Genomic DNA, 274,420 nt, shown 5'->3' on the forward strand with positions numbered 1-274,420 from the left:
CACCCACCCACCCTACACCCACCCTACACCCACCCCCCTACACCCACCCTGCACCCACCCTGCACCCACCCTGCACCCACCCACCCTGCACCCACCCTGCACCCACCCACCCTACACCCACCCTGCACCCACCCTACACCCACCCCCCTGCACCCACCCACCCTACACCCACCCTGCACCCACCCTACACCCACCCTACACCCACCCTGCACCCACCCTACACCCACCCTGCACCCACCCTACACCCACCCACCCAGCACCCACCCACCCTGCACCCACCCCACCAGCACCCACCCACCCTGCACCCACCCTGCACCCACCCACCCTGCACCCACCCACCCTGCACCCACCCTGCACCCACCCACCCTACACCCACCCACCCTGCACCCACCCACCCTGCACCCACCCTGCACCACCCACCCTGCACCCACCCTGCACCCACCCTACACCCACCCTACACCCACCCACCCTGCACCCACCCTGCACCCACCCTGCACCCACCCACCCTACACCCACCCACCCTGCACCCACCCTGCACCCACCCACCCTACACCCACCCACCCTACACCCACCCACCCTGCACCCACCCACCCTGCACCCCCACCCTGCACCCACCCACCCTGCACCCACCCTGCACCCACCCTGCACCCACCCACCCTACACCCACCCACCCTACACCCACCCTACACCCCACCACCCCCCCACCCACACCACCCACCCTGCACCCACCCTGCACCCACCCACCCTGCACCCACCCTGCACCCACCCTGCACCCACCCACCCTACACCCCACCCACCCTGCACCCACCCTGCACCCACCCTGCACCCACCCACCCTACACCCACCCACCCTGCACCCACCCTGCACCCACCCACCCTACACCCACCCACCCTACACCCACCCACCCTGCACCCACCCACCCTGCACCCACCCTGCACCCACCCACCCTGCACCCACCCTGCACCACCACCACCCACCCACCCACCCTGCACCCACCCACCCACCCACCCTGCACCCACCCACCCTGCACCCACCCTGCCCCACCCACCACCCACCCTACACACCCACCCACCCTGCACCCACCCTACACCCACCCTGCACCCACCCTGCACCCCCACCCACCCTGCACCCACCCACCCTGCACCCCACCCTGCACCACCCACCCACCCTACACCCACCCACCCACCCTACACCCACCCTACACCACCCCCTGCACCCACCCTGCACCCACCCTGCACCCACCACCCTGCACCCACCCTGCACCCACCCTGCACCCACCCACCCTGCACCCACCCACCCTGCACCCACCCTGCACCCCCACCCACCTGCACCCACCCTGCACCCACCCACCCTGCACCCACCCACCCTGCACCCACCCTGCACCCACCCTGCACCCACCCACCCTGCACCCACCCTGCACCCACCCTGCACCCACCCTGCACCCCACCCTGCACCCACCCTGCACCCACCCACCACCCACCCACCCTGCACCCACCCACCCTGCACCCACCCTGCACCCACCACCCACCCTGCCCACACCCACCCACACCTACACCCACCCTACACCCACCCTGCACCCACCCACCCTACACCCACCCTACACCCACCAACCCACCCACCCACCCACCCTACACCCACCCTGCACCCACCCTACACCACCCTGCACCCACCCTGCCCACCCACCCACCCTGCACCCACCCTACACCCACCCTGCACCCACCCCACCCCCCCACCCTGCACCCACCCTACACCCACCCTACACCCACCCTACACCCACCCTGCACCCACCCACCCTGCACCCACCCTACACCCCCCCTGCACCCACCACACCCTACACCCACCCTACCCACCCTACACCCACCCCTCACCACCCACCCACCCACCCTGCACCCACCCACCCTACACCCACCCTACACCCACCCTGCACCCACCCACCCTGCACCCACCCACCCTACACCCCACCTGCACCCACCCACCCTGCACCCCACCCACCCTGCACCCACCCTGCACCCACCCACCCTGCACCCACCCACCCTACACCCACCCTGCACCCCACCTGCACCCACCCACCCACCCTACACCCACCCTACACCCACCCTGCACCCACCCACCCTGCACCCACCCACCCTGCACCCACCCTGCACCCACCCTGCACCCACCCACCCTACACCCACCCTGCACCCACCCTGCACACCCACCAGCACCCACCCCACCCCCCCACCCACCCTGCACCCACCCTCCACCCACCCACCCTACACCCACTTGACCACTTCCTGTCTTCGCTGTATATTGATTTTGGAACAAAACGCCACCCAGTTCTCCTCCACTGATCCGGCCCCGAGGATTTTTCCCATTCGATGAAAGATCAAAATGTTATGAGTGTTTAAAAAACCTTGAGATCAACTGATTGGTCCTCTCGCCTGTCAATCACTGCAATGGTAACGCCCCTTTGGGGGGGGGGGGGGGGGGGGGGTAGGACTATAAAACCTTCGGATACCTGGACGTGACTCAGTCACTCTGCAAGATTGCGAGGGAGAGGCCACGACTCTCATTCTAAGTTGTGAATCAACTGAACTGTGAATCTGCAATGTACTTGCAATAAATGATTTGTTAGCCTTAATGACAATGCCATGAGTTGTTTGGCCTGCTGCCCTGCCTGTGCTTGAAACTGCAATGCTTTATTAGGTCCGACTGTGCCTGGTTCAAAAGTCCCGCTCATTTTGTGACTTCCGCTTAGTGGACAGGTCTCGCTGATTGTGTAATTTCCGGTGAGTGCAGAGGTCGCACTGATTGCGTAATTTCCGGCAAGTGCAGAGGTCACGCTGATTGCGGAGGTGCCACAGACTGCGGAAACCCCAAAGTGGAGAGCGCTCAGCCGTGTGAGTATTCAAGAAAGTTTACTGCCATATATATGGTGTGTGAGTCACTGAGTGTGTGTGTGTGTGTGTGTGTGTGTGTGTGTGTGTGCGCGCGTGTGTGTGTGTGCGAGAGTGTGTGTGTGTGTGTGCGAGAGCGCGAGTGTGTGTGTGCGAGTGTGAGTGTGCGCGAGTGTGTGCCAGTGTGTGTGCGAGAGTGTGTGTGTGTGTGTGAGTGTGAGTGTGTGTGTGCGTGTGTGTGTGTGTGCGCATGCGTGTGTGTGCGAGAGTGTGTGAGTGTGTGTGTGCGAGCGTGTGAGTGTGTGTGTGTGTGTGCGAGAGTGTGTGAGTGTGTGTGTGTGTGTGTGTGTGTGTGTGTGTGTGTGTGTGTGTGTGTGTGTGTGTGTGTGTGTGTGTGTGTGTGTGTGTGAGTGTGTGTGTGTGTGTTGGAATTGGTGGGGAGGTGTAATATTGCGTCAGGGAACCAGCCCTCCCGTGTGAAGCTGGGGCCCAAAGGGTCCCACTTAGTCTAGTTTCCATTAATGTTTATGGGCTCACTGTCGCAACAATTATTGCCTGGAATACTATTCCTCAGACATTAATTTCAAGCAATGAAGGACTATTGAAACATGCGTTAGACCAGGAAAGCCGTCAGCTGCCAATAACTACCACAATATTCACAGAGACAAAGGCGATGGAGTAACTCAGCGGGACAGGCAGCATCTCTGGAGAAAAAGAATGGGTAACGTTTCGGGTCAAGACCCTTCTTCAGACTGAAAGGTCACTCAATTCTTCTCTCCAGAGATGCTGCCTGTCCCGTTGAGTTACTCCAACATTTTGTGTCCATCTTCTGTGTAAACCAGCATCTGTCGTCGAAATCCGGTAGGCGGCGCGGCTCTGGCCAGCAGCGGCCTCTGCAGCCTGTCCGCGTTTTTGTTATTTTTTGTCTGTGTTTCTGTGTAGTTTTTGTTATTTTATGTTGGGGTGTGTGTGTGGGGGGGTGGGAGGGGGGGGGAAACTTTTGAATCTCTCCCTGCACTGGAGACCCGACCTTTTCTCGTCGGGTCTCAGGTGTCGTTGAGGCCGCAACGAGGAGCGGCCTCCAACAGGAAGAAGCCGGGGACTCAGGTGTCGACTCACCGTTGCCGTCGCGGAGCTGGCCGAGTCCGGAGCGGGTGGAGCGGTGGAGGAGCGCTGCTGCTGCCGCTGCTGCTGCTGAGTCGGAGGCTGCTACTGCGGGTCTGCGGACGGCTCGGACGACCCCGCGCGGCTCCCTGGAGGGAGACCGCTTTTCGGGGCTCCTGCAACGGCGAATTCTCCCGCCCGTGTTGCGGGGTCGAAGAGCTCCTGGAGCGGGGCCTACATCACCGCCCCGCGCGGCTGGAACGGCCGCGGGACTTTGCGAGCACACACCGGGGGCTCCAACATCAAGACCCGGTGTGCGACCTCGCACCACCCGGCGTGGCTTCAATGGCCGCGGGACAATCGCCATCGCCAGCCGGGGGCTTTGACTTTGACTCTGACATCGGGGGGGGGAGAGTGCAGTGGAGAGATAAGTTTTTTTTTTTTTTTTTTTTGGCCTTCCATCACAGTTATGTGATGGATGTTTATGTTAAATGTAATTATGTTGTGTCTGGGGTCTATTTGTGTGTAATGTATGGCTGCAGAAACGGCATTTCGTTTGGACCTCCAGGGGTCCAAATGACAATTAAATTGACTCTTGACTCTTGCTGTTCCTTCATGATCAGCCATGATCATATTGAATGGCGGTGCAGGCTCGAAGGGCCGAATGGCCTACTCCTGCACCTAATTTCTATGTCTATGTTTCTATGTTTCCTACACAATAATAAAAACATTGAATGGTTAATTGTCGTGTATCATCTTAGGCCATTATGGTACACATTAGTTTCCTCGAGCAGGACATTAGTGTCCAAGCTATTCATCATTTGTTTGGGGTAATTAACACGTCACAATATTTCAATTCATTACTGACAAGAGCATTCCTTTTATTCCTGATTTATTTTTGATGACATTTTGAGCGCACATTTACCAGAGAAAGCAACGTGAATGTGGTGGAAAGGTGTGTGTGTGTGTGTGTGTGTGTCAGTGTGTGTGTGTGTGTGTGAGCGTGTGTGAGTGTGTGTGCGTGCGTCAGTGTGTGTGTGTGAGTCAGTGTGTGTGAGTGTGTGTGTGTGTGTGTCAGTGTGTGTGTGTGTGTGTGTGTGTGTGCATGTGTGTGTCAGTGTGTGTGTGTGTGTGTGTCAGTGTGTGTGTGTGTGTGTGTGTGTGTGTCAGTGTGTGTGTGTGTGTGTGTGTGTGTGTGTGTGTGTGTGTGTGTGTGTGTGTGTGTGTGTGTGTGTGTGTGTGTGTCAGTATGTGTGTGTGTGTGTGTGTGTGTGTGTCAGTGTGTGTGTGTCAGTGTGTGTGTGTGCGTTAGTGTGTGTGTGCATGTGTGTGTGTGTCAGTGTGTGTGTGTGTGTGTGTGTGTGTGTGTGTCAGTGTGTGTGTGTGTCAGTGTGTGGGCTCATCAGTCACCCCACAGCTCACAAACCCAGAATGGAAACACGTTATTCCCAGTCGCTGCATGAAAACACGTGTCTTTGAGAGCACCTGCATCTACACGCATGATCCAGGCCATGGTTCAGCAGCCAATCTTGACCATATTCCCAGGGGGTGCTACACTGTCACAGATGCTAGAATATTAATTCTAAATAAAGTATCTGCTGAGATATTTACCTTCATTGATCTGATAAACACCAGATGAAGCACTGGATGTACTCGATGTGTGTACAGCTCTGTGATGGTGTTACTAGCAAGACTAACAGTTTGATCAGAACATAGACACAGAGTGCTGGAGTAACTCAGTGGGTCAGGCAGCATCTGTGGAGAACATGGATAGGTGACGTTTCACAGAGTGCTGGAGAACATTTTCTGCATGGTCTCACTGAGTCAGGCATGCAGTACATTAGCTGCCGGGTTAATGTTTTACTGAGGAACAGCTCAGACACCTGGAGTGGGAATATTCTCTTTATTCGTGTGAAGGCTCAGCCTCTACATCATTATGCCCCTCTGTCTACATGCTCTACACCACTTAGTTTACACGGCCTCTCCTCATTTACAAGGCTCACATTAAATGTCAACAAACATGCCCATGTGTTCCTGATCTTCAGTTTGTTGTTAAGTTCAATGTTATCTTAAAGTGTTCATGTTATGTCAAGTGTAGGACAGGATTATCAGCAGTTACCAGCAATTCAAACATGGTTGACCCACTGCTGCTAAGATTATCATGTCAGGAAGTGTCAGGAAGGATGTCCTTGGTCCGCTACTTCTCAAACTGCTGGCTGATAACTTCTGCATTTTGCCGGACGCAGTTCCTGTCTGTATCAATGTCGAGAAGTTCGAGAGAAACCAGCCACAGGAATTCTCTGTAAACACTCTGGAGAGTCACAGAGGTATCAACAATGTCCAGCTTTACCCTGGTGTGTGTGACAATGTCCAGCATTACTCCAGCTTCACCCCAGCACCCTATTCCACATCACTGAGTTACTTATGTTGAGTTTGAATGTTTCACTGGTTAAACCACATCTAATTATCTGGTTGCAATGATCTTCATATTTATCTTACTTTAGAGATACAGCGCGGAAACAGGCCCTTCGGCCCATCGTGTCTGTACCGACCAGCGACCCCCGCACACTTACACTATCCTACACACTAGGGACAATTTCCTGAAGCCAATTAGATTCTTGATATTCAAGATCCAAGAGAAATTTATTGTTACTTGCTCCAATTGGTACAGTGAAATTTGGGGTCACCATACAGTCATACAAATAATAAAGGAACACAGAACACGATAGTCTTTAACATAAACATCCCCGCACAGCGGAATCAAAGTTTCCCACTGTGAGGGATGGCACCAAGGTTCAATCCTCCTCTTTGGTGTTCTTTGATGTTCACCCGTGTTCGGGGCCTCCCGAGTCCCCTACAGATGTTCAGGCCCTCTCGCCGGGATGATGGAGCTCCGACGTCGAAACGGAAGAACACCCTCAGCGACTTGGACTTCCAAATCGGTCGCTTCTTACCGGAGACTGTGACTCCCTAAGTCCACAGGCCGAGCTGGGTGGAGATTCACGCTGGCGGCCCTCGGCAAAGGGATCCCAGGACTCCGCGATGTTGAAGTCAGCGCCACCCGCGGATGGGAGCTCCGCAACCCACAGCTCCGCGATGTTGAAGCAGCAGGCCCAACACTCCGGAGCTTGAAACGGCGACCCAGGTAAGGAATCGCCCACTCCGCGGTGAATCAGCTGAGGCTCTGGTCGGTCTCCGGCAGGAAATGTCGTCTGGAGTGTGGGAGGAAACTGGAGAAAACGCATGTGGTTACAGGGAGAACGTGCAAACTCCGTGCAGACAGCACCCGCAGTCAGGATCGAACCCGGGACTCTGGCGCTGAGACAGCACCTCTACATCCTTGCCACCCCAACTCCAGACTGTGAATAAAATCATGCCTTATCCTGATTACCAGATCTCCATATCCCAAGATTCTATATTCATCCCAGCTTTAATGTGTAATTAATGACTGAACATCCAAACTCAGAGAATTACATCAATGGCAACACTTTGATTGAAGTAATTTCCATTTTAATTAGACCTAAATGGAGGTGGCAGCTGATTTGTCCTGAGATTGTGGCCACATTCCCGTGGTCTCCTGAATCCTAAAACAAGGGGTGAAACGTTTTAGACAAGCTCATGGAGACGCAGGGAATGGAGCGAATTGGATCAGAATGGCCTGTTCCTGTGATGTCTCAGGCAAATCTAACTGGAAAGGGACACAGAGTTGGCATCAGAGGGCCTGATGAATGGTCTCCAACCCATATGGTCATCGTTTCACTTTCCATGGTTGAGGCATAGAGCCATACAGCATGGAGACAGGCCCTTCGGCCCTTCAGGGTGCTGCTGACCTGATGATTTTATCAGAACACCACCATTCCCGTGGGCCCCCGCTCATCATAAAATGTTGTTTAAAAATCAGACTATTTTGCACCCAAGCTTTCCTTGAAGGGATGTGAGGTTGGTAAGGTGAGGTTGGTAAGGCAGGTAAGGCAGGTAAGGTAGTAAGGCAGGTAAGGTAAGGTAGTAAGGTAGGTAGGCAGGGTGGGTCTTGGTGAGGGCGAGGTGGTCGGGTGATGGAGGTGTTGGTTGAGGCTCAGAGTCGCGTCTACTCTGGGACTGAAAGGTGAAGAATGAGGTCAGTGATATTTCCGTTGCTTCACCTTCTGACAATAAATAGAAACCAACTCATTTATCAGGTTCTTTATCAGAGAAAGTGCAGCAACAGCAGCCGTTTGATTCAACTCATGTTCTCAAGGAGGAAAACAAATTATCTTTAATCTCAATTAACACGTTACTGTGATCTTGTAGCTGTGATCTGTGGCCTTGTAATGAGCAACATGAATGTGTAACTCACTCACGGTAAACCAGGATTGACTGCAGTTTCCACCTCAAGATGCAGTGGGGGTGTTGGGAGGATCAAACGGGCTGCAAACTGAAAGAGAATCAGAGAGAAGGTTTAAAGACACGGAAGTTTGTCGCCTCTACTGACTTGCTGCTGAGACAACATCACCAAAGGTCACAATGGAGGCACATGGAACTGTAAAGGCTGGAATTTGAAACCACAAACAATACACATAGACATAGACATAGAAAATAGGTGCAGGAGGAGGCCATTCAGCCCTTCGAGCCAGCACCGCCATTCATTGTGATCATGGCTGATCATCCCCAATCAGTACCCCGTTCCTGCATTCTCCCCATATCCCCTGACTCCGCTATCTTTAAGAGCCTTATCTAGATCTCTCTTGAAAGCATCCAGAGAACCTGCCTCCACCACCCTCTGAGGCAAAGAATTCCACAGACTCACAAATCTCTGAGAAAAATACTTGACTCCTCTTGTTATGAAGGCCAAAATGCCATTCGCTTTCTTTACTGCCTGCTGTACCTGCACGCTTACTTTCATAGACTGATGTACAAGGATGAGAGGATATTTTAGAAACTTACAAAATTCTTAAGGGGTTGGACAGGCTAGATGCAGGAAGATTGCTCCCGATGTTGGGGAAGTCCAGGACAAGGGGTCACAGCTCAAGGGTAAGGGGGAAATCCTTTAAAACCGAGATGAGAAGAACTTTTTTTCACACAGAGTGGTGAATCTCTGGAACTCTCTGCCGCAGAGGGTAGTCGAGGCCAGTTCATTGGCTATATTTAAGAGGGAGTTAGATGTGGCCCTTGTGGCTAAGGGGATCAGGGGGTATGGAGAGAAGGCAGCTACGGGATACTGAGTTGGATCATCAGCCATGATCATATTAAATGGCGGTGCAGGCTCGAAGGGCCGAATGGCCTACTCCTGCACCTAATTTCTATGTTTCTATGTTTCTATGACCCCCCAGATCCCGTTGTACTTCCCCTTTTCCCAACTTGACGACATTTAGATAGTAATCTGCCTTCATGTTTTTGAAACCAAAGTAGATAACCTCACATTTATCTGCATTAAACTTCATCTGTCATGCATCTGCCCACTCCCCCAACCTGTCCGTCACCCTGCATTCTCATTGCATCCTCCTCACAGTTCACGCTGCCACCCAGCTTTGTGTCATCTGCAAATTTGCTAATGTTACTTTGAATCCCTTCATCCAAATCATTGATGTATATTGTAAATAGCTGCGGTCCCAGCATCGAGCCTTGCGGTACCACACTAGTCACTGCCTGCCATTATGAAAGGGACCCGTTAATCCCTACTCTTTGTTTCCTGTCTGTCAACCACTTCTCTATCCATGTCAGCACTCTACCCCTAATACCATGTTCCCTGATGTGCCCATTAATCTCCTTTGTGGGACCTTATCAAATGCTTTATGAAAGTCCAGGTACACTACATCCACTGGCTCTCCAAACCACTAATATATATGGTAAACAGTTGTGGCCCCAACACCGAGCCTTGCGGCACTCCACTCGCCACTGCCTGCCATCCTGACAAGGACAATCTACTGAAGGAACCCAACAGATCAGGCAGCAACTAGTTTAGTTTAGTTTAGAGATACAGCGTGGAAACAGGCCCTTCGGCCCATCGAGTCCTTGCCGACTAGTTTTATCCAACATCGAGGCAATTTACAATTAACCTACAAACCTGCATGTCTTGGACCTGAGGAAATTGGAGGTCCCGGAGAAAGCCCACACGGTCGCAGGGAGAACGTGCAAACTCCTTACAGACAGTACCAGTAGTCAGGATGGAACCCGGTTCTCTGGTGCCGTGAGGCAGCAACTCTACCCGCAACGTGCCGCCTCTGTGGCGAGAAATGGAGCAAGGAAATAGCGGGAGGATTGCGGACGTCACCTTTATTTATTTGTCGGGTGATGTGACTCTCATTGTGAGATTTATTGGGCGGTCCAGCTATCCTCCAGTGGTGAATCATCATCCCTGTCCTTCCAGTAACGTGTCAGGAAGTGTACCTGCGTTTCCAGGTAGCCGGTAGATTCAGGGACCAGTCCTGACCTGTGGTCATGTGGTGCCCAGATTTACTCATGTAATGAGCAACATCAAAACATGGGAACAGCAACGGGATGAACCTTAACCTGGTGATTGTTTGTGGAATAACTCAGCGGGACGGGCAGCATCTCTGGGGAGAAGGAATGGGTGACGTTTCGGGTTGACACCCTCTTCAAACTTGTATAAGGAGGAGTTGGGCCGAAGGGCCTGTTTTCCTGCTGTGACCTATTTACAAATTAGTCACTGAAACAAATGAATAATAGATTCCTCTGTCAATGAGCTGAGCGTGAGACGGCATATTTTGAAACATTAATATTTATAACATGCATCATAGAAAGCAACAATACAATACGGACGGGTACAACATGACTGTCCACCACACTGCTACACACAACATTGCTCCCAGTTTCAAGCAGCTATTTATTTCTGCATTGTTGATCGTTCTCCAGCACCTTCACCTGGGTAACGAGGAGTTGCAGCAATGTCCATCCACAAACACATGTCGACACACAATCTTGTTGGCATTTAGATAGTGTCGAGAACAGGCAAAGCTCCACAATTGCAGTGTGTGTGTATATGTGTGTGTGTGTGTATGTGTGTGTGTGTGTGTGTGTGTGTGTGTGTACGTGTGTGTGTGTGTGTGTGTGTGTGTGTGTGTGTGTGTGTGTGTGTGTGTGTGTATGTGTGTGTGTGTGTGTGTATGTATGTGTGTGTGTGTGTGTGTGTGTGTGTGTACGTGTGTGTGTGTATGTGTGTGTGTGTACGTGTGTGTATATATGTGTGTGTGTGTGTGTGTGTGTGTGTGTGTATGTGTATGTGTGTGTCTGTACATGCCTGTGTGTGCCATAACCATATAACAATTACAGCACGGAAACAGGCCATCTCGACCCTTCTAGTCCATACCGAACACATAATCTCCCCTAGTCCCATATACCTGCGCTCAGACCATAACCCTCCATTCCCTTCCCATCCATATAACTATCCAATTTATTTTTAAATGATAAAAACAAACCTGCCTCCACCACCTTCACTGGAAGCTCATTCCACACAGCTACCACTCTCTGAGTAAAGAAGTTCCCCCTCATGTTACCCCTAAACTTCAGTCCCTTAATTCTCATGTCATGTCCCCTTGTTTGAATCGATGCCCATGTGTGTGCGCCTGTGTGTGTGCCTGTACATGTGTGTGTGTGCGTGTACATGCCTGTGTGTGTGTGCCTGTACATGACTGTGTGTGTGTGCGCTGTACATGCCTGTGTGCATGTGCCTATACATGCCTGTGTGTGTGTGTGCCTGTACATGCCTGTGTGTGTGTGCCTGTACATGCCTGTGTGTGTGTGTGCCTGTGTACACAGCAGACTTGATGGGCCGAATGGTGCAATTCAGCTCCTATGACATGAGTTTATGAGCCACAACAATGTGAACATCAGCATCATGTCCATCTTGCTCCACAGGCAGAGTCCCTGGTCTGAAACACAGTGCAGGAATGAATAACCCTCGGACCTTAGAGCCAGACTTACATCTGACCAATGGCAATGGACAGACAAGGTATTGGGGACGGGGTGACCTCCTGCCTCACGGTGCCTCAGCTCACGATCGGCACAAGGAGCGACCTTGCGACCACACTCACCTCTGGGCCAGTCACAACTGGACCTCCATGTCCAGCCCGAGTGTCAATAGACAATAGGTGCAGGAGTAGGCCATTCGGCCCATCGAGCCAGCACCGCCATTCAATGTGATTATGGCTGATCGTCCCCAATCAGTACCCCGTTCCTGCCTTCTCCCCATAACCCCTGACTCCGCTATTTTTAAGAGCCCTATCTAGCTCTCTCTTGAAAGCATCCAGAGAACCTGCCTCCACCGCCTTCTGAGGCAGAGAATTCCACAGACTCACAACTCTCTGTGAGAAAAATGTTTCCTCGTCTCCGTTCTAAATGGCTTACTCCTTATTCTTAAACTGTGGCCCCTGGTTCTGGACTCCCCCAACATCGGGAACATGTTTCCTGCCTCTAGTGTGTCCATACCCTTAACAATCTTATATGTTTCAATAAGATCCCCTCTCATCCTTTTATACTCCAGAGTGTACAAGCCCTGCTGCTCCATTCTCTCAGCGGCCAGGCAGAAAATCTTGGACTCCATGTGTGGTCTGCAAGGTGATACACTCTGAGGAAGCCAAACTCCTGAAAGATATGGAGATACATAAGACGGTAGATGCCAGAGTCATGAAAGCACCAAGTGCTGGAGTAACTCAGTGGGTCAGGCAGCATCTGTGGAGAACATGGATAGGTGATGTTTCACAGAGTGCTGGAGTAACTCAGCGGGTCAGGCAGCATCTGTGGGGAACATGGATAGGTGATGTTTCACAGAGTGCTGGAGTAACTCAGCGGGTCAGGCAGCATCTGTGGAGAACATGGATAGGTGATGTTTCACAGAGTGCTGGAGTAACTCAGCGGGTCAGGCAGCATCTGTGGGGAACATGGATAGGTGATGTTTCTTAAGGGGTTGGACAGGCTAGATGCAGGAAGATTGTTCCCGATGTTGGGGAAGTCCAGGACAAGGGGTCACAGTTTAAGTATAAGGGGGAAATCTTTTAGGACCGAGATGAGGAAAACTTTTTTCACACAGAGTGGTGAATCTCTGGAATTCTCTGCCGCAGAAGGTAGTTGAGGCCAGTTCATTGGCTATATTTAAGAGGGAGTTAGATGTGGCCCTTGTGGCTAAAGGGATCAGGGGGTATGGAGAGAAGGCAGGTACAGGATACCGAGTTGGATGATCAGCCATGATCATATTGAATGGCGGTGCAGGCTCGAAGGGCCGAATGGCCTACTCCTGCACCTATTTTCTATGTTTCTATGTTTCAGGTCGGGACTTTTCTTCAGACAACAGGACCTCAGGCAGGGGTTCCTGGCTGGATAGTATCGGGGAACCCCCAGTCTGACCAGATCTGTAGCCGGCTTTGATCTTTACTCGTCACCAGTTCAACCCCCTCCCCATTCAGTCTGAAGAAGGGTCTCGACCCGAATCGTCATCTATCCATGTTCTCCAGACATGGTGCCTGACCCGCTGAGTTACTCCGGCACTTTGTGTCTTAACTAGCATCTGCAGTTCTTGGTAATCAAGGCCAGCTTGTCCAGCAGTGAAATAATGGTGAAAATCAGGAATGTTTATTTAAAAGCACATGACATAAATATGTGAAACATACAAGCAGATCATAGTTTAAATGTTCCTCCAGCACAGGAAGATAGAGAAACAAATCTGCAACTTTTACAGCTCTTTCCTAGATTTTGTTAACAGTACATAACATGGGAAATAATCCACTTAGCATTTTTACCTATGAAAAAATTAATTACATCACCAAATGCCAAAAGGGACAAAGAGCATTGTGTATTTAAGAATTGAGTACAAACAGTTGATGGACCATGAGTGGCCAGCCACAGATATTCACATTAACTAATGAATCACTATACATCTTGCACGGGGAGGGGGAGGGAGGGCACTGCCAGTACTGGTGTTAACGCACATTTACACACGCCACCCGACTGAAATAGCTTCAATAAAGTGATTACTTTGTAAATTACTACACATTTTCCTGATGTGTTTAGGTTTCTCAGTAGCACAGTTGTTGTCATGGTTGTCAAAGACCAAAAACACAAATAACATTTAAATCTGATACTGATGTAAGGGAGTGATCTAATCTTGAAGTATCTTTCTCAATGAAAGTGCCCTCATTGTTTAATTCAAGTATGGCATCAAGAGGTCACGACAGATAGATACCAAATGCAACCTTCGTTGCTTCTGCTGCTGTTCTCATTCCACTGAGTTACTTGGATCTTCCTCAACTTGACCCTTGGCAACTTTCGAGATGACGTCAATCCATTTTTTCTGAAGCTCCTCGTCATCTGCACTAAAATAAAATGTCTGTTGGGATTGTCTGAGCTTGAAAGTGTGCTTCCTCTCCATCACATCTCCAGGGATGAGCTGCTCAATCTCGTAGCCGGGCAGTGGGATTGTGCGGGACTGCTTTCCCTCCTGGAAGGGAAGTTCCTGGTGTTAGTAGACAAATCGGGAACGGAGAAGCTTACAGTAACAACGAGACATCGCAACGCAACGTATACATTTACAACGGCTTCCAGACTGAGAATCCTATTTGTAAGTTTGAATAACCAAAGCCCCCAGAGTATAGAGGAAGAAACCGTACAGAATACAGAGATGCAGTCACTATTATTTTCTGAAAGTTTAATTTTTTTTAAAAATCGGATTTCTTAAGTATAATCAGAAATAGTGAACCATTTTGCAGTGAAGATGCTTTGTTTAACCCATAAACACAGTGATTCCTTTGAAAAACAAATCAGTGAAAATGGCAGAATTCTGCTTCAATGCAACAGATATTTTGCAGGAAGCAATGAAATCCTCAGTAATCCTCCAGCCCAATTCATGGTCCCTTTATTCTTGTTCAGCTGCCTCCCTCCCTCCCTCTCTCTCTCTCTCCCAGCTTTGAGCGGGCAAATGTGTTTTATTCAAAGTCTTTATACAACTGAGTTCACACACGTAAACTCGACATTCACTAATGGATCTCCAAGTCCCCAAGTCCCCCACCCTGGTGTCTGCACCCCCACACCCACCCCACCCCACATCCCACCCCCACCCCCACACCCCACCCCCACCCCCACCCCACACCCCACACCCCCCACCACCCCCCACCACCCCCACACACACCCCACCCCCCCCCCACAGGTGGGGTCCCCACCACCCCCCCCCCCGCTCCACCCCCACCCCACATCCACACCCCCACCCCACACACCCCCCCCACCCACCCCCACCCCATCCCACACCCCCCAGGTGGGGTCTCACACCGGGCCGCTCCAGCTAGCTCTGCCTTCAGTCCACAGCCCAGGTTGTTCATTAGTTCACAGGAGCAGGAGACCATTCGGCCCATCGGGTTCACTCTGCTGCTCAGGTACTGTGGATGGGCAGGTGTAAGGAAGTGGATCTTACCTGGATGCCAATGTGTAGGTACAGAACCATGGGGTCGCTCTTGGGAATGGCCACCCACACCTTGTGCCAAGGTTTACCCTTCTCCATGAAGCTCAAGTTGCTACAGAACACGGTGTTGTCACTCGTCAGTGAGGTGGGTCTCTGCGGCAGGAACAAGATTCAACATGTCAGTGACTGTGGCAAATATCGAAAGATTCCTCATCAATTACTGGACCCAACACGGACCCAACACGGAAGCAACATGGACCCAACACGGGACCAAACACGGACCCAACATGGACCCAACACAGACCCCAACACGGACCCCAACATGGGAGCAACATGGACCCAACATGGACCCAAACACGGACCCCAACACGCACCCAACACGGACCTCAACATGGGAGCAACATGGACCCAACACGGACCAAACATGGACCCCAACACGCACCCAACACGGACCCAACACGCACCCAACAAGGCGACAGATAGCACAATGGGCTAAGAGTTCGGCTGGCGACCGGAAGGTAGCCGGTTCAAATCCCGCTTGGAGTGCATACTGTCGTTGTGTCCTTGGGCAAGACACTTCACCCACCTTTGCCTGTACGGCGGCAGGCGCGGGCACACCGCGACGCCCTGTGTCTCCCTTTCAAGGGAGATGCTAAAAATGCATTTCGTTGTCTCTGTACTGTACACTGACAATGACAATAAATTGAATCATTTCATTTTTTTTTCATTTCTCAACACGCACCCAACACGGACCTCAACACGCACCCAACACGGACCCCAACACGGACCAAACACGGACCTCGACATGGACCCCAACATGGACCAAACACGGACCCTAACACGGAACAAACATGGACCCAACACAGGACAAACATGTACCAAACACAAACCAAACACGGACTGAACACGGAAGTTAAAGCAGACATGCAAACATGTAATCGTCATGTTCTGTTCAGAACCCTGCGTGTGAACAAGGACAGAGACTGATCAGGTCCACAGGTGCAACAGAACCAGCCTCTCTCCACCTGTCAGCACCCTGCACCCAGTACAGGTGAGAGATGCCTCGGTGGACAGGTAAGGAACTCGACTCAATCCTGTGCTCACTGTGGTGAAGCTGAGATAACGCTGCAGCGAATGGACACCCAATCTCCCCGTCTGCTAGTACAGTCCCACACCGCTGCTTCAAGGAATGGCCGCAACATCCACTCTTCCACAGTTGTTGCTGCAGAAGGAATGTTGCCACTTGTCAGGGAGCAGTGTCGACATCAGCTGAGGGGGAGGGGGGGGGGTGAAGAGTCACACTTGGCCCAGAGCTGTTAGTATTAATCAGCAGAGCAGTCTTAGGAGGTGAAGGTAGACAACGTTATTTTTAGTCTCAGCCTGCAGCATCATCATGGTTTAATTTCAGATGAAATCCCTTTCAAATACATCGGTCATGAGCAAGAGAAGCTGGTAGATGCAACGTCACTGTTCTAAACATAGTCTGGCAGTGAAACTATTCCAACTCTTACATCACTAGTTCAATAAGTTTTGCTCTTCACTGGCATTTTATAATAATCCCTGGTTCCAACACAAACATGCCCATTAATCACATTTCTATTTATACCACACAGCAATTCACAGTGCCCTCCATAATGTTTGGGACAAAGACCCATTATTTATTTATTTGCCTCTGTACTCCACAAGTTAATATTTGTAATAGAAAAAATTACATGTGGTTAAAGTGCACACTGTCAGATTTTAAATAAAGGCCATTTTCATACATTTTGGTTTCACCATGTAGAAATTACAGCAGTGTTTATACACAGTCCCCCCCATTTCAGGGCACAATAATGTCATGTTTAGTATTTAGTATTCAGTTGCTGGGTGTCTTCTCTGGTGATGATCTGCCAGGCCTATATTGCAGCCATCTTTACCTTATGCTTGTTTTGGGGGCTAGACCCCTTCAGTTTTCTCTTCAGCATATAAAAGGCATGCTCAATTGGTTCAGATCGGGTGATTAACTTGGCCACTCAAGAATTCACAATTTTTTAGCTTTGAAAAACTCCTCTGGTGCTTCAGCTGTATGTTTGGGATCATTGTCTTGCTGTAGAATGAACCACCGGCCAATGAGTTTTGAGGCATTTGTTTGAACTTGAGCAGATAGGATGTGTCTATACACTTCAGAATTCATTATGCTACTACCATCGGCAGTTGTATCATCAATAAAGATAAGTGAGCCAGTACCTTCAGCAGTCACACATGCCCATGCCATAACACCCCCACAGTTTCACAGATGAGGTGGTATGCTTCGGATCTTGGGCAGTTCCTTCTCTACGCTATACTTTGCTCTTGCCATCACTCTGATATGTTAATCTTCATTTCATCTGTCCACAAGACCTTTTTTCCAGAACTGTGGTTGCTCCTTTAAGTACTCCTTTAAGTACTTAAGTTCCTTATAGAAACTTACAAAATTCTTAAGGGGTTGGACAGGCTAGATGCAGGAAGATTATTGGGGAAGTCCAGAACTAGGGGTCACTTTAAGGATAAGAGGGAAATCTTTTAGGACCGAGATGAGAAAATCATTTTTTACACAGAAAGTGGTGAATCTGTGGAATTCTCTGCCACAGAAGGTAGTTGAGGCCAGTTCATTGGCTATATTTAAGAGGGCGTTAGATGTGGCCCTTGTGGCTAAAGGGATCAGGGGGTATGGAGAGAAGGCAGGTACAGGATACTGAGTTGGAGGATCAGCCATGATCATATCGAATGGCGGTGCAGGCTCGAAGGGCCGAATGGCCTACTCCTGCACCTATTTTCTATGTTTCTATGTTTCTTGCCAAACTGTAACCTATTTTTGCACCTAACCACTGGTTTGCATCTTGCAGTGTAGCCTCTGTATTTCTGTTCATGAAGTCTTGTGCAGACAGTGGTCATTGACAAATCCACACCTGACTCCTGAAGTGTTTCTGATCTGTCGGACAGGTGTTTGGGGATTTTTCTTTATTATAGGGAGAATTCTTCTGTCATCAGCTGTGGAGGTCTTCCTTGGCCTGCCAGTCCCTTTGCGATTAGTAAGCTCACCAGTGCTCTCTTTCTTCTTAATGATGATCCAAACAGTTGATTTTGGTAAGCCTGCAGTTTGGCTGATGTCTCTAACAGTTTTATTCTTGTTTCTCAGTTTCACAATGGCTTCCTTGACTTTCATTGGCACAACTTTGGTCCTTATGTTGATAAACAGCAATAAAAGTGTCCAAAGGTGATGGAAAGACTGGAGGAAAGACTAGGTACTGAGAGCTCTCTTCTACCTGCATTAAGGAGGCAATTAAACACACCCATGCAATTACAGACACCTGTGAAGCCATGTTCCCAAACATTATGGTGCCCTGAAATGGGGAGACAATGTATAAACACAGCTGTAATTTCTACATGGTGAAACCAAAATGTTTAAAAATACCCTTTAATAAAGTCTGACTGTGCACTTTAACCACAGGCCTGTGATCTGGCGATGTGTTGCCATGGTTCCCAACACTGACCTCCAACACTGATTTCCGCTTCTGGTCGGTCACATTGTCGGGCGCGGGGCTCGGCGGTTGTGCTGTGACTGGCAGCGTGAAGCAATCCTTACACACGCGGTTGTGTCGACTGTCTGCCAGTGGCTTGAATTCTGAACATTTACCACAGATAATCTAATAAAGAGCACAATGTCAAATATGCGGCTTCATAGATCACCAAATGAGTCCATTTTAACAGTGACCTTGAACCAGAACAATGATTTAAAATACAAATTAACGGAGTGTTTTCAGGACTTACTGCATTGCATTGTTTACAGTGATGGCGACGTTTCGTTATTGAATTAAACGTTTCGCTACAGCTTTTGCACGTCTGCTTTTCCTTATCACGTTTTGTTTTTGAAGCTCTTTTACCCGAATCCATCTGGGGAACAATAAGTTTAGATGAATTATACCCAATGAACACAACTACCAGAGTGGTGCAATAAATACAGCAGTATTTACGGGTGCACCTTGTTCTTTAGTAATGTTCCTGTCGCCCACGTGGGTTAGAAATGTACCAGGTATCACCACAAAATGACACTGTTCATGGAGCTTCATCATAAACTCAATCTACAACAAAAGACAAACACAAAATGCTGGAGTAACTCAACGGGACAGGCAGCATCTCTAGATATGTCCGTCCTACTCAACCTACTCAACATAGGACATTGTAGAGAACATTTTCAATATTGTTCCTTCACAAAAACAACTGGGTCACTAAACAATGAGATGTTTTTCATTAAATAAACACGTCTGATTAGTCCCAGATATATCAATAATTCAAGTTGTTTAAAAGTGTTTAAATTGTTTAAAAATCCCATTAATTTGGAGATCAAAAGCTGAAATTTGAAAAATTAGATTCAAAATGTTTAAAATTATGAGGATCCAATTTTGGGTAATGTTTGCTGGATGCTCGAAAAAATAGCCTATTATTCACCAGTTGTAGATTTCTGTTCTGTTAGAAACATTGAGCATCGCTGTTGTGTTGGACGGCGGTAGTTCAGGTGAACTATGTTGGAAGCATCGAGACCATGACCTGCTTTCTGATGGGTGGTTTTTTTCTTACCTCATAAGGCCCAGGTGACGTTTCAGGTCAAAGAAGGGTCTCGACCCAAAATGTCACCCATTCCTTCTCTCCAGAGATGCTGCCTGTCCCGCTGAGTTACTCCTATCTTTGATTTTTGCAGTACAATTGGTTCTGCCAATTATAAATATACACGACTTGCCGCTCATTCGATGAGTAGCAGAATAAGAAAAGGCATGGAGGATCCCACATATTTCCAAACTGTGAAAGAACATGCTTCATTTTCTGCCATGACATTGCTATTGGTCCAGATTTAGAAAGCTCATTCATAAAGGATGATGGATTCAAATTTAATTTAATTTTCCAAAGGGGGTGGGAGATTGCAACCTTCACGTGGTCCGCCCTGTTTCGACGAATGCATTCAACCCGACGTGCACAACAAATAAGTAGAACAAGTTGTCCTACAACTTTAGGCTGTGCACGTCATTCGCAAGAAGAAGATTCTTCCAAAGGAAGTTGACAAATGCTCAAGGCAGAAAGATGTCCAAGGGTTTGGGAGAGAGCTGCTAAGTTGGACTGCCTGGACCAAATAGCTGCTTCATCTGCCGTTCCTCTCCAATAGAACATAGAACAGTAAAGGACAAGAAGAGGCCCTTTCTCAGCCCTTCACAGTTTGGAGTTGGTTTTGGAAAGGTTTCCTAGTCTCCACCACGTTTAAGGCCAATCATTCAATGTTTCACCTGGATCAAACCTGGTGTTACACACAAATACTGAATCAGTAACAACCACATTGAGTTGGAGATTGCATTGGCCTGGTATATGAAATCTAAAGCTGAAATACAGCTGCTGTTAGTGTCAGCGATACATAAGGAGTTTTTGTGGTGAGTGCAGTATGGTGCAGTTTGTTATTTCCTTCCAGCATTGAGCTCAGAGTCTGCAGCAATGTGGCATCATGGCTGTGTGCCATTGGTCAAAGAGACCATGAAATAGCACAGAAAACTCGGCTCCACCTTCACCAACTTTGGAACTTTTAACATCAAAACGTGGAAGTGATATGTCCGCCATTAGCCCGATTGTTCCCGCCTCACCCTCTCTAGACACACACCCTCCCTTCAGTGTTCAACAGAGACACACACACAGGGACACACACACACAGACACAGGGACAGGGACACACACAGGGACACACACACACAGGGACACACACACACAGGGACACACACACACAGGGACACACACACACACACACAGTGGACACACACACACACACACAGGGACACACACACACACACACACACAAACACACTTCAGAGTTCACACAGAGACACACAGCCACACACACAGGGACACACACACACACACACAGAGACACACACACACACACACACACACACACAGGGGGACACACACACACACACAGGGACACACACACACAGGGACACAGGGACACACACACAAGGACACACACACACAGAGACACACACACACACACACAAGGACACACACACACAGAGACACACACACACACAGGACACACACACACACACACACAGGGACACACAGACGCACACACAGGGACACACACAGGGACACACACAGACACACACACACACAAGGACACACACACAGAGACACACACACACACACACTGGAGGACACACACACACACAGACACACACACAGGGCCACACAGGAGGACACACACAGGGGGACACCCAGGAGGACACACACACGCACACTCAAGGACACACACAGGGACACATGCACAAACAGGGGGACACACAGACCCACACACACAGACACACACACAGACACACACACAGGGCCACACACACACACATGGACACACAAACATTCTTCTGTGATAAATAGGCCGCTGGTTGGAAACCAAACAGACAAAGAATCAAATGAACGGCAGCAGCATTGAAACATCAGACAAGAGAACAGACAGCAGCGGTCATAACAGGAAGCACGACTGCACACACTTGCATGTATTTATAGATCGTGTTTGTCAATTGCGTGTTTAATGCATGTTTGCAGTGTACTTAATGCATGTTTGCAGAGTGTTTAATGCATGTTTGCAGCGTGTTTAATGCATGTTTGCAGCGTGTTTAATGCATGTTTGCAGAGTGTTTAATGCATGTTTGCAGTGTGTTTAATGCATGTTTGCAGCGTGTTTAATACATGTTTGCAGCGTGTTTCATGCATGTTTGCAGCGTGTTTAATGCATGTTTGCAGCGTGTTTCATGCATGTTTGCAGCGTGTTTCATGCATGTTTGCAGAGTGTTTCATGCATGTTTGCAGCGTGTTTAATGCATGTTTGCAGCGTGTTTAATGCATGTTTGCAGCGTGTTTCATGCACGTTTGCAGCGTGTTTCATGCATGTTTGCAGCGTGTTTCATGCATGTTTGCAGCATGTTTAATGCAGGTTTGCAGCGTGTTTCATGCATGTTTGCAGCGTATTCAATGCATGTTTGCAGCGTGTTTCATGCATGTTTGCAGCGTGTTTCATGCATGTTTGCAGCGTGTTTCATGCATGTTTGCAGCGTGTTTCATGCATGTTTGCAGCGTGTTTCATGCATGTTTGCAGCGTGTTTAATGCATGTTTGCAGCATGTTTAATGCAGGTTTGCAGCGTGTTTCATGCATGTTTGCAGTGTGTTTAATACATGTTTGCAGCATGTTTAATGCATGTTTGCAGTGTGTTTAATGTTTTGAGTTGGTTAAATTTGAGCAATGCACAGCTGCATAAAAATGCTGAATTCATTGTGCTATTTTAACAATATAATTATAGTTGAAGATAAATTGTAAACTTTGACGTTGTTCAGCATTGTGAACTGTTTGTGAAGCAGGAGAGATTAGATCACATGAAGATCAGTGAAGGGCAGAATATCTACCTCTGCATCTTTCATTGTGGGTCAGAGTTGTAAACTCTCAAATTAACACAATTTTGTTTCATTTGTATTAAAACAGTGACGTTTATTCTTTAAAACAGTATCCTCTCGTTCTAGATCCTTTGACAAGAGAAATCATCGACTCACATCCGCCCTGCCAATATTCCTCCCCGTCTCTCCCATTTGTAGCCCAGCCTGTGGAACCTTCCCTACGACACCTCATGATTCTTGTATTCCTTCTCCAAACCACTGCCTGAACAGTAACATTCTCCCTTGCTCAAGGTACACGATACCTTGGGTACATGGATGGGAGGGGTTTGGAGGGATATGGACCAAATGCAACATGTGGATGGGTGTCATCGTGGGCATGGACTTGATGGGCTGAAGGGCCAGTTTCTGTGCTGTGTGACTTTCTCACAAGGAAGCCAGGTCTGCATACTACACTCCAGACTAAATGTCACCAATACCTTGTGGACTCGAGGCACAATCTCCCACCTTCATGTCCTTGGCCCTGACACAATAACAGTGTTAGCTTTCTCATCTTCCCTCCACAACTGGCCACGTGTCAATCATTTCCACACCAGATCTTTCACGCCTCCATTTTTGGCCTCACCAGCCGACCTTCGGGTCACCAGGAGATTTACCAATCACGCCTATAGTGGTGTCTAACAAATCAATTATTATATCAATGTTGCAAAAGGCTGAGCAGCACCAATCCCAGAGGTGTTGTAGTTACAGCTAGTCAACCCAATCCTTCCTGCCAGCCAGCGAATCTGTGCTGATACATGACCTAAAATGCCACCAGATGTCATTTTCCACAATGACTTATAATGCAACACCTTATCCACCAACGTCCGGAAATCTAATGGTACATTTGTCACCACACCTACACAGTTTGCCAAAGAAACTCCAAAATATAATTTCCCTTTCACTCTGACTGTTCCTGATGTCCTGGGGCTTTTCCAAGTGCCCTCCTTAACGCAACTTACACATTTCCCCAACTACAGACGTTGGGCCCAACTAACCCGAACCCTGTCATTTTCTGCTTTCTGTCATCCATCCTTTTTATAGAAAGGAGTCACTTTTGCCATTTCCAATCGAAAGGGATCTTCCGTGAATCTGGGAACTTTGGAACATGAGCGATCTTACTGAGACGAGGTTCAGGAGGATCTGGGGGCTGTCACCCCCAGTCCCTGCCTTCATGACGGCACAGAGTCAAGGTGGGGGGGGGGGGGGGGGGGGGGGGGGGGCAATGGGATCAGAGGGGCAAGTCTTTCCACAGTCACTGGTATTTACAGTGCCCTCCATAATGTTTGGGACAAAGACTCATCAATTTCTACATGGTGAAACCAAAATGTATAAGAATGGCCTTTATTAAAATCTGACAATGTGCACTTTAACCACATGTGATTTTTTTCTATTACAAATCTCAAATTGTGGAGTACAGAGACAAATAAATAAATAAATGATGGGTATTTATGGAGCTATGAACAGTATGAAGGACACTGTAGAATGAGCTGCCAGAGGAGGTGGGGGAGCCAGGAACACTAACAACATTGAAGAAGCATCTGGCCAGGTGCTTGAATGAACAAGGTGTGGAGAGGGAATTAATGCAGGCAGTGGGATTAGTTTAGATGGGCTTGATGGATAGCATGGGTGCGGTGGGCCGAACAGCCTGTTTCTGTGCTGTACAACTATGTGACTGTAACCAGAAACCCACCTATTGAATAAGGCCACAAGATCTACAGTGTCTGATAACGCATTGGTCCTTATACTTGCTTCTCAAAAGACTCTTTGAACAAATATGTAGGAAGGAACTGCAGATGCTGATTTATATTGAAGATGTTGGAGTAACTCAGCGAAACACTTTGTTCTCATACCTTACACTTCCTTATCTGTGTCTCCCTCTCCCCTGACTCTCAGTCTGAAGAAGGGTCTCGACCCGAAACGTCACACATTCCTTCCCTCCAGAGATGCTGCCTGTCCCGCTGAGTTACTCCAGTATTTTGTGTCTATGTTCTTTTAAAAATAAATAAGTAACTCCCGGAAATCATGGGTGTTAATTGAAGACAGCACCAGCAGGCTGTTTCTCAGCTCCACTCATCCTAGGAACAAGGTGAATTACTCACTGCCTGGGCACCACTGACACGAGACAACCCACAAACATGACGTGAGAGAACAAGGGAACTGCACAAAGGGCTCTTCTTCATTGGACAAAGGGCATCGTGGAAGTTGCCATGGATGCCTCATCTTGGGACCCCAACACTGCAGATAAGTGTGAGTGTGAACACAATCGTGCACCCCCTCCTTGCTGGTAAAGGTTGGTGCACTTTGCTGCGTCATAAAAGGCAGAACATCAGCTCAGGAACATCCCTACTGCTAGAGGTTTGTAGCAATATGCCTGCAGGATGTCCATAGTGGCAGCATCATCTCTGTAGAGACGTCAGTGAAAGAGGGTGAGGTGTAGACATGGAACTGCAGATGCTGGTTTCACAAAGTAGTGCTGGAGTAACTCAGCGGGTCAGGCAGCATCTCTGGAGAACATGGATAGGTGGCGTTTCGGTTCGAAACCCTTCTTCAGACTCACCTGTTCAGTCTGCAGACGTGTCTGACCTGTAAAGTCACCTATCCATGTTCTCCACAGATGCTTCCTGACCCGCTGAGTTACTCCAGCACTCTGTGAAACGTCACCTATCCATGTTTTCCACAGATGCTGCCTGACCCGCTGAGTTACTCCAGCACTCTGTGAAACGTCACCTATCCATGTTCTCCACAGATGCTGCCTGACTCGTTGAGTTACTGCAGCATTCTGTTTTTTGGAGACAAAGGGTGATTTTGTCTTTGGCAAACCCCAGTCTATTTATTTTGAAATCCTAAAGTCATATTTTGGCTTGGAATGGATTTAATCAGAGATCACTGTGATTATGTGCTTGTTTTTCAGAGAAAAGATGAAGCCTTGAAACTTAAGTTCCAAGTTAGTGTTTGTTTTCCCTACGGCAGAGACTGACCTAGTTCCCCTCAACCAACACGGAAACGCACAGCTCTACCTTCAAGGACAGTTTCTTCCCAGCTGTTATCAGGCAGCTGAACCATCCTACCACAACCCGAGAGCAGTGCTGAACTACTATCTACCTCAATGGTGACCCTCGGACTATCCATGATCAGACTTGCAGGCTTTACCTTGCACTAAACCTTATCGTGAATCTATACACTGTAAATTGTAATCATGTATTGGTTAGCATGTCACAAAAGATTGTCACTGTACCTCGGTACATGTGACAATAAACTCAACTGGAAGGTATCCTCAACCTTAACAACTTCCCTTTTGATTCCTCTCACCTTTTACAAATAAAACAGTCATCAAGTTAACCCCCAGCGTGGGTTTCAGCCACGACTGTCTTTCTGGTTTGTTCTTTTGAATTCTCTTTATTGCAAACCTCCCCTTGTATCACTCCCCGACTCATCAGGAAGCCACAAACTGGGCAGTGAAGTGTGGGATGGAGCAAACTCGGTGAGATCACCCTCCACAACCCCAGAAAATAAAATCCCTGGTGATACTATGAAACTCATGATTCATAACTAAAGACGCCACTTCAAATGGCAACTGCCCTCAACCCACGACACAGGTTTTCACAACTTTAATGTTGCAGCAACTGATATTAAAGCGGAGTTAGTGAAACTTGTAACTCCTTCACAGCCAGTAACCTACATCACAACAACATTTGCTGGCCCCCAGAGGGAGAGAGGCTGAATTGGTGAATGTGTCCCGGTAACAATATCTAAGTCAGGCTGCATGTGAACAACGACATCCCTGATCATCATTGTCCGTGTCTGGTCAATGGTCCACGTTACATGCTACACGTTACACGGTCCACATTACACGTTACATGCTACACGCTACATGGTCCACATTACACGTTATACACTACACGGTCCATGTTACACGGTACACGGTCCAGTTACATGCTACACATTACATGCTGCATGTTACACGGTACACGTTACACGGTCCACGGTACATGTTACATGGTCCACGTTACACGGTACATGTTACACGGTACATGTTACACGGTACATGTTACAAAGTACACACTTGTCCATCTTCAGATATCTCACAACCAGCAGAAAAATGTCACAAATATTGAACTTTGTTTTGTCCTCTGTGGGAACTTCCTTCACTAACATGATTTAAACTACAAATAATAATGACTGTGTAGCAAGGAACTGCAGATGCTGGTTTAAACCGAAGATAGACACAAAATGCTGAAGTAACTCAGTGGGACAGGCAGCATCTCTGGAGAGAAGGAATGGGTGACGTTTCGGGTGGAGACCCTTCTTCAGACTGGTTAGTGATAAGGGAACCGAGAGATAGATGGTGATGTGGACAGATAAAGATCAATGAATAAAAGACATGCAAATATGTACCGATGATAAAGGAAACAGGTCATTGTTAGCTGTTTGTTGGGTGAAAGCGAGAAGCTGGTGCACCTTGGGAAACAATGATTATTGTCTTCAATGTTTCTTGCTGTCCATACACTTAACAAACAGAAGTTTAACAAGGTAAGGAAGTTGAACTCGGGTGCAGTGTACAGCTCTCTCTGCAGTGATCACCAACCCTGCTCTAACCACCAGTTCACAGAGGGAGCCGGCCCATTGCTCCAGAACCACAAACAGGAATATTGTGTCGTCATCAAATCATCTGACAGTTCTCATTGTTAAAGCAATCATATATGTAGGAAGAAACTGAAGATGCTGGATTACACCAAAGATAAACACAGAGTGCTGGAGTAACTCAGCGGGTCAGGCAGCATTTGTGGAGGACATGGATAGGTGACGTTTAGGGGCTCGACCTGAAATGTCACCCATACTTTTTCTCCAGAGATGCTGCCTGACCCTCTGAGTTTCTCCAGCACTCTGTGTCTATCTTCTGCATGAATATAATTTCTGGTTCATTAAACAACTAACAATAGAACAAAATGTTTACATAGAAACATAGAAAATAGGTGCAGGAGTAGGCCATTCGGTCCTTGGAGCCTGCACCGCCATTCAATATGATCATGGCTGATCATCCAACTCAGTATCCCATCCCTGCCTTCTCTCCATACCCCCTGATCCCCTTAGCCACAAGGGCCACATCTAACTCCCTCTTAAATATAGCCAATGAACTGGCCTCAACTACCTTCTGTGGCAGAGAATTCCACAGATTCACCACTCTCTGTGAAAAATGATTTTCACATCTCGGTCCTAAAAGACTTCCCTCTTATCCTTAAACTATGACCCCTTGTTCTGGACTTCCCCAACATCGGGAACAATCTTCCTGCATTTAGCCTGTCCAACCCCTTAAGAATTTTGTAAATTTCTATAAGATCCTCCCTCAATCTTCTGAATTCTAGCGAGTACCAGCCGAGTCTATCCAGTCTTTCTTCATATGAAAGTCCTGCCATCCCAGGAATCAGTCTGGTGAACCTTCTCTGTACTTTGCCAAAAGAATATCTATCTTTAACTTCTTGGTGAATAATCGAGCGTGCCATTTAAACGTCTCAGGAGATATATTTGCAGCAGTCGTGATGACAAGAACTGGGCTGACAACTGCTTTTACAGGAAGATCTGATCTGGAAACAAACTTATCTTCAGGCTAAAAACAAGCTTGCTCACCTGAGCAATGCTAATGCTAATGCTAATTCTACAAACTATAGACAACTTTGTGTGGCGCATACACTCCAGTTTTATCTTGCTGCTTCTGTCGAACTTGAAACCCCATGTAAACATGAGCACAAAATGCTGGAGTATTTCAGCCAGTCAGGCAGCATCTCTGGAGAAAAGGAATCAGTGACATTTCGTGTTGGAACCCTTCAGATTCCGTCTGAATCAGTCTGAAGAATCAGTCTGAAGAAAGGTCTCGACCTGAAATATCACCCATTCCTTCTCTCCAGAGAAGCTGCCTGGCCCGCTGAGTTACTCCGGTATTTAGTGTCTATCTCCAGTGTAAACCAACATCACCCTACACGGCTGGGTGTAGCTCCGAGCACAACCACCCTCTAAACAAATAGCGTACAGATCCAGGAAACAAGGAGGAAGCAGAAGAGGATAGAATGAAGCCATTTAGATGTCTCTAGTGCGGCAGCATTCTCCAACATGCTCTACACAAACAACAGACTTCATGACAGTTTCTGTTCCTTCTTACATCTTATAATTACAATAAAGGATTCACAAAAACTGGATAAAATAGTCCCTCGTGTGTTTACGAGAGATCTCTATGCAATGTGGTCTAAATATCTCTAACATCTACTCACCAACGAAGGGCTGGAGAAGTCTCCTACATTGGACTCACCACAGGCTGCGCCTGGAACCTGGGAGAACAAACATTTGTGTCAACATCCACAATGCTACCAAACTATCAACCCTTCAGTCATTTGAGATTTGTTCAACTAATTGAATTTTAAAATCAATTTCAACAATGAAACTTTGCAAGAAGGGAATAATAAAATGTCGAATCTGAGCTTCAAAGGAAGATGGGGGCTGGGAGAGGGGGGGGGGGGGGGGTTAATGGGTCGATGATCGTCTGTGACTTGTACAGGATCGACGGCCCAGGCCCACAGCCAGCGCGGAGAAGCAGCGCTAAATGCAGCTCAACTCTGCCTGTCTCGCCGGGTTAACCTACAGCCCTGCCTGGACTGACAGCACACCAGCCTGGAGCCCTGGAGTTAATGGGGCAATGATCATCTGGAACTTGTTCTGCAGAACTTTGAACTCTTTCAGGCTTTTCTTTATCCAACTCTTGAGGTTGTGATGGTCTTGGCATCATGGTTGGCACAGACACGTGGGCCGAAGGGACTGTCCCTGTGCTGTACTGTATGTGTTCTACCTTCTACTGAGAAAGGCACGTTCTACATTTAGGTTGCAGCACCCTGCCTCCATTTCACAAGGGACAGACTGCGTCTGCCTTGAGCACGTACTCTGGGTGAGGGGAGAAAGCAGAAACCCAAAGGTGACAGAAACAACAAATTATTGAATGATGGAGTAGCCAAACACATCTTCTTGCATCCATAGTCGCCTCTTATCAATGAAAGAATGAATACATTGATTGGCCAAGTATTCACATACAAGGAATTTGCCTTGGTGCTCCGCCCACAAGTGACATACAATGCCAGGCAGGAATTGACACACAAAACATTAAACATTAATAATAAAACATTATTGATTAAACATGTGAATTAAATATAAAACAGAGCACAAGGAGGCTACATATTTTTGTTTCTTGAGTTGAGCTACTACTTGTGGAATCAATTCACATTTAGATTTTTGTACACAACTCGTAATTGAAAACTTCACACACAATGGCACAGCCTCACAGCGCCAGAGACTGGAGTTCAATCCTGACCTCCGGTGCTGTCTGTGTGGAGTTTGCACGTTCTCCCTGTGACCGTGTGGGTTTCTTCCCACATCCCAATGATGTGCCGATTTGTAGGTTAATTGGCCTCTTGTGTGTAGGGAGTGGAGGAGTGAGAATGGGTCGGCATTGACTTGGTGGGCCGAAGACCAAGTTTCCATGCTGTATCGTTGAACTAAACGGATTATCTGTCCACTATTTACAGCGTTAGATGCAGTGGACATTACATGCTCCATTACAGGTAACAATTATCTCACAATCACCATGGCCACTGTTTGTTTCCCTGCTTCATTGATTGGCTGCAGATTGGGCATTGCTGTACTGATCAACTGTTCAACTTACTGGGGAATCTGGAGCACTTTCTTCATCCCTTGAAAAGGAACTATTGAAAGCCTTGTTGAAAGTCTCACTGTTTTGCTTGTGCTTTTCGATGGTCCCGTGGATAACCTAATTAAATAAAACACTGTGTTTATGGAAGTTAACAACCACTTCAGAATTGATGGAATACGAAACAGTAACATCATCTTTCGGTGAACATTCCCTACCTGAAACCAATCTTTCCTCTCCTCCTCAGTCCTGAAAAATTCACATTTTAGGGAATTAATTATCTTGATAGTTGTGACTATTTTTTTTAAATTCTTACTTTCAAAAAAGCTTTAAAAAAACTTCCTTTCATAAATTTCCAATCCACGTTTATTGTACAAACGGAACAGAAAGTTTAATCAGAATAAGGGCGATGATTTAAAGGATTGTATTCACCTGGCCTGGAGTTCTAAGGATCGCTGCTTTCCTACGATCGTAAATGTGTGAGTCACAGTCGATTTCACTTTTTCTTGGACCTGAAGAAGAGATTAAATTATTCCAAGCATCAAGTTTGCTCTGCAAAACATGTCGGCCGGTGTGGGCAAGTTGGGCTGAAGGGCCTGTTTCCATGCAGTATCACTCTGTGACTATTGTAGATGGGGCATGTTGGCCAGTCTGGGCGAGTTGGGCTGAAGGGCCTGTTTCCACACTGTATCACTCTATGACTAGTATAGATGGGACATTTTGGCCGGTTCCACACTGTATCACTCTATGACTAGTGTAGATGGGGCAAGTTGGGCTGAAGGACCTGTTTCCACACTGTATCACTCTATGACTAGTATAGATGGGGCATGTTGGCCAATCTGGGCGAGTTGGGCTGAAGGGCCTGTTTCCACACTGTATCACTCTATGACTAGTGTAGATGGGGCAAGTTGGGCTGAAGGGCCTGTTTCCACAATGTATCACTCTATGACTAGTATAGATGGGACATGTTGGCCGGTTACACACTGTATCACTCTATGACTAGTGTAGATGGGACATGTTGGCCGGTTACACACTGTATCACTCTATGACTAGTGTAGATGGGACATGTTGGCCGGTGTAGGCAAGTTTCCACACTGTATCATCTATGACAAACCTGCATTCCAGCGATGTCAATCCTTTCCCTGACACTGAACTTCTGTCCCATGAGTCGGAGCTTTGGCACACAGTATAGGATCATGTTGTTGAACTGAAAATAAAAACACTTCATTTTAACGTGTGCCCGTCTGTTGTAATCCAGTAATAATACACAACTTCTGTAGATCTGCAGCTAACAGTACACAGGTTACTGCACAACTAGTATTGAACAATGATTCGAAACAAGGTCTCATTTCTATTCAAGATTGTAATTGATGGGGGATAATAACAGTTCAATAAATCACTGAAATAGTCTCAATATTCAACTATTTCCTTATAAACGTCAGTGCAAAAGCCATAATCAAACTGTTACAAAATTAAATAACATAAAATTATTTTGAACTGCACACTCTGTGGTTTTATACTTGTATGAAGTACAATTGCACATTTTTAAGAAACACACATTGGGTTAGTTGTCTCAAACAGAGTCAAACATGTTCTCGGAAGTTAATTGGTACTTGAATGAGTTTAGCTGGTGATGGAAACTATTTGTCGCAGTCACTGAGCTCGTGGTCTGTCAGTAAAGCCCTGGCCACTGTCCTGCTTCAATCACCACAATGTATGTGGTGAAGATTGAACAGCTGACGAGGGACTCGGATAAAGACATTTCTTTCTGCTTCCTTCAAATGCAATGGTGTATTTGCTGCTAACAAATTAACAGCAAGGGAGGAAGAATAACAAACTATGTTCTCAAAATGGAAGATAAAGCCAACATAACAAGCTCTGTTTAGCAACTGTCTGTGCCCAGTGTCAGGGAGAGACAGCTGTGGTTGTCACAAAACCACTGGGCCTCGGACAATACCCACACCTTTGTCACATCTCCTGTGTGTAGAGTAACATTGATCACATTGAATGGCGGTGCTGGCTCAAAGGGCCGAATGGTCTACTTCTGCACCTATTGTCTAACAGAGCTGTGGTTCACTGATGTTGACTCTCGACAAAGGGTTGGAATTTAGCTGCTGAAATGTGAGGGGAAAACAAATACTGATACTTGTTACAAACCTGGTAATGATTTTGGTAGCTTACCAGAAACAAGTATCGATCTTGAGCTGAACCATTCTTGGCTGAGAGCTTCTGGATGTGGCCCTCTTTAATAAGCTCGTTAGCTGGGTTGACAATATCTGCTTCACCACCAAGCCTTTCATAAACTTCCAGTAACTTATTCATCTTTTCCTGCAGAATAAAGACAGTTTAATATCTTGACAAACCGTCCCAATGATTGGTGAGCAGAACCTTAACTGGACCTTAGATTCTCCGGCCACAAGCCTCCGTCCCTGGCTCAGTATCGAGCACAAGGATGTTATTGACCTTTCCACCATTTATACAGCCTGTCAGCTGGTGATGGACTGCATTCCATGTGCTTGCATGACTCCAGCCCTAACTACTGAGGCTCAAACATCACACTGGCCAAAGATGCATCGTGACAGCACAGAGAATGCTGCAACATCACCACCTGCTGGCCACCATCATGGTTGCAGTCCACACTGACTAACATTTACTGCATGTGGACCAGGAACTGCAATAACAAGTGAGTTCGGTATTCCAACTGTGCATGCCCAGGTCAAAGGTCACTCTGCATAAACAGCCCTGGAGAGCAGTGGAGCAGTGGACCTTCATTTCTTCTGTTTGTTCCAGCTTTGATTCTTCGAGGATAGAAAATATTGCTTTCAAACTATGAATTAATTGTATTTATTGTTCCTTTGTTAAAAGCGAACATTATTTTGTCGTTTTTGTTGCTTTTTGCTTTGGTGAGTGAGCGCGATCGTGCTCACTATTTCACGACCTTTCACTATTCTGCTAATATCAAGGCAATGTAATTCTTCAGCCAACCCCAGCTCAGCTCCCGCTGGGCCAACCGACAGCCCGGACCGTCGACACCAGCGGCCCCAGGCCCACAGCCAGCGCGGAGAACAAGCGCCAGCTCCAGCCCAATCCCGTTACCCAACGGGCTGGGGACCGCAAGCGGCCAACCCCCTCCCCCAGCGAAAGCCGAGCACCAGCCATACACACAAAGTGCTGCAGCAACTCAGCCTCATCCCCGCGCCAGCTGCCCGCCCGGCCAGACTCCTCCGGCCGTCTCCGGCCATCAGGGGCTGGACACCCGGGAGGGGACGGGGACCGAGATGGGGACGGTCCAGCAACAACGCAACAGACCCGGGCCCGACACCGACCACGATCTCGCTCACTCACCAAAGCAGAAAGCAATAAAAACACCAAAATAATGTTAGCTTTTAACAAAGGAACAATAAATACAAGTATTTCATAATTTGAAAGTAATATTTTCTTTCCTCGAAGAATCAAAGCAGGAACAAACAGAAGAAATGAAGGTCCACTGCTCCACAGGGTTGTTTATGCAGTGACCTTTGACCTGGGCATGCCCAGTCGGAATACCGAACTCGCTTATTGAAATGCAATAATGTGACTCAACTTCTCCTCAATCTCTACCCATGCTCCTGTGGCCGAATCTGCAGCTCCCAAGCAGATCCCCACAATGCCAGCCACTCTCGGAAATAAATACACTTCATATATTTAGACACAGCGCGGGAACAGGCCCTTCAGCCCACCAAGTCCACACTGACCAGCGATCACCCCGTACACTAGCACTATGCTATACACACTAGACAATTTACATTCATACCAAGCCAATTAACTACAAACCTGTACGGCTTTGGAGCGTGGGTGGAAACCGGAGCTCCCGGAGAAAACCCACATGGTCACGGGGAGAACATACAAACTCCGTACAGACAGCACCCTTGGTCAGGTTGGAACCCGGGCCTCTGGCGCTGTGATGCAGCAGCTCTACCGCTGCACCACCGTGTCCTGAGCAGGCTATCCATGGACTTACCTTTTCTCCTCCTACATCCCAAAGGGGATTAATTTTGGGGAATTATAGAAATGATTTCATGATCATCACCGTTTCTAACCCTGAATTAATTACAGAAACGGTGAGTAAATTGCAAATATATATAAAGGTCAGTGATAAGCTGAGTCCTGCAGGAATCAAGGAAAACAAATGTTTATGAATCAAAGCTTCCATCTATTGTTCACTGTCACTATTTATAAAGGCACAAAATGAGCCTTCAAGTGCAGTGTAAAAAAGTTTACAGCCTCCTCATATAGAACTTTATTTTAGTTCAATGATAGACACAAAATGCTGGAGTAACTCAGCGGGTCAGGCAGCATCTCTGGAGAGAAGGAATGAGTGACATTTCTTCAGACTGAGAATCAGGCGAAGGGAAATGTGAGATATATATAGACAGAGATATGGAACAAATGTTAGCCATTGTTAGCTGTGGGCTCAATGAGAATGAGTTATTTTAGTTCATGTGAATCCAGGTCATTTGTTTGATTTCTTTGTGTTGATGTTTTACAGAAACGATCGTCCACAATCTCACACATTCCAGGTTACTGCTGATGGACCCGTGCCCATACTGACCCGTGTCCACACTGACCCGGCCCCACTGACCCATGGCCACACTGACCCGTGGCCACACTGACCCGTGCCCATACTGACCCGTGCCCACACTGACCCGTGCCCACACTGACCCGTGCCCACACTGACCCGGGCCCACACTGACCCATGGCCACACTGACCCGGGCCCACACTGACCCGGGCCCACACTGACCCGGGCCCACACTGACCCGTGGCCACACTGACCCGTGCCCACACTGACCCGTGCCCCCACTGACCCGGGCCCACACTGACCCGTGCCCACACTGACCCGTGCCCACACTGACCCATGCCCACAGTGACCCATGGCCATACTGACCCGGGCCCACACTGACCCGTGCCCCCACTGACTGACCGTGTCCACACTGACCCGGGCCCACACTCACCCCGGGCCCACACTGACCCATGGCCACACTGACCCGTGCCCACACTGACCCGTGCCCACACTGACCCGTGCCCACACTGACCCGGGCCCACACTGACCCGTGCCCCCACTGACCCATGGCCATACTGACCCGGGCCCACACTGACCCATGGCCACACTGACCCGTGCCCACACTGACCTGGGCCCACACTGACCCGTGCCCACACTGACCCGTGTCCACACTGACCCGTGCCCACACTGACCCGGGCCCACACTGACCCGGGCCCACACTGACCGGGCCCACACTGACCCGGGCCCACACTGACCCGTGTCCACACTGACCCGGGCCCACACTGACCCGGGCCCCCACTGACCCGGGCCCACACTGACCCGCCCCCCCACACTGACCCGTGCCCACACTGACCCGTGCCCACACTGACCCATGGCCATACTGACCCGGGCCCACACTGACCCGTGGCCACACTGACCCGGGCCCACACTGACCCGGGCCCACACTGACCCGGGCCCACACTGACCCGGGCCCACACTGACCCGGGCCCACACTGACCCGGGCCCACACTGACCCGGGCCCACACTGACCCGGGCCCACACTGACACACTGACCCGTGCCCACACTGACCCGGGCCCACACTGACCCGGGCCCACACTGACCCGTGCCCACACTGACCCGGGCCCACACTGACCCGGGCCCACACTGACCCGGGCCCACACTGACCCGGGCCCACACTGACCCGGGCCCACACTGACCCGGGCCCACACTGACCCGGGCCCACACTGACCCGGGCCCACACTGACCCGGGCCCACACTGACCCGGGCCCACACTGACCCGGGCCCACACTGACCCGGGCCCACACTGACCCGGGCCCACACTGACCCGGGCCCACACTGACCCGGGCCCACACTGCCCCCGGGCCCACACTGACCCGGGCCCACACTGACCCATGGCCACACTGACCCGGGCCCACACTGACCCGGCCCCCACACTGACCGGGCCCACACTGACACTGACCCGGGCCCACACTGACCCGGGCCCACACTGACCCGGGCCCCCACTGACCCGTGCCCCCACTGACCCCTGCCCACACTGACCCCGGCCCCACTGACCCGTGCCCACACTGACCCTGCCCACACTGACCCGGGCCCCCACTGACCCGGGCCCACACTGACCCGGGCCCACACTGACCCGGGCCCACACTGACCCGGGCCCACACTGACCCGGGCCCACACTGACCCGGGCCCACACTGACCCGGGCCCACACTGACCCGGGCCCACACTGACCCGGGCCCACACTGACCCGGGCCCACACTGACCCGGGCCCACACTGACCCGGGCCCACACTGACCCGGGCCCACACTGACCCGGGCCCACACTGACCCGGGCCCACACTGACCCGTGCCCACACTGACCCGTGCCCACACGGGCCCACACTGACCCGTGTCCACACTGACCCGTGTCCACACTGACCCGTGCCACACCCTGACCCGTGCCCACACTGACCCGTGCCCACACTGACCCGTGGCCACACTGACCCGTGGCCACACTGACCCGTGGCCCACACTGACCCGTGGCCCACACTGACCCGTGGCCACAATGGTGTGCAATCGGCAGGATGTAGCAATGGTTCCCTGGTCCAGGATCTGGCTACAAATGGCTATGAGACAGATAGGATGCTGGCTGTACAGGGCAGATGTGGGATGGTCACTGTCTGAAGAAGGGTCACGACCAGAAACATCACCTATCCATGTTCTCCACAGATGCTGCCTGACCCGCTGAGTTACTCCAGCACTCTGTGAAACGTCACCTATCCATGTTCTCTCCACAGATGCTGCCTGACCCCGCTGAGTTACTCCAGCACTCTGTGAAACGTCACCTATCCATGTTCTCCACAGATGCTGCCTGACCCGCTGAGTTACTCCAGCACTCTGTGAAACTGCACCTATCCATGTTCTCCACAGATGCTGCCTGACCGGCTGAGTTACTCCAGCACTCTGTGAAACTTCACCTATCCATGTTCTCCACAGATGCTGCCTGACCCGCTGAGTTACTCCAGCACTCTGTGAAACGTCACCTATCCATGTTCTCCACAGATGCTGCCTGACCCGCTGAGTTACTCCAGCACTCTGTGAAACTGCACCTATCCATGTTCTCCACAGATGCTGCCTGACCCGCTGAGTTACTCCAGCACTCTGTGAAACTTCACCTATCCATGTTCTCCACAGATGCTGCCTGACCCGCTGAGTTACTCCAGCACTGTGTCCTTTTGTACAGGGCAGGGTTGGTGGTGGTGATCACCATGAATGTGATGTGTAGCCACAAGAGGCTCGTGCAAAAATGGAAACTAAGTTCTTCATAAATGTTGCTTCAAACTGATTTTGTTCTTTATATCAAAATGACAATTGTGACAAATGTATAAATTAATTTGGGCCTAAGGAGCATGAACAAGGTCCAGCTACAATTACATTTCAACTACATTCATTGGGCAGTGAACATCACGGCAAGCGTGGGTAAACATGACATCTTCTCACCATTTTCCTAATGGCCACGTTGGAATGGTTCGCTGCCGTTGAAATGAGCTCCAACGATTCTAAAATTTAAAACAGGATCGATTTAGTCATTAAAATCCAGAGTAGACATAAAGATTTACGGTTCATAAAGCCCATTTTGAACCTTTTCTTCGCCCACATTATTTAGATCCCCAACCCACAGGTGCTTCATCTCCATCACACACACGTCTAAATCCTCAGCACAGGCGCAATGTTTTATTCACGACGCATCTTATACGAGATGTAGACGAGATATTAAGTTAAGTGCTGCAGATAGAAGATTATTAAAGGACATCAGAATAAACATCAGAGAGTTCTCAACCATGGATAATATTAGAATCATCCAGCTTTTACAGCTAACCCTTCTTTAGGAATTACTGTGACCAATGTTCCTTCTCTTCCTGACAATTATCACTCATGTTCATATTTACTCTGGTGGTTTAGAAACAAATATTATGTATTTTTTAGCATTAATAATAATGTATTGCACTGATTGCATCTCCCGCACCCAAACTGATAATCTCAGCTCAGAACTCTGACTCGTTTATCTGCAGCTTTGATACAGAAGTTGAGAAACCTACAACCACACGTCACAGAAGGAATAGAGTGGGAGGAACAGAATCAGTTCCAGAACTACAGAACAATTTGGACAAGATACAACTGAGAGTCTGCAGCTGATCAGACACTGGGTAATGCACAGAGGGTCTAGAATCCAACCGGTCAAGGATTTAGCCATTGGCATCCTTCTTCCTTTTCAACACAATGATCAATAATAGGGCGACAGGTGGTGCAATGGGCTAAGTGTTCAGCTGGCGACCGGAAGGTAGCCGGTTCGAATCCCGCTTGGAGTGCATACTGTTGTTGTGTCCTTGGGCAAGACACTTCACCCACCTTTGCCTGTGTGTGAATGTGTGTGAATGACTGGTGGTGGTCGGAGGGGCCATAGTCGCAGATTAGCAGCCACGCTTCCCATGGTCAGTCTGCCCCAGGGCAGCTGTGGCTACAGAAGTAGCTCACCACCACCGAGTGTGACTGAGGAATGAATGAATAATGCGATGTAAAGCGCCTTGAGTATCTAGAAAGGTGCTATATAAATCCCATCCATTACTATTATTATTAATAATAGGAGACGTCATTTCAATAGTGGAGCAAAATCTTTGGGATATTTAAGAAGGTATTTCTGGGGAATTGTGAGGATTTATGTCGGTGGAATTCTCTGCCTCAGAGGGCGGTGGAGGCCGGTTCTCTGGATACTTTCAAGAGAGAGCTAGATAGGGCTCTTAAAGATAGCGGAGTCAGGGGATATGTGGAGAAGGCAGGAACGGGGTATTGATTGGGGATGATCAGCCATGATCACATTGAATGGCGGTGCTGGCTCGAAGGGCCGAATGGCCTACTCCAGCACCTATTGTCTATTAAGTTTGATCACCCATGGCTGAGATTTTGTCCAATTATCCGTTCTCATGCACCAACTAGTTAATGCATGCTTTAGGCAATGTCCCCACAAAACACATGGCGAACATCTCACTTCAAGAGCAGATGATCAATTAAGGTCAAGAAAAATAAAAGCAAGGTTTGCGAGTAAGATCTTCAAAACCTCCAGTTATTTATTACACATGGGATATACATTTTGTTCACCCACATTTCCCATTGCCTAATTGCTACATTTTATTTTGACCTGCCGATTTGCATCCCGTGCACAACTCATTCATTATTTAAAACACATCGCTCGTTAGTTTTCCACTCTTCCTGCCTGTCACAAAGCTAATGACACAGAACCACCCTGACGTGCGTGGTCTACACACAATGCAATCATTGACTTTCTCTCATCAGCTCCTTTCCTTTCCTTTCCCTGAGGGAATGTTCACTGTTTGGTTCCATAATCTCCTCATATCTTTTCACTTATTTATCTCAATTATATACTTTTCATTCTATAGTAATGTTTATTGGTTTTAACAAAACTAATTAGGTTTTCAATTAATAATTGCCACCTGCCAGTGATTGTTCTGCCTGACATTTCTATCTAGCAGAATGTGCACTCATATAAAACCTAACGACATTCTAGTTTACAGGGGTCCCATTATGATTATTTATGATCAGCAGGAGTTTCACAATCCTCTGTAATCAATGTGACCCAGTTATTGGCTAAAGTTCATGAATCCATCTCTTCTGCCACCGAACGTATCTGCATCTTGCACATCGAACATAGAAGAGTACAGCACAGGAACAGGCCCTTCGGCCCACAATGTCCGTGCCAAATATGATGCCAGGTTAAACTCATCTCCTCTGCCCACACATGATCCACACCCCTCCATTCCCCGCACATCCATGTGTAAATCTAGAGGCTCCACTATCACAACATTACAAGAATGATCCTATGAATGGGCGGGTTAACCTATGATGAGCGTTTGTCGGCACTGGGCCTGTACTCACTGGAGTTTAGAAGAACGAGGGGGGAATATCATTAAAACTTCACTGAATAGTGAAAGGCCTGGATAGAGTGGATGTGGAGAGGATGTTTCCACTAGTGGGAGAGTCTAGGATTAGAGGTCACAGCCTCAGAATTAAAGGACATTCTTTTACGAAGGAGATGAGGAGAAATTTCTTTAGTCAGAGGGTGGTGAATCTGTGGAATTCTTTGCAACAAAAGGCCGTAGAGGTGAAGTCAGTGGGTATTTTTAAGGCAGAGATAGACGGATTCTTGATTAGTACGGGTGTCAGAGGTTATGGGGAGAAGGCAGGAGAATGGGGTTAGGAGGGAGAGATAGATCAGCCATGATTGAATGGTGGAGTAGACTTGATGGGGCCGAATGGTCTATTTCTGCTCCTATCCCTTATGACCTTGTGACTATGGTATCTGCCTCCACCACCACCCTCTGTGTAAAACACTTCCCCACACATCTCCTTTACATTTTGCCCCTCTGACCTGAAACCTATGTCTTTTATTCTTTGAAACGTTCTCCCTGGGTAAAGGTTCCACAGTCTACACCAGCTCTCCCTCTCACAATTTTATACAACTCTGTCAGCTCACACCTCAACCTCTGATGCTCTGGGACAAAAACAATCCCTTGTCCAAACTCTCCTTAAAGTTAATGCCCTCTCATCCAGGTAGTACTCTGGGGAACATCTTCTGCAGCCTCTCCATACTTCCTGCAACTGCACACAATATGTGGTCATCAATGCCCCTCCCAGTGAAGGCAAACACACCCTTTGACTTCTTTACCACTATCTACTAGTGTTGCCACTTTCAGGGAGCCATGATTCCCCAACATGAATGTTGTTAAGGGTTTTGTCATGAACCTTCCCCCTACATTCCATCCCCCAAAGTACAACAACTCACAGTCGCTATTTAAACTCCATCTGCCATTCGTCTGCCCACATCTCCCTACCCACACAACAATACCCAGGTAAGTTGTGCCCTTCCACTTCCTGTATTCCATCAAACACCAACTTCATTCAGTGATCAGAACAAATTTATAAAAACCCATCGAACCATTTTAAACAATAGTCACCAAGAGTTTCTGGTTTACGATATATATAGTTGGGTACTGATTGTAGATGATCAGCCATGATCACATTGAATGGTGGTGCTAGCTCAAAGGGCTGAATGGCCTACTCCTGCACCTATTGTCTAACCCAGGGCACAATATCAAGATTGATTGATTCATCTGAGTATCGTTCATATGAAGCTTCAATTTGAAGAGGTTACGTTTCTTACTCTCAGCATCTTTGCGATCCAGAGAATCCTCAGGCAGTTTCTTCAGGTAATCTTTCAGCAGCATCTCGTAGCGAGGGATTCGCTGCACAGGTTCTAGCATGTGGTGCTGTAGGGTCAGGTTCCCACACACATCCTGCTTCTGTTGAACAGTTAGACAAAGCAATCAGCAAACTCAACCAAGGAATAACTCATAATGTCACCAGGATAGATGACTTCTTCTAAAGACACAGAGTGCTGGAGTAACTCAGCGGGTCAGGCAGCATCTGTGGAGAACATGGATAGGTGACGTTTCAGGTTGGAAACCTTCTTCAGACCCAAAACATCACCTATCCATGTTCTCCACAGATGCTGCCTGACCCGCTGAGTTACTCCAGCACTCTGTGTTTTCTTTTGTGAAACAACATCTGCAGTTTCTTGTGCCTGGATATTTACGTCTAACCCTCTGGCTCCACAACTGGATTTGTAAAGCAGACAGTTGAGATGGTTCCGGAATTTCCTGTGCAGAATGACTCTGCATTGATGCTGTTCTTTCCTCATCTCTCAGCTGAGTCGGGGAAGGTAAGGAATTGGTTGCATCCGTTGCCCCGTTGCATCCGTTGCCCCGTTGCATCCGTTGCCCCGTTGCATCCGTTGCATCCGTTGCCCCGTTGCATCCGTTGCCCCGTTGCATCCGTTGCCCCGTTGCATCCGTTGCCCCGTTGCATCCGTTGCCCCGTTGCATCCGTTGCCCCGTTGCATCCGTTGCCCCGTTGCATCCTTTGCCCCGTTGCATCCTTTGCCCCGTTGCATCCGTTGCGTTGCATCCGTTGCCCCGTTGCATCCGTTGCCCCGTTGCATCCGTTGCCCCGTTGCATCCGTTGCCCCGTTGCATCCTTTGCCCCGTTGCATCCGTTGCCCGTTGCATCCGTTGCCCCGTTGCATCCGTTGCCCCGTTGCATCCGTTGCCCCGTTGCATCCGTTGCCCCGTTGCATCCGTTGCCCCGTTGCATCCGTTGCCCCGTTGCATCCATTGCCCCGTTGCATCCATTGCCCCGTTGCATCCATTGCCCCGTTGCATCCATTGCCCCGTTGCATCCATTGCCCCGTTGCATCCATTGCCCCGTTGCATCCATTGCCCCGTTGCATCCATTGCCCCATTCCATTGCCCCGTTGCATCCATTGCCCCGTTGCATCCATTGCCCCGTTGCATCCATTGCCCCGTTGCATCCATTGCCCCGTTGCATCCATTGCCCCGTTGCATCCATTGCCCCGTCGCTAGTGAGTGTCAGTGCATGGCCCTGCCTGAAGCCGCAGCCACAGATAGGATCCCTGTACTAGAGGGTGCACAGATACTCCTCTGTGAGTGTACACATCTCACTTTAGTTTAGTACACATCGGCGTCAAGATCTCTCAGAGAGGCCTTGAAACTATCAAGATTTAAGCATCTATATGATCATACATTATTGTCAGGATGTGGTCACAGAGAAATGTCAAAAATGCAGCATCTGAAAAACTGAAATAGAAACTGAAAAATGCTGGGAAGACTCAGCAGTCAGTCAGCACCTGTGGAGAATTAACATGTCATCAATACTCGAGCTTCTGATGAAGGTGTTTGACCTGCTGGGATTGTCCAGTATCTCCGGTTCTTACTCTAATAACTTTAATTAAAAAATGGTATGAATGTAGATTGAGCATAAATGAGTGTCTAAGATAATGGGTCATCATCCCTGTGTCTGGACTGTACCTCTAGGACTATAAATGGACATGTTCTCACCTAGCACACAGCTTTCCCTTATCATCATATCTTTCATTCATGTGTTCCATATCTCTACATCACTGTCTATCTCTCTCGTTTTCCTTTCTCCTGACTCGCAGTCTGAAGAAGGGTCTCAACCCAAAATGTCACCTGCTCCTTGTCTCCAGAGAAGCTGTCTGACCCGCTGAGTTATTCCAGCTTTTTGTGTCTATCTTCTATAAATGAAAAGCTAGATGAACGTTAAAGCATGTCCTACATTTGTGGAAAACTCACCTGAATGTCCTGAATGATGGATTTAAACTGAGATGATCGCTGCATCCAGGAGTTCACCAGATCCATTGCCCGATCAAAGTTCTTGACATATTCCCCGTACATCTTTAAGAAGGGAGCAAGTTTCTGGAGAATATCACCTAGTCGTGGGTTTTTATCCCTGTCATTTAAACAGAAAAGCATAATGATCACAGCTGAAATTGTCACAATGACATCCTGTTAGTTCCAGGCTGGAAGACAATGAATCATCGACCAACACGACTTTGTTGCTTCAGTTGGCAAATGTCTGGTGGGTAGTTAATGGTTCCATAAACTTGACACCGTGAAGATTTATCATTGAGAGACTGAGCAAGAATACATTTCTATCAGTGCCACAAGCAGGTGCACGGGAACATCTCCAAGACACCAACCTTTATTCCTTTATCTCCCTGTAACTCAGCACCTCACAACCTTCAGAATCTGTCGAGGTCAGAAACCTGCAGCAACATCTTCTCCTGGATGTTTAAGAAAGAACTGCAGATGCTGGAAAATCGAAGGTAGACAAAAATGCTGGAGAAACTCAGCGGGTGCAGCATGGAGCGAGGGAAATAGGCAACGTTTCGGGCCGAAATCCTTCTCCTGGATGGTCTGGCTGCCGTCTGTCAGATCTCACCATCGTTATATTACAGACCTGAAACCAATTCCGCTGTGCACACCTGTGTTAGCTGTGGAAATCCCAATACTGACGCAGTTTGCCCCACTGCAGAATATGTGTGGAATCGCCCAAAATATATAATAGTTACATCAAGTAAAATTCAGTCATGAAATGGCTGCATCATGGAAGGAAAGTAGCCTGGCGTTAGGGCCCCAATAGTCCTCAGCTGGGACATCAGCAACAGAGGGCAGGAGCAGCAACACAGGGCAGATGCAGCAACACAGGGCAGGAGCAGCAACACAGGGCAGGAGCAGCAACACAGGGCAGGAGCAGCAACACAGGGCAGGAGCAGCAACACAGGGCAGGAGCAGCAACACAGGGCAGGAGCAGCAACACAGGGCAGGAGCAGCAACACAGGGCAGGAGCAGCAACACAGGGCAGGAGCAGCAACACAGGGCAGGAGCAGCAACACAGGGCAGGAGCAGCAACACAGGGCAGGAGCAGCAACACAGGGCAGGAGCAGCAACACAGGGCAGGAGCAGCAACACAGGGCAGGAGCAGCAACACAGGGCAGGAGCAGCAACACAGGGCAGGAGCAGCAACACAGGGCAGGTGCAGCAACACAGGGCAGGAGCAGCAACAGAGGGCAGGAGCAGCAACAGAGGGCAGGAGCAGCAACAGAGGGCAGGTGCAGCAACAGAGGGCAGGAGCCGCAACACAGGGCAGGAGCAGCAACACAGGGCAGGAGCAGCAACACAGGGCAGGAGCAGCAACACAGGGCAGGTGCAGCAACACAGGGCAGGTGCAGCAACAGAGGGCAGGTGCAGCAACAGAGGGCAGGTGCAGCAACAGAGGGCAGGTGGCAGGAGCAGCAACAGAGGGCAGGTGCAGCAACAGAGGGCAGGTGCAGCAACAGAGGGCAGGTGCAGCAACAGAGGGCAGGTGCAGCAACAGAGGGCAGGTGCAGCAACAGAGGGCAGGTGCAGCAACAGAGGGCAGGTGCAGCAACAGAGGGCAGGTGCAGCAACAGAGGGCAGGTGCAGCAACAGAGGGCAGGTGCAGCAACAGAGGGCAGGTGCAGCAACAGAGGGCAGGTGCAGCAACAGAGGGCAGGTGCAGCAACAGAGGGCAGGTGCAGCAACAGAGGGCAGGTGCAGCAACAGAGGGCAGGTGCAGCAACAGAGGGCAGGTGCAGCAACAGAGGGCAGGTGCAGCAACAGAGGGCAGGGCAGCAACAGAGGGCAGGTCATGCAACCTCAGACGACAGCTGAATGGAGCGCTGTTGGGTGTGGGCGAAGTGAGAACGAGTTATACAGACAATGAAACTCCACATGGACCACTGTAGCCTCCACCTTTCCTTCATCATCGTGATTCTTGCGCATATTTTTCATTCATTTGTTTGATATATCTCTACATCACTGTCTCTATCTCTCGTTTCCCTTTCCCCTAACCCCCAGTCTGAAGAAGGGTCTCGACCCGAAACGTCACCAACTCCTTCTCTCCAGTGATGCTGCCTGTCCCGCTGAGTTACTCCAGCTTTTTAGTTTAAACCAGCATCTGCAGTTCCTTCCTCCACAATTTCCCAATCTGATCGGTTTGAATTCTTTTGTGTTCAACCAGTCCAAAACAAACAGATGGTGATCAATAATTTTGCATTCTGAATAATAAATCACATCGCATGGAAACTCGTTCCACAGGTTTAGAATTTGTCAACATTCCAGCATTGGATGGAATGGTAAAGATTGTGACTTTTGTAGAAACAGTCTTCAAATGCATTTAAGTTTCAATGTCTCGACTAGCAGATTATTCAAATTCTTGACTCACCATTCTTTTTTAATTCTGGATTTTAATTCCGGCAGAAGAAACTGGTCATGAAAGCAATAGATGGAGGAAATGTTGGAGAAGATTCCGGTGATCACATCTGGTGGAATACCGGCTTCAGTCAACTTAGTGCAAAACACCTGGGAACAGAACGGTACAAGAGATTATATCAGCAAATCACCAGGGAAATCACCCCACAATGGCTTACAAATTCTGCCACAAAAATATCGTGTGACAATCAAAGATATAATAGGTATGTTGAAAAGTTTAAATCTATCTTAGCAAGAGGTGCTGGAGAGAACTTTGGTAAACTGTAACTTTTATTTCCAAGCCCCATCTGGCATTTTAGATCCCTGTACAGAACTGAGAATGTTTCTCAGCCGAGACATTCTTCTGACTTTAACAATGACACATCAAAAAGATGCAACTACCCTGGATCATAAGGTCATGTGATAGTAGAATTAGGCCATTCGGCCCATCGTCCACCCCGACACTCAATCATGACTGATCTCTCTCCCTCCTAACCCCATTCTCCTGCCTTCTCCCCATAACCCCTAACACCCGTACTAATCAAGAATCTGTCTATCTCGGGATATTGCAGTAATGTGCGTATAATCGCATGTCCTTACAGTCTGAAATTCATAGCCAAATGTATAAAGGTGTTGGACAGACACTTGTGTTCAGAGACAGACCATCACGGCTCTCAGATGCACCCAATATAAGGCAAATATTCTTCATGTTTACAACTACTTTGAATCGCACACCCTCACATTTAATACAAATTAATTAATGGAGAATATTTCATTGTTTACAGTGTGGAGCAGGTTTAATAATGCGTTATTATTATGACTATATCCAACTTAAACCACAACTGAATGCTCAAGTACTTTCACAAACTGCTGTCTACACAAACAAGAGACATGAGTGACCCCACGTTGGTCTGCAGTGAGGGAATGAAGAGAGGATGGCTCAGTCGTCTCTACATCGTCTCTACATGTTTGGTGAATATTCTGTGAGTCGTGAGCTGAACGGGTTTGACAAGGTGAGGAATGTTTCTGTACATTCATGGCGGCTTTTGTATAATGAAGACATTTGTATAATTGGGAATAGCACAAAATTAAAGCATGTTAATTTTTGACTCATGCCAATTAGTTGCAAAACTACCAGTTTGGGCTGTGATTGGTTCGGGGCGGTTAGGTTTGTTCTGCTTTGGGTAAAACTGGGTAACTTTCACAGAGATGTTTGGAAAGCAGCCAAGGAAGGGTTGAAGTTACAGCCGTTCGTTCATTCACAATAAAACACAATTTCAAGGCACAAATTCCTCAGATTGGAACAATGTATGAATATTCCCGATACCTGATCCAGAAGGTGCAGTCTCTTCACATATGCTTCCTCAGTGTGAAGTAGCTCATTGGCAATGTTGAATAACTTCTGTGGCTCTGTGCACTGAGACAGGGAACAAACAACACTCACTAGTTTACATTTGGAAAAGGTATATTCTGATTAAAGACGCAGAAAATTAAAATATATATATACTTCAGATAAAGAAATTGCTGCACCAATTAAAACTGCTGAAATATTAACTCACTATATCACACAACAGTGTTGGAACAACCCAATGGAAACTGCGTTTCTTACTGATGTTGAATGATGACTATTTTACAATTCTGCACAAATCTCCCCACAGATTTATCCCTCTCTCTGTAACGTCCCCCTGCCATGATACCTGCCAACCTCACCTCCTTCCTTCATCCACCACTGGAGATCCAATGGCCCAGTGTGAAACAAGCTGAGGTTAAGGCTTGGACACCCATTCATGGACATCTTGGTGCTGACGTAGCCTTGCGGAGGGTGGGGAGAGGGTGGGGAGAGGGTGGGGAGAGGGTGGGGAGAGGGTGAGGGGAGGGTGAGGGGAGGGTGAGGGGAGGGTGAGGGGAGGGTGAGGGGAGGGTGAGGGAGAGTGGACCAGGCGCGGGGTGAGGTTCTGCTGTAAATGAGCTTTACCCACGACACGGCCAAACTCAACGCTGCAGTGTTACGTATAATGTAGCACAGGGAGAAACAGGGAGGACAAGAGCGTGTGAAGATACACACAAACTCGACCAGAAACCTACACATTACGGACTACAGCAAGAGCAAGCCTTACTTTAAAAAGACTAAAGTGAGACAAAGCCAAGCAACATTAATATAACCAGTGGGTCAGCCGTGATAGGAGTGCCGTGTTCTACATTTGTACAGCCCATGTCAGATACATGGAGAGGCCATTCAGCACCTCACGACCACCCATCACTACTATCCCATCTCCCAGTCCCTACACATGGCTGCCTATTCCTCAGCCCACACTACAACATGACTGAGACGAGCTCGGCACCACTGCGCAGTTGGCCAGTTTTAGTTTTTTTGTTTGCTTTTAGAGACACAGCACGGAAACAGGCCCTTCGGCCCACCAAATCCGTGCTGACCAGCGATCCCAGTACACTAACACTAACCTACACACTAGGGACAATTTACACTTGTACCAAACCAATTAACCTCTAACCCTGCACGTGGAGTGTGGGAGTAAACCGCACCACGCAGGTCAGGTCACGGGGAGAACGTACAAACTCCATACAGACAGCACCCGTAGTCAGGATCGAACCCGGGTCTCTGGCGCTGTGAGGCAGCAGCTCTACCCGCTGCACCACTGTGCCGCCCTGTCAGCGACACATTTGACCAGTAGCACGGAGATGGCATCTTGTCCCCCCCCCGTCCCCACCCCCACACCTCTGGTCCACAACTCTGTCCCCTGGGTCACCTTGATGCACCATCCCCCCCACCCCCACATCATCCCCACCCCCACCCCCCCCCCCCCCCCACCTCCACACCCCCCCCCCCCCCCCCCCCCCCCCCCACCCCCACCCCCCCCATCCCCCCCCCCCCACCATCCCCCCCCCACATCTAACTCGCTCTCCGTCCCAACAACTGCCCTCGCTAGAGGCAGGAAACATGTTCCCGATGTTGGGGAGTCCAGAACCAGGGGCCACAGTTTAAGAATAAGGAGTAAGCCATTTAGAATGGAGACGAGGAAACACTTTTTCTCACAGAGAGTGGTGAGTCTGTGGAATTCTCTGCCTCAGAGGGCGGTGGAGGCATGTTCTCTGGATGCTTTCAAGAGAGAGCTAGATAGGGCTCTTAAAAATAGCGGAGTCAGGGTATATGGGGAGAAGGCAGGAACGGGGCACTGATTGGGGATGATCAGCCATGATCACATTGAATGGCGGTGCTGGCTTGTAGGGCCAAATGGCCTCTACTCCTACACCTATTGTCTATTGTCTATTGTCACACGTGGACCAATCCAAACACCAGCAACAAACATAAACAAATGTCGCTTTGATATGGACGACAATAATAAACCAAAACCTAAAAAGGATTTTAATTTGTTGGAAAAATATTTTAAACTGTATCCAGCATAAAACATTCCATTTGCAATGATCACAGCTGTACAAATTGCAAAATGCTAAAATTAAAGACCACTTTAGTCAGCATTAGTGAGGAGAGTCAGATTAATGTCAAATGGAAACCCTGATTGAAGTAGAAAAGCTATAAAACAAAATCAGATGTTTTCCACAAAAAGATTCCAACTCAGTCGAGCTGAAGATTCACCCTGTAAAATATCAGTAAAGGATCTTCATCCGCAGGCTTTGTGATGTGTGAATACAGTCGATGATGTTGCTCCATGTAATGTTGTTGGGGTTGTGACACCATGAGGGTGAGGTGTAGGGGCCAGTCTACACTCCAACTCAATGAGGATCTCCTCGCACAATGGATAGGACAGGTTTAGAGGGATCTGGGCAAAAATGCAGGACTAATGTAGAAGGGACATGTTGGTCAGTGTGGGCAAGTTGGGCCGAATGGCCTGTTTCCACAATGTACGACTCATGGTAAAAGCAAGTAACACATATGATAATTCGCCTCCATAATCATTGGTGTCAGACTAGTTTCACGAAGATAGCACCAAACATAGCATCTCCCAGGACTCCCTGCACTCTTTCCCCTCTCCTCTTCAATGTTGACGTTCCTCTCTTCAACAAGGCTGCCATCAGCCAGAGAGACCGCGCTGATTCTCATCTACCACATACCTACAGTCCAACCTTCCACCTAGTTCAGCAGTCTTCAGAAAACATACTCAGTGGCTGGCAGAGTCACAGAGACAGTCACAGACTCAGAGTCACACAGAGGCACAGAGGCACAGAGGCACAGAGACACAGAGACACAGAGACACAGAGACACAGAGACACACACACACAGACAGAGACACAGTCACAGTCAGAATCATAGAGTCATAGAATGACCCAGCGTGGAAACAGGCCCTTCGGCCTAACTTGCCCACACCAACCACATACTCATCTACACTAGTTCCACCTACCTGTGTTTGGTCCATATTCCTCCAAACCTGTCCTATCCATGTATCTGTCTAACTGTTTCATAAACGTTGGGATAGTCCCAGCCTCAACTACCTCCTCCAGCAGCTCGTTCCATACACCCACCACCCTCTGTATTTCTGCTATTTACTGAAAATATTCCATCACACAAGGACTTTGAGTTTATTATATAACTTGCAAACGTTTGATAGATAAGAAAAATTACTACAAAAGTGAATTGTACACCAATTTATTAAATTGGAATGATATGGAAGGAGATTCTGGAGAGAGGTGGTGGTGGGTGCGACTCCAACAGTGAAAGACATGTTGACCGTACATGGATCGGGCCAGGCATAGGTGAGTGGGACTACCTTGGTTAGGCAGCATGGCCAACATGGACAAATAGGGCTGAAGGGCATGCTTCCACACGGTGTGACTGCGATGCTGTGATACATGTGTTCACGTCACCATCAGCTGTAGCGTTCTGAGTGGCGTTGATCACTCACCAAGTAGTGTGTGTGTGTGTGTGTGTGTGTGTGTGTGTGTGTGTGTGTGTGTGTGTGTGTGTGTGTGTGTGTGTGTGTGTGTGTGTGTGTGTGTGTGTGTGTGTGTGTGTGTGTGTGTGTGTGTGTGTGTGTGTGTGTGTGCGCAGCAGGCTCTTTAAAACTTAGGTCAAAGCAATCCAAATAATACTGTTAAAAACTGACGGCTTCTGGAACATGCCAGCCTGGGGGAGCAGTGGGTGGTGGGGTGGAGGGGGTGTGGGGGGGAGGGGGGGGGGGTGGGGGGGGGTGGGGGAGGGAGTGGGGTGGGGGGGGGGGGGGGGGGGGGGGGGGGGTGGGGTGGGGGGGTGGTGGTGAGGGGGGGGGGTGGGGGGGGGGGGTGTGGGGTTGGGGAGGGGGGTGTAGGGTGTGGGAGGGGGGTGTAGGGTTGGTGGGGGGGGGGGTGGGGTGGGGGGTGATAAGGTCCCACATAGAATAGTGGGCAAAATTAGGGTACATGGTATTGGTGGTAGAGTGCTGACATGGATAGAGAAGTGGTTGGCAGACAGGAAACAAGGAGTAGGGATTAACTGGTCCCTTTCAGAAAGGTAGGTAGTGACTAGTGGGGTACCGCAAGGCTCGGTGCTGGGACCGCAACTATTTACAATATACATATCAATGATTTGGATGAAGGGATTCAAAGTAACATTAGCAAATTTGCAGATGACACAAAGCTGGGTGGCAGTGTGAACTGTGAGGAGGATGCTATGAGGATGCAGGGTGACTTGGATAGGTTGGGTGAGTGGGCAGATGCATGGCAGATGCAGTTTAATGTGGATAAATGTTAGGTTATCCGCTTTGATGGCAAAAAACAGGAAGGCAGGTTATTGTCTAAATGGTGTCAAATTGGGAAAAGGGGAAGTACAACGGGATCTCAAGTTCAAGTTCAAGAGAGTTTATTGTCATGTGTCCCTGATAGGACAGTTAAATTCTTGCTTTGCTTCAGCACACCAGGACATAGTAGGTACGAATACAGAACAGATCAGTGTGTCCATATACCATTATATAAATATATACACAGTTTGGCAAAAGAATAAATCAGGGAAGATAGTGCATCGGTGGATAACAAGGGAAATCAGGGATAGTATCAAAACAAAAGATGAAGCATACAAATTAGCCAGAAAAAGCAGCCTACCAGAGGACTGGGAGAAATTCAGAGTCCAGCAGAGGAGGACAAAAGGCTTAATTAGGAAAGGGAAAATAGATTATGAAAGAAAACTGGCAGGGAACATAAAAAACTGATTGCAAAAGTTTTTATAGATATGTGAAGAGGAAAAGATTAGTTAAAACAAATGTAGGTCCCTCACAGTCAGAAACAGGCGAATTGATCATGGGGAACAAGGACATGGCAGACCAATTGAATAACTACTTTGGTTCTGTCTTCACTAAGGAAGACATAAATAATCTGCCGGAAATAGCAAGGGACCGGGGGTTAAATGAGATGGAGGAACTGAGTGAAATCCAGGTTAGCCGGGAAGTGGTGTTAGGTAAATTGAATGGATTAAAGGCCGATAAATCCCCAGGGCCAGATAAGTTGCATCCCAGAGTACTTAAGGAAGTAGCCGCAGAAATAGTGGATGCATTAGTGATAATTTTTCAAAACTCTTTAGATTCTGGAGTAGTTCCTGAGGACTGGAGGATAGCTAATGTAACCCCACTTTTTAAAAAGGGAGGAAGAGAGAAAACGGGGAATTTCAGACCAGTTAGTCTAACTGGAGTGTTTCTAGATGGATCTTATCTGATCTTATTGGATAACATGCAAAACACAGCTTTTCACTCACCCTCAGTACATGTGACAATAATAAACCTAAACGAGAAATGATTTTGATTTACAGGAAAAATGTTCAACTATATCTGGGATAACACATTCCATTTCAAATGATCACAGCTGTACAAATTGAAGAATGCTAAAAATAAAGAATACTTAGTCAGCGTTAGTGAGCAGAGAGGACAGATTAAAGTCAAATGGAAACCCTGGTTCCACGCAAGACAAGCAACACTAAGGCCATAAAAAAAATTAAAGGGGCACCGTCTCCCTCTCACAGGCAGGTACACGCACACAACACTAACACGCACACTAACACGCACACCAATGCAAACTAACATGCACATGCACACTAACACGCACATGCACACTAACACGCACACTAACATGCACATTAACACACATGCATACACCCACTCATACAGATACGGACACGCACGCACACACATGCACAGGCGCACACGCTCACATGGATATGGACAAACGCACACACACACTAACACACACTAAAACGCACACTAACACACGTGCACACACACGGACACGCGCACGCACACACATGCACAGGCGCACATGCTTACATGGATACGGACACACACACACACACACGCACACCTTCACGGACACTGAGTTCAGGAGCATCCCAGCACGCAGCTCTACACTGATGGTTGTGAGACAAGGAGTGAACAGGGTGAAATATCAACCCGAGCTGGGGGTGTAAGTGGAAGGACATGGACTGGGTGGGATAGTGGGAGGGGGAGGGACTTTGAGGGAGGGGGGTTTGTTGGCGAGTTACCTAAAACTGAAGATTGTTTATACCGCTGGGTTGTCAGAGACCCAAGTGGAATATCAGGAGTTGTGTGTGGTCTAACTCTGGCAATGGAGGAGGCTGGGTTTGAATCACACACTTGATGGATGATCTCATTTAGAGACAGAATCTGCTCCAATTGCAAATTAAAAGGAACAACATGTTCCCAGTGAAATTACAACCACTGCTGAGACCGGCCGGTCGGTCAGGATGATGGAGAACCGATGACTGAAAATATACCACTTAGGTTGGTCAGAGCTATAGTGGGAATCTGATGTGGAAAATGCAAGATTACCATAAACCTTTATTTTCTTCTAAAATAGTTTTTTTGAAGAGCCCTATAAAAGTAGTCATGAGGAAATTGACAAAGAATTTGGGAAAGAGTGTTTTCCAAAACTTGGCCTGGAATAAAACATAACATCAATGGAGAGATACAGAGTGCTGGAGTAACTCAGTGGGTCAGGCAGCATCTGTGGAGAACATGGATAGGTGACGTTTCACAGAGTGCTGGAGTAACTCAGCGGGTCAGGCAGCATCTGTGGAGAACATGGATAGGTGACGTTTCACAGAGTGCTGGAGTAACTCAGCGGGTCAGGCAGCTTTTCGAGGATGTAACTAGTAGCGTGGATAGGGGAGAACCAGTGGATGTGGTGTATCTGGACTTCCAGAAGGCTTTCGACAAGGTCCCACATAAGAGATTAGTATACAAACTTAAAGCACATGGCATTGGGGGTTCAGTATTGATGTGGATAGAGAACTGGCTGGCAAACAGGAAGCAAAGAGTAGGAGTAAACGGGTCCTTTTCACAATGGCAGGCAGTGACTAGTGGGGTACCGCAAGGCTCAGTACTGGGACCCCAGCTATTTACAATATATATTAATGATCTGGATGAGGGAATTGAAGGCAATATCTCCAAGTTTGCGGATGACACTAAGCTGGGGGGGGCAGTGTTAGGTGTGAGGAGGATGCTAGAAGACTGCAAGGTGACTTGGATAGGCTGGGTGAGTGGGCAAATGTTTGGCAGATGCAGTTTAATGTGGATAAATGTGAGGTTATCCATTTTGGTGGCAAAAACGGGAAAGCAGATTATTATCTAAACGGTGGCCGATTGGGAAAGGGGGAGATGCAGCGAGACCTGGGTGTCATGGTACACCAGTCATTGAAGGTAGGCATGCAGGTGCAGCAGGCAGTAAAGAAAGCGAATGGCATGTTGGCTTTCATAGCAAGAGGATTTGAGTATAGGAGCAGGGAGGTTCTACTGCAGTTGTATAGGGTCTTGGTGAGACCACACCTGGAGTATTGCGTGCAGTTTTGGTCTCCAAATCTGAGGAAGGACATTATTGCCATAGAGGGAGTGCAGAGAAGGTTCACCAGACTGATTCCTGGGATGTCAGGACTGTCTTATGAAGAAAGACTGGATAGACTTGGTTTATACTCTCTAGAGTTTAGGAGATTGAGAGGGGATCTTATAGAAACTTACAAAATTCTTAAGGGGTTGGACAGGCTAGATGCAGGAAGATTGTTTCCGATGTTGGGGAAGTCCAGGACAAGGGGTCACAGCTTAAGGATAAGGGGGAAATCCTTTAAAACCGAGATGAGGAGAACTTTTTTTCACACAGAGAGTGGTGAATCTCTGGAACTCTCTGCCACAGCGGGTAGTTGAGGCCAGTTCATTGGCTATATTTAAGAGGGAGTTAGATGTGGCCCTTGTGGCCAATGGGGATCAGAGGGTATGGAGAAAAGGCAGGTACGGGATACTGAGTTGGATGATCAGCCATGATCATATTAAATGGCGGTGCAGGCTCGAAGGGCCGAATGGCCTACTCCTGCACCTAATTTCTATGTTTCTATGTTTCTATCAGTGGAGAACATGGATAGGTGACGTTTCACCTATCTTAAGGATAAGGGGGAAATCCTTTAAGAACTTTTTTCACACAGAGAGTGGTGAATCTCCCTTCGAGCCTACACCGCCATTCAATATGATCATGGCTGATCATCCAACTCAGTATCCCGTACCTGCCTTCTCTCCATACCCCCTGATCCCCTTAGCCACAAGGGCCACATCTAACTCCCTATTAAATATAGCCAATGAACTGGCCTCAACTACCCTCTGTGGCAGAGAGTTCCAGAGATTCACCACTGTCTGTGTGAAAAAAGTTCTTCTCATCTCGGTTTTAAAGGATTTCCCCCTTATCCTTAAGCTGTGACCCCTTGTCATGGACTTCCCTAACATCGGGAACAATCTTCCTGCATCTAGCCTGTCCAACCCCTTAAGAATTTTGTAAGTTTCTATAAGATCCCCTCTCAATCTCCTAAATTCTAGAGAGTATAAACCAAGTCTACCCACCCCAGGCCCACCCCTAACCCCAACCGCCCTCTAACCCCAGCGCCAACCCACCCCAGGCCCACCCCCAACCCCAACACACCCTAGTCCCACCCCTAACATACAGTTAATTGAACAACTTCCAAAGTACAAATGCTCTATTTCTGACGTGTTCATATTGGGAAGAGAACAGATTGTTACTGACCAATCCAATATGTACAAATGTTAGGCAGTTATTGTCGGCTAAGTCAGAGGTTTCTGCACAGCTCGTCAAGTAAAGCATCAGTTAGATGGCGATGAATAAATTTAAACAAATTAGATCTGCTCTAAACTATTTCTGGCCAAGTGTCAAGTCTCCAGTGAATGCTAATTTGGAACTCTGGATAGACTTGGAACCAAAGGAAGGGAGGAGTCTCCTCGATCTATTCCTGCTGTTACTCTAGCACTTTGTGTCCATCTCTCTCCAGGGCAGGTCTAGTTTGGGATGTTGGTGAGAAAGAGATGAGGTTCCACATGTTTGAATTGTCTCTTGTAACACCCAACTCTTTTTCAATGCCCCATTTATTAACCATGACAAAACAATGAATAAAAGTAATTCTATAAATGTAGCTCACAAAATGCTCGGTTACTTTTCCACTGATCACCCAGATGATTTGAGAATTATTAAAACTCACAACAATTAGTGAAGGTAGGGACGTGAGAGTTGTAAACCAAGTTACAGTTGATGCAGTCACACATATTGTCATTGTCCATTCATTGTCCAAAGCCCAGGGAGCAGATTGTATCAACACGTTGTAACGAGGGAGCAGCAGTGGGGCCGGGAGCTCCTGTTTGCTCCCCCCCCCCCCCCCCCACAAAGACAAGGGGTGAGTGGGTTCAGCGGTGACTGTAATTTGTCCAAGTGTACAAAGGGGTGGGAAGATTCATGGCACGTGGGGAGAATAACCTAATTAACGGGAGAACAGATTCATACGGAGACTCTGGCTATCAACATCATTGGTGAAATGTGGAGGAGACCACACTGTGAACCACAACGTCCAAGATGAAAGAAAGACTGAGCCACACCCCCACTTCTGGGTTTTATAGTCCCTCCCACCAGAAGGGGCGAGGCCTTCATGGCACGATTGACAGGGGAGAGAATCTCAACATTTTTTAAACACTAATAACTGGTATATTTTTCATCGATGGGAAAAATCCTCGGCACCTGATGAGCGGAGGGGGACTCTGAGTAAGATGGCCAAAAATCACAGCCGTACATGGTAGTTTTTTTTTCCTAACATCAATATAAAGCGCAAACAGGAAGTGGTCAAGATTAGACTTTTAATTATATAGAAGGCAAGGCAACTTTAAATAGGCAAGGCAACTTTAAATAGGCAAGGCAACTTTAAATAGGCAACGCAGCTTTAGCATTTCCAAACCAAAGGCAATACAGTTTTAGCATTTCCAAACTATATTTTCAAACCACATTAAGGGCACTGACAGGTCAATAAAACCACTCCCAGTTTAGTAGACATGTGTTCAGTGTTATTCACAGCTCAGACTGAGAGACGTGACCCTCTCGCTCCACCATCTTGCAGAGACTGACTGAGGCACTCAACACTTCCGGGTTTTATAGTCCCTCCGGAAGGGACGTGGCCTTCAGGAGAGAGAATCTCAACATTTTTTAAGCACTAATAACTATTATTTTTCATCGATGTGAAAAATCCTCTTGCCCTGCGCAACGGAGGGGGACTCTGAATAAGAGGGTCAAAAATCACAGCCGTAAGTGGCTGCGTTTTTTCTAAAATCAATATACTGAACAACAGGAAGTGGCCAAGATCAGACTTTTAGTAATATAGATAAGATGCTTCAATACCATGGCAACGTTTAAAGATCCAGAAACATACCTAACCTGTTCAGTCCCAGCCGCGCATATACGTGGTTATGGTCAATAATGGAACAACAAACTTGGCAGTGAACAGGTTAATACATCACATTCGACAGGTTTTTCTGTCAGTAATAGACATCAGACAATAGACAGCAGGTGCAGGAGTAGGCCATTCGAGCCAGCACCGTCATTCAATGTGATCATCCCCAATCAGTACCCAGTTCCTGCCTTCTCCCCATATCCCCTGGCTCTGCTATTTTTAAGAGCCCTATCTAGCTCTTTGAAAGCATCCAGAGACCCGGCCTCCACCGCCCTCTGAGGCAGAGAATTCCACAGACTCACCACTCTCTGTGAGAAAAAGTGTTTCCTCGTCTAATAGTGAGAGTGATTCTCTTGTCCTGTCGAGCAGCCAGTACCAAGAGGACAGACATGTAGTGGCACCACATCTTGTTTATTTTTCAAATTGAAGTCACTACGATGCCCCATAGTCTGGACGACCGTGGTCTCGGCCTCCCCTGAACACCTTCACTACACAGATGGGCTCAGGGCATCTCCCGCTCCACTGTGGCCACAGATAAACCACGGATGTGGACCCTCTCATTCAGCCCCTGCCTCGTGCGTAGCTCCCAGTTCTGCATCAGCATCGACCCAGCAGGTGTAGGTTGCCAGGTGGAGGTGAAGACAAGGACCAGACACTCCCAACTCCACAGCCCCAGGACCAGCCATTTGGGACCAGACACTCCAACTCCACAGCCCCAGGACCAGACACTCCCAACCCCACAGCCCCAGGACCAGACACTCCCAACTCCACAGCCCCAGGACCAGACACTCCCACCCCCACAGCCCCAGGACCAGACACACCCAGCCCCACAGCCCCAGGACCAGACACTCCCAACCCCACAGCCCCAGGACCAGACACTCCCAACTCCACAGCCCCTTGGGACCAGACACTCCCAACCCCACAGCCCGAGGACCAGACACTCCCAACTCCACAGCCCCAGGACCAGACACTCCCAACTCCACAGCCCCAGGACCAGACACTCCCAACTCCACAGCCCCAGGACCAGACACTCCCAACCCCACAGCCATTTGGGACCAGACACTCCCAACCCCACAGCCCCAGGACCAGACACTCCCAACCCCACAACCCTTTGGGACATCCCCTGCAGAACTGATGTCTACTCTAGCTGCCATCTTTATAATCAACGCTGGGCCTGCCGGTTTAAACATGTTCCCCTGATTCTTGTCAGCTTCCTGGATAGTGCCAGCCCAACGTTCCAACTTCCAAAGGACTGTGTGGAAAATCTGAGTCACACAGCAGTGATAAAAGGCCCTTCGGCCCAACGCTACCATGACAACCAAAATACCCCATCTAAGCTTGTTTGTATTTGGCCCATATCCCTCTAAACCTTTCCTATCCAAGTACTTGTCCAAGTGTCTTTAAATATTATTATAGTCCCTGCCTCCACTACCTCCTCCGATAGCTCGCTCCATACACCCACCGCCCTGTGTGAAAAGGTTTCCCCTCTACTCCACCTTCAATCTCCCTCCTAACCCCATTTTCCTGCCTTCTCTACATAACCCCTGACACCCTCCTTTATCATCCCATCTACTAGTGGCACCAACTAATCATTCAAAATGATGATGCTGTCACAAACCACACGTTAAACTTCCTATTGCTGCTGCTTTCACCCACCAGAAGATAAATAGGTCACCTCCACTTTTATCAAAATGCTATCGTGACAAAAACAGAACAGGGATTCGTATAATTTATTAACAAAATATGACAATTTTCTTTATATTTTTGTCTTTAGCCATAACATGGAAACAGGTGTCCTTGTGATACCTGGGCAGGAATCCAATTAGATTCTTGCAGGTAACCCTTCAGCCTTGACGACAGAGACTTGGTGTCTGGCTCCTGGAGCGAGACTGGTGTTTAGTCTGAAGAAGGGTTTCGACCCGAATCGTCACCTATTCCCTTGCTCTATAGCCTCACCCGCTGAGTTTCTCTAGCATTTTTGCCACAATGTCAACTCTGCTTCTCCTTGCCATTTACCTTGGATTCATCTAACTCTGCTTTAAAATATTCAAAGACGGCTTCCGCATCTCTGAGGAAGAGTGTCAAAGATTCATGACACGGAGAGGGAAATAATCAACTGATCTCTACATTAGCTGGATGACCCTTGACGTAAACAGTCACCTCCTGGTAGATGGAACATGTTCATCAGCCGGTCCCTCTCCATCCACAAGTCCAACCTCCGCAGTTTTGGGGACAGAGCCTTCTCCAGGGCAGCTCCCAGGCTCTGGAACTCCCTCCCCCAACTGATCCGCAATTCCGTGTCCCTCACCATCTTCCAGTCCCGCCTCAAGACCCATCTCTTCACCTCTGCCTATCCTTAGCCCCACGTCCCCCTCCCTTTTCATCTGTGCATTAATTGCCTCATATTGTGTTTTGAATTGTATTCTGTATTTACTTTGTGTACTAGTCATGTCTCTACTATTTATTTCATTCCCCTTGCATGTTTTTCCTCTACCTGCTAAATATTTGTAAGGTGTCCTTGAGACTCTTGAAAGGCGCCCATAAATAAAATGTATTATTATTATTATCACATCTACCCGAGAATGCGCTGTGTTTCAGTCCAGCCCCCTCTCATCTTCCTACCTCCAGTCCAGCCCCCTCTCATCTTCCTACCTCCAGTCCAGCCCCCTCTCATCTTCCCCTCCAGTCCAGCCCCCTCTCATCTTCCTACCTCCAGTCCAGCCCCCTCTCATCTTCCTACCTCCAGTCCAGCCCCCTCTCATCATCCTACCTCCAGAGATACACATCCTTCAATCTTTACATTCCAGATATTAGAAGCAAAATACTGCAGATGCTGGAAACCAAAAACAAAACATAAATGCTGGACATCCTCAGCAGGGTCAGAGATACAGATCCCGGGTCAACATTAGGGTCAAGGTCATACTGTCTACTGTTAGGGCCAGACAGCACCACTAGGCTCAGAGACAAGTTACAAAGGCTGGACTATTGCTGGACAACGGACAAATCTGAAGAAGGGTCTTGACCCGAAACGTCACCCATTCCTTCTCTCCAGAGATGCTGCCTGTCCCGCTGAGTTACTCCAGCATTTTGTACCTACAGGTGCACAACCTTTTATCCGGTGTTCCAGAAACCGAAAAGCTCCAAAAACCGGCCATTTTTTCCAGATGTCGTCTGCGCACCAAAGCTCGCGTTTGGCGCCAAACTTGACCCAAAACGACCCACAGTCAACCCAGGTCTGTACTACTGTAACGGCTGCCTCCTCCCTGGAGACCGGGAGACGCTTAAACATCTGTAAATCATTGCTTAAATGTTAGTCAGTTAGTTTGGAGGGCTTTTATGTGAAGGGGGGTGAAGGGGTAAACTTTAATTCTTAGTCCCCTACCTGGTCGGAGAGGCGGGGAGCGGTCAGTGCCTTACCGGTTCGCCGTGCAGTAAGCTCTGCAGCGCTGTGGCCGGTGGGGCTGTGGGCGGCGCTGGTTGTAGCTCCGACCCCGGCAACTCTACCCCTGGCTGCGAGGCGCTCCAAATCCAGCGCGGCCCGCGGCCTGACGCCCCAGCTCCGCAAATGTCGGGAGTCGGCAGCGTCGCAGCGCAATGCCTTACCGGGTCGCCGTGCGGCAAGCTCCGGAGCGCTGTGGCCGCCGACACACAACATCGCGGAGCGTCGCTGGATTTGGAGCCGCGCAGCCAGGGGTAGAGTTGCCGGGGTTGGAGCTCCAACCGGCGCCGCCCGCGGCCGGACGGAGCCCCCAGCTCCGCGGCTCCAAATCCAGCGACGCTCCGCGAATGTTGGAAGAAGGCGGCCACAGCGCTCCGGAGCTTGCCGCACGGCGACCCGGTAAGGCATTGCCCGCTCCCCGCTGGTATCCCAGCGCTGCGACGCCGCCGACTCCCGACATTCCCGGAGCTGGGACGTCCGGCCGCGGGCCGCGCTGGATTTGGAGCGCCTGGCGCCTCGCAGCCAGGGGTAGAGTTGCCGGGGTCGGAGCTCCAACCGGCGCCGCCCGCGGCCGGACGGAGCCCCCAGCTCCGCGAGGTTGGGAGTCGCCGACCAGGTAGGTAGGGGACTAAGAATTAAAGTTTCCCCCTTCACCCCGACTCCACCACCACCACATAAAATCCCTCCAAACTAACTAACTAACATTTATGCAATGATTCTCCCGGTCACCCGGGAGGAGGCAGCAGCTCCAGACTTTTCAAGCCGCCCGCGCTACCTACCTAATCTACGCTAAAAATCTTCCATTCTGAAATCCGAAAATGTCCGAAATCCGACAAGTGTCTGGTCCCAAGGCTTTCGGATAAAAGGTTGTGCACCTGTACCTACAAATCTGTCTATGGATACAACGTTTAAAGTGGTGCATTTATGAATTGAGGAGTGTTGTGAGAAAAAGAGGATTGATTGATTGGCAATGAGTCCTGCACGGTGGCGCAGTGGTAGAGTTGATGCCCAACAGCTCTTTCAGCATCAGAGACCCGGGTTCAATCCCGACTACGGGTGCTGTCTGTACGGAGTTTGTACGTTCTCCCAGTGACCTGCGTGGGTTTTTTCCAAGATCTTCGGTTTCCTCCCACACTCCAAAGACGTACAGGTTTGTAGGTTAATTGGCTTGGTATAATGTATAAATTGTCCCTAGTGTGTGTAGAATAGTGTTAATATGCGGGGATTGCTGGCCGGCACGGACTCGGTGGGCCAAAGGATCTGTTTCCGCGCTGTATTTCTAAACTAAACTAAAGTTCATAAGTAATAGTAGCAGAATTAGGCCATTCGGCCCATCAAGTCTACTCCACAATTCAATCATGGCTGATCTATCTCTCCCTCCTAATCCCATTCTCCTGCCTTCACCCCATAACCCCTGACACCCACAATAATCAAGAATCTATCCATCTCTGCCTGAAATATATCCACTGACTTGTGGCCTCCACCACCGTTTGTGGCAAAGAATTCCAGATTCACAATTGTTTATAAATATGGAACACAGCACAGTAACAGGCCATTTGGCCCACAATATCCATGCCCAAAATGATGCCAAGATGAACTGCTCTCCTCTGTCTACACATGACCCAAACCTCTTCATTCCTGCATGTCCGTGCATGCGGCTGCATAAAAGCTTCTGAAACACCACTATTGTATCTGCCTCCACCACCACCCCTGGCAGCGCGTTCCAGGCACCCACCACCCTCTGTAAAAAAACAACTTGCCCCGCACATCTCCTTTAAACTTTGCCATCTTACTTTAGACCCACAGGTTCTGAATGTCTACCCTATATCGACATCTCATCATTTTATACACTTCTGTCAAGTCTCCACTCAACCTCTCTTGTTCCAGAGGTTTGTCCAACTCTCCTTGAAGCTCAAGCCCCATAATCCAGGCAAAATCCTGGTAAACCTTCTCTGCAGCATTTCCAAAGCCTCAGCATCTTTTCTGTAATGGGGCACAATACAGCAATGCCACATATTATGCTGCAATAACATTGTTTCCTTGTCAGTACTTTAGAAAGTTAACTATTCTGGACATGACTTGGTAGACTGCAGACAGGATATGACCAGCACTCAGTGCAAGATATTGGCCAGACCAGCTGGGCTCTGTGCCATCCTACCTTGGCTGTTTCCTCAGTCTTTGACACTTCTGCTGGTTCATTTTCTTCACTGCTACCATCATCCATGTCACTGTCATCATCTTCCTGGGCACAGTCTATTTTCTGTTGCATTTCAGAAGCTTCAGCAGGTTTTACCTCCATCTCGTTCTCGGTCTCGGTCTCCACCGAGCCGGCATTTCTTTTCTCTTCCATTGTTTCTTCGTTGGGGAAAACCTCATTGTCCCCGTTACAGGAGGGGCTGTCGATCCCACTGTCCCTATTCGGTATTTTCCCATTCCCGTTCTGTTCCAGCGTGGATTCTCCAATCTCTACTGGGGCTCTTGCCTCTTGAGTCCTCAGTCCTGTGCAATTGTCATCACTGACATCCCCTTGTGCCAACTCCTGCATTGCAGCCACTTCCTGGTTGGTCCGATCCACCAAGTCCATGCTATCCTCAGTTCCATTGTTGTCCAGTTTGTCCGTGGTGATGTCCACTTGTGTTACAGACTCCAGCCCACTCCCCGATGCCACACACTCACAAGGGTCCTGTAACTCCTCCATCTTCAGTGATAAAACCAGCTGTGTCCTTTTACTGGTCTCTGGGCTGAGTTGCCTACAATCACATATCAACATTTCAGATGATTTGAACCAATTCAAATAAACATTATGCAAAGACAAATTAGTGAACTCAGGGAAATATTTGCAAACAAACTCCTGATATTATACTGAGAATAAGTGGCACCACTCAACAAACCACCGCCCACCCCACTAGACATTTCACTGCAGTAATCAGTAAAACTACATCCAATGAATCAGGACATTATTGTAAGAGTTGCCGGCTTCAATCAGACATGCAATACACTTGTAAACATTGAGATTGTAAATCTTCAGACAATCTTTTAGACAGCAGAGTTGAATTGGATGACCGGATGTGAATGAACTGAAACAGTCAAGTGGTGGCGAGATGCCCCGTGTCCTGTAACATCACCACACACACAAAGCAAGGGGGAAGAATGTATTTCATCCCATTTATCTAAGCAAATTTATGTATCGTTCATGCCCAGTCGAGCATGACTTTCAAACAAACAGGAAACAAAAGGGCTCACCTGGCACTTTCAAACTGTTCAATGAGTGAGGAGACCCGGGGCAGGTTAGCTCCGTCCGTGCTCACAGACTTGGCCAGTGAACTCTTGCTTTTCTTTGGATCAGCTGGTAAAGGTCTCGACGGGGCTGGAGGAATCCGCTGAAGGACTTCTTCTTGGCGCAGGGTTTGAAGGTGGACAGGCTTAGGAGGTACTGGTATAAAAATACACACAACCAATTTATGTCAGCCCAGCTATAGTCTTCTCATTGAGACCAACGACTTACATTGCGACTTACCCCAGACGTGTCTGCTTTATGTTGTACGTTTAGATAACATTCTCCAAGAGCAACCTACAGGTTTTTAACTGCATGGCGGATCAGGCACTGTGTTGCTGTACACCATTTTAATCTCTCACTTTCAGACATGTTGTCGTCCATGGAGGTCTGAGGCTGCGTTTTGCTTCCTTGTTACTAGAACAGGAAGCACCGCTAACGATAATAAAAGCTGTGGTTTTGTAACTGTAAGTAATGGGTCTGTGTGTGTGCTTGAGGTCAGAGGCAACTCACTTAACTTTAGTGGGTACATTCATGGCAGGGGAAGATAGTTTGGTGTTTTATTTTGCATTTATTAATGACCACCTAGTTAGTGGGCGTTTTGTGTTTTTGCTGTAAAACTAGTTGTGTTCTCGACTGGAACTTTGTGGCTTCATTCTCCTCCTCTACTTCCTTCCTCATTCTGCAACTTACACATCTTCTCATACAAAATTCATGACAAATTGAAAAGATATAACCAACACCGGTAGTAAAAGGCTGGTCAATCTTAAATATTAAAATATGTAAACGTACCCTTTAACAAGTTTTTGAAGTTCGGCGTGTGCTCTTCATATCAGTCCACAGTTTTATATGAACAGTGAAACATTAGAAAGGCCTTGCAATAGACAATAGGTGCAGGAGTAGGCCATTCAGCCCTTCGGGCCAGCACCGCCATTCAATGTGATCATGGCTGATCATCCACAATCAGTACCTCGTTCCTGCTTTCTCCCCATAGCCCCCAACTCCGCTATCTTTAAGAGCCCTATCTAGCTCTCTCTTGAAAGCATCCAGAGAACCTGCCTCCACAGCCCTCTGAGGCAGAGAATTCTACAGACTCACCACTCTCTGTGAGAAAAAGTGTTTCCTCGTCTCCGTTCTAAATGGCTTACTCCTCATTCTTAAACAGCGGCCCCTGGTTCTGGACTCCCCCAACATTGGGAACATGTTTCCTGCCTCTAGCGTGTCCAAACCCTGAACAATCTTATATGTTTTAATGAGATCCCCTCTCATCCTTCTAAACTCCAGAGTATACAAGCCCAGCCGCTCCATTCTCTCAGCATATGACACTCCCGCCATCCCGGGAATTAACCTTGTAAACCTACGCTGCACTCCCTCAATAGCAAGAATGTCCTTCCTCAAATTAGGGGACCAAAACTGCACACAATATCCAGGTGTGGTCTCACTAGGGCTCTGTACAACTGCAGAAGGACCTCTTTGCTCCTATACTCGACTCCTCTTGTTATAAAGGCCAACATGCCATTCGCTTTCTTCACTGCCTGCTGTACCTGCATGCTTACTTTCATAGACTGATGAACAAGGACCCCCAGATCCCGTTGTACTTCCCATTTTCCCAACTTGACGCCATTTAGATAGTAATCTGCCTTCCTGTTTTTGCTACCAAAGTGGATAACCTCACATTTATCCGCATTAAACTTCATCTGCCTTGCATCTGCCCACTCCCCCAACCTGTCCAAGTCATCCTGCATTCTCATAGCATCCTCCTCACAGCCACCCAGCTTCGTGTCATCTGCAAATTTGCTAATGTTACTTTGAATCCCTTCATCCAAATCATTGATGTATATTGTAAATAGCTGCGGTCCCAGCACCGAGCCTTGCCGTACCCCACTAGTCACTGCGGTACCCCACTAGTCACTGCCTGCCATTCTGAAAGGGACCCGTTAATCCCTACTCTTTGTTTGCAGTCTGCCAACCACTGCTCTATCCATGTCAGCACTCTACCCCCAATACCATGTGCCCTAATTTTGCCCACTAATCTCCTATGTGGGACCTTATCAAAGGCTTTCTGAAAGTCCAGGTACACTACATCCACTGGCTCACCCTTGTCCATTTTCCCAGTTAAATCCATGCTGACTCGGACCGATCCTGTCACTGCTATCCAAATGTGCCGCTATTTCATCTTTTATAATTGACTCCAGCATCTTCCCCACCACCGATGTCAGGCTAACTGGTCTATAATTCCCAGTTTTCTCTCTCCCGCCTTTCTTAAAAAGTGGGATAACATTAGCTACCCTCCAATCCACAGGAACTGATCCTGAGTCTATAGAACATTGGAAAATGATCACCAATGCATCCACGATTTCTAGAGCCACTTCCTTAAGTACCCTGGGATGCAGACCATCAGGCCCTGGGGATTTATCAGCCTTCAGTCCCATCAGTCTATCCAACACCATTTGCTGCCTAATGTGGATTTCCTTCTGTTCCTCCGTCACCCCAGATCCTCTGGCCACTACTATATCAGGACGATGGAGTATTCTGGTACACACTTTACAGCCTGTTTGAATAAACAGGCTTTACAGCCTGTAATATAAACAATGTGGAGGAAAGAACTGCAGGTGCTGGTTTATACTGAAAATAAACACAAAGTGCTGGAGTATCTCAGCAGGTCAGGCAGCATCTCTGGAGAAAAGGAATAGGTGACGTTACAAGTCAGAATGAAGAAGGTTTTCCAACCTGAACCGTCACCCATTCCTTCTCTCCAGAGATGCTGTCCATCCTGCTGAGTTACTCCTGCACTTTGTGTCTATTTTCATTATCAACCTGCATCTGCAGTTCCTTCCTACACATTTAGATTTGACATCAGATGAAAGACTGCAGTGGTTGGAGGAGGCAGCTCAACACAATGGCAATGAGGATGTCACTCCCTGCCCTGCGCTGCCCATGGACCCACATCTCATCAATTAATGTACAATCAAACAGTCACTACTTTAGCCTGAAACAGAAACGTGATTATCAGGTAACTGAACCCTCCTCTCTCTCAGCAACCAGAGAGTGGTCCTGACTCCTTTCCCACTGTAATAGTGTGCCTCGTTGGTCCAGAGACACACGCTGGAGATATTCTATGGGATGTCCAGGTTCAGTGGTTGGACAGAGATGGAGCTCGGTAGGTCTTCAACTCTTGAAGGAGATGGAAATGGAGTTTGATTGGGATCTAAGATTTAGATCCTCTTAAATGCCACAATAAACCACACAACCAAGCAGTGTTTTCCAGTTCCTCTCTGCCACATGGTCAAATAGAAACCCAGAAAAGTGGAACTGCAAAAAGTAACAAAGTTAGAGGTGAGGCTGTAATTTCTCAGCTTGCAGCAAGTAGCAAGGTTATGTGACCAACACCTCAATCAATACGTCTACACCCAGGAAGTTGCTTCAACCCCAGTCACATGCAGGAAGGAACTGCAGATACAGGTTGAAACCGAAGATAGACACAAAATGCTGGAGTAACTCAGCGGGACAGGCAGCATCTCTGGAGAGAAGGAATGAGTGACGAGGCCCTTCTTCAGTCACAAGTCTACAGTATCTTCAGTCTGAAGAAGGGTCTTGACCTGAAACATCACCCATTCCTTCTCTCCAGAGATGCTGCTGCCTGTCCTGCTGAGTTACTCCAGCATTTTGTGTCTACCCTACTCATGATTTCCTCATGTGTTTGCAGGTGATCAAAGAGCAGCAGGTGGCAGTAACACTTCTACCTGTTGTCACAGGTATTAAAGACAAGGAGGAAACAGGGAAGGCATGTTGACAAAGTCAGTGGATATTTTTAAGGCAGAGATAGATTTGTGATTGGTATCTTGACTGATACCTACAAGAATGTAGGTAAAAAACACAGAAAATTATTATTTTATGCTTAATTATCTTTTTCTTTTTAGGCCCTTCCATAGGATCGTGGCTGATTTGAAATTATTTAAAGTGAGAGTTAGATTTAGCTCTTAGGGTTAAGGGAATCAAGGGATATGGGATAAACACAGGAACGGGGTACTGATTCTGGATGATCAGCCATGATCATATTGAATGGCGGTGCTGGCTCGAAGGGCCGAATGGCCTACTCATTCACCTATTTTTCTATGTTTCTAATGACACCATTAATGGTTGACAGTAGCTCAGCCGTCAACATAGAACAGCTTCTTCCCCACTGTTAATGGGACTGAAACAACCACCTCTCCCACCTCCGCGACCTACAGGAAGGTCCCTGAACTCTGCCTCATTCAGTTATTCTGTTGTACATTAAACATGTTTGCACTTGTTATAGTATTTATTGTAGTATTTACCATTACCGTATCAACATCGATAACTCGAGGCTGCTTTGTATGTGAGAATAAACCTGAACCTGAATAATGTAAAAGATCAAACATTGACAAAATGCTCAGAATTAACTGAAACACTTGTAAGAAAACTTTCAACCAACGAGAAATGCCAAATCCAACAGAAAATATAAACATCAAATTTCATATTCTATATTTTTTTATTTTACTTCTAAAATTATATAAATTTTAATTATTAATTTATCATTTTGGCACAGATATTGTGTGCAATTTCAATCAATAATAATGTTCTGATTTTTTGTATAATCTTGTGATAACTGATTAACAAAGTGTCTGTTTAGATCATCATTTTGTCTCATAATTTCATGTGATTGCAGGAGAATTTGGCCATTCGGCCCATCTATCTACTCCACCATTCAATCATGGCTGATCTATCTCTCCCTCCTAACCCCATTCCCCTGCCTTCTCCCCATAACCTCTGACAACTGTACTAATCAAGAATCTATCTCTAAAATATCCACTGACTTGGCCTCCACAGCCGTCAGTGGCAATGAGTTCCACAGATTCCCCACCCTCAGGTTTGTACCCCAACACTCTCAGGGAGTGACTTGCCTTGAGGTTTTGGGGCTGTGACCCTCGTGGCCGATGGCGATCTGTTGGCTAACGTTCTGGCCGTCTGCTGGAGGCATGGTTCAGAGCCGAGGGGGGGACGTTGGCCGGAACTGGGCAGAGAGTCGGCTCTGGTGAGTGGCGGAGGTCCACGGTAACCTACAGAGAGAGCGCAATGTTGTACGTTAACCGTCTACGCAGAATCAGTGCACATACAGTACAGTCTAGAGACCATTCGCCAATCATAGCTTCATGATGGAGTAGGCCATTCGGCCCTTCAATATGATCATGGTTGATTATCCAGAATCAGTACCCCATTCCTGCTTTCTCCCCATATCCCTTCATTCAGTTAGCCCTGAGAGCTATATCCAACTCTCTCTTGAAAACATCCAGTGATGTATTAAGTGATAGGAGCAGAATTAGGCCATTCGGCCCATCAAGGCTACTCTGCCATTCAATCATGGCTGATCTATCTCTCACCCATTCTCCTGCCTTCTCCACATAACCTCTGACACCTGTACTAATCAAGCCTCTCCCAGCCCTTTGGAAAAAAGCAACTTCCATTCATGTTCACCTCGTCCCCTGGTGTTTCCCAAATGCTTCCATATCCAGTGTTTATCCTTGTTTTTGATAAAGATATGACAGAATTCACTGCCACACCCAGTCAGGCAGAGGAGGAACAAAGCACTCTATAAAAAATGTAAAATAAAATGCAATGTGCTGGGGTAACTCAGCGGGTCAGGCAGCATCTCTGGAGAACATGGATAGGTGATGTTTCAGGTCGGACACTTCCTTATAGAAACTTACAACATTTCTTAAGGGGTTGGACAGGGGTTAGAGGCTAGATGCAGGAAGATTGTTCCCGATGTTGGGGAAGTCCAGGACAAGGGGTCACAGTTTAAGGATAAAGGGGAAATCCTTTAGGACCGAGATGAGAAAAACATTTTTCACACAGAGAGTGGTGAATCTCTGGAACTCTCTGCCACAGAAGGTAGTTGAGGCCAGGTTACACAAAAAAGCTGGAGAAACTCAGCGGGTGCAGCAGCATCTATGGAGCGAAGGAAATAGGCAACGTTTCGGGCCAAAACCCTTCTTCAGGTAGTTGAGGCCAGTTCATTGGCTATATTTAAGAGGGAGTTAGATGTGGCCCTTGTGGCTAAAGGGATCAGGGGGTATGGAGAGAAGGCAGGTACAGGATACTAAGTTGGATGATCAGCCATGATCATATTGAATGGCGGTGCAGGCTCGAAGGCCCGAATGGACTACTCCTGCACCTATTTTCTATGTTTCTATGACACTTCAGATTCTGCAGAAAGGTCTCGACCCAAAACATCACCTATCCATGTTCTCCAGAGAAGCTGCTTGACCTGCTGAGTTACTCCAGCACTTTGAGCCTTGTTTTGTACACCAGCATCTGCAGTTCCTTGTATCTTCATAAAAAGGTGGACTTGTTTATTTCTGTCAACCTGTCAACTATCCACATTTTAAATTAGATGAAATGTATTCTTTCCAAACCTTGAATGATGTAGAATACTTTACAGATTGCTCCTATATTTTCTTCATTTGGAAGTGGAATAATCTACTTCTCTCATCCGTCCAATTAATGAAGCCTTTTTTCCAACAAAACCAACACATTTTCCAAATTCTCCTCAACCCAGAGGAACAGCAGTCGCGACTCAACACATTGTCCAGCTGAGACACAGTTAAAACGTTGTAAACTCTGACTGCACTTGGCAATGACATCAGGGTCCCATTAAACGTCAAACCATCTGTGCCAGAGGTTCCTCTCACCTTCTCAAATTACTGCACAAGAAAATAAGTTGGTGTATCTGGAAAGAAATAACGGTAAACCCTCAGTGGGGCAGCCTGCATCTGCGGCAAGTGGACCAACATCTCACCATCAAATTCATTGTGTTTATTGCCACAAATCCCATGCAGGCCAAGTACTTACTGCACTCCTTGTAACCCAAGATTAATGCTGATCTGAAAAACCTTCAACATCTAGTTCAGAGAAAGTACCGTCACTGGACATAGAATTGATTGCAATTAACTGTCAATTGAAACATAGTGCAAATGTTTGCTGCATAACCTTACTATCAATTGTAGATTGGAAGCAGAATTGTCAGTCAGTAGACAGTAGTGAACTTGGGTTCACACAATCTAAATATATAAGCGGTCTATAGCTAATGAAGCTGCTGGCGAACAGACAGCACAATACAAGCTTGTCAGATGTTGAAAATAGCAAGCGCTGAGAACTAAAAATCATCTCAGAAACTGATCGAACCTTAGCTCAAAATATATATATACTTCATCAAACCACAGAAACATAGACTCACAGCAGTGAAAGCGGCCCTTTGGCCCAACTCATCCATGCTGGCCAAGATGCCCCATCTAAACCAGTCCCATTGCCTGCGTTTGCTCCATAACTCTCTAAACTTTTAACTTATTTATATGAACCTCAAACTGTCGGTTGCACGAGGGGCTTTGGTTATTTTTGCACAAATATTTATGCCTTTTAACATATTTTGTTTGTTTATTGATATCTATTGAGAATTGTATTTACAGACCTGCAAGTAAGAATGTCAGTGTTCGGTTTCAATGCATACGACAATTAAACACTCTTGACTGTCCATGTACCATCCGGGTGTCTCTTGAACTTTATAATAGTACTTATCTCAACTACATCCTCTGCAGCAACTTCCATTCACCCACCACCCTCGCAGTGAGAAAATTGCCCCTTTAAATCTTCCCCCTCTCACCTTAAATGTATGTCCTCCGGTTCTTAGTTCCCTTATCCTGGGTAAAAGACTGTGCATTCACCCTATCGATTCCACTCATGATTTTATACAACCTCTGTATGACCTCGTTATCCTCCTGCGCTCCAAGGAATAAACTTGTGGCCTGCCCAATCTCTCCCTGTAGCTTAGGCACGCGAGTCTTGGCAACAACTCCAAATCCTCCCTCCATCCTCACAGCTTAAATGCTTTTCAAAATGCAGTCAGTGTTTGATATGAAGTAGCACATTGGCACAAAGCCAACAATTGCTGTGCAGTGTGTAATTAATGATAATATCAACCAGAAGGCCTTTTAAAATGTGACTTTAACGCAGTGAACTAAAGAGGAATAACATAATTTATAGTTCCTGAAGGCAAGGCAATCTTAAAGCAGTTGAAACCATGCAGAATAATTCACAGGGAAAGTGTGAGTAGACTCTGGAAACAGCAGAGATGGAATGTACAGAACCACAGTCTACAAAACACCGCATGGACAGAACGTTTCACTCCAACATGTGGTTAAATAAATGTGAACACAAAGCTCTGAACAATGCAGCCTGCTCAGGTCAGAAATTAAATATATTATAATAAAATAACCCCACCCTATTTCTAACAAACTCCACAGCTGTCTGAACTGTATTTCTGGATATTTCTTCAGGAGTGCAAGACCAAGGAGTTTGGTCACCAGGCAGAGGACCAGGCGTTTGTTCACAAGAGCATCTTCTTCACTGAGTGAAGTGCTGCTGCTCCTTCATGGGATATGTTCAAGGCCAGGACATTACACAGCGAGGAAACCAAGAGATACAGCTAAGGACCATCTTTAAGTAGCAGAACCGGCATGGAAGATTAGAGTACTTCTCATCTCCTTACCAGAAATAGGTTTGCAATGCACAAGGCCCGACTGACTCCAAAACCGAGTGCTGACGTCATCGCATGCACACTTTCACTTTACTAGTCTGAAGACGGATCTCGTCACTTATCCATGTTCTCCACAGATGCTGCCTGACCCGCTGAGTTACTCCAGCATTACTCTGTGTCTGTCTTTCTCTTTAATTTCCAGATTCAGGGGTGGTGATTTTCAGCATCTAAGGGATCCCAACACAGTCAATCATGCCTTCTGTTGATCAAACCGAGCCAATGACACTGGCTCCCTTTCATGAATGATATTAAACACAGAATTCTTTCAGACGAGGGAGACTGGCAGATGTTCATGACTCAGACACAAACACGTCAGGTTCAGTTTGGGGTGTGTACTGCATTGTACACCTTGATAGCAAACCAGCTGGCTCCAAAACTCCAGGATTTACACCACCCACTACAGCTGGTGCAGAGGATACATGGGGCTGCAAGGCTGGTGGGACCCTGTGCTGGGACTCCATGCTGGGACCCCGTGACTCCGTGCTGGGACTCTGCCCTGGCCCGCACATCTACACAGCAATGGGAAACGCCTGCACTGTATCTTTGAATATTAAGCACTAGCTTTGCCACCCAATGCAGTGTTCATTCTGCTGCAGTCTTCAGCCCCACTGAGGTCTGTATCTCTTCAGTATTGACTCCACCTGTTCCAATGCCTCATCTTCCACCCAGACACCTGCCTGCCTCAGGTAATTACAATTCCATCGCGACTGTTCCTCTTACGCAGACAGCCCACTTCGTCATCCTCTCTGCACTATTTCCAGCTTGTCATATTTTTTTGCATCACATGACGTGCGTTTAGCATTCAGGGTGTGATCTAACCGGGCTGTGACTCAAGTCCACAACAGCAAGTGAAGATAGTGCCGCATTCTCCCCGTTAACTCCGGCTCCAGCATGATGTAACACCTCCCCACTTTCCCAACTACACCAACCTGACACTTGTACTCAGATCAGCTGACAGGTTGACTACTCCTGGACTCTGGTCTTTGTCCCAGGAGTTCCTGTCCCAGAGGCAGGTAGACCTTATCGTGCAGCACCAGGTTACCTGTTCCTCACCTCAGAATACTTGTCCCACCAAACCCGACCCCTTCCACGTTCCAGTGCTCCCTTAACTCTGCACCCAAATTCCAGGCCCCCTCTCTGATGGTGACCACCCAGCCTCCCTCCCCACCATCTCTGGCTGGTGTAAACCACCCCCTCCATCTCCCATCCACCCACCACCCGTAAGGATGGCCACAGGGCAGCTCCACTCCATCCCTTCATCACTAGAGTGTGTGGGATAACATGATTGGTCAGCATGGACTCGGTGGGCCGAAGGGCCTGTTTCCACGCTGTATCTCTAAACTAAACTAAAATGAAACTGCAAAGTACCATCTAGATTCAGCCTGTTGCAACCGTGATAAATATAGTGGGGGAGACAGGAAATGGCCTGTCACAGATGTGAGGAACATCAGCTCCAACAAGACATCAGCAAACCACGGGTAAATCTCAACGTGAACGTACTCCATCTGAATGTACACGATCGTACTCACCTGAATGTACACGATCGGCAAATTCATCTCAAGGCTTAAGGGAAAGTTGCTATTTCATTCGGATACATTTCACGAGTAATCACCAAAACATAATACAGAGAAAGCATCTTTCCGTTGACTGGTTAGCACGCAACAAAAGCTTTGCCCTGTACCTCGGTACACGTGACAATAAACTCAACTCATTCACTTACTCTGAGCTCAATAAAGAATCACTGAATCGAAGCTTGCCTCCCATTACAGCCAAACGTTCACTGTCTAATCAAGTCCATCTCCAGCCCCGAGTCTGTATTCCTGCTTCTCCCATCTCATAGTTTAAAATGTGAGAGGAAACTCAAAACACTGCCACGTCATTGGTGATGTTACCATGGTGTACAACCCAGGAATTATCATACCTGCTAAACACGAAATGCAGAGTGTGGAGCAGCTCACCTGACCTGACAGGTGACGGGCAGATGAGTAAAGTAACAGTAATGTAGCAATGTTACAAAATTTTGAGATTTAAAAAAATCAAGTCTGTAATTTATCCCATCAGATAAAGCATAAAAAGAAGTTTAATTTGACACCTAATTCACTTTCATATCTCAAGTATTTAAAAAGTTATGGCCATTTTCATACTCGGAAATTAGCATCTTGTTCCCTATTGATTTTCTATGGATATAACAAAAAAGCTGTGATCGCGTGCTGTCAAAAGCCCATAACCTTCTTAAAAATTAAGAGAACTGAATGAAATTTTCAGTTATCGTAGATTGAACCATTCTGAAACAAACATAAAATAATCTAACTTGGATGACCTGAAATTAAAGCGTATAATTAGTTAGTTACCCAAGTGTAGCAAATTTCAAACTTCAATTACTAGATCTAAACATCTATCCATTTCTTAATACATTATTAACATTTTTAAATAGCCTAAGTGTCCAAATAATATTCACCAATAATTCACGATAAAACATGATTTTTAAATCTCATTTACATCAATTTATAGGCCAAATGGAAGGAATTCAATTGCTGCAAATTAAAGTCCATTTTAAATAAGCTTTCTAGTGGGATCCTGTCAACTACAGGTATTTATTGCCTATGCTTTGAAATGTGATTCGCTGCCACCTTGAACAGAAGACCTACTTCATTTACTCCCACTATGCTGCTGGGTGGGGATTTCCCCATGAAGGACACAATGCATCTGTATTTCCATACAGTGAAACAGGAGGGTTTAAAATGACAAAATGGTACTTTGCAGTTATTATTCAGAAAATAGACACAAAAACTGTAGTAACTCAGGCAGCATCTCCAGTGAGAATAAATGGGTGATGTTTCAGGTCAAGACCCTTCTCCAGACTGGCCTCTTTTTAACTATTCAGGCTTTAAATGTCATAGCTAGCAGGCTGGAATTTCACCTCCTCTTGGTTGTTAACCCATTGTTCTAACCCACTAACTTCACCACTGTAGTTGGAAATATGCTTTTAAACCACTTGCCCTTGAAGTTTACATAGTGAACACAGTGTCAGTCAAGACAGGAAACAAATTTTGTACAAAATGTGAACTTTAATTGAAATGCTTGTATAAAAAAATATGTTCTCCATCCATCATTTATTTCGCACAGAAATTTAGGTTTAGAACGTTCACATTGCGCTGGATTTGTGCCCTCAAATGCCCAGAAAAATACTGTGGGATATAAAGAGCCCAACATAAGCTACTCGCTATAGAAAACTTTATATACAGGGTTCTTAAGAAGCCCCTTTTAATGTAAAAATAAGGTACATACCTTTAATTATTTGCTTTATAAAACCCTGGGGCTGCGAGAGGTCGCAGGTTTAGAGAGTGATTTTTAAACTACTATAACTATTATACAAGGCCATAAAAACTAATAATACCTTTTGCGACGGGGTCTTTCAGCGATTTTTCGTTAATGATCTACTAGGCTGAACATCTTCGATTGGAACAGCCTAGTAAAAATCGCGTTTTAAACCCGCCCCCTCTAAACAGCGCCAAAATCACACACACGGGCTGGGACAGATTCTCAACGACGATTCAGGTAGGTTTTGTAAATCAAGTCCATCTCCAGCCCCGAGTCTGTATTCCTGCTTCTCCCATCTCATAGTTTAAAATGTGAGAGGAAACTCAAAACACTGCCACGTCATTGGTGATGTTACCATGGTGTACAACCCAGGAATTATCATACCTGCTAAACACGAAATGCAGAGTGTGGAGCAGCTCACCTGACCTGACAGGTGACGGGCAGATGAGTAAAGCAACAGTAATGGGCACAGGACCAGGCAGATCATCGACACAACTAAATAACACCCAGGATAAAGATTCACTGAGAAACATGGCCGTCCGAAGGAGGGGGTGCGTTGGGTGCGGTTGCGGTTGCCCCCTCCCCTTCTTTTTCCAAAGTAAGAAAAAATCCCGCGGAAAAAAATAAATTTGGAGCGGAATCATCATCCCCCCCCCGTGTGGCTCGGGCCTACTGGATCATCCGCGCCTGCGCAGTTGGGGGAAGCTGGTGACGCAGTAGCGACGCTGTCTCTCCACGCGTGCGCAGTGGGCCTGGGCGGGATCTGATCGCCGTTTGCAGTCCACACATTGAGTGGTCGCCTCGATGCCTCGTGTCTGCTCTGGGTAAGTAGTTGTGTGGTGGTGGTGGTGTGGGGGGGGCAAACTACCCGCGGGGGGGCTGTGGTGTCTGCCCGCACGGTCCATCACCTCCATCTGTGGCGTTGGAGCCTTGCAGCTGGTGTCCAGGAGACCATTCTCCCATCGCCAGGCGGGAGCGGGAACGATCCCAGACGCCGCTCCGGCCGGGCCTTCACCCTCCCTCCCCCCACTGGGCCGGGCCCACGACACCAACCCCACCCCCCCTCCCCCCGCTGGGCCCACGCACCATTGATGCTGCTGCACCCGCTGACTTTCTCCAGCATTTTTGTGTACCTTCGATCTTCCAGCATCTGCAGTTCCTTCTTGAAACCCCTGAATTCCATAGTTTGTGACTTTCTTTTTGCATCATATATTTAATATAATTTGAATACTACACAAATCTGCATGTTTTCAGGGTGATCATGGATCTATCTGTCTGCAGTAATGCAGCAGTCCATTGATGATGTTGCTGCTGAGGAAGCTGGGGAGAAGATGGAGTTGGAAGATTTCCTTGGTGCAGTGAAAACCAAAGGTTAGGAGAGGGAAAACATTACTTGGAGCTAATTGTGATTCTTTATGGTTAAAATCAAAAACATTTTGACACAGTATTTTCTGACTAGATTTTCTGACCATTTTGTGTAATTGAATTGCGCACATTTTGCTACCAAAATCAGCTCTGTACGGTATCCCCCCTTAAAGATACGTTACAGAGGTGTGTATTTAGACAATAGGTGCAGAAGTAGGCCATTCGGCCCTTCGAGCCAGCACCGCCATTCTGTGGAGAACATGGTGACGTTGGAACTTGACTTCAATTCTATTAATTCAACTATTGTAACTGAAATGCTGTAAGCAGATCTATTTGTTCCCCGACTACTCACTTGTGTATTCACCAGCATCTACAGTTATGTTTCTACTTGTTGACTGCTCCACTTTGAAACCTCCTCAAGGTGTGGTGAATCTCTGGAACTCTCTGCCACAGAAGGTAGTTGAGGCCAGTTCATTGGCTATATTTAAGAAGGAGTTAGATGTGGCCCTTGTGACTAAAGGGATCAGGGGGTATGGAGAGAAGGCAGGTACGGGATACTGAGTTGGATGATCAGCCATGATCATATTGAATGGCGGTGCAGGCTCAAAGGGCCGAATGGCCTACTACTGCACCTATTTTCTATGTATCTATGTATGTACACTTACTTTGAAGAAGTTCTCTCCCCTCCATACAATCAGTCTGAAGGGTCTCGACCCAAAACGTTACCTATCCACGTTCTCCATAGATGCTGCTTGACCTGCTGAGTTACTCCAGCACTCTTGTGTCCATTTGGGGTTGGGGATTCCACATAGTAACCGTATAAGTTGTTGCAGTTGTATAAGAAGTTGGTGAGGCCGCATTCAGAGTATTGTATTCAGTTCTGGGCACCATTTTATAGGAAAAATGTCATCAAACTGGAAAGGCTACAATGAAGATTTACGGGGATGTTGCCAGGACTAGAGGGTCAGGGCTATAGGGAGAGGTTGAGTAGGCTGGGACTATTACATGGAGCACAGGAGGACGAGGAATGATCTCATAGAGACGTATTGATGGTGGTTACAGGACTCCCACTCTCACATTGAAAGACATTCCATGCAGTTTAAACCTTTCTCACCGTGAAATCTCACCGCTTGTTCAAAGAGCAAGTCTGAAGTGTGGGAGAAAACTATCAAAACATCCCAAACACTAACTATGCAAATAAACGTTATATTTCACTCGAGTTATAATGTTGCCAAGACAGAGTTCAACTACACAAAAGGCACAGAGTGCTGGAGTAACTCAGCGGGTCAGGCAGCATCTGTGGAGAACATGGTGACGTTGGAACTTGTCCTCAACTATATTAGTTCAACTCCTATTGTAACTGAAATGCTCTAAGCAGATCTATTTGTTCCCTGACTACTCACTTGTGTATTCACCAGCATCTACAGTTATGTTTCTACATGTTGACTGCTCCACTTTGAAACCTCCTCAAGGTACACTTACTTTGAAGAAGTTCTCGCCCCTCCATACAATCAGTCTGAAGGGTCTCGACCCAAAACGTCACCTATCCATGTTCTCCACAGATGCTGCCTGACCCGCTGAGTTACTCCAGCACTCTGTGTCCATTTGTGTATTAGCCAGCATCTGCAGTTGCTTGCTTTGGGGTTGGGGTTTCCACATAGTAACATTATAAGTTGTTTCACCGAGGATTTCCGAACTGAAGAAGTAGTTTAATGTGGACAGTTGTTTGTGTATGAAGTGAAACATATTTCAAACTATAGTCAGTGTTAACTCTCCTGTACTGTGGTGGAGAACGACCCAGACTTACAGGCACCACTTCAACAAGCTAACATGAATCATTTGATTGCTATGAATCAAGTAGGAGGCAGTCTTTGGTTAAAGGAAAAGATACTGAAGTTTTTCACTTTCCAGATAATTCCAACAGCCATCTCTACATACTGCAAACATCCTACGTTAGGTTTAGGTTTACCGAGGTACAGTGAAAAGCATTGTTTTGCATGCTATCCAAGCAGATCACATACTATATAAATACAATCGTCAAACTCAAGTACAATAGATGGAGCAAAAGAGAAGGCACACAGTGCAGAATTGTTAGACCGACATTTACATCCAAATCAGTTTAGTTTAGAGATGCAATGCAGAAACAGAACCTTCAGCCCAGAGTCCGCACCGACCAGTGATCCCCGCACACTAACACACTGGGGACAATTTACATACACCAAGCCAATTAACCTACAAACCTGTATCTTTGGAGTGTGGGAGGAAACCGAAGATCTCGGAGAAAACCCACGCGGTCACGGGGAGAACATACAAACTCCACACAGGCAGCACCCGTCGTCAAGATGGAACCCGGGTCTCTGGCGCTGTGAGGCAGCAACTCTACCGCTGCGCCACCGTGCCACACAATACATACAAAACACACATCAAATGAACAAGGGGTCCCATACAAACCCTGCAGAACCCCCTGACAACCACCACACTCTGCAGTCTTCCTCCAAGCAGACTTTTAAACCAAACGTCACTTCCCTCGGCATTTGTCCAGTGTTTACTTTCCTCAATGAATCTGACGTTGGATTCTGTCAAAGGTCTTTGATCTGAGCTACAGATTCCTTCACACTTCCCTTTCAGCTTCTCAAATCTGAAACTTAAACAGAGCGTTCAAGAATTCAAAGCCACTGATGGCAAGAGTGGTCAGCAAAGGGTCTTCCTTCAACACCTTCACTCCAGAAATGAATAAGATGTCACATCACGGCAGAGAGAATGAATCTCAACCTTGAGTGCATGGCGCTAGAGCCTCACTGATGAAAGAGAGACATGGACAACGACACGTCGTCCTCATTGGACTCTCAATCAGCTTCTCCATGGAGGAGTTGCCAATCCAGACCTATAGATGGAGATTGCAATGTTGCTGGTACCACGGTGACTGGGCTCAAATACTGACCATTGGCAATGGTCCAAGGCACTGAAGTAGAAAGGAGAGAACGAAAATGCAAGTTTGTACAAGCATAATGGTGGCAGTAAGACTGAGACGATGTATACCTGATGCTGCCGTCCAACAAGATCAGGGCTGGTTTTCCACATCAACAAACATTTCCAGCCACTTGTGTCCTCAAAGAATCACCATTTTCAGCAATCTCTGTTTGCAATGAAATCAATGCCAGGACCTTTAAAGATTCACCTCCTGGGTGAAGAGATTCCTCCCCATTGCAGTTCAAAGATGACTAGCCTTATTCTACTAGGCCTTGTTCATGTTCATGTGATCGGAGCAGAATTAGGCCCATCAAGTCTACTCCACAATTCAATCATGACTGATCTATCTTCCCCTCTTAACCCCATTCTCCTGCCTTCTCTCCATAACCCCTGACACCCGCACTAATCAAGAATCTATCTATCTTTGCCTTAAAAATATCCATTGACTTTGACTCCACTGCCGTCTGTGGCAAAGAATTCCACAGATTCACCACCCTCTGGCTAAAGAAATTCCTCCTCATCTCCTTCCTAAAGGAACGCCCTTTAATTCTGAGACTGTGCCCTCTGGTCCTAGACTCCCCCACTAGTGGAAACATCCTCTCCACATTCACTCTATCCAATCCCTTCACTATTCTGTATGATTCAAATGAATGTCCTTTAATTCTGAGGTTATTGTGAGTTTGTGAAGATATTGTAGCCTCTGGTTCTGAACCAGCAGAAACACCCTCTTCCCCACCTACACTGTCCTGCATTAAGAATCTTGCAACTATGGGACCACTTTTAATCCTTCGCATCTCTCCAGGTGATCGGACCGTCCCAATTTCCCACGCGATGGCTGTCCATCCCAGGACAGGCCAAATGCTCCTTCCTGCCTCTATGGCAAATGTCTGCTATTTTTAGATCATGAGACCAAGATAGTCCGCAATACTCAGGCTGTGGTCTCGCCGACGCTGTCTCAGATTGTGGCAAGATATTTTCATCAAAAGGTCAAAAGAGTAAAGCCAAAAAGAGTGCATGCAAAGAGAAGGAAATTAAAATATAAAAAACAGTCTATAAAAAGAGACAGGTTTCACTTGTAAACACATTAACAGTTGAGACATTATGGTAAGCCAGAGGAGGGTACAGTCATAGAGTCTTTCAGCATGGAAACAGGCCCTTCAGCCCAAGTCGTACATGCCGATCAACATGCCCAATCTACACTAGTCCCACCTGCCGCCGTTTGGTCCGTATCCCTCGAAACCTTTCCTATCCTGGACCTGTCCAAGAATCTTTTAAATGTTATTATAGTCCAAGCCTCAAGTACCTCCTCTGGCAGCTTGTTCTAGACACCCACTGCCCTCTGTGTGAAAATGTTGCCCCTCAGATTCCTATTAAATCTTTCTCCTCTCACCGTAAACCTATGTCCTCTGGTTTTTGACTCCCTTACTCTGGGACTGCTCTAAATATCAGGAGGGGTTGTGAGGAAGGATCACACATTAACTCAAACACACCATGTCCACTCCATGTCCACTCAGTGCCCATTCCATGACCACTCCATGTCCACTCAGTGCCCATTCCATGACCACACCATGTCCACTCCATGACCATTCCATGTCCACTCCGTGAGTGAATTCATTTAAATTTGCTCCATGTGAATTTGCTACATCGGCGTATCGAGCAAACATGCTGACTGCAAAATATCAAATGACTTTCAGTGATATTAATGAAATCTAATCGTTTTCTGCTTTGTAACCGTGAACTGACTCCCTCCACACAAAACACAAAGCCGAGCTCTCAGCCTGAATGTCGAATCTAAAACAAACCAGGAATATGGGTCACAAATAAGACAGCTTATGGTTATTATTAAAATGTATTATTTTTACGTCAGGTTGAAGACAAATACATATAAGGAAATGCTTCTCATCCTGTGGCCCGGTTCAAGTCAGCTCAGACCATCTGGAAGACTGCAAGATACATTAGGGTTTAATTAACAGCCCACACTGCAGCCTGGTCTGCATCAATTCTTGGATTACTCCATAAAAGAAATACATTCATTTCAAACTTACACAAAGACAAATAGCTCCTTGTGGCAAAACTGCACCAATTTGGCCAAATGTCATAATGTGAGTTGCACCGGTGTTACCACTCCATGAAAACGTCACCTTCATTCACACGGCAGGCTCTGCAAACCAAGCTGTCAGCATCGTGGATCTGACTGACACCAGAGTGACACTAGTCCCCTTCCTCACACAAAGTGTGCTGGCTTCCACACACAGGTCTATCTTTCCTTCTCATAGAGTGATGCAGCATGAATCCAACTTGCCCACACTGCCCAACATGTCCCAGCTACACTAGTCCCACCTGCCTGTGTTTGGTCCATATCCCTCCAAACCTGTTCTATCCATGTACCTGTCTAATTGATGTGCGCTTACTAAAACTGACAGGGAACCTACTAAGCTGCAGCACCTTTCATGGAGACCTTTGTTTGAAGTGAATCACAGCAAAAACATTTATAGTTCCGTTTCATCCACAACTCTGCAGATACGAGGAACTGCAGATGTCGGTTTACAAAGAAAAACACAAAGTGCTGGAGTAACACAGCAGGCCAGGCAGCATCTCTGGAGAACATAGATACCTTACGTTTCAGGTTGGGATCAGAACCCTTCAATCGACTAAAGAAGGGTCTTGACCCAAAACATCACCTATCCATGTTCTCCACAGATGCTGCCTGACCCGCTGAGTTACCCCAGCACTCTGTGAAACGTCACCTATCCATGTTCTCCACAGATGCTGCCTGACCCGCTGACTTACTCCAGCACTCTGTGAAACGTCACCTATCCATGTTCTCCACAGATGCTGCCTGACCCGCTGAGTTACTCCAGCACTCTGTGAAACGTCACCTATTCATGTTCTCCACAGATGCTGCCTGACCCGCTGAGTTACTCCAGCATTTTGTTGTTTTCTTAATCAGATAAGAAAAACAATCTAATCTCATGTACAATAATTAGCATAGGTGATAACAAGCACCTGTTAGTATTATAGACAATAGGCCATTCGGCACTTCGAGCCAGCACCGCCATTCAATGTGATCATGGCTGATCATCTACAGTCAGTACCCCGTTCCTGCCTTCTCCCCATATCCCTTAATGTCAAATCCCAAACCAAGACCACCATGGTCCTTAACACTGACCAGAATATTACTGCACCAGTGGACACAACATGGACACAGCAGGTTAGATGCTGCGTATTTTAATTCCAAAACAATCTCTCAAAATTCTTTAAAAGACAGGAGTGAGATTGAATGTGTCGGAAGGAACTGCAGGTGCTGGTTGACACAAAGTGCTGGAGTAACTCAGCAGAACAGGCAGCATCCCAGAAGAAAAGGAATAGGTGCCATTTCAGATTGAGACCCTGCTTCAGACTGAGAGTCAGGGAGAGAGAGAGGGAAGAGGGAGTGACGGAATATTGTCAGGTTAGGGCCACCCTGGGTATAGGTGGGGTGGACAAACTCTGCAATAAAACTCCAGTACTTGTTGGCCACCATTGGTTCTGCAGCCAACTGGATGTACAGCCCGTACATCAGGCAAGAGGTCCAGCTTCTGTCCTGTCTATTGTTGCAGACACTGTGCAGTCACCTCATAAACCAGGGGTTGGCAACCTATGGCCCCCGGGCCGAATGTGGCCCGTAACCATCTGAGCTCTGGCTGTACCGCATCCTGCACAAAGCCACCGGCACGACCGTGCACCTTCTGTCAACATGTTGAAGAAAGAACTACAGATGCTGGAAAAATCGAAGGTAGACAAAATGCTGGAGAAACCCAGAGGGTGAGATGCAAGGATTGGGTGAGGCTGCCTCACCCACCGAGTTTCTCCAGCATTTTTGTCTACCTTCTGTGAAGAAGTGATTTGATGCCTGCCATCCGGGGTGGGATGGGGGCAGATCCATGTGTACACGTGATAGATGTGGCACGCCATCCACTCACAGACATGAGTCTTGGCCCCTATGCAGAACAAGGTTGCCCACCCCTGACTTAAACAAAGGTTACAGAATACTCCTTCTCCACGAGCCACCTTATCCTGGGATGTAGAAAGTGGAACTCTGATAACACGGAACACTGAGGGCTTGAGCATGTGACAGAGCAGATACTGTGGGCAAACGGGATGTAATTCACACCTCAACACACTTTCCATTCACTTTTCTAAAAAGATGCTACACAGCAACGGGTAGAGCCAATAACTCAGTTGTTCGAAAATAAAATGTGATATATCTGTACAAACACTAGCTTTCATGCTGAAATATGGATGGGATATTTGCTGCCTTTGAGACAATGCACATACATACATCTTTGAAGGTGGGATATGAACAAAAAACGGGGGATATTAATACTATAATCATTAAATACATGCTCATGAATTTACGGTTAGATATTGCCAGATAGCTTGGGCACATATGTCCCACTCACTGGGCCAAATGCTGGCAAATGGGACTAGCTTAGATGGGTCAGCATGGACACGTTGGGCTGAAGGGCCTGAGTCCATGCCTGCATTTCAGAAAGTTCTGATTAAATCTCAGACAGTATTGCCTTTTTATAAATGTATTTTTAAATTACAAGCAAGATTGATGGTTTTTGCATCAGCATCATGGACATGCCTTAGAAACTATATCAAAGCAAGTTAGCACTTGAAATGTAACCATAATGAACAGTAATTTTATAAAATCAATATTGAGATAGATTTTCCAAATGTTACAGTAGTCCTGGTGAAAATGATTATGAATCAACCTAAAGACTGATGGAGACCCAAAGGGATTTGAAATAGTTTACAATGTAAAGGGGGAAGTGTTTAAAAGATCGATTATCTCACAAGAATACTACACTTCACAAACCTAGGAGGAGCAGTCTGTAGCTGGAAAGTGAGCGTCTCGAGACCAAGAACTCGACACCAAATGCAAAGCAAAGCCTGCTCATAAGGCCATGAGTGATAGGAGCAGAATTAGGCCATTCGGCCCATCAAGTCTACTCCGCCATTCAATCATGGCTGACCCATCTCTCCCTCCTAACCCCATCCTCCTGCTGATGGGCGCGTTATTTAGTCCATGTTTAAGTTGGTGACTTGGTGCTCATGAACAAACAGACGTAGTCCAATACCTTGCCCCAAGCCAGTCGTAACTATAAACATAGAAAATAGGTGCAGGAGGCCATTCGGCCCTTCGAGCCAGCACCGCCATTCATTGTGATCATGGCTGATCATCCACAATCAGTAACCCGTGCCTGCCTTCTCCCCATATCCCTTTATTCCACTAGCCCCTAGAGCTCTATCTAACTCTTTTAAATCCATCCAGTGAATTGGCCTTCACTGCCCTCTGTGGCAGGGAATTACACAAATTCACAACTCTCTGGGTGAAAAAGTTTTTTCTCATCTCAGTTTTAAATGGCCTCCCCTTTATTCTAAGACTGTAGCCCCTGGTTCTGGACTCACCCAACATTGGGAACATTTTTCCCGCATCTAGCTTGTCCAGTCCTTTTAACTAATGCAAATTTGATGCCATGTCTTGAACTACTCACAATGTTACATTATTAAAGTATATTAAATAAACCGCTGAATCAAATAAATGAATTGGCTGTCCAGATACTTTCCCGCACAAAGCAATAACCTCTCTAATATAATTGACTCATTGTGTCTTCAATAACAAGCTGCTCCACCTCACCTGTGCGGCAGTGTTTGTACGTTCTACTCTCCAAACAAATATCTTCCTCCTCACTGTCTTCCTCTGACCAACATGTTCATTTCCTGAGCAACCTTCAACCTGATACCCCTGTGCCTGAAGGTTGGTTTCTGACATAAGGGGTCTCTCCCCCCCCCCCCCCCCCCCCCCCTTGCACAAATACATGCAGCTTCACCTCATTTTAAGAATCTCAGTCTCAAGGGCATTTATTATATAGACCCGGCTGATGTAAGATTGCATTAAAAATCAAAAACAAAATAACTACAGAAACAGATTTGAAAAGGCAAGAGGATTGGAAGATGGTCCAAGGGGAAACAATAGAAATAGTAAAATACTTAACTGTATAAAGTTAAAGTCGGGGTTAGATTCAAGAATGAATATAAACTGAGATTAAGGAATAACAGATTGCTAAAGAACCCTCTGCCTCGCTGGATCAGTCACAGAAACGCTGAATAAGAATTGTCGGTCTCACAACTATAAACAAAATGTAAACATAAATCGATTAATTCAGAGTGGAGGATGATCGCAGTCTGAGGGCAATCATGTAGGATCCAGGGTGGAAGGATTTACATGCACCATTGTGTCTGTGTTGCACTGGTTGCCAAGTTGCTTATTTTACAGTAAAAGTGAGACAGAGAAGAAATATAGTTCTGTAGATAAAGTGCCAGAGACCACAACACAGAATGAATTTTCAGCGCAGCTAAAGACAGCCCACATAAACATGGATCGGCTCACTGGCTCGCTGGCTCACTCGCCTGCCCGCTCGTCATTAGTCTGATTGAGGAAATAACAGAGCAGGAGGGAAGTGGTGGAGTTCCCCAAATACAGTGCTGGAGCTTTGTTCCTGTTACTCTGAAGCCAGTGAGAGGTAGTGGAATACGGGCAGAATATCAGTGAGTGAGTCCATGTGGCTGTTGGCCTCACTCCACATTAGTAACAGCTGCAAACATCATTCTTGTGGAATATTTCATGCACCAAGACTTCTCCAGAGTTCTGTAAAAATTCCTAAAGCTAGCTGATGTGGATCAAAGTCAAAAATATTTAAACACATCGTAATGAAGTTACATTTTAAGCTGCTCACATTTGCCAAGGAATCTAAGAATGTTAGAAATGGGAGTTAGCAAGTTGTAGTGAAATGTGTTGGTGCTGGGACTGACCACTGACCACTGACCAGGGCAAGAATCCTTGCATTGGCCATAAACTCATCCACACCTTGCAGAGTTTTCTCATTCACTAAATGAATGGCATCATCACCTGACACAGTAATTGATACATTTGGCAGACAAGTCATGAACAACATCAACAAACCTATCAGAGTTCAACATAATTGCAATCAGGCCCAAACATCAAGAGATGGACCCTGACCCTAGCTAACCTAACCCTAGCTAACCTAACCCTAGTAAACCTAAGATACACAAAAATGCTGGAGAAACTCAGCGGGTGCAGCAGCATCTATGGAGCGAAGGAGATGGGTAACGTTTCAGGCCGAAACCCTTCTTCAGATAGTTAACCTAACCCTAGTTAACCTAACCCTAGTTAAACTAACCCTGGATTCTACCTTCGATTTTCCAGCATCTGCAGTTCCTTCTTAAACACCTGGGTCCTATTACTGGCCTCCCCTCCCGCTGGTAATATAACACTAACAGAAGGCTGTGGAGGCCAAGTCAATGGATATATTTAAGGCAGAGATAGATAGATTATTGATTAGTACGGGTGTACGAGGTTATGAAGAGAAGGCAGGAGAATGGGGTTAGGAGGGAGAGATAGATCAGCCACTGTTGATTGGCGGAGTAGACTTGATGGGCCGAATGGCCTCATTCTGTTTCTGCAACTAATCCAATACTGCTTCTTATTCCTCACTTTCATATTTAAAATAATGCTAATTGGAAGATCAAGAGTCAAGAGTGTTTTATTGTCATATGTTCCGGATGGGACAATGATATTCTTACTTGCTGCAGCACAACACAATATGTGAATATGGAAACATTGTATATAACGGGGGAAGAGAAAAAAAGAAAAAGTTCAATAAACAACAAATATAGTGCAATAATAATAGTCTTTTGCAATTCAGAGCTCAGAGCTTATTTGTTGTTGTGTTTAATAGCCTGATGGCTGTAGGGAAGAAGCTGTTCCTGAACCTGGACGTTACAGTTTTCAGGTTCCTGTACCTTCTTCCTGATGCAGTGGTGAAATGAGTGTGTGGCCAGGATAGTGTGGGTCTTTGATGATGTTGGCTGCCTTTTTGAGGCAGCGACTACGATAGATCCCTTCGATGGTGGGGAGGTCAGAGCCGGTGATGGACTGGGCAGTGGTCACAACTTTTTGCAGTCTTTTCCGCTCCTGGACATTTAAGTTGCCAAACCAAGCCTTGATGCAACGGTCAGCATGCTCTCTACTGAGCACCTGTAGAAGTTCAAGAGAATCCTCTTTGACAAACTTAATCTCCGTAATCTTCTCAGGAAGTAGAGGCGCTGATGTGCCTTCTTTATAATTGCATCAGTGTGCTGGACCAGGAAAGATCTTCGGAAATATGCACGCCCAGGAATTTGAAGTTATTGACCTTTTCCACCATCGACCCGTTGATATAAACGGGACTGTGGGTCCCCATCCTACCCCTTCCAAAGTCCACAATCAATTCCTTGGTTTTGCTGGTGTCGAGGGCCAGGTTATTGAGCTGGCACCATTTGGTCAATCGGTCGATCTCACTTTTATACTCTGACTCGTCTCCATCAGTGATACGTCCCACAACAGTGGTGTCGTCGGCAAACTTGATAATGGAGTTCGCACTGTGACTGGCTACGCAGTCATGAGTATAGAGTGAGTACAGCAGGGGGCTGAGCACGCAGCCTTGAGGTGCTCCCGTGCTGATCGTTATTGAGGCTGACACATTTCCACCAATACGAACAGACTGTGGTCTGTGAATGAGGAAGTCGAGGATCCAATTGCAGAGGGATGCGCAGAGACCCAGTTCTGCGAGTTTGGTAACCAGTTTGGAGGGGATGATTGTGTTAAATGCCGAGCTGTAGTCAATGAATAACAGCCTGACATATCAGTTTTTGTTGTCCAAGTGGTCCAGAGCGGAGTGGAGGGCCAGCGAGATCGCATCCACCGTTGATCTGTTGTGGCGGTAAGCGAACTGCAGTGGGTCCAGGTTTTTGTCGAGGTAGGAGTTGATTTGCTCCATGATCAACCTCTCAAAGCATTTCATCACCACCGGCGTTAGTGCCACTGGTCGATAGTCATTGAGGCACCTCACCTTACTCTTCTTGGGCACCGGTAATAATTGATGTCCTTTTATAGCAGGTGGGAACCTCAGACCTCAGAAGTGAGAGGTTGAAAATGTCCGTAAAAAACCCAGCCAGTTGGTCCGCACAGGTTTTTAGAACACGACCGGGTATACCATCAGGTCCAGGCGCTTTTCGGGGGTTCACCCCTCTGAAGGATTTCCTGACGTCGGTCTCTGTGACTGAGACTGAAATGCCATCACAGCGAATGGGGGTTCGGGAAGGCACATCAGTATTCTCCCTATTGAACCGTGCGTAAAACGCATTGAGCTCGTCAGGGAGTGATGTTTCGCCGACATTCGAGCTGCCTCCTGGTTTTGCCTTGTAGGAGGTGATTGCATTCAGGCCCTGCCACAGCTGCCGAACATCTGTCTCATCCTCCAGCTTGGAGCAGAAGTCCCTTTTGACCGTTTTGATGGCCTTACCAAGGTCGTATCTGGACTTCTTGTAGACCTCTGCATCTCCAGACCTGAATGCCCAGGATCTGGTCTTCAGAAGAGTGCGGATCTCAAAGTTCATCCAAGGTTTCTGATTGGGAAACATTTGGAAGGTTTTTGTAGGGATGCAGTCCTCCACACATTTATTTACGAAGTCTGTAATGACTGTGGCGTATTCGTTCAAGTCCGTTGCCGAGTCCATGAACATTTCCCAGTCTACAGACTCCAAACAGTCCTGGGGTTGTTCCTCTCCCCCCCCCACCCCCCCCCCCCCCCCCCCCCCCCCCCCCCCCCCCCCCCCCCCAGCTCTGTGCTGTCCTCACCTCTGGGGGTGCGCTCTTCAATTGCTGCCTGTAGGCAGGAAGAAGCAGCACCGCGGTATGGTCGGATTTACCGAAGTGAGGGCGAGGGATAGAACGATAGGCATTCTTGATGGTGGTGTAGCAGTGGTCGAGGGTGTTATGTCCTCTGGTGCAGCAGGAGACATGTTGGTGGAAGTTAGGGAGCGATTTCTTTAGGTTTGCTTTATTGAAGTCCCCAGCAATGGTGGTAAATGCCTCGGGGTAAGACGTCTGATGTTTGTTGACCACGGCGTGCAGCTCCTCCAGTGCCAGACGGACGTCTGCCTGGGGTGGGATGTAGACCGCTGTCAGGATAATGGAGGTGAATTCCCTTGGAAGGTAGAAGGGGCGACACTTCACAGCCAGATGTTCCAGGTGTGGAGAGCAGGAGTTGGACAGGACAGCCACGTCTGAGCACCACGCAGAGTTGACCATGAGGCAGACACCCCCTCCTCTCCCTTTCCCAGATGCCAGTGTACGGTCCATACGGTGGATGGAGAACCCTTCAGGCTGGACCGCTGAGTCTGGGGAGCTGGGGGTGAGCCATGTCTCTGTGAAACAGAACACAGAGCATTCCCTCAGCTCCCTTTGATAAAGCAGCCTTGCCCTTCCTTGCTCTTCAACATATGTCCATGGTGAAACTATGCCCAGGTCAGCTGATCACCACCTCATTACTCTGACCCTGGCATCACTTATACATGAGTTTACTTTAGTTTGGAGCCACGTGTACCGAGGTACAGTGAATACATGAAAAGCTGTATAATGGGAATGTTGCAGCAATCCCCATTATAGCAACATCTGAAAATAACAAAGTCTATAAAATATTCATTGGAGTAAAGGAGTTACGTTCCATGAAATCAGATATATCTCATTTTTTGTCCTTCCGTTGCTAAACCCAGACACACAGTTCCTAAAGAGACTACCTCTGCAGAGCTCCTGATATCAACTCCAGAGAGAGTCTTGGCATCGGGCCAAACTCTCGACTGACGTAAATGCAGGATTGAAGCCAACAACTGAATCAGAGGCTGTGCGAAGGTGCGTAGATCCTCTGGCACCTCCAACTAAAGTCTAGACAAAGACTACACACAGAGGTTCAGAAAGCAAATGAGACAAGTGGTATCTTCTCTGGAAGTAGAAGTGAAAGTGCCCAAGGATTGGTGAGACGCAAGGCAAGGGTCTGATCTCCTGGAGATGCCACATGCTCAAGTGTCAGCACAGAGTCATCAATGGTCCCATCACTGCAGTCTATCTTACTCAGGCAAGATGCCCAGAAAGCTTAGCACAGACATTGTGGGCCCAAAGGGCCTGTTCATAGATCATATGTTCTAGGTGAAGAATTAGATCATTTGGCCCATCAAGTCTCCTCCATCATTCAATCACAGCTGATCTATGTCTCCCTCTCAACCCCATTCTCCTGCCTTCTCCCTATAACCTCTGACAACTGTACTGATCAACAATCTGTCAATCTCTGCTTTTAAAATATCCACCAACTTGGCCTCCACAGCCTTGTGTGGCAAAGAATTCCACAGATTCACCACCCTCTGACTGAAGAGAATCCTCCTCATCTCCTTCCTAAAAGGAACGTTTGTTAATTCTGAGGCTTTGGTCTCTGGTCCTAGACTCTCCCACTAGTGGAAACATCCTCTCCACATCCACTCTATCCAGGCCTTTCACTATTCATTCACATATAGAAACATAGAAACATAGAAATTAGGTGCAGGAGTAGGCCATTCGGCCCTTCGAGCCTGCACCGCCATTCAATATGATCATGGCTGATCATCCAACTCAGTATCCCGTAACTGCCTTCTCTCCATACCCCCTGATCCCCTTAGCCACAAGGGCCACATCTAACTCCCTCTTAAATATAGCAATATATCTGTGGTTTGATTCTCTCTGGAGAATAACACAGCCTCAAGTACAGCAACTCCAGATCTACAGGCTTGTCTTGGATGGTTACATCATCACCAGTTCGGAAAAATAGCACCAGGGTTTAAAGGATTAACCTCCAGACTACAAAGATTAGGCATGTTCCACCTTTAGTATGGAACTGGGGTCAAAGAAGGAGTGTTCATGTTGATCGTGGCCCTGTCTCGACCAATCTTTCCACCACCACCCACAAGAAGCACAAGGCAGACACCATTGTGCAGATGCCGAGAAGTGGCTGAACAACTTCTAATCTTGTGTGTGGACTCAACTAGAAGAAGAAGTGTGGAACTTTAAAGGAGGTACACAAAAAAGCTGGAGAAACTCAGCGTGTGCAGCAGCATCTATGGAGCAAAGGAAAAAGGCAACGTTTCGGGCCAAAACCCTTCTTCAGACAAACTTTAAAGGAGGTTGTTTTGTCCAAAGCAGTTCACAGGAAAATATAAATAAATTCCATCCTCCAGAGAAGGTGTTGGGAAAATTGTTGATAAAATTGTAACGAGGGAATGCCACGAAGTACAACTACAAATCTTGGATTAGACAGTTATTAAAGGCTGTGGAATCAATACGTGTAGATGGAGACAAAGGAGACATGTAGATACAGACATTTAACAGGTTGAAAGGGCCAAATGACTTGTTGCTGTTATACCTTCTTGTAACGGTACCAGTGGCCAGGGTACATTCTCAGCCCCAGCTATTTTAGCACAGCTGGAACCAATCAATCCATCCTACATGGATATTTGATGAACTCAGATTTAAATGGAAAGATATTTCTGGTGAGAGGAAGAAGATTTATTAGGAACCTAAGGGGTAACTTTCCACACAGTGCATGGAACGAGATGCTAAAGAAGGTAGTTGATGCTGGGACTATCCCTACGTTTAAAAGGCACTTGGACAGGTTCATGGACAGGAAAGGTTTAGAGGGAAATGGGCCAAACTCAGACAAATAGGACTCACTTTGATGGCATCTTGGTCAGCAGGGATGAGTGGGCCGAAGGGCCTGTTTCCCTGCTGTCTGACTATTTGGCTGATATTTGGAAATATTGTTGCATGAAGCATTGTTTGTTTGTGTTCGTGTTGTTGGCATGTTTGGGTGCCAACTAGATTAGACTTTGTTAGATCAACGGGACAACATCTCAACCTGGCCTAGTCAACACCTTCACTGCTCTGCTTGTAGATCCCTGGTCTCAATCTCCAACACGCCCTGGTCACAGGCAGTTTAGTTACATTCTAGTCCGAACCTTGACCACCGTCTGTAGAAGAGGAACCAACCCATTCTAGGTATCTTATGACAAGAATTGTTACTCTGAATAATGTCACATTTCGTAACACCACTTCTGCATATGCAAGGGATGTGAATATGTTGGACATCTACAGGAGCTGGGTTAGAGTTGGCCCGAAATCTCTCTGGACTTACTCAAAGCTAGCATTTATTTCAAGAGGGCTTGTATACAAATACAGGGATGTATTGCTGAGGCTCTATAAGGCGCTGTTCAGGTCGCATTTGGAATATTGTGAGCAATTTTGGGGATCATATCTGAGGAAGGATGTGCCGGCTCTGGAGAGGGTCCGGAGGAGGTTTACCCGAATGATCCCAGAATGAGTAGGTTAACCTATGATGAGCGTTTGTCGGCACTGGGCCTGTACTCGCTGGAGTTTAGAAGAATGAGGGGGGGGACCTCATTGAAACACACAGAATAGTGAAATGCTTGGATAGAGTGGATGTGGAGAGGATGTTTCCACTAGTGGGAGAGTCTAGGACTAGAGGTCACAGCCTCAGAATTAGGAAGGAGATGAGGAGAAATTTCTTTAGTCAGAGGGTGGTGAATCTGTGGAATTCTTTGCCACAGAAGGCTGTGGAGGCCAAGTCAATGGATATATTTAAGGCAGAGATAGATTTTTGATCGGTATGGGTGTCAGAGGTCATGGGCAGGAGTATAGGGTTAGGAGGGAGAGATAGATCAGCCATGAATGAATGTCGGATTAGACTTGTGATGGACCGAATGGCTTAATTCTACTATCACTTATGACATCTACAATAGGTGGGTTTGAGTGGTCTCTGCACATCTGTGGGACAATGATTCTGATGTTAATGACTCTGTGGAGGAAACAAGACATTTGTGATCTGAATGAGTCGCGGCAACACAATTGTGAAACAGAGTTCAGGATTGGAAATTAAATACTGGTTTTGTGGGCTGGAAATCGAGGATATAAACTTTGGAAAGAGGGAGGGAGAGAGAGAGAGAAAGCACGAATGTTTAAATTAAAACTACATTTTCATAAGCGATAGGAGCCATTCGGCCCATCGCGTTCACTGCCATTCAATCACGGCTGATCTATGTTTTCCTCTAAACCCCATTCTCCTGCCTTCTCCCCATAACCTTTAACCTTCAAAGGTTTCTCAATCTCAGCTTTAGATAATATCCACTGACTTGGCCTCCACAGCCTTCTGTGGCAATGAATTCCACAGATTCACCACCTTCTGACTGAAGAAATTCCTCCTCGTCTCCTTCCTAAAGGAACATCCTTTAATTCTGAGGCTGTGACCTCTAGTCCTAGATTCTCCCTCTAGTGGAAACATCCTCTCCACACCCTCTCTATCCAGGCCTTTCACTGTTTGGTAAGTTTCAATGTGATCCCCCCTCGTTCTTCTAAACTCCAGTGAGTACAGGCCCAGTGCCGACAAACCATAAGGAATTAACCAATGGCTAACGTTCTGTGCCAGCGTGCCAGATCAGGATTAACTAACATATCACACCAATAAATGCTTTATGATGTTACTCATGATGTTACTCTAAAAACTAAGTTTAATGATGAGGACCACAAGCTCCTCAAAAAATAGACAGCAGGAGAGATAATGGTGACAACTCCATCAATAACCCGCGCGTCTCCCGTTTAACCGCATCAGTTCCTTGTCCGAGATTGCTGGAGGTCAAACCAGGCCACACCAAGCAGTATCGACCTGGCTGTGAATACAACAGCAATGTGCCCCATCATTAGATGCCTCTGACCCCTGCAGCACAAACACAGGAAACCACAAGGCACAAAGAGCAAGACTAGTTTGCATTATCATGAAAAAATAATCAATCATTAATTACAGTCTCAATTTATTTTGGGAAACATATCAAAGTTCTAATCAATTGCTGCCAGAGTCAGGGCACCAAGTGGAAATAAAATCATTGTGCTTCCAAAACTGCAACCTGCAGACACAAGATAGACACAGAGTGCTGGAGTAACTCAGCGGGTCAGGCAGCATCTGTAGAGAGAAGGAATGCGTGACGTTTCGGGTCAAGATCTTTCTTCAGACACAGCTTTGTCCACAGAATACCTGTGAACATCTTCGCCTGAGACTGGATTAATGATCTTAAAGTTTTTGTGCTTCAACTATCCGCTAAAATGCAGGACAGTTCATACCGACTGAAGATTGGCTTTAGTTATTATCACGCAAAGTAACTGACCAGTACCATGCCTTGTCAGGGTGAGGCAAACAATCCCTGCCAGTTGATGCTCAGATGGAGAATTATGAATGAATTGATCTCTTTATGTCTCTGTTTGATTCCCACAATAAATGTCAAATATTGGACATTTTAAATAATCTGACCAAGAGCAGCTGATCTCAAGTGGAAGCGTGTTTTACCTCCATGCTCCGTCACCCATTTCACGTGGAGGAGTTTCCGAAGGTCAGCACTGAAGCAGCCGCGCAGCACAGCAATGCATCACAGCCCCCGTGCAGCACAGTAATGCATCAGAGTCCCCTTGCATCACAGCCCCCGTGCAGCACAGCAATGCATCACAGCTCCCGTGCAGCACAGCAATGCATCAGAGCCCCCGTGCAGCACAGCAATGCATCACAGCCCCCGTGCAGCACAGTAATGCATCAGAGTCCCCGTGCATCACAGCCCCCGTGCAGCACAGCAATGCATCACAGCCCCCGTGCAGCACAGCAATGCATCACAGCCCCCGTGCAGCACAGCAATGCAGCACAGCAATGCATCACAGCCCCCGTGCAGCACAGCAATGCATCACAGCCCCCGTGCAGCACAGCCCCCGTGCATCAGGTATAGAGCAATGTGTCAGAGGCTTTTGTAACGGGCAACCCTGTCGTTATGGTAACGGCATTGCTGGATATACAGGCAGCAGCACAATTGGCTCTTCGCAAAATAATCAAAACCCAGCAGAATTCATACCTGGTTGATTATGATTATTGCCCAGTGTAGGGTCACAGAGCAGTGTAACAGTGTAACATCACAGTGTAACAGTAAAATGCAGCAATCTTTGTGGGACCAACTGCATTCATTTTTCCTTATTCATGTTTATCTTGCAGTGCAGAAGCAGGCTCATGCATAATAGATTTCTTCACAATATATTAAGATAATTAAATACTTGCTGAGCCAGCAGTCACCTTTAGCAGAGTATAAAATATCACAAACAATTGGTGATTGAGCACAGAGCAGAGGATGATGTAGATGGGAGGATGAGGGTGGACAGGGGCACAGACATGAACATGAAATGGCAATCACAGAGGCACCATTTTAGAACTGCCCCCACACGGAGTCTGGGACGGGGGGGCTGGGTCTGCCGCACCGGGGGCGACCAGGACTCACCGCATCAGTCTAGCCCGGCATCTGGCCTGTCCCTCTCACATCACCGCTCAGCTCAGCTCAGCTCAGCACGGACCGATGTACAGCCGACAGCAAGCAGGCCGTCACCAACAGACACACAGGGGTCCCGGGCAACACTGGGGGGGGGGGGGGGGGGGGGTCAGCACTGCCCACGGCCCCTCATGTACCACGGCCAGCGGTTCACACAATGGTGGCAGCAGCCATTCACAGATCAACAATGCCCCGATACACGGAGAGAGAGGAGAGGTTGCTGTCGACATAATACCATGATACGGTCTCCCTGGCAACTCATGATGGCCACAGTAGCAGAGGGGAGGGGGAGCAGAGAGAGGGGGAACGAGAGAGGGAGGGAGAGGGAGGGAGAGAGAGAGAGAGAGAGAGAGAGAAGAGGGGAGAAGGGAGAGAGAGAGGGGGGAGAGAGAGAGAGAGAGGGAGGGGAGAGAGATGGGGGGAGAGGGGGAGAGTGAGGGGGAGAAACAGGGAGAGATAGACAAGGAGACAGACGGCGAGACAGAGATGGGGAGAGACAATAGGTGCAGGAGTAGGCCATTCGGCCCTTTGAGGCAGCACCGCCATTCAATGTGATCATGGCTGATCATCCACAATCAGTACCCCGTTCCTGCCTTCTCTCTATATCCCATGACTCCGCTATCTTTAAGAGTTCTATCTAACTCTCTCTTGAAAGCATCCAGAGAATTGGCCTCCAAAGCCCTCTGAGGCAGAGAATTCCACACACTCACAACTCTCTGTGTGACAACGTTTTTCCTCATCTCCGTTCTAAATGGCTTACCCCTTATTCTTAAAGTGTGGCCCCTGGTTCTGGACTCCACCAACATCGGGAACATGTTTCCTGCCACTAGTGTGTCCAAACCCTTAATCTATATAACTAAATGTCTGATCTTGACCACTTCCTGTTGTTCAGTATATTGATTTAAGAAAAATGCTGCCGCTTACGGCTGTGATTTTTGGCCATCTTACTCAGAGTCCCCCTCCGCTGCGCAGGACAAGAGAATTTTTCCCATCAATGAAAAATAAAAGAGTTTTAGTGTTTAAAGAATGTTGAGATTCTCTGTCCTGAAGGCCACGCCCCTTCCGGAGGGACTATAAAACCTGGAAGTGTCGAATGCCTCAGTCAGTCTCTGCAAGATGGGGGAGCGAGAGGGTCACGTCTCTCAGTCTGAGCTGTGAATAACACTGAACACGTGTCTACTAAACTGTGAGTGGTTTTACTGACCTGTCAGTGCCCTTAATGCGGTTTGGAAATTCTAAAGCTGTGTTGCCTTTGGTTTGGAAATGCTAAAGTTGTGTTGCCTTTGGTTTGGAAATGCTAAAGCTGTGTTGCCTAATTAAAGTTGCCTTGCCTAATTAAAGTTGCCTTGCCTAATTAAAGTTGCCTTGCCTAATTAAAGTTGCCTTGCCTAATTAAAGTTGCCTTGCCTTCTATATAATTAAAATTCTAATCTTGACCACTTCCTGTTTGCGCTTTATATTGATTTTAGAAAAAAGGCTACCATGTACGGCTGTGATTTTTGGCCATCTTACTCAGTCCCCCTCTGCTCATCAGGTGCCGAGGATTTTTCTCATCGATGAAAAATATATGAGTTACTCGTGTTTTTATAATGTTGAGATTCTCTCTCCTGTCAATCACGCCATGAAGGCCACGCCCCTTCTGGTGGGAGGGGGAGGGACTATAAAACCCAGAAGTGTGGGCGTGGCTCAGTCTCTGCAAGATGGAGGAGGGAGAGGTCCAGACTCGCTGTCTTTAGTGGCCTTGCACCCTGCTTAAAATGGAATTTCAAGGAATAGCCGTGAATTAACTGCCAACCCACCAGCCGTGAGTGAGTGAGCTGCCAGCACAACAGGCGGTGGTGGAGAGGTGGAATACTGCGTTGGGGGACCAGCCCTCCCGTGTGATGCTGAGACCCAACTGGTCCCACTTAGTCTAGTAATATAATATGTTTCAATAAGATTCCCTCTCATCCTTCTAAATTCCAGAGTATACAAGTCCAGCCGCTCCATTCTATCAGCATATGACAGTCCTGCCATCCCGGGAATTAACCTGGTGAACCTATGATGCACTCCCTCAATAGCAAGAATGTCCTTCCTCAAATTTAGAGACCAGTTTTGGTCTCTAAATTTGAGGAAGGACATTCTTGCTATTGAGGGAGTGCAGTTTTGCACACAATGCTCCAGGTGTGGTCTCACTAGGGCTCTGTACAACTGCAGAAGGACCTCTTTGCTCCTATATTCAATTCCTCTTGTTATAAAGACCAACATGCCATTCGCTTTCTTCAGTGCCTGCATGCTTACTTTCATTGACTAACAAGGACCCCCAGATCCCATTGTACTTCCCCTTTTCCCCTTGACACCATTTAGATAATAATCTGCCTTCCTGTTTTTGATACCAAAGTGGATAACCTCACATTTATCCACATTAAACTGCATCTGCCATGCATATGCCCACTCCCCCAACCTGTCCAAGTCACCCTGCATCCTCATAGCATCCTCCTCACAGTTCACACTGCCACCCAGCTATGTGTCATCTGAAAATTTGCTAATGTTACTTTTAATCCCTTCATCCAAATCATTGATGTATATTGTAAATAGCTGCGGTCCCAGCACCGAGCCTTGTGGTACCCCACTAGTCACTGCCTGCCATTCTGAAAGGGACCCGATAATCCCTACTCTTTGTTTCCTGTCTGCCAACCACTTCTCTATCCATGTCAGCACTCTACCACCAATACCATGTGCTCTAATTTTGCCCACTAATCTCCTATGTGGAACCTTATCAAATGCTTTCTGAAACTACAGGTACACTACATCCACTGGCTCACCCTTGTCCATTTTCCTAGTTATATCCTCAAAAAATTCCCGAAGAGAGGGTGAGAGAGAAACAGAGGGACAGAGACAGCGAGAGAGAGTTGGAGAGAGCAACAGAGAGAGAAAGAGGGGAGGAGAGTCAGAGAGAGAGAGGGATAGAGGGAGTGACACAGAGAGAGAGCAGGGAGAAGGGACAGAGAGAGCAGCGGGGAAGTGTAGCAAAGACCAGCAGCCCCCAATACCCACCCATGAAGGTCACACGCGCACACACACACACACGCGCACGCACACACGCACGCACACACACACACACGTACACACACACACGCACACACACACACACACACACACACACACCCACCCACACACACACCACACACACACACACACACACACACACACACACACACACACACACACACACACACACACACACACACACACACACACACTCACACACACACACACACACACACACGCACACACACACGCACACACACACACACTTCCACTCTGCTCTCGGCACGGTGATGCATCTGCAATGTTATGAAAACGTGTTCGCTCTTTAACAAAATTTCCCACCAATTAATTCAAAGTTGCTTAAATTAATTCAAAACTCCACAGCAGTCAAGATAATGAACGAGATACAAAAAGTTGCTCCTTCAAGAATTAAAGTTTCTCCCAAATCAAACAAAATGATGACTAGAATTATTTTTATAAAGTTCCAGATATTTTTTCTCCCCATTCGATGGCCAAATGTGCTTGGATGTTTCAAATAACTGTGGTGGAACTGTGATGGTGAATGTTAACTGGGAAACATTCCATGCTGCCGAAATGACAGAGAGTTGGGGATGGGGGGGGAGACAGTGGAGGAAGTGGGGGGGGGGGGGGGGGGGGTGGAGGAAGTGGGGGGGGGGGGGGGGGGGGGGGGGGGGAGGGCTGGACTTTGCCCTGATTTCCCAGAGGATACAGGGTGGGATACAATCTGTAAATGACAGAGATAAATTTGTTCACATCACTGAGAACTTGGTTAACAAAGCAAACTCAATACTTGCATTTATTTCAAGAGGGCTTGTGTACAAAACCAGGGGTGTAATGCTGAGGCTCTATAAGGCGCTGGTCAGGTCACATTTGGAATATTGTGAGCAATTTTGGGGATCATATCTGAGGAAGGATGTGCCGGCTCTGGAGAGGGTCCAGAGGAGGTTTACAAGAATGATCCCAGGAATGAGCAGGTTAACCTATGATGAGCGTTTGTCGGCACTGGGCCTGTACTCGCTGGAGTTTAGAAGAATGAGGGGGGATCTCATGGGAACACACAGAATAGTGAAAAGCTTGGATAGAGTGGATGTGGAGAGGATGTTTCCATTAGTGGGAGAGTCTAGGACTAGAGGGAGAGTCTAGGACTAGAGGTCACAGCCTCAGAATTAAAGGATGTTCTTTTGAGAAGGAGATGAGGAGAAATGTCTTTAGTCAGAGTGTGGTGAATCTGTGGAATTCTTTGCCACAGACGGCTGTGGAGGCCAAGTCAATAGATATATTTAAGGCAAAGATAGATTGTTGATTAGTGCGGGTGTCAGAGGTTATGGGGAGAAGGCAGGAGAATGGGGTTAGGAGGGAGAGATAGATCAGCCATGATTGAATGGTGGAGTGGACTCGATTGGCCGAATGGCCTAATTCTACTCCTATCACTTATGACCTTATAAACAACTCCTGGTAAATTTAAAACAAGGACAAATGGTCCAATGTGGATGAAATGTTGTGCTCACTGAGAGATTGGCTCCATTTGGCACAGGTACTGAGCCCACACTCAGGTGTGTAGTGACTGCCTTTTGTACACAAGCTTCCGTTCAGGTCAATACATCATCACACTGGTAAAGATATATATTTTTTAATTCAACAATAAATATGTGGGTGCTAATTGCGATCATTTAGGATATTTTGTAATAAGGTGAGGATCAGATGTTGATGGAGAGAGTTGCATTTACAATATTGGGACTGTCACATACTGAGCATTTCCAGCATTTACTGCTTTTATTTCATATTTTCAGCACCTGCATTTTAAAATTTCAATAAAATGAAAATTATTTCGATCAAACACAACTTTCAAGGCAGAGATAGATATATTAGTGCGGGTGTCAGAGGTTATGGGGAGAAGGCAGGAGAATGGGGTTAGGAGGGAGAGATAGATCAGCCATGATTGAATGGCGGAGTAGACAGGATGGGCCGAATGGCCTAATTCTGCTGCTACCACTTATGACTGCATTTGTTGTGTAACATCAGACACAGCCCAAATTAAGATGAGCTTATATCGGGGTGATTCCACCTCACCCACACGGCAGAGAGTCTGAATCTCTCTCACATGAGGCCACTCACATCTATTCACGAGATCCAAGAACTCAGTTTACAGATTTGTGGATAAAAATTGAAATAATACATTTAATAAATGAGTCCAAACCAACTCGCAGTCTCCAGTTTCAGTTCAATCAATATTTCCATTTTAATCGTTTATCAATTCCTTTGCCCCACCCTCTCAAAGTTTCAGCAAAAACACGACAGACAAGCCTAGAATCCGGCTCCCTCTCGGCTAACTCGTGTAGTTCACCAGGAATCCAGAATAGGAGCAGCATTTCAACTCTCAGGTCAGCGGACTTTATCAATAAAGATGAAAGTCTAGACTGACTTCACCCTGCATGGGAGCGGCAACAGACTGGCAGCTCCAGAACACTCGCCACAAACACTCAATCTTCAATTATATACTGTAGACTTCCTCACACTGGGTACACATCTCCCTACAGACACAGTCTGAAGAAGGGTCCCCACCCAAAACGTCACCTATCCATGTTCTCCACATATCCATGCTGCCTGACCCGCTGAGTTACTCCAGCACTCTGTGTGTCTACCTTCAGCATTAACCAGCATGTGCAGTCCCTCACTACACATTTTGCCACCTACCTGCCTGCTGCATGGTGACTGGTGATCACTGACCGTCACTCAGGTCACTGACCTTCACGTTGAGCAGGCTGGAACCTTGCTGATGTGCTCAGCTCCACTGTCAGTGTAAGCACACACCGAGTAATCATCACACCCAGCACCAGTTATTCTTGCAAACATTCAGTGCAGCTACTAATGCCTGGTCCTGGCTCCTATAAATATGTACAGGCAGAATCGCCACAAGATCTCTTTCTTGCGGTTCCTATATATAACAAAACACTTGACATTTAAACTGATCTGCATGGACGGATATTTGCAAACAAGTGTAACGACAAGAGTCAAAGGCATCCTGCATCTCAGCCACAGGGTACGTCCACGATGAGTTACTACAGAGGGAATTAGGAGCAACACTAGCAGGTTTTCACCCAGAGAGTTGTGAATTTGTGGAATTCTCTGCCACAGAGGGCAGTGGAGGCCAAATCACTGGATGGATTTAAGAGAGAGTTAGATAGAGCTCTAGGGGCTAGTGGAATCAAGGGATATGGGGAGAAGGCAGGCACGGGTTATTGATTGGGGACGATCAGCCATGATCACAATGGCCAAGATTGACTGGCAATTAATTCTAAAAGGGTTGATGGTGGATATGCAATGGAAGACATTTAAAGGCTGCATGGATGAACTACAAAAATAGTTCATACCAGTTTGGCAAAAGAATAAATCAGGGAAGGTAGTACATCCATGGATAACAAGGGAAATCAGGGATAGTATCAAAGCGAAGGATGTGCGTACAAATTAGCCAGAAAAAGCAGCATACCAGAGGACTGGGAGAAATTCAAAGACCAGCAGAGGAGGACAAAGGGCTTAATTAGGAAAGGGAAAATAGATTATGAAAGAAAACTGGCAGGGAACATAAAAACTGACTGCAAAAGTTTTTATAGATATGTGAAAAGAAAGAGATTAGTTAAAACAAATGTAGGTCCCTTGCAGTCAGAAACAGGTGAGTTGATCATGGGGAACAAGGATATGGCGGACCAATTGAATAACTACTTTGGTTCCGTCTTCACTAAGGAAGACATAAATAATTTGCCGGAAATAGCAGGGGACAGCGGGTCAAAGGAGTTGGAGGAATTGAATGAAATCCAGGTTAGCCGGGAAGTGGTGTTGGGTAAATTGAATGGATTAAAGGCCAATAAATCCCCAGGGCCAGATAGGCTGCATCCCAGAGTACTTAAGGAAGTAGCTCCAGAAATAGTGGATGCATTAGTAATAATCTTTCAAAACTCTTTAGATTCTGGAGTAGTTCCTGAAGATTGGCGGGTAGCAAACGTAACCCCACTTTTTAAGAAGGGAGGGAGAGAGAAAATGGGGAATTACAGACCAGTTAGTCTAACATCGGTAGTGGGGAAACTGCTAGAGTCAGTTATTAAACATGGGATAGCAGCACATTTGGAAAGTGGTGAAATCATTGGACAAAGTCAGCATGGATTTACGAAAGGTAAATCATGTCTGACGAATCTTATAGAATTTTTCGAGGATATAATTAGTAGCGTGGATAGGGGAGAATCAGTGGATGTGGTGTATCTGGACTTCCAGAAGGCTTTCGACAAGGTCCCACATAAGAGATTAGTATACAAACTTAAAGCACAAGGCATTGGGGGTTCAGTATTGATGTGGATAGAGAACTGGCTGGCAAACAGGAAGCAAAGAGTAGGAGTAAACGGGTCCTTTTCACAATGGCAGGCAGTGACTAGTGGGGTACCGCAAGGCTCAGTGCTGGGACCCCAGCTATTTACAATATATATTAATGATCTAGATGAGGGAATTGAAGCAATATCTCCAAGTTTGCAGATGACACTAAGCTGGGGGGCAGTGTTAGCTGTGAGGAGGATGCTAGGAGACTGCAAGGTGACTTGGATAGGCTGGGTGAGGGGGCAAATGTTTGGCAGATGCAGTATAATGTGGATAAATGTGAGGTTATCCATTTTGGTGGCAAAAACGGGAAAGCAGACTATTATCTAAATGGTGGCCGATTGGGAAAGGGGGAGATGCAGCGAGACCTGGGTGTCATGGTACACCAGTCATTGAAGGTAGGCATGCAGGTGCAGCAGGCAGTAAAGAAAGCGAATGGTATGTTAGCTTTCATTGCAAAAGGATTTGAGTATAGGAGCAGGGAGGTTCTACTGCAGTTGTACAGGGTCTTGGTGAGACCACACCTGGAGTATTGTGTACAGTTTTGGTCTCCAAATCTGAGGAAGGACATTATTGCCATAGAGGGAGTGCAGAGACGGTTCACCAGACTGATTCCTGGAATGTCAGGACTGTCTTATGAAGAAAGACTGGATAGACTTGGTTTATACTCTCTAGAATTTAGGAGATTGAGAGGGGATCTTATAGAAACTTACAAAATTCTTAAGGGGTTGGACAGGCTAGATGCAGGAAGATTGTTCCCGATGTTAGGGAAGTCCAGGACAAGGGGTCACAGCTTAAGGATAAGGGGGAAATCCTTTAAAACCGAGATGAGAAGAACCTTTTTCACACAGAGAGTGGTGAATCTCTGGAACTCTCTGCCGCAGAGGGTAGTTGAGGCCAGTTCATTGGCTATATTTAAGAGGGAGTTAGATGTGGCCCTTGTGGCCAAGGGGATCAGGGGGTATGGAGAGAAGGCAGGTACGGGATACTGAGTTGGATGATCAGCAATGATCATATTGAATGGCGGTGCAGGCTCGAAGGGCCGAATGGCCTACTCCTGCACCTAATTTCTATGTTTCTATGAATGGCGGTGCTGGCTCGAAGGGTCTATGTTTCTTGAGATACCAACCACACTGGCTGCCCCCACCATGACAGGTAGACGTCTAGAATGTTGCCGGAGACTCACGTGCCTGCCACGTGGACTTTCATTGTAACAGTGTGGCCCCAGTCAGATCACACTTATAATCAACAGTTACACCCTCTATAGCTGGGGAAAATGGACACACTTTAAAACAGATCAATGTCAATTGTGAAAGCCTAGTTGTTAACTGATCAATGAAGATAAGCAAGTTCATGGCAGACAGCACTGTGCTAAATGTAAATAGAGGCTTTACTTAAAATCCAACAGCAGTTTGCATGTTGTCACTTTGAATTTCAATTACGTGAATATGAAATGACAAGTCAACCAAATGTCTATTTAGATTTACAGACTCAGTTCCCGGGCCTTTCAACCCCCCCCCAGCATAGCGTGGACAGACAGACAGACAGACAGACACACAGACACACACACACACAGACACACACACACACACACACACACACAAACACACACACACATGTTCTCCACAGATGCACACCTGACCCACTGAGTTACACACACACACACACTGACGAGTTGACTTAAATAACATTTGAAATTAAATACATCTGGAATAACAAAAAAAATATCAACTTTAAATTTGAGCATTTGGAATAATGTTTAATGAAATGTCCTCCATGGAGCTGAACTTCAGAAGCAGGATTCACATCCAATGACATTAAAACATGAAGGATCTTCTCTTCAATCCAGTCCAGTGCCTGTATCCCACTGTCGCCTGTACAGATGTGTGGCTGTCACTATGTGGGCAGTGGCAGGCTGCTCAACCCCGGCATTTAACAACCGTTTCACTGGACTTTGCTCAGCGATTCATTCAGACAAGGATACAATGACTGGATCGAGCGCCTGTCCACTAACTCTCTCAACACCACAGCCACAACTCAATGTACAAGGCCTGCACACAGTGGATGTGGAGAGGATGTTTCCACTAGAGGGAGAGTCTAGGACTAGAGGTCATAACCTCAGAATTAAAGGACGTTCTTTTAGAAAGGAGATGAGGGGGAGTTTCTTGTCAGAGGTTGGTGAATCACTTATGACCCTATGTATCAATACACCAAACAGCTCGATTGTAATCATGTATTGTCTTTCCGCTGACTGGTTAGCACGCAACAAAAGCTTATACTGTACCTCGGTACACGTGACAATAATACAGGAAGCTGCTGTGGATACAACCAACTGTGCAGCAGTTAGTCACCATCCCCGGAACTTTGTTTCAAGTTTACTTTGTCACCAACCTATACCTGTCCACCCTGCAATAACATGTGTGTCCAACTCACTGCTTCTGTCCCCCTCTCCCTCGCTATCATTGTTCTGCCCATCCCTCTGTATACTGGCTCATCTCCAGTACATCCACCCTGTGCTGGACAGGGACTGTGCTGCTGCAAGGATAGTTCACTTGGTTCACACGGAGGTACATCACACAGGTGAGGCCATTCGCTCCATTGTGTCTGTGCCAGCTGAGAAACAATAACCAAACCAAATCCCAGCTGTGGATCACGGGCTCCTCAACCCCAACCAGTGGCGTGACGAGGGGAATATTGGTGTCACAACAAGGACACAGAGTGCTGGAGTAACTCAGCGGGTCAGGCAGCATCTGTGGAGAACATGGATGGGTAGCGTTTCACAGAGTGCTGGAGTAACTCAGCGGGTCAGGCAGCATCTGTGGAGAACATGGATAGGTGACGTTTCGGGTCGTGGCCTTTCTTCAGACTGATTGTCGGGGGGGAGAAACACATTGCTTCATCCCCAGTTAATTTAAATCTCGGTCCCTCTGCTTATGGAAGAGGGGCCTTCCTAATTGTTTTCAGGAGTCTAAAGAAGGGTCCCGACCCAAAACATCAGCTAACCATGTTCTCCACAGATACTGCCTGACCTGCTGAGTTACTGCAGATCCTCAGGCCTCTCTCCTGCTCCCACCCATAAGTCCAGAGCCTCCAGCATGGCTGCAACAAAGCCCAATGTAGGTTTGAGGATTAGCACATCACCCTCCATCTCGGGCCATTGTAGACTTCACTCTCCACAATTGCAGGCACTTAATCTGTTTCTGTCAGAGGGCACAATGCTGATGCAGATCATCCATATGTAACATTAGTTCATCCATGGTAGACAAAAATGCTGGAGAAACTCAGCGGGTGAGGCAGCATCTATGGAGCGAAGGAATAGGTGATGTTTCGAGTCGAGACCCTTCTTCAGTCTGATGTGGAGATGGGGGGGGGGCGGGAAGAAGAAAGGAAGAGGCGGAGACAGTGGGCTGTGGGAGAGCTGGGAATGGGAGGGGAAGGAGGGAGAAAGCAGGGACTACCTGAAATTGGAGAAGTTCATCCGTAGTCACTGCCCTTGTTACTGGTCATCTCTGGCAATCCCCTCTGTGTCCAGCACCAGCTCAGACCAACTCAAGCCTCTAACAAGTCTCGTCTTTGTTTCCCACAAGTACCCTGGTTCATCAGTTGACCAATCTGTTAATGTTTATAAAACATACCATCCTTATCTCACTCACTGTATGTACTGGAATCATAAACCTCTCAGTTCTTCCACTTTTAAACTCCCACACTTGATGCATGCGTCCTCCTTTAAACCAGCCCCAGAATTAAAGGACATTCTTTTAGGAAGGAGATGAGGAGAAATTTATTTAACCAGAGGGTGGTGAATCTGTAGAATTCTTTGCCACAGAAGGCTGTGGAGGCCAAGTCAGTGGATATATTTAAGGCAGAGATAGATAGATTCTTGATTAGTACGGGTGTTGGGGTTATGGGGAGAAGGCAGGAGAATGGGGTTAGGAGGGAGATAGATCAGCCATGATTGAATGGAGGAGCAGACATGATGGGCCGAATGGCCAAATTCTATTATTACTTATGACCTTGTAATGAGCTGCAGTAATTTCCTTTCTAATCTCTGCAACTCTACAGTAGATTGCCGTGGTCTTTGGCCTTGTCAATTATTCTTCCAAAGCCCAAATCCAAATCATTTACAGGCCCTGACAGCACGATCCCCCACTCCAGTCACAAGCTTTTATATCCTGAATGTGGTTTTAATTCAAAGCATGAAGTTCTCCACTCAGTGGAAATCAACTATTCTCAACATGTGCAGTTAATTCATCTTTAGTATTTGTTGTTGTGACCAAAGAAGGGAAGAGAAATGACACAACTAACTCAAGACCCAACTGGTTGGATCAAAGCCAGAAATCTGCTTGCTTTCAACGTGCTTAGTTTTGTTTATTTAGTTTGGAGATACAGCGTGGAAACAGGCCCTTCGGCCCACTCTGACCATGCTGACCATAGTTCACACTGGTTCTGTATTATCCCCTTTCCCATCCACACCTACACACTAGGAGGCAATTTACAGAAGCCCATTAACCTACAAACCTGTGTGTCTTTTGAAGTGTGGGAGGAAACCGGAGCACCTGGAGAAAACCCACATGGTCACAGGGAGAACATACAAACTCCACACAGACAGCACCTGCAGTCAGGATCGAACCTGGGTTTCCGGTGCTGTGAGGCAGCGACGGGCTCAACCCGCTGTGCTATTCAGTCAGTTGTTGCAGAATAGAAACACGTGATAGAACAAACTTATTGACACAGGAATAGCAGCCCACACCGCTCTAATATAACAGGAGCCCACACCGCTCTAATATAACAGGAGCACACACCGCTCTAATATAACAGCAGCCCACACGCTCCACAATATAACAGGAGCCCACACCGCTCCACAATATAACAGGAGCCCACACCGCTCTGTAATATAACAGGAGCCCACACCGCTCCACAATATAACAGGAGCCCACACCGCTCTGTAATATAACAGGAGCCCACACCGCTCTGTAATATAACAGGAGCCCACACCGCTCTAATATAACAGGAGCCCACACCGCTCCACAATATAACAGCAGCCCCACAGCTCCACAATATAACAGGAGCGCTCCACGCTATAATATAACAGGAGCCCACACCGCTCCACAATATAACAGCCCACACGCTCCCACAGGAGCCCACACCTCTGTAATATAACAGGAGCCCACACCGCTCCACAATATAACAGGAGCCCACACCGCTCCACAATATAACAGGAGCCCACACCGCTCCTAATATAACAGGAGCCCACACCGCTCTGTAATATAACAGGAGCCCACACCGCTCTGTAATATAACAGGAGCCCACACGCTCCACGCAGGAGCCCACACGCTCCAATATAACAGGAGCCCACACCGCTCCACAATATAACAGCAGCCCACACCGCTCCACAATATAACAGGAGCCCACACCGCTCCACAATATAACAGGAGCCCACACCGCTCTAATATAACAGGAGCCCACACCGCTCTAATATAACAGGAGCACACACACCGCTCCACAATATAACAGGAGCCCACACGCTCCACAATATAACAGGAGCCCACACCGCTCCACAATATAACAGGAGCCCACACCGCTCCACAATATAACAGGAGCCCACACGCTCTATAATATAACAGGAGCCCACACCGCTCCACAATATAACAGGAGCCCACACCGCTCTGTAATATAACAGGAGCCCACACCGCTCTAATATAACAGGGAGCCCACACCGCTCCACAATATAACAGCAGCCCACACCGCTCTGTAATATAACAGGAGCCCACACCGCTCCACAATATAACAGGAGCCCACACCGCTCTGTAATATAACAGGAGCCCACACCGCTCTGTAATATAACAGGAGCCCACACCGCTCCACAATATAACAGGAGCCCACACCGCTCCACAATATAACAGGAGCCCACACCGCTCCACAATATAACAGGAGCCCACACCGCTCCACAATATAACAAATTAATGACACAGAAACAAAGTAGGAAGTAGATTCTGTGGGGAATGCCCGTCTCTTGCCCGTGTGTGTCTGGCCATTTCCCTACAAGAGGCAATGTACTAACGTGCCACAAATCTAATGGTAATTGCATTAAAATACATGAAGTTTATCGTAACTTATATGGTCCAAGAAACAAGACATAAATCAGTTTTTGTTTAACAAGAGTGCATTGGCGTCTCGTGTACGTGCCTGTGATACACACATTAAAACACGGCCAAACCATAAAAGGAATGAGACGGACAAAGATATCTCAGCAGTGATTGGTGCATCGTTCACTCTGGGCAAATAACCCCAACATGATGCAAGATTAACTCATCTCACGGTGGCCATCGCCAGCATCAACTACCACCAACATTAATCATCCTTCCTCACATGGCTCTTTGCTGCAGAGAAACAAGACGCAGATTCACGGCAAAGAAGAATTCTGATTTAAACATCAGAATTAAATAGGTGAAGTTAGCAAATTCTTTACACTCCAAGAAGACCATGACTGAACAATTAAAACTCCGCAGACACAAAGTGTTAGTTACTTAGCGGGTCAGGCAGCATCTGTGGAGAACATGGATAGGTGACGTTTCACAGAGTGCTGGAGTAACTCAGCGGGTCAGGAAGCATCTGTGGAGAACATAGATAGGTGACATTTCACAGAGTGCTGGAGTAACTCAGCGGGTCAGGCAGCATCTGTGGAGAACATGGTTAGGTGATGTTTCACAGAGTGCTGGAGTAACTCAGCAGGTCAGGCAGCATCTGTGGAGAACATGGTTAGGTGGCGTTTCACAGAGTGCTGGAGTAACTCAGCGGGTCAGGCAGCATCTGTGGAGAACATGGTTAGGTGATGTTTCACAGAGTGCTGGAGTAACTCCAACACTTTGTGTCTACCTTCAGTACAAAACAGTAACTGCACCTCCCTCCTACACATTACAACTCCATGATCATCTTCAAGAGTAAAATGAACCAATTGTTTTACTATATTGAAATATTAAAAGAAGAAAATAAACAAATAACAGACAGGAAATGAAGATTTAGCAGGTTATGCAGGAAGGAACTGCAGATGCTGGTTTACACCGAAGATAGACACAAAATGCTGGAGTAACTCAATGGGACAGGCAGCATCTCTGGAGAGAAGGAATGAAACATAGAAACATAAAAAATAGGTGCAGGAATAGGCCATTCGGCCCTTCTAGCCAGCACTGCCATTCAATATGATCATGGCTGATCATCCAAAATCAGTACCCCGTTCCTGCTTTTTCCCATACCCTTGATTTTGTTAGCCCCAAGAGCTAAATCTAACTCTTTCTGAAAACTAGACGAAGGGTCTTGACCCAAGTCACCGATTCCTTCTCTCCAGGGATGCTGCCTGTCCCGCTGAGTTACTCCAGCATTTTGTGTTTATTGAGCAGGTTACGTTCTCTGTGCATCTTCCACCCACAAAGCACGAGTCTGTACCATCTGGTTCTAAAATGTACGACAAACCTAAAGATGCATTGGAGGACGTTGCCAATCTGCAACTTCTGCTGCTTCTTGCTTCAGCCCGATAGGGAACATTGGGCAGGCAGTTAAAGCAACAAGATCTAGTGATATAGTCACTGCATTTATTGGCCAGGATCTTTGTTACCAAGACGGTAAACTTGAATCGGTTACAATAATACATAGCATAATTAATAAAGCAAAATAGTTTTTGTCACTTAGTCCTTCATGAATAAAGACAGGGAAATGTAACAGCTGCATGCATAACATTTCAGTTAAATCCCCCATATTGTCTTATTGTTCTCGAAGGGAAACTGGATAACACATATGGGAAATATTCAGCTTCCTCATAGACCAAATTTGTCTCAGTCCTTTCCTTATTCAGCAAGCAGAAAAACTATAGATATATATAATATACAAAAAATATAGATATATATAATATACATTCTTGCTTCATTTTATGCTTGATAAATAAGGAAAGTACTGAGACAAATTTGATCCATGGGGGAGCTGAATATTTCTATATTATAAGTGTGTGCGTGCATGTGTGAGTCAGTGTGTGTGTGTGTGTGCATGTGCGTATGTGTGAGTCAGTGTGTGTGTATGTGCGTGTGTCTGTGTGTATGAGTGTGTGTATGGGGTATCTGTGTGTGTATGGGGTATGTGTGTGTGTGTGTGTGTGTGTGTGCATGTGCTTGTGTGTGTGTGTGTATTTGTGCTTCATGTTGGGCGTGTATATACACATACACCTTTATTCGTTGTGGTGTATAACAATGTTTCTCTGCATCACCACAAGAGGCTGACACAATTATGTTCACCACTAGGTGTGTGTAGGGAGAGTGCTTGTTAAAACTCCTTCAGCATCACCTCTGAGATTCTAGTAAACTGCTAGAGTTTGCCCAAATCGTTCCAATACGGAACATACCAGTGATTATAAAATTATCTGCAGCATCTGTGAAGAACATGGATAGGTGACGTTTCACAGAGTGCTGGAGTAACTCAGCGGGTCAGGCAGCATCTGTGGAGAACATGGATAGGTGACTACACATTTATATTTAGTTGCCCACTTCCTGCTGTAGTTTCCATCCTAACTTCCTCACCCCTTCCCTCTGTGAATGAGTGATTCCACATTTCATTCAGCAGAATATGATTAGCAGCAAAGATGGGCCACCATATTTAATTGTCTCGTTTTGCTTCTCATTCAACATCACTTCCTCTGCCTTGGTCAAGGCCACACGTAACCTGGTGCATTTCAATAATTGTGCAGGATATTTACAATTTGTCATGGAGTGCTAGTACTCAACTTGTAAAAGTCATTAGGTCATATGTGATTGGAACAGAATTAGGCCATTCGTCCCATCAATCATGGCTGATCTATCTCTCCCTCCTAACCCCATTTCCTGCCTTCTCCCCATAACCTCTGACACCCGTACTAATCAAGAATCTATCTATCCCTGCCTTAAATATATCCACTGACTTGGCCTCCACAGCCGTCTGTGGCAAGGAATCCCACAGATTCACCACCTTCTGGTTAAATAAATTCCTTCTCATCTCCTTCCTAAAGGAACGTCCTTTAATTCTGAGGCTGTGCCCTCTAGTCCTAGACTCTCCGGCTAGTGGAAACATCCTCTCCACATCCACTCTATCCAAGACTTTCACTATTCAGTATGTTTCAATGTCTCATTCTTCTAAACTCCAGCGAGTACAGACAGGCCCAGTGCTGACAAACGCTCATCATAGGTTAACCTGCTCATTCCTGGGATCATTCTTGTAAACCTCCTCTGGACCCTCTCCACGGCCAACACATCCTTCCTCAGATATGGGATTTACGATGACCAGAAGCAAATCGACTAAACGATGGTGTAACGTAACGGGGCAGCGACCCAGTCGCACTGTAACTGAACAACATGCATAGTGGCTTCATGCTGCCGTTCCTAGCATGGCAATTGAAAATACTTGCGGAGACATGGGGAGTAATGAATGGCCTTTGGCGAACTGTTCAGTTCCCTTCGTCTTGGGTCCAGTGTGAAATGGCTGCTCATTTAAAACCTTTCAGTGCCATCCACAAATCAAACTTCTCAAAGAGCAGCAGTGCAGAAAGTTAACTGTCACAGAGGACTGTAAGATGCAAACAATGGTTTATTCAACTAACTTCTGACGACCAGACTGCTGAGCATTTATTTCAGTGAATGGGGCTTTGTTAAAAGTCGGATGTATCAATTGGAACAGAAACCTCAGATATTATTTGACTGATCACACCGATCACCGACACAACTTGCACGTCACATTAACAATATATTATATAAGATAAAGTCCAGACCAAACTTCAAACATGAGGTCTCATTTTCTAAGTTAATAACAAGGGGCAAAAAAGGCGATATTTTAAATGTACTAATTCACTGCTTTCCCTTCCTCTGAATCACAGACATCTCTGACATCCAATGTTACAAAGACGCTTTACAATCTCTCCTTCCTCAAATATCTGCAATTTGATGAACTGTTTTCCTCCACAATTCCTCTGATTCACAAAGATATAACTGGTTCCCAAATGCCCATTTAGTTGAAGGTTTATAATGTGAGTGCTTACACTACAGTGACCAGCCGTGGGTCAGGCTGATAAAAATAATGATCACGATGTCAGCCTGCAGCATCAGACTGTGTTGTTGGATTGGAACTGCCAAGCCCAGAGTCCAGTCCTGACCTAGATCACACACCAGCAACTTGGTACACCAAAGTATTAACCCTTAACTTCAAGTTTAAAGTCAATGTACAAGGACTTTTCATAGAAACATAAAAAATAGGTGTATGAGTAGGTCATTTGTCCCCTCGAACCAGCACCGCCATTCAGCATGATCATGGCTGATCATTAAAAATCAGTGCCCCGTTCCTGCTTTTTCCCCATATCCCTTGATTCCGTTAGCCCTAAGAGCTAAATCTAACTCTCTCTTGAAAACATCCAGTGAATTGGCTTCCACTGCTGTCTGTGGCAGAGAATTCCACAGATTCGCAACTCTCTGGGTGAAAATGTTTTTCCTCGTCTCAGTCCTAAAAGGAATGGCAGATGGAATTTAACTCCGATAAATGCGAGGTGTTGCAATTTGTAAAGACAAGTCAAGGCAGGACTTACAGTGGAAGGGTCGTGGGGAGTGTGTGGAACAGAGATTGAAGGGGTGCAGGTACATAGTTGCAGGAAAGTAGAGACACAGGTGGACAGAACAACCTTGACACACTTGCCTTCATCAGTCAGGGTCGTTCAGCAGTTGGGTTGTTACAAGACGTTGGTGAGGCCACATTTGTACTGTTAATCGACTTGCAATTAAACTGGAAAGGATGCAGCAAAGATTTACAGGAATATTACGGTGTCTTGAGGTTTGAGTTATAAGGAGACGTTGGATCTATTTTCTCTGGAGCTGAGGGGAGACTTTACAGAGATAAATACAACCATGAGGCGTATAAATAAGGTGAATCTTTGCCCTAAGGCAGGGGAGTCTGAAACTACGAAGTTTAAGGTGAGAGGGGAAGATTTCAAAGAGAGGTGGGACCAGAGGGGTGAATGCCCAGAGTGATGCATAAATGCAGGGAGCTGCCAAAGGAAGTGATTGAGGTGAGAACAATAATGGCATTAAAAAGATTCTTTGACAGGTACATCGATAGTAAAGGTTAAGAGATATATGGGGCAGGTTCAGGCAAGTGGGTCAGGCAACGGTGACATGGACAAGTTGGGCTGAAGGGCCTGTTTTCGTGCTGTACGACACCTTGCCTCTGGTAATCTGGTGATGATTAGTTGGGGTTTAGGCAAAATGACTTGGTTACAAACCTCATTCCAACTTCATATAAACAAGACGTGAACTTCTGAGATGAAGCTTGTGTGACTGCCCAAAACATCAAGGCAATGTTTAACTGGGAGTGGTAATACCACAGTAGGGACAGACAGAGTGCTGGAGTAACTAAGCGGATCAGGCAGATTCTCTGGAGAAGGCAAGGCAAGTTTATTTGTATAGCACCATTCGTGCAAACAGCAATTCAAGGTGCTTTACAGGAAAGAAAAAATAAAATAGTCAATAATTAAAAATTGCAAAATAAGCAATACGACAAATCGAGAAAAGGAATAGGTGACGTTACGGGTCAGAACGTCTTCAGACTGGAAATGCTTCTGACATACACGGAGAGGTGAGAGTGTGGACAGCACAACGTAATCTGCTCTGGACACCCACACACCATCCCCTCATCTCCAGCAATGTACCCCAGTCCTGATGAACGCTGACCTGTCCCTCCGTCCCTCCAGAGATGCTGTCTGACCTCTTGAGTATTTCTCGTTATTTATTTGATGGATCAGACTTGCAGCATTCAAGGTGTTGCTTCTGTTTATCAGCATAAAATGTCTGATGCGTGACATTGTACTTGTGTTCTGAAGCAATTCCCATCTTCTTTAACCTTATTGTTTCTCGTTTCCCTTCCTGTCTTTAATCAGACATTTGCCAAAATCCTTTTCACAACGACATCCTTTTCCTCAGCAAAACCTTCCAACGTTATTCAACAGGAATTCCAACATCCGTTGTACATAGATACATAGACAATAGATACATAGATACATAGACACACAGATACATAGACAAATAGACACACAGATACATAGACACACAGATACATAGACACACAGATACATAGACAAATAGACACACAGATACATAGACACACAGATACATAGACACACAGATACATAGACAAATAGATACATAGACACACAGATACATAGACACACAGATACATAGACACATAGACACAGATACATAGACACATAGACACAGATACATAGACACACAGATACATAGACACACAGATACACAGATACATAGACACACAGATACATAGACACACAGATACATAGACACACAGATACATAGACACACAGATACATAGACAAATAGACACACAGATACATAGACACACAGATACATAGACAAATAGACACATAGATACACAGACAAATAGACACATAGACACATAGATAGACACACAGATACATAGATATATAGATACATAGACAAATAAACACATAGACACATAGATAGACACACAGATACCTAGATATATAGACACATAGATACATAGACACACAGACACATAGATACATAGACACATAGATAGACACACAGATACATAGATACATATGTATCTATGTATACATATTGTGTACTAGTCATGTCTCTACTATTTATTTCATTCCCCTTACATGTTTTTCCTCTACCTGCTAAATTTTTGTAAGGTGTCCTTGAGACTTTTGAAAGGCACCGATAAATAAAATGTATTATTATTATTATTATACATAGACACATAGATACATAGAAACATAAGACACATAGACAAATAGACACATAGATACATAGATACATAGACAATAGATACATAGACACATAGACAATAGATGCAGGAACAGGACATTCGGCCCTTCGAGCCAGCACAGCCATTCAATGTGATCATGGCTGATCATCCCCAATCAATACCCCATTCCTGCCTTCTCCCCATATCCCTTGATTCTGTTAGCCCGAAGAGCTCTCTCTCTCTTTTGAAAACATCCAGTGAATTGGCCTCCACTGCCTTCTCCAATTCCACAGATTCACAACTCTCTGGGTGAAAACTTTTGTGTGGCTGATGGTTCCTACGGAAATGTCAGCGACTCGAGGAATGACAAACCTGGTGTAACCTGTTGTACGCTGCACTGTGCTGGCCACGGAGTGAACAAGCCCAACTCATCAGCTTTGAGCACAGTTATAGAATACAAAAACAGCACCCTCTCTCTCCAGAAGACCGTTAAATCAGAAATATTTGGAAGAATAGCCAATGGTGATGGGAATGACAATCCAACGGCCAGAGACAACCTCACCTGTGCAGCTGTGGGAGTGTCTACCTGAGATAGACACAGAGTGCTGGAGTAACTCAGCGGGTCAGGCAACATCTCTGGAGAGAAGGGATGGGTGACGTTTCTTTTCGAGACCCTTCTTCAGGCTAGGAGGGTCTACCTCTCATGGACAGGCCTGGTCAGCGACAGGAGATGCAGCTCTAGGTGAGACATTCATTCCCCAAAAAGAACGACGTCAAAGCCACTTCATCATCTGCGGCTGGTGAACAGTGGTGGACAGTGGTGGACAGTGGTGGACGCTGGTGGACAGTGGTGGACAGTGGTGGACGCTGGTGGACAGTGGTGGACAGTGGTGGACAGCGGTGGACAGCGGTGGACAGTGATGGACGCTGGTGGACAGTGGTGGACAGTGGTGGACGCTGGTGGACAGTGGTGGACAGTGGTGGACAGTGGTGGACGCTGGTGGACAGTGGTGGACAGTGGTGGACGCTGGTGGACAGTGGTGGACAGCGGTGGACAGTGGTGGACAGTGGTGGACAGTGGTGGACAGCGGTGGACAGTGGTGGACGCTGGTGGACAGTGGTGGACAGTGGTGGACAGCGGTGGACAGCGGTGGACAGTGGTGGACAGTGGTGGACAGCGGTGGACAGCGGTGGACAGCGGTGGACAGCGGTGGACAGCGGTGGACAGCGGTGGACGCTGGTGGACAGTGGTGGACAGTGGTGGACAGTGGTGGACAGTGGTGGACAGTGGTGGACAGTGGTGGACAGTGGTGGACAGCGGTGGACAGCGGTGGACAGCGGTGGACAGCGGTGGACAGTGGTGGACGCTGGTGGACAGCAGTGGTGGACAGTGGTGGACAGTGGTGGACAGTGGTGGACAGTGGTGGACAGTGGTGGACAGCGGTGGACAGCGGTGGACAGTGGTGGACAGTGGTGGACAGTGGTGGACAGTGGTGGACAGTGGTGGACAGCGGTGGACAGTGGTGGACAGTGGTGGACAGCCGTGGACAGGTGGACAGTGGTGGACAGCGGTGGACAGCGGTGGACAGTGGTGGACAGTGGTGGACAGTGGTGGACAGTGGTGGACAGCGGTGGACAGCGGTGGACAGCGGTGGACAGTGGTGGACAGTGGTGGACGCTGGTGGACAGTGGTGGACAGTGGTGGACGCTGGTGGACAGTGGTGGACAGTGGTGGACAGTGGTGGACAGTGGTGGACTGGTGGACAGTGGTGGACAGTGGTGGACAGTGGTGGACGCTGGTGGACAGTGGTGGACGCTGGTGGACAGTGGTGGACGCGGTGGACAGTGGTGGACGCTGGTGGCTCCCCATCACCCCTGACACCCGCACTAATCAAGCATCTGTCAATCTCCGCATAAAAAATATTTGTTGACGGCCTCTACAGCCGTCTGTGTCAAAGAATCCCACAGATTCACCACCCTCTGACTAAAGAAGAGGTATGCAGGACCAATGTAAACAAACCTTGTGTAAATATCATTTACTCATTTCATATTCCCATTGAAGATGTTGTAAGACTTGGATAAAAGTCTTCAGGTTTGAAAGTTTTAGTTTAAAATTAAACTAAAAACAACTCGGATAAAATTCTTAAAGTGGTTCCGAGATAAATTTGCAAAATAATGTGAAGTTTTGCAAACCATCTTAAGGCGGTAACACCAATGTCCAGGCAACACTGTCAGTGGCTATCAGTGGTGGGCATGTTGTCTGAGCCTCTGCCAACCAACCACAGCTTCTCACTCCACCTTCTGTACTTCAATCACCATCCCAGTGACAAAATACTTCCTTGTCTCCTCTAATCCTCCTGCTCCGAACCGTAAACAGGCACTGCCTGGTTTTAGACATCGCAGCCACAGGGAAGAGTCTCTTGCCAGACTTCTCGTAGTTGTATACGGCTCTATCAGATATTCCCCCCCCCCACCTTCTCTGTGGCAAGGAAAACAAACCCAGCATCTCCTCACACCTGAAGCTCTCTGTCCCTGGCCCTCCCACTGTTGTTGTTTGGTGACCAGCCCCTTCTCCAGCTGTGGCCTCAGCTCACTGCCTGGGACCTCTGTATAAGGCTCTGCATGTCGGGAAATTCCAGATGTGCTGTCAGTTGTGTGGAATGGTAATGACCTCCAGATGTTAAAGACAGCTGCTCCAGTCCCAGTCTTGTATTCCCAGCTCCACGCTTTCTATTCCACAATCAGCTCCAGAGTCATTTGTTTTTGTTTCTTTCAGAAAAGGTTTGATGCATCACATGTGTAGGAAGGAACTGCAGGTGCTGGTTTACACTGAAGATAAACACAAAGTGCTGGAGTAACTCAGCGGGACAGGCAGCATCTCTGGAGAGAAGGAATGGGTGACGTTTCCAGTCAAGAAGGTTTGATGAAGTGTCTTGACCCATCCCTTCTCTCCAGAGACGCTGCCTGTCCCGCTGAGTGACTCCAGCACTCTGTGTCTACCTGTGATGCATCACAGTACTTGTTGTTCGGGTCATTCATCCCCAGTTGTGACCTGCAGTTTCATTAATTAGACTGATGCCTTTGGCGTTATTAAATCAAATATTATTTATGGAGTCTCTTCAGTTAATTAACCTGTTGTCCCGACTTACATCACCCACTGTACAATTCATTTGTCCATTCCCGCCAACCTGCATCCTTGTGGTGAGTCTCCTTATGTACAATGGACCCACAATGTAACCTTGCCTTTCTACACTACACTGTGGAGAACTCACTGCTGCCCCCAGTGTCTACCTGGGTCACTGCGCTGTTACACAGAGATGAGAAACACCTTCACACCCCGTCCATTCTGAAACAATCCATCGCCCTTGCTCCATAAACGCACGCCTCAATCATAGAGGAGGATTTGCGTCGTACAAAGTTTGCAAGCACCAACATTTGGGCTCTTTCAGACATAACACTGTAGGAAAACGGACAGTAGTTTCCACATTCGGCCCAAAATTATGCTCAAATCCTCATGAAGCTCAGCACCAGTAGCATTTTTCAGCATTAGTATATTATTTAGTACTTTCTCAACATTAGTATTATTTAGTACTTTCTCAACACTAGTATTATTTAGTACTTTTTCAACATTAGTATTATTTAGTACTTTCTCAATTGAAAGTAGGCATGCAGGTGCAGCAGGCAGTGAAGAAAGCGAATGGTATGTTAGCTTTCATAGCAAAAGGATTTGAGTATAGGAGCAGGGAGGTTCTACTGCAGTTGTACAGGGTCTTGGTGAGACCACACCTGGAGTATTGCGTACAGTTTTGGTCTCCAAACTGAGGAAGGACATTATTGCCATAGAGGGAGTGCAGAGAAGGTTCACCAGACTGAATCCTGGATGTCAGGACTGTCTTATGAAGAAAGACTGGATAGAATTGGTTTATACTCTCTAGAATTTAGGAGATTGAGAGGGGATCTTATAGAAACTTACAAAATTCTTAAAGGGTTGGACAGGCTAGATGCAGGAAGATTGCTCCCGATGTTGGGAAAGTCCAGGACAAGGGGTCACAGCTTAAGGATAAGGGGGAAATCCTTTAAAATCGAGATGAGAAGAACTTTTTTCACACAGTCTCAGGAACCCTCCGCCACAGAGGGTAGTCGAGGCCAGTTCATTGGCTATATTTAAGAGGGAGTTAGATGTGGCCCTTGTGGCGAAGGGGATCAGGGGGTATGGAGAGAAGGCAGGTGCGGGATACTGAGTTGGATGATCAGCCATGATCATATTGAATGGCGGTGAAGGCTCGAAGGGCCGAATGGCCTACTACTGCACCTAATTTCTATGTTTCTATGTAACACTAGTATTATTTATTACTTTCTCAACACAAGTATTATTTTGTATTTTCTCAACACTAGTATTATTTAGTAGGGCCGGATAACATTCCTGGATGCGTTTTAAGAGACTGTGCCGAGCAACTGAAAGATGCCTTCACAGACATTTTTAACATCTCACTCAGCCAGGCAGTAGTGCCCAACTGTCTTAAGAGTGCCACCATCGTCCCTGTTCCGAAGAAACCAAACCCAGCCTGCCATAATGACTTTCGACCAGTGGCTCTAACACCCATAGTAATGAAGTGTTTTGAGCGACTGGTTATGCAGCATATCAAAAATAGTCTACCTGCCGACCTGGACCCACTGCAGTTCGCCTACAGAGCCAACCGATCCACAGAGGACGCAGTCTCAACAACACTGAACCTCGTACTGTCACACCTTGATCGGAAAAATACTTATGCCAGGATCCTCTTCATAGACTTCAGCTCTGCTTTTAACACAATCATTCCGCAGCAGCTGGTGGAGAAGTTGGAGCTATTGGGGGTTGATGCTGGCACATGTAACTGGGTCCTGAACTTTCTATCGCAACGGCAACAGACAGTCAGGGTGGGCAGTAGGACATCAAAAACCATAGCCGTGAGCACTGGCTCACCCCAAGGCTGTGTCCTAAGCCCCCTGCTGTTTAGTCTGCTTACACACGACTGTACTGCTAGACTCAACAACAACTTCATCAACCCTTCCCTCCCGTACCACCCCCTCCCCGGGCACTTTCCGTTGCAACCGCAAGAAATGCAACACCTGTCCCTTCACCTCCCCCCTCGACTCCATTCAAGGACCCAAGCAGTCGTTCCAGGTGCGACAAAGGTTCACCTGTATCTCCTCCAACCTCATCCACTGCATCCGCTGCTCTAGATGTCAGCTGATTTACATCGAGGAGACTAAGCGGCGGTTGGGCGATCGTTTCGCCGAACACCTCCGCTCAGTCTGCAATAACCTACCTGAACTCCCGGTGGCTCAGCACTTCAACTCCCCCTCCCATTCCCAATCCGACCTCTCTGTCCTGGGTCTCCTCCATTGCCAGTGAGCAACACCGGAAATTGGAGGAACAGCACCTCATATTCCGCCTGGGCAGCTTGCATCCTGATGGCATGAATGTTGAATTCTCCCAATTCTGCTAGCCCTTGCTGTCTCCTCCCCTTCCTTAACCCTTGAGCTGTCTCCTCCCATCCCCCCCGCCCTCGGGCTCCTCCTCCTCCCCTTTTTCCTTCCTTCTCCCCTCCCACCCCCCATCAGTCTGAAGAAGGGTTTCGGCCCGAAACGTCGCCTATTTTCTTCACTCCATAGATGCTGCTGCACCCGCTGAGTTTCTCCAGCAATTTTGTGTACTTTCGATCTTCCAGCATCTGCAGTTCCTTCTTGAACAACTTCATCAACACGTTCGCTGATGACACAACAGTGGTGGGTCTCATCAGTGACAATGATGAGTCGGCGTACAAGATGGAGGTGGAGCTGCTCACAGGTTGGTGCAAATCCCACAACCTCATTCTCAACGTGGGAAAAACTAAGGAGATGGTGGTTGACTTCAGGAGGGCGGGAAAACAACACCATACACCTCTGCACATCGATGGAGCTGATGTGGAAAGGGTCAGCAGCGTGAAGTTCCTAGGACTCCACCTGTCAGATGACCTGACGTCCACGACCAACACCACAGCACTGGTCAAGAGAGCCCAGCAGCGATTACACCCTCTCCGAAGACTACGTAAAGCAGGTCTCCCCACTACACACCTACAAACTTTTTATAGGGGGACAATTGAGAGCACATTAACCTACGGCATCACTTCCTGGTTCGGGAGCTGCAAGGCGTACGAACGGCACCAACTAGACAGGATTGTGAAGACCGCCAGCAGGATTATTGGTGCTCTACTCCCTTTCCTGCTGGACATATACAGGAAGAGATGTATCAGCAGAGCCATCTCCATCATCAAAGACCCCTACCACCCATCGCATCACATATTCTCCATCCTGCCATCTGGGAAGAAGTACAGGAGCATTAGCTGCAAAACCAGCAGGATGCTCCTCAGCTTCTTCCCACCGGCTATAAGACTGCTAAACGGACTTTGCCCCCTGCCAAAGTATCGCGCACCAACCACCAACCTGGACACACTGCAGCAGAGCCACTGTCGTGCCGCTGCCAATCGGAACGCCTGTTGATGTTTAGTAGAGTGTTTAATTTGTTCATGATATATGTATTTTTATTTCTATTTATTTTTTACTGCACACTGAATGGACACTGGTTGAGCAACGTTTTTTTGTTTCCTCTGGGTATGAGTACTCAGGAAAATGACAATAAAGATATACTATACTATACTGGTACTTTCTCAGCACATGTACTATTATCAGTTTTCAACAAGTACATTTTATTTTACCCCAGACTGTTTTCACCCAGTTTTACTAAAATATGAAAAAGATATTCTCAAAGAATATTATATTTTATTCCTGTGTAGAAAGGAACTGCAGATGCTGGTTGAAACCAAAGATAGACACAAAGTGCTGGAGTAACTCTGCAGGACAGGCAGCATCTCTGGAGAGAAGGAATGGGTGACGTTTCGGGTCAAGGCCTTGCATTAGGGTCTCGACCTTAAACGTCACCCATTCCTTCTCTCCAGAGATGCTGCCTGTCCCGCTGATTTACTCCAGCACTTTGTGTCTATCTTATATTTTATTCCACAATCTAGGGAGTAATTAGTTGGAATAATTTAATGTACAATGGCCATATAAATATTTTATAAAATGGATAAGAATTTGAATTTGATCATTTATGTTTCATTCCAGTTAAGAAGTATCCAGATTAAGTAATGTCAGAACAGCCAAACACCATATTTTGATGGATAAACCCATGTACAATTTCATCAAATATACCATAAAAAAGTCTCCCATATAAACTGATCTTTGTCACGTCTCTACAGTGCAAGGTTGAAGGCACCGTAACAATAAAATGTAACTGTGAGGGTCATGACATAGTCTTGCACTGAAAACTACAAACTTTAGAAAGAGAACATCTCTTTGATTCAAGTCCGTGAGGCTGAGCAGATCTGACTTTCCAGCAAGTGTCACACAGATAGCATGTGAATATCTGTGTTGTAAACTGCAAGCAAACTTTGACAGATGTTTATGGGCAAAGATAAACCCTATAGAATCTGGGAAGTTGATGTAATCCATGCTCCACTGGTGGTTTTATATGTCCAATACCCTGCATTCAGTACCACCGTTAAACAATCCTGTTACATTTTAGTTCTTCTACTGTCTGTCTACTGAAGAGCATTTACTTTCAGGCAATGATGAATTATGAGAAGCAACTTTAAGTAAATAAAAATTCAAGATGAAATGCAAGAATTGAATCCCTTTTTGTAAAGGATATGCAGAGTGCATTTGGAATAACTGCACGAGTTTACCACAGATGGAGATTGTTTCCTTCACTAAGTTTCTCACTGAATACGATTCCACACATCAGGCTGCCCGGCACATGCAGGTCAAACGCTGCATTACATACAGGATTCAAGTGGATAGACATTACCAGCATGATTCAATGGCGGAGTAGACTTGATGGGCCGAATGGCCTAATTCTGCTCCTTTCACATGACCTGATGAACCCATTTTCCACTTTGCCTTCCCAATATATTTTCCATCAATAAAACAAGTCTCTTGGAAATAGTACTTTCCTCTATAAAGAGCAACAAACTTACATCACCACTTTGTTTCAACATATAGTTTTTTTTAAAGATATATACGTTCAGAGTTGTACAGAACGGAAAGGTATTTCCTGCATTAGAGTTTTGGCAGACTTCTATTGTTAAACTCCCTGTAGGATTCCACATCATTATTCCAGCACAGCACAGAACACTCACACACAAACGACTATTCAGTGTTTACTTCCACAGCCACTTTCAGTAGTTGGAGTAACAGGCAGCCTACAAGCTGATCACTCTGTTTAGAAAATGCCAACTTACCAAAATACGATCTTAGCAATGTAAAAAGCACATAGTTGACAGCTACAGATTAGTACCCCACTTCCACCGGGTAACATCATTATAGTCAGATTATTAAACAGTAATCAAATCAAAAACAGATCAAGAACGATGACATAGTTATATCTCATAGAGTTACGTGGGGATGTGCTGTTCATTCCCCAACCTCTATATCCCATTGCTCACACTATTTTAATCATTTACAACTGAAGTATTTGTTTTGAGTATAACATGGTCACCGACAAGACTACATCACTTGGAAGGATTCTACAGATCTACCTGCATGATATGTGCTATCGTTATGAGACATTAAGAACTGGTATATTTGCTTGACTTCAGGAAATTATTGCTGCTATCATCCTCCAACAACTAGAGTTCCGACCCCAACATCCACCGACCTCTTTAGTGACCTCGGACTATCCTTGATCAGACTTTGCTGGCTTTACCTTGCACTAAATGTTATTCCCATATCATATATCTACACATTGTAAACGGCTCGATAGTAATCACGTATTGTCTTTCTGCTGACTGGATCGCACGCAACAAAAGCTTTTCACTGTACCTCGGTACACGTGACAATAAACTAAACTGAAAATTATTGGGGATAATCAAACTTTCAAGATAAATAATAAATTTAGTAAAGTTCAATTATTTCCATGGACTGAGGGGAGCGGGGACCAGTGGACGGTCTAAAAATTACAGCCAGAACTTCCTGGAAAGTTTCTGCAAAAGCCTAATCATTCAGAACTCTTGTCCTCGACTAGTGCTGGTTTATGGGGATCGCAGGTGGGTACGGACTCAATGGGCTGAAGGGCCTGTTTCCGTGCTGTATCTCCAAACTAAACTACTGATGGTAAATCAGCTGTTAGATGTAGTAATGTGAGCAAACTTGGGTACCATACCTGAGGAAGGATGTGCTGGCTCTGGAGAAGGTCCAGAGGAGGTTTACAGGAATGATTCCAGGAATGAGTGGGTTACTATATGATGAGCGTTTGACAGCACTGGGCCTGTACTCGCTGGAGTTTAGAAGGTTGAGGGGGGACCTCATTGAAACTTATAGAATAGTGAAAGGCTTGGATACAGTGGATGTGGAAAGGATGTTTCCACTGGTGGGAGAGTCTAGGATCAGAGGTCACAGCCTCAGAATTAAAGGGCACTCTTTTAGAAAGGTGAGGAGGCACTTCTTTAGTCAGAAGGTAGTTAATCTGTGGAACTCATTGCCACAGAGGACTGTGGAGGCCAAGTCAGTGGATATTTTAAAGGCAGAGATAGACAAATTCTTGATTAGAACGGGTGTCAAGGGTTATGGGGAGAAGGCAGGAAAATGGGATTCGGAGGCAGAGATCAGCCATGATTGAATAGCAGAGTAGACTCGTTGGGCCGAATGGCCTAATTCTACTCCTGCCACTTGTGAACTTGTGAACATGGGACTGATGGCTTTGGTTAATTGAAGGTTTTGAGGGATACGGCATGGATTTGGGCCACGGATGTACAGTCACAGATCAGCCAAGATCTCACTGAAGGATGGAACGGGTTGGAGACTGCAGGCCCCGTTCCTGAACTCCAACCCAATTACTCAACTGTGATTTGAATACGGACTAGCTCACGATCCATTAAAATAATTACAACCCATACAACACACAAAGAGGTCTAATCACACTGCTACAGATTGCTAGCAATTTGCATCACAACCAGCTGGTTTGGGACTGCATTTAAATAAATTCCACTCAGCATCATTTTGAAACATTTTCCACATTAGAATTTCAGCCAGAAGAGAGAGCATATTGAGCATAAAGAGACTTGGGGACATTTACAGGTAAATTACTGGGAGGAGACTCTGTTTTCAGGCTTCTCGTGTTAGGTCCACATACCTACAACAAGTCTCCAAGGCCAACAATAAACTCCAAAAAATCTTTTTTTAACTTCATAAAGTATGATTTAAAATACATTAATAAAAGCTAACTTTATTCTGAATATAGGTGAGGTTACGCTGCCAATTAAAATCCAGAACCTTTCAATGTTCAGAACTGGTAAACAGCAAACTGCTGCCCAGCTAAACACGAGTTAAATGCATGTCATAAGATGTAATAACTCAGTGGGCCAGGCAGCATCCATGGAGAATGTTGATAGGTAATGTTTCAGATCAGGACAAGAACAGGCCCTTCTGCCCACAATGTCCATGCTGAACATGGTGCCAAGACCAGCTCTTATCGACTGGCACATAATCCATGTCTATTCATATCCATCCACCTCTCCAAATGTCTCTTAAATGCCAAGATCAAACTGTACAAGGGATTTCACAGGAGCTGAATATCTCAACGTGTGCGGTGGAATATTGACGAATAGTGTAAATACAACTCCAAATCAAAGAGTAGTTTGCATTTAGAAATGTCTTTACCTGGGAAAGCACCCCGTGCCCTAAATCATAGGTGACTAAAATATACACAGGTGAAGAGACAGAGTTCAGAGAACAACGTGGACCAGGTCAAAGACACAGTTGCCAACAGGGAGGGAGGTGCAATAATCGTGGGAGTGGAAGCAACATGGCACAGGTGGAGGTGGGGACAACAGACAGGTGGAGGTGGGACAACAGACACAGGTGGAGGTGGGACAACAGACACAGGTGGAGGTGGGACAACAGACACAGGTGGAGGTGGGACAACAGACACAGGTGGAGGTGGGACAACAGACACAGGTGGAGGTGGGACAACAGACACAGGTGGAGGTGGGACAACAGACACAGGTGGAGGTGGGGACAACAGACACAGGTGGAGGTGGGACAACACACAGGTGGAGGTGGGACAACAGACACAGGTGGAGGTGGGACAACAGATGGAGGTGGGACAACAGACACAGGTGGAGGTGGGACAACAGACACAGGTGGAGGGGGGGACAACAGACAGGTGGAGGTGGGACAACAGACAGGTGGAGGTGGGGACAACAGACACAGGTGGAGGTGGGACAACAGACACAGGTGGAGGTGGGACAACAGACAGGTGGAGGTGGGACAACAGACACAGGTGGAGGTGGGGACAACAGACACAGGTGGAGGTGGGGACAACAGACACAGGTGGAGGTGGGACAACAGACAGGTGGAGGTGGGACAACAGACAGGTGGAGGTGGGACAACAGGTGGAGGTGGGACAACAGACACAGGTGGAGGTGGGACAACAGACACAGGTGGAGGTGGGACAACAGACACAGGTGGAGGTGGGACAACAGACACAGGTGGAGGTGGGACAACAGACAGGTGGAGGTGGGGACAACAGACAGGTGGAGGTGGGACAACACAAGGAGCTGTAAGACCCAAGGAAGGATGAGATCAAGAAGAAATTTAAATCTGAATTAGAGAATTTTGATCTGGAGGGCCAGTTCACTGAACACAACAGTGTGTAGGAAGGAACTGCAGATGCTGGTTTAAACCAAAGATAGACACAAAATGCTGGAGTAACTCAGTGGGTCAGGCAGCATCACTAGAGAGAAGGAATAGGTGACGTTTCAGGTTATGAAGAAGGGTCTCAACCCGAAATGTCACCTATTGCTTTTCTCCAGAGATGCGGTCTGACCCGCTGAGTTACTCCAGCTTTTTGTATCTATATTCACATAAAGCATGCTGTTGGGATGTTTCTCAGCTTGGTTTGGGAACAGCTCTGCCCAAGACTGCAAAGGATTGCAGAGTTGTAGATATAGCCCAGTCCATTACACAGACCACACTCCCCACCATTGTAGATGTAGCCCAGTCCATCACACAGACCACACTCCCCACCATTGTAGATGTAGCCCAGTCCATCACACAGACCACACTCCCCACCATTGTAGATGTAGCCCAGTCCATCACACAGACCACACTCCCCACCATTGTAGATGTAGCCCAGTCCATCACAGACCACACTCCCCACCATTGTAGATGTAGCCCAGTCCGTCACACAGACCACACTCCCCACCATTGTAGATGTAGCCCAGTCCATCACAGACCACACTCCCCACCATTGTAGATGTAGCCCAGTCCATCACAGACCACACTCCCCACCATTGTAGATGTGGCCCACTCCATCACACAGACCACACTCCCCACCATTGTAGATGTAGCCCAGTCCATCACAGACCACACTCCCCACCATTGTAGATGTAGCCCAGTCCCACACAGACCACACCACACTCCCCACCATTGTAGATGTAGCCCAGTCCATCACAGACCACACTCCCCACCATTGTAGATGTAGCCCAGTCCATCACAGACCACACTCCCCACCATTGTAGATGTAGCCCAGTCCATCACAGACCACACTCCCCACCACTGACTCCATCTACACTTCACACTGCCTCAGGAAAGCAGCCGACTCCATCAAGGACCATTTTCACCCTCGTCATTCTTTTTCTCTCAGCCTCCATCAAAAGTGTGAAAGCTGTACCACCAGGTTCAGGAAAACCTTCTCCTCCACACTTGTCCAACCACAGAACTGTTCCCTAGGGTGTACTCTGATCTTCCCACATATCTCATCGTGTACACTGGAATTTATCTCTGGAAATGTAACACTACAAGCACCATTCTGCACTCTGGCATTGTTCTCGTTACACTACCTGCTGTACTCATGTTTGGTTTGAGACTACTCATGTACAGTATGAACTGACGTAATTGGATAGCATGCAAACAAAACCTTTTCACTGTATCTCTGTACTTGCGACAATGATAAACTAAAGCAAACAAACAAAGACTCAACAGGTGATAGAAACAGCGTGAGATCTGACACCGTTGACTTTGTCATGTGAAGAGAGGGTCGAGAAGGGACGCTGGCCAAGAAAGCACAGCCAATCACAAATACCACAACGGGTTTTGTCTGGATGACAATGAACAGTAGATCCGTGAGATCCTTGTCCGAGAAAAGGCACAGAGTGCTGGAGTAACTCAGCGGGTGGGTCAGGCAGCATCGCTGGAGAACATGGATAGGTGACGTTTCACAGAGTGCTGGAGTAACTCAGCGGGTCAGGCAGCATCTGTGGAGAACATGGATAGGTGACGTTTCACAGAGTGCTGGAGTAACTCAGTGGGTCAGGCAGCATCTGTGGAGAACACAGATCGGTCTTATTCAAGGGAAGGATTGAGATTCCAGCAGAAAACAATTGAAAAAGAAAAGGCTCGGATTTAACTTTGCATGTGGAAGATTCTGGAATAATGGGATGATTTGGATATAAACGACAAAGCCTCACCTGGGGTAACCAGAGCCTCACCTGGAGTAACCAGAGCCTCACCTGGGGTAACCAGAGCTGGCAAGGGATGTCTGCATTGCTCAAGTTCACAGCGTTTCTGACAAAAGAATCTCACCGGCTCATACACTCACGGGTGACGTTTCAATACCTCCCCAGATGCCTTGGCTCCTGGTCTCAGCGGGGCAACAACTCCAACCCCAGTATTTCCGTTCCTCCAATACCATCAGTGCAGCCCACACTCTTTACCACATTTCATACCGGTGAAAATTCAACATTCATTCTGCTTCCCTTCCACCCACATTCTTTCCCATTGTCCCCTGGGAACCATCAGCACGGTATTGGAAGGCGAGGTAGGCAGACGCAGACACACACCCCAACACTGCACCTTCCCCTCAGTCATCCTCAGCTCCAGAGATGTCTGTTGGTGGATCTGCCCCAGGGGATTCCCTTCTGGTCTACAGGAACATGTTCACTGTTGTTCTATGTTGGTGCCTTCACCCACTGTAACACAGGGGCAGCGAGACAGAGAAACAGGGAGACAGGGGAGACTAGGTGAGGGGAGGTGGGGTGCAGGGGAGAGCTGGAGATTATAGAGAGTTGTCAGATTCCATCAGGAACTGAGGGAAGTCAATCACTACAGATCATAGACTGCAAGACGGAACGAGACTGAATTATCTTCTTCAAACTAACCAACATTTTCTGCTTTATCAGCTGTTGTAATTTCTAATCAATGTCGCAACTGATTTTCTTTTCAGCTTTTATCTGACAATGATTGTGTTTGCTAACTGTAATATACAATGCTCCAAAATATAAAACTAATCTTGAACCCACCAGTGTGTGATACAATGTGCAGATGCTGCTTTACACCGATGATAGACACAAATAGCTGGAGTATCTCAGTGCTCCCTAATCCCACAACTGAAGATTGGTCTCAAAATGTCACCTATTTCTTTTCTCCAGAGATGCTGTCTGACCCGCTGAGTTCACAATTCAAGGAGTAGAATTAGGCCATTCAGCCCATCGAGTCCACTCCGTCATTCAATCATGGCTGATCTCTGCCTCCTAATCCCTCCTCCCCATAATAGACAATAGACAATAGGTGCAGGAGTAGGCCATTCGGCCCTTTGAGCCAGCACCGCCATTCAATGTGATCATGGCTGATCATCCCCAATCAGTACCCCGTTCCTGCCTGCTCCCCATATCCCCTGACTCCGCTATCTTTAAGAACCCTATCTAGCCCTCTCTTGAAAGTATCCAGAGAACCTGCCTCCACCACCCTCTGAGGCAGAGAATTCCACCGATTCACAACTCTCTCTGAGAAAAAGGTGTTTCCTTGTCTCCTTTCTAAATGGCTTAATCCTTATTTTTAAACTGTGGCCCCTGGTTCTGGACTCCCCCAACATCGGGAACATGTTTCCTGCCTCTAGCGTTTCCAAGCCCTTAACAATCTTATATGTTTCAATGAGATCCCCTCTCATCCTTCTAAACTCTAGAGTGTACAAGCCCAGCTGCTCCATTCTCTCAACATATGACAGTCCCGCCATCCCGGGAATTAACCTTGTAAACCTACGCTGCACTCCTTCAATAGCAAGAATGTCCTTCCTCAAATTAGGGGACCAAAACTGCACACAACATTCCAGGTGTGGTCTCACTAGAGCTCTGTACAACTGTAGAAGGACCTCTTTGCTCCTATATTTGATTCCTCTTGTTATAAAGGCCAACATGCCATTCGCTTTCTTCACTGCTTGCTGTACCTGCATACTCTCTGGAATTCTCTGCCACAGAAGGTAGTTGAGGCCAGTTCATTGGCTATATTTAAGAGGGAGTTAGATGTGGCCCTTGTGGCTAAAAGGATCAGGGGGTATGGAGAGAAGGCAAGTACAGGATACTGAGTTGGAAGATCAGCCATGATCATATTGAATGGCGGTGCAGGCTCGAAGGGCCGAATGGCCTACTCCTGCACCTATTTGCTATGTTTCTACTTACTTTCATAGACTGATGAACAAGGACCCCCCAGATCCCGTTGTACTTCCCCTTTTCCCAACTTGACGTCATTTTGATAGTAATCTACCTTCCTGTTTTTGCTACCAAAGTGGATAACCTCACATTTATCCGCTTTAAACTTCATCTGTCATGCATCTGCCCACTCCCCCAACCTGTCCAAGTCACCCTGCATTCTCATAACATCCTCCTCACAGTTCACACTGCCACCCAGCTTTGTGTCATCTACAAATTTGCTAATGTTACTTTGAATCCCTTCATTCAAATCATTGATGTATATTATAAATAGCTGCGGTCCCAGCACCGAGCCTTGCGGTACTCCACTAGTCACTGCCTGCCATTCTGAAAGGGACCTGTTAATCCCTACTCTTTGTTTCCTGTCTGCCAACCACTTCTCTATCCATGTCAGCACTCTACCCCCAATACTATGTGCCCTAATTGTGCCCACTAATCTCCTATGTGGGACCTTATAGAATGCTCTCTGACACCCGTTCTAATCAAGAATTTGTCTATCTCTGCTTTAAAAATATCCACTGACTTGGCCTCCACAGCCCTCTGTGGCAACAAGTTCCACAGATTCACCACCCTCTGACTAAAGAAGTTCCTCCTCACCTCCTTTCTAAAAGAGCGTCCTTTAATTCTGAGGCTGCGAGCTCTTGTCCTAGACTCTCCTACCATTGGAAACACCTCTCCACATCCACTCTATCCAAGCCTTTCAATACTCCAGTACTCTGTGTCTACACACAACCTCATAGTTGCTCCTGGTCCCAGTCACCGCACCAGTCAGTCTCCAGTCTCCTAATATCACCCATCCATCGGTCCTAGTTATGTGATCACTGATTTACTCAATCATTGCCCAGACACTATAGGATAGTTGCTGCCATTGATCAACTGACCAAAGCCCACACCCTTTGTTGCAGCTTGGGGGCTTGTTGTCAGTTTTATCAAAGGCTAGAACAGAAATAATCTTGTGCGGGAAAGAACTGCAGATGCTTGTTTAAATCAAAGGTAGACACAAAATGCTGGAGTAACTCAGCGGGATAGGCAGCATCTCTGGAGAGAAGGAATGGGTGATATTTTGGGTCGAGACCCGTCTTCAGTTTGAAGAAGGGTCTTGACCCGAAACGTCACTCATTCCTTCCCTTCAGAGATGCTGCCTGTCCTACTGAGCTACTCCTGCATTATGTGTCAACCTTACGGAAATAATCTTATTGTCTGAAACTCCAAATGGGTCACAGAGTCTTAAACGGAATCTTGTCAGAGTTACAATACTGGACCTGTATACCATGGAGTGTACACAATGTTGACCTGTACACGTTGAGATATACAGTGTTGACCCATCTAACATGTATCCAGGTGCTGATGTATAGTGATACTTGTACTGAACCGTATTCAAAATGAATTTCACTGTCGCTCAAATTGTGACAAATAAAGTGTCATACCACACACCAGGGGGTGTACACAGTATTGGACCTGTACACATTGGGGTACACACAATGGGGTGTACACAATACTGGCCCATACACGCTGGGATAGACACACACACACACACACTGGTCCTGTCCACCAGTCACTGATGGGCAACTAGAGGCGATGATTGGTTCGTGTGCGAGGAAATGTTATATTCAGTATAATTGCACCAACCCACTGAGCTCTCAGTCTCTGTCTGTCTGTCCATCGACTCAGGGACGTGGGGGAGACTGGCCCGGCTCAGCCCGGCCCGCGGGGTAGAGACAGGGGGAGGGTCCGCGCTGATCACTGTGGGGGAGACAAGACAAGGGGGGGGGGGGGGGGGTAGAGACTCTGTGTCCAGTCCAGTCCCCGGCCGAGGTGTCAGCTCCCCCCGCTCCCCCCCCCCGCCCGGCCCGGCCCGCGACCACCTGAGTGGCAGTGAGTGGCCGCGGGTTCGGTTCCCCGCCCGGCCGGGCTGTGCCGGCGAGAGACACGTTTACAAACGGGGCCCCCTCCCTCCCTCTCCCCCCCCCGTCACCCACCGGCCCCCGGGTTTGGGGATTCGCTCTCCCCGGCCCCGGCTCCGCTCCCCGGCTGCGGCTGCATCTCCTCCTCCTCCTCCTCCTCCTCCTCCTCCTCCTCCTCCTCGCCGCTGCCGCCGCCGCCGCTGCTGCCCGTCCGTCTCCGTCCCCGTCTCTCTGTCTCTGTCCCGGCTCCGCTCCCGCGTCCTGCGCGCGCCCGGGAAGCGCGGACACGCGCCTGAATCCTCGCCCCCGCGCGGGCGCGCGCGCGCACGGCGGCCAAAGAGGAGAAATGTCCGCGGAGAATCTGTCGCTGGTTCAGTCACTGCCCCCCCCCCCCCTACACCGGACCCCCCCCCCCTACACCGGACCCTGCCCTGTCCGGACCCCCCCCCCCCCTCTACACCGGACCCTGCCCTGTCCGGACCCCCCCCACTCCACTCCCCACCTCTCTCCCCACTGTATAACTGTATTCAAGTCCCGTCTCCTGTAGACCGGCCCCACTCTCTACTGAACACAAAGTGTTGGAGCAACTCAGCGGGTCAGGCAGCATCTGTGTAGCCGGGACCCTTCAACTCTCCCCTCCCTCCATAGATGCTGCCCGACCCGCACAGTTCCTCCAGCACTTTGCATTTCGCTTGTGACTCCAGCATCTGCAGTTTCTTGTGTCTCCGTTTCTCTACACGTTGAGGTTTCACACAAAAGAAATTTGCTGCCAACGATTATTTTACTCGCTGCTGGGGAGAATGAATGACACAGGCGCCGATGTATCCAAACTTCATCAAATGCGTCACCACAGCTCCTTCCACAATCTTCACCACAGAGGTACATGGAGTAGACAACTGCAGTCTGAGGAGGAACGCCCCGACCCAAAGTCCATGTTCTCCACAGATGCTGCCTGACTCGCTGAGTTACTCCAGCACTCTGTGTCCATCTGCAGTTCCCTGTTTCTACCGCGCCGATGTACTGCACGTTGCCTTCTGTAAATAGCACACGTCTTTTGATAGTTACATTAGAAACCAAAATCCGAGCCTGTATTTGACAGGACAGAGCCAACTCTGAACGGAAGTTCCAGGGATTGCAGTTTAGCATCAATCTCAAGTTACAATGGAACACTCGGTGATCCTCAGAATTAACTGCTGCAAGTTAACTGTGAGTAGCGGGCCTTTGGGTGTGTGGTAGATGACAGGATATTTATAGCCCTTATTCCATATGGCACCAAAGTCTTTAGATGTTTTTGAAGGGTGGAACTTGCTGGAGGAACGTCTCTTGCCCAGAGTAGGGGAATCGAGGACCAGAGGACACAAGTTCAAGGTGAAGGGGAAAAGATTTAATAGGAATCTGAGGGGTAACTTTTTCACACAAAGGATGGTGGGTGTATGGAACAAGCTACCAGAGGAGGTAGTTGGGGCTGGGACTATCCCAACGTTTAAGAAACTGTTAAGACAGGTACATGGATAGGACAGGTTTGGAGGGATACGAGCCAAGTGCAGGCAGGTGGAACTGGTGTAGCTGGGACATGTTGGACCAAAGGGCCTGTTTCCACACTATGACTCTATAATTGTATATTCTAAATGACAAAGTGCTGGAGTAACTCAACGGGTCAGGCAGCATCTGTGGAGAACATGGATAGGTGACGTTTCACAGAGTGCTGGAGTAACTCAGCGGGTCAGGCAGCATCTGTGGAGAACATGGATAGGTGACGTTTTTGGTTGGCCCTTCTCTGGATGCATATTCTACTCTGTAGAGATGCTCTCTATTAGAAATGCCTCAAATTTCTGGGCAATAACATCTCAGTTGTCCTGTTGTGGCCCCAGCACAGATGTAACTGCGAAGGCAGCCAGTGGCTCCACTTTATTAGATGTTTAAAGAGATTCAACAAGTCTCCAAGGTAAACCTCTACAATCTGTACTGTGGGAAGTAGGAGTTGAACAGGTACTTTGGATCCATCTTCACTAAGGAAGACACAAACAATCTTCCTGATGTACTAGCCAGAGGATCTGGGGTGACGGAGGAACTGAAGGAAATCCACATTAGGCAGCAAATGGTGTTGGGTAGACTGATGGGACTGAAGTCTAATAAATCCCCAGGGCCTGTTGGTCTGCATCACAGGGTACTTAAGGAAGTGGCTCTAGAAATCATGGACACATTGATGATCATTTTACAATGTTCTATAGATTCAGGATCAGTTCCTGTGGATTGGACGGTAGCTAATGTAATCCCACTTTTTAAGAAAGGCGGGAGAGAGATAACAGGGAATTATAGACCAGTTAGCCTGACATCGGTGGTGGGGAAGATGCTGGAGTCAATTATAAAAGATGAAATAGCGGCACATTTGGATAGCAGTGACAGGATCGGTCCGAGTCAGCATGGATTTACAAAATTAGAGCACATGGTATTGGGGATAGGGTATTGATATGGATGAGAAATCATGCTTGGTTAATCTTCTGGAATTTTGAGGATGGAACTAGGAAAATGGACAAGGGAGAGCCAGCGGATGTAATGTACTTGGACTTTCAGAGAGCATTTGATAAGGTCCCACATAGGAGATTAGTGGGCAAAATTAGGGCACATGGTATTGGGGGTAGAGTGCTGACATGGATAGAAAATTGATTGGCAGACAGGAAACAAAGAGTAGGGATTAACGGGTCCCTTTCAGAATGGCAGGCAGTGACTAGTGTGGTACCGCAAGGCTCGGTGCTGGGACCGCAGCTATTTACAATGTACATCAATGATTTGGATGAAGGGATTGCAAGTAATATTAGCAAATTTGCAGATGACACAAAGCTGGGTGGCAGTGTGAACTGTGAGGGGGATGCTGTGAGAATGCAGGGGGATTTGGACAGGTTGGGTGAGTGGGCAGATGCATGGCAGATGCAGTTTAATGTGGATAAATGTGAGGTTATCCACTTTGGTAGCAAAAACAGGAAGATTATTATCTAAATGGTGTCAAGTTGGGAAAAGGGGAAGTACAATGGGATCTGCGGGTCTTTGTTCATCAGTCAATGAAAGTAAGCATGCAGGTACAGCAGGCAGTGAAGAAAGCGAATGGCATTTTGGCCTTCATAACAAGAGGAGTTGAGTATAGGAGCAAAGAGGTCCTTCTGCAGTTGTACAGGGCCCTAGTGAGACCACACCTGGAGTATTGTGTGCAGTTTTGGTCCCCTAATTTGAGAAAGGACATTCTTGCTATTGAGGGAGTGCAGCATAGGTTCACAAGGTTAATTCCCAGGATGGCGGGACTGTCGTATGCTGAGAGAATGGAGCAGCTGGTCTTGTACACTCTGGAATTTAGAAGGATGAGAAGGGATCTTATTGAAACATACAAGATGATTAAGGGTTTGGACACGCTCGAGACAGGAAACATGTTCCCAATGTTGGGGGAGTTCAGAATCAGGGGACACCAGTTTAAGAATAATGGGTAAGCCATTTAGAACGGAGAGGAGCCTTTCCAGAGATGCAGCCATGATCACAATGAATAGCCGTGCTGGCTCGAAGGGCCGAATGGCCTCCTCCTGCACCTATTTTCTGTTTCTATTTTCTGTCTGTGGAATTCTCTGCCTCAGAGGGCAGTGGAGGCCGGTTCTCTGGATACTTTCAAGAGAGTTAGATAGCAGAGTCAGGGGATATGGGGAGAAGGCAGGAACGGGGTACTGATTGAGGATGATCAGCCATGATTACATTGAATGGCGGTGCTGGCTCGAAGGGCTGAATGGTCTACTGTTGCACCTATTGTTCCATCATTGCCTCGTACGGCAACTCCAACCCACAGGAATGCACGAGGGTGGAGAGAGTGTTGGACTCAGCCCTGTCCATCAGGGGTACAACCCAAGGATAGACACAATATGCTGGAATAACTCAGCGGGACAGGCAGCATCTCTGGAGAGAAGGAATGGGTGACGTTTTGGGTGGAGACCCTTTTTCAGACTGAGAGTCAAGGGAGAGGGAGACACAGAGATATGGAAGTGCAAGGCGTGAAAACGAGAGATGAAAGTGGCAATGATCAAGGAAAATGTAGAATGGTTCATTGAGGGCTGAGGGGGAGTAAATCAGTAATATCTAATTTGGAGGACAGTGGAACTAGTCGGAGAACTAGGATGGGGAGGTATGGAGAGAGAGAGAGCTGTTACTTGAAGTTACAGAAGTCACTTTTCATACCACTGGGTTATAAACTGCCCAAGCCCACCCCATCATCAAAAGCCTCAAGAAGGTGACATCTATCATCATGGATCCCACCATCCAGGCTGTGCTGAACAGGCCTGTAAAACCCATATGCACAGAAAATATATAGCAGATAAAAAAAATAATTGAATGAAAGATTTAGTAGATAACCGTATCATTCTCTCCTCCTAAGACAGATGTATATGTTTTCCCAAACCAGAGAGCTCATGAGAAAGAGCAAGCACGACCATTAATCAGCGCTGTGAATGCCATTCCAGTGTTGCAACCAACACTTCCCCTCACCAAGCTGGCCATCCACGAGTCACAGAGCCAGACAGAACAGGGCTCTGCCCGAGCCGGATGCCTGCCCCTTTTCCAGGGTTACGTCCACACCCAGGTGGTACAAGAGAGGGACTATGCACTGTCCACGGGCACCATGGGGGGGTTTCCAGAATCACTGGGCACTGCGGGGGCTGGAATGTATCCTTAATAACGATGGTGAGAAAGTTGTTGAAGAATGTATTTGACATTTAAGAATATTTGTTTGAATAATTGGGTAATTTTGTATTATGGTGGTGGATTTGTTTGGTATTATATATATATTATTCTTGCAATAATAGATAAAATATATTTTTGTAAATAAAATTAAAATGTTATCACAGACTCATCACAGAGAGTGGTGAGTCTGTGGAATTCTCTGCCTCAGAGGGCGGTGGAGGCCGGTCCTCTGGATGCTTTCAAGAGAGAGCTAGATAGGGCTATTAAAGATAGCAGAGACAGGGGATATGGGGGAGAAGGCAGGAACGGGGTACTGATTGGGGATGATCAGCCATGATCACATTGAATGGTGGTGCTGGCTCGAAGGGCCAAATGGCCTCCTCCTGCACCTATTGTCTATTGTCTAAATAAAAATAATGTTTTAAAAAAGCATGTACAGCTGATGACCCAGTCACTGGCCATGCGCTAGGTCTGAGCCCCAGACATTGGCTGCCACATTCTACATGGCAACAAACACTACACTACTAAGCCTCTTAAACAGATACATTCATGCTGTGACATATTTCGGTCTCACATTTTGTCCACATTGTCCAAGTATTAGAAATGAAAAAAGCTAAATTTTAACCTTAAGATAAAGAAAATGTTTCAGGCAGTAAAAGGTTAAAAGCTGCTGTAGCGATTCGCCGAGTTCAGGGTTGTAAGCATGAATGCTTAATGTATGTATCTAATCAGGCGTGATTTTCTGTTGCTGGGAGAAGACACAAATAAATTGCCCACTTTCAGCTCCTCGAGGTTTGCTGATCTTCTAATAACATGTATTATTCAAACAAGTTATTGGTGGTATTATGACTGGTTGGGGGAAAAAACACATCAACCACAATCCTGCTTTATTACTTTCTGTTGTAATCTAAAGGACATTAGAAATCATCCATAAAATACTGTTAACTAAGATTTATGTGAAATGTAGCACAGATATATGAAAATGTTATTTGTGTCAAAGCTTATCACCCTTTCGTCATTAGAACGACCAATGATTTCTAGAGACGTTTTTGATTCTGTTGAGATAAATTAGTCAGATGGATTTAAGTGATCATTTTGGGAATTCACCGAAGGATAATGCAAAGCTTGGCGATAATGCGATGGAAGAACAAGGAGACATAAGTAGTCATGGTACTGTATATAGACACAGAAAGCTGGAGTAACTCAGTGGGATAGGCACCATCTCTGGAGTCTGAGACCCTTCTTCAGACTAGTCCGAAGACCCGAAACGTCACCTATTCCTTCTCTCCAGAGCTGCTGCCTGTCCCGCTGAGTTACTTCAGCTTTGTGTGTGTATAATGGGAGCAGCAATTTTTTTGCAATTATAAAATATTTCAATTTATTCATGCTTTTATTGCATAAAACCCAAATTGACCATGAAAACCAAATATAACAGTACAGTTGCAGGAATATTTTCTCATTCATGACTAACATTATTTATACCACAATAATGATACTGATGAAAATAATGTTATTAAATACAGGAAATGCACATAAATTTGAACTAGAAATCAGAATTGTAGATCATTTTATTTGTACAATCACACAAGGAAAATGTGTTTTTGTTGGTTATATTGGTTGCAGTATCAATAGCTGGATTATGTCGAACTTGTGTCGTGGCACAAACAGAAAGTGTCTCCAGTTCACAGAGAAGAAAGTTTTTTAAAAAGGAAATTCACAAGCCTTATTCTGATGACCCACATCACCTACAGGCAAGGTCCTGGCAGAGAGCAAACAAACTCACCCCAGAGACCACCAACCTTGGACAGCAAGGCACTCGACTGTGACATGCCTCATCCTCCCATTGTTCTTCCAAAATAAGTCGTGTTGCAGCTGCCGGAGGATGAAGATTTGGGGAACTCATCAGTGCTCTTCAAGACGTTATCATTACAGCATTTGCAGAAAATGCTACTAGAGTTGATAACGAGATTTTTGTCATAGGAAATATACCTACTATATTTCTGATGTGCATCTTTGCAAGCAACGAAACGGGTTGATAAAGCTACCAAAATGGATTTGGGAGTTGTATAAATGGAGGCGTGTAGTTCAAAGGGAAGAAGAAATGGTAAATCTGTCCTAATGACTAAGGAGGGTACAGCTTTGTTTCAACACAAGCAAAGATGTTGAAGCTTAGTGAAGGTGATATCAGGATCGCACCAAGGACTTCAGTACGAAGCAGAAATGGAGGCTGAGGATGTTCTCCTTCAAGCAGTAACCGTGACAACTGGTAGCAGGTTTATGATCATTGGCCAAAAGATTTAAAATGAAATGTAGATTATTTTAATGCAGCAAATTTCACCAACGTCTACAAGTCAATCTTATGGATTTCTTTAACTTTAGTATACCTTATTGTGTTCTTTGTGTGCACCAGTGTCTCTTCCAACCCTTGTGATTTGTACTCGGAGCAAAAAACAAACACGTTGATTTTGCTCAAGATTCCAGCATTTGCGATGTCTTGTGCCTTCACTTGTACTGTATGTGACTTGAATATCCTCCATATCCATTCAAGTGTACCTTTTCATTCATATTCTGAACCAGGTCCATACCTCCCAGCCTTCTCCCTCTGTTTAGCATTTCCTGTGTTCCTCACCGTGCTGGCCTTCGACACGGTCTCTTGTTCCTCCCTGCCACGACCTCTCCTCCCAACAATTACATCACTCAACAATATCAAGATAGGGCTGGAACTCTAACCATTGTTAACAGTGGGAAATTATTGCAACAGTTACACGTGAAATCAAAACCAAAACTGGTGAAGAAAAAACAAAGCATTAAGATCTTCACATATTTGTACCGTTATTGGTTCACCAGAACAAGATTAAAGATGAACCATAAATATGATTACTGAAAAGCTCTTTGCTGATTAACACCCTGTATTATAACATTTTAAGAGTTACATTCTGTAATTAAATAATTTGATTCTGTTTTTAACTCATAAAATATTATTACTCGCCTCAGCTAATTGCTCTAGTTTTTGTGTGATCCATCATGTTATTGCATTATTATAAATACATCTGGCTGTTAGATTCTTCCATAGATTTGCTCCATTTGTTTTATTCTGCCAGGATTACAAATAAATGCAATTGATAAAAACAGCAAGCATTTATCACAAATCATAACTTTGCTCCAAAACAGACACTGGGAATTTATTGACCACCCTACAAGCTGCTGAGGCGAGGCGGTCTATTGCAGGGTCTGTAAACGCAGTCCATGACTCTGGGCCATCTGCTCTACCTCAGTGCATTATAGGAAGTGACTGCAGGTCAGCTGGAGGCAGAACAGCTGTTCTCAGGATAAAATCAATGAATAAGCAATTCATCACAAGCAGAAAAATATATATATAAATCATAAATTAAATTCACAGGGTGCAAGTTTCCAAAAACCAATATAACGGCAGGACACAAACGACATAATTATCTGTGCAAGAACGCATTTATCTAGAGAATTCCATCTTTCTAATGGGAAATCATTTCCAGTTCAAAGTGAAATATTAATGGAGACATTATTGCCTAAAATAAAAGTTCCATCATGGAATATTAAACATCTAGGTTGCAGTGAAAATTACACAAACATCTTAAAATGTAGTTCTAAGTTTTGACAATTTTCATGGGGATAAATGACCTTACCTAAAGGCAAAGTATATTTTATATCACAGTCCTGACCATCCCGTTGTGGTTGCTGAATGACACAAAGAGCTGATGGGAGGGGACAACCCCAGAGTATTACTACCTTCAACAATGGTGAGGCCCAGTACATAAGTACAAGACAGGTTGATGTGTCTGCAATCATCTACAGCCAAGTCAACGGTGCCAAGAGATGATCTACACCAGGTTCCAGCATTACTTCAAGAGGGCTTGCCTACAAAAACGGGGGTGTAATGCTGAGTCTCCAAGGCGCTGGTCAGGCCGCATTTGAAATATTGTGAGCAATTTTGGGCACCATATCCGAGGAAGGATGTGCTGGCTCTGAAGAGGGTCCAGAGGAGGTTTATAAGAATGATCCCAGGAATGAGTAGGTTAACCCATTATGACCGTTTGTCAGCACTGGGCCTGTACTCGCTGGAGTTTAGAAGAATGAGGGGGAATTGCAGATTAACCCCTATTAAGACTATATCTGGCCAGACATGGCTAACTACATTCTAGAGAAGGTTGCTGGCTGCCCGATCTGCAATAGCCTGACCCTGCACCAACAGAAACAACCACTCCTCTCGCACCCCCCGCCGGACTTACCCTGGTCCACAGTAGCAAGCGACATCTTCGAGTGGCTCGGTAAACAATACCTGGTTCTAGTCGATTCCTACTCAGGATGGTTCGAAATCGAACTGCTCAGTAGCCCGACCTCAGCCGTGATCATTCAGAAACTAACTCGTCACTTCTCTGTCCACGGAGCCCCTCTAACGCTGCTCAGACAATGGACCTCAGTTCTCCAATCAGCTCTTCTGGAATTTCGCGGAAAACTGGGACTTTCACCACATCACCAGCAGTCCCGAGTACCCGCATCCAACGGCCTGGCTGAACGTGCGGTAAAAAGTGCAAAGGAACTAATGGAACGCTCACACAGGGCCGACTCTGATGTTTATCTCGGCTTACTCAACCTACGGAACATCGTCTGCGACCCTCTCCTGGGATCTGCAGCCGAACGGCTGATGTGACGGGGAACCCGCTCCACTCTGCTGATAGCCAAACAACTACTAGAACCACAGGTTCATGCACCGTCAATTATCCAATCTCAGCCCCAACGCCACCACAACATACGAAGAAAATACAACGATAAAACCAGCTCTCCGCTTCAACCACTCAACAAGCGACAGGCTGTCCGCTTGCGGTCACTCCGAGGTTACGACCGCCTCGGTCTCATTCTGGGGTCCACCGTGGAACCACACTCGTACTTGGTCAGTATTGACAACGGCATTTATCGGCAAACCCTCCAACACATCCTTCAAGTTAATGAACCAGCACCTCCACGTCCCTACCCGGACCAGCCTGTCGATCTTCCCTCATGCTCTGTGAATGCTGCTCCAGCAATTCATCTGCCGGTGCCAGGGCCATCCCTGCCTTCCCCGGTGCCCCAACCTCCACGTTCACCTGACATGCAACTTGCTTCCCCAACGAAGGAGGAGGTGTCTGCCGGAGGTTATTATCGTACACGTGCAGGTCGTGTCTGCAAGCCAAACCTGCTAATTGGGAAATTTACTGGCTATAGCTGAACTGTGCATGACCTGTTTAGTTTATGTGCTCTCACATGCAGCACAATAACAGATACCGCACCTTATGCTAGTGTTTCGTAGTTACTCCACTCACCACCATATATGCTTTACTTCCTTAAGAGGAAGGATGCAGATGAACTCTTATTCATGCATGCCATTTATAACCTTCACTACACAGATGTGCATGCCATCCTTTCAAGAGCACTATGGTACTTACACAATATCACTCTTTCCCAGTTGGTCAGCGAGATGCATGCAACACTGACTGTAAATAATGCTCAAGTATACTCGATGTAATAAAGTTGGACTCTATTATGATCGTGTTCTATTCATTGAGCCAGGGACCTCATTGAAACTTACAGAATAGTGAACTGCTTGGATAGAGTGGATGTGGAGAGGATGTTTCCACCAGTGGGAGAATCTAGGACTAAAGGTCAAAGCCTTAGAATTAAAGGACGTTCTTTTAGGAAGGAGACGAGAAATATCGGTGAATTTGTGAAGTTCTTTTCCACAGAAAGGTTGTAGAGACCAAGGCGATGGATTTTTAAAGAAGAGGTGGGTAGATTTTTGATTAGTACAGGTGATAGAGGTTATGGGGAGAAGGCAGGAGAATGGGGTTAAGAGGGAGAGACAGATCAGCCATGGTTGAATGGTGGAATAGACTTGATGGGCCGAATGGCCTAATTCTACCGCTATCACCTACGAACTTCAGACTTTTGGTGAAATACTGGGCTATACATTGGGCAAAAATTAACTTGTAAGTTCAGGGAGGCAAGAAAATGGATCTGCAAGTCTCCAAAACATCTCAGGCAACTTGTACCGTCCTTCCAGGTCCCACAATCTGCCCTCTGCTTCCTCATTATTAGGCCACAAGACACAGGAGTAAAATTAGACCATTCACCCCATCACATCTACACTGCCTGATCTATTTTTCCCTCTCAACCCCATTCTCCTGCCTTCTTGTCATTACCTTTGACATGCTTACTGATCAAGAACTTATCAATCTCCACTTTAAAAATACCCAATGACGGCATCTACAGCTGTCCGTGGCAATGAATTCCACACATTCACCCCCCTCTGGCCAAAGAAATTCCTCATCATCTCCATTCTGAAGGTATGTCCTTTCATGTTGAGGCTGTGCCCTTTGGTTCTATTGGTGACATTGTATACTGTCAAGTGTAATTAAATCATCACGTGGCACAAATGACAAATGTCACTTTTTGTTTTCACGCACTATAAATATCCTCCCTTGGTTGAATTGGTATATACACACAAAGCAGAGTTTTACTGTGTATGTGGGAGACACAGATGGAGTGAGCACAGTGTGGGAGAGGGGGAGAAATAGACATACACTCACAGAGGCAGAGTCTCTCAGCCTGTGTGAGAGGGAGGGAGGGAGGGAGAGAGAGAGGCACACACAAGGTGGATGTGAAATCTCACCTGCCTGATTCAGTGACAGACACCCGCCACCAGTAAATGAAGACACCCCATCTGTCTCCCCCTCCTCTCCCTCAACTCCCCCACCTTTCACTCCCAACTCCAGTCCCGTCCCGACCCCCTGGGAAACTGAAGGGAGCAACAATTAACTGCTGCCTTCCCGCTGAGTTAAAGAGTTCCCACGGTAGTAAGACAATGTTAGTTGCGCCCAAGTTTAAATTTCCAACGTGTGTTTCAGAGTAAATCAAAAACTGTCTGAATCAGCAAGTTAGACACAAAATGCTGGAGTAACTCAGCAGGCCAAGCAGCATCTCTGGAGAAAAGGAATAGATTCCATTTTTGGTCAGGACCTTTCTTCGGGATGATTGTAGGGGGGAACTGGAAGCAAGAAAAGACCGGGACAAATCAGGGCCAACAACAGATTACCTCAGCAGGGTATTTTGAAGAGGGGCTCCGACCCGAAATGTTGCCTAACCCTCTCCTCCAGAGATGCTGCCTGACCCACTGAGTCACTCCAGCACTTTATGTCTATATTTGGTTCCCTGATAGGCCAATTGTTGGCTAGGGATAGTGTGATCCCAAGAGGGAACCAGCGTTGCAAACCTTGGACTGGTTAACCAACATTTACTGCATGGGGGGGGGGGGGGGGGGAGGAGGGGGTGGGCGGGGGGGAGAGAGAGAGAGTGTAAGTTACCTAAAATTAAATAATTCAATGTTCATAGTGAACACGGACACAAAATGTTGGTGTAACTCAGCAGGTAAGTCAGATCTGGGAAGAAAAACATAAAAAGCTGGAGTAAGTCAGCGTGTCAGGCAGCATCTCTGGAGAAAAAGTATAGGTGGCGATTCGAATCGGAACCCTTCTTCAGACATCCTAATCGGAATTGAGTCTGAAGATGTGTCTCGTCCCGAAACATCACCTATTTTTCTCCAGAGATGCTGCTTGACTCGCTGAGTTACTCCAGCTTTTTGTGTCTGTCTTCGTTTTAAACCAGCATGTGCAGTTCACTCCTTTACACGGGTATCTGGAGAACATTGATTGGTAGCGTTCCGGACCCTGCTTCGGAAAGGCATCGATCGCTGGTCGGCGAGGACTCCGAGCTGTATCTCTCAAAGAAGTACATGTGAAAAATTTCTCACGGACCATAAAAATGCGGGACCTTTCAGTAAAGTCCCTTTTAAAGATTATAGTTATTTTCTTGAATCACATTAACATAACTCATGAATAAGTTGATGTCCATATGCGGATTCAAATCTTTATTTTTTAAATTCAATCCCACAGAAGACAATTTTTACTCACCTTCTGTCCCCTCTGTCCAGCTTCCGGGTTCACCGTTCGCAGGAGTTCCCACGGTAAACGCAAGAGTCAGTACGGATATTGCACTGGCCACTACGTGCACATAATGTTGCAATATTCAACCACAAGTGTACAAGTCACTCTTGGAGAAATTCAAGCTTGTTTGAATTTTCTCCCGAGTCACCAAGTTACACGAGTACCTGCCGTTAGCGCCACGGTGGTCCACGAATGCCGTACAGTTATTGCAAGAGGTTCCCACGATGTTCAACTTTGGTTAACTCTTGCGTCAAGTCGCCCCGTGAAAAAGGGGTTTAACAATCTTCAATTTCTTTGGCAAACTTTGACTCCTTGGTGAAGAATATCACTGTCAACCAGCACAGCCTGGCTAAAACAGCACCACTATCAATTAACACTTCTGATGAGCTCCAAGCTGCCAATTAACCACTTGTGTGAATGCTGGACCAAGGGATCATGTCAGGTCAAACAGTTGTCTGTCCATTGTTTCGGACAGTACAATGGCTTCCATTCGCAAAGTAATTTCCTTTGGAGTCACTAGTTCAGGAACAGCGTTAATATTCATTGCATTTTCCACCACAAATCTGTTTTGTGGGTTCACCAGCACACCAGTGTAACCTACAGAAATGTCCTGAAATGTTCATTCCGGATTGTCCTGCTTTACATTTCCCCAAAAGCTTTATGAAAACTCATTTACTCTGTGCACAGATATCTTTATTGTTCTCCCAAGAAAACATTAGGTACCAAATTTAGTTTTTATTGGCTGAAGTTGTGGTGTCATTTATTTCCTGATATGCTCATCATATGACTCAGTGGGCCAAGATATAAAGTCCCCATTGTAAACAGCACTTCATTAGTGACCTTACTTGCCTCCACACAACTGCTGGAGATGTTGAATTGCTCTTTGTGCATTTCTAAGCATTAGAAGATTAGAACGTCATCATGGTGTAGTTTTGAGAAATAGAGAACTCCTCCCAAACACACATTGATGGTAAGCAAACGGAGAGAGTTCTGTACATTTTAACATGAATAGCTAACATAGAGGAAACAGCCCACCTTATGGAAAGGTTTATAGTTACACAATAAGTGGAGTTAGATTTAGCTCTTATGGCTTAAAGAATCAAGGGATATGGGGGAAAAAGCAGGAACAGGGTACTGATTTTAGATGATCAGCCATGATAATATTGAATGGCAGTGCTGGCTCGAAGGGCCAAATGGCCTACTCCTGCACCTATTTGTCTATGGTTCTATGTTTCTTTAAGTGGCCGTTGTTACCCTGTTTAGTAGTGGTTGTTATGATTGTGTTGCTCTCCGACATTTCATTTAAGAATGGAGCTTCATGCTGAAGTTTTGAGTGCTTTTTAAATTGTTGATTTATTTTTACTGTGGTCCTGTATTGGTACTTTGCACAGTCTGTTTGTTAAAAATTACAGATAAAATGGAATGAACAAAAGTTCGTTGCTACTGTGCTTGCCAATTATGACATTTCAATCAATAGTCCAAACAACACTACAGACTCCCAACATCAATGTGTGGGGAGAATGATTGGGCAGCGTGGTGGCGCAGCGGGTAGAGCTGATGCCTCACAGCACTAGCGACCTAAGTTCGATTCTGATTAAGGGTGCTGCCTGTATGGAGTTTATACATTCTCCCCGCGTGGCTTTCCTCCGATATCTTTGGTTTCTTCCCACACGCCAAAAGGCGTACAGGTTTGTAGTTTAATTGGCTCAGTATAAATTGTCGGTAGTGTGTGTAGGACAGCGTTAGTGTGCAGGGATCGCTGGTTGGTGCGGACTCGGTGGGCCGCAGGGCCTGTTTCCCTGCAGTATCTCTGAACTAAAGCTGAACTAAATTATGTCAGGTTAGTGTTTGACTAGTCTGTGGTCATCTCTTCTGCAATAGACCTGTCCCATTAGCAGGGTAGATGAAACATGAAATAGAGGTAGACTGAAGAAGAGCTCTGATGCAAAACATCGTCAGGTGTATTCCTTCCACATACACTGCCTGATTGATGAGTTCTTCCAGCTGGAAGGAATGTGCAGACGGGAAGGAATTGCAATTGTGACAAAGTCTCACTCGGGAACATTAATTCTCCTAATTTCAGCATCCTCCTCAAAACACATTTCCATCATATCGTGTTGTTTCCACCTTCTGAGTGTCTAATTATGAGTTTATTCATTCTCACGGGAGCCTCTATTCCATCTCGCTGCAGCCTCTATTCCATTGCACAAAGACAGCAAGAATCTTAAAACCGTTGGACAAGTGCAAGGGCTGAACTTCTAATGCCTCCAGACCTGCCTCAGTCACACATCCCACTGACCAAATCTACACTCATTAGTCTTGGGGATATGACAAGATGTCCAGGTAGCTTTCTCACATCGCAATGCATCCTAGTGTCTGAGGTTCATTAACTCCCAGCTCACCTCAACATGCATGCACTCACTGCAGATGGGCCCACTGTCAATCAGTGGTTTCCACACCTCCCACGTCTGTCAGAATCTACATTACTAATTATCTTCAATTATGTATTATATTTTTAACTGACAATTACAATTTAATCCAGGTAATAACCTGGTTTTTAATTTCTTATGCTTCTTTTTGGAACTGCATTTAATTTTTTGTACAATCCCATTTAAGATAGCAGTGAAACAATCTGAATATTTAAAAAGACAGAGTGCTGGAGTAACTCAGCGGGTCAGGCAGCATCTGTGGAGAACATGGATAGGTGACGTTTCAGGTCGAGACCCTTCTTCCTTAGAAACATAGAAAATAGGTGGAGTAGGCCATTCGGCCCTTCGAGCCTGCACCACCATTCAATATGATCATGGCTGATCATCCAACTCAGTATCCTGTACCTGCCTTCTCTCCATACCCCCTGATCCCTTTAGCCACAGGGGCCACATCTAACTCCCTCTTAAATATAGCCAATGAACTGGCCTCAACTACCTTCTGTGGCAGAGAATTCCAGAGATTTCTGTGATGTCTTTATTATTTATTTTCTGATTATATGTTTATATTCCTGTTAACCTATGTAAGGTGTCCTTGAGATGTCAGAAAGGCGCCCAATAAATAAAATTTATTATTATTATTATTATTCTTGCTTCTACTACCTATTCTTTGACAACTCACCAGCCAACTTCCTATAAATCTCTCAGATTTTTTTTTAACTCTTGTTTTTCAAACATCTAATTTGTATTGCCATCACTAATGCTGGTTAATAATGAAACCCTTTATTTAATATCAAGGCAGCATCCCTTTGTCCCGCTTCACTTGATTTCCATGCAGCATATTGAAAAAGCAGTTGGATGGATTGCACACACTGTCTCCACACACAAATTACTGATCATCTGGACACAGCTCCAGAGATGTGAGTGAAATGGAATTGCACAAGTTTGGGCTGTGCTTGCAGTGACTGAATGACCGCATGCTCAAAGAACAGAATGAGGGATTGCCCAGAAGTGGTTTGGATCAGACAAGGTCATAAGTTTATAAGGAACAGCAGTAGAATTAGGTCATTCGGCCCATCAAGTCTACTCTGCCATTCTAGTAAACCTCCTCTGGAACCTCTCCAAAGCCAGCACATCCTTCCTCAGATTTCCCCAAAATTTGTTCACAATATTCCAAAGGCGGGCTTACCTGCGCCTTAGAGCCTCAGCATTACATCCCTGTTTTTGTATATAAACCCTCTCAAAATAAATGCTAGCATTGCGTTTGCTTTCTTTGTAGACAATAGGTGCAAGAGTAGGCCATTCAACCCTTTGAGCCAGCACCGCCATTCAGTGTGATCATCCCCAATTAGTACCCCGTTCCTGCCTTCTCCCCATATCCCCTGACTGCTATTTTTAAGAGCCCTATTTAGCTCTCTCTTGAAAGCATCCAGAGAACCTGCCTCCACCACCCTCTGAGGCAGAGAATTCCACAGACTCACCACTCTCTGTGAGAAAAAGTGTTTCCTCGTCTCCGTTCTAAATGGCTTCCTCCTTATTCTTAAACTGTGGCCGTGGTTCTGGAACTACCGATTCGACTTGCAGATTAAATTTTTGGGAATCCTGCACCAGCTCTCCCAAGTCCCTTTGTGCCTCTGATTTCTGGATTCTCACCCCATTTAGAAAGTAGTCTACCCCTTTATTCCTACAAAAATGCATGACTCCACACTATATTCCATCTGCCACTTCTCTGCCCACTCTCCCAACCTGTCCAAGCCCTTCTGCAGACTCCCTGCTTTCTCTACACTACCAGCCTCTCCACCTATTTTCATATCATCCGCACACTTTGCCAAAAAGCCTTTAATCCCCTCGTCCAAATCATTAATATACAACGTGAAGTGTAGTAGCCCCAGCACTGACCCCTGTGAAACTCCACTAGCCAACCAGAAAAAGCCCCCTTTATTGCCACTCTTTGCCTTCTGCCCTCCAGCCAACCTGCTATCCATTCTAATATCTGGCCTTGCATTCCGTGGCTCTCATCTTCTTTAGCAGCCTCATGTGTGGCATCTTATCAAAGGCTTTCTGCAAATCTAAGTAAACAACATCTACTGACTCTCCTTTGTCTGTCTTGCTCTTTACTGTTTCAAAGAAACATAGAAAATAGGTGCAGGAGTAGGCCATTTGGCCCTTCGAGCCAGCACAGCCTTTCAATATGATCATGACTGATCATCCAAAATCAGTACCCCATTGGGCTTTTTCCCCATATCCCTTGATTCTGTTAGCCCCAAGAACTAAATCTAACTCTCTCTTGAAAACATCCAGTGAATCAGCCTTCTGTAGCAGAATTCCTCAGATTCACAATTCTCTGGGTGACAAAGTTTTTCCTCATCTCAGTCCTAAATGGCCTACCCCTTGTTCTTAAACTGTGACCCCTGGTTCTGGACTCCAACACTGGGAACATGTTTCCTGCATCGACCTTGTCCAATCGTCTAAGAAATTTATGTTTCAATAAGATTCCCTTTCATCCTTCCAGCGAATACAAGCCCAGTCGACCCATTCTTTCATCATATGCCAGTCCTACCATCTCGGGAATCAACCTGGTGAACTCACGCTGCACTCCCTCAATAGCAATAATGTCCTTCCTCAAATTAGGAGACCAAAACTGCAAACAATAGTCCAGGTACGGCCTCATCAGGGCCCTGTACAACTGCAGTAGGAATTCCTTGCTCTTAAACTCAAATCCTCTCGCAATGAAAGCCAATGAAAGAATGGCTTCTCCACTGCCTGCTGTATCTGCATGCTTACTTTCAGTGACTGATGTACAAGCACTTCCAGGTCTCGTCGAGATGGAAATAGGAACCAAGGCAGAAGTCGTGGAGAGCAATGTTATGAGGAGGAAATAGGCAGGATACCATACATTGATCAATGCTCAACTTGGAATCAAATGTAATGCCAAGATTTCAAACAGTCTGATCAAGTTCATGTAATTTCCTGGCAGAGAGATAGAACAGCTGCAATGTTATAAACATCAATAAACTGGTTATTAACCTTTCAGTATTTAAGATTTAATTATCGACAAGTAATTTGTTTCTGTAGCACAGCGTACATTCACCTCTCAGTCCTGCAGGTTATCAGCTGTCAAACTTGGAGATTAAACTCACCTTTCAACCCAAATGCCTACATGCATGTTCTATAGAGGCCATCCTTTCTTCTTCATGTGGAAGATACATGTAGGTTGATGCGAGCTACAGATGCTGGCTTACAAAGTACTGGAGCAACTCAGTGGGTCAAGTAGCATCTCAGGAGAACATGGATAGGAGACATTTTGGGTCAGAACCCATCTTTAGATTGTTGGTCTGTACAAGGGTCCCGACCCAACCCTAAGCATCACCTAGCCATGTTCTCCCGAGATGCTGCTTGACCCGTTGAGTTACTCCAACCCTTTGTGTTTACTTCAGTGAATAAGTTAACCACTGTACGGTTTTCTAAAGTACATTAATAGTTTCTCCGTCTAACCTTTACTAGCTTCCTCCACTTCAGTACAGAGTATCTATTTATAGGATTGGTTTTTCACTAATTTCAAATTCCCAAATATAATTTAATTATTGCTTGACCAGCTTAAAACAGTTTAGCAATTTGTTTACTAGCAGATAAAATGTGGATCTAAAAAATAGAAAATGCTTGATATACTCAGCAAGATCGACACATCTACGAGTAGAGTTAACATCTTTGGCCGGTGACCTTCAAAACTAGTGAAAGATAGAAAACAGACATCTTTAAGCAATAACATTAACATCCGAAGAAAGGTTATCGATCTCAAATACTAAATCTGTTTCTCTCTGCTGATGCTACCAGGCCTGCTGATTGTTTCTATCTTCTGTTGAAACCAAAAAGCTGGAGCAACTCAGCAGGTCAGGCAGCATCTCTGGAGGAAAGAAAAATGTGACATTTCGTGTCGAGACCCTTATTTCAGCATTTTGTTTTTGATTCTGATTTCCAGAATCTGCAAGTTTTGTTTTTTTTGCTGCTTCATTGCCACCTGGTGGTAAAACGTATCAATGCCAATATCCTGCCCTCATTCACATCACCACACTGTATTCAATTTGAGCGGCAATGAAACATATTCAAACAACATGCCTCCAAATTCTAGCATCTAACATATTTTAGTATATCACTTGAACATGATTCATTACATTTGTCATATTATGACAGACTTCTTATGCATATTAAAATATAAAATTATTGAAGGAAATTGAAGATTTTGTTTTCTTATTTTAAAGAATGTTTTGCATCCTTTTTTTAGAGTAAGGATGTGATCATTATTTCTATTCTGTGCCAATTTCAGACTCAACACCAAAATATAAACACTGCATAATTCCACTAAATATTGTACAACATGGTAGTACAGGTTACTGTCATTTGACCATTTATTTTTAAACTTTGTTTTAAATATATCACTGTACATAGAATTCTATCAACCCGTAAGATTTTGTCCGAAATTGCTTACTCCTTCTCATCAATGGTGAAGTTCAAAGTTGAAACGGCAATTTGGGGCAATGAATGAATGAATTAATAAATATTTTCCTTACATACTCTGAGTCTATATCTATAAATTCATTGTCTAAATATTCAAATGACATAACTTCATAGAAGTATGGTCAAACAACATTCAATGTATGAGTATTAGAGAGTTGATCAACAGATTGATCAATGGCTAAAGTATTGGAGAGAGGTGAAGATTACCAATGGTGGAACAAGAGATGATAAAATGATGGAGAAGTGAACTGAAAGTTATAGGATTGAAGGAGAAATACTACGGGTGGAGGAGTGTGGCCATATCATAGATAAAATAGATATTATTATTTGCAACAGCTTTTTAAAACCTTTGACAGAAAATGGGAGGGATCTGTAACCAGAATGAGAAAACACCCATTTCCACAGAGATCAACCCATTTCCACAGAGATCAATCTCCCCGCGTCTCCTTAATTCACTCAACCCTTCCCACTGGATCTCCCAGTTGCCAACCATTTTAATTCCCCTTCCAATACCAAACTTTCAGTCCTGAGCCTCCTCCATTGTCAGAGTGATGCCCCACACAAACTGGAGGAACAGCATTTCATATTCCACTTGGGCAACTTACAACACATTATGAGCATTGAATTCTCAAATTAAGTAATACCACCGCCAAATACCACCCTCTCTTGCCCTTGCCCCCTCACCCAAGTATGCACACATTTCTCTCCCCCAAAATATTAGTATACCATTTTGATTTGCATTTTTGAGTTCCCAGTTACCTTGCATTGGGCGCGTCACAGCACTGATCGTACATCCACTGACTTGAGGAGCTGGTCCCATCCTTACCCTGGGTTGCTGTGTGGAGTTTGCACTCCCTTTGTGACCACGTGGGCTTCCTCCAGGTGTTCCAGTTTCCTCTCACATTCCAAAGACATGGGTAGCTTAATAGGCATCTGTAAATTGCCCCCAGTGTAGGTGAGTGGTCGAATCCAGGGAAGCATTAGCTGATGAAAATGTAGAGCATGCTTTTGGAAGAAGTGACGTAGCATTAGTGTAAATGGGTGGTTGATGATCAGTTTGGACCAGACAGGCCAAAAGGTCTGATTCTGTGCTGATTTGTGACTATTTAATTAGTTAACCTTTTATGATCTCCTAAATAGTGGCAAACTCACGGGATTGCATCAGACTGTACTCTTACACTTGAGGCTGGTTGATGATCCACAGTGGGGCCTCTTTTCATAATCAAGTACTTGTCAATCTGCACTTTAAAAACACAAAGACTTCACAGCCTCCATTGCCTTCTGTGGCAAAGGATTCCACAGATTCGGCACCCTCTGGATAGAGAAATTCCTCCTCATCTCCATTCTAAAGGTACGCCCTCTTGACTCGTGCATTACTGGAACCATCTTTTCCATGTCTGCTCTTTCTAGGCCCTTCAATATTCTGTAAGTTTCAATGAGATCCCCCTATCATCCTTCTAAACTCTAGCTAATACTGAACAAATACTCCACGTACCCAATCATCCCCGGGATCATTCTTGTAAACCTCCTCCAATGACAGCACATCCTTCCTCAGATATGAAGTCTGCCCAGTGCCTCATAAAGTTTCAGAAATACATCCTTGCTGTTTCTCTCAACCATTTATCATCTACTTCAGTCTCCCACTACATTTCAGGTTTAGTAACTGGTTATATAACCGTTTATTGCTTATTTAAGCTGTTTTAAAACTTTTATCCATTACATATTGGCCTGAACGGTGCTAATTTTATATATGGTGTTTCAGATGGAAACATTTTGCGGACAAGTGTTATAACCTACATTACTTCAGTGGGTGTTTATAAAAAGTCCCCAAGGAACAATGCTTTGAACTTCTTTGGCTCCAAGAACCTGATTAATTATTTTTTAATCTTCATCCCACTATTTAATCACTTGTTTCAAATCACCGACTTCCAAAGGCAATGTCCGACTTCCAAAGGCAATGTCCGCAAGGAAATAAACTAAACATACTAATTTACTTCAAATTGAATTAACAAATAAGAGACAGTCAGAGTCATGTCTTTGTGATCACATTTATTGACATAGCCAATAGGATTACCTTTACACAGATTTGATCCTTGAACAATAAGCCTCTCCCCATGCTTTACACGTTTGCTAGTCCAATGTCAAACATCTCAGTTTATAACACATTTAGCTTTATGCTATTTTTAAAATCTTGAATTCAATTTAATAAAGAAAAGCTGTGTAAAGGTTTCTAGGCTGGCACACATGCATATTACATTGTTTAAGCCAACCTACCACTAAATGATAATCCACATAAAAAGAATACAGTACTGCGACATTGCTTCAAATAAATACCCACTTGAAGTATAGCTTCAAGTGTAATGTAACTGAGCATAACAATACTGTAAAACAGGTTTTTTTTAAAAAACATTCTTCCAGCGAACAGAAAACATCTCCCATAACAATGCTAAAATTCATCATTTAAATTGCACTTAATTTAATCTTATTTTTAAATTTGACCTGATTTGTCAAAAGCTGGCCTCAACAAACATGAGCACTTTCACCAAGTGGCTAGGCTTGTTGATGCAACATCTATTTTCTGTTTGCTGAATTTACACAATGATTACACGGTTGGTAAATAAAGTTATGACTTAATGCTTTCTGCCAACATACCAGTTACTTGCGACCATCACCAAACAAAGCTAAGATATAGATGACACAGTCTTCCGTACTGCAATCACAAATATGTTAATACAATTTAAATTGTTCGTCAGGAGTCCAAAGTCATTAGATTTGGTTCCCAAAATAAGTATCCCCTGAAATTGCATGAATCTGCATTTCTTAAGTATCACTGACAAAAGAGAATTTCATACAATTTATAAAATTAAGACTACAGTGGAAATTCTGTGCAAAAGGAAGGGGCTCTCCGTTGCACTTATTGCTCTATGCTTTCTTTGTGAAATTTAAATACTTTGCAAAAACATTATTGTAGGATCAAGCACTGGTGAAATTATCAAAGGCACCACTGGCAGAATTAACAAAAACAAGGCATGGAAACAGAACACCGCACAACAAATACCTTAGATATTACCTCTAGAAGTACCAAGTTTGGCACAATAAACAAAATGAGAAATAATGATACAATTCCAATTTGGAATTTATTTGGCGCATCTTGTAGAAAATTCTGTTAAATCAATGATACTTGATTTTGTTTTAATAAACCCAAAAATCTGGCATTAGTTGGTAATATAGCTTTATAAGTTTCTATTACCATTACCAGAGTAAGTCAAGTTTTTTCCTTGTTACATTGAACTATTCCTAAGAATAATATCCATGAAAACCCCAGAAAGCCCCTGGATTTTAGAACATGGCAGTTAACATCAGTAAAGAAACAAATTCAATGGAGAAAATGCTGAAGCACAAATCCTGGTAGTGTAATATTTAATTTGACCACAGGTTAAAAATAAAACCAACTTTTCTGCAGCATGCTGATGCAGAAATCTATCACATCAAAAAAAGACACTACCGGCAAGAGATTTATCCACAAATCACAGCATTTTCTGCCATTCTTAGAATAAAAAGAAATATATATATCAAAAGTGCACAGGTATAACATCTGATTAAAAACACTGAATAATTGCAACAAAACATATAATACCACAACACCGTCTCAAAATTGTGTAATATTCTATAAAGCCTTAGGTTAATCAAATCATTGAAGTTTTCTTCAACACTTGTGAGTTTCTCTTCCTCCAGCAGCAATTTCAATAATGCTTTTGTTCATATTTGCAATTTTAATACAAAAATGCAACAAATTGCCTTTACTATTTAGGTCTTTCAATAGCCTTTTATGCAACTCACTATAGAAGCAATTTTAAAATAAACTGAATTCTTGGTCAGAAAGCCCATCTCCAGGGACTATTTTATCACTGAAAAAGGGAAGATACAAAAAATATTAGCCAAAACCCTTATTAAAAATAAACTCTTGCACAAGGAGCAATTCACGAAGAATGCATAGCACAAGATTTCCTAGGAATATTAGTCTATTAATGTAAAGAGCAAACTGTTAGTCGTCTGAGAAAACGGCTATTTTGAAATATTTTTCAGCATAAAGTTTAATACCGAGCCATTTATAGGAAGCTAACCTCACAAGTATTGAGTGACCATATAGTGGTCATGCAGAGATCTCATCACAGGAATCGGTTTACAGAGCCATTAGATTAGAAACATGCAGATTATTATTTGCAGGCTGCTAGGAGTAGCAACTCAGCCAGAAGACAAACGACAGCCTGCTAACAGAGGTAGGCAATATATTGATTTATCTTGCTGTGTATTACAGCCATTATCTAACAAATGCACATTCCAAAATTTTCAAACTTGGACACATTGCCATGTCACAAAATCAGTTTATACTTCTACAATACATGAAACATCTTACCAAGTAACGTCAAAAAATCTCATTTGCAAATTTGGTGATTGTTTACTTTTGCCATTACTATAGGGAAGCGTCTGCATCAAAAGGTTTCCTGAAACACCAGAATCTGCTTTAAATTGAGCAACAGTGTTTAGTGTCACATTCCTAAATGATGGGTTTAGTTAAACCACTGGCATTTATTAATAGCTTAATACAATTAAGTACATCAAAGGCCTTCAAAGAATTGTGCAGCATAAGAGACTGAAGCCAGATTGAATTCAACCAAAGTTCCTTGTATACAAAATTTAAATGGCAAATACAACAAGCAGTCGGGATTAAATTTAAAAATAATCTTATTAGTCCCAAAAAAATCATTAAATTATATCATTACAAAATCCTGCTTTTAGGCGTTCTTCAAGTTCCTATACAGCTAAATACCACATCCCAACCCACTGATAGAAGCTCCAGGGGCAACATGTCCGATTATTTCAACCACGACGTCCTATCCCAGTGCCAACAGCACAGGAATGAACAAATATCAAAACTCAACATTTGTACAAAACTAAGTGGATTTGAATAATCACTGCTATATAAGCGAAGTATATTTAGTTTGTCTGGTCACATTATGGAGTTCAGGTTGTAACAATGCATTCCAACCAGCAGTGATTATAATTATATTTGAATAAAACTGAATAGGATTGCAAGAAATACCACTGACGGATTTTGGATTTAACAGCAAATCTGGCAAAAATAAAATGTGATGCCAGAAAGATCCAGAAATTAAAATTAAAAATTGCCATAATTTTATGCAAGATTTGTTTTTAAAAGTGAGAAATGGAGAATTCTTGGTAACCCAAAAAAGATTGAAATATTCAATGTTTATAAAATACCATTTAAGATATGATTTGATAGTTAATCATGATTTTTTTTCTGGGAACAAAGACTAAGCATTGCATTTTCTTTGTTATTAAATCTATCTATCGTTGGGCAATGGCTTAGTGAAACAAAGCTGCATCAATCAGTGAAGAGGACGCAGGATTCAGGACAATTTTCTTACTGCAGATACAAGCTCAAGCGTAAGTGACAGGTAAGACAGGGATTCATGTTAAAACATTTATTTATATGATGACAAGTGCATTTTAATGAAACTTGGTATACCATCAGTCTCTTATGTATTTCTAATTTGTGCTTATTTGCAATAACAGCACTGGAAGGCTGTGTATTTTGCAGAATGTGCATCTGAATCTGAAATATATTGTTTTAAAATAAAAATGAACGTATTCATTTCTATTTTTGCAATTCTAGTCATTAGGACAGTTTCTTGTCCTACATTATTACAGAGAATGGGGGGGTCCACACTATCTGTGCTCATTTCAATAATAAGTTCCATTTTGAAGCCAACAGGTGCAAATACTAAAGGTATAAACAGTGAAGCAGTTCACGTTTTTTCTGAACACTGGTATATACAGAGAAATATATTAACTCAATCTCTTGCTTGGAATATCAATTTACTCACTAACGTACTCAAATAGCTTTAGTAAATAGAAAACTCCAAGATTTTAAGCAATTACAAATGTTCTTCCAAAACATTTATAAAACTGCGCATCATTTTGGAGGATTTATTTTAGAAAGGGATAAATTTGCATATATCAAATACTGTAAACATGAGCAACATTGTTAAATGGAGCTTTTGTCAGGAAGGTGAAGTGCAAATTAAAGCTGGGTGGAGGAAAGAAAAGCACATTTGTGCTGTACAGACTTCAGACTGTGGTGCTGGAGCAGCCTGACTGACTGACGAGGGGGGGGGGGGGGGGGGGGGGGGGGGGGGGGGGGGGGGGGGGGGGGGGGGGGGGGGGGGGGGGGGGGGGGGGGGGGGGGGGGGGGGGGGGGGGGGGGGGGGGGGACCAACTCCCTCCCCAAGATACCATGCTACCCACATAATCAACAGGTATCAAGATTAAAAAGCCCTATATCACAAGAAGGTTAGGCTGCACTACTGCAGTCACTTCACATCCATGTGAATTAACAGTGAACACTCCAATACACATGAACTCATGGCAACACGAGGAAAATGGGGCAGAGAAGCCATGTAGGACACATCTATTTATTATCCAACATATGAAGCCCCAACAATGTACCACAGTCAATCACAGTAGATTTTGTACTTCTCACTGCAATACACTTGGTTACCAACACTTACTCCCTCTTGTTTGACAACACGAGAGCGCATGTGACTTACACTCGGGTTGCTCGCTCTAGTTTTGGTCCACGATTTGGTTCGGCCGCGCTTGGACTGTTCATGGTCAAACTCCAAGTCCTCCAGCCGCTGTGTCAGTGCCAGTTTCTGCTGAATGGCCATGCGGAGAAGAGAATTCAGTGTTTTCTTTTCATCTTCAGCAGCTGCAAGTTGGCGCTGCATTTCATCAAGCTGGTTCACATATTCATCGCACCTGAAACACAAAATTAATAACTGGCTACTTTCACAAAAATATAAAGTTAACTATTCCGTTAACTACTGCCAGTTAGGTTCTACTGTTTTAATTTATTTAGGTCAGTTTACACTGAAGCTCAACTGTCAAATGATTATGAAAATCAACATTCAGTAAGAAAGAAAATAATTAAAGCTTGATACAGTTACAAACAACTAAGTGCCACTGATTAAATATCCGAATATATGGCAACGCTATAATTAATATTGCCTTGCATAAATTAATCTGCAAGATGTCAAAAATACATTTCCATATTTATATTGTATATTTCTTCACTGTAACTTTTTTTTTACACAAGAAACTGAGATTACCCAGACACAAACGCAAGATTAAAACTTGGGTGTCAGATTGAAGAGAAAATGAATAATGAATCACGGTTTATGGTTACAGTAATGTTCTCAGTAATTATCCATGGTGCAAATACTTAACAATGTGCAAACCTCCAAATACCTTGAAAACAGATTACATTTAACTAGTTATTTACATTCACACCGAGTAACAGTAAAGACAAGACCAGATCCGCTGAATTAATGCAGCATCAAGCAGTTATGAAATTGTATTGGAAAACAGTAAAACCGATATTCCAATTCAGAGAGTCACCTACTGCTGCCTTATTATACCAGGCAACTTTGACATTTACTTTCACTGCTGAGAAACCTTTCTGACAATTGCACGTTGATCTAATTTGGTATTTGACCAGTTATTAAAGAGAGATTTCAGTAATTTTGTTCTACGGTCTTTTGCTTTGTAGCTGAATTGAGTTTTTAACTTGATAAACGTGTCATCACACTGACAGTCACTGTTGCACAGAAATCCCTCCTTACAGTACTAACCTCCAAGCCACAGATACAGATCTTCAATCCTCAGTCTGTGCAAGATTTGCCTATCCCATCTGGGATAGCAGTGGTAAAATGATCAACTGCACACCCAGTTGGGTAGCAATGTTTAACCTCCCACCTCAGTGAAACTGTTACCAGGCCATGCTTTGCACCCAGAGAATACTTTATAACCTCTACTGCCAGTACTTTGTCCGATTGTTCAATGTGGAATACTAATATATCAGAGGGAGGAGAGTAGATGATGATCGGGGTGCCCCACCCCATGTTTAACTAAATGCCATGGCTTAAACAGGGATTGTAGTGGAAGAGCCAACACATTGTGTGGAAGGTCCTGTGAGTATGACTACATCAGGCAATTAGTCTCAGAGACAGCCCTCCCTCTAAACGAGGTGGGGATTGCAACATTGACTGGGCTGAGCACACTTTGTCATGTTGTCGTGGCTATCCCTCGAGGTCGAGGATGATGGTCTACATTCTGTTGTTTTTATGGACTATCAGGTGGCTTATGAGTCCAATCCTGGCTTTGAAAGTTCTTCGACATTCAGGACAGGTAATTCCAGATGCCAGATCGGGCTTTGGTTGTTGCTGCCTCTCTTTCCGTTTTCTTCTCTTTTCTTCTAATTCTGCGCATTTCTTGGTTTCGAAGGTCACTGTTCCTTCTTGGATGATGGTTCGTCAAAGTTTCCTGTCCTTAGCATTGGTTTCCCAATTGTCAATGTCGATTTCACATTCTTTTGTCCGTCTCTTTTACGTTTGCTTTCTTTAAGCTGGGAGTAGAAGGTTTGCTTTGGTAGACGCTCACCTACCAAAATCAGCACCAACTCCATGCTATGTGGTCTCACTAATATTGTCTATTTTTAAAAAATGGGACAATAAGATGACACTGGAAGAACAAAGAAAAAACAAAGTGCTGAATTACTCAGCAGCTCCTGCAGAAACAATGGAGAGAATCAACATTTCATGCCAAGACCCTCCAGAACAATCTTCCTGCTGGATCTGGACAATGCTCCAGCATCTTGACTTTGCTTCTATTTGAACACAGAAGCCATGGCACAAATGTGGCGAGGAGATGGTGACATTGACCATCGACCAGCTCAAGGCAGCCGATCGTCCGTTGATGAACCAGATCATTTTTTTCCAAAAGGAAAGTTCTAATGGTTTTGCAGTCATCGTTACTAATGACCTTATAAAAAAAAAAATCTAAAATATTAACTGAATGTAAGTTCCAGTTGGCCGGGTAGCATTTAGCCCGACTGCTACACTAAGCCCCTGGGTAACTGAATGCTGCTCCTGGGCGTGGGGCAATCTATCATGGGCACCATACCATCCAAGTAACTCCTTGTATTATCCAGTTTAAATTGGGGTGGAAGATTGCAACCTTCACGTGGTCCGCTCTGTTTTGACGAATGCAATCAACCCGGCGTGCACAATCAAATAAGATCAAATAGAACAAGTTGTCCTACAACTTTAGGCTGTGCACGTCATACGCAAGAAGAAGAATCCAGTTTAAAAAGAAATCCAGGGCTTCAGAAACTTCTGAACAATCTCCATATACAAAGTCCTCAATTTCTTCTCTCACAGGCAGGTAAGCTTTGAGACACTGTTAACTGGCAAGTTGGCACCCACTTGTACACCCATCAGCAAATTTGGAATACAATGGAACCAAATGTAAATGTGTTTGTGAGATCAAACCTGGCACTTAGACAGGTATCAATGCTGGCACCCAAATGGCAAATCTCACATTTTCTATGAACAGTAGGATTTAATATGAAGCCTTGGAGATAGGTATATTGAGGAACCTAATGAAATTAAATCTTCAATTAGGAAAAACTGCTTAAACCCTTTGTGAGCTCTTTCCCACCCTGCTGGTCAAGTGTTGGTCACAAGAGGTCACCTTGCAATGGGTGCTGGAGAAACTCAAGTGAGGCAGCTTCCATGGAGAAAAGGAGTGGATGACGTTTCCGGTCGAGACCCTTCTTCAGGTGCAATGGGAGCTGGTAATTCAAGTGTGAATCACAAAAAATGATCAGGGATTTTCAGGTAGGTATTAACATAAATTACAATGTATAACCTAGCACCAATTACAATTTATGCTGCAATATTCCAGGAATAGATTTTAACTAATTATATTACAAACCTTACTTTGAAGCATGGAAAATTTAAATCTGGACTGAATTCCTTGGGTTGCCTGCTTCATGTGTGCACCATTAGTGGTACAACTGCTGTTGTAGTAGCTGGAATCTACAGTTCCTGGGTACGGCTATTACTAATTATACTGCAATTTAGGTTAACAGTGCACAAATGTGCTTTCAGACTGAATTTGTTCGGTCCTACACTCACCACTTGATCCTTTATAAAGAAACTACAATTACTTATACAGGACTGTTGTTGAGGAAACATCTCCCAGGATAAAACAATTCCATTAAAGCAACAAATTAAAAATATACTAACTAAATATATGTTAATCATTTTATGCATCAGAAATTTCCATTATTTTTGCAGAAAAAAAATGTTAATTTGGCCAAATATTGGTCAGTGTGAAAATGAATGTTTTTTTTCTGCATGTCAAATTGTTGACTTTCTGAAAAACAATTTGCTTCTGACACAACTATTTATTAAAATATGTACTAGCTGAGGTGACCTCAGAAGAGGATGAAAACAGAGTGCAAAGATAAGACGTTTTCAGCAATTAGGAAGCCAAAATGGTGACTTTGTCGCAGATGGATTCCATAAAAAAGCCAGCAGAGGGCACTAGAACTTCCACAGCGCCCACACTACAGTACAAAAAGCCAGCATGCAGGCACTGCAGCAATTGCAACACAAGCCGCAGAAATAAACACCTGCATTTATTTATCCTACCTGATCAATCTTTGTGGAGTTTAATAACCTGAAGCATAATAATAAATTATGTATGGTTAGAAGAAGGAAATCTCACTGCGAAATTAAAGATTTCAGCAAATAAGGTGATCCTCAATCCACTTGGCCAGTCAGCTCCACATGAAACCACAAGTTCACTTTCCTGCACCCTTTGATATTTCCCAGTCAATATAGCAACTTGTAATCAGTATACAAAGAATACTAGAAAAACAATTGGCAAAGACTTATTTTCATCAAGAGTACTCATTCAAACTGTATGCTTCCACTATTACTGATTAGTGCTGACTACTGATAGAAGTTGGGAGGTCATGTTGCAGTTGTACATAGGGTTGCCAACTTTCTCACTCCCAAATAAGGGACAAAAGGTCAAAATAAGGGACAAATTTCCGGCGGCAATTCGTTGACCGACTCGGCCGTGGGTGGGTGAATGATGAGTTGGCCCGGGTGCTGGACTGCACACAAAGCCCAGCCGGTGGGCCAGCTGAGGAGTTTTGGCTTGGGCGCCAGACATTGTGTGCGACGTCACGTGCAAAGTCCAGCACCCCATCCAACTCATGAACCGATGATCGGTGATGGAGTCGGCGGTAAGTGAAGGTCCGAAGGTCGGATAGCTGGCCGGGCTGTGGACCAATGGTCGGACGCGGTACTCCGACCCAACAGTTCCCTCAGCCCAACTAGTAGCAGTCAAAATACGGGACAAGGGCCAAATATTTAGCCAAATATACGGGATGTCCCGGCTAATACGGGACAGTTGGCAACCTTAGTTGTACTATACGTTGGTGAGACCGCATTTAGAATATTGTGTTCAGTTCAGGGCACCATGTTATAGGAAACATATTGTCAAGCTTGAAAGTGTTCAAAAGATTTACAAGGATGTTGCCAGGACTAGAGGGTGTGAGCTATAGGGAGGGGTTGAGTAGGCTGGGTCTCTATTCCATGGAGCGCAGGAGGATGGGGGGTGATCTTATAGAGGTGTATAAAATGAGAGGAATTGATCGGGTAGATGCAGAATCTCTTGCCCAGAGTAGGGGAATCGAGGACCAGAGGACAAGGTTCAAGGTGAAGGGGAAAAGATTTAATAGGAATCTGAGGGGTGACTTTCTCCACACAAAGGGTGGTGGGTGTATGGAACAAGCTGCCGGAGGAGGTAGTTGAGGCTGGGACAATCCCGACGTTTAAGAAACTGTTAGACAGGTACTTAGATAGGAAAGATTTCGAGGGATATGGACCAAACGCAGGCAGGTGAGACTAGTGTAGCTGAAACATGTTGTGGGCAAGTTGGGCCGAAGGGTGTTTCCACACTGTATCACTCTATTTGTCAACCTATTAACTCTATCCCTTTCAATCTGTCAAACAAGCCAGGATAGAGCAATGACAATATACAATGAGAGAGCAGAAAGAGAGGAGAATTGGGAAAAACTTGCACCTTCTACCTTCTGAAGAGTCCACCAGGAACTATACTGGAAGTTGGACAATTTTTATACTGGACAATTTTTACATTTATCAAGCCAATTGACCTACAAACCTGTACGTCTTTGGAATGTGGGAGGAAACCGAAGATCTCGGAGAAAACCCACGCAGGCCACGGGGAGAACGTACAAACTCCGTACAGACAGCGCCCGTAGTCGGAATCAAACCCGGGTCTCCGGCACTGCATTTTGCTGTAAGGCAGCAACTCTACCACTGTGCCACCGTGACTGAAACAGTAAGTAGCATGAGGAGGTGTAGATGCAACAAAGGCCATCTTTCCAGATGATTCACTGCCTGCTCGCTGGTTAGTCTGCTAAACTCCCCTCTTTTCCCTCATGTTTAACACCCCGTCCCCACCCCCTCACTCTCCAGTTATTTTCTTCATACAGTTCTTCCACCATTTTCTCAAATGCAAAGAATTTCCATTTTGCACTATTCAAAAAAGGTGTTTCATTATTGAGACTGCTTTTAATGGGATAATTTTTTTAATAACCTGGCATTGATAATAAAGAAAATGATTGCTTGTTTTTGCACAGTTCAGTTACTAATCAATGAATCTGTTTTTTCTTTCATGTGTTTATGTAATGATCTTTCCATCCTTGTATATCAAAATTAGCTTTACAAAGAACAGGCATATTTCCTCCATTTTGAAAGACTTTCTGAAGTGTTTATAGAAACATAGAAATTAGGTGCAGGAGTAGGCCATTCGGCCCTTCGAGCCTGCACTGCCATTCAATATGATCATGGCTGATCATCCAACTCAGTATCCCGTACCTGCCTTCTCCCCATACCCTCTGATCCCCTTGGCCACAAGGGCCACATCTAACTCCCTCTTAAATATAGCCAATGAACTGGCCTCAACTACCCTCTGTGGCAGAGAGTTCCAGAGATTCACCACTCTCTGTGTGAAAAAAGTTCTCCTCATCTCAGTTTTAAAGGATTTCCCCCTTATCCTTAAGCTGTGACCCCTTGTCCTGGACTTCCCCAACATCGGGAACAATCTTCCTGCATCTAGCCTGTCCAACCCCTTAAGAATTTTGTAAGTTTCTATAAGATCCCCTCTCAATCTCCTAAATTCTAGAGAGTATAAACCAAGTCTATCCAGTCTTTCTTCATAAGACAGTCCTGACATCCCAGGAATCAGTCAGTCTGGTGAACCTTCTCTGCACTCCCTCTATGGCAATAATGTCCTTCCTCAGATTTGGAGACCAAAACTGCACGCAATACTCCAGGTGTGGTCTCACCAAGACCCTGTACAACTGCAGTAGAACCTCCCTGCTCCTATACTCAAATCCTCTTGCTATGAAAGCCAACATGCCATTCGCTTTCTTTACTGCCTGCTGCACCTGCATGCCTACCTTCAATGACTGGTGTACCATGACACCCAGGTCTCGCTGCATCTCCCCCTTTCCCAATCGGCCACCATTTAGATAGTAGTCTGCTTTCCCGTTTTTGCCACCAAAATGGATAACCTCACATTTATCCACATTATACTGCATCTGCCAAACATTTGCCCACTCACCCAGCCTATCCAAGTCACCTTGCAGTCTCCTAGCATCCTCCTCACACCTAACACTGCCCCCCAGCTTAGTGTCATCCACAAACTTGGAGATATTGCCTTCAATTCCCTCATCCAGATCATTAATATATATTGTAAATAGCTGGGTTCCCAGTACTGAGCCTTGCGGTACCCCACTAGTCACTGCCTGCCATTGTGAAAAGGACCCGTTTATATAGTTATACCATTTGTATTCAAAAAGGGCTGAAAGCTATGTAAATATACATAAAATAACGTATAGTAAAGGACCTACAATATGCATTTAATGAAAGTGCCCACCTCCCACGTGCTGTTAGTTTGCATTCCCATTTGTTCTGTGCGTGCGTGTGTAAAGCCCAGACTGTAAAACACACATGTGAATACAATGAGGCAATATTTTTCTGAATGCTAGTGCAGTATCTGAAACCAATGAAAGAAAGCTATTTGTGAATATTTGAAAGCAGACAAATTCATGATATATTAACAATGCCATAGCAGAAATTCAGATTTTAAAATTCAAATCAATTGTGAAAGCAGAGCCAGAATCAAAAATGGTGATCATTTGAACAATCACCTCTTTGTTTGTATTAACTATAATCACACGACAAACTAAATTTGCTAAAACCAACAAAAAATTAAAGGCTGGGTGTTAACCTCCAACAAGAATGGAACAAGATTGAGAGAATTAAAATTATCCTTGAGCTTGCAACCAATATTATGAGTGTGCTCAGGACAGCTAATGAGGTCTTCCACCAGGCAGACAAAGAACTCATTAAAATTCAGTAGTCAGGGGCTGATGAGATCATTCCGATCCCCCGAGCTATTTCAACACTCCACAGCATTGCTCAGGATCCATCAGTAGCGTTAAGCCAAAGTAGCCCCTGACCTCCAGGACCCTGGGCATACCACACAACATTGCTACAAACTATTCAAACCACATCTTGATTTTGAATACCTCTTTCCTTTAAAACTGCTTATATCTTGATGCCAATAAAATAGAGCTTTTTTTTTGTCTTGGTTATTCCATACTTGTTATGTAAGACTGAAACAGATCTTGAGTTCTATTGTTTCATGGTTGTGAACACATCTGTCATTCCTTCTTGTGTAAAAGTCCCTTATCCATAACCAGTCTGAAGAAGGGTCTTGACCCGAAACGTCACCCTTTCCTTCTCTCCACAGATGATGCCTGTCCCGCTGAGTTACTCCAGATTTGTGTCATTCCTTCTTGTTGTTTTAATTAAACCCACATTTTGAAAAACCTCCAAAATTGTTTGTTGAGATTTTTCTCCACAGCATTGAGATGCATTGAATGTGGTTTTAATTTTTTTTTTTAATGAAATCCACATCCAACAAAAAATACTAGTCTACGTATTTATGCAGGCTATTTATGCAACATAACCATCTTTAAAATTCATGAAATTAGGCCTGCAGAATTACAGTATTTTCCATCCTGACTTAGAACTTAGAACCAGAATGTTGGCCTTCATTGCGAGACAATTTGAATTTAGGAACAAGGAGGTCCTACTGCAGTTGTACAGGGGTCTGGTGAGACCACACCTGGTGTATTGTGTGCCGTTTTGGTCTCCAAATTTGAGGAAGGACATTATTGCTATTGAGGGAGTGCAACGTAGGTTCACCAGGTTAATTCCCAGGATGGTGGGACTGACATATGATGAAAGAATGGGTCGACTGGGCTTGTATTCACTGGAATTTAGAAGGATGAGAGGGAATCTTATACAAACATATAAAATGCTTAAAAGGATTGGACAGGCTAGATACAGGAAAAATGTTCCCGATGTTCAGGGAGTCCAGAACCGGGGCCACAGTTTAAGAATAAGGGGCCATTTAGGACTGAGATGAGGAAAAACTTATTCACCCAGCGTTGTGAATCTGTGGAATTTGCTGCCACGGAAGGCAGTGGAGGACAATTCACTGGATGTTTTCAAGAAAGAGTTAGATTTAACTCTAGATTCAGATTTAGAGTTAGGGGTAACGGAATCAAGGGATATGGGGAAAAAGCAGGAATGGGGTACTGATTTTGGATGATCAGCCATGATCATATTGAATGGCAGTGCTGGCTTGAAAGGCCGAATGGCCTACTCCTGCACCTATTTTCTATGTTTCTAAATCCTGGCATCTAGATTAAATCTCCAAATGAATCAGATTAAATTATCCAAATTGCTTTACTTCCTATTAAAGTGTCAAAGCAGACATCCCTTTAAATTAAAATGCACTCTCTTAAATCTGCAATTCAGATTTACATTGTATAAAAACACTTTATATAATAATTGTACACAATAGATGAAAAGCCAGATGACACTGAAACAATAAAGAAATTGGTAAAGGATGGTTTACTTAACAATGTGTGGCAAAGTGACAGGACAGCACAAGATTGAAACGTGCAAAAGCAGAAACAAAGCCAGAAGAGTCCTCTGTAGCTGACAATTAATTAAATCTTTCAGTCTCTGCAACAAACAATGTAGTGCAGTTCTATGTTTTAACATCCAGATCACACAATTCTGCTCCCTACAGAGCATCTAAAGAATGATTTTTCATTAGTTCATAAGTCATAAGAGCAGACAAAATGAAAGAACTGCAGATACTGGAAAAATCGAAGGTAGACAAATGCTGGAGGAAATCCCATTCTGTTAGTCCTTGCTGTCTCCTCCCCTTCCTCAGGCAGCTGTCTATCCCACCCTCGAAGCCTTCCGGCTATCCCTTTCTTGACCCCTGATCAGTCTGAAGAAGGGTTTCGAAACGTTGCGTATTTCCTTCGCTCCATAGATGCTGCTGCACCCGCTGAGTTTCTCCAGCTTTTCTGTGTACCCTTCTTCAGACTGATGTTTAGGGTGGTGGGGGCGGGAAGAAGAAAGGAAGATGCGGACACAGTGGGCTGTGGGAGAGCTGGGAAGGGGAGGGGGAAGGAGGGAGAAAGCAAGGACTACCTGAAATTGGAGAAATCAATGTTCATACTGTTGGGTGTAAACTACCCAAGTGAAATATGAGACACTGCTCCTCCAATTTGCGGTGGGACTCACTCTGGCCATGGAGGAGGCTCAGGACAGAAAGGTCGGATACGGAATGGGAGGGGGAGTTGAAGCACTGAGCCACCGGGAGATTGGGTTGGTTAATGCGAACTGAGCAGAGGTGTTGGGCGAAGCGATCGCCAAGCCTGCGCTTAGTCTCACCGATGTAGAGCAGCTGACACCTAGAGCAGCGGATGCAATAGATGAGGTAGGAGGAGGTGCAGGTGAACCTCTGCCTCACCTGGAAAGACTGCTTGGGTCCTTGGATGGAGTCGAGGGGAGGAGGTAAAGCGACAAGTGTAGCATTTCCTGCAGTTGCAAGAGAAAGTACCCGGGGAGAGGGTGGTTTGGGTAGGAAGGGACGAATTTACCAGGGAGTTACGGAGGAAGCAGTCTCTGGGGATCCAACGGGATCCCACCACTGGCCACATCTTCCCATCTCCTCCCCTTTTGGCTTTCCGCAGAGACAGCTCCAGCATTTTTGTCTACCTTCATAAGAGCAGAGGTAGGCCATTCGACCCATAGAAACATAGAAAATAGGTGCAGGAGTAGGCCATTCGGCCCTTCGAGCCTGCACCGCCATTCAATATGATCATGGCTGATCATCCGACTTAACCATCTTGTCTACACTGCTGTTCATTCATGACTCATCTATCTTTCCCTTTCAATCCCATTCTTCTGCCTTCTCCCCACAACCCTTGACACCCTTACTAATCAAGAATCTGTCAATCTCTGCCTTGGTAAAATATTTCTAATTCATCTCGAATCAATTTAACAGTTGTCAGTTTATTAGTTACTTAAGGTCACTTAGGTGTCCAGAGGATGAACAAATATAAACCTTTGGACAAATTAAAGATATTGCTCTACCTTGTGGGTAAAGACAATAGGTGCAGGAGTAGGCCATTCGGCCGTTCAAGCCAGCACAGGCATTCAATACGATCATGGCTGATCATCCCCAATCAGTACCCCATTCCTGCCTTCTCCCCATATCCCCTGACCGCTATTTTTAAGAGCCCTAACTAGCTCTCTCTTGAAAATATCCAGAGAATCGGCCTCCACCGCCCTCTGAGGCAGAGAATTCCACAGACTCGCAACTCTCTGTGCGAAAAAGTGTTTCCTCATCTCCGTTCTAAATGGCTTACCCCTTATTTTAAACTGGCCCCTGGTTCTGGACACCCCCCAACATCAGGAACATGTTTCCTGCCTCTAGCATGTCCAAGCCCTTAACAATCTTATGTTTCAATGAGATTCTCTCTCATCCTTCTAAACTCCAAAGTGTACAAGCCCAGCTGCTCCATTCTCTCAGCATATGACAGTCCCGCCATCCCAGGAATTAACCTTGTAAAGCTACGCTGCACTTCCTCAATAGCAGGTATGTCCTTCCTCAAATTAGGGGACCAAAACTGCACACAATACTTCAGGTGTGGTCTCACTAGGGCCCTGTACAACTGCAGAAGGACCTCTTTGCTCCTATACTCAACTCCTCTTGTTATGAAGGCCAACATGCCATTGGATCTCTTCACTGCCTGCTGTACCTGCATGCTTACTTTCATTGACTGATGAACAAGGACCCCCAGATCCCGTTGTCGTGTAGCACACATCAGAGGATCTACATTGAGGAAAGTACAACGATCACAAATGAAATGAAATAAAGTTGATGGAACCTGCTGTTATTGGAAATGATAAAATACATTTAGAAATGTAACCAAGTCCTTTTTGTCTTTGTGTGAATTATTATTAGTTGCAAAAATGTAGTGAAACATTATATAAATATCAAAAAGTAGAATAAAACTGTACAGGTTTAGAGAATCGAATCCAAAAGTGTGCGCACACAATTACAAATTGTCAAAATCTGAATATTGTCTCAAAAAAATACTGACGGTAAATTTTACCTGGTGGCAAACATAGCTCTTAGAGATGAAAAGGTAGCAGCGTCCTCTTTTAAAGCTTTAAGCTCATTACGTAGTTTCATAATTGTCTCAGTAACCATGGATTTCTCAATTTCATATTTACTCTTCAAATTTGAAAGGGCCATTTCAGCAGTCTGAAAATAAACATTATTCTGCTTTTAGAAAGATCATCTTAGATGCACATTTTTCTTAAACTGACAATACAACCTGAATAATTCAGTCAAACTCCAGTAAAGACTCACTGTTCTTTGTATTCTGTAAACTATAATAGCTGTGCAAAAACTGCACATTATTGCATTACATTTGTAGTGATTATTCATTTTACACCTAAAATTAGCAAATTTGATAACATAAATAGCTAACTGATTAAAATTAGTTGATAATCCTAATACCTGGTCAACTCTAACAACTAATATTTATCCTTGATTCCCAATAGATGCATGAGGCTCAAGTTCACCACCCATATCTTTAAAATAATGATTGATCTACCTGCTTGTTTGCTTTGAGCACAGCTCTCAGCGTTGAAATTTGTTCTCTCTTGGTACTCAACAAGGACCTCAGTTTCAAGATCTCTTCCATGAAAACTTCTTTGTCTTTGTCTGCCATTGCCCCCAGTTCATGGGAAGCAGCACGTTGTTTGGATAGTTCTGTTGATCTATCAACTGCTTTCTGAAGATGCTTGATTTGGTCACGAATGACAGCAATCAGGTTGTAAATATTCATTGGTTCTTTGCGTGGATCACTAGCACAAGACACAGGTGAGGGCAAAGATGAAGCAGAAGCTGGTACAATGTCTCCATTGTTGTTATTTTCAGCTTTTCCCATCTCTCCTGGGAAAAGGCCCTTGGTAAGCAGAACTGGAGATCTTCTCTCTTTACCTTCTGAACAGCTGCGGACATTTTTACCTTCTTTAAAGTAATCCAGTATTACTCGGTTGGGCGTCTCGTTGTTGCAGATACAAACATGGTTGTACAGATTTGCTAGTTCTTCACTGAAGGTGACCAGTTCATCCTGTGCCACAGTCAAGCTACCTTGAGTTCCTTCAGCTACCTCACTCACTTTTTTCAGCTCCTTTTCCAAGCAGATAATCTGCTCCTGCTCTTCTTTATTAGTTTTTTCTAGTAGTTCAAGTTTCTCTGTCATGGACTGGATTTCACTTTCGTTCCTGGTCTTCTCCTTCTCATATTTATTCTCATTATCAGAGTATGTGGCCTTCAGGTTTTTGAGTTCTTCTTTGAGTTCGTTTACATCAGCTATAGCCACCTTGTACTTGCACTCCAAAATCTCAGGGCCATTGATATCTACCTCGTAGTAATCACCATCTTCATGGCTATCTCGCTCTTTCTCATTATCAAGTGCACTCTGCCGTTCTTTGCTAGCCTGGAGTTTTTTCATGGCACTGACATGCTCGGTGAGTCTGTTGACCTTTTCATTCTGTTCTGACAAGGCACCTCTTGTATGTTCCAGCTGCTTTTGTGACTCTTGGAGAGTTGTAAGTAATGTGGTCTTATCCCTTTCCACCTAAAATTGCAAGTAATCAAAAAATATTGAAAAAAAGATTTATAACCCTATCACAACCCTTAATGTTCTCAACAGATAAATACTTTTGCTTTTATGTTATAATTTGGACGATTACAGAGACATCTCACAGAAATGAACTTAGCAAGAAAAATAAATTTAAATAAATAAAATAAGAAGTTCATTCAGACACCTCCTCTCACCAGTGAAATATTCTGAGGCAGGTATTTACTTGTCTATACTTAACCAAGAAAAGCTGTGTAAAAAAACAAGATGTTGAAATATTTCTAAATTTGATCCAGTCACATACATGACCTAAAAAGCACCAAAACGCTGCTCATCACTAATAATTAACTGAAAGTCACATACCTGCATCAGCTGCTGTTTCAGTTTCTGCATTTCAGATAAATTCAGCTCACTTAGCAAATCAGACACCAAGCTCGGTGCTGGCTTGAAATGATCATTTTTCTTAGGAGTGGACAGCTTATTGTCACCATTCAATTTAGTCAGGCCGTTTTCAAAACCATTAATGAGTTCATCATTGTTTGGTTCATTACAATCATCGCTAAACTTCAATCCATCCAGAGAGATATTCAGTTGGCTGGTGTACATTGAATCACTGATGTTCATATAGTGAGATAATTCTTTGCGCATGTTATTCTTCTGCTCCCGCTCATTCTTCAGCGTCTCCAAAGATTCCTCAAGTTGTCGTTCTGCTATTTCTTTTAGTCTGATAGCATCTTCCAGCTGACTGTTGAGGAACTCTGTTTCTTCTTCAAGCCTTTTAATTTCATGTTTCAGACTTTCAAATTCAACCTGCATCATAATAAGATAATTAACCCCATTTCCTGACCAGTACGATATTTCACCAGTAAACAAATTAGCAGTAAAATGGAACTTTCACAAACTCTTCCCACATTTATATACAAATTACTTTTTATGGCTTGAGGTAAATAGACAAACTCAAAATGCATTCTCTTTGCTTAAACTACTGACAGATTCAACATTAAATAAATATTGAAACAAAAAAAATGGCACCTACAAAGCTTCTTTTGGTGCATACGAAGGAGTTTTAAAAGTGCAATTCAAATTATGTTTTATGTTGCTTTTATTTTTAATTCTTATTTCATCCAAAACAAAACAACATGGTAATGCTCTTGTCCATTATATTGCAAATCATGTTTTATTTTGAAGCCACAAAGTTCCTATTTCTTGGACTTTCTCTCCTTAAAAAGGTTCTCGACTCCCTAGTCTTTACAAACTCCCAGCCCATCTCCAACACTCCTTTCCTCTCAAAGTCCTTGCATGTGTTGCAGACTTCAAGAAACCGTTCTCATCTTTCATGTTCGAATGTCTCCAAACAGGTTTGCCTCTTGTCACATCTCAGACAGCTCCCATTACAGTATGGGTCAAAGAGACAACTTATGTAAGTGCGTGAGGATATAGCTTGCCTTTAAGTGGTATAAAAATGGCATTTAAGAGTCTGTTACAAAGACGTATATAGGGAATGGAGGGCTATGGATCATATTCAGGGAGATGAAATGAGTTTATCCTGATATTATGTTCTGCGCAGACATTGTAGCCCAAAGAGCCTATTCCTGTGCTGTATTATGTTCTCTAATGCCAGCTATATAGAGTACAAATTTCCTCTCAAACATTAGCTCTGGCTTTCCTGTTGCCTTTGTAGCCTTCCTCAAATTTAATTTCCCAACCTTTCCTCTCTACGAACTGGACTGTTCACAACTTCAGTGGTCCAGGATAGCTTCCAGCCCACATGTGGATTCCATCACCAAATTAGTTTTGATACAAATATTTTACATTCATAAGTTGTTTTTTCCTTTATCTCTAAAGTGAAACTTTTTTTGCATTTTTATCCTGTGCTTTCATTGTTTTAAGACATCAAGTAAACCCACCACCTATCACAATGCTTTGCACCTGCTCCAATGCAGAATTCTGAACAGATTTTATTACTCACCTGATTTTGTTTAAGCACCGAGACTTGTTTCTGAAGAGAGATATTTTCCTCTTCAAGTTCAGAATAATCTTGCAGAAGTCTTGTTTCACGAAATTTATATTCTTTAATATCATCACGCAGGCGATTTCTTTGCAACTCCACAACCTGATTGCTCTAGAAACAAAAAATATGTATTTACAGACATTAGCCAATCTGAAAACCTGTAACACATACGGCAATTCTAAATGCTAGCTTCATCGTGGTAGTGCATTAAATTAAACCACTAAATCTTTATCCTTATTCAAGAAAGTCCAATGAATGTAAAATTATAAGCAAACCCTAAAGCAGTTAAAATATTCTAATGTCAACCTATTCAGTTAGAATTTCATTGTTTTCACAACACAAAAATTACTGTCCAGTTTGCTTTAGCAATGGCTTTCTCAAAGTATTAATTGCCTTTACTGTATAGATGAGTGATAGAATCTAGGTGCATTTGATGTGAATGTGTGCAGAATAAAAATGAATCATGTAGAATTAGTGCAAATGTATGTTTGGGTGGAGCTTACACATTGTCACTGTGACTCTTGATTATCTCCTGGTGTTCTGGTTTCCTATCACATGCTTAAAATGTGCAGGTCAGAAAGTTAATTGTCCTCAACAAATCTGCTCCTGGTGTAGCCTGGTGCTAGAATTGATGGGAAAGTAGAGAGAACAGGCTTCTGTGACAATAAGTTTCTTGATTAATAAAGGTATCAGAGGTTATGGGGAGAAGGCAGGAGAATGGGGTAAGGAGGGAGAGATAGATCAGCCATGATTGAATGTCGGAGGAGACTTGATGGGCCGAATGTCCTAATTTTGCTCCTATCACATAATCTGTGGGAGAAGGGGATTGCTCAGTAAACTGTTGGACTCAATGGGTCAAAGGGCTTCCTTCTGTATCACAAGGAAACATGGATAGAAACATAGAAAATAGCTGCAGCAGTAGGTCATTCAGCTCTCTGAGCCAGCTCCGCCATTCAATATGATCATGGCTGATCATCCAAAATCAATACCCCATTCCGGCTTTTTACCCCATATCCCTTGATTCCAATTCAATTCAATTCAATTCAATTCAACTTTAATGTCATCGCACAAATACAAGTATCAGTACAACGAAATGCAGTTTTGCGTCAGACCGTAGTAGTTGTACATAAAGAGAAAAAACAAGAAAAAAAATAGAAAGAGAGAAGATACAGAATAATCAGGAAATACAGAATGATTAAACAAAGGGGGACGGAGGGACCAGAGAAGTCTATCGTCGGGACTCCGAGTTCAGCAGTGTGATTGTGTTGTTATAGAAGCTTTTCCTCATCCTGCTGGTACGTGACCTGAGGCTCCTGTACCGCCTCCCTGATGGGAGGAGGGCAAACAGTCCATGGTTGGGGTGTGAGGGGTCTTTGATGATCTTCCCAGCCCGTCTCAGACACCGTTTTCGGTGGAGGGCATCCATGGCAGGGAGCGGGGCACCGATGATGTGCTGCGCGGTTTTCACCACCCGTTGTAGTGCCTTCCTGTCCGCAGCAGTGCAGCTGCTGTACCATACCGTGAAGCAGGTGGTCAGGATACTCTCTATGGTACAGCGGTAAAAGTTGGTCAGGATCTGGGGGGACAGGTGGGCTTTCTTGAGCCTCCTAAGGAAGTAAAGGCGCTGCTGTGCCTTTTTGATCAGCTTGGAGGTGTTGAGGGACCAGGACAAGTCCTCCGAGATATGCACTCCGAGGAATTTATAGCTGGAGACGCGCTCCACCTCAGTCCCGTTGATATGGATGGCGGTATGACTGCCTCCTCTGGTCTGCCTGAAGTCAACAATAATCTCCTTCGTCTTTTTGGAGTTGAGGATGAGGTTATTGTCGGCACACCAGGTGGTCAGGTGCTGGATCTCATCCCTGTAGGCTGACTCATCGTTGTCGCTGATCAGTCCTACTACCGTGGTATCGTCAGCAAACTTAATAATGGCGTTTGGCAATAACCCAAAGAGCTAAATCTAGCGCTCTTGAGAGCATCCAGTGAATTGGCCCCCACTGCCTTCTGTGGCAGAGAATTCCACAGATTCATAACTCTGGGTGAAAAAGTTTCTCATCACCTCAGTCCTAAATGGCTTACCCCTTATCCTTAAATTGTGATCCCTGGTTCTGGACTTCCCCAACATCAGGAACATTTTTCCTTCATCTAGCCTGTTCAATGTCTTAAGAATTTTATATGTTTCTATATGATCCCCTCTCATCGTTCTAAATTTCAGTGAATACAAGCCGAGTCAACCCATCCTTTCCTCATATGTCAGTCCTGCCATCCTGGGAATTAACCTGGTGAACCTACGCTGCACTCCCTCAATAGCAAGAATTGACAAATAGATAACATTGTCACCTACACCTCCTATTATTTAGACAAACTGATTGGGCAGTAGTTAGGCCAAAAGGATTAGTCCTAACTTTTATGGTGCTGACACAGTTGAGCAGTTTTATACACGGTCGATTAATCGTGGGTTAAGTCATTAAACATTTTTTTTTAATTGGTGGCATTGGGCCATACATTGCAACAGTCAGGGGAAATGCTTCTAACTTCTAGCCACAAAAACATAGCTGAGGATCAAGGTTACCACAGCTCTGGACCCCTCTCAAAAGCATCCACTTACATAAATAATGGAAACTTTGACTCATGATAGCAGCAGGGGGTCTTCAATTATAACAACCTGGAGTGAGAAGAGCTTGCATTATGCAGGATTTTCTTAGGAAAAATGTATTTAAATACTTTTGGACTTAGAAGTCTAAAATTAAAAATCTGATTTACATTATTTTAACCCTGGGTCGGGCGAAGCGGCCGACGGAGACACCGTGAGGGGGAGTGAAGAACAATGGAGGACCTGGTGGGGGGGGGGGGGGGGGAGAGGGGGTGGTGGGGGGGGGGGGCGTGGGGGGGGGGGGGGGGGGGGGGACTGCCGTGAGTGGGGGGGGAGGACCCGGCGTGGGGGGGACTGGGGTGAGGGGGGGGGGGAGGACAATGGACAATGGGGGGGGGGGGCTGCCGTGGGGGGGGGGGGGAGGACAATGGAGGTGGGGGACCCGGCGTGGGGGGGGGGGGGGGGGGCTGCCGTGAGGGGGGAGGAGGAGGCAATGGAGGGGGGGGGGGGGGCTGCCGTGAGGGGGGGGGCTGGCGGGGGGGACTGCCGGGGGGGAGGACCCGGCGGGGGGGGGGGGGCTGCCGTGAGGGGGTTGGGGGAGGACAATGGACAATGGGGAGGAGGGGACAAAGGACAGTGGGGGAAACTGTTGGGGGGAGGGGGACAAAAGGGGGAGCTGGCATGCTTTGTAACTTTGTCTACGCCGTAAGTGGCTGCTATTTGTATACGTTGTGTATGAAAGCAAAGAATCTCACTGTGCCTAGTCACATGTGACAATAAAGTATTCCTATTCCTATTTCACATTTACATGCTGAAATGCTCGTCTGAATAACAAAACTTGACTCTGAAGTTGCCTTTCACAAAATCTCACAACACCAACAGGCTACGTGCTTGCTGCCTGCTTCTCCCTGGGCATTTTTCCCCGTCCCCTTGACAACCGCACTTGTGGAGGTTGTCTAAACTATAGTTTTTTTTCCTGCCACAAGTTGGGTGGTAGCAAGAGTTGTTCCCATTTTGTTTGCTGTGGAACATTTTCCAAAATTATTGTACCCTAGAAGAGGAATGAAAGAGAATAAAGAGCCAACTTGTGCAGATCTAAAGCTATCTTTAAACCTTTGAATACTTGGGTATACTTAAATATAAAGGTTGAAAGATAACTCCTTTTCAGACAGCTGATCTTTAGCCACAGCTGTACTGAATTGAACCAGCACAATCAGATTCTGTACAGTTAATTCTTCCTTGTGGATCAAGGAAAGAAAAACAGACAGCTCTACAATGAGAATTAAAATACCAATGTATAATATAAAATGTTTTAGGATGACAAACTAATTAAATGCATATCTATTACTACAAGTATATGAATACATGTTAATTTACAGATTGAATATCGTGAGCCATCTATTATAGGACATCGTCAGACAAATTTTGCAACTGCCTGGATTATAAGATTTATATTAAACCAGGTTGTGACTTTTTTTTTAAATTCATTCACTTAATGTGCACCCCCATGTTTATTGCCCATCGCTAATTGTTCCTGATGTGAGGCAGAGCTTGGAGTTATCCACATTGTCGAGGGAGTCTACAATATATATATTTATATATATATATATTTATTTAATGATTTGAACTTAAACTGAGTAGTTGTCAAATTGACACACAAACACATACTCCTGGATCCAACTGTTTCAACTCAGGCTCCTAGTAACAATTTCATTGTTCAATTTTGGAAAATGTAACAATAAAACCCTCGACCATCTATTTTGTTTAATTGAGCATTTGGAACGTGCATTAACCCAGGAATCACACTGTAGATTCAATGTTTTGATGATCCTTATTCCATCTTATTATTCATTGGAATCTTCTTGAAAAGTCACCAGATGGTGGTTCAATTAACGAAATTGCCCAAGAAAAAGTCAAAACTTACTGGCAGTGCAAACCAAAGATACTAGAGGAGCAAGATAGACCACTCCTACGAAATCCAATGGACCGACGTGCAGTACGCAAAGGACCGTCATTTCCGCCATTTTAGGAATAAGACCCGCTCCTCTAATACCTTTGGTGCAAACTGCTTGTGTGTGTGTTTGGCATTGCAAGGCAGCAATTCTACTGCTGCGCCACCGTGCTGCCCTCAGTTAGCCTAAAGTTTGTTTAAAAAATATACTTTTGACTTGTTGACTGAAATTTGGAGTAGCTAATCTAATGACTAATCCAAGATTAAAAATCAAATAATGAAAATCTGAAAGGAAACAGAAAATGTTGGAAACACTAAATAGTTCAAGGGAGCATCTGGGAATAGGAAACAGAGTTGCTGATCCTTCGCCACAAAACAAATTTTACGGGTTTTTAATACTGAATTATATTTAAAATGTATCAAATCATAACTATAGCAAATCTTTAAATTGAAAGTGTTTGTGTTGTCTGAAAAGATATTCATCAAATTCACCATACGGTTCTTGTTTCAGAGCTTGCGCCTTAAACCAAAACCGATGACTCCAAACAGTCAAATGTTGAGATTTTCGCCATCAATATTTAATAGCACAAGATAAATGCAGACATTATATTAGCGAGTGATTTCCAAATGAAACAAATAGAGCTCTGTAATAACAGAATGGCATTTAATCCAAATGTAATATTTGCCCCAGTTATCTATGTCAAACATCTGGCATGTAATCAATCAAATCCAAAATCAGATCTAAGCAGAACATTAAACTGCTACAGGCCTTTCCAGCTCTTTAACCAAGATTATCGGAGAAATAAAGAGCTTCTTATTTATTAATATCTTATGTAAGACAAAATTCCGTCACACCATTATTGGTGGCCATGCACATTTTTCATTTTTCTCTTCTCCAATATTTTTCTTCAAAACAAGCCATCTCCTTTTACTGAAGGTAGACACAAAAAGTCTGAAGGGTCTCAACCCAAAACGTCACCCATTCCTTCTCTCCAGTGATGCTGCCTGTCCCGCTGAGTTGCACCAGCTTTTTTGTGTCTATCTTTGGTTTAAACCAGCATCTGCAGTTCCTTCCTACACATCTCCTTTTACCTCTTGATATAAACTTGATTTTGATTGGTCAATTGTTGAATTTTAGCTGAAAGCACTTTCAATGAAATACTGTAAGAAGTAACTGCAGATGCTGGTTTAGACTGAAGATAGACACAAAAAACTGGAATAACTAATGGGTAACGTTTCTTCTTGAAGAAGGGTCTCGACCCGAAACATCACTCATTCCTTCTCTCCAGAGATGCTGCCTGTCCCACTGAGTTACTCCAGCTTTTTGTGTTTATGTTCTATGAAATACTTGTATTTTTGACTGGGTCAGATAAGAGGAAAAAATAAATATGAAACAAAGCTGTCACATGCATTGGCTGATGCAAAACAAAGATTATGGTTGCTGCATATTCCTGACTGAGTTGATGCTCTGCCATCAAAATAAGGTTAGTTAGATCTTTGGAAACATAAATAGGTCAACATCCCTGTCCTTGCCGTGTATAGCTGGAAGGGAAATAGACCTTTCTTGTTCCAAAATGACAAGAATCTGGTACAGTGGGATCATGATTGGCTTCCAAGTGAATGATTTACAAAATGTGCAGTAGTTTAATTTGGGGAATACCTGCTAGAAGACTGTGTTTCACCTAGGTCCACGGATACATTGTTTGGAATATTAGTAGTACCAAGGAGAATAATCAAAGAACGTGAATGCTGAGCCTATTGCCAGTCATTATTGAATAGCATTAAATCTATAACTTGAATTGTTTGTATATTTTGAGTGGCCTTTCATTCAAAATTCAATGTCAACTAGAATGCGATTGTTCATCTATGCACAAATCAAACATAAAATTTAAATGCAATATGACTATTTACCACTGTCTATAACGATTTTTCAAATTATGCCTCTGTGGGCAAAATTTTACACTATGCAATTTCACTTCCTCAGGGGGGAATTTTTGAAAGAATTTAAAATAAATGGACAATGAAACTTGTTAAATTGATTAATTTTATAATGTTGGCTTGTCCAAGCATAAATAGACTTGCTTCGTCAGCAACTAGCAAACATTTTTCTGTGACTATTTCCTTCAGATTTGTGTCTGTATAAATAAAATCCAGCTCATTTTTATCTTTTATGTTTTTTGTTGCCATCCCTACCAAGATTAGTTAACACAGCAGAAATCCAAGAATAAAATGAGAGACTTATCTGATTTGAATGGTACAGACTACCCCAACCTTATCAAAAACCTGCATTCAAGGGAGTAGGGAAATAAAGGATGAAACGATGCACAGAGAAAATGATTTTTTGTTAGGTCAGTATTTTTTATTACCTCCTTCAGCTGCTGTGTGATGGAAGCAAGATGGTCATTTTCGGACTGGGCATTGGTGAGCACATTTTTCATCTGTTTCAGATCGGTCTGTAGCTCCAGAATCTTGGCCACATAATACGCTTCTTTGGAAGCAGACTCTTGAATCAATGACTCCTCACGACTCTCTCCATCAGCTGCCACCTTTTTCTGGTTACTATAAGCCTGACCAAAAGCCTAAAAGAAGAAATAAAACACAAGGTAATGATCTTAGGAGCTGATAAACATAACTAAACATCATATACATCTAACTAACCACACCGTGTATAAGACAGGCTAATTAAAAACAATCTCCAGAATTATGACCACATTTGAATCCATGGACAAACAATTTCAGCTTTATGACATTAATAGATTTCTGCAGTAAAATATATTCAAGGCTACCAATGTCCTGTTAATTTACTAAGCTTTCGTTATTTTAAACTGATGATAGGGAGAAGCACAAACACAATACATCACGTGGCATTATTGCCATTATTCAGAGATTCAGAATTTCTGAAACACAAGTGGTCCAGAATTATGTATGAAAAATAGAATGAACACAATTAAACTATTACTCACTGGGTTGGGCTTCCTCCAATGGCAGACTGAGGCCCAGCACAAATTGGAAGAACAGTACCTCATATTTCACTTGGGCAACTCACACCCCAGCGGTATGAACATTGACTTCTCTAACTTCAAGCAACCCTTGACTTTCCCTCTCTCCATCCTCTCTGCCATTCCAGTTCTCCAACCAGTCCTACTGTCTCTGACTACATTTTATCTCCGTTTGCTTTGTTTTTTCCTTCTCCCAACTAACAATCTATTCGACATTTTCTTGGAACTCATTCCCCTTTGTCCTGTTTTCACACTTTACACTTCCTTATTTATGTACCACCCCTGACATCAGTCTGAAGAAGGGTCTCGACCCAAAATGTCACCCATTCCTTCTCTCCAGAGATGCTGCCTGTCCCTCTGAGTTACTCCAGCATTTTGTCTTTCAACTATTACTCATCTTTATTCCTCCTGCTGCTGTATTTAATTTGACCTTCAAACCCCATCTGGATCCTTCAGAAACAAAAATATTAAATTGTCTTATACTCAAAAAGGTTGCTAAGGAACTAAACATCTAAGCAAATGGATCATTAATCTAATATAAATGCACTCAGTCTGCAATTCCAGGAAATAAAACTAAATGTTGTGTTGCATTTGTATTTCAGTTACTTTCCACACTGCTTCAAAGGTGAAAAAGAAAAAAATGCATTCTCAAATTGTGATCAATGAAGCAAGATACATCTCAGCAAAAAATAGAGAAAAATTGGTAACTACAGAGGCATCTCATTTCAGTCAGTCACTGGAAAAGTCATCCAAGGGCCCTTCACAACAGCCACTTCTCAGTGGTTGAACAGTTGCTTCAGTGTGAAAATTGAGGCACAGCAAACAGCAGCACTGCTGCTTTACATCAGCAACATTAAAACCTTTGCCTCCATCAATCAAGAGAAATCTGTAAAACATCCTCCTCAAATCCATCTGCCCACAGCAATTCATCCGTTTTTCTTTTGCTTCATGATGGTGCCAAGCTATGATATTAACAGCAGGGCCAATAAGTGACTTTGGTATTCCGACTGCGCATGCCCAGTTCATAGGTCACTAGCTATAAAATCTCGGCAACGGTAGTGCTGTACTGTGTGCAGGCTTGCGTTTCGTCTGTGGTCAGGGTGCTCTTGTTGCTGCTGGGCCGCCCCCATCCCTGTCCGGAGGTGGCCCTGGGTTGGCTGGGCGGCCCCGGACTTGCAGCCGTTGGCTCCAGCTCGGCTCGGCCACCACCCTCCACGTCCACCCCCCTCCCCTCAGTCTAACACCGAGATCCTGCTGAAGATGGGCAGCCACCGGCTGGATGAAGTGGCAGCGGGTACCGTAGGGGCAGAGCGCAGCATGGCCAGGCCGTGGGCGAACTGGCATTGTCGCCGCAGTGGTCCATCGAGGAGCGGGGTTGGGCTGGAGTTGGCGCTGGCTGTGGGTGCATGCTGGCGGTGGGCCTGGGGGGGCGGTGTCCCGTCGGCCCGGACGTCTCCAGTCGCACCTCGAACGGGGATGGGACACTCGAGTGGGGGGGAAGAACCGGGGACGGTCCAGTGGCGGTTCGGCAGCACTTGTGGCTGTGGGGACACGGGTTCGATCCTGGCTGCAAACGGGGCGCGGTTCTGCGGATGAGAGCTGGTCCAGTCATCCCCCAAATGCCCCCCCCCACCAGTCTCTTGAGCGGCGCTAAGCTGTTTTGTGTAAACATGGCTTTATTTCCTCCGTATTTTTGATCTTTCATTATTCTAGGTAAGGAAATACTGTTTTAAAACTATTGGTGGTAGACAAAAATGCTGGAGAAACCTAGCGGGCGAGGCAGCATCTATGGAGCAAAGGAAATGGGCATTGTTTCGGGTCGAGATCCTTCTTTCGACTCAAGCGGGGTTTTAAAACAATAGACAATATACAATAGGTGCATATTCAAGTCAGCACCCCCATTCAATGCGATCATGGCTGATCATCCCCAATCAATACCCCGTTCCTGCCTTCTCCCCATATCCCCTGACTCCGCTACTTTTAAGAGCCCTCTCTAGCTCTCTCTTGAAAGCATCCAGAGAACCTGCCTCCTCCGCCCTCTGAGGCAGAGAATTCCACAGACTCACAACTCTTTGTGAGAAAAAGTGTTTCCTCGTCTCCGTTCTAAATGGCTTACCCCTTATTCTTAAACTGTGGCCCCTGTTTTGGACTCCCCCAACATCAGGAACATGTTTCCTGCCACTAGCGTGTCCAAACCCTTAACATTATTATATATTTCAATAAGATCCATTCTCATTCTTCCAAACTCCAGTGTGTACAAGCCCAGCCGCTCCATTCTCTCAGCATATGACAGTCCCGCCATCCCTGGAATTAACCTTGTAAACTTACGCTGCACTCTCTCAATAGCAAGAATGTCCTTCCTCAAATTAGGGGACCAAAACTGCACACAATACTCCAGGTTTGGTCTCACTAGGGCTCTGTACAGCTGCAGAAGGACCTCTTTGCTCTTATACTCGACTCCTCTTGTTATAAGGGCCAACATGCCATTTGCTTTCTATTAATTAGTTGCATTTATTTTGCTTTTGTACAAATCTGCGATGTTTAAGGAGTTTATAACTTTCAATAGACTTTAAGGAGTTCTTTGTACTGATTTCAATTGCTGCAGCAAGAGCTGCAAGTTCAGCTTTTCTTCCTGTTTTTATTGATTCATACTTCCATGAGTGAGCGAGATCGCGAGGATAAATGACACAAATTTTATAATTTTGTTTTCTTGAGAGCGAATGAAATTAAATGTATGATATCTATAACTTTCAATAGACTTTAAGGAGTTCTTTGTACTGATTTCAATTACTGCAGCAAGAGCTGCAAGTTCAGCTTTTCTTCCTGTTTTTTTTAAAAACCCACTCTCCGCTAAAATAATCTTCAAAGCATCGACTTTCCATGACAAAATCTTCCAGCTTCATATCTTGGTACTTTGAATCAGCCATGACAAATAGAAGCTTAAAAAAAGACAAAAAAAAGTATACTCACTGTATCTATAGCACTGAGATCCATTTACCAGTATAGCTGACAACCTTTGACAAATCCCATGATCCCTTGCGTTTTTCAGAATACCGAACTCGATTATAACAGTGAATGATGTCAAACAGAGCTGAGTCACTGCCCAATGTGGTAAAAGTGCACATTGTCAGATTTTAATAAAGGCCATTTTTATACATTTTGGTTTCACCATGTAGAAATTACACCAGTGTCTATACATAGTTCCCCCATTTCAGGGCAGTGCTCACCAGTGCTCTCTTTCTTCTTAATGATGATCCAAACAGTTGATTTTGGTAAGCCTGCGGTCTGGCTGATGTCTCTAACAGTTTTATTCGTGTTTCTCAGTTTCATAATGGATTCTTTGACTTTCATTGGCACAACTTTGGTCCTCATATTGATAAACAGCAATAAAAGTTTCCAAAGATGATGGAAAGACTGGAGGAAAGACTAGGTGCTGAGAGCTCTCTTCTATCTGCATTAAGGAGCCAATTAAACAACCCATGCAATTACAAACACTTGTGAAGCCATGTTACCAAACATTATGGTGCCCTGAAATGGGGAGACAATGTATAAACACAGCTGTAATTTCTATATGGTGAAACCAAAATATATAAAATGGCCTTTAATAAAATCTGACAATGTGCACTTTAACCACATGATATTTTTTCTATTACATATCTCAAATTGTGGATTACAGAGGCAAATAAATAATGGGTCTTTGTAACAAACATTATGGAGGGCACTGTTTAATGGTATGCGCGTCAAATCAAGGCTTTCAAAAGAGAACTGAAAAGCCACATGAAGAGAGAAAAAATAGGGCCACGGGGAAAAAAATGAGAAATAGAAGTGACTGAATTATTCTGAGAGCCAGATGCCTACAGCAATATTTGCGTGACCTTTATCTGTGCTATAATGATATTCTGATTTTTAATTCACTCACCATCCAAATCATGGAAAATATATTGTCATATGGGCAAACTACAATATCCATAACATTCTAAATTAGAGAGAAACCAATAATTAAGAGGGGGAGAAATGTTAATGAAACTAAGAGCTTTTTTTAAAAGACTGATAACTGCAAAGTTACCACAGTAATACCTATTCAATAGATCCTTTAATCGATGACTATAAAACATTTCTTTCATCTTGAATTCAAACTCTCACAATGCAAAACAGGAAAAACATAGGAAGTGGAAGATCTTTTTTTACAATTATGACTCATAGGATGTTGCATTTAACGAGGGGGGAAAAAGACAAACTACATGGAGGTCATAATACAGAAATAGATGGTTGAACACAACTTAGCATTAAAGTTCCAGCGTTGAAATATTAACTATACTTCAAAGTACTTAATTGGATGCAGACCACGTTGGGACTTCCCATTATTATTTTTACTCATGTTTTATGTCTTTTAATTTATTGTTGTATTTTTGCGCTTTATGTGAGCTGTTATGTTATGTTCTGTTATGTTGTCTGTTTATGACGTCTTGTTTATTCCACTGTACAGCACTTTGTTCAACATTGGTTGTCTTAAAGTGCTTAACAAATAAAGTTGGATTGGATTGGATTATCCCATAACCCATTATCTGTCATTTTATCAGTTTATTTATTAATGTGTTTTGTAGTCAATGCCTATTATGTTCTGTGTGCTGAAGCAAAGCAAGAGTTTCACTGTCCTATCAGGGACAGATGACAATAAACTTGAACTTGACTTCAAAAGCCATGAAAGATGATATATAAATACCTGCTCACTCGAGCCGTCTCCTCCCATCCCCCAGCCCTCTGGTTCCTCCTCCTTTTTTCCCCTTCCTTCTCCCTGCTACCCCCTATCAGTCTGAAGAAGGGTTTCGCCCCGATACGTTACCTATTTCCTTCACTCCATAGATGCTGCTGCACCCGCTGAGTTTCTCCAGCATTTTTGTGTACCTTCAATTTTCCAGCATCTGCAGTTCCTTCTTGAACGTATAAATACCTGTGTTACTTTTTTGCATTATGTACTCGCCATATTGTGCTCTGAAGTTATTTTTACCTCAGCAGCCACAGGAGAAAGTTGAGGATGCAAGTCATTGCATATTTTACTCTAACCCGCTACATCACAAAATCGGCATTTTATCCCACAGCATAAAACAAGAGCTCAAAAAATACAAATAGCAACTACATGATAGCAACGAACTGAACCAAAAACAAATTAGTTGTCCATTTGCCTCACCAAATATTTTGCATATTTACTAAGGAGGCTACTATCCTTTATAACAATCACGCTGTAAATGCATGATCATAGACGACATCCACATGATCACAGACAATTTCCAGAGTTCAATAGGTAAGTAGTGAAGAAAACCACTGATCAGGATTAGAAATTACTAATCAAACTAGGCTAAGGGCATCCATCAAGCCATTAATAAGCATTAATAATCACTAATCAGATTTTAATACTCCTGTTTAAGCAATGTTTCTTGTTCCCCCTACCCACCCTATAGTTTCCTACAAAATTAAGCATAATAAGTAAAGCCGCCTAACCAAAACCATTGCCTATCCACCTGCCCCCGTTCATCCTGAAAGCAAACTCTATTGACCCAGCTGATTCAACACGCCCAATGGATCTTGCAAAACTAAATTGCTCTCTCAATACCACCTCCCACATCAATCTATATTTATATAGCAACTCAAGGTGGTAAATTTGAGGAACTTCACAGAAGAGACTAACAAACAATATCCCACACTAAGGTACTTAAGATGATGAGGGAAGCGAAAAAAGAACCTCAGTCAAAAATATTTTAAGGAATCTGGGAGATAAGCAGAGAAAAAGGGGGGATGTTTAGGGAGCAAATTACAGTTTATGATTTAGACAGTTGTCAGTTAAGAAGCAATCAAAATCTTGGAAGCTGCCGGGGCAGACGACTCTTCCAGTCTGAGCAGATGAGACTCGACCGGCGAGACCGACATCGGTCAGAGCCATAGTGGTGGGTGATTCCATTGTCCGAGATACGACAGGAGATTCTGTGGCAGCAGGCGAGCAATGGGGACTATGGAGGCAAGAGGGAGGAGCTGGACAAAGTTGACTGGAAAGAGACCCTAGCATGGATGACAGTGAAACAACAATTTCTGGGAATAATACAGAAGGTGCAGGACCAGTTCATTCCAAAGAGGAAGAAAGATTCTGAGGAGAGTAAGTGGCGACGGTGTCTAATAAGGGAAGTCAAAAACAGTATAAAAATAAAAGAGAAGTATAACTTAGCAAAGATGAGCGGGAAGCCAGAGGATCGGAAAACCTTTAAAGAGCAACAGAAGATAACTAAACAGGCAACACGTTGAGAAATTATGAGCTTCTTTAGGCATGTGAAGAGGAAAAAAATAGTTAAAGGTGAGTCCTTTGATGAAAGAAACAGGTGAATTTATTGTGGGGAACAAGGAAATGGCAGACAAATTGAACAGGTACTTTGAATCTGTCTTCACTGAGGACACAAACAATCTCCCAGATGCACTAGTGGCCAGAGGACCTTGGGTGACGGAGGAACTGAAGGAAATTCACATTAGGCAGGAAATTGTGTTGGGTATACTGATGGGACTGAAGGCTGATAAATCCCCAGGGCCCGATGGTCTGACAATAGACAATAGGTGCAGGAGTAGGCCATTCAATGTGATCATGGCTGATCATCCCCAATCAGTACCCCGTTCCTGCCTTCTCCCCATATCCCATGACTCCGCTATTTTTAAGAGCCCTATCTAGCTCTCTCTTGAAAGCACCCAGAGAAACTGCCTCCACCATCCTCCGAGGCAGAGAATTCCACAGACTCACCACTCCCTGTGAGAAAAAGTGTTTCCTCGTCTCCGTTCTAAATGGCTTACCACTTATTCTTAAACTGTGGCCCCTGGTTCTGGATTCCCCAACATCGGGAACATGTTTCCTGCTTCTAGCGTGTCCAAGCCCTTAACAATCTTATACGTTTCAATGATATCCCCTCATCCTTCTAAACTCCAGAGTGTACAAGCCCAGCTGCTCCATTCTCTCCGCATATGGCAGTCCCACCATCCGGGTCTGCATCCCAGGGTAATTAAGGAGGTGGCTCTAGAAATCATGGACGTATTGGTAATCATTTTCCAATGTTCTATAGACTCAGGATCGGTTCCTGTGAATTGGAGGGTAGCTAATGTTATCCCACTTTTTAAAAAAGGAGGGAGAGAGAAAACAGGGAATTATAGTTCAGTTAGCCTGACATCGGTGGTGCGGAAGATGCTGAAATCAAGTGTAAAAGATGAAATAGCGGCATATTTGAATAGCAGTAACATGATCGGTCTGAGTCAGCACAGATTTACGAAGGGGAAATCATGCTTGACTAATATTCTGGAATGTTTTGAGGATGTAACTAGGAAAATGAACAAGGGAGAGCCAGTGGATGTAGTGTACCTGGACTTTCATAAAGCCTTTGATAAGGTTAGTGGGCAAAATTAGAGCACAGGGTATTGGGGGGTAAGATATTGACATGGATAGAAAATTGATTGGCAGACAGGAAACAAAGAGTAGGGATTAATGGGTCCCTTTCAGAATGGCAGGCAGTACAGTAGCTATTTACAATATACATTAATGATTTAGATGAAGGGATTAATCAATAATGTTTTATTATTAATGTTTAATGTGTCATTCCTAACTGTCACTGTATGTCATGTCACTTGCGGGCGGAGCACCAAGGCATATGCCTTGTATGGGAATACATGGCCAATAAACTTGTTCATTCATTAAAACTAACATTAGCAAATTTGCAGATGACACAAAGCTGGGTGGACGTGTGAACTGTGAGAAGGATGCTTGCAGTCAGACTTGGACAGGTTGGGTGAGGTGGCAGATAGTTTAATGTGGATAAATGTGAGGTTATCCACCTTGGTGGCAAGAACAGGAAGGCAGATTTTTATCTAAATGGTTCTAATTAGGAAAAGTGGTTGTACAACAAGATCTGGGTGTCTTTGTACATCAGTCACGGAAAGTTAGCATGCAGGTACAGCAGGCAGTGAAGAAAGCTAATGGCACGTTAGCCTTCATAACAAGAGAAGTTGAGTATAGGGGCAAATAGGTCCTTCTACAGTTGTATAGGGCCCTAGTGAGACCACAGCAAGAGTAATGTGTGCAGTTTTGGTCTCCAAATTTGAGGAAGGACATTCTTGCTATTGAGGGAGTGCAGCGTAGGTTCACCAGGTTAATTCCCGGGATGGCGGGACTGTCACATGCTGAGAGAATGGAGCAGCTGAGCTTGTATATACTGGAATATAGAAGGATGAGAGAGGATCTTATTGAAGCATATAAGATTATTAAGGGATTGGACACGTTAGAGGCAGGAAACATGTTCCTGATGTTGGGGTAGTCCAGAACCAGGGGCCACAGTTTAAGAATAAGGGGGAGGCCATTTAGAACAGAGATGAGAAAAAAACGTTTTCACTCAGAGAGTTGTGCATCTGTGGAATTATCTGCCTCAGAAGGCAGTGGAGGCCGATTTGCTGAATGCTTTCAAGAGAGTTAGATAGAGCTCTTAAAGATAGTGGAGTCAAGGGATATGGGGAGAAGGCAGGAACGGGGTACTGATTGTGGATGATCAGCCATGATCACAGTGAATGGCAGTGCTGGCTCGAAAGGCCGAATGGCCTATTCCTGCACCTATTGTCTATAATACAAAAAAAAACAGCCATATCGTGGAAAGTTTCAGATAGCAGGAAGATATACTAATCAAGTCAGCTGGGCAGTAAAAAAGGCAAATAGAATTTAATTTAATTGAATTTAACACTCAGCAGGTCAGGCAGCACCTATGGAAATAGATGGCATTTCAAGTCTCAGACCCTTGATCATAAATGAAAGATCCTGGACATTAAACTATAATTGTTTCACTGATGCTGAAAATGCACAGCAGGTTAGGCAGTGTTCTTGGTTTCAATCTAATGGGAACACACAATAAATGGAAAGATAATAAGTGGTGTGGAAAACCCTGGGGAGGCAGCACAATGAGTTGGAAAAGGTGGTTAAAAGGTGTACAATACCACTTTGCAAAAGGTTAAACTATGGCTTGATGGACTGGGTGGGGGGGAAGAGGGGGAAGAAAGAAAGGGAAATATCATTTCCTGAAGTCCCTACATTGGGTAAACTCCCTGCACCTAATCCTACCAACTGTCTCAACACCACCCACATTTCTCCATCCACACATGCTGAAATTTCCATCTCAACGCAGGCAGACATTTTCTCCAGCCATCTTTACTACCCTATCTCTGAGAAGGTAATTAGGATCGGCAATCCTATTAATATGTTTAAATTACACAGCCTCTACAGGCAAGCGATGCTCCGTGGAAGAAGAACTGCTTCGACTGTTTGAACTTTCACTGGTCAGTGAATCTAAATTAATATCATTTAAGGAGCTGCTGTCTGGAGCCCAGCATCAAGCTATATCCCAGCTTTAGCTTAATCCCAACTCAAGGACACGACAAAGGCAGAAAATAATTCCAAAATATTAAATTCAAATTAAATACGAGGCAATATTATTTGATATTATGCATGAAGCAGCTGAGGAAATATTGAATTAAGTGCAGCGTGAAAAACAGGATTTAGATAGACACAAAATGCTGGAGTAACTGTACATCGTCAAGACCAAGCCCAGACTCGCTGATCGTCTTGCTGAACACCTCCGCCCAGTCCGCCTTAACCTACCTGATCTCCCGGTTGCTCAGCACTTTAACTCCCCCTCCCATTCCCAATCCGACCTTTCTGTCCTGGACATCCTCCATTGTCAGAGAGAGGCCGAACACAAATTGGAGGAACAGCACCTCATATTTCACTTGGGTAGCTTACCCCAGCAGTATGAACATTGACTTCTCTAACTTCAAAGAGCTCTTGCTTTCCCTCTCTCCATCCCTTCCCCCTTCCCACCAGTCTTACTGTTTCCGACTACATTCTATCTCTGTCCCGCCCACTCCCCTGACATCAGTCTGAAGAAAGGTCTCGACACGAAACGTCACCCATTCCTTCTCTCCAGCGATGCTGCCTGAGTTACTCCAGCATCTTGCGTCTACCTTCGATTTAAACCAGCATCTGTAGTTATTTCCTAAAGATTTAGATCATGTTTTATACAACTATATATATATTTTTTAAAACAAGCAGTTTAAACGAGCACAAGAATCAAAAATGAACAAAAAAAATGCAGTGGAAAAAATGCAGTGGAAAATATTGAAGTTTTTTTTGCTGGGCTCCTTGCCAATATTGTATACAAGTTCTTTGAAGTTGCAGAAAAAAAGCACTAAACTGCAAAGCAAAGATCTTAAATGTTAGGGGTTATCCATTTTATAACATATTGCATAGTGAGGCCCTGGTATTTATGGGCATTGCTTTAGGCTACAAGATTTAATCATAGTTCATTACAATACAGAAGGCCGGGGTGGGCAATCCAACAATTCCATGCTGTCTCCCTTATTCCCGGTGAAGTGCTTCATACACATTCCCATTAACACCATCATCATTCTCCTACTTCCTTGCCACACTTACAGTGGCTAATTAATGCAATAACCACTTTTTGGGATGTTTAAAGAATCCAATGCATCAGGGGAAACCCACACAGGGAGAATGTGCAAACCCCACCCAGAGCTAGAAATTAGACAGTTACAATACACTACAATACTGTGCTGTCCTCTTATTAACCAACACACTTAGGGATAGCAGAGTTAAGGGTTATGGAGAGAAGGCAGGAACGAGGGTACTGATTGTGGATGATCAGCCATGATCACATTGAATGGCGGTGCTGGCTCGAAGGGCCTATTCCTGCACCTATTGTCTATTACTGTCACATGGATGAATGTCAATCAGATAAAGATGAGAACGCTAGCTCTGTTAATGTTGTCTACTACTATCAGTATCCCATCCCTGTTGTATAGTATAGTAGTATAGTATATCTTTATTGTCATTATCCTGAGTACTCATACCCAGAGGAAACAAAAAAACGTTGCTCAACCAGTGTCCATTCAGTGTGCAGTAAAAAATAAATAGAAATAAAAATACATATATCATGAACAAATTAAACACTCTACTAAACATCAACAGGCGTTCCGATCGGCAGCAGCATGACAGTGGCTCTGCTGCAGTGTGTCCAGGTTGGTGGTTGGTGCGTGATACTTTGGCAGGGGGCAAAGTCCGTTTATCAGTCTTATAGCCTGCGGGAAGAAGCTGAGGAGCATCCTGCTGGTTTTGCAGCTAATGCTCCTGTACTTCTTCCCAGATGGCAGGATGGAGAATATGTGATGCGATGGGTGGTAGGGTCTTTGATGATGGAGATGGCTCTGCTGATACATCTCTTCCTGTATATGTCCAGCAGGAAAGGGAGTGGAGCACCAATAATCCTGTTGGCGGTCTTCACAATCCTGTCTAGTTGGTGCCGTTCGTACCAAAGATCCTATAGCAGAGCAAGATAGGCTACTCCTGCTAAATGCAATGGACTGACGTGTAGTACGCTATGGAGGGGATCATGGGCATTTTTCCACGCCCATTTTAGCAACCTGAGCCTACCTAACCCGACCCGACTCGCACTGTAATCAATGTTGCGGGGCAACAGTTTGTGTGGGTCAGATTCATAAATCTGTCAGTTCAAACTTCTTGTCAAGAATAAAATTTGATTCTGGTAATTGTCTTTTTTAATGTTTTTTAAATCATTTCTTTTTAAATGGCTCACAAGCAGTGTTTGAGTTGATTTTGTAGTAACCGGAACCGACCCGACTCGCAGGGTGATTGACAGGGGGGGGACTTTTTGTGCGTGATATAGGGTTAGATTCATAATTCTGTTAGTTCATAATTCTGTTCATTCTTGTTAAAGAATAAAATGTTTATAAACACACATACATGAAAATTATATAAATGTATATAACACACACAATTATATTTCTTCTAATCCAATAATGAAAAATTATTTCAGACTAGACAAGGGACATTAAATAAGAAACATTGTAAATAAGAAACATTGTAAACCTCCCTGCAACTTCACACACACTAGGCCTTATCCCCCCCCCCGGCACTCTCTCGCCTGCCCCCTTACTACAATGTCCCCCCCCTCCTATGCCCCTCTCCCCGCTGCCCCGGGCCCCGCACTCTCTCTCCCCGCTGCCCCGGGCCCCGCACTCCTTCTCCCCGCTGCCCCGGGCCCCGCACTCTCTCTCCCCGCTGCCCCGCACTCTCTCTCCCCCGCTGCCCCGGACCCCACACTCCCTCTCCCCGCTGCCCTGCACTCTCTCTCCTCGCTGCCCCGCACTCTCTCTCCTCGCTGCCCCGGTCCCCGCACTCCTTCTCCCCGCTGCCCCACACTCTCTCTCCCCGCTGCCCCGGGCCCCGCACTCCTTCTCCCCGCTGCCCCGGGCCCCGCACTCCTTCTCCCCGCTGCAGATCCAATCTTTGGCCGGAAGCAAGAAGGCGGGAGCAAGAAAGCGGAGCAAGATGGCGGACCAAGATGGCGGAGTCAGGTTGCTAAAATATGTCCTATAATCACCCATGAATCCGCCCATGAGCGTACCTCACGTTTGCGTGAGAGTACCTGCTGTAGATTTGGGAGGAACAACAGCAGCAACAGATTAGCAAGAGATACGACTGATTGGCTCTAGCCCAAGTGTGAGGAGAGGGGTGGAAACAGTTGAAAACTGAGGAATTTGCTCTGTAAATTGGTAAATCAGGCAATTTATCAGTCAATTTAAGCAGGACAGCTCTTTGCGAGCGGCAGTGAGTGAGCGGCCTAGTGAGGGAAGTGCCCTGTGAGAAAAGTGTGAGTCTTTGGCTCGAGAGTCTTGGCGGAGAGGAGAGGAGACCACGCAATACGCTTGAGAGGTAGAGACCAAAGAAGGAGATGTCAGGCAAGCTGATTCAGTGCGATGCTTGCAGTATGTGGGAGGTCAAGGACACCGCTGGTGCCTCTGGCTGCTACAAATGCGAAAAGTGCATCCAGGTAGAACTCCTGAAGGGCCGTGTTGGGGAACTGGAGAAGCAAGTGGATGACCTCCGGTTCGTAAGAGAAACGGAGTCGTTCCTAGACAAGTCCTACAGTACGATTGTTACACCTAAGGTACTGGAAGAGAGAAGGTGGGAGACAGTGAGAAAGGGAGGGAAGCATGGAATGCCAACGTCCCCGGGTGGTGTACCTCTTGTACTCAGGTTCATCCGCTTAGACTGGATTCCATGTTCCTCAGCCACACGTTCAGGTCCCGTATCTCCCTGTTCATTGGCTATATTTAAGAGGGAGTTAGATGTGGCCCTTGTGGCTAAGGGGATCAGGGGGTATGGAGAGAAGGCAGGTACGGGATACTGAGTTGGATGATCAGCCATGATCATATTGAATGGCGGTGCAGGCTCGAAGGGCCGAATGGCCTACTCCTGCATCTAATTTCTATGTTTCTATTTCTATGTTTAACCCATCTTGCTCTGCTATAGGATCTTTGGTTCGTACGCCTTGCAGTTCCCGAACCAGGAAGTGATGCCGTAGGTTAATGTGCTCTCGATTGTCCCCCTATAAAAGGTTTGTAGGTGTGTAGTGGGGAGACCTGCTTTCCGTAGTCTTCGGAGAGGGTGTAGTCGCTGCTGGGCTCTCTTGACCAGTGCTGTGGTGTTGGTCGTGGACGTCAGGTCATCTGACAGGTGGAGTCCTAGGAACATCACGCTGCTGACCCTTTCCACATCAGCTCCATCGATGTGCAGAGGTGTATGGTGTTGTTTTCCCGCCCTCCTGAAGTCAACCACCATCTCCTTAGTTTTTCCCACATTGAGAATGAGGTTGTGGGATTTGCACCATCCTGTGAGCAGCTCCACCTCCATCTTGTACGCCGACTCATCATTGTCACTGATGAGATCCACCACTGTTGTGTCATCAGCGAACTTGTTGATGAAGTTGTTGTTGAGTCTAGCAGTACAGTCGTGTGTAAGCAGACTAAACAGCAGGGGGCTTAGGACACAGCCTTGGGGCGAGCCAGTGCTCACGGCTATGGTTTTTGATGTCCTACTGCCCACCCTGACTGTCTGTTGCCGTTATGATAGAAAGTTCAGGACCCAGTTACATGTGCCAGCATCAACCCCCAATAGCTCCAACTTCTCCACCAGCTGCTGCGGAATGATGCCTACTGAGTTGTCTATTACAACTCGGTATCCCATCCCTGCCTTCTCTCCATACCCCCTGATCCCTTTAGCCACAAGGGCCACATCTAACTCCCTCTTAAATATAGCCAATGAACTGGCCTCAACTACCTTCTGTGGCCGAGAATTCCACAGATCTGCACCTGTATGCCTACTTTCAATGACTGGTGTACCATGACACCCAGGTCTCGTTGCATCTCCCCTTTTCCTAATCGGCCACCATTCAGATTACCACTGCGGAGATAGATGAAAATTATGAACCATTTTAGTGCTCCTTGCAAACTAAGGAATTTTCTGGTTATTGAGGGTTTTGGTATGCATCTTTCAACTACATTTTGCATGAGATTAAGAACATTAATCTACAAAGTGAAACAAAAAGTTTAATCCCCAAGGAATTTCAACTGTGAACGTGCATAACAGCACAGCTGCAAGGTAGAGGCCATTATAAGCAAACTCTCAATCAGTCCATTGGAACTTCTACACTTTCAAATGATATACCCATAATTTGCATGTTTATTGCCAGTCCCCAAGAATCAATTATTTGCTTCACAACTGGACAGATGTGACTGCGGGCAATCCAGGTCAAACAAAATCTAAACTGTTTAAGAAGGAACTGCAGATGCTGGAAAATCGAAGGTGCACAAAAAAGCTGGAGAAACTCAGCGGGTGCAGCAGCATCTATGGAGCGAAGGAAATAGGCAACGTTTCGGGCCGAAACCCTTCTTCAGTCTGACACAGTCTGTGTAAAATCTAAACTGTGTTTTACACAGAGGAATGCTGTGACAGATGAGATTTATGAACGGACTCACATCTCTGCATCCGAGGTATTCCAATACTGTTGGTCTTCTTTCACATTACTTTCCAAATCAACCCCAAAGGCTCTTTGTATCAAAGCAAAAATAAAAATCCTTGAGGAAATAACGCAAAAAAATCTAAACTGCAAATAGTGGAACAAAAATAATCTTCTGCATTTACTTAAAAATACCAACATCCATTACTGTATCAAAATCCAAGAAAAATTTAATCTTTTGTCCCATGAGAATTTTGCAGGCTTCCAATACCAAAGAGAAAGCTCAGTTGGATTCCCAGTAACACGGGATATGCGATGGTGTCTGTACTAGAAACTGCTTTAATCAATCTTTAATAAGCAAGTCAAAGCAACATATCAAGTTTCACTTATCCAAGATTCATATTCACCCATATATTTTGTGATCATAACTTTCTAGCTACCAATTGTACTTTGCAAAGTCATGCAAGAAATTTAGTCAGGAGAGTGAACATTTCAAACTGTAGATATTTGATTAGGGTTAACCAATTTAAATCAGACAGATAGACAAATGGAGGAAAGCACGAGTGCAAGTTGAACACCCCTTTATGCGACTTTAACATTCTATTACCATTCTGAAGAACGCTGCCAGTACTGCAACTCAAATTCGACTATTGGTGTGGACATTATTCCAAATTTTGAACCCTTTTAGTGGAATGATAATTCATCCTTTTTATTGGAGAATTAATAAAGGATTAAGCTCTAATTCAGTCCCTTTGTAATTAAAAGTTGAAGTTAATTGTGGGAACAATTGGCAGAGATACATGCTCGAAGCTGAAAAGGTTTACAAAAGGCAGCCCGTTTGGCAGAACTACAGTACAATATAATACAATACAATACATCCAATATTATGAACGCACCAGCTGAGGGTTACCACCCATCAGACAGCTGATTTTCTTTCTCCTCCCCCACAGTTGACTATCGCATAAGGCATGATCATGCTGGCAAGACAGCAATTATTCAGCTTCATGTTGTGGAAATGCAGCTGCTACCTGTTTTGCATGTCCAACACCAAGCATACAAAAAGCTGCATTCATCAGTACGCAGATCAGAACCAAGCTCTGTTCAATCGACATGCAGTCATTTTCAGTACATTGTAGATTTTAATCTAGATATTTTACTTTGAAATTCATATGTACTCAAAATTCTTACATATCAATACAGAGATTTAATTTGCAATCGCCTAGCAAGACATTTGATAACAGAACACATGAACAATTATGAAGTTAAAAGGTAAAGTAAAAACAAAAGATTGAAAAGCATTGTGCATACATAACATTTAACTTAAATCATAAAATATAAAAGATTTGTTAATATATTGGAATCCATATCCAAGTACCACATCTTTATTCAGAAGTGTTATTGGTGACCATGGAACTACCAGAACGTCCAAAGAAAATCTACTATACCTCAGAGAAGTAAAATCTGACATCCTTGTCTGGGGTCGTGCAATTCCAGACCCACATCTACATAATCTATATTAACTGCAAACTTCAATGGCAATATCTCCCGTCCATTTTTAACAGAAAATAAATGTTGTGCTAGTGACATCCACATCCCTTTTTCTTTCAAATTCTCAACCACACAGACAAATAATCTAGATAAAACTGCAGGTGGTGCAAATCTGAAAACATAGAAAATGCCAGAAATACTTCACCTGTAGGGTCAATTGCCCGAAACCTTTGTTTCTTCTCCTGACCAGCTGTTTAAGTTTTCAAGCTCGATTCAAATAATGAATGCCTTATTTTTTTATAGAACAGCAACTCAAAAGGTCAAAGCTCTATAAGATCTATTGTCATCCAAAGTAGTTCTGCCAGTGACTTCATGTGACATAAGTGATTCATTTTATGATTAAACTTAAGAGAACAACCAAAATTCTAAATCTTAGGTGCAATATTTATAGCATATTTTACTTGGAATTTCTACTAATTATTTAATAATACATTTTTGAAAGATATTCCAATAGCACAACAAATTATAAAAGTCGGTGTTTATTCGTTCTTCAGTACAGCTCCCTACTCCTAACATGGGGCACGGGCGTTGCCCGACCTTATATATTCCCCGGGGAGCCCCGTGACCTGCACCTCCCGTCACCATGACACTCGACTCTCCCTCCAGAGCCGAGGGTTCGTACTGCGCGTGGCTTAGCACCACATCGGTGACATTTCTGGTCAAGACCCTTCATCAGAATGCTGAATAGCTGCAGGATAGCCCCTTTTATGTTATTTTACTTAGTTCCATTTTAGACTCCAAACTTCACATAACAAATGTAATGCAAATATTTTATATATATATATATATATATATATTGAAAATTTATAAAACTACTCCAAAGCGAAGTTTACACTATGGAAGTAATTTTCACTATTCGAGAATAAGAAACTAACTTTGTTATGTCTCCCAATCCACAAAGCACCATCCTGAAAACAGTACTGAAATGATGCGATCCACTTCATGGAAAATAGGCCTATTGTGGAGTATCTCAATGTGACATCCTCTGCTCTTCTTTTCATCTCTCCATCTCCGGTAGGCGGCGCGACTCTCGTCAGCAGCGGCCTCTGCAGCCCGTCCGCGTTTTTATTATTTTTTTGTCTATGTTTATATGTAGTTTTTGTTAATTTTTTGTTGGGGGTGTGTGTGTGGGGGGGGTGGGGGTGGGGTGGGAGGGAGGTGGTAACTTTTAAATCTCTCCCTGCATGGGAGACCCGACCTTTTCTTGTCGGGTCTCCGTTGTCGTTGGGGCTGCAATGAGGAGCGGCCTCCAACAGAAGAAGACCGGGGACTCTGGTGCCGACTCACCTCACCTCACCGTCGCGGAGCTGGCCGAGTCCAGAGCGGGTGGAGCGGTGGTGGAGCTCTGCTGCTGCTGATTCGGAGGCTGCAACTGCGGGTCTGCGGACGGCGGCACCGGGAGCCCGCGGGTCCCTGGAGGGAGACCGCTTTTCAGGGCTCCTGCAACGGCGACTTCTCCCGCCCGAGTTGCGGGGTCGAAGAGCTCCTGGAGCGGGGCCTAACATCACCGCCCCGCGCGGCTTGGAATGGCCGCGGGACTCTGCGAGCGCACGCCGGGGGCTCCAACATCAAGACCCGGGTGTGCGACCTTGCACCACCCGGCGTGGCTTTAATGGCCGCGGGCCAATCGCCATCGCCAGCAGGGGGCTTTGACTTTGACTCTGACATCGGGGGGGGGAAAGAGGGCAGTGGAGAGATAAGTTTTTTTTGGCCTTCCATCACAGCAATGTGATGGATGTTTATGTAAAATTTAAATTATGTTGTGTCTGGGGTCTATTTGTTTGTAATGTATGGCTGCAGAAACGGCATTTCGTTTGGACCTCAAGGGGTCCAAATGACAATTAAATTGACTCTTGACTTGACTCTTGACATCCAGTCCTACTTAGTCAACCACCACACTTGTTAAACTGCATTCCATTCCAATCCATTATCTTAAAATTCTCATCTTCAAATTACCCCAAGTTATATCTCTAATCTCCTTCAAGAATTCTGTAATCTTCTAATTCTGGCTTCTTGGGCATTCCTCAATCCCTAGCCCCCATCCAATATTTGTGATTATGCCTCTAGCTATACATTTAGATTTCAAACTCGGGATTTCTTCCACAAATCTGTGCCTCTGAATTTCTCCTTAAAATGTATTACTTTAAACAAATGCTTTCTTCTCCCAACTGAAGCACATGAGATATAACCGCACATTACAGGCATTGCACAAATGTAAATCATTGCAAAAGTAATGAAATATATTTCTACAGTGAAATAACACATCACTCCTTTCATTTGAAAGCCAACAAAATCCTTCTGAGCAACTAATATTTTACCTCTGTAACTGTCCAAGAATCCAGGACTCCCAACTATAATTAGTTCAAGAGATTCCATCTTCAGCTGTCAGAACAAGTGACCTCCATTAATGGACCCCCCACCCCATGGATTCCTGGGATGGGATGTAATGTTCTACAGATTTCCCAGCATTTAGATTGGGAATTTGCCCACTGAACAACTCATCCAGCTGACCCATGCATTTTAATAAAACAAAAAAACTCAAAATTGTATTTTGATTTAAATTTTGTCTTTTTATGCGCTCCCGTTTAACTGCTAAACAATGAAGTGTTAACAATATTGTTGAACGCATCTGAACATCAGAGACCTTCACAAACAATCAATTTCCTGTATAATCCTGCGAAGAATGGAGGGACATGGAACTGCAGATGCGGGTTCACTACATGCAGGCAGATGGGATTATTTTAAATTGGCATCAAGGTCAGCACAGACATCAGGAGCAAACGGACCTGTTCATGTGTTGTACACTTCCCTGTCACTGATATCCCACAAGAGCATAGCATAACTAGCTGTCAAAGAAAGTGGGCAGGTCTTGACAGCTTCAACCATGACTTGGTGCCTTCCATAACCACAGGGGAGCCCAGGAAATCACTTCAAGTGCGTGCAAGCTTCAAAGACAGACACCTAGCAAGCTATTTTTTTTTAAAAATCTGAGCAATGAGACAAAATAAAATTATCAGAAGTTAAAAGAAATCAGAGCAAAAGAGCTTACAACTTCTTATATATCTTGAAAACAAATTCCTTTACAATTTACTGAACCTGGCAAACTCCAGAATCTGGCAAAGAAGCTTTACAAGAGTTATGTGTTCTCCAGCTGAATCATCCTCTTCTGCTTGGCATTTTGTTTAAATTTAAACAATGTATTCCAAGCATCTATTATGCAGTATAAACCAAAATATTGGAATTACCAGGCACAAACTAGCATTGCATAATGTACTCAAACATTTTCCTGTATAAGTACTAAACACGATTTGTACTGAATTAATGAGGCGACAGAGACATTTGTGTTATTCGTTTTCATTGGCCACACAGATATGTTTTTATATTATTCAACCTGATAATACATCGCCACTGTTGACAGTTGGATATAGAACAGTACTTTGAATGGCTAATTATTTCAGGACTAAGCCCAGCCTCTACTTACTTTTTTAATAATTTGTAACTGTTAATGAAAGTAAACAAAGTAATTGGAGTGGAATACCACAGTTAAAAACGTGCTGGGGAAAGAGGACGCATTTAATCCTTTTGTCACTTTAATGGGAGAGAAAGGGATTTCCAACATGTCCGTTACAAAAATATTGCTATTTCTTCCCATGAAGAGTTAGCAACTACAATAATCCCATATACTCCCTATTATTATCGTTATATGGGAAGAGTACAAACCCATGGATTGATTAAAATAAATCAACTAGTCTTATGGAGTGCCATTTTTTAGACATATTTTTTGATGAAAATATTAGCAACCCAAAATATTTATCTATTTCTTGGAGATCTTCTGTCAGAAACTTCAACTCTGCCTGCCAAGTAAATCATGTATTCTATTTGCAAACTTTAATAAAATCAACAAATGTTGATGCAAACATGTCGCAAAATATTGCATTGCCTCAAAATATAACTTGCATTATAAATTTCCGACTTCAAACAGACAACTTAGCAACACAAAATGTTGATAGCTCCCTTTTTATTACCAGAAAAATGTATAAACTTGATTATTCATTTAATCAGCAATTTTCTTTATTTTCAAAGTTAAAACATTTCAAATATTGTAAATATAAAAGTATACGAAATGAATAACAAAATTATCGCGTTTGCTCGCTGAATTTCATCAAAAGTAAGGCATTATTAATTTACTTTTGATGAAATTCAGCGAGCAAACGCAATAATTCCCGATATTTTGGATCTTTAAATCTCCACGGCAAATGTCTGCTGTTCACTTCCGCTGTGTTCCACCTTCAGTTCCCTCTTGTAATTACCTTACTTTCTATCTTTTTTTTTGCCTGAAAATTTAGGTCGCTGTGCTTCACGGTCACCCCGACTAGCACAGAAAATTTCAGCTCAAAAATCGGCCATTTTCCATGTTTTTAACGGGTGGGAAAGTGCGTGTTTCCCCATTCACTAACATGTACCGATGTGACATATGTCCTCCAGTTAAAATTTTCGGTCACGTGAGGGGGGATCTACGCTCATTTGACATTTGGTGAAATCACTCTATAGGCCCTTCTGAGTCAGCACTGCCATTCAATATGATCGTGGCTGATCACCCAAAATCAGTACCCCATTCCTGCTTTCTCCCCATATTCCATTATCCCTTAGAGCTATATCTAACTCTCTCTTGAATACATCGCTGAATACATCTAATCCAGGCAGCAACCTCTTCTGCACCATCTCTAAAACCTCCACATTCTTCCTGTAATGGGGTGGCTAGAACGTTACGCAATACTCCAAACGTGGCCTAACTAAGGCCCTATAAAGTTGTATCATGACTTACTGACTCTTATACTCAATGGCCTTCTTTACCACTATCTACACATGTAGCCACTTTCAGGGAGCTATGGACCAAAATCCCTCAGCTGTTTGGGGACTTGCCATTAACTGTATGCTTTCCCCTTACATTTGACCTCCCAAGGTTTGTCAAAGGTCATTCATCATCATCAAAACATCATCTGTTTTTCAAAAAAAAAGAAAGTGCTGAAGTACAAGGAGGCAGATTTTTATCTGAATGGTGTCAGATTAGGAAAAGGGGTGATGCAATGAGACCTGGATGTCGTGTATACCAGTAACTGAACATAAACATGCAGATACAGCAGGCCGTGAAGAAAGCTAATGGCATGTTGGCCTTCATAGCGAGAGGATGCGAGTATAGGAGCAAGGATGTCCTACTGCAGTTGTACAGGACCTTGGTGATCAGTCATGATTGATTTTGGACGATCAGCCATGATCATATTGAATGGCTCGAAGGGACAAATGGCCTACTTCTGCACCTATTTTCTATGTTTCTAAAATGCACATTTCAAGTGTATTGTTTAAAATTATTTAATTTAGGACAGAGCAGACAATGCAAAGAGATTTCCCTGTTTTGCAGATAGTTCTCCAATTCAAATGTGTTTACTTCTTCCAAGATAAAAATGAAACCGGATAATCAGTTCAAAGCAAAACAGATAAATCTGTTTATTGCAGAATACAACAGTGCTACGTTGACATACTAAGTGTGGCAATAGGGTCAGTCCAAACCCATGATTTTCCTAAATTAATCCAACATGCTTGACGCAGGAGCCAGAAAGAGCGCAATGTTTTCTCGAGTGGAAGTCAAGATGAGTCATAGCATTCAAGAATTTCCAAATGGCTAATCACAGCATGGCTGCAGAATGTATTGTCTGCCTTCATCTGGATATTTTGTACAACGATACATTATACCCATCGCACAATAATAGTTATGTTTTTTGTTTTACTATGTCAAGTGTTAAAATAGAAATTCAGCATTGCGTGTGGATAAATTCCCGACAAAGCACTTTCCTCAACAAACTCAAGTCAACGGATATGTACTGCCAACATTTTTTGAACAGGAGGAGGGGTGTAGATATGGCAGTTGTTCGTCATCTCGCAATGGCAGACAGGAGGGGTTGTGTCTCCCGGGGATATGGTGGCGGATCCCAGATGGAGATCAAAGGAATGAAAGGCAAAGTACAGTACAAATGCCCCCACCCCAGTTGTAGCAGGGGATTGAATGATGTGGGCTGTTAGCGAGCTGTGGATTGTGGGCGCCCGTTAGTGGGTGGACACCAGACCTGGCTAGATCAGATCAATGCATTCCTATTTGTGTAGGAAGGATCTGCAGATGCTGGTTTATACCGAAAAGCTGGAGTAACTCAGTGGGACAAGCAGCATCTCTGGAGAGAAGGAACGGGTGACGTTTCGGGTCGAGACCCTTCTCCTATTTGAAATGTGTGCGTTAAATGCCAATGACTCTTTGTTCCTGCGGAGAAGCCTCACCTCCCGCAGTTGCTCCAGCTCCTGGCGGACCGTCTCGTACTCGCTCTCCAGCTCGTCATACTGCAGCTTGAGCGTCTGCTTCTCCTCCAGCACCACCAGTCCGTACTCGGCCGCCTGCATCTTCTCCTCTGTCGTCTCGCTCAACTCGCGGTTCAGCCGCTCCACCTCAGTGCGGAGCTGCTGCTCGCCCTCCATGCTGGCCGGCCCGCCTGCCTTCCTTCCTTCGTGCTCAGCGGGGTCGGGCTCGGGCTCCGGGGGCCGCCGACACCCGCCTCGGCCAGCGCCGCCCTCCGCCCGCCTCACTCAGGGCGCCGCCCGGCCAGCCGCCTCATAGCGCCGCTCGCCCTCCACCATGGCCGCTCGGAGCTCAGCTCTGCTCTGCTCTGGCCCACGTCAGGCGGCGGCGGTGGAGGAGGAGGAGACACAATGGAGGAGGAAGGGGCTGGATGAGGAACGACGCCCCTTCTAGCGGCGCGCTTCCCCTGCTCGTGCCCGCGCCTCAGCTGCTGCCCGCGCTCCTGCTCGTGCTCGTGCCCGCGCCTCAGCTGCTGCCCGCCAGCCCACTGCGCTGATTGACAGCTCCTGGGCAGGCGCTGACGTCATCGCATTGGCTTGCAGCAAGGAGCCGGCGGGAGGGGCGGGGCCTGCTGGGGGCGGGGCAAGGTGGTAATGGGGCGGGGCCTGGGCGCGGGCGCGCGCATCAACTGCCGCACGTTCAAACTCCCGCGCGCCATCCTCACTGTCACTTCAAGTCACTTTTATTTCTATAGCACATTTAAAAAACAACTCTCGTTGACCAAAGTTCTTTACATTGGTGGAGGTACTAACGTTATACAACAGTGGTTCATAGATTAAGTACATACATCACTACATACATGTAGCCCTCCCTCAGAGAATGTCAAGAAAGGCTTGGGAGTAAAGATGAGTTTTAAGTCTCGACTTAAAGGAGTTGATGGAGGGGGCAGTTCTTCTGATGGGAAGAGGGATGCTGTTCCACAGTCTAGGAGCTGCAACTGCAAAGGCGCGGTCGCCCCTGAGCTTATGCCTAGACCACGGGATGTTCAGCAGCTCCAAGTCGGCCGATCTGAGGGACCTGGAGGTGGAGTGGTGAGTGAGCAGACGTTTGATGTAGGAGGGGGCAAGCCCTTTAAGGGCTTTGTAGACATAGAGGAGGGTCTTCAAATGTATACAGAACCGCACAGGGAGCCAGTGAAGAGAGGCCAGGATCGAGGTGATGTCCCTTTTTCGGGTTCCCATCAGGAGTCTCGCTGCGGCGTTTTGGACCTGTTGCAGACAGGACAGGGAAGATTGGCTGATGCCAGTGGAAAGGGAGTTGCAGTAATCTAGGCGGGAGGAGATAAATGTGTGGATGATCTTTTCGAGGTCATCAAACTGGAGGAATTGTTTTATTTTAGCTATCATCAGAAGCTGGCATTGACTTGTTTGTCAAATTTCAATGATGAGTCAAATATCACTGCCAGGGAGAGACGCTCCATCACTCCCACACCCGGGAAAGACGCTCCCTCACTTCCCGCTCGAAAACCTCAATATTCATCTGAAGAACTGTTGTACGTTGATATTTGTCATCGGAGTGGTCACCGACTCCAGCGGCCCATGAACTAATCTGCTGAAAGAAAACTCATGGCACCTGGAGGTGAGATTCAGTGAAATAAGCCAATGGTCCATCGCTTCCCAGAGACTTGTGTGGGGCTGTAGTGACCCTGGGCTTGTTTGGAGACCACACAGGAGGCCGTTTAACGCCACAATAGCAGGTGATTCTGACACAAAGGAGGTGGAAGTGACCATTCTCCTCCCCATACCTGCCCCAAGACAATGTGTGACTGTAGCACCAATTGACATCCACTAAAACTTTACCATGAGCAGGGGAAATCTACAACCAGAGGACATAGGTGTAAGGTAGACAAAAGTGCTGGAGAAAGTCAGCGATGCAGCAGCATCTATGGAGCGAATGAAATAGGCAACATTTCGGGCCAAAACCCTTCTTTAGACTCTAGAGTGCTAGTATGGATGTTGTGGACATAGGTTTAAGGTGAGTGAAATCTGAGGACAGATTTTTCCTGCAGACGATGGTGTGTATTTGGAATGTGCTGCCAGAGGAGGTGGCTCAGGCAGGTACTATAAAAAGACTTGGGTGGGTACATGGATAGGAAACGTTTAGCAGGATATGGGCCAAAAGAGGCTTGGATGGGTCATCTAGATCAAAATGGACAAGTAAGGCGGAAGGGTCTGTTTCCTTGCAGTATGACCATGACTTTTAAACAAGAATAACTAATGGCCATTTCCAAGTATTTACATCACTATTATTCTTGACAATAGGCAATAGGTGCAGGAGTAGGCCATTCGGGCCTTCGAGCCAGCACCGCCATTCAAAGTGATCATGGCTGATCATCCACAATCAGTACTCCGTTCCTGCCTTCTCCCCATATCCCTTGACTTTGCTAGCTTTAAGAGCTCTATCGAACTCTCTCTTGAAAGCGTCCAGAGAATCGACCTCCACTGCCTTCTGAGGCAGAGAATTCCACATTCACAACTCTCTGGGTGAAATGTTTTTTCCCCATCTCCGTTCTAAATGGTCTACCCCTTATTCTTAAACTGTGGCCCCTAGTTCTGGACTTCTCCCATTCCTGACTCTAGGGTGTCCAATCCCTTAATAATCTTAAGTTTCAATAAGATATCCTCTCATCCTTCTAAATTCCAGTGTATACAAGCCCAGTCGCTCTATTCTTTCAAAATATGACAGTCTCGCTATCCCGAGAATTAACCTCGTGAACCTACGCTGCACTCCCTCAATAGCAAGAACTAGACTAAGTGGGACCCGTTAGGTCCCAGCATCACTCGGGAGGGCTGGTCCCCCAACGCAATATTCCACCTCCACACCAATTCCAATATTGGTGGCCAGTTGTTGGGGGGGCTTTCTGGAGCACTAGTATGGGTGTTGTGGGTTGAAGAGACTGGTTTCCAGAGGGCTAGTATGGACATTGTGGTCCGAATTGATTCATGGGCTGGTGGCTCAGTCACTCAAGCCTGTTGTGCTGGCAGCTCACTCACTCACGGCTGGTGGGCTGGCAGTTGACTCACGGCTATTCCTTGAAATTCCATTTCAAGCAGGGTGCAAGGCCACCAAATTCAAGTGCAGTTTCTTACCACTGCCAGCAGGGTACAAGGCTACCAAATTCAAGTGCAGTTTCATACCACTCCCTCCTCCATCTTTCAGAGACTGAGCCACGCCCACACTTATGGGTTTTATAGTTCCTCCCTCCCCTCCCACCAGAAGGGGCATGGCCTTCATGGCGCGATTGACAGGAGAGAGAATCTCAACATTTTTTAAACACTAATAACTCTTATTTTTCCATCGATGGGAAAAATCCTCGGCACCCGATGAGCGGAGGGGGACTGAGTAAGATGGCCAAAAATCACAGCCGTACATGGTAGCTTTTCTTCTAAAATCAATATAAAACGCAAACAGGAAGTGGTCAAGATTAGACTTTTAATTATATAGAAGGCAAGGTAACTTTAATTAGGCAAGTCAACTTTAAATAGGCAAGGCAACTTTAATTAGGCAAGGCAACTTTAATTAGGCAAGGCAACTTTAATTAGGCAACACAGCTTTAGCATTTCCAAACCAAAGGCAACACAGCTTTAGCATTTCCAAACCAAAGGCAACACAGTTTTAGCATTTCCAAACCAAATGCAACACAGCTTTAGCATTTCCAAACTATATTTTCAAACCACATTAAGGGCACTGACTGGTCAGTAAAACCACTCACAGTTTAGTAGACATGTGTTCAGTGTTATTCACAACCTAGACTGAGAGACGTGACCCTCTCGCTCCCCCATCTTGCAGAGACTGACTGAGGCACTCAACACTTCTGGGTTTTAAAGTCCCTCCGGAAGTGGCGTGGCCTTCAGGAGAGAGAATCTCAACATTTTATAAACACTAATAACTCTATTATTTTTCCATCGATGGGAAAAATCCTCTTGTCCTGCGCAGCGGAGGGGGACTCTGAATAAGATGGCCAAAAATCACAGCCGTAAGTGGCAGCGTTTTTTCTAAAATCAATATACTGAACAACAGGAAGTGGTCAAGATCAGACTTTTAGTAATATAGAAGATGTCCTTCCTTAAATTTGGAGACTAAAACTGCACACAATACTCCAGGTATGGTCTCACTAGGGCCCTATATAACTGCAGAAGGACCTCTTTTCCCATTTACTCAACTCCTCCTGTTATGAAGGCCAATATACCATTCGTTTTCTTCCCTGCCTGCTGTACCCACATGCTTACTTTCAGTGTGATGCACAAGGACCTCCAGATATTGTTGTACTTCCCCTTTTCCCAATTTGACACCATTCAGATAATAATCTGCCTTCCTATTTTTGCCACCTTAGTGGATAACCTCACATTTATCCACATTAAACTGCATCTGCCATGCATCTTCCCACTCACCCAACCTATCCAACTCACCCTGCATCCTCATAGCATCCTCCTCCTCCTCAGTCCCACCAGTGTACCCAACACCATTTCCTGCCTAATTTGAATTTCCTTCAGTTCCTCTGTCACCCTAGATCTTCTGACCACTAGTACATCTGGGCGATTGTTTGTGTCTTCCTTAGTGAAGACGGATCCAAAGTACCTGTTCAACTCATCTGCCATTCTCTCATTCCCCATAATAAATTCACCAGTTTCAGTCTTCAAGGGTCCAACTTTGGTCTTAACTAATGTTTTTCTCCTTCATGTACCTAAAGAACCTTTTACTATCCTCCTTTATATTCTTGAGTGGTTTTGAGTAACCTTTGAGCAACATGCTAGTGCTATAATTCTGAGATTGAAGAATGTTTTAGCATGAAACATGTTGGGCTTTCAATTAGGTAATATTTAGCGTTGTCATCCTTGTACAATGGTTGATTATTATATTTTTATGTCAGAGAATAAATAAAGGTTTTTTAAATAAGGTAAAATTTTAAAACCAGACAACACAATATATACCAAAAATAAATTACTTTACTCAAATTGCTTTTCATCTAAATTACGAATGTCTGTTTATTAACATCTCTGAATACTAAAATAGTTTCCCAAATGGTTTTCTGCAATCAATTTAATTTATTGATCACATTAATAATATTTGCTGACAAAGAAACTTTATTCCCCCCCCGCTCTCTCCTGAATCTGTAAATGTGAACTAATGTGAACTTGTCCATGCTGACCATGTTTCCCAACTAAGCTAGTCTCACTTGCTTATGCATGGCCCATAATCACTCAAAACCTTTCTTATCCAAACCTTTAAATGTTATATTTGCACCCATCTCTACCGCTTTCTCTGGCAGCTCATTCCACATACTCACCAAACTTTCAATCTTTCCCCTCTCACCTTAAACCTATGACCTTTAATTTTAGACTCCCCTACCCTGGAATAAAACCATGGCTATTCAAATGTCTATGCCCTTCATGATTTTATTATTCCCTAGAGATCACCTTCAGCTTTCAACGCTCAGGATAAGACTCCCAGCCGCACCTTTATAACTCAACCCTCCAGACCCGGTAACATGCACTCTTTCCAGCTTAATGACATACGTCTTACAGTAGGGCGACCAGAACTATATGCTTACTCCAAATATGACCTAACCAACATCTTGTCTCATCTCCTGCATTCAGTAACGATCATCAGCTGATATTCTAGAAACATAGAAATTAGGTGCAGGAGTAGGCCATTCGGCCCTTCGAGCCTGCACCGCCATTCAATATGATCATGGCTGATCATCCAACTCAGTATCCCGTACCTGCCTTCTCTCCATACCCCCTGATCCCCTTAGCCACTAGGGCCACATCTAACTCCCTCTTAAATATAGCCAATGAACTGGCCTCAACTACCCTCTGTGGCAGAGAGTTCCAGAGATTCTCCTGATATTTGAACCATTCCTATCAACACCAGATGTGTTATATTAAAACAGGATTCCATGAAGCAAAAACGTGTAGCTACATGTCTACACAACCAGTCTATGTTTATCTATTATTTTTGTGATATAGTCTACATGCCTTGAATTTACTCTTTTGCATTGCTTTGCACATGCTTCCTTCTCTCCACATTAAATTGAACTCTGATCAAAACTCATTACATAGTATTTTATTCAATATTACATTTTCATGGAACCCCTAAACAAACTTAAATCTAGTCAACTCCACTGTTTTGGTGCTTTCAACAATGAAGTTTTGTATCACCCTGCTGCCTTAGTCTTTTCAAACTTTCCAATTTTTGCTTAAACTGTCTATCAATTTACAGTAATTCAACATTCTGTGGAAGTACATTCAAATGAAATTAAATTTTCAATCCAATGTTTGGAAATTAACTTCAATCAATTTTAGGACACAATATCAGAGTTCATGAAAGCAAACAAGACAATTAGGTTAATGTGTCATACAGTCAATGCATTGACAGATATTGAAGGGATTTTTTTTTACAGTACACACATAATAGATTTATTCCATGGAGAGATAAAAAGAGATTTCAGTGGTTAACTCAACATTTTTAAAACACTAATAACTCTATTGGAAAAAGACCGTATCGAACATCAAGAAAAAGTTGGCAATTGTACAAAATTGGGTGGCATTTCAGTTGAGGCTGATTTGAAAAACAGCAAAGAATGACCAAACAATTAATAAGAAAAAAACTAATACAAAATAAAGCTAATTAGAAATATAAAAACAGAGTAAGAAGTTTGACAGATGTTTAATTAAAAAAATACCAGTGAGTTTCGATCTTGCAGAAAGCGAGCCTGGGCATGTTAAAAATCGAAATCAAGGAGATGGTACATCGTTAACCAAGTATTTGTCATCAGTCTTCTGTTTAAAAGATAAATATAACATGCCAGAAATAAGAATCAAAAGGTCCATATTGAGCAAGCTATTCGAACTACAGTCTGTGAAGTCCCCAGGTCCTGATGGACCATCCTAGGGTCTAAAAAGTAATGGCTAGTGAGAAAGCCATTTAGAGCATAAATAGGGTGAATGCAGAGCCTTTTTCCCAAGATTGGGGAATCAAGAACTAGAGAGCATAGCTTTAAGGTGAGAGGAGAAAGAGTTGATAAGAATCACAACTTTTTCACAAAGAGGGTGGTCAGTATATGGAACAAACTGCCAGAGGTAGGTACAGTAACATTTAAAATAACAGCAACATTTAAAATAAATTTGGACAGAAACATAATTAGAAAAGGTACACAGTAGAGAGCATGCTGACCGGTTGCATCGTGGCTTGGTTCGGCAACTTGAGCGCCCAGGAGCGGAAAAGACTACAAAAAGTAGTAAACACTGCCCAGTCCATCATCGGCTCTGACCTCCCTTCCATCGAGGGGATCTATCGCAGTCGCTGCTTCAAAAAGGCTGGCAGTATCATCAAGGACCCACATCATCCTGGCCACACACTCATCTCCCCGCTACCCTTAGCGTTATAAATAGCCAGTTCCATGTCAAAATTTACTTTTGTTGTTAGGTAGCCTAGAAAATTAAAAAGAATGCTATGCAAAATTTTGGAATTGCCTCATAAAACAAATATTATTGCGAGATGTAGTGACAGTTTTTTACAACGTCTCGAGGATTTAGTCCTTGATAGTCACTTTAATTGATGACCGTGGATCAGAAGGTAATCTATAATCTAAATGGCTACTACACTAATTAAAAAATAATGCTGCAAATCCAATGCTTGAATTTCAGTGTTTCATTTTTAAATATTGAGATTATAATCTTAAGTGCATTCGCTATTACATAGGCCTACTGTTACTGTACAAGATCATTGTACATGTGTGCATCGCTATAAACATGGTCATTTTTCAAGTACAATTTTTGTGCTAAAAACAATTTACATCTAATCCAGTAGACAATTAAAAAAATCATGTAATTTTCATGTGATTCGTGTAAACATGCTGCTTAAATTTCAAATTGTATAGTAATTAAATTACCCGATAAAACCTTTTAAATGGAATTTGAATTTGTTATCATCTTAAAACTACAAAGTGTGCTTTTATTTCTGTGTTTGTGATTCAATGATTTGCCAATTTCTTACAATTTAATTCATAATAAATTTCATGCATAGTATCTGCACCTTCTGTGAGACTCTGGATTCATTTAAGTTGAAAATTGCACATCAGATCTTTATCAATTTTATCGTTCCATGTTGCAGGATGTTCTGTAATGCAAAAATAAATAAATATGAGTAGGCATTGAAAATGTAATATTGAAATGTATATTTTGGAAAATAATAATATGTCCTGAAAGCTTAAACCCTTTCAAAGATATTGTCAATTGACTGAGCTGAATTTTGTTAAATTACTAGCTAACAATTCTGCCATTCCTTGGTTTGTATCTCAGTAAAATGTAATTCAAAACCAACGTATAATTTTGTAGGCCCTAAGTTCAATTATGTAAAAGATTTGCAATTTTTTTCTGAGAAATTTCCCTTCAGAAGCGTTGTCTTTTTGCATGTAAAGACCCACTTGAGAACCATGGTAACTTCTAAAACTTCTGCACGGCCAATGTTCATCAACCACTTTAGCTGTTGTTGTCCCTTCAACTCTCACTTCTCTTTACCATCATTTCTCCTCACGTTTGGAATTCTGAAGTACAAGAAATGGCTCTCACGGTTAGCCCGATTCCCACAATTTTTAACAGCACTGTCCATTTTAATGTATTTTCCAGGTAAGAACATCAAATGAAATTTTGTAAAGCGGTAGTACGTGTTGCGTGTGTGTCAAGTGTATGTCGGAGGCTTGCTTGTCCTCCAGTATGCTTGTGCGACTCCGTGGGTCACACACATTGACCTTTTGACCTACCGTGCAATCGCCCCATATCAAAAAATGAATTACAAATAAATGTACTATTTCAAGTTTGTATGTTCTGTGAAATAGTATTTCCCAGATCTACATATAAAAACTCGAATAAAATTCTGTAGACATGTGAAAATATGTAGTCTTGTAATAAAATGAATTGTGTTAAGATAAATTTGTTAACTTGTCAGAATATAGTACACTCTCTGTATGTTTTCAAAGTTCATTGTAACAGCTCTTCCTGAGAAGATACTTAACTGATATTTAAGCTTGTCAATCCATTCTGAACTCAGCATTGTTATTATTTAACTCGCGTGTAGGAGTCTTGTGATGCAGTACCCATGACTAATTGTCTTCCCTGAGTAAATTGCTTTGTCAGCTGAACCACTCCCTTCCCTACCCCACCCTTTTGGAGCAATTAACTGCATTGCAAATCTTCATCTACTAATTCTCAAGCAAAAGTCACGAAATTAAACACGTTTAAATATGACTAAAAATTCAAGTTTATCAGGTTCTGATTGGACATTCCATCCACCTTTTTATGCTTGGGTTGTCCGTCGTTTAATATAGAAACAGGAAATGCTCAGTATATCACCCAACACTTGCTGTTTGTGGTTTAAACCAATGATTTGGATTAGGATGTACGGCATGATTAATAAGTTTGCAAATGACACAAAAGTGGGTGGTATTATAGATAGTGAAGATGGTTAGCAAAAATGATAGCAGTATCTTGGTTAGCTGACCAAGTGGGCTAAGGATTGGTTGATAGGGTTTATGCAGATAAGTGCGAGGTTTTGCATTTTGGGAAGTCAAACGAGGGCAGGACCTTCACAGTGAATGGCAGGGCCCTAGGGAGTGTGGTAGAGCAGCGGGATGTAGGAGTGCAGGAACATAGTTCCATGGAAGTGGCATCATAGGTAGATAGGGTGGTCATGAAGGTTTTCAGTACATTGGCCTTCATCAACTGTACAAGACATTGGCGAGGCCGCATTAGGAGTACTGTGTTTAGTTTTGGTCACCCTGGTATAGGAAGGATGTTGTTAAACTGGATAGATTGCAGAGAAGATTTACAAGGATGTTGCCAGGACTTGAGGGCCTGAGATATATGGAGAGTTGGGGAAGCTAGGACTTTATTCCTTGGAGCATGGGAGGCTGAAGAGGAGAGATAGGGCGAATGGAATGAGCAGTCACAGAGGAGGTAGTTAAGGCAGGTACTATAACAACATTTAAAATACATTTAGACAGGTCCATGGATTGGAAAGGTTTAGGGGGGATATGGGCCAAAGCAGGCAGATGGGACTAGTGTAAAACATAGAAACATAGAAATTAGGTGCAGGAGTAGGCCATTCGGCCCTTCGAGCCTGCACCGCCATTCAATATGATCATGGCTGATCATCCAACTCAGTATCCCGTACCTGCCTTCTCTCCATACCCTCTGATCCCCTTGGCCACAAGGGCCACATCTAACTCCCTCTTAAATATAGCCAATGAACTGGCCTCAACTACCCTCTGGGGCAGAGAGTTCCAGAGATTCACCACTCTCTGTGTGAAAAAAGTTCTCCTCATCTCGGTTTTAAAGGATTTCCCCCTTATCCTTAAGCTGTGACCCCTTGTCCTGGACTTCCCCAACATCTGGAACAATCTTCCTGCATCTAGCCTGTCCAACCCCTTAAGAATTTTGTAAGTTTCTATAAGATCCCCTCTCAATCTCCTAAATTCTAGAGAGTATAAACCAAGTCTATCCAGTCTTTCTTCATATGACAGTCCTGACATCCCAGGAATCAGTCTGGTGAACCTTCTCTGCACTCCCTCTATGGCAATAATGTCCTTCCTCAGATTTGGAGACCAAAACTGCACGCAATACTCCAGGTATGGTCTCACCAAGACCCTGTACAACTGCAGTAGAACCTCTCTGCTCCTATACTCAAATCCTCTTGCTATGAAAGCCAACATACCATTTGTTTTCTTTAATGCCTGCTGCACCTGCATGCCTACCTTCAATGACTGGTGTACCATGACACCCAGGTCTCGCTGCATCTCCCCCTTTCCCAATCGGCCACCATTTAGATAATAGTCTGCTTTCCCGTTTTTGCCACCAAAATGGATAACCTCACATTTATCCACATTATACTGCATCTGCCAAACATTTGCCCACTCACCCAGCCTATCCAAGTCACCTTGCAATCTCCTAGCATCCTCCTCACACCTAACACTGCCCCCCAGCTTAGTGTCATCCGCAAACTTGGAGATATTGCCTTCAATTCCCTCATCCAGATCATTAATATATATTGTAAATAGCTGGGGTCCCAGTACTGAGCCTTGCGGTACCCCACTAGTCACTGCCTGCCATTGTGAAAAGGACCCGTTTACTCCTACTCTTTGCTTCTTGTTTGCCAGCCAGTTCTCTATCCACATCAATACTGAACCCCCAATGCCGTGTGCTTTAAGTTTGTATACTAATCTCTTATGTGGGACCTTGTCGAAAACCTTCTGGAAGTCCAGATACACCACATCCACTGGTTCTCCCCTATCCACGCTACTAGTTACATCCTCGAAAAATTCTATAAGATTCGTCAGACATGATTTACCTTTCGTAAATCCATGCTGACTTTGTCCAATGATTTCACCACTTTCCAAATGTGCTGCTATCCCATCTTTAATAACTGACTCTAGCAGTTTCCCCACTACCGATAGACTAACTGGTCTGTAATTCCCCGTTTTCTCTCTCCCTCCCTTCTTAAAAAGTGGGGTTACGTTTGCTACCCTCCAATCCTCTGGAACTACTCCAGAATCTAAAGAGTTTTGAAAGATTATTACTAATGCATCCACTATTTCTGGAGCTACTTCCTTAAGTACTCTGGGATGTAGCCTATCTGGCCCTGGGGATTTATCGGCCTTTAATCCATTCAATTTACCCAACACCACTTCCCGACTAATCTGGATTTCACTCAATTCCTCCAACTCCTTTGACCCGCGGGCCCCTGCTATTTCCGGCAGATTATTTATGTCTTCCTTAGTGAAGACGGAACCAAAGTAGTTATTCAATTGGTCCGCCATATCCTGGTTCCCCATGATCAACTCACCTGTTTCTGACTGCAAGGGACCTACATTTGTTTTAACTAATCTCTTTCTTTTCACATATCTATAAAAACTTTTGCAGTCAGTTTTTATGTTCCCTGCCAGTTTTCTTTCATAATCCATTTTTCCTTTCCTAATTAAGCCCTTCGTCCTCCTCTGCTGGTCTCTGAATTTCTCCCAGTCCTCCGGTATGCTGCTTTTTCTGGCTAGTTTGTACGCATCATCCTTTGCTTTGATACTATCCCTGATTTCCCTTGTTATCCACGGATGTACTACCTTCCCTGATTTATTCTTTTGCCAAACTGGGATGAACAATTTTTGTAGTTCATCCATGCAGTCTTTAAATGCCTTCCATTTGGGACATCTTGCTTAGCATGGGCAAGTTGTGCCGGAGAGCCTGCTACTGTGCTGTATGAGTGGAAAGGCAGAAATCTAATTAATGACCTTTGATCAGAACAGTTCTGAAGAAGTACAATCTCAGTAATGCCAAACTTGCTCTGCTTAAAAGGAAAATATTTCATGTTGCATCTGATAGTGGAAGTAATTCCACATGAAGTCGAAGCTTGCTAGAAGTAATGGCTGACAATGCATTAAAATGGCAGCATTAATTATAGAAAATAGACAAAAGCAGGGTATTGTGGTGCAGGAGTAGACCATTTGGCCCTTCAAGCCAGCACCGCCATTCAATGTGATCATGGCTGATCATCCACAATCAGTACCCCGTTCCTGCCTTCTCCCCATATCCCCTGACTCTGCTAACTTCAAGAGCCCTATCTAGCTCTCTCTTGAAGGTATCCAGAGAACCGGCCTTCACCGCCCTCTGAGGCAGAGTATTCCACAGACTCACAACTCTCTGTGTGGAAAAAGTGTTTCCTCATCTCTGTTCTAAATGGCTTACCCCTTATTCTTAAACATATTTTCTGATCTGGTTGGAGAGTTCGTGGTCAAAGAGAAGGACATAATTAGAGGGACCATCCTTCCACACAATGTCTGGAATTCAGATACATTATAAAAGTGCACACACAATTCGCACAAGTCTAAATAAGCGCAAGGATTCCTACTTCAAGACTACTGAACTTTCCATCAAAAATCTAAGCAACGTTCGGGGAAAAAAATTGAATTCACTAAAATAAATATTTAAAAATAACAGGAGTTTATATAATTTGATTCAATATCGTTTATCTGTTATGGATGAAAAAAAACTTGCAATTTTTAATGACAAATATATGTCCTTGTTTAATGGCTCCTCTTCTGGAGGGGTGTAATTTATACAACTCCAGTCCCTCGTATCACTCTCTACACAAAATGCTGGAGTAACTCAGCGGGACAGGCAGCATCTCTGGAGAGAAGGAATGGGTGATGTTTCGGGTCGAGTCCCCTCTTCAGACTGAAGAAGGGTCTCGACCTGAAACGTCACCCATTCCTTCTCTCCAAAGATGCTGACTTCCTGCTGAGTTACTCCAGCATTTTGTGTCTACCTTCGATTTAAACCAGCATCTACAGTTCTTTCCTACTCACTCTGCACACAGCTGAATGCAGCAAATCGTGAGTGGGAGGTGACCTTTGCCTTCCTATTGTGAAAATTCAAAACTAACATAATGCGTTGGACATTTATGACTATTCCTGCATTTGAAAGAAAACATTGTTTGAATTTAAAATCAAATCTCACTGATGACATAATCATACATGATTTCATTAAACGGAAGCCACAGCTTTCAAATGAGGCCTTTTATTTGCCAAAGACTCGAATTCTGAGTACATCCACATCTGTTATTATCGCAATGATAATGAGGGAAAATGAGATTTTTTCTGACAATCTTAGAGTTCTATCAGTAACAAAGTTGGGACAATATGTTAAAAATATTGCTAGATGGATGATTGCCTGGAGGGGTGTTGTGGTTTTCTGTAACAAAACCGTGGCAAACCAGATCCAAATTGGCTTGGTGATGAGAGGCAGAAGATAATGATGGAGGGTTATTTTTCTGACGTGAAGCCTATAACCGGGCGTGTACTGGGGGGTCAATGTTATGGATCAATGTTGGGACATTTGTTGTTTGTCATATATATATAAATGGCTTTGATGAGAAAGTTTGTGATCTGCTTAGTATGTTTGCTGCTGACAGGAAGATTAGTGGAGTTGGAGATGGACAGGAAGGTTGCCTAAGGATACCAAGGGATATGGATCAGCTGGGAAGGAGAATGGTTGGAGATAAAATTAAATCCAGACAAGTTTGAGGTAATCTAATACTGGCCAAACATAAACAGTAAAAGACAGACACCTTCGAAGCAATGATATACAAAGGAACATGAGGGTGCAAGTTCATAGTTCAGTGAAAATGGCAACACAGGTGGATAGAATAGGGAAGAATGTGTTTAGCATGCTTGCCTTCACCAGCAGTAGGTGTAGAGAAGGGTTTTGGCCCAAAACCTTGCCTATTTCCTTCGCTCCATAGATGCTGCCTCACCCGCTGAGTTTTTGTCTACCTGTAGAGTATAAGAGTTGGGACATGAGTGTGAGAGATTGCAACTGTACGAGATTGAATAGCCGCACTTATAATATTGTGTTTAGATCTGGTCACCACACTATAGAAAGCATGTGGGAGAACTGGAAAAAATGCAGCAGATATTCACCGGGATACTGATGGGAATGGAGTGCTTTAGTTACAGAGATTGGGTAGGTTGGGATTGTTCTCACTGGAGCACAGGAGATTGAGGGGTGATTTTATAGAAGTTTATAAAATTATGATGGGCAGAGATAGTCACAGTCTATCTAAGGATAGGGTCTAAAACCAGAGGTTATAGGTCAAAGGTGAGAGAAGATAATTTTAAAGGAGATTTGAGGGGCAAGATTTTCACATTGGGGATATGGAACAAGCTGCCAGAGAAGGTGATAGAGACATGAATGGTCACAGAGTTTGAAAAGCACTTGCACAGGTAAGGCAATGTTCATTGTTTTGTTTGTTTTAGTTCTATTAGTACCAATGTGAAACATAGAAACATAGAAATTAGGTGCAGGAGTAGGCCATTCGGCCCTTCGAGCCTGCACCGCCATTCAATATGATCATGGCTGATCATCCAACTCAGTATCCCGTACCAGCCTTCTCTCCATACCCCCTGATTCCCTTAGCCACAAGGGCCACATCTAAGTCCCTCTTAAATATAGCCAATGAACTGGCCTCAACTACCCTCTGTGGCAGAGCGTTCCAGAGATTCACCACTCTGTGTGAAAAAATTCTTCTCATCTCGGTTTTAAAGGATTTCCCCCTTATCCTTAAGCTGTGACCCCTTGTCCTGGACTTCCCCAACATCGGGAACAATCTTCCTGCATCTAGCCTGTCCAACCCCTTAAGAATTTTGTAAGTTTCTATAAGATCCCCTCTCAATCTCCTAAATTCTAGAGAGTATAAACCAAGTCTATCCAGTCTTTCTTCATAAGACAGTCCTGACATCCCAGGAATCAGTCTGGTGAACCGTCTCTGCACTCCCTCTATGTCAATAATGTCCTTCCTCAGATTTGGAGACCAAAACTGTACGCAATACTCCAGGTGTGGTCTCACCAAGACCCTGTGGAACTGCAGTAGAACCTCCCTGCTCCTATACTCAAATCCTTTTGCAATGAAAGCTAACATACCATTCGCTTTCTTTACTGTCTGCTGCACCTGCATGCCTACCTTCAATGACTGGTGTACCATGACACCCAGGTTTCGCTGCATCTCCCCCTTTCCCAATCGGCCAGCATATTCAATCCTATATCACTAATTTAGTGATGTTATGGTGTTGACATTTTCACATAAATAGCAGATTCTAAATGAATTATATTTTTCTTGAGTGGTATTTGTTCATCCTACAATAGATGACATGTACAATTGGCAATATGCTCCCAAATAAAATAGACAGAAATAGATACAGATTGCTTGGAAAACTAAATATGGTATAGATTGCCAAAATCAATCTCCATCATGGTGTGGCTCATTTGATTTTAGGGTGTGCTGATAAATATGAGATTTATTAAAAATGTTTATGGAAAATAGGCCAAATGGGGAAACAATTAAATTATCAACAGGAAAGGCAGGGATTAGTGAAAAGAAATTGAGTTAATCTTAGATTTTCATTTGTTAAAATGTCTGTGTTAACGTAAACTGCAATGACCTGCAATATAAACTGTGATAGAAAACTTTAATGTCAGAACAAGTTCTCTCCCCTTTGACAACAATAATATAAACAGTGTAGAACAAGAACTAACCTGAGGAAAGACATTTTTTTAATTTATTTTTTTATTTTAATATGTTTTATTTATTTATTATTTATTTTTATGTTACTTGACTGTAAGGAAAATTCATTTCGTTGTCTCTAATATGAGATAATGACAATAAATTGAATACAATACAATACAATACAATACATTCTTGCCGTAGAGGGAGTACAGAGAAGGTTCACCAGTCTGATTCCTGGAATGTCAGGACTTTCATATGAAGAAATACTGGATAGACTCGGCTTGTACTCGCTAGAATTTAGAAGATTGAGGGGGGCATCTTATAGAATCTTGCAAAATTCTTAAGGGGTTGGACAGGATAGATGCAGGAAGATTGTTCCTGATGTTGGAGAAGTCCAGAACAAGGGGGCACAGTTTAAGGATAAGGGGGAAATCTTTTAGGACCGAGATGAGAAAAACATTTTTCACACAGAGAGTGGTGAATCTGTGGAATTCTCTGCCACAGAAGGCAGTTGAGGCCAGTTCATTGGCTATATTTAAGAGGGAGTTAGATGTGGCCCTTGTGGCTAAAGGGATCAGGGGGTATGGAGAGAAGGCAGGTACAGGATACTGAGTTGGATGATCAGCCATGATCACATTGAATGGCGGTGCAGGCTCGAAGGGCCGAATGGCCTACTCCTGCACTTATTTTCTATGTTTCTATGTTTCTAACAAGCCTACTGCCCACAAAGGTGCGAGTCGACGTTTAAGGTCAAGACCTACCTCAGGACTGAGACGGAAGAGAAGGATTTCCGGTATGTAGCAGTACATATGGGTTGGTGCTGGAGGGAGGCTGGTAGATGTTGTTCCAATCGGATTGGGAAGGGGTGATGGGCAGATGGAACCAGATGGGGGGAGGAGGATGGGAAAGGTAAACGTGTGTGGGTGCGTGGGTGTGTGTGTGTGTGTGTGTGTGCGTGTGTGTGTGTGTGTGTGTGTGTGTGTGTGTGTGTGTGTGTGTGTGTGTGTGTGTGCGTGCGTGCGTGCGTGTGTGTGTGTGTGTGTGTGTGTGTGTGTGTGTGTGTGTGTGTGTGTGTGTGTGTGTGTGTATATGTGTGTGTGTGTGCGTGCGTGTGTGTGTGTGTGTGTGAGTGTGTGTGTGTAGGTGTGTGTGTGTGGAAGTGGAGCACAATGGTGTGGTCATCTGACATTTGAGAATTCAATGCTTATATATGAGTTGTAAACTACCTATGTGGAATATGAGATGTTGTTCTTCCAACGTACTGTCTGGTAATGGAGAAGGCCGGGGACAGACAGGTTGGTGTGGGAGTGGGAAGGAGGGTTAAAATGAGATGCAACTGGAAACTTGAGATAGTTGTTGCAGAGTGCACACGCTCCACAAAACAATCATCCAGTCTCCTGATGTTGGTGAAATGTTGGACTGCTGCACCAGTGGGTCAATTGCTAGAGTCAACAACTAAATGATGTGCAGAAACATATCATGTCATGTATGTGACAAGCCCACTGCTGTGTATCAGGAGTGGGAACTGGGCAGGTAGATACTCTTTTATTCCCCTTGTCATTCTCTGTAAAAGCCTTTATTGCAGTGGGTTGTCACATGAAATCAGAGCCTCATTAAACCATGGATCAGAAATAAATGACAGGTGTCTCCATTGATCACATGAATGCACAACACAGGTGCGGCCAGATTCAATGGTGACATACTCACTAATTACAGGCCTTCTGTCTGTAAAAGTGAAGGATGTGATTGGCTGTTGTGCTCTCAATTACTTAAGTTTGTATTTGTAGATTCATCATTCTGGATTGTTCCTCAAATTCAACTCTTGGTCTGGGTTTTGTCCCAGTTCATATTTTGTTTACTTTGAGTGGAGTAATTCTAATTTTCTCACGGACTTGCAGCTTTAATGTAATAGTTCAATGCCTGAAGATGGAAATTGCTCTCCATGTAATTCTTATTAATGATCAAAGGCTGAACTGATTACACAGAGATGGTCTACTCTTCATGGAGCCCACCATTACATAACGTGCTGGAGTACCTAAGATCAGGCAACATCAGAGGAGAGAATGGAGAGGTGACATTTGGGGTCACCTATCCATTCCCTTCACAGATGCTGCCTGACTTGCTGAGTTACTGCAGCATTTTGTGTTTTAATCAAGGTTCCAGCATCTGCAGTTCCCTGTGTCTTCACCGTTAACTAACTAGTTGTTTGGTTAACCAGACTACTTTAATACATCTGAGATCTTCATTTATTTACTGTCCTTCACTCGAGAGACAACCAACTGTTCTAATATCGCACCAATCCTTCAAACAAGGCCACTGCTGTGTCTCTGAGATGGAGAACACCTTGAACACTCAGAGATCACTGCCAGCAACTATAGGAAATGCATGGGAAATAAGTAAATCTGCAATGCATCATAGCTCAGGCAAGGCTTGATATGTTAGGAAGAATGTCAACATTTGGAAAACTACTGTCAATACAAAGAGTACTTAAGGATTTGGTAGATCAGAATAATGTCGCCCCCTCATTGCAACCCCACACCGCCAGGTTCAGGAACAGCTACTTTCTTACAACCATCAAGCTCTTGATTTGAACCTCACAACCCAATCTACTTTGGCAACAGAACACCACTCGCACCATCATCAACTTGTTTTCTAATTGGGTTTTGCACTGATGTCTTGATTTTTCACAGTCCTTTTCACTGGCGTAACATTGACATGTAATCTATGCACAATTTATGAATGATTTAAGTGTTTGAGTGTTATCTGAGTCTATGTACCTGTGATGCTGCTGCAAACAAGATTTTCATTATACCTGGATCTCACTGTACTCATCGCTCTGTTCCCCGGGCGGGTCTGGGTCTCTCTGATCATTGTCTAGTTCACCTTATTCCGACCTACAGGCAGAAACTAAAATCTGCTAAACCTGTGGTCAGAACAATGGAAAGGTGGACAAGCGCGGGCATTGAGAACCTACAATCCTGCTTTGACTGCACGGATTGGAATGTGTTCAGGGAAGCAACCACAAGCCTCGATTAGTATACAGACACTGTATGAGCAGATGTCAGCTTTTGTGAGGACAGTTGCATTCCAACTAAGACCCGGGCATGGTTCAACAACAACAAGCCCTGGTTTACAACAGAACTCAGACAGCTCCAACAGTCTAAAGAGGAGGCCTGCAGGAGCAGGGATGCAGACCTCTACAGGCAGGCCAAATACAAGCTGAGAAGAGCTGCCAAGGAAAGGTACTCTGAGAAGTTGAGGAGCAAGTTCTAAGCTCGTGACTCTTCTTCAGTTTGGAAGGGCTTGCAAGAAATCACCAGATATAAGAGGAAAGCCCCCCGCTCTTTGGACAATCGTCAGCTGACCAATGACCTGAATGAGTTCTACTGCAGGTTTGACAAGCAGAAATGGAACCCCCCCCCCCCCCCCCCCCCCCCCCCCCCCCTCCCCCCCCCCCCCCCCCCCCCCCCCCCCCCCCCCCCCCCCCCCTCCCCTTCTGCACCCATTCCTCCCCATTCACCACTTCACACCTACTTAAAGCAAGACTCGAGTCTGAAAAGACTGAACCCTTTCCCACCCACCCCTCTCCATTCACCACTTCACACCCAATTACCCACCCCCTAGAGGAGGTGGAGAGGTTTTTCAGAAGACAGAAAAGCCGGAAATCTCCAGGACCGGACAATGTTTCCCCCTCTTCTCTCAAGCTCTGTGCTGAACAACTGGCACTGGTCTACACAGCCATTTTTAACCAGTCCCTGCAAACCTGTACTGTCCCTGCCTGCCCCTATTGTCCCTGTACCCAAAAAGGCAAGGATTACTGGTCTTAATGACTACAGGCCTGTCGCACAGACCTCTGTAGTCATGAAGACCCTTGAAAGGCTTGTGCTGGCCAAGCTGAAAAATATCACAAACTCCCTGCTGGACCATCTGCAGTTTGCATACTGGGCCAATCGATCTGTAGATGATGCAGTCAACCTGGGCCTGCACTTCATCCTCCAGCACCTAGACCGCCAGGGGACCTATGCGAGGATTTAGTTTGTTGATTTTAGCTCTGCATTCAACACCATTGTGCCAGAGCTACTACACTCCAAACTTTCCGAGTTGACTGTGCCTGAACCCCTCTGTCGGTGGATCACCAGCTTCCTGACAGACAGGAAGCAGCATGTGAGGCTGGGAAAGCACATCTCGGACCCCAAACCCTCAGCATAGGAGCACTGCAAGGCTACATACTCTCCTCTCTCCTCTACCCCAACGACTGCACCCCCACAGACACCTCTGTCAAGCTTCTCAAGTTTGCGGACGACACAACCCTGATTGGACCGATCCAGGATTGGGAGGAATCTGCCTACAGACAGGAAGGATCACAGCTGGTGTCCTGGTGCCATTGCAACAACCTGGAGCACAATGCTCTTAAGACAGTGGAATTGATTGTAGACTTTAGGAGAGTTCCCCCTCCCCTCACCCCACTCACCATCAACAACACCACAGTCACATCTGTGGAGTCTTTTAAGTTCCTGGGAACCATCATCTCCAAGGACCATAAGTGGGGGGGCTACCATCGACTCCACAGTCAAAAAGGCCCAACAGAGGATGTACTTCCTACGGCAGCTGAGGAAGCACAATCTGCCACAGGCAATGATGGTCCAATTCTACACGGCCATCGTAGAGTCTGTTCTCACCTTCTCTATCATGGTCTGGTTTGGCTCAGCCACCAAGCACGACACCTGGAGGCTGCAGCGAATCGTCCGATCAGCAGAGAAGGTTATTGGCTGCAACCTTTCCTCCATTGATGAACTGTACACTGCAAGGGCCAGGAAACGAGTGGGTAAGATCATCTCTGACCCATCTCACCCTGGCCACAAACTCTTTGAATCACTTCCCTCTGGAAGGCGACTCCAGACTGTCAAAGCTGCCACAGCCAGACATAAAAACAGTTTTTATTCACGAGTAGTTGCTCTACTCAACAGCCAAAAATCTGTTGCCTCCTTTTGCTCTGGTATTTTATTTAATTCACATGTTTAATCAATAATGTTTCATTATTAAATGTTTTATGTATCATTCTTAATTATCACTGTATGTCATGTTGTCACTTGTGGGCGGAGCACCAAGGCAAATTCCTTGTATGTGAATACTTGGCCAATAAACTTATTCATTCATTCCTGCAAATGACAATAAAATTGACAATAAACTTGATTCAACTCAATGGTTCTCCCATAAAGAATGTCCCTGAAACATAATCTCCTCTCCTATCCCATTGACCTGCACAATAGCTCTGCCTATGTGTAACACCCACCATTTAAAATGGACATTTAACATCTTCATCACAGTTGCTATCTTGAAAATGTTCTCAAAAGTAAGTTCAAGCAGAGTGAGTATTTTGATACTCATTCAATTAGTATTACCTGTCCACGTGTCTCTCTTACAGATCCACCAAAGTTGCAATGTATTGAAAGATTTTTCAATACCACAGTGCAATCACTAATCAATATCACTCATCAATATCACTCATCGAGTCAACTCAGTGGGTCAGGCAGCATCTGTGGGAGAAAAGGGACAGTCAATGTTTTGGATAATAGACACAAAAACCTGGAGTAACTCAGCGGGACAGGCAGCATCTCTGGAGTGAAGGAATGGGTGACGTTTCGGATCAAGACCCTTCTCCAGACCAGTTAGGGAAAAGGGAAAGGAGAGATATAGATGATGGTATAGAGAGATAAAGAACAATGAATGAAAGACATGTAACAATGTTTTAGGTCGAGACCCCGCACCAGATCTGTCTGATTGTTGAGTTCCTCCAGCAGTTTGTTGTTGCACAATAAGGCACTACAATACTCATTTCCCCATGTATCTCAAAGCTCAGCAATATCTCATCATTGACTTTTCTTAACAAAATGGACAATATCAGTTTCCCCACACAATACATTTCCCAGTCCTTGGCCCTGTCTACATCTCTTTGTAACCTCTAGATAGTTTCTACACTTATTTCTCATGGGATACTTACTATATGCAAGGCCCAACCAGCCTTAATCACCACATGACATTCATTATTACACCAAACTGTCTGACTCATGAGCTTAAAATGAACAGTTGCCATTAATGTTTGAGCTGCTTAGAAATATCTTCAAATAGTCCTTGTTGCTCTTGTTATTGTACCATGAATTGTACCTTAAACCATTTCAATATCTATTGTCCAACAGCAAGAGCAGCAGTGACATCTCCAAAGCTATGTCCTGTCCTCTGCCTCTTTCACCGTCTGCTTGAAGATGTTATAAAGACAAAAGGATCCCACTGTATTAGAACGAGTTTACATCTCACCCCTGGGTTTCCTATTCAAGGCAAGTGCTGACTTCTGTCTTGAATTGAATGCTGTGCAGATAATTGTCAGACAAGACCAGCAAGTTAGCACTCTAATGAATCGTGGCCTGCTGTAGATGATTCAGATGCAATACATCAGATCAGTTTTTCCTTTTGTGTCCCTCAGGATACGTTAGACAATGTTAGACAAGGGATCAGAATCCTCCAACACTGACCCATTCCTGCCTCTCTCATAGTCAAACTTTTCTGCCCTGTTTCTGTACCTGGTGTATGTAACCATGTCCATGCTAGATGCACTACAGTGTCTAAAACTCAGAGCTCAGATCATCAGTGCTGAGCTGAGGTTTATCCAGCTGTGAACACATGTCAGATATGGTGGCTGTACAATATATAAAAGGAAAGTACTCTGCTGGTCTCTCCTCATCATTAGGAATAATCTGTGCTGAGAAGAAATGTTAGGCAATTTACAGCAAACCTTTCACAACCTGTACGTATACTGTATGTAAACAACAGTCTGGAAACACCCACAGTTCAGGTGGAGTAAATAAAGGGGGAAACAGTTAATATTTGAAGCAGGGTCTTGACCCGAACCAGCCGAAGAAGGGTCTCGACCCGAAACGTCGCCTATTCCTTCTCTCCATAGATGCTGCCTCACCCGCTGAGTTTCTCCAGCATTTTTTGTCTACCTTCGATTGTTCCAGCATCTGCAGTTCTTTCTTAAACACTTTAATATTTTACCCTGTTGACCTATCGTCACATAATTAGAAAGAAATGTGAAGCCTATTACTCTGTTGCACAGGAGAAAGAAACCTTTGGTTCTGATGTACAAGATCCACATTTCTTGTTTTTACTCTGCACTTCCATTGTATTTTGTTTAATTACTTTTGAAGTGCAGTTATTGTTAAGGTAAGAAACAATAACTATTTGGTAACCGCAAGTTCCCACGATGTGGTGATGATGAGATCATCCATTTTTTAGTGCTGTTTATTGCAGTCTCTCGCCAGGACAACTCCCTTCAGAGTTGTCATATGGGAGGTTGTTATTAACGTTGAACAAACAAGCAGGGCCTCACTTCCAAAAATACATTCCTTCACTGGAGTACTGGTGCCAGCACTTATACCAGCATTAATAGAAACATTATGTTAAGGAACTTTGAACAAGATCAACAAAAAGGAAATATAATGATGATAGTTTATAAAGAACCATTGAAAATTGTTTCTTCTTTAGAGTATTTTCATGTTTAGGCAAACAATAGTGATAATGAATGGATAGAGTTGGTGTGTGAGACAGTCCTACAGCCAACAGCCCGCGGTGCGGGTGGTACATTGGAGCTGTTTTTAATGTTCTGTTGTTCATAAGGCTGTCAGGCTGTGGGTGGATCAGCTCTGGAACGTAATTGTAGGCGTTATTTGTCATACCCTGCCTTGAGGCTGTCTCTGGCTGCAACAACTTTCCACAGTACTCTGCTTGCTAGTGATTGAAACTGACCTCCTGTCTGACACACTGAATCCCTCCAGCAGATTGTTCGCTGCTCCAGATTCCAGCTTCTGCAGTCTCTTGTCATAGTCCTTCAGGCTGTTCAGCCCAACCCATCCATCCCGACCAAGATGCCCCATCGAAGATAGCCCACAGTTGGTCTATATCCATATAGGATAGAGTTAATGTGCGGGGATCGCTGGTCGGCGCGGACTCGGTGGGGCAAAGGGCCTGTTTCCGTGCACTGTATCTCTGAAACTGAAGTACCACAACTGGCAGCTCATTCCATATGCCCACCACCTTCTGAATGAAAAGTTGCCCGTCAGCTGGATATTAAAATTTTCCCTCTCACCTTAAACATATGTCCTCTTGTTTTTGATAAATCTACGCTGGGAAAATTACTCAATGCATTCACCCTATATATTTCCCTCAAGATTTTATACTCTATACGATCAGCCTCCTTTGGTCCAAAGAATAAAGTCCTAGCCTGCTCCATATCACCATGGAGATTAGCTTCTAAAGTCTTGGCAACTTTCCCGCAAAGCTTCCCTGCACTCTGTCCGTGTTCACTTGTGTCTCTACATTGGTGCAAGTGCATAACTCCACAATGATTCTGAAAAGCCCACACTGGAAGTTGCCTGCATAATCTATTGCCAGGACATATTCCAGCATGGGAAAGTACTTGTTATTTCTGTTCTGACAGCTTCACTGTTATACTGACTGGATAAAGAAAGTCTCCTTTTAAGCTTGAGGCCAATCCCCCATTCTGTTCACCTTGAACAAGTGCTGGAACGGTGGCTCAGGACTGTCACACATCATCAACACGCTAACTCTGTATCTGCAACATGTCATCCTTGTGTGTCCATGCACAGTCTGTGTCTGGAGCTCTGAGAATAACCACGTGCACAGGTTGAAGGTGTAATGCTTGAATAAACCTTTAGATATAGATATGCCATTTATTGTCACTATACATGTACAGTGAAATTGAAAGCTGCTCGTACTCAGTGCATACATATAATTTAGTACAAAAAACAAGAAACAGAAAAAAAAAACAGAAGGGAGGGGAGAAGGGGGGGGGGGGGATAGGTGCACAATTCTGTGGCGCTATATACATATATACAGATGGAAGTCCGGGTGTTGGGCTGTGAAGTCAGTGCATGTGTGAATTTGAATTAAGAGTAGTTATAATTTTCGGAAAGCAACTATTTCTGAGTCTATTTGTCCTGGATTTGATGCACCTATAGCGCCTTCCAGAGGGCAGCAGGTCGAACAGTCCAAACGCAGGATGGGAGCTGTCTTTGATGATCTTCTTTGCCCTGCTAAGGCAGCGGGAGGTGTAGATATCCATCAGGGATATCCATCACGGCTTTTGACAGTGGTTGGCAAAAATGCAGAAGCAAGGTTGGAATTAGTTCAGGCCTGACATTATTAGTGAAGGAGCAGGTTGGAGTTGGGGAAGGGCAGAGTTGGGGAGGGGTGGTGTGTGTTGGAGGGGAGATGGTGGTGGGGATTACCCCTGCTCCTAATTCACGTGTAATATAAGTGAACCATGAGTTAAAAGCACAAGACTAAATCTGAAGTCAGAACAGAAGTGTTGGAAATGGTCTGCAGGTGAAGAAAGGAGGAGCTCATGTTTCAATGGAAGCACGGCAATGTTGCAGTTAATGTTTCAAGTTGATGATATCTAAACTTGGAACATTTAGAACATAAATGTACTGAGAAGGGAGAGGAGTGGATGTCAGTGAAGACCCGTGCCATCAACAACACTGTCTTGCTGTGCTGTTGCAACTTACCTCCAGGAGACGAGCTAATCCTCAGGATGCAGGAGGACATCCAGCTGTAATGACTCTGCTCCACAGACAAGATATGAATGAAGGAACTGCAGATGCTGGTTTACACCAAAGATGCTGGAGTAACTCAGCAGGTCAGAAGGCATCTCTGGAGGAAAGGAATGGGTGACATTTTGGGTCGAGACCCTTCATCTGGAGACAGGGTACCTGAATATCACAAAGCCTTACCTGAACATCTGAGAGAGGATTCTAGATGATCAGCAACTGGAAGCTCCTGAGTCAATGTTAAACATTTTATAGACCATTCCTATCCAAATCTACACCATATTATGTTGATATTTTATCCAGTTTTGTTCCAGGTGTAGGCCGGAGCTCCCTTTGTTTGGAGCAGAGCAAAAGGATTTATTTCCTAAAATCATTTAATGAATGAGAAGGATTTGAATTTACTTCACCAGTTGACCTGAAGCCAGGTTTGAGACTGTACACAGGGCTATTTTAGCTCAAAAACATTGCAGAGGTTTCAAAGTAACTGTTGGAATAAAACACGGACTATCCTACCCTGTGTACGAGTTGCATTTGTTAGAAAATGTATCTGTGTGATTGGGCAGCAGCACATTGGAGATGCTGCTGCCTCACGGCGCCAGAGACCCGGGTTCGATCGTGACTTTGGGTGCTGTCTGTGTGAAGTTGTGCATTTTCTCCGGGTGCTCCAATTTTACCCACATGCCACAGACACGTGAGTTTGCAGGTTAATTGGCCTCTGTATATAGTCACTGTGGGATAACACAGAACTAGTGTGAACGGGTGATCGATGGTCGGCATGGACTCAGTGGCTCAGAGCTAGTCTCCATGCTGAATATCTAAACATAAAATAGTTTTTGCCCAGATACTTCATAGTAACATTAAAATTCAAGTTGTTTGACAAATTTATAACTGGAATGTGAAATCACTATTATAAACACGTCACAGTTTTATCTTACAGTTTTCCAGGGTGTTTGGTCACATTGTTTTTGTTATAAATGTGGATGACATTGTAAGTTAGGTTAGGGTCTGGTATTTGGGATAGTGTGGTGACATTTGCTGCATGTGACATGAATATCAGCCATTGTTAATTATAGGTAAAATACTTCCTGTATTGTACTGATCTGTGGCCAAATTATCCTTCCATAATTGCCAGCTGATCCTGTGCAGCTGAGATTTAATGAATGCACATGCAAGGACTGACAATTTCAACTCAGAAAGTGTCTGCAGCCATTTGTTGGAGACTATTTTTTGCCCGTAGAGGCTAATTGTGCCCTTACAGTCGGCCTCTGGCAACTTCTTGCAGAGAGGGCTACCTCCTGTACACACCCAGTGCTTCAGAAACATTGTGTGTACCCTCCCACCATTGTAGCTCCACCCAACAGCTGAAAGTGCCGTTTATATTGGGGTGTTAACCCTTGAGGGGGAATTTCTGAAGTCAAAGTTGTGAGGAAAACTGTTACTACTGTAGGTGCCTGAGTGTTGCTACACGGCAGAACCACCAGTGTTGGATCGGAACTGTAGCTTCAGGATTTTGCAATTCTTTCAGAGTTTTTCAGGCAAGTTACTGACAATAGACACAAAAAGCTGGAGTAACTCAGCGGGACAGAGAGCATATTTGGAGAGAAGGAATCTGTGACGTTTTGGGTCGAGACTCTTCTTCAGAATTAAAAAACTTCAGGCTTTTTGTGTTTATCTTCAGTTTAAACCAGCATCTACAGTTCCTTCCTGCACAAGTTACTGACAATGTGGAACTCTGGAAAAATAGTACAGATGAGGTTTAAAGGATGCACACAACTGGTGGGGGGGGGGGGGGGGGGGGGGGGGGGGGCTGTTCTTGGAGTTGGATAAGAGTTGGTTTGCAGGTAAATAAGTGCTGGTCTTGGCATCATCTTCTGCCATGGGCCAAAGTGCTGTTCCTGTGTGTTGCTGTAGCTCTATGATCTATGAGCAGTCAACCCAGAACGAGTGTCAATAATCCCTATCCATAATAAGTTAATAAGCAGTTTGACAGCTGATAGTATTTTCTAAAGGGAAGCAATACTGATTTTCTTGGCCAGAGTGTGTGGTTGTTTGGCTGTGGAACATTTCCTTGTTCTGCCAGTGAGCTGGATGAAGGTTATTACACACTATTCTGTTCCAGGCGTGTGGAGCAATCAGACTCCACCTGTCAGTTTGTAGCTTCTAAATTAAACTGCTATTTTTAATTTTATGCAGGTCCACTGTATATTTTTTAAATATATTTTGTTCACGTGCCTTTGATTTGTTGTTACTACTTTGGTGCATTTGAAATTCTCCTTTTCCTTCTCGGTAATTTTTGTAAGTTCTTTTCAGAATAGTTTGCAACCCCCGTGTTCAATAATTGCACATCTTCAATAACCAAATGGTACAAACAGGAAGCTTTGCTTTCGTTTTACTTCCAGTTCAAGCATGAGGTTTGAATTATTTTTGTTTATTAATTTTAAAAAGGAGCCGGCTTTTTTTGTTACCGAGCAGAGGACTATAAAGGCGATGAGCTAAACTTGCTGTTTAGAGTTTGATTTCCATGGGCCAGCTGTTCACATTGTTTAGTTACTCTCTGCATGTTGCATGGTAACCACAGGCCCATACAGCTCTTTTCCCTTCCATAAGTTTCCACGCAAGGCGTTGATTGGAGGTAGTATGTCATATTTTGAATCAGGGTACCACAGATGGGCATGCGGAGATAAGGTGCCGTGGCGTCTAAGTGTGTGTAGGGACTGGAGGCCCAACTCTGGGCTCATTATCACTCACTCTCTACCTTACAATCTGCCATCTGCTCTTAAACAGGGATACAGTTTAATTAATTGCTCCCATAGGAAGATCAGAAGGAAACCATTTTATCAGAGCCGTCTTGATAAGTATTGTTAACATTTACATGAAACAATAACAACCAAATATAAAAGTAATTACAATGAACAATTGTGCAAGGAAACGGAATAATTGTGAATTTAATTCAAACACATGGTGTATGTGTTCTCAGTGTGATGTGCTTCATTTATAGCACAACATTTATTGGGACCTCAGTGCAGAAATGTCTACTTTGGATTCGATGTTTATCTCACATATGTTCAGGTGCACATGTACATCCACACGTACACACACATGTACACACACGCATACACATACATGTACACACACGCATACACCCACATGTACACATACGCATTCGCACACATGTACATACACACACATGTACATACACACGTACACACACACATGTGCATACACACATGCACACACACGCACACACAGGTACAGGCACGCATATACACACATATGTGCATACACACATATGTACACACACATGTACAGCCACACACACACAGACACGTACAGATGCACACACATGTACACATGCATACACACACATGTACACACACGCACACTCACATGTACGCACACACATGTACATACAGGCATACACACACATGTACACACACACATACACACACATGTACACACACACATGTACACACACGCATACACACACATGTACGCACATGCACACACACATGTACACACATGCATACACACACACGCATATACACACCCATGTACACACACGCATATGCACACATGTACACACGCGCATACATACACATGCACACACATGTGCATACACAAACATGTACAGACATGCATGTGTATAACAACTAATTGACAACATTGGTGAAACAAGTTGTTTATCAGCCAGTCTGGACTATGCATCAGAACACTGGTATGAAGAGGGACATTCCATGTCTGTACTGGTCAACATCTGCTGAAGTGATTGCATTTGTAAACTGAAGGTAGGAGCCATATTCATGGTCTCACTGCCTGACACATCCCTGGGCAGGAGGGCAGTGGCCAAAGGCACAGGCACTCAGAGGGGGCGGGATAGACAGAAGGGCAGAGTCGTACAGCACAGAAACAGGCCCTTTGGCCCAACATCCATGCTGAACAAAACGCCTCATCTACACTAGTCCCACGTGGCCGTATTTGGCCCATATCCCCCTAAACCTCTTATACATGTACCTGTGTAAATGTGTTTTATAGCAGCTGCCTCAATTACCTCCTCTAGCAGCTCATTCCATATACCTACCGATCTCTGTGTGGAATGGTTGCTCCTCAGGTTCATATTAAATCTTTCACCACTTGCTTTAAACCCATGTCCCCTAGTTATTGATGTCCTTACTGTGTGTAATAGACTGCATTAAACTATCCATCTCATGATTTCATACACTCCTCATCACTCCTCATCCTCTTGCTCCAAGGAATAAAGTCCTAGCCAGCCTAACCTATCCCTACAGCTCAGGCCCTCGAGTCTGAGCAACATTCCTGTACATCTTCTGTGCGTTCTTTGCAGCTTAACGACATCTGTCCAGCAGAATAGGTCAGGAGGATCTCATCCTGTGAGTGCGCTCCCACCTTCCCCTGCCTGGAACCAATACGTTTGTAAAGCTACAGCTTCTAAATCAGTGTCAATAAGGATTTGTTGCCCTCTGTAGGAAGTGCCCCCAATACACACACAGCTGCAGCAGGACTGCTCTCAATCTTAATGTAAAGGTCACATTGAACTTAGCTTGCAGACAATTCCACGCTCCAGCTGCCCGTAAATGTCACAGCCCTCAGATCCCTGCTCACTGTCGCATGAGATGATAGGGAACATCTCCATCTAAGGAAAGGGTAATTCTACTCCTTGTACAGAGAGCAGCAGCTGAGCTAGGTTTGCCAGAGGATCCACTTCCCGAGGATCGACTGCACCAAGGTGCCAATGCTGGTTACAGACATCAGCCCAGAGTTCTTTATAAACCTTGATAGACACAAAATGCTGGAGTAACTCGGCGGGACAGGCAGCATCTCTGGAGAGAAGGAATGGGTGACGTTTCGGGTCGACACCCTCCTTCAGTTCAGCCTTTTGTGTCTAGCTTTGATTTAAACCAGCATTTGCAGTTCCTTTCTGCACCTTATAAACCTTAATGGCCTCACTCCCTGGACATCCTGACCTGCCTCTTCCCCAAAGAGAAACGCAGAAGGAACAACAGAAAGACACCAGGAAAGAGGTGGGATGAAGATGGCAAAGGGTTAAAGCTACAAACAGTGGCGGCCGGATACACACCAATGCCTCTACTTTGTCAGAAGACCAAGGAAATCCGGCACATTGCTGACCAGTCTCTACAGATGCATCATAGTAAGCCTCCTATCTGATGTATCCCAACTTGGTCTGGCTTGACCACTGCCCTGCCCAAGACCAGAGGAAATTCACGAGACTTGTGAATGTGGTACAGTCTATCACACGGACCAGACTCCCTACCATCAACTCCATCTACACTTCTCATGATAGCAACCAACATAATCAAGGGCCACTCACACTCTGGTCATATGGGCAGTAGATACACATCACCAGACTCAGGAACAGCTTCTTCCCTGCTGTTAATAGATTTTTGATCCGACCTCTCAGATGCTAAGGATGAAGTTCCATTCTTGCAATTTTGCAATCATCTGCACCCCCGCTGTAACACTGTAATGGCCATCTATTCCTAATTTTGATTAAATCAAAGTCATTTCATTTTCACAGAATAATTTCTCCTTCATTGTCTTTTTGCTCCACATTTATTTGTGCTATCTCCTTCCTCCATGGTTGTGGAAACTCCCTCATTCATTGGACCCTGCCCTGATCAATGATACGTTCAGCCACCTCTCCCCACTAGCATTGCTGTACTTCCACCTTTTAACATAGAACAGTACAGCACACAAACAGGCCCTTCAGCCCACAATGTCTATGCTGATCATGATGCCAATTTAAATGAATCACTTGTGCATCCACATGATCCATTCCCTCCATTCTCTGCATATCCATGTACCTGAATAAGTCTCCTAAATGCCACAATCATTCCAGGCACCCACCACACTCAGTGCAAAACACTTGCCCAGTACATCTCCTTTAAACTTTGCCCCTCTTCCTAAACTTATGCCCTCTGGTATTTTCTGCTGCTGCTCTTTTAACCATGCCGAATAAATCAACATATATTCAAACTACTTATTAAAAGTGCTTACCCTTCGGATATGCCTCTGTCCATTTTATATTCAGCTTTTGTTTTACTTGATGCTCACAGTTTTCAAATATTTTAATCTGATAATGTCCAAAAGGAGATAGCAGTGGGACTTTGTGGGCATCAGATATCTGATTTAACTAGTTCTTCACATTTTTACAAGGCATTGTATGTGTCGCCACCTCATGGAACTATGTACCCTTGGTCTTTCTGGTCTACAACACTGCCTAGGGCAGCACCATTGTCTGTTTAAGTCCTACCAAAATGCAACATGTCACATTCATCTGAATTAAATTTACTTATTGGGTTGTAACAGATTGTAACAGTAAACCCAAAGAACACTTGGTTGGAGAATTAGTTAGGCCTCTGTATTTTAATGATGATAGAAACATAGAAAATAGGTGCAGGAGTAGGCCATTCGGCCCTTTGAGCCAGCACCACCATTCAATATGATCATGGCTGATCATCTAAAATCAGTACCCCGTTCCTGTTTTTTTCCCCATACCCCTTGATTCCGTTAGCCCCAAGAGCTGCATCTAACTCTCTTTTGAAAACATCCAGTGAATTGGCAGAGAATTCCACAGATTCACAACTCTCTGGGTGAAAATGTTTTTCTTCATCTCAGTCCTAAATGGCCAACCCTTATTCTTAAACTGTGCCCCCTGGTTCTGGACTCCCCCAACATCGGGAACATTTTTCCTGCATCTAGCCTGTCCAATCCCTTAAGAATTTTATATGCTTCTATAAGATTCCCTCTCATCCTTCTAAATTCCAGTGAATACAAGTCCAGTCGACTCATTCTTTCATCATACGTCAGTCCCGCCAACCTGGGAATTAACCTGGTGAACCTACGCTGCACTCCCTCAACAGCAAGAATGTCCTTCCTCAAATTAGGAGACCAAATTTGCACTCAATAGTCCAGGTGCGGTCTCACCAGAGTCCTGTACAACTGCAGTAGGACCTCGTTCTCCTAAACTCAAATCCTCTCGCAAGCCCAACATGCCATTAGCTTTCTTCACTGCCTGCTGTACCTGCATGCTTACTTTCAGTGACTGATGTACAAGGACACCCATGTCTTGTTTCACCTCCCCTTTTCTTAATCTGACACCGTTCAGATAATAATCAGCCTGCCTGTTCTTGCCACCAACGTGGATAACGTCACATTTATCCACATTATACTGCATCTGCCCACTTATCCAACCTATCCAAGTCACCCTGCAGCCTCTTAGCATCCTCCTTGCAGCTCACACTGCCACCCAGCTTTGTGTCATCTGCAAACCTGGAGATCTCACATTTAATTCCCTGGTCTAAATCGTTAATATATATTGTAAATAACTGGGGTCCCAGCACTGAGTCTTGCGGCACCCCACTAGTCACTGCCTGCCATCCTGAAAAAAGACCCGCTAATTCCTACTCTTTGTTTCCTGTCTGCCAACCAGTTCTCTATCCATGTCAATACCTTACCCCAATACCATGTGATCTAATTTTGCACACTAATCTCTTGTGTGGAACTTTGTCAAAGACTTTTTTCAAAGTCCACATCCACTGGCTCCCCCTTATCCATTCTACTTGTTACATCCTCAAAAAATTCCAAAAAATTAGTCAAGTTCTGGCATCACAGTGACTGAGGACAGGGCACTGATCCCAGGAGACAATACAATACAATACCGTGTATTTGTCATTTGAACCTCACATGAGGTTCAAACAAAATGTTGTTTCTGCAGCCATACAAGAAAAGAACCAAGACACACACCAACACAATTTACACAAACATCCATCACAGTGAATCTCCTCCTCACTGTGATGGAAGGCAAAGTCTTGTCTCTCCCCTGCTCTCCATTCTTCTCCCGATGTCAATGTCAAAGCCCCCGGCGGGCGGTAGCAAGACCCGCGGCTGTTTAAGTCCCGGGCTCCAGGTCTCTCTCAACCCCGCAATTCGGGCGGGAGAAGTCGCCGTTGCCGGTGCCCCGCAAAGCGGTCTCCCACCGGGGACCCACGAGCTCCCGGTGTCACCATCCACCGGAGTCGGGTCACAGCCGCGCGCCACCGCAGCTCTCCACGCTCCGAAGCTGGCCAGCTCCATGATGGTAGGTCCGCAGCTCCGCAGGCTCCGTGACCTGAGCCCCCAGGTCGTTCCGTTGGAGGCCGCTCCATGGCGCTAGGCCCCAACGACAACGGAGACCCGACAGAGAAAAAGGTCGGGTCTCCATGCAGGGAAGAGATTTAAAAGTTTCCCCCACCCACCCCCCGCCCCCCACACATACACATTTAAAAGCCCACAACAAACTATACCCTCAACGGGACAAAAAAATAAAAAACACAGACAGACTGCAGAGGCCACTGTGATGTTGGTCGTGCCTCCCACCCAACCAAACAGAGGCTGCCCAGTAGCACACCATTGTCACTAATAAGGCCCCCAGTCACAGCAGTGATCATCTTTCAACAGTTGTTAATTGGTTGTAAAGTGCTTTGGGATTGTGGGAAGCAGTATCAAGTCCATTTTTCTCACATTAATGCTTAATAAGTTGATACTTAATTTTATACAGAGCAAAATAATAAGTTTGAAGGATATATAAAGAATAGTGAAACAAGGAACTGGTTTACCAAAAAATATTTTGTGACGTTTTGTATTGGCATTCTTTTTCACCCCTTTTGACATATTAAGAACAAAAGATTAACAAATAAATCCTTTGTGCAGTGTTAGTAGTGTAAAATTAATCTGACTCTGGCCATAAATTCATGTGAGAACAGAATTAGGCCATTTGGCCCATCAAGTCCACTCTGCCATTCAATCATAGCTGATCTATCTCTCCCTCTCAAGCCCATTCTCCTGCCTTCTCCCAATAACCTCTGACACCCGTACTATTTTGTTCTTGTACTCAGAGCCTGTGATCGTTGGTCAGCTGCACTTAGTGACTGGAGTAACTTCAGGTTCGTACCGAATTCTAAACTTGCCTCAGCCTGTCAGAAACAGGTTGAAACAGGCGGAGGGGTATTGGGGGAATTCATCCTCTTGAGCCTGAACCCCATGCTGTGACAACCAAAGACAACAATGCTGGAGAAACTCAGCGGGTGAGGCTGAAGAAGGGTCTCGACCCGAAACGTTGCCTATTTCCTTCGCTCCATAGATGCTGCCTCACCCGCTGAGTTTCTTCAGCATTTTTGTCTACCTTTGATTTTCCAGCATCTGCAGTTCCTTCTTAAAGATAGCACTATGATCTTTGATGACAACAGCAGTTCAGGGAACTAACTCCGAACTCCTGCCTTTGCCCTGTACTCTATAAACGTAGTTAACTCTGACATTAGTAATTAACAGTTTCCAAGTATCATGTTCTCCAGAGATGCTGCCTGACCCACTGAGTTACTCCAGCATTTTGTGTCTATCTTTGGTATAAATATGGACGGGAAAGGAATGGAGGGTTATGGTCTGAGCGCAGGTATATGGGACTAGGGGAGAATACGTGTTCGGCACGGACTAGAAGGGTCGAGATGGCCTGTTTCCGTGCTGTAATTGTTATATGGTTGTTATAAATCTGCAGTTCCATTTTATTACAGGAGGAGTTAATTTAACTTTGCTAACTCACTACTGCCACCCCGTGTTTGGAAACAGAACTGCCCAGGAAATGGGGACGATAAATTTAATTTGTTTTACAATAGCTCCATTTAGTTTAGAGAGACAGTGTGGAAATATGCCCTTCGGCCCACCGAGTCCACGCCGACTATTGATCACCCGTTCACACTAGTTTTATGTTATCCCACTTAAGTACTCCCAACACACGCAGGGAAATTTGCAGGCGGACAAAAATGCTGGAGAAACTCAGCGGGTGAGGCAGCATCTATGGAGCGAAGGAATAGGTGACGTTTCGGGTCGAGACCCTTCTTCAGACTGTGGGGGTGGGGGGCGGGAAGAAGAAAGGAAGAGGCAGAGACAGTGGGCTGTGGGAGAGCTGGGAAGGGGAGGGGAAGGAGGGAGAAAGCAGGGACTACCTGAAATTGGAGAAGTCAATGTTCATGCCGCTGGGGTATAAACTACCCAAGCTAAATATGAGGTGCTGCTCCTCCAATTTGCGGTGTGACTCACTCTGGCCATGGAGGAGGCCCAGGACAGAAAGGTTGGATTCGGAATGGGAGGGGGAGTTGAAGCACTGAGCCACCGGGAGATCAGGTTGGTTATTGTGAACTGAGCGGAGGTGTTGGGCGAAGCGATCGCCAAGCCTGCGCTTGGTCTCACCGATGTAGATCAGCTGACATCTAGAGCAGCGGATGCAATAGATGAGGTAGGAGGAGGTGCAGGTGAACCTCTGCCTCACCTGGAAACCGGGAAATTTGCACATCTTCGGGATGTGGGAGGAAACTGGTGCTCCTGGGGAAAACCCACGCGGTCACAGGGAGAGGTGCAAACAGCACCCGCTGTCAGGATCGAACCCGGGTCTCTGGTGCTGTAAGGCAGCGGCTGTGCCGTGCTGCCCATAATAGTTTGATTATTGATTTGTTTTTACCATTCATTTAACCCTATATTATCCTGGTTTTGAGTGCCATGATAGTTGGAATTGACATGGCCCTTAATTTTGAAACGTTGGTAAAGAATTAAGATTTTACAAACAGTAATAGTTCACCATTGAAAAAAATTGCAGAAGTTTAGAGTTTAATGAAATAATATTAGATTTCAGCTGCAAAATGTGTACAATTTATACCCCACAAGCCTCGTCTGCCAAACACAGGATTAGATCTGATCAACTCCCCCAACAGTTTCTCAGCCCTTTCCGTATTTCCGGATTCCTTTAATATCCTGAAACCAGTCAACGATGGAGATCCAGGGCCTTCTCAGTAGAAGATTCCAGAGTCACTAATCTTGAATGAAGACATTATCCTCGATTCATTTCCACATTTTGAGGCTTGGGACAGCCCCCCAATTTACATTCAATGCAAGATGGAAGGTAGACAAAAGTGCTGGAGAAACTCAGCGGGTGCAGCAGCATCTATGGAGCGAAGGAAATAGGCAACGTTTCGGGTCGAAACACTTCTTCAGACTGATGGGGGGTGGGGGGGGGGGGGTGGGGGGGGGGGGGGGGGGGGGGGGGGGGGGGGGGGGGGGGGGGGTGTAGAGGAAAGGAAAAAGGAGGAGCCCGAGGGCTGAGGGAGAGGGTTAGATAGAGCTCCAACAACTAGTGGAATCAAGGGATATGGGGAGAAGGCAGGCACGGGTTATTGATTGGGGACAATCAACCATGATCACAATGAATGACGGTGCTGGCTCAAAGAGCCGAATGGCCTCCTCCTGCACCTATTTTCTAGGTTTCTATTTATAAACCAGTGAGCTGTTCTGTCACTAATTGACCCTCAATAACTGTTCATTCATTGAGAAACGATGGATTGATAATTGCCCCTATTTTCTTTTTAAATTCTACACACATGGCCTTGTTTGAAAAACCTCAAGGATATCCTCTCATACCATGATAATAGATTCCTTAATCCATATTTCAATGCCATTCCCTCTTTCACATCATGCCTGAAAATTCCATCCTGGAACGCCTGTCCTTTCCTCAACCAGACCAATGTGATTGCAACATCATATTCCCATGAGCTGCTCAACACTGCACACTGACACTTTGCATTTGAATAAATAATGGTTCAATGGTTATTTATTGTCACACGTGCTGAGGTACAGTGAAATTCTATTTGCCTCAGTCGCACAAAAAAGCAACATGATCATTGGCGGTCACTCGAAACGAGTATGACTGTCCTCTCCTCTCCGTAGGGTCGTCTACTTGATATGCAGATGTCTGTGAGGGCGATCCACGATCCACACACCTTGATGCAACATGGGCAGTGGAGACTGGCGGTGGTTGGTAGTCATCGAGCCCCCTTCTCTCTCTCCTTACCGTGCTGTCGCTTTGTCTCTGCGACACGGCGTAGTTCCGTTTCATGACGTGCAACTCCTTCCTGCACGGATTTCCTCCAGGAGCACCTGTCCAGTGCAATGTGCTCCCAGTTGCTCGATGTGATGTGGAATTTCTTCAGACTGTTCTTGATGTTGTTTTTGAAGTGTTTCTTTGGCCCGCCAGGGGCTCGCTGACCTTCCTTCAGTTGAGAGTACAGGATCAGTTTAGGGAGACGCGTGTTGGACAAGCCAGTTTCTTGTGTTTCCTGACCATTTCGTGAAATGTCTGTAGAAGGGTCACTATTCGTGTTCTCCGGAGATGCTGCCTGATCTGTTGAATGATTCCAGCACTTTGTGTCTTTTTTATGTGCAGTTCCTCGTATTGATAATTTCTTGTGCACTCATGGACTGTTGCACAAATCTGCCCTCCAGCTTTTCCTTGTTATTTGTGGAGTGGTGCACTTCGGCAAAGCTTCTGGGCACAATCAAGGCTTTTAATAGCATTCCAACTTCACTTTAACCAGACAGAGGCCAGGGATTCCCAACAGTCAGCGAGGACATTACATTTTCTCAAGGGAGCTTTGAGAACATCCCTAAATCTTTTATACGAGTTCATAAGGGTTTGGGAGAATGGTATCAGGAATGCCAAAGATGTGGCTTCCCCACAGAACTGATTCAGCGCAAGTCAGGCATCAGTGTTGGGCTGGGAGAGAACACTGACCTAATTTCACGAGTTGTCTTTCTGCTGAATGGATAGCACACAACAAAAGCTTTTCACTGTACCTCGGTACACGTGACAATAAACTAAACTGTGATGGATTCTGTAGAGACAGAGTTGGTGGTACTTTTACCGTGCCTTGACACGTCTGCTGTGGGAGTTCAGGTCACAGTATATAGGAAGCGCTGCTCAGGAGACGTCTGCAGGAAATAGATCCGTGTGCAACTGGATTAATTTAACCCACATCTTCCAGCATCTCGCCCATTAGTGATCTGGGATGTAAAATGTGGCCATGATTCTTATTCTTAAAGTCTCCAAAAATCAGTGGAATTGTAAAATAAAGGGTCCCCGCGTCAGATGAGAGAACCCATTCCCCCACTGATGCCCATCCTAGGGAACAGCACATCAATGTGAGCAGCACTAATCCCAGTGTAATCACCTGACTCATGGAATGGGGCTGATTTGGGAAGAAAGAACAAGAATAGATTGTAACAGGTCCAGTTCTTCACAAGATTCTTTTCTGTTGGGAGATACTTCATCCAAGAGGAAGGTTGAGACACTTGCCCAGATTAGAGACTACACCGTTAAGGTACAAAACTAAACACTAACTTCACTGCTTAAAGAGGGTGTCAACCCAAAACGTCATTAATTCCATTTCTCCAGATGGTGTCTGACCCGCTGAGTTACTCCAGCTTTTTGTGCCCATCTTACTCCTTTGAAGTTATGGGAAATGCTCAGCCCACTATACTACTGTATGAAAGTATCTTAAACATATCTAATAACTATTTTGGCCAAGAGTTGTGGCAAAAAAACAAAATGAACTGATGACACTGGTGGAACTTTATTCTAATTGTGCATATCTTCTAGATCATGTAGTCATTGTACTGCAGCCAGCTTCCATCGACCCAGCTGTCCACAGTATCCTTCAGCTGATGGAACGGCTCCATTTACAGCAACAAGTGGAAGCTAAATTCATTGATGGACAGCCACAAGAAAACTCCAGAACATTTCATGTTTGTGCAAATTTTATTATCTTGCTGTACTATAGTATTCCCCCAAGAAAACCTGCATTTCTAAACTATGCACTTACATTGAAAATTATTGTATAGTCAAAAATGTATTTAAGTAACATTCAAAATAACTTTGTTTTTAATTAAAATCTTTCCAACATTAAAAAAAACGATCCCAGCAAAAAACATACGCAGCTTTATGTGAACCTGACTGGCATGTCACTAACAGCAGCCTAATTTTCAATGTTACTTTGGTTCTTATTTACTACTGAAGTAGTTTACCGGACTCTGGAAATTTGCCAGCAACTTTGTGTGGTCGCTATTTGAACATTGTGGTGAGAGGTGATAGATGTACAAGGTGGTACTACTCTAACGCAACAGTTGCATTCCTAATAAACCTTGTATTGTAGAAAAATGTCATTATAAAAACTATTGTCAATGGGGAGAGAGGGTCGGAGGCAGGAACGTTTCAGACTTGTAATGTTATTTATCTTGCACCATTTAAAAAAAATAAAGGTATTTTTATTAGTTATAAGTTGGATTTGATAAGGTGAGGCAGGTGCAGGAAAGCACGGGATGAGAGGGTCTGAAATGCCAAGAATGATGGAGAAAACTACATCGGTGGGCACGTTTATAGAGGGGGAAGTAAGAAGTGAGACGTGAGAATGGACAGCTGAAACTGTACACAGTGAAACAGTATGCTGTGGTTGTGCTTGGTTGGTTTAGTCTGAAACAGCAGCTTGGGGTAAATGTGATTGTTGCTGAGAGCTGAACATATTCTGGCCACAGGGACCTCCAGGACAAATAGGCATGGGATGGCTTTCTACAAGTGCTGCTTTAAACTAAATCAGGGACCAGAGACAACCACACACCTGAGTTGACGTGTTTTGCGAATATTAGTGCAGCACCAAAACAGAACCATTACATTGATATGTTTGTGAACATTAATAGCACCAGAACAGAACATGCTCCCAATGGCCGTAAACCGTCACAGCCAACACTAGTCACTAAAGAGATTACTTCAATATTTCCCAAGTTAACTTCCTTAGTTCATTTTCAAGTTTACTAATTACGCAAATCCACGAAACACATGAAGCAGCTTGCTATTACAAACAAATGACAGAAAGCGATCAACCGCTAGCCCACGACCTGGGGACTAGTACAGGTCTTCACTGAGCTCTTTCACAGTTTTCACTATTGCTTTTGCATCAATCTCAAACTTCTCCATGAGCTCGGCTGACGTAGCGCTGAATGCCACGCCAGACACTGCCATGCGGTGCACCTTTATCACAGGATCCAGAGCAAGTGCAGCTGTCACTGCTTCACCAAGACCACCTGCAATCAAAGAGAACACCTTGTGATGCTGACCATCCGAAGAATGGATGTATTGTTAAATTTAATCAAACATATTCAAACAAAGACCAATTGTACAATGATAGTAAAAACACAGAAGGATTGGGGCATGCGAACAACCAGAAATTGGGCTCATTGTAAATCCTTCAGCTGCAGCACGGTGACGCAGTGGTAGAATTGTTGCCTCACAGCGCCAGAGACCCAAGTTTCATCCTGACTACGGGTGCTGTCTGTACTGAGTTTGTACATTCTCCCTGTGATCTGTCTGGGTTTTTTCCAGGAGCTCCCACACTTCAAAGGTGAACAAGTTTATAGGTTAATTGGCTTGGTAAAATTGTAAATTGTCCCTAGTGTGTGTAGGATAGTGTCAGTGTACGGGGTGATCACTGGTCGGCGCGGTGGGCCGAAGGTCCCGGTTCCTGTATCTCTAAACTAAAAACAAAAAATGGTCAGACTAGAAACATAGTTGAAATTGGAAATAAAATAAAATTTTCGTTCATTAAGAACAGATATTTGAAATTGGGATGAAGTAATATATTTAAAGAATGTCACCAGCTAGAAGTTACCAGCTAGGAGTGCTCACTTCTCCTCATGGTTCATACAGAAGGCCATCGCATTTGTAAGATGTAGCATTAAGGAGTTGGACAGGCTAGATGCAGGAAGATTATTCCCGATGTTGGGGAAGTCAGGAACTAGGGGTCACAGTTTAAGGATAAGAGGGAAGTCTTTTAGGACCGAGATGAGAAAATCATTTTTTACACAGAAAGTGGTGAATCTGTGGAATTCTCTGCCACAGAAGGTAGTTGAGGCCACGGTTCATTGGCTATATTTAAGAGGGAGTTAGATGTGGCCCTTGTGGCTAAAGGGATCAGGGGGTATGGAGAGAAGGCAGGTACAGGATACAGAGTTGGATGATCAGCCATGATCATATTGAATGGCGGTGCAGGCTCAAAGGGCCGAATGGCCTACTCCTGCACCTAATTTCTATGTTTCTATGATAGACTTAGGCAGAAGCAACTCCACCAACCTCAGCAGCAACTCCTGCTAACAAGAAGCTGGATTCTGTTCTGTAACATTAGGTTGCAACTATATCAATGATTAGAGAGAATAAAGTCTAACTCAACTCACCACTCTCAAGCTAACTATCAACATGATTTGACCCATTCCATAAATTATACAAATAGCTAAAGCCAGAGTTTTATCCACACATACCTTTCTGTTCAAATGGATTTTAAAATCTTACCTTCGTAATAGTGGTCTTCCACAGTGATAACCCTCTTCAGTTTGGTGCATTTAGTACAAGAAATGATTGTTTGATCATCAATGGGCTTGATAGTAAATGGATCAATCACTCGAATGTATATACCTGGAACATCAGATGCATTTTAAGGCAAATTAATTATATTACACATAATGCAAATATCTGAATAGTTTCAAATAAAGATTAAAAACAATAATTTCAATGCAAGTGCGAAGAATGTGACTCGGTGACTCAGCCTATCCCAGTTCCACTGGTCCTCCGATTCTTTGATGTCCTTGTCTGTAAATGTTACCCTGCCAACTTTGTATCTTTCCTTCCAAACCACCCTCCGTTCCTCAGCACTGGCCTTCCTCTACCTCACCTACTTTGCCATATCCTGAACGGTCTTGGATCAGCATGATATCACATCATTAGTCACTCAACTCAAGAACCATCCTGACTTTGGCCATTTCTTATCAATGTTAGTAGCTGTTTGCATAAAGTACAAACTTTCACAGTGACATAACTATCATATATTTACATTTATATTTATATCTGTTCACAAATAATGCCTTTCATTTCAACCAAATAACACATGTTGTGATGAAGATCATCAGCCCACAATGTCATGTGTCTCCGCTTCACACTACTAGCATCTACATTTATTGATTGGCAATACATGTTTCCTGTTTCAGTGAGAGAGCCAACAGAGAATAGTTTATGTTCATACATGGGTCCACATCTTTGCTGTAATTAACAAATGGAAAAAATAAATGGGATCATTTCCAGTGTAACCACATTCAAAAGTTTAAATTGCTAGTCAATGCTGTGATGTAGAAACTTGCTGATGTGCATTCACTCAGAGATCCGGTCCTTGCTTCAGTGGCATTAACTTCAGATAGGATCACAAAACTTGTTTTGAACAAGTTTGCAGATTTTCTGCAGATGCTGGGTGAAACTTGAACCTCATACGAAAGGGAATGGTTAGAGGTTTTGCAGTTCTATAATATTCCAACACAATCATGTTAATTGATTAGCCCAAGGAGAGCCACAATATAAGATGTATTGTGTTTTATAAAATGTGTCAGGACTATGCAATTATTTGGACAGAAAAGGTATATTGAAGAAAGAATCTGCTGCAGAGAAGGAGAGGTGCATGTGTAGCAGGAGTGGCTGGATCGGTGCATGTGCAACAGTTTATAGTTACCCTCTTCGGCCAGTTCCGCAGCTGCAGCCAATGCCTCGCGCATTGTCACGCCCGCAGCAATAACTGTCAGTACATCCTTATTGGTCTTCCGCAGAACCTGCGCAATTAACAACCTTCTGTGTCAACTGTCACAACTGGATTTTAATTACTCATTTTATCTTAGAGAATAATACTGTATTAAAACCACCATTTGCAGTCTCCAGTGTAAACAAGGGAGATCAGATTAGCCTCTAGGTTAAATTGTGCAACTATTTTCAGAACATACACCTTGAATCCCGCTATCCTGCAGTGACCAAAGTATTTCTGAATGTTTTCATTAATTAGCTGAGATAATTTCTTTCTTGACTTTCCAAATAGTTTTTGAAGCTATGGAGTAATTGTGCTTAACCTATTACATTTCATAAATTCATACATTGTAGGAACAGAATTAGGCCATTCGGCCCATCAATACTCCGCCATTCAATCATGGCTGATCTATCTTTCCCCTCTACCCCATTCTGCTACCTTCTCCCCATAACCTCCGACACCCGTGGGGATGATCAGCCATGATCACATTGAATGGCGGTGCTGGCTCGAAGGGCCGAATGGCCTACTCCTGCACCTATTGTCTATTGTCTCTGCTTATACGGTGTGCCCTGGGGATTCCCACATGCCTTAAGTCTATGTTTAATCTTTATGCAGCTATGTATCTTGTTGCTTTTTTTGTATGAGTGTATGGAAAATCAAATGTCACAGTACCTCGGTACACGTGACAATAAAGGACCATTGAACCATTAATTGAACCACTAGCTTCACTTGCATGCCATCTGTCTTTCCCCACCACTAATGAGCTCATACTGATTTCCGTTTTCACCTGGTACTGTCGATGATTCTGCGCTACAAGTGCAGGCCCAATTTGCTTTGGATTGGAGCTTTGGCACCTATTCTTAACTATTTAAATTACAGCAGATGAGCGTATATTATGAAAACATGATATGTGATCATCAGTACAAGTACAACATTTAACTTAAGCCCAACGTAGGCATAAAATGCTGGAGTAACTCAGTGGGACAGAGCCTGAAGAAGGGTCTCGACCCAAAACGTCACCCATTTCATCTCTCCAGAGATGCTGCCTGACCCGCTGAGTTACTCCAGCATTTTGTGTCTACCTTCGATTTAAACCTGCATCTGCAATTCTTTCCTACACATTTAACTTAAGCCCTTGAATTCTTCAAATTAATGGTACCAAGGAAAACTTGATTTGCACAGTGCAACACCAGACTGTGACAGACAGGAAACAAAATGCAACATACAATGGATCACTAAAGGCCATATATTTTCATGCTGACAATCAAATAAGATAAACTTCCAAAAAAATTTAAATCTTGTTGAAAAATAATACTTCTAATAAAGTTTAGGGTCTCGACCCGAAATGTCACCCATTCCTTCGCTCCTTAGATGCTGCCTCACCCACTGAGTTTCTCCAGCATTTATGTCTAACTTCGATTTTTCCAGCAACTGCAGTTCTTTCTTAAACACTTGTAATAAAGTCTGCTTGCTTACAACAGCTGGAGTGATGTGTTCATTTAAACATTAGGGTAAATGAGAAGCTAATACATACATTTTCATGAACAATTTATGCTAGACTGTTTACCTTAGCTTTTCCAACCTCAAAAACTTCAGTGTTTTTGTAAATTATTGTCGTCTCTGGTCGACTGGTTCGAATGAAGCAGATACCCTACGGGGTGAAACCGAGATTTCAGTTCAGAAGTGAAACTTTATTAAACTTTTCAAAATCCCAGTATCGTACAAGAAGAGAGAAAAACAAGTGAACTGCTGCATCTGATGCAAGGTTACGTTCAGCTCCACCCTAGACCGAGGACAATCTTAGCAGACACTTCAGCATAGATTGATGCAAAATCATAATGACACTTCAAGGTAGTTACTTGCCCATGAAGCATTCTGGGACAACTTGCACCTAGGCTCCGCTCTTATTTTCCAATAAACCAGATCAAGCACCTTACTTGTAAACAATAGTGTTTTGGTCCAAAATAAACCTGTCACAACTGCGCACGTCCAAGATAAACCAAATTGTAACTACAAATTAATTTATACTGTAACTGCAAATTCCTTTCAGTTAATTCTGCTGCAAATTTGTGAAGTGGCAACACATCATATTTAGCAACAGTGGATTACTGAGATCAGAACAAGAACTCAGTTGCTATTCCCTCTCAAACACAATGGTTGTGGAAAATTAAGTGTTGATCTTGGAGATTTGAAATAAAAACAGAAAATGTGAGAAGTACTCAACATCTGGACTGCATCTGCAGAGAGAGAAACTGAGTCAACATCTTTAGCCAATAAGCAGTGGAATGGATTTACACAAAGCCTTGCCATTGAGGAAACATTAAGGTTACAAAAGCAGAAGATGCTGGGAATACTCAGTCTGTCAGCCAGCATCTGCAGAAAAAGTATTAAAGTTAACATTTCAGGTTGAAGACGCTTCCTCGGAACTGACGAAAGTTAGTTTTACGTTAACAGAGGGTGAGGGAGGAATGGATGGGACAAAGGGATTGTCTTTGATTGGATGGGGAGTATACTGCCTTAGTGATTAGCTGCTGATGAAACCATGTGGTTAATAAATTAGCATGGGAAGCAATGTAATAGATTAGCATGTAACCGCTGTAGCATCAGCAACTGGTCAGCAGATCAGCTGTGTTAGTAGAGATAGGAAAATGCAGCTACTGAAGCAGATGGATAAGCTTCTGCAGTTCTGGCACAAACAGAGAAAGAGTGTTCCTTGAAATGGTTGAATGACATCAAAGGCAGCAGCACTAGACATGTTACCACTGTGCTAACCTGGGAGAAGGGAATTTGTTCAGAAGGCAGGGTGGAGGAAGGATAGTTGAAACTGTTATGGTAGTCCAAGGACATTTAATGAATGTGTGTCAGTAAGCCACCCAGGGACAGGGGCACAGTGATTCAGAAAGGCGACAGAAGAGCCAGGAGATGGAACATGCGGAGGTAATAGTGAAGCAAATGTAACAAACTGCAGGTACTGCACGTGTGCAGGAAGTAGCACCAATGCAGTCATCAATTGGCCAGATAAGCCCAAGCAGGACTGAAACTTGGACTGTTGCACAGCGCACAAGTTGGGAGTATGCGTCCCCAAAGCTACACCTTTGATCTGGAGAAAGAAGGGTGGAGGTGAAGTGGTTCAGTGTGAGAAGCGATTGGAAGAAAAGTAAGTGATTGCTGCTTCACTTGAAAGGGCCAATTGTGGCCCTGGATGACGAAGGTGAAGAGGTTGCATCTCCTCCATGGGAAAACACAGTGGAAAGTGGAGTGATTAGAGGAGATAAATGAGCCAAAATTCACTTTCAGTATTGCCAACCTCTGCAGTAATTCAAAGTGACACAGTGGTGCTGCATTGTCATCACCTCTTCAGAGATCAGGACAGGGGTATGTGCACAATGAGTGAGGGCTGTGGGGAGAAGGGGCCGTAAAAACATTCAAACTGGTTTAAAAATGGTTTGGAGCCGTGCAGCCTGAAAGGCTTTAAAGTAAAGTTTGCAACCTCTACCTTGGTGTTAGCAGCTAGTTCCACTGCACGTTCAGTGGAGACAGCGTCGCTTGGATAGAAGATTGTTGAGGTGGGAATGGCGCGGAACAGAGCCAGATCCTCCAGGCCCATCTGTGAAGGCCCATCCTCACCTGAAAACAATTAGCAGCATTAGAAACAACCCCGCTGACTTCTGAGGAAAGGTTTGGAGTCCACATCAAGGTTCCATGTACTCACAGGGAAAGTACGGCCACTTACACAGGCGTTGATGGACTTCTGCAAACCCATACCCAGGACTGGAGGAAGACCGCAGCGAACGGCAAAGGAATGTTCCACGTGAATTAGGAATTAGTTTAGAAATATTTAGATTAAACTCACCAATTGAGATACCACAGTGGGATCCAACAAGATTAATATTACTCTCAGAAATGGCTGCCATACGAAGCTGATCAAATGCTCGGCAGAAAAAAGTTGAGAAAGTGCTGGCAAACGCAACAGTCCGGTCCCGTGTACAACAGCCGACGGCAACACTCACCTGTAAAGAAATATACAGGGACAACATTAACTCATCAGCCAAATGCCTGCTGTACAAATGTCCTTCGTTTTCATTATCTTTATCCTCTACAGATTGCGATAAACCAGGCAAGAAAATGTACCCAACCCAAAAAAGTGGTATTTCTGAATTAGTTTAATCAAAGATCATAAACGATGTGTTTTAATCTTGTAAGAACATTCTTATTACAACCAATGATAATAATTACATGCTGCTACCAGTGTGAATGCTCCTGCAATAACAAAGTAGCAGCGAGCGGGTCAGTCCAGGAATGCAGGCTTGGCTTCTGCAGTAACAATGATGAAACTACCTCAGCAACTCATCAGTCTTAATCTCATCATCACACACTATTTATTTAGTTTTGTTTTAGATTTAGAGATACAGCGTGGAAACAGGGCCTTCGGCCCACCTTGTCCGCGCCGACCAGCGATCCCCGCACATTAACACTACCTTTCACACACTGGGGACAATTAAAAAAAAATTACACCAAGCCAATTAACCTACAAACCTGTACGTCTTTGGAGCGTGGGAGGAAACCGAAGTGCTCAGGAAAAACCCACGTGGTCACGGGGAGAACGTACAAACTCCGTACAGACACACCCGTATTCGGGATTGAACATGGATCTCCGGCGCTGTAAGGCAGCAACTCTACCGTTGCACCACAGTGCCGCCCAGTATTCTAATTTCTGCTTTTCTTTCATGCTTTGTACAGGTGTCAGAGGTTATGGGGAAAAGGCAGGAGAATGGGGTTAGGAGGGAGAGATAGATCAGCCATGGCTGAATGGCGGAGTAGACTTGATGGGCCGAATGGCAAATGTAAGTACTCCAAGTTACCATGTTCTGTTCTGCAATGAAACATTCAATAAAACGCTTGGGATGTGCTTTCTTGAACACATCGGAGAAAGTGGAGTTCTTGACGTCACAATCCAGAGCGATGACATTTTTATTGTCATGACCCAGCTTTGCCAGTGCAGTCCCATATGCCTTCCTGGTGGCCACCTGCAAAAACAAGAGACAAGCAAATACTCAATAAACATAATTAACACATGATGTTATAATGAATAAATCAAGTTTATAGTTCATTGCTCTTGCAATAATTAATAAGACAGTGCCTGACAGATATTTGTCGTTCATTTGAGCTGAGATTGAAGAACATACTTGTGCTTGCCGGTGGCTAGTTTGCGGTCATTAAAGCAGTTGCATTTGTCCTGTAGAGGTTATCTGTCTTTCTAACCCTCGTGCTCAAATCAACAATTATCAGGAGGCTTCATTCCAGCGCATCTTGTAGAACAATTTCATCCAGGGGATAATTGGATTAACATATGATGAGCATTTGTCGGCACAGGGCCTGTACACGCTGGAGTTTAGAAGAATGAGAGGGGACCGCATTGAAACTTACCGAAAAGTAAAAGGCTTGGATAGAGTAGATGTGGAGAGGATGTTTCCACCAGTGGGAGAGTCTAGGACAGTGGGCACAGCCTCAGAATTAAAGGACGTTCCTTTAAGAAGGAGATGAGGAGGAATTTCTTTAGTCAGAGGGCAGTGAATCAAGTCAGTGGATATTTTAAAGTCATATAGATAGATTATTGATAAGTAATGGTGGCATGGGTTATAGGGAGAATGGGGTTGAGATGGAAAGATAGATCAGCCATGATTGAATGGAAGACCAGATGGGCCGATTGGCCTACCTCTGCTCCGATTACTGTGAACATGTGTATCAGATTATGAGAGTAATCGATAAGGTGAACCGATGAGTCTTTTCCCCAGGTTATTATTATCTAAATGGTGGCCGATTGGGAAAGGGGGAGATGCAGCGAGACCTGGGTGTCATGGTACACCAGTCATTGAAGGTAGGCATGCAGGTGCAGCAGGCAGTAAAGAAAGCGAATGGCATGTTGGCTTTCATAGCAAGAGGATTTGAGTATAGGAGCAGGGAGGTTCTACTGCAGTTGTATAGGGTCTTGGTGAGACCACACCTGGAGTATTGCGTGCAGTTTTGGTCTCCAAATCTGAGGAAGGACATTATTGCCATAGAGGGAGTGCAGAGAAGGTTCACCAGACTGATTCCTGGGATGTCAGGACTGTCTTATGAAGAAAGACTGGATAGACTTGGTTTATACTCTCTAGAATTTAGGAGATTGAGAGGGGATCTTATAGAAACTTACAAAATTCTTAAGGGGTTGGACAGGCTAGATGCAGGAAGATTGTTCCCGATGTTGGGGAAGTCCAGGACAAGGGGTCACAGCTTAAGGATAAGGGGGAAATCCTTTAAAACCGAGATGAGGAGAACTTTTTTCACACAGAGAGTGGTGAATCTCTGGAACTCTCTGCCACAGAGGGTAGTTGAGGCCAGTTCATTGGCTATATTTAAGAGGGAGTTAGATGTGGCCCTTGTGGCCAAGGGGATCAGAGGGTATGGAGAGAAGGCAGGTACGGGATACTGAGTTGGATGATCAGCCATGATCATATTAAATGGCAGTGCAGGCTCGAAGGGCCGAATGGCCTACTCCTGCACCTAATTTCTATGTTTCTATGTTTGGGGTATCAAGAACCAGAAGGTGAGGGGGAAAAGATTTAATAGGACCTGAAGGGCAACTTTGTTTTTTTACACGAAGGGTGGTAGGTATGTGGAAGAGCTGCCAGAACAGGTTAGTTGAGGGAGATATTATCACAATGTTTAAAAAAACATTTGCATAGGTATATGGAAAGAACAGGTTTGGAAGGATACGAGGCAAAAGTAGGCAGTTGGGACTGGTGTAGACGGGACATGTTGGGTCAAAGAGCCTCTTTCCATGCTGTATGACACTATAACATTAGGAGAATTAATCAAACATCAGATATAACAAGATAGCATGTTAACTGCACTGTATTCAAGCAACACAAAAGTCTAAGCAAATAAGGGTCATATTCACAAATGATGAAATTGAACAGGACTGCACAAACTGATGCTGAATATACCTGAATACTGCACAGCGCTTGCAGCACACACTTCTCTTTTTCAGTAGACAGTTCAAACCAGCCTCCTCGTTCAACAGACTATCTTTCAAAGTTTCTGCCACCTTCACCAAGAATCATCTTCCCCTCCCATCCACTTCTGTATTCAGAAAAGAGCCTGAAAACCTGACTGCATCTTCAAACTCCCAGACCATGTTACTCAACGATTCTGCCCAAGGAGAGTAATACTGATGAGTGTGATTGTTTACCTTCTCCAGGTGTTTGTATGCAGGTGGTGCAGATAGTTTAATATTTTGGAGGCAGACAGGTGGGGCATCCTCCGTTGGCTGGCCTGGGGCAAGCTTCTTCTCATTCGTGATTAAAGCTTGGATTGAATTAATAACTGCTTCCACTTCATCCTTTGGAATGGCTTTACCATGCCAATTTTCTTTATCCTCAATACCTGAAAATATTTTAAACTTTGAAGGTGACACACAACATACATACACAGAGTTCAATCTCTGCTAAGATACAGTAGGCAGAATCACCCCCCCCCCCCCCCTCCCCCAAAGCTCCCAGTGGACACAAGATTTACACGGTGCAATCATGAATACAGAGTGAACATATTAAATAGACACATTCTGTCAATCAACGACAGGTGAATTTTAACAATAACGTGACTAGTAAGGAAAGCTTAGTTAGCTTAACTAAGCTGGCTGAAGATTTCTTATTCTGAATGATATTTATTTTGTGCTTCTTACCTTTGAAAGCAGGGTCCAACTTGAAACAAGGAAACATTTATTGTGTTGTAATTATCTTGTCATGATAGTCATGCAATTTGTGGTCATTTCAGAATAATTTAGAATTTACACAAAATGGACATATTATTTACTGGATTGACAAATTCATTGAAAGAGCTAGGAGAAAAACCTACAAATACAGGATAAAGGGATTAACATTTAGTGCAAGATAAACTCCTGTAAACATAGTGAGAAGCTCTCCAATGCAGTAGTTGGCAAGTCATGACCACTCTCTAGTTGGTTCAGTTGCCAAATAACAACTGGGAAGAAACTGTCTCTGAATCTGAAGGTGTGCATTTTCACACTTCTGTACCTTTTGCCTGATGGGAGAGGGGAAAAGACAGAGTGACCAGTGTGAGATCGGTCCTCGATTGTGCTGGTGGCCTTGCTGAGGCAGCGTGAGGAGTACTTGGAGTGTTACTGTTAGTGCTATCTTTACCCAGTAGCATAATAGTTTTGATCTGTGTCAAATATAGATCACTAACATTTCCAAGACAAAGGTAAAGTAGAATCACAGAAATGAAGTATTTAAGGTACGTACCTTCGATGCCTTTTCCTTTAAAGGTCTTAGCAATAATCATGGTTGGTTTGCCGTTGATCATGCCGGCTTGCCAAAAAGCTTTGCAGAGTTCTTCAACACTGTGTCCATCCACAACTTCAGTATGCCAGCTGAACAGAACAGAAAGGATCACAATTCACCATGATACCGTAATAACCAACACAAATACCAATTCAAACAGCTAATCCGAGACAACATTTCAAAAGCATTCACAATATTTGTACAACTGACAAGGTGAGGCAGTTATTTGCCAGACTAGAGCATTGGGCTGAAACTCAGTGACTCGGTACCGGTGAGACACTAGTCTCACAGTCCACAGTCCCCTATACCCTCCCTATTCTGCAGAGATCATATGTGGCCCAGGCATTCAGGACCTGAGAAACCCAATCCCCATCATTGCCGGCTAGAAAAGCAGTTCATGATTTTTCAAATAACTGACACAAACATTTAAAATTATTAAAGTAGTAATGTTTGTTTAACATTGTTATGAAATATTTTTTGATTACTTATTGCATAAACATATATAAATAATGAAAAGCATTAAAGCCACATCCCTTTCCATTTATCACCTAGAGCAGAACAGTACAACACAGCCACAACGATTGTCCTATGATCCCTATTAATGTCACCAGGAGGCAATTCCACAGTGGGAATTAATTGAATGTCGGAATACCATCCCAATTCCTCGCAATAATCTGCAAATTCAGGCCTAACATGTAACAGATTAATTATAAGGAGTACAAATAGGAAGATGTCACCTTCAGCCTCCGTACAAACCCCATGCTTTCACTTGTGATACCGTGGTGTTACTCCAACACTGATTCCCAAGTGTAGCCTCTCATCTCGTATTTAAGAAGGAACTGCAGATGCTGGAAAATCGAAGGTACACTAAAATGCTGGAGAAACTCAGCGGGTGCAGCAGCTTCTATGGAACGAAGATAAGCAACGTTTCGGCCCGAAACGTTGCCTATCTCCTTCGCTCCATAGATGTTGCTGCACCCGCTGAGTTTCTCCAGCATTTTTGTGTACCTCTCATCTTGTATCCTGGCAAATGCCTTCTCCATAACACGGCCGGCTCTTCTTCTATATTAGTTCATCCATCTGCTGCTGGAATCCTCATCTTTGCCAACCTCAACAGCTCCCATGCAGTGTTCCTGGTGTACGTTATACATTTCCTACATAGATCTCTCTTTCATCAGCATCATATCCTCAATTCTTTCTCCAGTAAATTCACTTCTTGGACCAGCTTTTCATGTGCCCTTTGGTTTGCCATTTTAAATAGCAACTATTTTGTTTACCATTTTAAATAGCAACTATTTTACCAGCCAGCGGTGCATCCATCTTATATATAAACATTGACAATGCTCCCATGCTTTTTGTCACATGGTGTTGTTTAATCTTTCATGTTTATGGACACAGGGAAGGGACTTGAACAAAAATGCACTTTCAACAGTACAGTAGCACCCCCAGTCTAATGAAGAGCTAAGCTCAAGATTTTGTTCTTGAGTTTAAGGGATGTATTTATTGGCCATCCTATTGAAGTATCAATATTTAAAAGACAAAAGATAGTTACATCTGCCTGCTAATCCATCAGCCAACACTTTTTAGTACCACATCTGAAGGTCAAAATTAAAAACTTACCCAAAAGCTTCACAACGTTTGCGATAGACTTCAATTTTATGTTGCAGAGGAGCAGGGTCACTTTGACCCAAGCGGTTCACGTCTAAAATCGCCATCAAGTTGTCAAGCTTGTAGTGAGAAGCAAACGCCATAGCCTCCCAGACCGAGCCTTCCGATGATTCTCCATCTCCCAGTAAACAGTATACACGGTAACTGTAAGCACAGGACAAGAAACGCCCGTAAAGTACAAAGCACCTACATTACTCATCTTTGACCTTAGCATTTGAAAAATACCGGTTAGTAAATAATCAGAATTCAAAAACAGCTTTCTAGACCCTCACTAAAAATATTCTTCAAGATTAACTTGCTCCAAAACATTTTCTCTACATCAATATTGTGAAATTGGTGAGATTTCTCCCAGATTAAAAGTTTCCTTTGTTTGAGTTGGGTAGGATCCCTGCCAGTGAAGGATTACCCTCAAATCTTATTGATTTCATTTAACCAGGGCAGGTTAACACCAGAGAGAGACACAGCCGCGAGCATTGCCACTTTCATTTCACTGCACATCTCGTATGTGTATGTGACAAATAAACTTGACTTGACTTGAGCCCTAATGTCAAGACCAATCAGGATTGATGCAGTCCCTTTATACAATTTCTCACATTGTTACCCAGATGTCCAGTATTGTAGCCAAAATACAATATTTAAAATTGAGTTTCAAAGTTTCATTAAAATATTCAAGTTTGATACTTAATCAAGTGTCACAAAACTCTGAAACAAATGACAGATCCTAATTATTAATACACATTTTGAGAATGCTTGTACAGAATCAATGGTGGCGTTAGATAAGTGAAAGGTCTGCATGTAAACACCTGTATAAAAAACTGATTTATGATCAGAAATGCTGCCTCACACTTAAGTGAACTTTTTAAAAGATGGGTACCTATCCTGAATTGATACATTTTAAGAAGAGATAATCTAGTGGAAAAGGGAAAGTATAAGAAGAGTAAAGAGGAGCAAATGCTGGATGCCTGAAATAAAAAAGAAAATGTAGGAAACATGTAGGCAAGAGAAGGGTTAATGTTTCAGGCAAGAGAAGAGTTAATGTTTCATGCTAGAGATCCTTCATTAGAACTATGAAAGAGATTAAAAAAAGGTAATTTTAATCCTTTTTGCTCAGTGCTGACAAAGGATCCTGACACATGTGAACTGATTCTCGGCTCGGTGCAGATCTGTCCTGCTGAATGCTTCCACCATTTTTTGTTCTCGATCAGTGCACAGCATATCTTCATTACACATGAGAATAACAGAATCATTGTGACCAAGCAGTTTTTTAAGGAATGGATTAGACTTGGCATGTCTCCACACTCCACTGTTTACAGAGCCAGTCGCTGCTTTCAGTTCCCACCTATCACACATGACTGGACAATTTCCAGCATTAAAACAGATTGTTCAGGAGTTATCAATCTGATTTAATAACACAAACTGACAAAGAGAACATTTGTGAATTTAGGTTATGTCTGAATAATCTAAGTTTTGATCTAGAGAAATGGCTGTGGACACTATTTATTTGGAATTCTGCTCAACATCTACACCAGAGATTATTAGCAAAAAAATGCTTAAATAGAACTTGCAGATGACAGTGTTCCCATAGACAGTTTGCGTAGATGGGAACCGGATAAGACCAAGTCGCATTTACTTTGGAACTTTAAGATGTTGTTGTCCCAAGCCATATTTGGAACAAAAAAAATACAAAATAGATATTAGGTCAGAGCTTGGTCAAAGTGGTCAGTTTTAAAGAATATTTTAGCAAGAAGCAGTAAAAATACAGGTACAGGTGCACAACCTTTTATCCGGAGTTCCAGAAACCGAAAAGCTCCGAAAACCGGCCATTTTTTCCAGATGTCGTCTGCGCACCAAAGATCGCGTTTGGCGCCAAACTTGACCCAAAACGACCCACGGTCAACCCAGGTCTGTACTACTGTAGCGGCTGCCTCCTCCCTGGAGACCGGGAGACGCTTAAACATCTGTAAATCATTGCTTAAATGTTAGTCAGTTAGTTTGGAGGGCTTTTATGTGAAGGGGGGGGGGTGAAGGGGTAAACTTTAATTCTTAGTCCCCTACCTGGTCGGAGAGGCGGGGAGCGGTCAATGCCTTACCGGGTCGCCGTGCAGTAAGCTCCGCAGCGCTGTGGCCGGTGGGGCCGCGGGCGGCGCCGCTTGTAGCTCCGACCCCGGCAACTCTACCCCTGGCTGCGAGGCGCTACAAATCCAGCGCCGCCCGCGGCCGGACGCCCCAGCTCCGCGAATGTCGGGAGTCGGCGGCGTCGCAGCGCTGGGACACCAGCGGGGAGCGGGCAATGCCTTACCGGGTCGCCGTGCGGCAAGCTCCGGAGCGCTGTGGCCGCCGACACACAACATCGCGGAGCGTCGCTGGATTTGGAGCCGCGCAGCCAGGGGTAGAGTTGCCGGGGTCGGAGCTCCAACTGGCGCCGCCCGCGGCCGGACGGAGCCCCCAGCTCCGCGAGGTTGGGAGTCGCCGACCAGGTAGGGGACTAAGAATTAAAGTTTCCCCCTTCACCCCTACTCCACCACCACCACATAAAATCCCTCCAAACTAACTGACTAACATTTATGCAATGATTCTCCCGGTCTCCGGGGAGGAGGCAGCTGCTCCAGACTTTTCAAGCCGCCCGCGCTACCTACCTAATCTACGCTAAAAATCTTCCATTCTGAAATCCAAAAATGTCCGAAATCCGACAAGTGTCTGGTCCCAAGGCTTTCGGATAAAAGGTTGTGCACCTGTACTTCAGAGTTTAAACACCAAAAGATTCAAATACATAGCCAGAAATAAGAGGGAGGAGGAAGGGGAGTAGGCAGAGGGCAGATCTGTACAATCTTTTATGCTGCAGAGTTTTCAGTATTTTCGGATGTAAGGGGTCAATCTATATGACAAAACAAGAATTCAAGTGGGAGAAAAGGTTAGATCACTTTGGTTCTGAGAACAATAAATTAAAAAAATATTTTCATAGTAGAGTAACTAAAAATGTTGGATCAACAAAGCAAATGAAAAGACACAAAGTAATCAGAAAGTGTAGTATAATTTTGGTTGTGACTATAAAATGGTTAAATTGCAGAATGCTTTAGTTGGAGCCCTTTGCCGTATCAGATATCAATCTGCAAGCTGTTTGAGGTATCAATCTTCAATGGTTGCATTAATCTTGAGGGGTGTGGTACATATATAAAATACATGATGAAAGCGCGGTTTAAAGATTTAATTATGAGCAGGTTGCATGAATATTGTCGATATTATAAGGTTCCTGTTTGAACATGGGATTTAAAAAGAAAGACTTCTGACAATGTTAGAACTGAAACATTTTCATGATGAATTTAACATTGGAGCATGGCTACTTAGGTGTAAAATCAGAAAAAAATATTCCCCCTTAAAGCCGAGTGGACATTTTGAACTCTATTTGCAAAAAGTCTCATGTTCTGGATTAAATGAAAATGTCAAGCCTAGTGCCGATAATTTTCCAGTTCAAAGTTGATGAACGGATCAGCCATGACCTGGTAGCGTAGCTGAATAAGAGACTGAATGCCATCCTTTCGCTCATTTTGAAAACTAAAAGATCAGATGTGTGCAACAGATTCTGATAAAGAATAAAAATCAATGCAGGGCTGATGATTTGAAAACTACAATTTTTGAATATGATGTAAAGAGCTTGATATAATAATGATCACCTGGCTTTATCAAAATGCTTCCCAGTGTAAGCCATTCCCGCCGCAGCCCCAAGACCTTGTCCTAAAGATCCAGTAGCAACATCAACAAACTCCAGTTTCTGAAAAGACACAAGGCACAAAGTACGACTTGGGAACATTTACAAGTAAAGCAAGGACTCAAAGAGGCAGCGAGCGGTTTTCAGCATCTTTTACTTTTACTTGTACAATATATTTCTGTAAAGGAGCCACAATTGGTATGATCAGGCCTTAACAAAGACAGCTGGTGCAGAGCCTAGGCAGCTGAAATATTCCAAAGTATGCGAAGATGTCATTTAGTTGATACTCACTGGAACAGGGTGCCCTTCAAGAAGGGAATCCATTTTCCTTAATGTCGTTAACTGACCCACACACAGGAACCCAAGCTCTGCCCAGACCGCATACAGTATCGGAGCTGCGTGGCCCTGAAATTAAAACGCTTCAAAATTAAGAATAATCCCATTACAAAGTTAAACGTATTTACATTAAAGCAACAGCACTGATTATCAGAAGCATACAAAACGAAGCAGCACAAATTTCATGAAGGCTTGCCTCACTTGTAGTCTATATCAGTCTCAGCTCCAAACATAAAGGGCCTGGCCACCACGACTAATTTTGGCGACCGGCTAAGTAGAGCCTGGTGACTTTGGAGTCTTTGTGAAAAGCCTAAGGATTAAGTACATTTGGAAAGGCAGTGACCACTTAGGTATAGTCAGCATAGCTTGAGAATGCAAATCCTGTCCCAATAATTTGAAGAAGTAACAATAAAGGTCCATGAAGGCCATAGAGACTTTGATGAGGCTTTGACAATGTTCTACGTGGTAGGCTGGTCCTAAAAGATAAGTACAATGGATCCAAAGAGAGTCCAGGAAGACATTACATGAAGGAATATCGGGAACATCACGCTTACAGCATCAATTTTTACCTTTGAGAGTACAAAGCGATCATTGTTGGGATTCCGGGGTTCTTGTACTTTTAATTTCATGTTGTGGAAGAACAGGACAGACATGATCTCTGCGGCACTGCAGCATGATGTAGGATGTCTGTAAATCAAACAGCAAGGTAACTCTACACACCGTTCAGGGTCTGGTACTGATAGCCTGTTCAACATGCCACATTTCCTTTCAGAATAGGCAATGACCTTAGCTCTGATAATCTCAATTTGTTTCCCCATACAATGCTGCAGTCATTTCAACCAAAGTGTGTCCTTCTTTACGAATTGCATTATTGAAATGAAGTAATATTTGAAAACTAAATTAATAAAACTGTTGTACATGTGTGATTTTAGCGACAGTATATAGATTAAAAATTAGCTAATCTTTGTTTTGTTAAATAATTATGAAATGAAAGCAAACCCCTTTCTAAATAGCAGACTTTTGTTTCAAAGCATGTTTGATCATATATCTTTCATACCCCATTAAATTCCTTATTTTAGGAGTTGCCACACCAAAGAATAGGTTATTTCACACAAAATGTTCATTTAAAGTCGCTTTCCCTGCAATAGGGAAAAATGTCTTAATACTACAAATCAAAAGAGAAACTGTCGATAGACAATGCAATGTTGAATTAATATCTGGCACAGAAAGCACCAGTCACTGATTGGACATTGCCTCAGTCTCCAGATTGAATGCAAATCATTAAAAATATACTGCCCATCAGAAGCTAAATATTTATCTGATTTTTACTTGCTGGTATGTTAAAAGGAAATGTTGGCAATCCATATTGATTTCAACTAATGAAAAAAAAGTTAAATAACAAGAACAATTCTTTGCTTATGGTAAGAGAAACTTGTACATTGTTTCACCAGATTAATAGATTTGGAAGAGCGTTGCACATTTCCATTGCTTTTAGTAAATATTCTCCATGCAGGTTAGAGCACAACTCACTGGCTCAGTTCCACCACATGGAACTGGATTACATACGGCACGTCACGTGTTAAATATTAATACTTCACATGCTCCAATCTTGAGCAAACCTTTCATGCCAATACTTAACCAGTTGCCATCAAATCCTGTGTCTTGGTAAAGTGACCTAAACCTGCAACAATACACAGGCATTAAGAATAAAGCAAAACACCACGTGAGATATTAATGCAGAAAACTAATCCCATTTCCCATGCAATCTTCTTTTTGGTTTATGGAGAAAAATTCTGGTAGACATGGATTCAAAAGAGGCATTGTTATTTAAATAAAAATGCTATCAATGCTCCACAGGGCAGGCATGAAATGTGGAGTTAATGGTTCAGCTTCACAGACTTGGGGAAAAGCTAGAAATCTAACATCCTGTAAGGGGAACAATGCAGGGAGCTTGGTGAATATCTGAGAGAGGTTGGAAGCCTGAGAGATTGAATAATCACAAGACGGAGCTCCCAGCTAAGAGAGGCTAAAGGTAGCTTGGATTTGCAGATTATTTGCCTGGAGAAGAGATGAACATAAACAAGAGGGAGCAAAACAATACTGGAACATTTTGAAGAATTTATACCATTCAGGAATACCTGTTCCTTTTGGAAATTAGATAATTACAATATATGCTTCTTTTATTCTTAATACATTTTATTCCATCATCTTCCTGGCGCTGTATACATCACACTTTGAATCAAGTTTCAGACACTTTTCATTGAAGGATGCAGCAAACAGAAATGAAACCATATTTCCTCCAATGACTCAAATTATATAAATGTAAAAGTACAAGAATATGAAAATAGCTCAGGCAATAGCTCTGTGCAATTGATTTCAACTAGGACTATAAAATTGAAGTGAAAAGTGAAATTGAACTGTAACTTATATAGAAATACACCCAGGATTCCTGCTTCTTGTCACTATCTCAGAATCATTGCTAGAAAGGCTGGGCAAGAGTTCACATAAATGATGCCTCAATCAGTTGGTTGACTCACAGTGATCCTGGTCTGTCGGCACTCATGGAACTAGAGTTCACGCAGAAATGGGGCATTTATGAACGGTAAAGGGAGACCAATAAATAAGCAACAAAAATAGAAATTTGAAAACACGTTTCTTTTCAAAATCAGTTTAAAACTGGTGAATATTTGTCAACTCAAAATCCCATGGCCAATAGGAAAATTGCCACTTTCACTGATACTCCATTTATGCATAGTTGTATTTCAAACATTTTTAATTTACTGTAACTTGGCCTTTGAGCTGCAAATCAACTTCCACAGCCCGACCAAATACTTATCCAAACACACAAGGGCTTCATTCCTACCCTCACAACCAAAATAAATTTACATTTATGCAAGAAATCATGTGAAGCAGGCCCGCATTTTATAACCACCACTCCTTGCTGCCTTTGTTCTTGAATGTATTGATTACCTTAACCTGACTGTGATGCAACTAGTCAGTATGGTCTCCACCGTGCATCTGTATAAGTTTGAAAGCGTATTAGACAATAGACTCCAGGACAAGGGGTCACAGCTTAAGGATAAGGGGGAAATCCTTTAAAACCAAGATGAGAAGAACTTTTTTCACACAGAGAGTGGTGAATCTCTGGAACTCTCTGCCACAGAGGGTAGTTGAGGCCAGTTCATTGGCTATAGTTAAGAGGGAGTTAGATGTGGCCCTTGTGGCTAAGGGGATCAGGGGGGTATGGAGAGAAGGCAGGTACGGGATACTGAGTTGGATGATCAGCCATGATCATATTGAATGGCGGTGCAGGCTCGAAGGGCCGAATGGCCTACTCCTGCACCTAATTTCTATGTTTCTAATACGCCAAATCTCATCAGACGTCCAGGGAAGCAGACATGAGCTTTCTATGTAATTGTACCAATATGCTGGGCCAAGGACAAATCACGAGAAATGTACTCATGGGAATTTGAAACTGGTGTCTCCCATCGATGCCGTCCCACTGACTGATGCACAGTCCCTCTGTTTGACAACAATCAGCTCCATGGTCTTCGTAAAGTTGAGAGCAGCTTTTGTTGTCTGGTGCAATTCAACTGGATTATCAATCTCACTCCTGATCTCGTTGTTACCCATTATTCATCCAACAATGGTGGTATCGTTGGTGAATGTGAAGATGGCTTTGTGTCTGGTGACAAAGTCGTGGTGGATACAGAGCACCAGTCTGCAACTGTTGGTGGTCACAGACCTCCAGGCAGAGGCCCCTCCGCCACTACCCTCAGCTTTCTACCACCAAGCCAATTTGCCACAAACTCAATCAAATCTGAGTCCTCACGAAGTCTTAACAATTAATCTTAAAAACAGGAGTACTTCTTAGTTACAATCCCCTGAACAACCATTGGCAATAAGTGGTCCTGTCAAAGCTAATCAGCCACAAGGATTTAAGGATCTGACCAACCTTATCTGCAGAACTCAGAGATTACTTAATTATTCACTGAGCCACAAGGGCAGATGTTGTTTGACTGCTCGATTTCTCAAACAATTGATTGCAAAACATTCCTTCAAAATGGAGATCCTTTGCCCAATGTAGGCTGATCAATAACAGGAAAAGTTGGTTTTCAGGGTGTATTTCTTGAAGATGGTTAAAGAATGTACGAAGAAGTTGGACAAGTACATGTGAACTCGCCGGGAATTACACCTTAGATCATGTAGTCAGACACAAGGAACCACAGGTGCTGGTTTCCAGAAACAAAATGCTGGAGTATCTCAGCGCTCAGTTACTCTGGCACTTTGTTTCCTTTAATGTGAATGTGGGATCACACTCGTGTTCCCATCGTCTCCCATTGACTGAGCTCCGCCCGGACCATCAACACCGTTTGCCGCTCGCGTTAACGCATCGCGGGATTCGCCGCATGGCCGGCGTTGGTTGTCAACGGGAGCGGACACAGTGTCCGGCCGGGCCAGGCCGGGCTGGGCTCACCCTGGTCACCGACCCCCGCCGGTCCCGCGTCTGACAGCCGAGTCCCCCCGCCCGCCCGCCCGCCCGCTCCTCCTCACGGGGGCCCCCGGCTTGTCCCCGGACCCGCACGTACCCGGAACCGGCCTCGGTGGTGGCGGTGATGGAGTGTATCCGCAGCGTGTTCGCCATGTCCTTCAGGGCCTGCAGCGTGCAAGCGTCGGGTCTGTGGTAACACGCCATGTCCGCCATTTACCGTCCGTCCGTCCACTCGCTCCGCGGGCAACCGGTCTGTGCGCGCTCCCGCCCCGTCCCGCCCCCGGCACGTGACGCCGGCACGCACCAGCCCCCTGTGACGCACCTGCGGCCCTGCCCCCGGCACGTGACACAGGCAAGTCTCTGCCCCAGCACGTGACACAGGCACGTTACACCGGCGCGCACCAGCCACCAAACGTGACGTATGCGTGTGCTATCCCCGGCACGGGACGTCAGCGCGATCCCTGCCCCCAAGCACGTGATGCAGGCGCCCCCCCCCCAACACGTGACAGTCATGCTTCAGCCCCCAAAACGTGATGCACCAGCGGTCCCACCCCCAAGCACGCGACGCATGCGCGCCGCCAGGCTCTCTCTCTCTCTCTCTCTCCACTGTAGGGTAGATGCAGCAATTACCTGTACCTCAGCAGAATGTATATAGATAAATGTGAGGTTATCTACTTTGGCAGCAAAAACAAGGGGGCAGATTATTATCTCAATGGGGTCAGAGAGACCTGGGTGTCCTTGTGCCACTGAAAGTTGGCGTGCAGGTACAGCAGGCAGTGAAGAAAGCTAATGGAATGTTGGCCTTCATAACAAGAGGATTTCAGTATAGGAGTAAAGAGGTTCTTCTACAGTTGTAGAGGGCTCTGGTGAGACCACATCTGGAGTATTAGAAACATAGAAATTAGGTGCAGGAGTAGGCCATTCGGCCCTTCGAGCCTGCACCGCCATTCAATAGGGTGATTTCACCAAAGGTCAAATGAGCGTAGATCCCCCCTCACGTGACCGAAAATTCTGACTGGAGGACATCTCTCAGTTTGGTACATGTAAGTGAATGGGGAAACACGCACTTTCCCACCCGTTAAAAACATGGAAAACGGCCGATTTTTGAGCTGAAATTTTCTGTGCTAGTCGGGGTGACCCTGAAGCACAGCGACCTAAATTTTCAGGCAAAACAAAAGATAGAAAGTGAGGTAATTACAAGAGGGAACTGAAGGTAGAAAGCCGCGGAAATGAACAGCTGACAATTGCCGTGGTGATTTTAAGATCCAAAATATCGGGAATTATCGCATTTGCTCGCTGAATTTCATCAAAACTAAGGCATTATTAACTTACTTTTGATGAAATTCAGCGAGCAAATGCGATAATTCCCGATATTTTGGATCTTAAAATCACCACGGCAATTGTCAGCTGTTCATTTCCGCGGCTTTCTACCTTCAGTTCCCTCTTGTAATTACCTCACTTTCTATCTTTTGTTTTGCCTGAAAATTTAGGTCACTGTGCTTCAGGGTCACCCCGACTAGCACAGAAAATTTCAGCTCAAAAATCGGCCGTTTTCCATGTTTTTAACGGGTGGGAAAGTGCGTGTTTCCCCATTCACTTACATGTACCAAACTGAGAGATGTCCTCCAGTCAGAATTTTCGGTCACGTGAGGGGGGATCTACGCTCATTTGACCTTTGGTGAAATCACCCTATATCATGGCTGATCATCCAACTCAGTGGGGTGGAAGATTGCAACCTTCACGTGGTCCGCCCTGTTTCGACTAATGCAATCAACTAGACGTGCACAAACAGAAGATCAAATAGAACAAGTTGTCCTACAACTTTAAGCTGTGCATCCCACACGAAAGAAGAAGATCCAACTCAGTATCCCGTACCTGCCTTCTCTCCGTACCCTCTGATCCCCTTAGCCACAAGGGCCACATCTAACTCCCTCTTAAATATAGCCAATGAACTGGCCTCGACTACCCTCTGTGGCAGAGAGTTCCAGAGATTCACCACTCTCTGTGTGAAAAAAGTTCTTCTCATCTCGGTTTTAAAGGATTTCCCCCTTATCCTTAAGCTGTGACCCCTTGTCCTGGACTTCCCCAACATCGGGAGCAATCTTCCTGCATCTAGCCTGTCCAACCCCTTAAGAATTTTGTAAGTTTCTGTAAGATCCCCTCTCAATCTCCTAAATTCTAGAGAGTATAAACCAAGTCTATCCAGTCTTTCTTCATAAGACAGTCCTGACATCCCAGGAATCAGTCTGGTGAACCTTCTCTGCACTCCCTCTATGGCAATAATGTCCTTCCTCAGATTTGGAGACCAAAACTGTACGCAATACTCCAGGTGTGGTCTCACCAAGACCCTGTACAACTGCAGTAGAACCTCCCTGCTCCTATACTCAAATCCTTTTGCTATGAAAGCTAACATACCATTCGCTTTCTTCACTGCCTGCTGCACCTGCATGCCTACTTTCAATGACTGGTGTACCATGACACCCAGGTCTCGCTGCATCTCCCCTTTTCTTAGTCAACCACCATTTAGATAATAGTCTGCTTTCCTGTTTTTGCCACCAAAATCGATAACCTCACATTTATCCACGTTATACTGCATCTGCCAAACATTTGCCCACTCACCCAGCCTATCCAAGTCACCTTGCAGTCTCCTAGCATCCTCCTCACAGCTAACACTGCCCCCCAGCTTAGTGTCATCCGCAAACTTGGAGATATTGCCTTCAATTCCCTCATCCAGATCATTAATATATATTGTAAATAGCTGGGTTCCCAGCACCGAGCCTTGCGATACCCCACTAGTCACTGCCTGCCATTGTGAAAAGGACCCGTTTACTCCTACTCTTTGCTTCCTGTTTGCCAGCCAGTTCTCTATCCACATCAATACTGAACCCCCAATGCCGTGTGCTTTAAGTTTGTATACTATTGTATACTATTGTGTACAGTTTTGGTCCTAATTGAGGAAGGACATCTTTGTGATTGAGGTAGTGCAGCGTAGGTTCAACAGATTGATCCCTGGGATGGCGGGACTGTCATATGAGGAAAGATTGAAAAGAGTAGGCTTGTATTCACTGGAGTTTAGAAGGATGAGGTTTGATCTTATAGAAACATAAAATTATAAAAGGACTGGAGAAGCTAGATGCAGGAAAAATGTTCCCAATGTTGGGCGAGTCCAGAACTAGTGGTCACAGTCTTAGAATAAAGGGGAGGCCATTTTAGACTGAGGTGAGAAAAAACTTTTTCACCCAGAGAGTTGTGAATTTGTGGAATTCCCTGCCACAGAGGGCAGTGGAGGCCAAATCACTGGATGGATTTAAGAGAGTTAGATGGTGGCTAGTAGAATCAAGGGATATGGGGAGATGGCAGGCACGGGTTATTGATTGGGTACGATCAGCCATGATCACAATGAATGGCAGTGCTGGCTCAAAGAGCCGAATGGCTTCCTCCTGCACCTATTTTCTATGTTTCTATGATGATGATAAACCTAAAGAGATTTTAAAATATCCAATACCCCCGGTTCAAAGTAACTGCCGCCTGTGTCAGGGGTTATGGGGAGAAGGCAGGAGAATGGGGTTGATACATCAGCCATGTTTGAATGGTAAAGTAGATATGATGGACCAAATGGTCTAATTCTACTCCTATCACTTATGACCTTATTATCATTATCCCAGAGTCAGCGTTTGTCTGATCTGCTCTCCCTAAAGCATTTGGGATGATTTAGGAGCACTCAACATTTTTGTTTACAGAAAGTGTTTACATGAGCATTAGTATATTTAGTTTAGTTTATTACTGTCATGTGTACTGAGGTACAGTGAACAGCTTTTTGTTGCGTGCTGTCCAGTCAGCAGAAAGATTACACATGATTACAATTCCCAATACATTCTCTAATTTCAGGTAATGTGCTCCATCTCGGTCCCTTTATCTCTTCGGATCTGCCCAGGTCCTCTCACACAGAAGGGTTTCGGCCCGAAACGTCGCCTATTTCCTTCGCTCCATAGATGCTGCTGCACCCGCTGAGTTTCTCCAGCAATTTTGTGTACCTTCCTCTCACACACCCTTCATTTCAAGGCCCCAGACCCCCCCCCCCCCCCCCCTTTCACCCAGTTTCTTTCCCCTGCCACTCACACACCTCCTACTGGGCCCCTTCTCCCGCACTGTTCCCATCAACACACAATGAGTCTACACCCAAAACGTCACTCATTCCTTCTCTCCAGAGATGCTGCCTGCCTCGCTGTTACAACAGCATTTTGTGCCTACCTTTGGCTTAAACCAGCATCTGCATTTCCTTCCAACACAATACTTCCTTCATTGGTTCCGTTCCTTTCCCATCATCTTCTTTCATCTGAAGCATTTAACTTACCCATCACCTAATTTAAAGTTGGATTCCACACTAATTCCACAAGAAGCATTAGTCAATTATTCTGAGCAATGAGATTTCAAATTTATTGTATTTTTAAATGGATATACTTTGTGAGAACCTGATATACTTGGGCATAATAAGGTCATAAGGAATAGCAGTAGTATTAGGCTATTTGGCCCATCAAGTCTACTCCACCATTCAATCATGGCTGATCTATCCCTCCCTCCTAACCTCATTCTCCTGCCTTCTTCCCATAACCTCTGACACCCGTACTAATCAAGAATCTATCTATCTCCGTCTTAAAAATATCCACTGTCTTGGTCTCCACAGCCTTCTGTGGCAAAGAATTCCACAGATAATTATCAGAAAAGCCCCCAAATTGGTTATTGACATTTGATATGTGTATAAAGGTTTGCAGAAGTTCTTAATTGAGTGCACGTGCAAGTGATATGCAAGTAATAAACTACGTGGACTCCATTACAGAAAATACTTCAGTTAATTGTTATTCAGTACTTCTGTTTGACACATCTGTCCAAATAGTTGCAATATCAAATGTAGTAATGATCATGACTCATGTTGGTTAACAGCAAAACACTAAACTTCAACATTAACGACCCAGGACAAATATGTAAAACAAAGTTTAAACTGACATATGGTAGCCAATTGTATAATACAGCGAGAGTTCTGGATCTATGATCAGTCATTATAACTGGGGATTTTAAAATTCAAGTATTAAAATAAATATGGAATTTAAAATATAACATTAATGGCAACCAGATTATCAAAAACCCAGCTGGTTTGGTGATGTTTTTCAAGGATGGAAATGTGCCAGCAGGCTGACCCACACATGGCCATTTTAATGGTCTCCTCAGTTCAGCTGCAATCACAGGAGGAATCTGCCACATCACTGTGTCCCATATCCTGCGGAAAAATAAACGGCCTAGATAGAGTGGATATAAAGAGATGTTGCAGTAGTCACAGGTCTAAAGGGAATCTGCCACATCACTGTGTCCGATTCCAATTTGACTGCAATTACTGAAATCAGTGCCAAATCCAAATGGAATAGCATTTTTTTTCTTGAAATAGTCACTTTACTAAAGCAGGATATGATCAAATTGTCAATTAAAGTTGGATGGCTCTTCCTTGTGCCTGGAACGTGCTGTCAGGGATGGTGGTGGTGGAGGCAGACATGATAGTGGCATTTTAGAGAGGCCTTTACACAGGCATATGGATATGC

General features: G+C 44.8%; 3 protein-coding genes across 9 annotated transcripts; all 3 read right to left on the reverse strand.

The window, feature by feature from the left end:
• Nucleotides 1-13,522: 13,522 nt before the first annotated feature.
• fgd (faciogenital dysplasia) lies at nucleotides 13,523-135,158 on the reverse strand. Of its 6 annotated transcripts, none has more exons than XM_055647493.1 (19): nucleotides 135,048-135,158; nucleotides 69,624-69,779; nucleotides 64,668-64,857; nucleotides 63,583-64,174; nucleotides 47,597-47,686; nucleotides 46,244-46,380; nucleotides 43,789-43,945; nucleotides 41,781-41,919; nucleotides 38,045-38,103; nucleotides 32,708-32,854; nucleotides 31,641-31,733; nucleotides 30,959-31,038; nucleotides 30,745-30,775; nucleotides 30,542-30,646; nucleotides 29,103-29,159; nucleotides 19,153-19,275; nucleotides 18,876-19,028; nucleotides 15,376-15,516; nucleotides 13,523-14,409 (listed from the first exon to the last, which is right to left on the reverse strand). In XM_055647493.1, the coding sequence occupies exons 1-19, from the start codon at nucleotides 135,109-135,111 to the stop codon at nucleotides 14,188-14,190; spliced, it is 2,736 nt and encodes a 911-aa protein (XP_055503468.1). In that variant the 5' UTR covers nucleotides 135,112-135,158; the 3' UTR covers nucleotides 13,523-14,187. The 6 variants fall into 6 exon arrangements, with proteins under 6 accessions (XP_055503468.1, XP_055503469.1, XP_055503467.1 ...); XM_055647494.1 differs by lacking the exon at nucleotides 135,048-135,158 and adding an exon at nucleotides 97,262-97,538; XM_055647492.1 differs by lacking the exon at nucleotides 135,048-135,158 and adding an exon at nucleotides 77,018-77,185.
• A 25,741-nt stretch (nucleotides 135,159-160,899) lies between these two features.
• Nucleotides 160,900-207,499, reverse strand: LOC129704434 (protein bicaudal D homolog 2-like). Of its 2 annotated transcripts, none has more exons than XM_055647498.1 (7): nucleotides 207,030-207,499; nucleotides 183,625-183,837; nucleotides 176,673-176,825; nucleotides 175,067-175,513; nucleotides 173,669-174,700; nucleotides 173,162-173,313; nucleotides 160,900-161,481 (listed from the first exon to the last, which is right to left on the reverse strand). In XM_055647498.1, the coding sequence occupies exons 1-7, from the start codon at nucleotides 207,222-207,224 to the stop codon at nucleotides 161,175-161,177; spliced, it is 2,499 nt and encodes an 832-aa protein (XP_055503473.1). In that variant the 5' UTR covers nucleotides 207,225-207,499; the 3' UTR covers nucleotides 160,900-161,174. The 2 variants fall into 2 exon arrangements, with proteins under 2 accessions (XP_055503473.1, XP_055503474.1); XM_055647499.1 differs by lacking the exon at nucleotides 160,900-161,481 and adding an exon at nucleotides 162,981-165,246.
• Nucleotides 207,500-246,416: 38,917 nt separating this feature from the next.
• On the reverse strand, nucleotides 246,417-269,108 carry LOC129704435 (transketolase-like). The gene is made up of 14 exons (XM_055647500.1): nucleotides 268,927-269,108; nucleotides 264,907-265,024; nucleotides 264,293-264,406; nucleotides 263,967-264,064; nucleotides 260,248-260,439; nucleotides 258,589-258,716; nucleotides 257,517-257,710; nucleotides 255,148-255,312; nucleotides 254,139-254,295; nucleotides 253,782-253,912; nucleotides 251,853-251,936; nucleotides 250,220-250,316; nucleotides 249,016-249,138; nucleotides 246,417-247,754 (listed from the first exon to the last, which is right to left on the reverse strand). Exons 1-14 carry the CDS (start codon nucleotides 269,040-269,042, stop codon nucleotides 247,576-247,578), a joined length of 1,896 nt encoding a protein of 631 aa, XP_055503475.1. The 5' UTR covers nucleotides 269,043-269,108; the 3' UTR covers nucleotides 246,417-247,575.
• Between the last annotated feature and the right edge of the window lie 5,312 nt (nucleotides 269,109-274,420).

Source organism: Leucoraja erinacea, chromosome 16 (assembly GCF_028641065.1).
Source record: "Leucoraja erinacea ecotype New England chromosome 16, Leri_hhj_1, whole genome shotgun sequence".
In the NCBI taxonomy this organism is placed as follows: domain Eukaryota; kingdom Metazoa; phylum Chordata; class Chondrichthyes; order Rajiformes; family Rajidae; genus Leucoraja; species Leucoraja erinaceus.

What these genes read in the sequence shown, in the direction of transcription:
- LOC129704435 (XM_055647500.1), bottom strand. Translation starts at nt 269,042, where the DNA reads ATGGCGGACATGGCGTGTTACCACAGACCCGACGCTTGCACGCTGCAG. An exon ending in ACCACCGAGGCCGGTTCCGG is followed by an intron (nt 265,025 to 268,926) that starts GTACGTGCGGGT and finishes TTTGATTTACAG; the next exon opens with ACATCCTACATCATGCTGCA. An exon ending in CATACAAACACCTGGAGAAG is followed by an intron (nt 255,313 to 257,516) that starts GTAAACAATCAC and finishes TTGTTTTTGCAG; the next exon opens with GTGGCCACCAGGAAGGCATA.
- LOC129704434 (XM_055647498.1), bottom strand. Translation starts at nt 207,224, where the DNA reads ATGGAGGGCGAGCAGCAGCTCCGCACTGAGGTGGAGCGGCTGAACCGC. An exon ending in CGGTGCTTAAACAAAATCAG is followed by an intron (nt 175,514 to 176,672) that starts GTGAGTAATAAA and finishes ATTATGATGCAG; the next exon opens with GTTGAATTTGAAAGTCTGAA. An exon ending in TGAAACAGCAGCTGATGCAG is followed by an intron (nt 174,701 to 175,066) that starts GTATGTGACTTT and finishes TTGCAATTTTAG; the next exon opens with GTGGAAAGGGATAAGACCAC.
- fgd (XM_055647492.1), bottom strand. Translation starts at nt 77,120, where the DNA reads ATGATCTGCCTGGTCCTGTGCCCATTACTGTTGCTTTACTCATCTGCC. An exon ending in TCCAGAATTAAAAAAGAATG is followed by an intron (nt 43,946 to 46,243) that starts GTGAGTCAAGAA and finishes TTTAAATGACAG; the next exon opens with GGATAAAAACCCACGACTAG. An exon ending in TTGACATCGCTGGAATGCAG is followed by an intron (nt 31,039 to 31,640) that starts GTTTGTCATAGA and finishes TCTCTTCTTCAG; the next exon opens with GTCCAAGAAAAAGTGAAATC.